The sequence below is a fragment of the Cheilinus undulatus genome, linkage group 19 (assembly GCF_018320785.1).
Source record: "Cheilinus undulatus linkage group 19, ASM1832078v1, whole genome shotgun sequence".
NCBI lineage: Eukaryota > Metazoa > Chordata > Actinopteri > Labriformes > Labridae > Cheilinus > Cheilinus undulatus.
Genome location: NC_054883.1, coordinates 37,945,837 through 38,234,194, shown reverse-complemented (window position 1 = coordinate 38,234,194; position 288,358 = coordinate 37,945,837). Strand labels below are relative to the sequence as shown.

The window sequence follows — 288,358 nt, the reverse complement described above, 5'->3', positions numbered from 1 at the left end:
ATCAGATTACTAATTTTTTTTTAAAACTTATTTTTTCTGAGTTCTGACTATAATCCTAGAATTTTGATGTTTACCTAGGATTTTTACTATAATTTCTGGTTTGGGACTTTTTTTTTTTAACTCAAAATCTAAATCTATCTAAATCCAAAATTTCTAAATTCAGTCTCAGAGGTCTGACTGTTTTTGTCAGAATTCTGACATTAATCTCAGATTTCTGACTATTCTATAGACCACAGGTGTCAAACTCAAGGCCAAATCCAGCCCATGGAACAGTTAAATCTGGACCGCAAGACGATCTCATGTTTCTGTTATAACTGGTCCATCAGTCTGAGGTCTGCAGATTTCCTCAAGTATAAAAATACAAACTTATCCTTGATGATTTAAAATATCCTTGTTAAGTCACAAAATCTGAAAAAGTAAGGAGTAAAAGTATTTAGATAAGAAGTCAGGAATGTGGGAAAAGAAATTCATTTGTGTTTTTATTTCACATTTTCAATTTAGCATCTCACAATTAGGACTCAAACTTAGGATTGTCTACTTTTAATTTCATACTCTGAGCATTTCAACTCATATTTTTGACTTCTTATATAATATTTTGAGCTTTAAGATTCGTAGTTCTAATTTTTAAGTGATATTTTGACCTTTTTAACCAATTCTTTTGTATTTTCCTTCATATTTTCAACTCCAGACTTTGACTTCATAATCCATTAGTTTGACCTTTTAGACTCACAGTTAAAAATTTTGAATCATATTTTGACGTGTAATTTCATGATTACAAATTTTTTATTTCATATTTTGACCTTTTCAACTTGGGATTTTGACTTTCTAATATATTTGCCATTAAAAAAACATTATTTTTCAATTTCAGTTTCATGTTTTGACTTTTCTGAACTAATAAATTTACTTTTCTCAGAATGTGAGCCTTTAAACTTATCTTGTTAACTTTTTAAATGTCAAAATCATTTGTCATCAGTGTTAAGTTTCTTTTTTTTTTCATATTTTATTACCTTTGAAATGAGGCTGATAGTTTATGGTTAAATGTTGATCCTGTCAGGCCCTCAGGTTAGTCCTGAATCCAAAATCTGGCCCCTGCTGTGACTGAGTTTGATACCCTGGCTCTAGAGTATAATCCTGGAATTATGACTTTTTCTCTCCAAATTCTGACTTGAATCCCAGGATTACGACTTTTTTCAGTCAGATTTTGACTTTGATCTCAGAATGCTGCCTTTTTGCCCTCAACTTTTTGACTTTATTCTCAGAAATCTGACTATAATTTCTCTCTTGACTCAGAATTCTTTTTGCCTATAAATCAGACTTTATTCTAAGAACTCTGATTTAAATCCCATAAATTGGCAGTAATCTCAGAATTCAACCCCCATAATCTGAGGTTTCCCCAGGATTCTTAATAGTAATTTGAATTCTGATTTTTATCCCAGATTTCTGACATTTTCTGAATTCTGAATCCTTGCATTCTGACTTTGTTCTTTACTACAAATATTTACTTCAATCCCAGAATTTAGACTTTTTTGAGTCAGATTGGGACTTAGATCTTAGAATTTTTACTTTTTATCCTCAATTTTTTTTACTCTATACTCAGACATCTCACTTCAATTTCAGAAGTCTGACTCATATCTCAGATTTCTGATATACATATATATATTTTTTTTTTTTTTTTCTTTTTCTCAGAGGTCTGGCTTTAATCTCAGAATTCTGAATTTATTCCCATAATTCTGACAATTATCTCAAAATTCTGGCCTTTATCCATCAAGTCTGCTGATAATCTCTGAATTCTGACTTTGAAATCAGTATTTTGATTTAAATCTTAGAAATGTGGTTGCATTCTTAAAATTGGGGGGGGGGGGTTTGTAAACAGAGATTTGTAAGTGGCCCCAATCCTCTTGTGTGCCTTTCTGTTGTGTCAAACTGGGATTATTATTATTTTTTAATTTCTTCAACTAAAACTAGACAAAAACAGAACTAAAAGGAATCTTAATCTATATAATATCTATAAATATATATATCTATAAATATAATATTTAAAGGAATGGACCACTGCTTTACTTCATTAAAATCCAGTTAAAAGCTTCTCCATGTCCAGAGTTTCCCGTCTTCCTGGTAAAGACTTGTCCTCATCGCTCCCAGCACATCAGTCTAATGAGCCTGTAAAAGGGGGACATTTTGTCCCTTTGAAAAGGAAAAGGAAAAGTATCCCTCAGATCAGACTCCCCTCACAGCCTTGCCAGCCTCAAAGTTTGTCCGTTTCTTTAAAGGTTAAGAACCTAATGAAAGTTCGTGCTGTCTGGAAGAATGCAACCCAAAAAATGTTACACAGGGTGTTTGGAGCACCTGCAGGATCCAGTCAATATTGCCTCCCCAGGACGATGGCGTTAAAAGGGTAAAGACTGACTCTTTCTGCTCTAGAGTCGGGCCCTGAATACAGATGCAGGGCTACTTGGCGGCGTGTCTCCTCGGAATGAGATCTGGAGTTAAATCAGGAGTGTGTCTTGATCCCCTTTCGCCTCCGTAGCTTTGTTTTCTTTTCCTCCAGCCTGCATCAATCTTCCCAAAAGCCCAGGAGCTTTCCCTTCACTTTAATCTCGATCACTCATCATGTGTGCGCAGGCTAAACTCCCTCCGTCTCATACTGTCGACCTTTACTCTCCACTATTTGGTCGGCACTGTGTAGCGCTCCACCTCACTTGACTCCACTCTGTTGAGTGTCAATCAGGACAAGTCTGCACGGACAACCGGCTCAGCTTTTGGACTCAGGACTCTTTAGCACATTCACAGACCTGCTGGAGAATATTTCAGGAGATTTTGCCAGTACTTTTTTTCAGTTCTGGAAGATAATAAATTTATGTATTTTTTTTTCTACTTTTTCTCTTTCCCCCTCTTTACTAATTACAAGCTCTGGTCTCTGCAATTTAACAATCTCTGCACATGATGGCCCTGGACTGGCCTGCATGTTCCCTTGACAATGTCAGATGTAAGAGTATGCTTATGCAGTCTCCATTTGCAAACATTTCTGATCAAAATGGGTCATTTTGAAGAACTCAGTGATATCAGTCATGTTACTGTGATGGATGCCACCTTTGCAATAAGACAGTTTGTGAAATTTCATCCTCCAGTCAATTGTAAGTGACATTGTTAGAAAAGTGGAAGCATTTAGGAACAACAGCAACTCACAAAGCGGAGGACCAGCAGGGTCAATGACTGCTCAGGCACATGGAGTGTAGAAGTCGCCAACGCTCTAATTCCCACAGAAACACTCCAAAATCTTGTGTGAGGTCTTCCAAGAAAAGTGTGGCAATTCCATGTTTAAGTAAGTGTGTTTAATGGTCAGGTGGCCAAATATGTTGGTCCATATTGGGTATATAGTGCTTCTATTTCCATTTAAAATCAGCTATATTAATTCACAATTTGAACATATCTCAGTATAACTTAAATTCGATATATTGCCCAGCCCTGATTTCAACATAAGGCTTTTCATTGGCTTTATTCCCTATCTTAGGGCAACACTTGTTCAAAGTCGATGCAACGGGCCCATCTCCAACATCCTCTGGAGCATCTTTCCCTGTCAAATCATATTAGACTCCAGCTGTCATCTGCTTAGACTAGAGGCTGTATTAATGAGCGATTAGCAGAGTTAATTTTTCTGTTGTCAGATGGAGCATCATCTACATGGTGTTTCTGATCTACCTGCATGAATTCAGACAATAAAACCTGACTTTTGCTGATCCAGAGAGTTTCTTTGTCTCCCTCGGCCGTTCGTAAAGTCACTCAGCGAGAGTACAAGTCATTTCAGGGTCAGCCGAATCCTCTGCCTCTGAACTCCATCCCCCAGAGCAGTTTCATCCACCCTCCCTTCATGTTCGTTGTGATGTTCTTGGTTGTCAAGGCAACATGCAAGTCACTCCAGGGTCGTCTTAACTTTTCTGTTCCTTTTTTTATCAAAGGGAGCTTTTGAAGCAGGCTTTCCCCATCATTACCTCAAACGAGTCAACAGCAGTTCTGTTTACGTGTGCACTTTTCACTGTTTCTCTTGTCTTCTTGAGGAAAAAGCAGCAGAAATGTTCAGTTTGTCCGGTAAAACCAATTTAGCAGACTTCTTTCATCATTCTTTCTGCAGCCTTGTCATGTCAGCACTTTATGTTGAAAAAAAGCACTGAGGGCTGCCGTGTCCCAAAACAGAAACTGCAGTCCCTAGAGTAGATGATCCATCAGTTAAGATCAGGACATGTTGGGGAAATATGAAGGAAAGCTCTTTAACTGATTTAAAAGCTTAAAGGATTTTTGGATAACCTTGGTTTAATATCCTTTGTACAGCTTCTGCTTCTTGGCTCTTTACTCATTAAACAGATGTGTAGCTTGTGATGAGGGCTGTTGGGAGCAAGCAGCAACCTCTTAGCATTAAATATGAAACCAACTCAAGAACTGACCGCTGACTGTGAGGCCAAGATCAGCCACAGACTGGGAGTCACCCATGGGGCGATGGGTTGGCTGAGCAAGACAGTGGCGTTCCTGGTATCTGACAAAAGTTCAGTCTTTCAGTCCTTGGTCCTCCCAGTCTTGCTATGCTCTTGAGAGGCCTGGACGTTGACTGATGGCCAGAGGCGCCAGGTTGGACTCCTTTGTGACAACATCTCTTTGGAACATTTTTAGGTATCGCTAATCTATTTAAATGATTTTTAAAGAAGAAACTATACAGACATCAATAATTCATAAACAACAGGGACGTGCAACGTGGGGGTTGCAGGGGTGGTCAAAACACGAACACTGACGGAGGTAGCGGGAATAAAAAAAACCCCGCGGAGGTAGGGGCAGACGTGGTAGAAGCAGTGGTGGTGGAGGCCGCGTGGTGACGTCAGAATATGCAAATTAGTTGAGTGAATTTACTCTCACCACAAACTTTGGGTCATACTGAAGATTTTTCTCATTTACAGTATGACTTTATCTCTAACCACTTTCAAGCTACTGCCTTTTGAAATCTTGGTATCACAATAATATATATTCTTGTAATACTCTGGCGCCTAAAGGGTTAAGACTGAGGGTTGAGCTTGAGGGTAAGACTGAGGGTTAAGGGGAGAATTGGGATTCAGCCCAAGGCTGACACAGTAAACCCTGATCCGGCATATGCTCCCATACCTGACCTGGCGTGATGTCATCATGAAAATGTTGAATTCCTGCCACCACAAGTAGACAAACCATTCCTGGATTAGCAGATAAAGCATGGCATTTGATGACTCTTTGCAATGTAAGGGTTGGAACTCAAAAAAGAGCAATCCACAAACCAGTGGCATCATCCTCCATTGTATCCAGCCTGTTTTTACTTTGTACTTCCAGCTTGTAGTTCTTAAAAGAAGCCACTTGAACTCCTGCAGAGTTCATCTGAAGCACAGATTTAGTCATCAAAGCCAGCATCCACATCCTTTTTTGAATTTTGTCCTACTTTATGTACCATTTCGGTTTCTGTTTCAGCCACATGGAGCCAGTGACTGGGAGCAGATAAAAGTGCTGAGTGTTGGTCCACCTTGGTACAGTTATTTTGGGTGAAGAGAGCTCACCTAGAATTGCCCTTACCTAACTTCATGACTGTAAAAGGAAACTCCAGAGTTCAAGAAGTCCTGTCCAAACTTGCTGAATGATGTATGAGTGTGTAAGGTCAGTAGAAAAAGAGAGTGTGAAAGTCTTTGCTGAGGACACTGATAGAGGAACCTGAGTAAATGCAGCTATCCAACATGTTACTCAGCTAAACATAGCATCAAAGCTGGGACTCTCCTCACCACTCTGCCTCTCTTACTGAGGCCAAAGTGCTCACCTTTAGTGACACTGTTACCGTACTTCTGGGAATTTCAGGCCCTGCTGAGTCATAGCTTGACTTTGGATCAGAACACTTGACAATTTCTAAGATCACCAGACTGTTAAAACAACTTTTTATTCTGCGCTCAAACAGAGAAAAAAGCTTTAGAAACACTGATTAATATTCCCTCAGATAACCATTGTATTCAGTAGACGATCCAAGAGATACTGATTTGAAATTCCGACTTGTTTTTCACCCTTTTTCTCCCAAGATGTGAGCATTTTATGCATGGCTGCGCTCCGTTATTTGACTGCAGCGGAGTGCCTAGCAGTCCGCCTTGTAGCTCGTCTTGTCTTTTTTCATCAGCTCAAAAAACAGGAACAATACATTTTTCCTCATTTATCAGCGCCTCCCTACACCTTCCTCTCACCCTGAACCCCCCCTTTTACCTTCCTGGCGCCCTTTCTTTGTATCTCTCCCCGTATCTTTTGTCGGAGCAGTGCAGCTGACAGGAGGGTATTGTGTGTCTGATTGCAGGGGATCTGTAGAAAAAATGCCACTTTAAGATCACTTTGGTTGGTTCTTCCTTTCCCAGACAGGTAAAAAAAAGTCAAGTAAAACAAAGTTTGTCAGCATTTCTTCAAATACAAAGTTTAAAAAAACAGATTATACAACAACTTGTCAGCTAATTGCCTTGGTTGTTGCAGCGAAAAGAAAAGCTTCCATTAAAACAGCTATCATGTCTCAAAATCTCAGCTTGATCCCCATCAAACGCCAGAAAATCTTGGGCAGTTCTTCTAATCTTTTTGACAAAAGTCCTCCAGCTTCATCAGAGTGCAGCACTAAATCACTCAAGTTTCCTGAAGTCATTAATCAAGCTAAAACACAAAGAGTCTACAGCCCACGCTAAGTAGCAGCTTTGTAAGGCTGTAATTATGCACAGTGGTCCTCCCAGCTAAGTGGTTATGTCAGCATATTGGACTTCATGCTCACACTGATAACTGTAACATGCACATGGATTTTTTTGTACTGCCTTTAATGAATAAGTTAGATAATCATCTGCTAAGAAGCAGAAATAACACATTTTATAGATACAGCCCTAAATACATCATTTGACTTTTTCAACACAACACCCTTTATAATGACATTCCTGACCATAGCACATCATATTGCATGGTGTTGTACCCTATAATGCAGTACCCTATCATCTTATCATGCTGTATCTTGTCATTTGTGCAGCATTGTGCCTTTCTGCATTGTATAATTTCATATTTCATGGTGTTGTACCACATTATATTATTTTGTCTCTTATGATATCATATCATTTTGTATCTCACCATATCAAAGCATATCATAGTAAATGGTGATATACCACAGTATCATATACCGTATGTTATCCTGTCTTATTGGAATACATCAGTTTGTGGGGTGTTATATCCCACTGTGTCATACTATATCATGCAGTATCATATTGTAACTAGGGATGTTCTTGGCGTCTGTTACCCCATTCAGCTAAACACTTTCACTCCATTTAACCGATTACTCTTAAGAGAAGAAAATACTTAAGAAACAGTCAAATTCATCACAGGGTCGTTGTGTGAGCGAGTGTGATGTCAGCCTGATATACAGTACTGTGCAGGGGTGTCAAACTCAGTCACAGCAGGGGCCACATTCTGGATTCAGGTCTAACCTGAGGGCCTAACAGGGTCAACATTTAACCATAACTGTCAACCTCATTTTCAACAGAAATAAAACAGGAAAAAAAAACATCACTGATAATAAATCATTTGGAAATTCAAAAAAGTAAAAATGATAAGTTCTCATATCCTATCTCATCATAGGATTTTTGTGTATCATATTATAACAAATCTTTTCTTATCACAAATTACCAAATGATATAGTGTGGTATCAAACCATAGCCCATTGCATTTTTTCAGGTAATATCCTATAGCATCTTTTCTTTTAACCTTTTTTTCATACTACTGTGTTGTATGGCATTGTTTTGTATCATATCTAATGTATCTCATGGTATGGTACTACATTGCAGCCTGTGTTGTATCCTATCATATACTGTTGTGTTGTGTCTTATGATTTGACCAGTGATGCAATGAAAGGATTGGTAATATGTCATGATTCAATTCTAAACTAAACAACTAAATATTAATTTTCATTTCACATAGTACCTTTTTCAATCTGGTGGTTTACCTTCCAACATTAAAGTCTAAACTCCTCCATTCTCCTCGGGGGTGCAGGTTGTAGGGAGTTGTCCTTTCCCCCATATTGAACCAGAGGCCGTAAATCAGCTGGTATGGCTTTGAGAATTAATGTGTACAGGTAATTTATGACCCACTTAGACAAGGTTCTTTATAGCCTCATCCAGTATTTATAAAGCCTGAATAAACCCACCAGTATGACAGGGTCTGTGGGTATTGATGGAGCTGCAATGAGCAGGCAGCATTTTAAGGTTTCACCTCTGGCTGAATGCATTGTTGAAATCTCTCTCTATATATCTGAGTGTCTGGACTTTGCTTTTATGGTGTTCTCATACAACATGGAGTTCAGTAATTAAATCCCACATGAACACTTCTTAAACCCACAGAAGAGTCAAATAAAGCTGAAAGGAATGCAGAAGATACTTAAAAATGCCTAATGCTCATAGAAACGGTGGAGAGTTGAAGCTGCTTTTTCAATATCAGTGTAGCCTCCCTTTAAGCGCCGTGTACTGTCTGAGTCATGTAGAGAAACTCTCAGATTCACAGTATGCTGCTGGGTTTCTTTTACTAGGAAAGTAATCTTATTCACTTTATAATTCTAGTTAATTCTGATACAGCCCTTTTCTGTTTTATTCAGGGTTATCTCAAATCAAGAATCCCATCTTGCTTTTTCTGTTAAATTTTGCACATCCTCAGTACAAACTTAGATCAATCAAGAAGAAAAGCAAGTTGAGTTTAGATATTTGCAGGAGAGGTAAATACTTAAGAGGGCTTGCATGAGGACCCTCACCTGGAAAAACATCAAAATAAAGTTGCTTTTTTTAAGGCCGACAAAAACTGAGGAAATAAATCAAATATGTACCACATATGGAACTGGCCATGCACTTTGAAGTTGGAGCAGGAAATCTTGAACAAAGCCAGCTTGACTATGAAAGATGTGAACCTTCTGATGTGAGTCCCTGGAACTGTAGGGATGCATGATCCCTGCAAGGGTGCAAAACACATTTTTGAGAAGTGAAATCATGATTCTGTCACATGGTTCGTACTTTTACAACATGAGGAATTTATAAAACCATACTTTGTAGGTTCTAGCAAAAGAAATAAAAATACTATCAGTGGAAATGATTCGCTGCAAGACGCATGAATCATTTCATTTCCCAAATCTAAACCCTTGGCCTCCAAACTGGGAACCTGGAGTCTGAAACCCCCTAAGAGGGGCACCAGAGATCGAATGGGCGTTACGAGGCTTTGTCTGCTTTGAGGTTGTCAAAAGTAGATTTGCACATAATATCTAAAATTCCAAATTCTTTTGAAATCAGATTTCAAAACTCAGCATTTGGGCTAAAATAACTCTTTCTTTTGTCCTGTAGGACAAAAATGGGCCTCAGTGAGCATAAAGCTGAGATTGTCCTAAAAATTCTGATATAAAACACTTGGATATTGTGTTATTTGCAATTACCTTAAAAGGGTGAATTAAAAGAATTATGTAAAATCAAGGAAATACCCTTAGGCCTTAGCCGGTTCATGTGCTCTGTCCTTTTAAATTAATAGATAGATAGATAAATAAATGAATGAATGAATGAATGAATAAATAGAAAATGACCTGAGCTACAACCCAACTAGTCAAGGTTGACTACACATAATTAGAAAATTAACAAAATAAAAATTGCAACTAAAGGCAGCCTTATACCTCACGAATTTTCCTCCAATTTCAAAGTCACAGACACAATTCGTAACCTGACACGCTAGATGGATTTGTTTCATACATTCATCTGGAAAACTTCAATACTGTTTGGGAAAGGGCAGAGGCTTTGAAAAAAACTCAGAGTGTGATTGGGTAAACGTTCTGTCTGTCACATCTTTACAGGCCAATCAGAGCAACAAAACACATGACGTAGCTGCGACCGAGGTGCTTGTACGCAGCTACTGAGGAACAACGCGAATCATGGCGACTGTAGACATGTCAGTACTCGACTTTTGTCGTTTTTGAAAAAACAACTCACTGCCATTCTTTGTTCTTCTCTTAACAAAGAAATGTCATAAAGTTCTGATAAAACTGGCGCTTTAGCAGCATCCACGCTAATGTCAACCGCTATATCTGCACCGGCCTCTTGTTGCTGCTTGCTCACCTCACGACTCTGCTGCGCCCGAAAGCACTGCGCCTCGACGCTGATCGGTCCTGTCCTTTCTAACCGCTCCCAAACGGTTCAGATGGGAGTGGCGTGTTCCTAGAAAAGTATGAACTTTACTGACTAGTGTCTTTAACCAGAGTGTAAACATGTTTATCCCTGCAGCAAAAGTCTGCATTTTAACATGGGTGTGTACGTGACATCTGGTGTTTTTACAGCCAGCCTCAAGTGGACACTTGAGGAACTGCAACTATTTTGTATTTTTACTTTTAGACGGCACTGGTTCATTTTTTAACCACAAAAGCTGCCACATGAGTAAAACACATGGTGTCTCACTGACAAGTATCAAAAATTTGACATTTTTTTTCAACCTTTATTTATTGTTGTAAAGACTTCAGTCATCTACTGAGTGACATGTAAATTAGTCACCAAATCATCTATTTTGGGCTTGATAAACTTATTAGATTTATTACAGGCTATATTTTCCTTATTTCTGATCTTTCATGCATCAGTTAAAGTCAGTGTGTGAGGAAAATTTCAAACAACCCATGCAGAATGTGTTGAGTTAAGGTGAATAAGTCTAGAAACACTTTTTGTCATGCAAGATCAGGTATGCCTCATTTTTATTTATGACATTTGATAGGTTTATCTGTTGTTGAAATGACATAAATATTAATGTGCATTCTTTTGTTCATGCTTAAATTTGGATCAGCATTACAGTCACTGATTCTGATATTTTGCTGAAAACCCTGTAGAGCAGGGCTCATCAACTACATCTGTACAAGGGCCAGCTTTTTCCTAAACAGGCACTTTGGGGGCCAAACTTTCAAATACACTAAAAAAAATGTTTAAAACGGTCTAATTAACTAATTTTGCATTTTCATTTTTATTTTCTTTCACATGTATGTATTTTTTAGGCTCCAACATTGAGATCAGTCCCCATTTCACAGCCAGCCACTAGGGGGTGGCCGAGATATTTTAGCTAAATACTTGAGCAAGCAGGAAAATTATACTCCCAGAACAATTTGAGCCGAAAGTTTCCATAGAAAGTGAAAGTTTTTATCAAGAAAGAACTGATAAATATGTGTTTAACGTAAATTATATTTGCCAATAATGGCTTACAGATGGATCTCTGTAAAAATGGATTAAACATAAAGTCATTCCCGATTAAATTGTTTCAGTCTCAGTTGTTTTGGAGTTGTTTTAATAGCTGTAGGGAGTTTGTTAAAATATATACTCAGATTATATATCAATGAAAGGTTCAGATATAGTCTACATCAGTAGCTTTTAATTAAGAGATAATGAAACCAAATCAAATCTATTTCATCTTTAAATTCAGGTATTTGTGTCTGTTCTGTTAAAAATGTAAATGAAATCGTTGCCCAGCATTACCATCCCTGACTTCTTCTGTTAGTTCATCACAAGCCTTCTCTGTGTCCAGAGCTGCCAGACTGACCTCTTAAGAGTAAATGAATTTACATTCACTTTGTCTGTAAGTGACACCGTGATGGAAACCCACCTGGATGTGACTCCATTGTGTGCAGCGCTGAGGCAGCCGCTGAGAGTGATGTTGTAGCGTGAGCTGTTAGATGAGGTAGATGTCTGGATGAAGAATAGGATCAGTGCAAGCCTTTTATTATTCATGAGGAGGAGAGTGTGGTCACTGCAGAGAAATTTATTAGAGGGCAACCGCTCCAACCTTAAAACAGAGTAGGAGAGATCCATTCAGGATGTGAATCATGTCGAGGCGCTGTGTGCAGAGCCAGACGTGCATTTATAATAGGATGCAGGTGAAAGGGTGCTTTAGTCCAAGTAAATATGAGCATCTTTTTTAATAGTTTGGTATATTTCAGACCGGGGTCTTTACTCTGAAAACATTTGTTAAGCAAAATTATAGTTTTCTATTATCAAGGCCTTTTCTCAAGGTGAACCCCAACACTGAAGAGCTTCTGTGTGGTCTCCTGCACGACAAATGAACTTTAAAACTTGGTTTAAGATTTACAGAGTTACAGTGAGGGGATGTGCCTTATCCCAGTGGTTCTCAACCTTGGGGTTGGGACCCCCTTAAGAGGAGGTCTCCAGTTGCCCTAAAAAAACTAAGACTAAAACTAAGAATATTTGTTAAATGACACCGTTGCCACTTTACACCAATTTCGTCGTGTGTTTTATCCCTTTTCAACATTTTTTTCCTACAGATTATTACACATTTTTGCCATGTTACCTGTTTTTGCCACTTCTAAACCAATTCTTGCCACTTAAGCCCAATCTTACCTCTGTTGACCCATTATTGCCTTTATTAACCTTTTTACCACTTTTTACACTCAATTTTTTCCATTTTAACCACAATTTTTCCACCATTTGATATGCCCAATTTTTGTAGTTTCACCATTTCTGCCAATATCTGCCTGTTTTTTTCTTTCTCAGTTAACAATTTCTGTCAATTTAAAGCAACTTCAGCTACATTTTAACTCCCTTTTACCATTATTAATGCACATTTTTGCCACTTTAACCCAATTTTTCCTTTTTGCCATTGTTATCTAATTTTTGCCACTTCTAACCCATTACAGCTACTTTTAAAATCCAACTGCAACACCTTTTTTACTTTTTTTTTTTTTGCCACTCTGCAATTTTTAAACCATTCTAATCCTTTTTTAAGAAAAGGGTTTTACGTTTTTAAGAAGACTTTTTACCACACAAATAAATAAAGATGTTTGTTTCTTTGATAAGAGTGGTTATTTTTTCTGGTTAAATATGAAATATGGCTTAACTTTACAATGGACCATGGTTTTGCTGACCTCCATGGGCCCCCAGCTTGGCTGGGCACCAGAAGGCTCTTCCATTTATCCCCATTTATGTTATTGTACGCTATGTCACTGTTATATTTGATAGTAAAAAACACATGCTAAACAGATGAGTCTATTGGAGCAAAAACACACCAGTTTTACCATCCTTTCCTCCTCCTCTACCAAATCATATGCGAGCGAATGTATTTGTTCATGTTAAGTTGATTTTATATACAGGCATAAAAAAATCAGAGGATATATGTATGAAAGGAATCACGGACAAGTGTTTTCCCCCTCTAACCAAAGTATGACCGCGATTACGCTAATTATGCGCATGTTTAAATTTACTGCATATTTGAGATACGATATATTCTCTCCTATTGAGCAGAAAGACCCGTGCATCCTCATGCATGTCCATCCACTTGCTATGAAGTGAGGGAAAAGTTGAAATTGTCCAAATGTCCCCCCTTTCTTAGTCTCAGACTGCAGAACTCGGAAGTAGCATTTTGGACTGTAAACACTCCACTTACGGCATGTCTGGCTGTCAGCATAGACGCAGATTCACATCCGAGCACACACATAGGAGCACACAAACTTTTCCTTACACATGAAGCCCACTCTCAGACATCCATATCTAGTGGCACGAATCGTTTCATTTAATTCTGATGATGTTTAGTGGGTGAAATAGCGCTTCAAACACTCTGAGTCCATGGAAGAAGTCCAGCATGCGCGTTGCCGAAGGTGTTAAAATGGTGCGCTGGCACCATCTGCTGGATCACTGTGGAATGGTGAAATTTAGAGCCCCGGTGATCGAGTGACTGCATAGAAAAGGTTGCGATATGTTGTTTTGGTGCCATAGACACACAGTCAAAAAATGTGTTTTTAATGGAAGTCTATTGTCCAGATTTTGGACAAACAAGGCTGGAAGGAGCTATTTGGCGTCAGTAGAGTTCTATGGGCAACGCTTTTTTTTTTTTTTTTTTTTTTTTAATATGAAGAAAAATAATATTTTTGGTGAAATTTGATGCATCAATCTATAAAAATGTGACTATAAACTCAAAATAATGATGATAAAAATGATGAATGTCCTCAAAATGGACATACTAGGATCTGAGGGTTAAAAGCACTTTACACAAAGAAACATCCACACTCATATCTGCGGGCAATTTAGAATCACGAGTTAGGCCAGGAGTGTCAAACTCAATCACAGCAAGGGCCGGATTCTGGATTCAGGTCTAACCTGAGGGCCTAACAGGGTCAACATTTAACCATAACTGTCAACCTCATTGTCACCAGTGATAAAACAGGGGAGAAAAAAACAGCACTAATGATAAATCAGTTGGAAATTCAAAAAAGTAAAAATGATAAGTTAAAAGGCTAAAATCTGAGATTAAAATTCCAACTTATTAGTTCAAAAGATCAGAAAATGATATTAAGAATAGAAAAATAATGTTTTTAAAGAGCAAACATACTAGGAGAAAAATGAAATCATAAGTTTGAAAGGTCAAAATATAAGATCAAATTTGCAATTACAAGTTTAAAAGTCAAAATATTACTTAAATTTTTAAATTGTGTCTGATAGTTTAAAATGTGGGATTAAAAAGCCAAAATTCTGAGTTGAATATATCAAAATATGAGCTAGAATTCAAAATGATGACTTAAAAAGTAAAAAATATTAGGCTATTTGAATTTAAAATTGGGAGTGTAAAAGGTCAAAATATGGTATATATAGTATACCATAATATATAAAGTAAAAATTAGTCCTTTAAAATGTCAAAAATGAGAAAAAATTGAAATCATTTGTTTAAAAGTCAAAAATGGAACTAAAAAGCCAAAGTAAGGAGTGTAAAAGGTCAAAATCACAAGTTTGAGTCATAATCTTGAGATGCAAAATTGAAAATATGAAGTAAAACACAACTGATTTTTTTCCCCACATTCTTGACTCTATATGAAATCTTTCTTACTCTTTACTTTTTCAGATTTTTATGGTTTAACAAGGATGTTTTAAATAATAAAGTTAAAGTTTACTTTAGTACAGGAGGAAATCTGCAGACCTCATACTGGTGGGTCAGTTATAGTACAAATATGATATGATCTTGCGGGCCGGATATGATCATTCCATGGGCCGGATTTGGCCCCCGGGCCTTGAGTTTGACAGGCTAACAAGCATGTCTTTGGACGACCCAGTGAGAACCATCACATTAACTGGAAGAACATGCAAAGTATTTTTTAACTAATGTAGACACTTCAGTGCAAAACTTCTACATATTGCACCTTTAACGACTTCAGATGAGTGCTTTCTTATGAATCTTCTGACCTTTAATACCACCTGCTGGAAGTCTCTTCTCCATCTGTTTAAAGAAAGCGCTGTGGTGCATAAAAATGATAAATTACATCCCCATTAGCCAATGAATCTCCATAATAACTTAGGTAAATATTAAAGGAAAGTCTGTCGAATAAGCAGCTTTGGTAGAAACTTTAATGCTCAGTTTCATCTACTCTTTGGAAACTTTTCTAAGAGTTGTGTTAGCAGTGATTTTGTAAAGCTCAGGGTCATAGCTGATAAAAATGATGGACAAAAGCGTAAAAATAAGATGCAAGCTGTTAAAAATGACATTTTCTTTGAGCCTTTTCTGCCCTGTGATGGTTTATTCTCCTTTTTGTTAAAGCGCTAATGAGATTCTTTGTGAACATGGCATGATAATGATGAGTGTGAGTTTGATTCCATCTCTCCACTAATAACATCCTTTGATCAGTGCGTGTTAAACTTTGTGAAATTTGCCTCGCTGCGTGTTTTATTCAGATACTCGTAAGTGTGTATTCTCTTTCATTGTCCAGTCACAACACACGCACGTGAGCATCAGTAATAGATGAATACTTTTTAACTGTTCTCGAACCCTCATTAACGGAGCTCTTGCACAGATTTCAAGGATCCGCACAGCAGTAATGAGTGTAGATTATACGATTTGGAAACAGCAGTGTTAATATTAAATGAGCACCAAAGAACACATTGGTTTTCTGGCGTTCTAGAAAAGTTTGAGCTGCTGTGTTTCACTGCCTCGCTAAGATTTAAACGGCCTCTTTGTATGCATCACCAGGCTAACTTACAACAGAGACCTTTATGCTGTGATCAAATATTGATGCTGTAATGGTTTGGATGACAAAGCCTCTGTCTTTACGCAGCCTTAATGGCACATTTGTCTGTTCCCGCTCCTGCGTTGTGTAGAAAGTTTGAGAACATATTGTCAGACCAGAAGAGCAGCACTCCAAAGTGTCGAGTTTACGACGGCTACATGGTGTTTTGATCGGAACAATATTAAGAGAGGGACTTGGTAAACAGCACCGTCTGTCCTGATCTTCACTGAAGCCATGAAGTGTTTGGCCATGGTTTTGGATCTGACTCTACTGGCTCTGTATGCTGGTGTCAGAGCTCTGTCATCGAATGCCAGCGTCCTCTGGGGTGAAATGGATGCTAGTGCAGATTGGGGATCTGTAGGGGGTTGTTTTGGACTCATTAGGGCTCCGTTTCAGTGGAAATTCAGCCTCTGATTGAGCATTTGTGTTCCAGTGAAATGTCACTGTGTTGATTGGCTTGATTTTTTCGCCCATTTCGGACTCTGGTTTAAAAGAGTTTGTTTTTTGCTCCCTAATGAATCCCAACAGGTTCCTCTGACCAGTTTGAGTCAGAACAAACAAACATCTGCGTAAATATAACACAATATGAGTAGGGGTTTATCAGCTCCATCACCAGCATGCCCATTTTTATGCCTCCACATGGGGATAGCGAGGGTTGAAGGCATCATGCTCTTAGGTCGCCCATCTGTCCATTCAGGAATCCATCGAGGCCATTCTTGAGAATACAACCTGCCAAAAATAAACAAAAACTTTCAAATATTTAATGCCAGAGGCCACTAGGCCACCTGGGGCGCAGGTGGCCTAGTGATTTAAGGCGCGCCCCATGTACGCGGACGGCCCGGGGTCAAATCTGGCCTGAGGCCCTTCACCGCATGTCTCTCCCCGCTCTCATCCATGTTTCCGCCTCTATCCACTGTCATCCACTATCAAATAAAGGCACAAAAATACCCAAAATAGATCTTAAAAAAATATTATTCTACAGTGTCTATTTTACAATGCTTGTGATGGTTCTGTCTGAACAAATAATTTCTTTTTTTTTTGTAGACAAGGCTGATAGGATTCTGGAGGTCGTAGGTCAAAATTTAAGGCCACTGGGCCTCATGTTCATCTTTTGCCTTTAAGTTTTTTTTATCCTGAGAAAGCTTCCAAAGGATTGTGTTCAAACTTTGCACAGAGGTTGACTGACTCAAGTAAGACCAAACGCCAGTATTATCGGCCTCATGTTCATCCGTGGCCTGTGAACATGAGAGTGGAAGGATGCCTTGTAGGATTAAGTTCTTTCTTTCACTCATCATCTCATTGATGATCTGACTACAGTTTTAAAGACCCTGTAAAGTGAAAATAAATCTCTAAGTTTACAAATTCAAGACTCAAAATCATGAAAAATGAGGCAGTAAAATCTGCTCGTAGGATGGCATGGGCGTGTCTGTTGAATGAGCTAAAGCCACGCCCACTCAGGAGAAATACGATCCAGGAAAACACTCACACGATTAGTCTGCCTCTTGACTTTTGTTGACTTGAGAAAAAGAGACAGTCTGTTTTCTGGTTTAAATCTCTGTTATGATGCTTTCAATGATCCATAGAACCCTGTGGCTGATAGATTTGGCAAATTTACCGCACAATGAATAAAAACAGCCTTTAACTGACTTTTAACTTTCAGGCAGTGACATCAGCTAACAACAGACTGACTTTTTAATGGGATATTTCAAGAAACATTTGAGGGATTTCCTTTAAACTTGGCATATATTTCCATGATGAATTAGACTCTTGAGGTCTAAGGTCGAAGTCATTGAGCCTTATGTTCATTTTTTTTTTTTTTTTTTTTTTAAATAATCATCGGCATGGAGTTTGTTTAGTAGCAGGTACTTAATAATCTGACATAATATTGACTCATTTTAACATAAACCTTATGTTGGGTTGACTACTTTTTCAAGTTAAACTACACTGAGGAAACTTTCCTACACTTACAAATTCTAAATCCAACTCAAAACAGCCTGTTTAAGTTTGTTTTCATAGCTGAATGCTCTTCATCTGCAGCAGTTTACCCTTACATGTCACACATTTTAATCTTGAACATTCATGCCACTTAAGGTAAAAGAGACCACAAGGTGCAAACTGAACCAGGAAGTCCTCTTCCATTATGCTTAGTTTACTAGCTATTGTGTATTATGGTTTCTGCCCTCAGGCCAGACTTATCTAACTTAGTGGGTAACTTCACCCATGGTGCAAATGTGTTGAATGCCCAAAGAAATTCCGGGAAAATTGTAGATTATTGTCAGATCATTTGACAAAAAATACTTGATGATTTAGTACTGATAACTTAAAACTAAATAAACTTAAAACACAAAGTAAGGCAATTTGTGTTTGGTACATTATTTCTTTGTTGTAACAATGCTTCTTGGTAATAAATTTTATACCGTTGGAAAGCCTGTTTATTACCCTTTTAAGTGATGCCTCATTTGTAAGGAACATGCATTTGTGGGATGAGCAGCAGAGCTGAGTACACCATGTCCCAAAAGTGCATGCACCCCAATCGGCAACATTTTTCTGGGTCTCTCTCCAAAATGGGTTGCATCTGGTCAGCCAGATGTTGGGAGGTTGTTCAATTAGTGCATCTGGTTGTGAGAGGCCTATACGTTTCTTAGCTGACCAAGGAGCATGTCACTGAGAGAACCTTGGTGGTGGCACTCTCTTTCGATCGTCAGTATAGATGCAGTCGTTTTGGCTTTTGGGAGATGGACATAAGTAGAGTGGGCACTAATCAGAGAAAACCTAGTTTTCCCAGTCTCTTGGGGTCATTTTGGCATACTTCTTTGCAAAAGCCATCCACTTCTCCTTTTGCTGTTTGGTAAGGTAAGGAATCCGCTGTCTTCTTTATGCTCTGAGACCCAGTTTCTTAGTCAGAAAACAATGGATGGTACTTTTCGAGACTGCTTTCCCAAGATTCTTCAGTCTTCGACGTAGTTTGAGGCAGGATTGTTGTCTCTTTCCCTTGGCCTATTTGAATGAGGTCCTTGGCTCTCGAACTCAGGACAGAGGGGCGACCTGCACAGGGCTTGTCTTTAAGGGAGTCACAACTCTGGTGTCTCTGCCACCACTTCTTCGTCCATTGTATGCTTCTGCCAAGGTCCTGAGCTACCTTCCTGCAAGTTTTCCCTGCCCTGTGCAGGACAATGGCTTGAGCATGGACCTGAGCCTTTCCAGATTTTTGTTTGGCCATTTTGGCAGCGCTACCAAGAAGGTTCTCTCAGTGACATGCTCCTTGGTCAACTAAGAAATTTATAGGCCTCTCACAACCAGATGCTCTAATTGAACAACCTCACAACATCCGGCTGAACAGATGCAACCCATTTTGGAGAGAGACCCACAAAAATGTTGCCCATTGGGGGTGCATGAACTTTTGGGACATGGTGTGTTCCAAAGAGATTGGTGTGTGCCTTTTATAACATGATGGATCCTGCTGCCTCATTTTTTTGCATATCTGTTGTTTGCAATGAGGAATGGTTTACTACAACAAAAGTTAACTTAATATTTAATATTCAGAAGTATTACAGTAAAACAAAGCATTATCCTCCATGCAACTCTTAAAACTAAACAGAATAAAACAAATCAGATAAAAACAAGTACCAGACTTTTTTTCAGTCATATTTTTTTCATTTTTAATTTTTCAATTAAAATCGTCAGTAGATTTTGGTGTAAAAGAGTCAGGGATTTTCATAGGCCTTATCATCCAACTCCCACAAACAGCAGAATTCTTTTGTTCATTAGATGTTCATAATTGAAGACTGCTGATGAACAATATCCCTTGAGGGCTTCCAAGAATTTTTTTATGCGATACTTATGACAAAATCTATTTGGAAAGAGGCAATATTATTCAAATAGTTATCACTGAGTTGATTAGTTTGCTTTATTGTTTCTAGGGTCTGAGAAAAACCTCCTCTGTCTACTTATATTGAATCAAATCCCCTTAGTGGCCTCATCAGTGTGCAGGTGTCTGCAGCGATCCATCTCCCAGTGAGGGTAGGTGTTCACGCGTGCGGTGAAGGTGTTAGATCATGCCTGCTGACTGTGCTGCAGCAGATAACAGAGAAATTAGTGAAGGCCAACAGCTGTAAAGGCCTTCTGATGAAACTGCTGAGAGGTGATAAGAACGGTGACCTCAAAGAGATCGAATGAAGAGAGGGAGGGCTGCCGATCCCGAACGCTCCCCTGATAGAAAACAGGATGCATGACTCACTGCTGAATGCTTCTGTCGAAAATGAAAAAAAGAGACAAGTCTGACAGATTTGATGCTCCCTTTCATGGCGTCCTTGGAGAAATTAAAGCCTCATGATGGACAGAGTCCTATTGGATTCCTTTTCATTCATTTACTTTGAGTTATCTTTTGCTTGCATCCATATGTTATCATGTTATTGCAGCGGCAGTAAGGAGGGTATTTTTACCTGCTCTCTATTCTGAGAAGTGTGCACACAGATCATCACTTGTCATCTGAGAGCTAATCCACTGCTGCTGTTTATTCTAGGAATCCATTTCCCCTCTGATCCTCTTGCACAGCTGCAGCCCAAGCATCCAGGGAATAATGTGTACAATTGGCACGAAGCCTCCCGACAACACCATTATGCACTCTCTCTTTGGCTCCGATGGCTGCTAATTATTGCTCTCTCAATGTAGCTTTGCATCTGCCTGATGGAGAGGGTTACAGAAGGAGGGGGAGGTGGACTTCCTGTTTCAGCAGTGTCACTGAATCAACCTGGAAATTCTGCCCAATTACTCCTCTTGAAAACCTACACTTTGGCAGCAAATAGGATTTTTTGGTCTTGATTATAGTATCACAGCTGCCTAATGGCATTTTCATAATAACATCAATGATAAGTTGTGGTTGGCCCGGGCAATCATTGAAGAAACCTTTCCAACCAGGCGGAGGGAAAGTGTGATTTGTATGTCAGAGCATGATCGTGTTGTTACTCTGGGATTTAAATGGAATCCATATTTCCATCGGCAGGTATGAGATAGTAGTCCCCTGTGCAGGGACGAACAAAACGCTCCCATAACCATTTTCACAAGTGCATAACTCAGGGACTAAAAGAGACACAGAAACCCTCTTTGTCACTGTGTCTGTTTTATTTTACAGGTGATGTAGCGCTCAGAGACACATGGATGAGGCAAGAGTTGTTATAACAAGTCATTTGTCTGCATGTGGTTGTAGATGGATATGGGATGTGTGCACAAGGATTACCAGTTGCTCAAATGCCAATAACCAACATGCTTACAAACATAGGGATGGAGATCGAAACTCAGCTTTGATCCAGAGATCCACATTGCTTTAGATCACAATATCAATTGCAATTGCATCTGTTTGAAGTCATTTGGATCCCTTTGAAGTGTCCGCTCATCTGTTTTTATTGCTTGATCATTTTGATATCTGTATTGATGTTTCAAATGTCTTTGTAGTCATTTTTGGTTAAGTTTCATGACTCTTTTTGTCTCTTTGAAGTAGTCCTGGGTGGCCTTAAAGGGGACATATTATGTAAAAATAACTTTTTCAGGCTTTTCTGACAAAATTATGTGCCCCTGGTCCGTCCACAATCTCCTCAAATGCCTGAAGAATCTGTTCCCTCCTCCCCTCTCTTTCTCCACCTTTCAGGAAATGTGTGCTGAAAAAGGCCATTCTCAGATTTTAACCTTTGTGACCTCACATGGGGAGCTGAGATGCTGGATAGCTCAGTGGGTTACCCTGCTAACAACAATCTGGGAGATTGATGGTTCAAATCCTAGTCAGGTCCTAAACTTTGGATAAAAGCGACTGTAACATGGAGTGCAACATCCATTTCCTGAGAGGGGCGTGGTCATGGGGCGGAGTCCAACAGCTCATTAACATCTACAGACACAGAAATGGCTCATTCTGAGCAGGGCTGAAACAAAGGGGGTTTGTAGACATGCAGAAGTCCAATACTAGAGTGTTTCAGCAACAAACTTCACAGGCATGTTTTGGGGACCTCTGAGAACAATATAAACTTGTCTTAAAAAGTTAAAATATGTCCCCTTTAAGAATATAGACATTTAAACTCCAACATTACTTTGACAGCTTTGGAATATCCTTGTTCAATTTTTATTTAAGTTAAGGTATTTACGCCCCCCACCCCAGGGAATAAAAACATCCGATTCATTAATGAATTGAGAAAATAATCATCCAATGAATCGATTTTTGAAATCATCAGCCCTAGTGGTTGTTCTGCGTCTGTTTGCAGTCACTCGGATCCCTTTGAGGTGGCTTTTTTTTCTACTTGGATGTTTATAATTCTTGCCGTTTGGTCATTTTGTTGATGTTTAAAATGTCTTTGTAGTCATATGTTTCACTCAGACATTACCTTTTGTCTCTTTGAAGCACTTTAATGCCTCTAATTAGTGTTTATAGTATCTTTGTGGTTGTATGGGTTTCTTTGTAGCTGTTTCATATCTCTCCTCTTTCTTTTTCCTTTTGAAGTGGCTGTCTTGGTTTTTTTAATTCTTGTTTTAAGTCATTAAAATATAAACTTTGAATCTCCTCACAGTCGTTTTGCATCGGTGTTGTGGCTTTTTCTGTCAGTTTAAGCTCTTTTCTCCTCTGTTTTTGGCAGTAGTTTACATTGTCTTGTGTTTGTTTTCTTTGTGCTTGTTTTGTATCTGCTGTCGTTCTGAACCACCTTGGAGTGGCTTTTGTCTTTTTTCGTAGCTCTTTAGTCCCATTTTGATCAAGTGTTGATGTTCAGAAACATTGTAGTTAATTTGCATTGGTCTGTGATGACTTTATTAATGATTGTTGGTGGTAGTTTACACGTCTATGTGGTGTATGGCTCTCTTCACACCATTATGTTTGACCTCTCTGACATGGCCCTTGTCTTTTGGATTCACATAGTTTCATGATTTGAATCTCCTCTGTTGATTTGTTCAGTCTCTTTGTAGTGGTTATTTTCTTTGTCGTCATTTTGGCTCCCTTTGTGGTGGTGTTCTCATTTAATCCAACAATAAAATAAACTGTCCCTTCATACCAAGGCTCCAGCCCAGGGGCTACGGGCCCCATGGGCAACGTGGACATCGGTTGGCTGGTTTTGAAATAATTTTATGCAGATTCCCCTACATCAGACGAGGTGTTTCGAGTAGCTAATTTCTCCCACTCTTACAAAAATCGTCTTATCTCTCGCTAGCTGCTCTCTCTTTGGATTTGAAGATGTGGTATTAGTTGAGGTGTTAAATCAGGATTTATTTGAACATTAATTCCTCTCCAGGAGCTGAAGCTAAAACCAAACACTCACAGAATGTTTCACTCATTGTTTGCGCACCAAATCATTTTGCTGCAGAAAATACCTAGACAGCATATGACTATGATTTAATAGAAAACACAGCTGCTTCAAATCTAAGCCCTTCATGTGATAAATAATACACATGAAGAGTGTAATCTTTTTCATCTGCTCCCCAGCCATTATTCTGTATTGTCTGCAGAAAGCATTTATCTGAAAGCTTGTCTTTCCTCCCCAGATGGCTGCCTCTTCCTTCCAACAGCGTGTATTTCTGCTCAGCACGAAGCGCTGGAGTCTCACAGGTCCTCATAGACACTTTGATCAACCGACCATGCTCTGTTTTGATTTCCCTTTGATTTGACAGTCTGAGTGCACCACCGGCCCCCCAGAAGCACACCTTACTCACTGACATGGGTGCTGCATTGGTATTTCCAGCCTGTCACTCTCCTCAGTTGGTAGACAGAGCTGTCCAAATGCAGCAGAAGTTGTCATTTTAGTCTCAAATACTAGTTTTTGATTTATGACTATCTCTTTTTTTTAACATTTGAAAGCTCAGACCTGCCAGACTGTGATGAGTGAACCGGACTGTGTCATCCTGTCAGCAGCCCAAACGCTCACGAAACCGTCCTGAAAATGCTTCAAATTTCTTATAATGTGTGAAATACAATGCCAGGGGCTCATTTCTGCCTTTATTTACCTTAAAAGCATCAAATGTATGCATTAGCTTGGCCTTGCTTCACTGAGCAAAATAATTGCTACAAAATCACCCAGCTCATTCTCTTGTATTTCATTTCAAAACATGAATATGAAGTGAGTATTTACATAAAACACCCATTTCTAAAAAAGACGCAATGATAGCAGGTGTAATCTAGCAAAGAAATTACCTCGGATTCCTCATTTTCTTTCAATTTCTGGCTTGTTGTTTGACAAAGCTACCCGTCTGACCTCTCTGCTGTTGTTATAAAGGGAGCTATGAGAGCAGAATTTTGTCTTCCAGAAGTAAAAATAGAAATTTAACAATGGTAAGACAAGTTTAGTGGGCTGTAAAATATGCTATAGGCCAGTGTTACTCACCCTGCTCAAACAAAGAGCCAAATTGTTGAAAATGGCCATTGCAAGAGCCACAATCTAAATGGTGAAAAGTGACTAAAGTGGGTAAAAAAGCTGTAAAAAGGTGAGAAAATGGGGGAAAGTGACATTTATTGGCAAAAGGCGGCTGAAATGGGCGATAAACTGCATAGAAACAGAATCAAAGTGACTAAACTGATAAAACAGGGCAAAAATGGGATAAAAGTGGCAAAAAATGGTCGAAAAGTGGCCAGAAGAAGTGGAAAAAATGGGCTAAAAGCAGCAGAAATGGATTGAAAGCGGTAAAAAATGGGGTTAAGGAGCAAATTAGGCACTCAGTGGAGAAAACTGGGTGAAAAGTGGCTAAAATGGGTACAAAGTCACAAAAAATTGAGTTCCAGGTGGTCAAAAAGCAGCAAAAATGAGTGTAAAGTGACTAGAGTGGGCACAAAAGCTGTTAAAAGGTGGGAAATTGGGGGTAAGTGGCATTTAATGGCAATTATGGCAGCTGAAATGGGCGAAGAATTGCAAAGAAGCAGGATAAAACTGGCTAAAACTGATGATAACAGGCAAAAATTGGATAAAAGTGACAAAAAGTGTTTGAAAAGTGGCTAAAAGAAGTGGTAAAAATGGGCTTAAAGCAGCAGAAATGTATTTAAAGCAGCAAATAATGTAAAATTTAAAAAAGGGGAGAAAAATAAAGGTTGACAATTAAGTTTGACCATTAACCATTAACCCACTGTATAAGTGTGGGAGACAAACTGGTGAATGTGACTTGCAATGATAAATTTTAGAGGTCAACGTTTAAAAGAATAATATTTCAAATTAAGACATAAAAGAGCCACAAATCAAAACAAAAGAGTCACGCATTGAGTATCACTGCTATAGGTTATATAGGCTAAGCTATAACAGCCTCCACTCTTCCTGGAAGGCTTTCCATAAGATTTGTTTGTAGGAATCTGTGCCCATTCATTCTTTAGAGCATTTAGGACAGGGGTGCCCAAACTAGGGCTCTGGTATCAAATGCGGTCTGCAGCCCAATTTTGATCGGCCCGCCAAAATTATTGAAATTAGATGAAATATGGCCCTCAACAGAGCATGAAGCTTGTGCTTGACCGTATTATTGCTCTTAGTTTCGGCACAGGGCAGTGCTGCCATGCTAACACTGTAAACAAACATTTTGACAAGTTTTTATGCTGTGTTTTTTCAGGAATAAATTGAGACAACACTAAATAGTAAACACATTTGCAACCAAATTAATAAAGATATCTTGATTAATAATGCCCTTATGGAGTATAGCAGCAAATAGCAGTTGCAATGATGTTCTGGGGTGGAGCCAGTGGTAGCCAGAGCCCACCAGGGCCCCCTGAAATCTGATTGTCCTCCCCAAAGCCCTTAAAATGACTGGCTATTTGCCTTGTCAGCCATTAACTAGCCATTTAAGCATACCAAATCACTGAGCACATCTTTACCTATATTAGATTGATTTTACAAACTTAGTATCAAAGTGAGGTCTATGAAATTAGCCCCACCATCCTTATATATTTCTGTATATGGCCGCCAATGGAAAAAGTTTGGACACCACTGATTTAGGAGGTCAGGCACTGATGTTGGACGTGAAGGCTTGGTTCGCAATCCCAGTTTAAGTTCATCCTAAAGGTGCTTGATGGAGTTGAAGTCACACCGGATGCATCAAACCATACCTGTATAGGGTATGTCTTGGTTTGCTGAATAGAGATGTAACGGTATTGTTAATATCACAATATCGTGGTCACAGAAGCGTCCAGTGTTATCGTGGTCATGTGACAGTTTCAAATGGTTGGTCTTAAGTGAAGAAAGTGTGGACTTTTTTTTGCCACTGGCCCTTGCATACTCGTCATTCTAGTGGAAAATAATGGACAGCTAATTAAGCAGTTCCACCATCTTTGGCTCTGACATTAATGAGTTGTACCAGATTTTGGTGACCATCCCTAGTTGGGACAGTGAAGAATAATACAATTCTGGTTAAGCCACTTGATTGTTTTTCCATGTTCAGAAATGATATTATCAGACCTGTACACAGATGGGTGTCCTCACTCACTTTAGGCTGCATCAGAGATATAACCATCCTGCTGTTGGAACAACTCTGCTGTTTATGGATCCTAAATCATGTTCGGGAACATTACCATTGAAAACACTAACAGGCTTTTTTCTACTATTGCCATAAACATAGAAACCCAATAGGTTGACATTTATACCATTAAATGTTGGAGCCTGAGTTCCTCTTTATTGGTCTTATGGGGCTTTGAGTCTAGACATCAAAACACAGCCTTGCATCATTAATATGTGGAAGGTCTATTTTTATTAGACCACCATTTTACTGGGTATAATATTTGACATCAGGGTGGAATATAAAACAGAGTATAAAGCAGCCTTTCCCAACTTATGTAAGCCACAGCCCCATTTGAAACATGAAAATCTTCTGGGACCCAACAAAACCAGATTTTTTTTTCCATTTAAAACAATGAAATTGACCTTTGAGTATGTAGAGGTGCAGACCTTGATCCTACATGTGAAATTTGAAAGCAGTCATATGTTTGGTATGAGTTGCACATACTTCCTGTCAAATTGGCAGGATATTGAAATGTTCGCCATCACCAGTTAGACAACCTATAATGAACATGTCTGTGTTGTGGCCAATTATTGAGACCTTTCTTTCAAAATCAGAGCTCAATAGGTTTAGCAAAATAAGAGGAATGAAGATATGACCCATTCATGTCACTTCCTGTTGCCAGTAGGGGGTGCTATGATGAGATGTTTGCATGTGAGCATGCTCAGTGTGATACCAGTGAATTGCATGAAAGAGCAGAAGATTGTCTACTAAAGTTATAATACATTAAAGTCATTTGGCAACATCAAAACTGCCTTATTTTGAAATAGAGATTAAGCTAATGGACTTCCTTTTGAGATTAGGGCACGGCTCAAGGAGGCTTTATTTGTAGGTCTTATGATGACCCATATGCAGACTCAAAATCATAAGCATTGGCTGGATGATGTGCAGGGACTGAATATTTAGCGGGTAAATCTAAAAAATCAGTAATATTCAATATTCAGTTGCTATAAGGGGGCGCTGTGACAAAGTAATGGTATTGATGTATGAATGTATTCAGGACAATGTGTGTTCATTCCCTCCAAGTTTAGTTATGATTGACAGAAGCATTAGGAAGTTAAAACGCATTATTGGTATATTTTCACTTCAGCATGTACAAAAAAGTAATTTGAGTTTGGACTCCGGCCTCTCCCCCGCCCTGTGGTGAAAACTTACAGTGCGCACAATTTTAGATTTCCAGGTTGTCTAGTATGACCGAATACACTCTGGAGTCAATTCAATGAAATTCCTCATATAAGTTTTTCCAAATATGTATCACCCCAAAATGCCCAAATTTGACCCTTATCTGTTCGTAGTGCACTTCCTGTACATTTAAGACTTTTAGACTTTTGTTTTCATCTAATCATGAAATATATTTGTTCCAATTTTCATTCACGTAGCTCTCGACTTGATGGACTTTTCCACCAAAGCACGAAGGTCAGTTGCTCAGGCCTAATAATAAAACTTGCTATGGAGAAAATGAATAAAATTTTCTAGATTTCTAGAACCACACTGTTGAGCTCAATTGTCAACTCTTGATCCAAGACAGTTGTCTTCACAAGTGACTTTGGGCTGCTGGCGAGGTTTGTTTTGGCATGGAAGTAGGACAGGTGCTTCCTCCTCTTAGCTGGGATTACTTCACACCCTGCCAAAAATGTAGTGAATTTGGGTGTTAGGTCAATGGAACATTTGGATACCACAACTTTGTTAAATCCCAAGAAGTAAACTCTTTTGTTCTTTGCTTAAATGGTAACTTATATAACAATAAAACAGAGGAAGGTACTATTGTCAACCAAAGATCACCTGTTGGCTGGTCATTTATTTAGTTTATCAGGCAACAGTCCAGATTTTGTAAAAACTTGCCAAATTAAAAGATTTGAAAATTGTATTGCACTGAAACAGTGTTAATTTCGTCAACTAAAACTATGACTAAAACTATTCGTCCACAGGCTTTTTTTCCTTGACAAGCACTGGACTAAAACAAACAAAAATAGATGTGATGACTACAACTGACAAAAACTAGGTTTAGTTTTCGTCAAAATGACTAAAACTAGACTAAAACGTAATGTAGTTTTCATCCGACATTCAAAATCTGTGATACTTCTCCACTGTGGGTAAATCTGTCAAAAAACAATGCAACTGTATCAATTCTGCCTCTCAGCTGTAGAAAGCAGTGACCACAGGTTTAACAGAGTTTATAGAACACGCTACCATGATTTGGTAGCAGATTTAGGCAGGAAAATAATTGCTTGGACTAAAATGTGACAACATTTTAAAGACTAAAACTAGACTAAGATGTTTTGAGTTTTCGTTGACTAAAACTAGACAAAGATGTTTTGAGTTTTTTGCAACTAAATCTAGACTAAGATGTTTTGAGTTTTTGTCGACTAAATCTAGACTAAAACTAAAATGTATTTCGTTAAGAGACTAAAAATTTAAAATAGCTGCCAAAATTAAGACTGCGCTGAAATAGTATTTGTACTTGGTATTCACTTTCACAAAGTCTATTGGAGCTTCCCCAAAACTGGGATGTTTTTTTTCCCAGTTTGGTTTAGAAGAACTTTATGTGTCTGCCCAGAACTCTGACCTCAAATCGGTCCAACACCATTGGGAGGAAAACCAACAGCAAGCCAAGATGTGTTGGCAAACATCAGTGTTCCACATTGGTAATGATTTCAAGGAAGATTTCTGCAGAAAGGATCCAATTTCTTGTTTTGAATATTTTAAACCAGTACAAGCTGTTCTCTCTGAATATTACTTCCCATACTTTTTGAATGGAGGTTACGGCATACAGCAGTGGCTCTTTATGTATCTTTTCCACACTTTCTTTTACCGTGTTATCTTCTGTTTTTCTTCTACAAGTTTGTCTTAGATAAATGCTGCTCTCATAATTTCACAGCTGTCCCACAAAGATGAAGCCGACTATCGTCAGGATTAAGGGAAAGTTTGGAAAACAAAGCAAAGCCCCATCTGCTTCATTTATTTTTCATGAGCTCTATGTGGGACCATAAAATACCTTTATCCTTATTGGAAAGTCAGCCCATGAATCCACTCCATTTGCCATTACTGCCTCTCTGTCCCCTGTCTGGTTATCAGTCCTTTATTCCCTATCCAGCCTCCTGATGTCACACTTTCTTCTTGTCCAGACTCTGGAGCATCCTCACCCTTTGCCTCGCTGAGCCGTGCCTGCCGCCACTGATATTACTCGCTGAATACATTTGCTCACAAATCTGTTTCAAGTAAATTAGTTAGGCAGGTTTTTGCCCCCGCCAATCTGAGGTCCTCCCTGCAGCTCGTGTCCCTTGCTGGGGAACAGAGGAAGGTCAAGTCCTCTACCCGAGGCAATTGAGCAGCTTGGCTGTTCCTTGATAGGAGGATGAGTAGAGCCGGAGAAAAAGAAAGCGAAAGAGAGAGAAAGAAAGAGAGGGAGAGGTGGCTTCTGGCTGTAAGGCTTCCTCTCACCTCTACCTCCTGTTCTCTCTGCTGAAAACAAGGCAGGTCATTATGGTCATTTGTGTCTGACAACTTAACACCAATTAATAATCGGAGCAAATGTTACTTCACAAAGAAGTTCCTCCCGCCAGGATTTTATCCTGCAGCACTCTGAAGTCACTAATTAGGCTGTAAACCTTTATAACACAAATCTGAAACCAGTTTTAAAGTATCACTGCCAACATCCTGAGTATTAATGCAGCAACACTCCTGGGTTTGTTGTTCTCAGCTCTGTGTTGACACTGATGGGACATTGCTTTTTTATCCCTTTTTAGTGGGCTCTTTGAAATACTTGAAAATTGAACATTTAAATCCTAGAATATTACTGGTCGACATCGCAATACTTTCAAAAAAATTTTTGTCTCTCATATATATATATATTGGTTTCATCGTGATGGCAGAAATCAAGGTCATCAAAGTGACCACATATGGTCCCTTGCCTGTTTATGGTTTAAATAAATAAATAAATAACTTTTTTTTTCTATTAAGTGTATGCACATTAAGATGTCAATAAAAATAAGCACATACAGAGTCCAATTCGTATTTACTTGTGCATTAAAAAAAAAATCATTTTTTGCCTTTTACCCAAAACATTTACCAGTCTTATCTTACAGTAGGGCATGCAGGTTATTCTTTTAACACTGGTATTGGATCAGTATTGGTATCGGTCGATACCCAAAGCCCAGGTATCGGAATCAGTATCGGGACCAGAAAAGGTGGATCGGTGCATCCCTAGTTGTCTTTGGATTCTGACCTCTTTTAGGGGCAAGTATGACTGGGTACTGGTGGTGTAAGCCAGCAGGCTTCGTCGGTGTAGGACGCCATGACAGAAAAATGTAAACAACACACAAGGATTGTGGGAAATGTAGGATTTGATGGAAATTTCACAGGAAACTACTACGCGGCAGTGCGTTCGACTATGGAAGCTCTGATGACTGCAGACATTCTGTGTGGAGTCCGCTCCACTCACAGTACGCTCGAGTATGTTCGGGCCTTAAAGCTGGCCTTTGTACAAATAGAGTTGTCGACCCCTGACATACAGTACATTCTCTGTGGGGTTAAGGCCAGGCTAGTTGGCCTGCCATTCAAACACCAGGTTAGCAAACCAGTTACTAGCTTTGGCTTCCCCGTGTGCATGTGCAAAGTCCTGCTGGTTAAAAAAACAGCATCTCCGTATCGCGTCAGCAGATGTGCATCGACTCTAGACTCGATAAAACATTAGCAGTCAGTATTAATGCAGTAATGTAACAAGCAACATTTCACTGCTTACTTAAACTGCACCTTTGGTTATGTTTTCTTCTTATCCATAACAACTGGTCTTATAAATATGTATGTGCAATACAACCCCTTCTTCTTCTTTTGTTCAGAAGCAAATTTCACTTCAACTTGCCAAAGCTCCATTTACTTTATAAAAACAGACTGTCTAAAGGACTCAGGCATTCATTTCAAACAGTGAAAAATTCAAATCAGGCTCTGTGTGTGCTTATGTGTGCAGCTAGTCATCTTAAGGGTTGTTTTATTTTCTCTACTGAGCCTGAAACTAGCTTTCAATAATTCTGTCTTTGTGTTTTTAATGTTTTCACTTCAGGGTTAATACTTTATGTCAGAGGCCTTCCAGTACTTGACATCCTGTGGGCACACATCCTTCACTAAATATACTTCATAATCAGCTCCATTCAGGTAAAAATCCTTGTTATTGAAATCCACATCATTACTGATACCAGGGGCTTTGACACTGAATCAGAAAAGCTCGATAAGGTCTGATTTGATAATGAATCATCACTGTCGAGGTGATTCAGCTGTCTTTCTTTCAGAATCGGCCCTTCTCACCACATTGCTTATCTTCTGTCTTAGGAGACGAGAAGTTTTAATGAGTTATTTTATTGCCCGCGTCGAGAAGGAATCCCCCTGCTGGCAATCTCCACCTTTAATATTTCAAAGCAGCCTCACCTCATCCTCACACAAAAGAATACTCGATGGGTACGAGCCACGTTTCAGGAATACTTGTGCTTCTGTAATTACCTTTTAAATCAGCCTGTGATCAAGGCCCATTGTCCCGTCTTCAGAGCTCCAGATGAAGCCGTTTTCTTTATCGTTCAATGTATAGATCTGTTTTAAGTCTATTCGATGCATATTAAACTCTAGTTTCAAGCTTTGCTCCATTCAATTCAAACAAATGTGTTAATCCCACTGGGGCTATTTGGAGCAGCTGGTAGATAAAAATCATAAAACACAGAAGTACAAAAAAGGAGTTTAAGCTTCTGTGTCTTTTTAGTTGGTTATAAAACAGGCTGAAACAAAATTTAATGTCCCTTTATGACCCAAAATAACAAACAAGACTATCGGCAACAAGCTGGACTGTTTCCATGTCTGAAAATATTTAGCCAAGACTCATTTTGAATGCATTCTTTAATCCCTCTGTGACCATTATATCAGTATTTATACCACCAGCATCACCCACTGCATGCAGCTTATTATGACTGAACATTCGCCCCTACTAGTGTATCGCAAGCTGCTGCTTCATGTGCAAACCATGCTGGGACACAGCAATGCAGACTAGGGTGGTGGCACCACTATAACAGCTTTTCTCCCTAATTATACTGTAATCCTGTAATTAAGGTAAATAGTGGTAAACTGTTAAGTGAATATACCTTGTGGAGTGCTGACTGATTTAAAAAACTGCTCAATTAAAGGCAGTAGCAAACGTGAGAATGACTCATGAGGCTAGGTGGTTGCAGACTTTGGATCCTCACTGCATGGTATAAGTGCTTAAACTACCGTCCTGCTAGCAAGCAGATCTGCAAATCTCACAGGGAGAATATTATGGTACTAGAGGAGCAATATGGATGCAAACAAGCTGCACATTGTGAACTTTGCCAACGCAATGAACAACTTTAGTGTCACCTTTTTGTCCTTCTGGGAGACCCACAAAAATATATTTATTCATGCTGTCACACAATATAGCATTTTAAAATCTGAACACATTTTCTTGAAAAAGAATAACCTTTTTTTGTAATCTTAATAATGTAGATGGGCACACTGAACTAAACCTCTCTGACATAAATGTCAGAATTTATAGCTAAGCCACAATGTGCTCATTACCTATGTCAAAGAATAAGGTAGAAGGAACTAAAACAACTTTAATTAATTTTAAAAAGAAAGTAGTGGTAAGTAGTGAAATAGGGGCAATAAGGGTTAATAGTGGCAAAAAATTGTCCATAAGTGGAAAGATGGGCAGTAAAAATGGTGAAAAATGGTTAAAAGTGACAACAATGGGCATAAATAAGTGGAGAATAAGAGGGTAAAGAGTGCAAAAAATGGTTTAAAAGAGGTATAAAAGCAATAAAGCAGCAAATTTGGGTAAAGTAAGGAAAACAGTGGTTAAAATGGGTTATAAGTGACAAGAATTGGCGGAAATAAGAGGTGAAAAGTTGTTAAAAATAGCAAAAAATGGTTTAAAGGGACAGATTTAGGTTAACAGAGGAACCAGGGATGAAAAGGGATAAAGCAGCAAAAATGGGTTAAGGGAGGAAAAAAGTGGGAAAAATGGGTTAAAAGTAGGGCTGAATGATTTGAAAATATAATCTACTTAAGTTTTTACCCTCTGGTATTGCAGTTGCGATTTAATATGTGATTATTGTTAGATTACTCAACTTAGTTTTACTTGGCAGAGAAGGCCCTGCTCTAAAGATGCTCCCTGAGTTAGTCGAGCTGCATGCTTTGACTTTCCAGGGACCACATGGCTAGAAACCCCCATATGGATGGATACATAAATGACAATATGTATTGCAGAATATGAAATTATTTCAGAAGCAATTAATCTACAGTAGCATGAATCTGAATATGAGAATGCAACAAGATTTAAGCTATAAAGGAGGTGGCTGGAGTGGAGGATGTTTAGGCTCTCTGCTGAAAAAAAGGCTGTATTAAACTGCTCTTTTGACATATTTCAATTTTAAGAAATATTGCAACTTCTGCGATTTGTAAATTGCAGCAGGCCATATTGCAATTTAATCTAATTGTGATCAATTGTCCAGCCCTAGCTGAAAGTGACCTTTTTTTGGTGGTCCCCATGCCGAGGAGCTCCCAGATCAGTGTTTATTAGCAACCAAGTGATGTTTGGTGAAGTGGAAAGTGTCAAAAATGGGTGGTTGAATGGTGAAATGTGGCTAAAGAGTGGCAAAAAATTGACTTAAAGTGCCAAAGATGGGTTTATACAGGTAAAAAGGGACAAAGCAGCCAATATTGGTTGATAAAGTAGCAAAGTTGTAGAAATAGGTGGTAAAAATGGTGAAAAGCAGTTAAAAAGTGGCAAAAATGGATTAAATGTGGAAACAAATGTGTCAAAACTAGGTGGAAATAGTGATGAAAATGGTTAAAAAGTGGTACGAATAAATCATTTGAACACAACCCAAAATAGCTTGATGCAGTGACACAACAGATTGGTTGTTACAGTCAATACAGCATGGCGGTGACAAAGTTTTGAAAAAGAAAACTCAGTTATCCACATCTGCACAATGTCTCATTGATTTCAAGGCTACAGACACGTCTGTTGAAACAGCAGAGACAAATGAATTCCTTTTCAGAAGTCAAATTCCATCATTCAACAAAGTAGGTCAGATCGGGAACAATCAATGGGTTATACAAAAGGTACAGTGCTTTATTATCTGATGAATCTTATTCTTTATGTAACAGAGCAATTGTTGTCAATACAATACACAAAATACCAACATTATAACCTTACCTTACCCATGACCTTCATGCTAATAAAGCAATCAGTCTTAAAGGAGATTGAAGGATCAGTCTTATTGATCCCTCAATGGCAAACTTGAGTTTTAGCAAAAACATGAAATGGTCATCAGTCATAGGAGATGCATCTCTTTGGGTTAGTTTTATAAGCGGGTAAGCATGCCTATTACTTAATGGCAACAGGGAAATCTGAATCGAAGTCCAGAAAGAGCTACAATTCATGAAGGTTTCTGGGCGATTTTTGGCAACAACGCTGATTCAAAACTTTACCTTTGTCCTCACCTCTCTCCTGGAGTATTGTTTCTCTGCTGCTCTATTCTGAGGTGAAATAACATGACATGAGCTGTATATCTCAGTGAGACTGGCTTTTTGTTAGCTGTTCTTTTGTAGGGATGTGTCAAGAAGAATGTGGGTACCAGGTCTGTAAAAGAATATCCAATTACTGTGTTTTCCTCCCTGGGCGCCATATTCCAGATTCATTGTTGCACGATTTTTATACATCCCTTTGCAGTGCTTTTGCCCTCCTTCCACAGCTGTAGCAGCACATCATTGTGTCATATATCCATAAAGTTTCTGTATTCAGATTTCCCCCCCTGTGGTACCAGAATCCCTCATGTTAAAACCCTTGCCACAAAAGCATCCACTTCTTCTCCCACCCTGAGTTAGAAAGCCCCCCACCAAAGCTTCTCTTCTATCTCAGTGCCACCATGCACCGCTGGCCCCCATCAGGAACCCAAGGGCAAGGCTAACGCAGCATACAGACCCGGGCGGTGACAAATTCACAACAAAGCTTTTCTGTGAGGAATGGAGCTACCATGGAGGTTGAAGGAGTAGGACTGAGTGAGGCAAAGAGGGAGGGGGAACCTGGTGTGATGAAAGGACATGTGGCCCACTGTGACAAATGTTCCCCCAACTTGTGATTTATCACGGTCTGCAGACTGAGGGAGCAACACACGCAGCAGCTGCAGCTCAACCTCTGCAGCTGGGGATAATACAGATGACTTCTCTAAGAAAATAAGAAGCCTTCTCTGCTTTAGTGTGCCATTTATGGGACGAATTTGAACTCCACTGTACTTACTCCCACTGAACTCTCCAATAGGAAACTGTCCATCAGTGATATCATACGATACCATACACTTTAATGGATGCATTAGTGGTTTGGCTTTTTATGTGATCTCATTTCTTAGAGTGTTGGAAATTGGCAGCCTTTACTTACTCCTTTTAAACTATGAAGAGAATGATTTACAAGTAATGCAATACAACATGATATGATCAACTTTATTACATTAGTTTTTGTGTCATTTCTAGAAGTGTTGGTAAAAGGCTCACTTTACTTACTCCCGTCAAGCTTGTCACTATAAATGTCCCATTTGAATACAATGTTCAAATTATCATATGACACAACACTTAATCGTATCATACTATACCATACCACAGCTGTCATACAGTAAGATGGGATCAAATACGTAATGATACAACAGGATCTCATCTGATCTAATCAAATACAGTATGGTACGGTACAATACGATACCATGCCATACCATATGACACGGCACAATGCGATATGATACGATACAATGTGATACAGTACAGCACACTACAATACGCTATGATATGATGTGATACGGTACGGCATGGTAGAATACGATACCATACCATACAACATGACACAATATCATGCAATGCGATGGGACACCATAGGATACGACACGGTATGATACAATACATGGCATGATACGATAATATATGATATAATAGGATATGATACAATGTAAACCCACTCATGATCATGTGCAGTATATACCAGCACACTTGCACTTTAGCACTACAAGACTTTACCATCTGCCTTATACACTTTATCTACAATGGTCACCTTATTCCTGGTCAGACTTTAGCAACGTCATGCTGCCACCTACTGTATCATTTTATCTGGGTCTTTGTATGTTACTGTACTCTTTATGTTGTCTGGCCTCTTGGTGTTGTCTGATTTTATGTAGATTTGTTTTTTGTTTTCTTCATCATTTACAGTGCTTAACAAATTTATTAGACCACCTGTCATATTTGTCTCAGAGACCATCCAGCATCATGAAGTGCTTTAATGTGGACTCTTTCATTTTCAGTGAGCTCTCCACGCTTTACCATTTTAAACAGGAATGAGGGATTTCAAACGGAATTCACCCAAATTTGAGCCGGCTCACTGGGCTTCTTTGAGAAGTCAGATATGAATCAAGCATAACATTCAACCACTAAAACTATTTTTTCTGTTCAGGAATGCAAGTACATAACTATAATTCATGGATAACAATAATAATTATATTTTAGCATTAAAAGTATCATTTGGGTTAAAGAGCTTCTACGTGTTGGTGTATTAACCATTTCAGAAACATAAAAATGATTTTGATGATTACAATGCTGTTAATTTAGGGCAGCTGTGGCATGAACCTTACTTTGGTGGTGGTGTAATAAATTTGTTAAGCACTGTACATTTTTAATGTACTCTTTGTTGTATAAACCATCAACCTGCCAGGGAATACATTTGGAAATTAGCCTATGGCTACAATCTGGACAATGCACATGTCTGTGTTCATTCATGTGCATTGTCCTTTGTAATAGATAAATAGATAAATAATATGATACAATATATGATATGATACCATATGAAATAATATGATATAATATATGATACAATATGATAGGATACGACAGATACAAAATGATACCGTACAAAATTATATTTTACGATCCAATATGGTACAGTAACCCTAACCCTAGCCCTACTGTGCAATACTATATGATGCAGTACAATGGCACACTACTGTATAGTTCAGCATGATACAATACAGAAGGATAGGGTATGACAGGGTTTGGTACAATACAAAACCATACAGTATAATACTGTGTGCTACAATACAGTCAGTAAAATACAATACAGGACAGTACAATATCATACGATACAATACAACCTGATACCTTACCATACAAAACCCTTCCATACAGTACTGTGCTGTACCATGCCATATAGTACAATGATACGGTATGATATAATACAGCGTACGGCCAGTAAGATTAGATACAATACAGTATTTAATACAGTACAATACATAAATACACCATAGTACCATAGTACAATTGGATATGATGCGGTACTGTGTGGTACAGTAAGATACGATACAATATGGCTCAATATAATATGGTGTGACATAATACAGTACAGTCAGTAAGATATGATACCAAGATCTGATTATTCTACAATAAGGTATGATTATTTATGGTTATGATACAGTATGGCAGTGGTTCCCAAACTGTCTCCCCTTCTCTCAAAATCTGTCCCTTATGTTCAAGCTCAACTGTCAGTCAAGTTTTACCAAGCTTTATTATATAGATTTTTTTAATTTTTAAGTTATGCTAATTTGATCTGTATGAGAATAAAGGTCCTGCATTGCTGTTTTTGTGTACTAGTATGTCATTTTGAATCGTTTACCCTCAGGTAGTCTAACTTTCTTAATCTGTAGTCAAGCTGTAGCTGTTTTTATAACTGACTGACAATTTTGAAAGTTTCCTGGCATCCAGATAATGTATTCAACATATTTTATGTCAAGTGTCTAGTAACTAATGCTGTCATCAGCAAACAAGGGTATGCTGTTAAGACAGATGGACGTTTTAGATGTCAGCTTAAAAAAATGAATTAATAATTCAGCTGTTATAGATCAGATAAAGGTTGTGTTGTCTTCTGATGCTCTTTGGACCTCTCTAAAAATCACTGATTTAAATTCAGAGGCAGTTTCACCAAGGTTATAATCTATTATTTATTTCTATAGCCAAGTCTGTCAGATTTAAGCCTCAGTTTCAGCATTCTCTTAACTTCATAGTCACGAAAGTTGCAGTCTGTTTCCCCTCTAATGCATCATTAATACCTGCTAGATTGAAGTTTGCTGGCAACTTTAATAAATGTCTGATAATGCGATGTAAGCAAAAAGTAAGAAGTAACAATTAAGTTGAAAACATGTTTTTATTCTAATGGTTACCTTCCTCACCTCCAGATAAACTGTCATCCTGAAGACTAGAAAATAGTTCCTCTGCACTGCAATTAAGAATAATGATGTGCTATTATATAAAAAAAATGTCACATAAAACTGAATCTTCACCAGCTGTGTCCATTTAGAATAATAATAATGGTACCCTGATGACATTTGATGTCCATTTAAGATCATTTTCTCCTGACTTCAGCTCTCACCACTTTCTGAGAAGGGTAAAAGAGTCCATTGTGCTGGTATTTATCCCTCCAGGTTGCCTCTCTCTGGGTGAAAGGAGCTGTGGTTGTAGTGGTGAAATGCACTGTAGGAGCTGTCCATTAAGTGGTGCTGAAATCTGTTTCAGCTCAGTCAGGCTTTTTTGATGGTGTCTGGGATCAGTATCGGGTGCTGTCCTTTCTGCCTGGTGCTGAAATGTGTAACAGTGCGCTGGCCTTTTAGCGAGGCACCCTGAATGTGTTAGCAGGTGCTGTTTGAAAGAGTGCTATTATTCTAGCAGGACGTGTTAGCCCTTGAAGGAGCGATACGATGCCAAATCAGCCACTTGTCATCATCTCACAGAGAGTGTGAGATGTTAGTATTTGTCATGGGTGTTGTGATTGCTTTGCTCTTTTTAAAGCATCTTCATGGCTATATATGATGCTTACTAAGTCACTGATACATTCAGATATTTTTCCTTAATAGGCTTGAAGATTATATTTCGAAAAGCTATTCACAGTGGGCTTAGTTTTTAAAGCTCATTATGCAATGAAAGCAGTGACTTAAAGCTATCCTGAACAAGCCCATTTAATGCATGAGGCAACCACTGTTGTCATGACAACAGAGCCTTTTTAAAACAATATGATGCCCAATGTGACACCTGTTTAGAGTATGTCATTAGCATTTATTAGCAGAGGGAGAGAAATAGGAGTGAGCATGGAGGGCACAGTCCACATAAGGGATTTTACTATCCAATAAATGCAACATTTATTTAGAGAAATTCAAAATTTCTAAGAGAAAGACCAGGATGCACATCTGACTTTGTTAGCTTGATGCAGATTATCTTCCCATGGCCTTGGTAATATGCAGAGACATCCAGAGCACAACTGGGGTTGTATCGATCCTCCTTCCTGCCTGGTGGTGCCCTCAGGAGGGCTTACTCGGGCTACATCAACACCTTACTTCAGGCCCAAACGTGCCTAAAAGATCTGCACAGTACTGTAGATTTGGATGGTTGAAATAAAGCAGTCATAAAGCAGTCTCTCAACTCTAAGTTCCACATACCAAAAGCATGATAGTATGCAAAGACTTGTTTGCACCCATCTCCACTTCCTGAGTTTCAGAGTAGCTCTACAGCTGGAGGGACAAACTGTTCTTGGAGAGTTTTCTACACTTATTCCTAAATTGGTAACAGAACATAAAGTGCCTGGGATACAGCCTGAAACAGGATATTGGGTATTGGCAAAACACTTGTGTGAAATAGTCCAATATATATGATAAAATGTCAGCCTTAATCTGGCACTAGAAGGAAAGTCAGGGGATTATAAGAGTTAAGAAGCTTCCTTCAGTGTGGACAGCTAAAATCTTACTCTGTAGTTGTTAAGATGTTTAAAGACTGTTAATAAAAGTGGGTACAGATTCTTGGCACCGAATCTGTGTTTTTAAAGTTGTCAGTGGTTGCAACACCCCTGCTAGTCAAAAAGATCAATGTGGTGCTTGTAGAGACTGCAGCATTACTCACAAATACGGGTTTTCCAAGGTACCAAGAAATACAAATTGAGTTAAACACACATTTTAGTAATGTTAGGTTGACTGTTCTAAAGTTAACAAAATCAGAAAAGAGTCAAAATTCAGTACAACTAAAGTTACATAGGATAATGCTTTGTGGAGTGTGGCTAATGTTAGCAGTGCTAGCATTAAGCTTTTGATCCCCCTTGCATTTAACGTCGATATTCTCGTGCTGAATCGATAATCATGACTTAAGATTCTGAGTTAAATGTGTCACAAACTGATGACATCATTGTTGGTTTTAGGAAATCCTCTTTTCCACTAATCATTATCAAAGCAGCTGATGTTGAGGTCATGGAGGGCTTCACATATCTGGGTGTTGTAACTGGTAATAAGCTGTGATGTGAACCCTATGTTGATGATACCTCCAAAAGGTTCAGCAAAGATTGTTCTTTCTAAGGAAAATGAGAACTTTCCACATTTCTCCTGAGATGATGACTCTGTTTGAACCTTTTTTTTTTAATTGTTGCATGGTTTGGAACCTAAATTTGACCATTAGGACTCATCTTGGTAGTCTTGTAAAATCTGCTGGAAAAATCTTAGGATTTCAGCAGGCTGGGTTAATGGCCATTTCTAACAGGCAGATCTTGATGAGGGCTAATGCTGTACTTGATTATCCATCCACTTCAGAGCCAGTTTGAGCTTTTGCCCTCAGGTTGTCTTTTTTGTGCTCTGATGAGGAAGTCAAAAAGACCCCAGGTCTCATTTACCTCCAGTGCAATTCATTTACTTAACAGCAGTTAGTCCTTAGGTTGCTCTTCTTTGCACTATTAATGCTCATTTGCACATATTCACATTGCACTTGGTAGGAATGTTTCCATCTGTCCATCCTGCTTTCTCTATTAGATGCTTTTGATGCTACCTGTTCACTGTGCTTGTTTACTTCCAGGTAACAGAGCTGAATGGTAGCATAACAAACTGCAATGGCTACCGGTGGTGGGTGTTTGTGTTACAGTTTAGACCAAGCATATTACAGGATATCTCACCTTAATTGATACTAAAGATTAATAAGGAGTTTAAATGACTAATAATTCCTGTACTGACATCCTAGGATGCTGACTTGTATCATTTAGCCAGGCTTCTCACAACTAGCCAAGTTTAGTCATCAGTGTTATGCCAACTTACATTCCAAGGCTGTTTTTGTTTTCAGCAAATTGGAGTAATGAAAACTGGAAATGGTATGTGTGGTCCACAGTGTCTCAACAGTTTAATCTGACAACTTCAGAGGCAGAATATTAAATCTCAATGACCTGTTTATCTTCCTCAAATGTTCTCCGTTAACCTCTGTCTGTCTCTCTCTCTTTGTCTCCTCTCTCCCCTGCATACCCGCGTTCCTCTCTGGCCTGTCTGCCCTCCCTGCTGGTTGAAACTCTGAACAACCCAGGTATGTAATTTACATATCAGTCTTTCTTTTTCTTAGTTTGCTAACATAAATCACCTTGCATGCCCAATAACAGATAGAATAGAAATACAGAGCAGATTTGAATCCACAAACATTAAAACAAGCTCTGAAATTACAACTCAGTTCAAGACAGTGAGTTTTGAAGGAGTTACGCTGAGTTTTTTGTGGACAAACTGGTTGTAAGAGCTGGTTGCTTTTGTTGATGATGGCTACAGGATCCCTTTCTTTCAATTTTTGTGATTTTAAAGATATTAAAAAGGTGAAATGGTTCCAAATGAAGAGCTGGGAGTCAAAAGAATGACTCTTATTAGTGATCTGGATCTTTTTACAGAGCTGCACTTCCCATCAGTCTAGAAAGACATAACTAAAGCCATGCTTTTGTTAAGCAGCAGGTCATATCACTTGTCAGGGTGGTCTTTAATTACACTTGCAGTGTTGGGGTAGTTACTTAAAGAACCTTTGAGTAACTTGTCATTGATGTTAACTGGGATTTATTATAAATGTGCTCCGCCAGAGATAGTCTGCAGTCAAGTATGTCTGTCATGTGTTATGTTAGGTAAGTTGTGTTAAAAGATATTTGCTAACTTCTGGCAACATTTCCTCCACCAAATCTGCTGACACAAGCCTATTTATCTCAGCTTTTGTGGTTACCTGTTAAAACTGATGAAAAATGATGGTTTTGCTCCTAGCTTTGTGTTGTGCTGTCTTTGCAAGTGGAAAGATTGGATGTGGAGTTCACGGCAGTGGAGGGTTGTTTCCAACCTTGGAGCAGCTTACACTTCACCGTCGCATTCTTGTCTTTTCTTTACAACAAATTCAAGTAGTGTTCATATCTTCACCTACCTAGAAATGTCCTTGTTTTAACCACTTCACCGTTTCCCTCTCCCTCCTCCATACACCTGAGATAATGTGTCAGTCACCTAAATCAGCAAGTGCTTTTTCTGTGCCTGTTTTACACGTAGTTTGAAGATTTAGAGTAATGCCAGTGACGAGATTGTTCTGTCACATTAGTAGTTATTCCATCCCTAAACTGGCAGCAGTAATGTGCTACACTGCTGCATTACACACAGATGTTATGTGATTACACCAATGTGGTACAAAGCAATGTGTTACACCCAACACTGTCTGCCAGCAGGCCTGACCACAGAATTGGCTGGGCCCCTAAAAACCCCAGTGGACGGGCCCTCCCCATTTGGGATTTATTGATGATATCAATGCATGTAGGTTGGCTCAGTAGCTTTGGTGCTAGCATCTTAGCTAAAAGCTACCTCGCTTTGGAGCTGAAAATGTGTCAAGCCGTTCTTGGGTCTAATGGATACTATTCTGCCACTTTTTAACATGTTTTCACCACTATTTCCACTTAGTTTCCCTCTTGTATCTTTTTGCCACTGCCTATCACTTGTAACCCATTTTGTCGACTATTTTGCCGGTTTTAAACCATTTTAGCCCATTTCTGCCCCTGATAACCCCTCTATTACCACTTTTTACCCATTTAAGACACTTTCTGCCACTGCTAACCAATTCTAGCCACTTTTTCTGCCACTTTTAACCCATTTTTTCCACTTCTTTTCCTCTTTTTAACTTGTTTCAGATACTCTCTGCCACCTGTAACCATTTTTTTGCACTTTTTTTGCCACTTTCAAACCATTTTGGACACTTTTTTGCAACTTTTAACCCTTCAAACAATGTTTTTTTGCCGATTTTAAACCATTGTAGCCTATTTCTGCCATTTTAACCCCACTTTTTTTCTGCCACTTGTAACCAAATTTTCTACATTTTAGCTCATTTCAGAATCTTTCTGTGACCTGTAACCTGTTTTTTTTTTTTTGCAAATTTTGTCACTTTTTAACCATTTTGGATACTTTTTTCTGCTACTTTTAACCCTTTCAAAGTTTTTTGCTTATTTTAAACCAATTTAGCCCATTTCTGCCCCTTTTAACTTCTCTATTACCACCTTTTACCCATTTAAGACACTTTCTGCCACTGCTAACCAATTCTAGCCACTTTTTTCTGCAACTTGTAAGCAATTTTTTTTTTAACTTTTTAACTCATTTCAGAATCTTTGTTACTTGTAACCTGTTTTTTTGTTTGTTTGTTTGTTTGTTTTTACTTTTTTGCCACTTTCAACTCATTTTTGGCACATTTTGGCTTTTTTAACCTTTTCAAACTGTGTTTTTTTGGCACGTTAAAATGATGTGAATTACTTATTTGCCAGTTTTACCCATTTTATCCACTATTTGGCACATTAAACCTTTTCTAACTACATTTTTCTGCCTTTAACCCACCTTTGCCACTTTTTTGCCAATTGTAACTTCATTTTGACACTTTTTGAACATTTTACTTTTTTGCCACTTTAAACGAAGTTTAGTCATTTTTTAAATTCACCTTTAACCTATCTGAAACCCACCCACATGCTATCATTACCTTGAAAAAGGTCATTCTGTTTTAAGAAAAGGGGTTTACATCCCCAGAATGCTATATTGAACTACAGTTGCTCTAATAGTAGTAGTTGTTACTCAGGTTAAAATAAGATAATGTTATCACAGCCTAACTTTACAATGGACCATAATTTTCCTGACCTCCATGGGCCCCCTATTTGGCAGGGCCCAGAAAGCTCTCCCCTTTACCCCCCTTGTGGGCAGCCTTGTCTGTCTTGTGTCTTTCTACACAACTAATCCAGTCCAGATAAAGGCATCCCAGGATGCAATCTGAGCTATCAGATATTGAACTGTTTTCATCATGCAATGAGTTGCATCCACATAGAGCAGTAAGGATTACCACTTGGTCTATGAAAGCCCTAATCAGAGATAAATTCCTGTTCATGCATTGTTTGAATGAGGCTTAAAGTGCAACTGTATCCTGATCTCACAGGTTATGTATTAACATCTATCAGACTAGTGTAATAATCCGTCTTTCCTTTTGTAACACACTGATACTGGTGGTTAAACCACGACTGGCCAATCCTCAAGTCAAGGCATCAGAGATTTCAGATTAATCTTTAAAAAGTCTGTAAACTAAATCACACATCGATGTTGAAAATAAAGGCATGGTTTTGGAATCTGACTCTGTTGACATTTCACAGCTGAGTGGTGTGAAGACTGATGAGTCACACCTGGCATAAAGTGCTGTATGCAGGCAGGAGCAGAGAGAGTGCATCCTGATGCCTGCCCTCTCTGTCAGGATGATGGGTCCGAGCTGTATTTATGTAAGGACCTCACATTGAGTATTCACAGGAAGAGGGAGCTGGAGGAGGGAGATGGAAAAGCAATTACTTTTTTCTCCAATATCCCGATGCTCGCCATCATGTGTCAGACAAATAAGAGCGGAAAAAATTGAGGCTTCCAGTCCCGCGGCGCACCACCAGCTGGGAAGCCGAGTCTCAGAGTGTGAATCCTCAACCTTTGGTCTTCCTCTGTGTCAACGCTGGAGTAATCACTTATCCATCCTCAACCTCTCCTCGGGGAGATATTGGTCTTATTTTGTGGGTGAGCTCCCTCCATCATACTAAGATTTGCTCATGAAAAAATGTTGGAAATAACACAGCAGCCCACGAGGAATTGATCACTCCTTTTGGTATTTAATCAAAACGAGTCATGGGCCGCTCTGGTGCTGAACAACTTTTGTTTTTGAAACATCCCATTACACTTGTTCCCCTGGCTGTTCCACTTGCTGGGGGCTCCCAGCTTTGATATAGGAGTTAATGTTATACTGATAGATGGCTTCAGCCATACGCAATGACAGAATATGTTCTGGAAGAGCGTAGCTGAAAATGCATTTTTTAAGCTTCCATTTTCTCAACAAATGGGCATGTTGGGACACATTTTATGGATGTGAATGTGTGCATGCATTAGCTTAACACCAAGCAGGGTGGTTTTATGAACCTGGGTGCTGACAGTGAATATTCTTGGTGTAAATTAGGAACTTATTGTTATTTCAGTACTCGAATACTTAGACAACCTTTTGAAAAACCAAAACTGGTTGCTCTGCTTTGCTGAAACGTGTTGCAAAATTGCAGACATTATTCTGAGTGACCTGACTGATTTATTCTAAATCAGGCCTCTTTATAAGGTTCAGATGATCCCGGATAAACCCTAGCCATCCACTTTGCAAGGAGTTCTTGCTGCTCTTGTGTGACCTTGGATATATCCTTCCAACATGTATGACAAACAGACTTGAAAACTCTTTTGTCCTGACTACAGTTAGCTTTTTGGACAGCTTGATGTGATATTTATACTGTCATTGTTCTTCTTCTTTCTGATGGTTTTTACTATCCATATATTTTGTTAAATTGTTTGTGTGTACTGCTGTTAAGCAATCTGTCTTTTGGAGGAACAATAATGATATCCTTGATCCTGGAATACCTAGGCCAGGGGTGTCCAAACTTTTTCCACATACAGAAATATATAAGGATGCTGGGGCCACTTCACTATCCACAAGATGAGGTTTGTGACACTGATTAAGTCAGAAGCAGAGTAACGGAGGAGCTGGGGTGGAGGAAGGCTGCAAGAGCAGCTTGTAGGGAGAGCGTTGTAAGGCAAGAGCAATGTAAATGAGGCAGCATGAGAGTGATTGGCCAATAGCCTGCAGATCAGATCAGCTGGTCGTTAGCTGATGAGGGCTTGCGTTAGATCAGCTGACTGGGACAGAGCTTGACTCTGTGGCCTGCCTGAACTAACGCTAAACACTTGATTTAATGGCTGACAGAATAAATAGACAATCATTTCCAGGTTGCCGCCTCAGACGGCCATTCGAGTTGATTTTAGTCTTAGTTTTATTCTTTAAATGAAATGCCTTTTAGTTACAGTCAAATTTCAGTCATTTCTATCCTTTTTAGTTTTATCCTAGTTTTAGTCAACAAAAATTCAAAAACATTTTAGTCTAGTTTTAGTCCATAAAAATCCTCACATTTTAGTCTTTATTTTTAGTCCAAGCATTTATTCTCTTGCCTAAATCTGGTACCAAATCATGTTAGTGTGTTCTCTGCATCCTGCCTAACCTGGGGTCCCTGCTTTCTACAGCTGAGAGGCAGAATAGCTACAGATGCATTTTATTTTGTCAGATTTACCCACAGTGGAGAAATATTATGGATTCTGAATGTCTGACGGAAACTACATTACATTTTAGTCTAGTTTTAGTCATCTTGATGAAAACTAAACTTAGTTTTTTCAGTTGTAGTCATCACAGATCTATTTTTGTTAGCCTAGTTTTTGTCATGAAATAAAGATTGTAGCTGAACATTTTTAGTCATAGTTTTAGTCGATGAAATTAACCCTGCCATGTTCAAATGTGTGCCATATTTCATTTTATTTCTAGAATTTGCTGACCTTGCAAAGCAGATGGACACGCCCATTTCCGTGTTTCTCACTGGCGAATCCATCTTGCAAAGCTCCCATCTGTACCATTTGGGCCCGGTTAGAAAGTGACAGGACCAATCAGCGTCAAGGGGCAGTACTTTCAGGCGCAGCAGAGTCAGGACATTAGCAAGCAGCAACAAGAGCGCCAGTTTTATCAGAACTTGGCGACATTTCTTTGTTAAAAGAAGAACAAAAGAACAGCAGTGAGTTGTTTTCTTTTCAGAAACAACAAAGTCGAGCACTGACATGTCTACACTCGCCATGGTTCGCGTTACATAGTTCTCTATGGAGTTCACTCCTTCGGTAGTGGCTACGTCATGTGTTTTGTTGCTCTGATTGGCACGTAAAGCTGTGACAAACAGAACGTTCATCCAATCACCCTCAGAGTTTTTTTTCAAAGGCTCTGCCCTTTCTGAAATGCTGTCTATGAGAGGTTTTCTAGATGGATGTGTGAAACAAATCCATCTGGTGTGCCAGGTTATCAGGAAGTTAGAAAACAAGAAAAGGTAAATATTTTGATTGCCAATAATTTTACCTTGTACAGTATTGTCCTAGTTTATTCACAAATTAACATCAATAAATTCTTCTTGTTGAGATGTTTGTTTACAGAATTAGAATGAAGTACAGTCAAGCACATGCTGCATGTTCAAATATTTGCCATATTTCATTTTATTTCTAGAATTTGCTGCAGAACAATCAAAATTGGATTCTTGACCTAGCCTCTGCATATGGGTACCTTCTTTGCCTACTGAGCAAATCCAGCGCTTAAGAAGCTCCATTTTTAGTACGAGATGTGACATGGTATCTTACTTGCACATTTACAGAGGGAAAAACCAGTTTATGTCTTTCACAGATGCACAGATGGCGACTAAAGTGGTGACTAAGGTTTATTTGTAAAGTTTCTGTAGGAACTTGTCGCTCCACCTGGTCTCTCTCCGCTTTTCCTCCTCCTACTCCATGTGTTTGTCTGTATGTGTGCTGCTGTAACAGGGCTGGACCATGTGCTATGTTTGGATTCAGAACATGATTCAAATACCCAAATAAGAATTGAAATTTAGATGTATGTGCATAAAAAGACACTGCATTTATCTGGTATAATTTCCCTATTTATATGAAAGAAATCACAATAAATATCACAGAATAAAAAAGATTGCAATGCAAATTTTCTCATTATTTCTCAGTCCTACCTCCTATTCATCTCTGGTTTAAATAGTCATATATTCAGAAGTTATGAGTTGTTTGAGCTTGTCTTTCAGAACATACTGCTTCTTTCTGCTGGTTCCAAACTTCCTAGAGTTTCAACAAGAGACTTAATCAAGAAAACACCAGATTTCCATGTAATGTGCATGATCCCCCTCCTACCCGGTGGTGTTAACAGGGATTTAACGCTTTACTTCCCCAAATATCTCAATTAAAACTCCGTGCAGCTAGAGCACTCGAGGAAAACAACTGTTTGCTTTACCAAAACTAAAACCCTTGGACAGACTTTGCTTTTGTCTGAGCTTCTAGAATTAAATTGAAGAAGGAAAACAGAAATTCAATTTATGAAACTATTTTTTTTCTTTATAGTGGCTCTCAGAAACGCAGCCCTTCCTTTTTTCTTTTACATCGGCTCAATTTGAAGAATCAGAGAAGTGTTATCAGTGCATTTGTCAGAGTTTCTGTTTCATTGAGTCTTGAATTTTATCTATTTTCTTTGTGTTCTCAGCTTTTGGTGTGACTTTTAAAAGATGCACATGAAAATAAGCTTCAGAGCCAATTCGTTGGTGCTCTTCCTGACTGCATCAAGGCGCCCTTATTCTGCAGTGTTTGCAGGTTAATTGGGGGCACTTCTTAAACATTTGCAATTATTTTTATCTGCATCATTATCACCTAGTTTTGTTTCTAGTAATTATGGAAGGAGATTCAGTGCCAAATAATGCATCAGTGTGATAATGGGGATTATGGCATGTATTGATTATGTTCTATTAATGAGGCAAACACAGCTTTCTGATCATTAGATTGGCTGTTAGCGTAGCATTAGCGGTGAGATGTTGTTTCCCATTTGGACAGATTGTCAGTCACTTCCTCCCTGACTTTTCAGGATTGTGTATTTAAACAGAGCCACCCCACAGGAGCATTCATCACTGCTCTCTCTAGTCCATTTGTCAACATCACAGACATGAGGTTTGTTCACTCACTCTGTAACTCAGCCACAATAAGGTGCTTATTGTGTTCTCGGCTGCTGCAGTCCGACCACACTGCATCCGTCTTCAGCCAAGAGGGCTTTGGCCCAGAGTGGCCGTCATTACTTTGGAGCTGATTGATTGGATGTTCAGAAGCTTTTTCAGTTTCATACATCATCTCATTGATAGTAAACACAGACAGAGCTGTTAGAGAAGGAGGCTAATATTGTTTTAAGACACAAGTGGGTGGCTTAAACCGAGAGGTGGCTTTCCTGCTCTGTCCAAAAGGCAGCACAAGCATTGGGGTACCACATTTTTTTGGAAGGAGTCCCAACCCAAAGACGGCTCATCAAGTTGGGCATAGACTTTGTGGATTGGAGATGCCAAGACGGCAATAATGGAGGCTAGCAAATCCATCTGCTTTGACAGGTTAAGACAGGTCAGGGGACAATGTAAGAGTCATCTGCACCTTGTCAAATTAAATATTTACCTTTTTTACTGTTTCCTTATTTTCCTTTTCAGTCCATAACAAGTTGCTTTTACTGTGGGTAATGTCATAGTCTTAGAGAGTTCTTGGAGATTTCCTTTTTTTCTGTCTTTCTCCTAAATAAAAGCAGGTCTGTATCCCAACAGGAAACACAGCGTTTGGGAAAGGGCAGAGCCTTTGAAAAAAAAAACCTCTTGAGTGTGAATGGATGAACGTTCTGTCTGTCACATCTTTACGGGCCAATCAGAGCAACAAAACACGTGACGTAGCCGCTATTGAGCTGCTCCCCAATCAAGGACTAAACTCCATATAGAACTGCATAACGCGAACTATGGTGACTGTAGACATGTCAGCACACAACGAAGAAACGTATTCAAGTTCTGATAAAACTGGCGCTTTAGCAGCATCCACACTAATGTCTTCCGCCATAACTGTACCGGCCTCTTGTTGCTGCTTGCTACCGTCACGACTCCGCCGTGTCTGAAAGCACTGCTCCTCGCCACTGATTGGTCCTGTCACTTTCTAACCGGGTCCAAACGGTTCAGACGATTGTTTGATAGCCATAGTTTTATTTTATTGTGTAAATTTCTTACTTGTGCTTGTTTTTATTGTAAGAGTTGGCATATTGCTCAATTTGAAGGTCTAAGTAGTCTTGTAATCTGAAAAGTTATAATTACTGATAGGGATGCACGCGGCCAATCGGTAAAACGGTTAAAATCATTTATCAAATTAGACGGCACGGGATTTACTAGTCAGGTTAACTAATTACCTACCATTTTTTGATGAACACGGGCTTGAAATCCCAGTCTATAATGCTCTTTTAAACTGTAACGAACCTCCTGCCACTAGAGGCCGCAGCTCAGGGGTGGCTTAGCGGTTAGCGTGTCGTAGGAAGACCGCGGTACGACAGTTTTCTAAAGTAGTAAATGGAAATAAAGACGTATGTAGGCTGTCGAGGTTGAACTCACATATAACTACTCACCTAAAGTGAAAAGAGGCCAAATATCAAAGCATGATATCAATCTGCAAAGAGGAACGAAGGTGGGAAGCGCTAGCTTTTAAAGCTAGCCATGCTGTAGAGAGTATATCAGGCTAACATCACACCCACTGACACAATGACCCTGTGAGGAATCAAACTGTTTTCTAGGGGTTTTCTCCTCTTTAGACTAATCGATTAAACGAAATTTAAGTGAGCAGTTAGCCGGATAGGGAAATAGACGAATTAGCTCTCTTAAAGTATCATCTATCTTAAAGATTCAGGTATGGTTAAGGCGACAGCAGTTTTAAAAATGATTGGTTCAGCACTTCAATCAGAAAAACCCAAATGATACCCAACCCTACTAAATATTTCCACGGTTCTAAGTTGAGTTTGCACAGCAGGAATGGAGAACATTGGTATGGCTTCATTGTCTACTTCCAGTAGAAATGTCAACCATGCTGCAAAAATCCTCTGTCTGCTGCACCCATACATCTAACAGCACTGTGAAATAGAGGCTGTGGTCAGTGATGTTGAAAGCATTTAGAGAAATCACTAACCAAAATAAATGTCATAGCCTAAGTTTTAGTGAAATTAAAAACAAAACAGTAACATCTTCTCCAACGTTTGTCCAGCTGTTCTTTTTCTCTCCTGGGCTGCATCTTAATGGACAAGGCTTTTCTTTACCACCGCCTGTGGTGTCCACACCATGCTGTCCACATGTAGCAACCCTGCAGACACTCATATGGGAGTCCAGGGTAATTGACTTCACCGAGCTTCCACCTGATGTTAATTAACGGTGCAGCACATTTGTAGCAAACCTGTAATAGAAAAAGTCAACCCTGAGACTAAGGTATTAATTAACATTAAGTACATCTCAGAGAAAATCAAAGTGAGTCGTTTCCTCATGGTGTTTTACAGAGATTGTGCTACGCTTTCTCTAGATGAAATTAATGGAACCAAGCCCATGAAAGAAGTCTGGCCCTTATCATGAAACGGAGATAACACGAGGGACTCCTTTCACAGCGGCTGCAGTAAACTGAATATTCTAATTATGTTTCCGTTTCAGGATTTTGAGGAAAATGTCAGGCTGACTGATCTTTATTGAAAGCAGGTTTTTTGCCTCAGTTCTAACAAGTTCTGTTTTATTACAGCCATTTCATCCCCTGGCTCATAACTTTTTACAACTGCTCTTGTCTTTAACATAATTTTAGACATTCTCACTACTGACTCCAGTGCTATAATGTCTGCAGCTCCTCTATGGGTGTGATATTCAGTCCTGTTCCAGTACATTCAAACTTTGTGGTGTTTATGCACCATTTATGAATGCAGCAGTGCAAGAATTGAAGCAATGTTTGGGTTCAAATTATGGCAAAAAAAGAAAATACAGCTTTGGAGAAATGAACAGACCAATGGAAAAATACACTCACTGACCACTTCATTAGGTACACCTGTTTAATTGCTTGTTGATGCATATACCTAGTCAGCCAATCACATGGCAACAACCAATATATTTAGATATTTATATTTAAAGAAAATTACACCTAGCTAAGAACAAAATATGATAAATTAAATTTCACACTGTGAACGATGCTGTTAAAACAAGCTCCTGTTCATTTTTTGACAACAGAACACTGTTTTGACCCAGGAAGAGTACCGAAATCAGTATCAAGCAGAATGATAATAATAACCCTGAGTTTTTTGCAGTGGTCTTGTATTTTCTGGAACTGTTAAAATAGCTTTTTTTGCAAGAAGACATCCACCATAAGCCTTACTTAATACACATAAAAGCACACAAATCTTATATTTCAATGCAAGTTGATTGTAAATCTCGTCATTTGTTGATTTAAACCTTCTTAACATTTGGTTTTGGTTGGACATAATTAAGCGTGGGTGTTTATTATGCAACATTTAATCAGTGATTCCAGAAATAGTGCTGTGGCTACCAAGTGTTTGTGACATCTGGTGGCCAATTTTTGACGGCTAGCAGATGTTGTCATCCTCAGTTGTTTACAGCCAGAGTCTGATTCATCTGCTGCTTAAGCCGACACCGAGCCGTCTCTTAGCACTGCATTCATAGCTATGAGAAGAGTTGGTGCCATATTGGCTGGTGTGGCATGTCTGTGCTACCTGTTAACTGTGGTAAGGCTTTGTATGTTAAAGCATGTTGTAACTCACCTGTCAGTGACCGGTTTGGCATGACTTCTGCTTCTTCCAAAAACTCTAAATTCATTCACATTGTTTAGAGCTACAGTGTATTAATTGTCACATACACAAGCAGATGTCAATCAAGTAAGGGTTAATGCCTGACAAGGTGCATAATTATCAGGGATTAATGGACGACGCGGAGGCCTGCACCGTCCAGCGCGCAGCTGGGATTTTTTTAAAAAGTTCTGCCCTTCTCAAATGCTTTATGTGGGAGGTTTCCCGTATGAATGTGAAATATATGCAATGTAGCAGCAGTCTGGCATGTCTGGAAAGGTCGGAGCAGCACCACATCCATTTAAGAATTGAAGTATTTCAAAATGTGTGACTGTTTTTCAGTTTATTTTAATAAAGACATCTTGCTTGTGTCCTCTCACTTGTGTGCCTTCTGTGTTTGCACACTGCCGTGCAGTCTCATGCTCTTATTCAGGCATAAAGGGACGTTTAATTATTGTTTGCGCAATGCCCTTCAGTCTCATTTCCTTATACAAGCATAAAGCAAGCATTTAAGTATTGTTTGCACACTGCCCTTCAGTCTCATTTCCTTATACAGGCATAATGGGGGCATTTAAGTATTTTTTGCACACTGCCCTGCAGTCTCAGGCCCTTATACAGGTACAAAGAGGGCACTTAAAAGTTGTTTTACACAGTGCCCTGCAGTATCATGCCCTTTCCTAGCCATAAAGAGGGCGTTTAAGTATTGTTTGCACATTGCCCTGCAGTTTCATTTCCTTATACAGGCATACAGGGGACATTTAAGTATTGTTTGCACACTGCCCTGCAGTCTCAGGCCCTTATACAGGCATAAAGGGGACATTTAAGCATTGTTTGCACACTGCCCTGCAGTGTCAGGCCCTTATACGGGCATACAGGGGGCATTTAAGTATTGTTTGCACACTGCCCCGCAGTCTCAGGCCCTTATACAAGCATAAAAGGGGACATTTAAGCATTGTTTGCACACTGCCCTGCAGTTTCATGCCCTTATACAGGCATAAATGGGTGTTTAAGTATTGTTTGCACACTGCCCTGCAGTGTCATGCTCTTATACAGGCATAAAGGGGTGTTCAAGTATTGTTTGCACACTGCCCTGCAGTCTCAGGCCCTTAAGCAGGCATAAAGGGGACATTTAAGTATTGTTTGCACACTGCCCTGCAGTCTCCTGTGCAGGTGCAAGCAATTCAGCAGTTAAAGAATGTGTCATGAACTTTCGTCATACATTTTAGAAAAATCGTTGGGAGATTTTGCTGAATGAGGCCCAATAACTGTTGGGGGCTTCACAGAGCAGCAGATACCCAAAGGGGCTTATGGTAATGTTACCCTGGCTAAAACCATTTAAAGACCCTGAGACTACATCCATGTGGTGACAGGACAGTCTAGGAAAGACAACCTGAGTGTCATACAGATATTTAACAGATTCAAGCTCATAAACCTAAACTTTTAAAATGTTGTTGTCTAGTTAGCAGCAACTTTATGAAGATGTCTCGGTGGGATGAACCTTGATTAAACTTTCATCATTTTATCTGGTTAACACTGTAAATGATTGAAATAAGAGTATTGGAGCCTCCGTTTCTGCTCATGAATATTTGATGACCTTATATTCCTTATGAATTCTGCATTAAAATTTCAGCACTTAATTTCCGCGTGCATTTTTAATTAACATCCACTCACGCTGTTTGCAACACAGATATCCCCACAGCTGCAAACCGAGCATGTGTATGTGTGCGTAGGAGCGTAGCGCGCGCGTGTGGAATATTGAACGGCTCACGCAGAGTCCCGCATCAAGCGTTTAAAGAAGTGATCCGCGGCTCCTCTCTCTCCCTCTCTCTCTCTCTCTCTCTCTCTCTTTATTCTGTCTCCTCCTCCTCTTTTTTTCGCTTCCACTGAGAATCTTTCGCCTTTTTCTCATCCCGAGCTGCGCGTCCTTCCACCACTTGTTATTTCACACCTTGGCAGCCTGCAGGCGCCGTGAATAACCCTCTTCCTCATCTTTTTCTTCTTCCTCTTGTTCCTTGTACCAGACGATTATCCCTTCTGCACCGGTGTGTCTTTCTCTCTTTGCATTTTTTCTTTTCTTCCTCCTGCCGGGGAAACAACAGTTTCTCCCAGCCGTAAAGGGGAATCATGACCACGGCGAAGGAAGGCAACGCTCCATCGAAAGCGGCTCAACAGCAAGACCAGGTACCGATGGGCTTTCCTTTCACTTCTCTCCCCCTCACATGTGAGCCTGTGTGGCGCTGGTTTTGGGATGGATGGGGTTTGCATGCAGCGCTGCGGTGACTTTTGTGACCGCTTGTGTGGAAGAAAAAAAACGCCGTATTGGGGCCAAAAATCATAAATTGGCTCAACACGTCCGTAATGCACGTTCATATTTGGAGAGGAAAGCAGCCTAGCTGGTTCAGGAGGGTTTCACAGCCTCGTGCTCGGCTGTGATCATCAATAATAAGCAGCGATCAATATTCAGTGACTTTACGCGCAGGGACACAACGAGCAGTTTGTGTTTTCCATTACAGCCAGTGCGCGTCACCTTGCAGTAGGACACGCAAATTAGCCCAACTTGGGTTCGATTTTGCACATGTGGGCCCTCAGATCTGTCACATCAATGCACATGGATGCAATTTGAGTCATCATGTTGTGATTATGTTGCATTCAAGGCGCGTGACCTCTCCTGAAAAGCACGCGCTCAACTGTCCCTCCTGTGTGGAGGCTGCTGAACACTGTTGCGTTTTGAGTGTGGTGCAGGGTGGCTCCGCTCTGTTTTCTTTGCAACCTCCAGCAGTCTGTGAGTGATGATGGAGGGTTTTTGAGCCATCCAGGAGCTACAGCCTTAAAGATTTGTCAAAATAATACGAGAACCAGTTTCAACCAGTGACAAAAAAACATACCTCGTTGACAGCAGAGAGCTCAATGGCAACAAAACAGTCAGATCTAGCACCCTGACTCATTCCCAACCACATCAGGAATGAATGGAAGTTTGTGGGTTATCTGAACAATAATCTAACTTTCCAAACATTTAAATTAGGCTGAACCATGTGGACCAAAAATCCTGTGTCAGTATTTTTCAGCTCCTGTTACGGTAGTCACAATAAACCAGTCACCAAAACCAGTCAGTACTAATCTATGCAGTTATCAGTTGATTTTGGTAGCGGTTTTACAGCAGCCACAGCCAGGCAGGACTCAACTGGACTTTTCCTGCTGCTGATTTTTCCAGAAAGAAATTCCAGCCGATTACCCGGCATATTCCTTGGCATCACACACTTAAGTCTGCTTCTAAATATCCTAGGCAAAAAAGACAAATCGGTCTATGTTTCAGAGGACAAAAAACAAACTAAAGCTATGAAATACTCTGAGACTCTTATACAAGCAATGGGAAGACAATTATACTGCAAGACCAGTATCAGTTATCAAATGTTTTCACAGTACCAGGTTTAGACACTTTGATATTATTCTCTGAAGTCTGCACAGCGACGTAAGGGTTAAAGCTGTAGCTGCCCAGTAAGAAGGTTCCTTGGTCAAATTCATTCCCCCTTTATGCATACACAGGCTTTCTCCACAAAGTGAAGACATGCTCGTTAGGTTAATTGGTGACTCTAAATTGCCCGTAGGTGTGAATGTGAGCCCTGTAATTGACCAGCGACCTGTCCAGGATGACTCCAGCTCACCCAGTGACAGCTGAATGGGTTAAGCAGTGGTGACAGTGGATGGTTAAATGCTGAGAAACTTGTACACCCTGTCTAAAGCTGTGCTACGCAACCCTGCTTAACCCTTTACCTACTGACCCGGCGCTGGCGATGTGTTTTATATGTCCGTAGTATTATTACCATAACTCCGTCAAAGTCTGTCCGATCAGAAAAATTCCAACATTGTTGGAAAGCTGAGAATTGTGGGCATGCGTACATATATGGCTCAATACGGTACTCACAACCATATGATGTGGGCATTCATAACAAAACACCAGTTTTTTATTGTTCTTCTCTTAAACTGCTGACAATTCCAAATATGTGCAATCATCAACCAGATGTTGAAAAGTCAAGTTCAAGTACTCCTGGGAAAAAAAGAGACCAAAACTTTCAAACTTCCAGCCATAATTACAAAATATGTCCAAATCGCCATTTTAAACTCAGTAGGTAAAGGGTTAACCTAGGAGCCAGACTGTTGAAAAATACCATTGTAAGAGCCACCGGAGTGTGAATGTAATAATTTCTTAAGAAAAATAAATCTCTATGGGTGTAAATCAGAACAGATAGGTTTCACCTTTCCGTTCTATCATTTTTCTTTATCAATTGACAGTTAAGGTGTATTTTTTGTGGTTTAAAAGCTGGGTTAAGCAATCATTTTTTATCCCCAGTGTCACCTCAGTTGATGATTTTGTTAATTTACCAAAAAATTGATTACCCCATGTTCATTTTATCCCACCTCTTTGCTAAAGGGGACATTTTTTACCCTTTTAAGACAAGTTTATATTGCTTAGAGGTCTCCAAAACATGCCTGTGAAGCTTGTTGCTACAAAAAACACTCCAGTATTGGACTTATGCATGTCTAGAAACCCCTCTGTTTCAGCCCTGCTCAGACTAGCTGTTTCTGTGTCTGTGGCTTTAAATGGTAATAATCTGTCTGACTCCACCCCTCTCAGGAAATGGATGTGGCTGTCCTGATGTTACAATGTTACAGACACTTTTATCCAAAGTTTAGGACCTGTCTTGGACTTGAACCATTAATCTCCCAGACCAAAGTCAGCAGAGTAACCCACTGAGCTATCCAGCATCACAGCTGGCAGTTGAGAGGAAAATCAGGAGAGGAGGGCGGCACTTTCCTCCAAGTGGGGAGGGCCACCCAAACCTGGGGGCGGGTGCTTACTCCCCATGTGAGGTCATGAGGGTAAATTCTGGGAATGGCTTGTTTCAGCACACATTTTCTGAAAGCTGGAGAAAGAGAGGGTGGAAGGGAATGGATTTTTCTGGTATTTGAGGGGGTTGTGGACAGGCCAGGGGCACATATTTTTGTTAGAAAAGCCTGAAAAAGTGATTGTTGCACAATATGTCCCCTTGAAATACCATGTAAACTACATGCAGTAATAACTAATTTATTTTAAAAGATTAGTTTGGTTTGGTGAAATAGAACAAAGTTAGGAAACCAGGCAATTGAGAGATAAGATACTTTAGATGAGTGGGAAAAAAAGTGAAAATAGTGCATTTTATAACTAACTTTTAAGACTAAACACCAGTGTAAAACCAGTGAAAACTTGACATTTATCGTGAGTTAATAACATGAAAATGAAATACATTTTAGTGGGCCTACACACACTTTCACTTAAAGTAATAAAGCCATGCATTGATTCATACAGGACACGCTTGTCATACGCCCAGCAATGACCTGCCGACGGCCAGATGATGCAACTATCGCCTCCCAGCTCCTACGTACTTCTCACTAATCCCTGCTTGCATTAATGCTGATGCACCATCTGCTGCTGCTGGCAAAGCTTAGCCTCCTCCACCCCAGCCTCCTTCTTTATAGCGTAAAGCTTGCTGCACCCTCATATTTAGATTTATGCTACTATGGATTAATGCTTTTGAAGTTTTTTTTTATTTTATTTTTACTCCATATGCATTGCCATAAATGTATCTATGAATATGGGGGTTTCTAGCCATGCTGGAAAGTCAAAGCATGATGCTTGACTAACCTGGGGGAGCATATTTTGAGCAGAGCCTTCCCCCGCAGTAAAGCTGTATATCCATTTTGCAGTTAAGTGGTAAAACGTATGCAGAGTGTTCCTGATTGAATTGTAGTTAAACAGAACTACAAAGTTAAGTTCAGAACCTTTCCCTCCCCCTTTCTCAAGAATCAGTGATATTTATCTTACATGTTCTTTCTTGCACACATCCAATGGAAAAATACAGACAAAAACTAAAGGTTGACAGTTTAATTTGACATTAAAGCCTGCTGTATGAGTAGGAAACAACCTGATTGATTTAACATGCAATGGATCATTTATGATGTCAGAATTTTCCTTTTTTAATGATTTCTGGGGTGATTAATTTTCCAAGCCAGCTGAGACCACAGGATATTTTTATCCTCCAGGATGGCAAACTGTGCAGTGAGGCGCTTGTCCTGTCTTGGCCGATACGAAGATAAAAGCTCCCCTGTTGATTAGCATCAAGATTCACGTCATTGATGTCAGGTCAGGGTGTCAAACTTGATGATGAAAGAAAAATTCACACATGCTCCTCTTGTAAGTCCTGTTTGTAGGAATTCTTGGACGTGTTGTTGATCACAAAAGAGCCATGCGTTGAGTATCACTGGTCTAAAATGTACAAAACCATTTGCAAGTTTTGTCATTATCACTGTCAAACATTTTCAGACTCTTTAATACCATGTACATCCATCAGTCCATCCGTTATCGAGTACTTATCTCATTCAGGCTCACGGGGGCTGGTGCAAGTTCCAGCTCTCATTGGGCGACAGGTAGATTGTACCCTGGACTTGTGGCTAGCCAATCACAGGACACCATATTAATTAGAATGATTAAATCCCAATTACTTTAATGAGAGGTGATGAAACGGCACAATATTCAGGCGTATTTTTTACCAAGAGAGAGTAAGCACTGTCTGAATAAGGCAATAATTCTGAATATATTAGCAACACTTGTAAAGATGGTTGAACTGGTTTAGAGCAAAGGTTTCTCCATGTTTCCAAATGTTGCCAACATATTTGTGCAATTAAGACTATGTGCATGAGATCCCCTGCATAAATTGTCCAATATTTGTTGTGTAGGACTTTTTTTTTGTTGTCAAATGGGTATAAATTCACCTAAATTAAAAAAACATAGAATTAAAAAAAAATGAAATGAAATTATAGTTTCCAATTATATTTATTTTCTATTTATTTACTTTTACTGTTGTTGGGTCTTATCTTATCATAGCTCTTATTTTTGGATCACCACACGTTGACAGGAATGGCATCATCTTTCCCTATATCCTCTCTAAAGATGGTCCAAAGTACTTCTCTAAAATTTGATAATATATTTGTGCAATCAAGACTGCTATGTCTCTCTTTATTGGTTAAGCTCTTGTAGTTCTTGTTACCACTGATTATTAAAGACTCTGTAAAGTGAAATCCAAAGTTTGTGTCTTAACACTCTAGATATGTTGGAATATGGTTGCTGTAAACATGTGGAAACACTAAGATCTACAGTGACTGAATTCAGGATTGAGATAAAAGTTTTTCACCTCTTTCCTGGCGTGGTTTCACGTGGGCGGGGCAAATATGTGGGCTCAGTGGGGAATGACCCCGCCCCTCCAACACTAAGATATAAAATCACAGAGCAGTTCATGTCAGTCCAGTCTGCTGCCAGCTGATGTCACTCCCTTTACTGAAAGTTAAAAGTCAGATAAATGCTGTTTTTTGTTCATTGTGAGGTAAATTTGCCAAATCTATCAACCACAGTGGTCTATGGATCATTGAAAGCATCATAGCAGAGAGTTGAGCCAGAAAATGGACTTTGTCTCGACTTCTAAGGTCAGCGTAAGGTCCAGGGGCTGGCTTGTAGTGTGAATGCCTTCCTGTATTCAGATTGTAGCATTTTATTGATTTGAGAGGATCGTATTGCTCCTGAGTGGGCGTGGCTTCAGCTCATTCAACAGACACGCCCACACCATCCTGGAGCAGATTCTACTGCCTAATTTTTCATGATTTTGAAGCTGAATTTTATAAACTTAGAGATGTTTTATTTGATTGAAATTTGAGCTGGGGGTTCACAACACAGTGACCTGTCGTACAACAAACCTAAACACAGATCTGTTTTCACTTTACTGGGTCTTTAAAGTAAAAGCAATTTTTATCATTTTGAATTATATTAAAGTGTAGGGCTGAACAATTTGGGAAAATAATTGAATTGCATTTTTTTTTTTACCCAATTTTGTGTTTTAGTATGTGATAATTTCTTAAGTTTCTCATCTCATGTATTTTCCAACAAAAACAAGCAATAATTTATTCTATACTATAACCAACACAATATTAGATTAAATTAAATTTTAAAAAATGGGTAATTGTGATGATTTTGACTCATTTTGCAAATTGGACATAAACTGTTTTATTGAAGGGAGTGATCATTTTGATATAACTCTCATATTTAACAGAAAAAAACATACAAAAATGAGGAAAACAGAATTTTTTTGTCCACTATTCCAAAAATATGCCACTAAAATGATTGTATGATATGTAATGCATAATGTCTCTGCTGCAATAAAAAAAAAAAAGTTTTAAACTGGTATTTTGTCACAAATTTCAGGTGCAGCAGGCCACATTGCGATGTAATCTCATTTGCGATTAATTGCCCAGCCCTATTTGAAAGTGTAGAAAATGTTGACATCAACTTAAAGTCTTTACTTCTGCCAGTATGACAAGCATTTTTTTTCCTCACATAAAAATATCTCAAGATGTATATCCTGCATCATCTTTCAGCTGAAAAATATTAATCTATGATTTTTGGTGGGTATCGCCCAGCCCTAGTGCAGAGAGACTCTGTCATTTTTCTTTTCATCCTCCAGCAGTCAGTGAGCAATGAGGGAAGATTCGTTGAACCATCTCCAGAGAGCAGAAAGAGCCTTATATGTGTGAATAAGTAATGCAAGAATCAACATTTCTTTAGCTTCGGTTCTTTAGTAAAACATATTTTTGCTCTGTTTATTTCAGTGTTTGACATGAAAATTAACCTCCTCTTACAGCTGAGGGCAAAATAACAATGCACTCAGTGACACATGCCGGGGTTCTTCAAGGCATCAGAAATCTTTAAAAGTTTGTGGATTAGTAGAAAAAATTCCAACTTTTCAAACTTTGGAATATGACACATTGCTTTTTTAATATATGGCACTATAGCACCTAAAGCAATATACCTGCACGCCAGGGAAATCCCACGACTGATGTTTGTGTTAATATAAGGTAGCAACAGCTTTCATTTCATCAGCCAAACAATTTCAGCACACTGGAGGGAACAACAAAACCTGAAACAGGACTGAAGTTATGTACAGTCGGGATTTTCAAGGGTTTGAAGAACAGACTTTAAATATCATGAATTTTGCAAGCTTCTTCATGTTTCTTGATTTTCAACCTGCTTTGTATCATCGCATGCAATCACAGGCTTTTATACTGTTGCCTTTTCCTGCTCTTATCATTAGAATCTCTAACTTTAGAAGGCATGTGTCACCGTGGCCTCCCCCTGTGTGCTGCACCTGTCTAGAGATGACAGAAAAGGTGAGAGGGACACTTTGAATTATGGTGCCAAACAGACAATCTTCCCCCGCTGTGAATCAGCAGCAGACTGTCAGCCGCACCCTCAGAGCCAGACAAAGGTCCACCAGTACCCTGATCATGTATGCATGCAGTACTGGCAAGGTGGTGGAAAAACTAACCCAGGAAATCTGTCATGATGCTTTCATAATCAATACATGATGAGTCTAACAAAAATAGCTGATAATTCACTGGTTATTGTCATTGATTTCAGCGATATTGAAAAAGAAAATGATGCCGTCAGGTTTCAGCTGAGCAGATTTTCTGCCTTTTCTGTTATTTTTAATACAGTATTGCTTGTTAAAGAGTGTTAGTTTAGGAAAAACAGACAAATGATTGTCACAAACAAGTTCAGGAAGGTTCAGGAAGTTCATTGACTTTTTTTGCGGAATCGTCAATGACTTTTAATTTTTAACTTTGCTTGAAATGACCATCCCAACAAAATACAACTCCATGGGAGTAGGGTTGGGTTTTGTTTGTTTATTTTCCAATACCGTTGCTAAGTCAGTGCTTTAAAAAAGGTGCTGGTGCCTCCGGGTGCTGAAATCGATATTTTTAAGACAAAATAGTGGTGTAAAAGACAGCTGAATAAGAGCTGTCTGAGTATCCTAAATAATAATAGGGTACCAAATGAACATATAACTAAAGGAAGCAGGTGTAACTTCTTCACATAACATGCTGTATTTCTTGTTTTTTGTTTGGAGTGATGGGATAACGTTGGGGTAGTAAGGTACCAAAATGAAGCAACAAAATCTGTCTTTTAATTTTGTATGATTGGTATCAGATATGTTGGTGCTGGTACCAGATTTGGATACCCATCCCTACATGGGTGAGGAGCAGACCCTAAAACCACAGGTTTAGTTCTAAGCTACATACTGAGACCTGGACACACAGACTCGGTGTGGTTTCACGTTAGAGGACCCAGGCTTGGATCCAAATATGGTTGTCCCCAGCGTCTCGTTATGTTTGATGTCCAGTAGTCCAGTGGTTCTCAACCTTGAAGTCGGGACCCCTTTTGGAATCACGAGACACTTAGAGGGGGTCTCCAGTTGCCCTAAAGAAACTAAGAATATTTCTTAAATTGAACTGTTGTCACTTTACATCAATTTTGTCAAAATTTACCCCTTTTCATAATTATCTGCCTGTTTTTGCCACTTCTAAACCAATAATTGCCATTTAAGCTTAATGTTGCCTCTGTTGACCTATTATTGCTACTATTAACCCCTTTTTCACCACTGCTCACGCCCAATTTTCCCTTTTTTAACCACATTTCACCATTTGATATGCCCACTTTTGCTAGTTAAGCCAATTTCTGCCGATATCTGTATATTTTTTCTTTCTCAGTTAACCCTCTTTGGCCGGTTTATATAAATTTTCATCCCATTTCACCAAATTTCCGCAATTCCAGTTGTATTTTAACTCCCTTTTACCGCTATTTGTGCCCATTTTTTCCACTTTAACCCTTTTTTTTTTTGCCTTTTTTTTTGCCATTTTTATAAAATTTTTGACACTTCTAACCCATTTCAGCTACTTTTAAAATCCAATTTCCCCACCTTTTCCACCATTTTTTGCCATTATTAACCAATTGTAGCAATTTTAACCCATTTTAATTCTTCTTTTTTGTCTTTTTTTCAACAAAGAGAATTTACTTCTTTTTTTTTTTAAGATTTATGTTTGGGCCTTTTCATGCCTTTATTTGATAGAGGAAGGACAGTGGATAGACTCAGGGATGAGAATGGAGGGAGACATGCGATAAAGGGCCACCGGCCAGATTCGAACCCAGGCTGCCCACGTACATGGGTAGCGCCTTAAACCAATCGACCATCTGCGCTCCCAGAATTTACATTTTTAAGACTACACAAATGAAAAAGATAATTTTTTCTTTGATTTAAGATTAATCACAGCTTAACCTTACAATGGACCATGGTTTTGTTGACCTCCATGGGCCCCTGGTTTGGCTGGGCACCAGAAAGCTCACCCATTTATCCCCTTTATGGACGGCCTTGTCACTACATGACTATTCTTGAATGTGCATGGCTGTGTTCAACCACCTTCAGGTACAGTGGGGGCCCCCAGTCTCTGGCACCTTTATTATGGGGGTTGCAGGCTGAAAAAGTTGAGAACCACTGCCCTAGTCCAGGATACCTGTGTGGGGGTGTCAACGGACTTTGAGAAGGAATAAGGTGTGAAAGTAGGAAGATGGTCGTCTCAAAAATAAGGAAATCATCCTCAGTATGGACTCCATTGCTGCACAAAGCATTAAAAAATGTCGACCCTATTGGCTGCTATGGTTGCTTCTTCTTATTTGTTCTTCTTGGTGGATTTTCAAACAGACTTGGTGCATCCTATCACCTATTGTATGGGACAGAATTTAAATGCAAGTGCGCTCAGGGATTAAAAAAACTGATGTGAAAGCAGAGCAGCAAAGGAGAGGGGATGGGGAGCAATCACTGCTGGTCACAGTATGAAACATCTGTACCAAATGTTTCTTATTAGAGCATCTTTCAGTAATCGTATGCATAGACAGGAATTAAATATGGCATCAGGCTTACGGTTGTCACCTCCAGTTAAATCTAATCTGTCACCTAACACAAATAGTCTAGGACTGAGAGGAATTTGGGTCCTTGGAATCAGTCAGAGATGATCACGTATCCATTGCCATCATTTTGTTGTGTCTTTAAACCCCAGCTCTAAACATCTAAAATGCAAAAAGCAGAATTTAAATTGAACAAGGCATGAACAAGGACAGACTTTTAATTTTTGATGAGATTAGCAGTTTGCCACTGGTGCTGTCACTCCAGTAAATAGTAAATGTTGGCTGTCCGAGGCTTTTCCTGAGGCGTGAAGCTCCAGCAAAGTGAGAAATTGCTTTGAGCATATAGGGCTGTAAAATCAGCTGTGTGACATAGACATGCATGCGTGCACACATTGCAGCTTCTGTATGTACACACACAAACATAGCGGGGGCAGTGTGATTACGTGAGGTCCTGTTGTGGCCTCCTGATTGATGGTCTGCCGGCAGGGCTTATGGTCCAGGGACAGAGGACGGAGATAGAGGGCAGCTCACCAGAGATAGCAAACAGCAGCAGCAACAGTCTTCCGGTAATCAGCAGCACGCAGCACCAGAGAGAGAGAGAGAGAGAGACCTCTGACCCTCATTACAGCAACAGGGTGCAGGTTCTCGAGGTGTGAGAGGTGGGGTCAGGGAGGGGGGCAGTAATGCTCTTACAGAGGCGAGAGTCTTTGGACTAATTTACAGCTAAAAACAGGCTTTTTTACTCTCAAATACCCCCATCTTTGTCTCATTACAAGGATTACAACTGAGGATTTCTATAGTCAAATCTGCTTGGTCAGACTTCCCCTATCATTGCATGTCTCTTCTTTGATGTTTTTTTATTATTACAATTATTAATTTATTATAGGGGGCAATGCAAAGTGATGAACATAGGTATGTAAATGTGCCAGATTTTAGCCTGAGGCTGGTTTCCATCTGTAGTCCCCGGCAGGGACAAAGAATTGAAAATAAGGCAAAAAAAGGAGCTAAAAATACCATTAGAGTTGGAAAAAAGTAAGTTTGAACATTTTTGACCTCCAGAAGCTGCCATCCTCTCAGGATTTTTGTCTTTTTTCAGGTATGAATTCGCCAAAAGATTCACACTATCAGAGCTCATCAATAAAGGTTCTCAGTCCATATCTGTACCGGTGTAGGAGTTCTTGCCTGAAAAAAAAAACAAAGTGGGGGGGCATTATCATATGGATGTTAGCTGTTAAATGGTGTCAAATTACATGAGTACTTCTGATTTCCCAAGTCCAGATTCCTCAGTGGCTTTTAAGGGCCATTTGGAGCACAGAACAGCTGTAATACAAGCCCACAGCTCCCCACACAGTAAATGGGAAGAGTTTAGAGGAGACACCTCCTCCAGCTAGTCCAGTAATTGTCCTCTTTACTGTTTATTTTTTCTCTGTGTCTCTAGAACTTGTTAGACTCAGAGGCTCATGTAGTTGAAGGGACGGGCTTCGATGCTAGGAGGGTTAAGCTGAAAAGAACAGTCTGTCCAGTTAAGATTGATTTGGTAGCGTCCCATAGCAGAGCGGGGGTGGACTCTTTTGAGGGATTCAGAGCCAAAATCAGTGATCAGTTGAACCTGTATTTCATTGATGGCTAAGGCAGCAACCTAAAGTGTTCTTCACAACTTGAGATTGTAAGTCTGGTGGTACATTTGTGGGTTTTTTTGTAATTTCCTGATTCTACTTTGAATCTTCTACCTGGATTGACATAGCTACCACCAAATAAAGACCTATCAGTGTGCTTGCATTCAGAGCACTGTGCAGAGTTTGTTGAATTTAGGGGGATAAACTCATCTGTTGGGCATGTGCTTTCAGCTGAACATGGCATGCATGCATCACAGCAGACCCAGAGTAAGCAGAATTTGAGAATAAGACTGATGCATAATTGAAGATGTGGCTGACCTCACTCTCAAGCAGGGATGTTGTTGCTGAAGGCTCTGCTGTGAACTTTGTTACTAGAGTTTCCAAAAGTTATGGCATGGCCCCACTCAGTCCGTTCAAGCTACATAGAGAAAGGCCATCGTGCTCCAGCCACCGCCATCTTTACTATGGAAACTACACCAGTGGTTCTCAACATCTGGGCTGGGACCCAAAGGTGGGTCACAGAACTGTTTCCAATGGGTCCAAAATGTTTGCCAAGAAAAAAAAATGTCAGAAGAAAAGAGGTCTATGAATTTTTTTTTTTTTTTTTTTTTTTTTTTTTCCCTGTATTTTTGGGTTTTGTATGGAAGTCCATTTCTGCAATGTAAATAAAATGTGAAAGTTAGGCAATGCAAAAAATAAAATAAAAAAAATACATCATAATTATGAGATAAAAAGCTATCTCATAGTTTTGACTTTTTTCTTATAATTTCAACTTTTTATCTTATAAAAGGTGGTGGAAATGGGCTTCCATAGTTTTGGCAGCAGGAAGGAAACCAAAAAGTCCTTGAAATATTTTTTTTTCTGAGTTATTAAGGATTTTTTTCAATTAGTTTATCCGAAATGTTTGAGAAGTGTTCCATGTTATTTTTATTTAATTTTTATTGACAGTTTACTAATTCTCCCACCATTTTTGGAGTTTTTTGTTGGCATTTTTCTGAGAAACTTTATTGATATATTCTCTGGAAGAATGAAGTGGGACTTTTCTATCAATCTAAAGAAATTCGTTTGATTTTCACAAATAACTGTTACTTTCTGGACTTTTCACAGGGGATTTTTTTTTATGGAAACTTCCCGGGAACTTTCTGGAGTTTTATCCGGCATGTGTCTCAGAGATTTTTGGGAATATTCCAGGGTACTTTTCCTGGAAACTTAGGGGAATTTCTTCAACGCTGTCCAGTCACGTTCTGTGCTGTCAAGGTCCAAACTAGGGCTGAACGGTTTGGGAAAATAATCTAAGTGTGATTTTTTTCCCCCAATATTGGGATTTGATATGCAATTATTCCTCAAGTTCCTCATCTTATGTGTTTTCTATTATACAAAAGTAATAAATAACTATATCACAATATTAGATTAAACAAGGGCTGAGCAGAAGAATGCCTCACAGCAGTAAGGTTCCTGATTCGCTTTCTGGTCAAAGCCTTTCTGTACCGAGTTTGCATGTTCTCCCCGTGCATGTGTGGGTTCTCTCCGGATACTCCAGCTTCCTCTGTCCTCGTTGGGTTAATTGGTGAATCTAAACTGGCCGTAGGTGTGAGTGTGAGTGTGCCTGGTTGTTTGTGTCATCCCTGCGATTGACTGGTGACCAGTCCAGGGTGTGACACGCCTCTTGCCCAGTGCCAGCTGGGATGGGCTCCAGCCCCCAGATTTATATTGCAAGTTTTGGAGGATAAAAAAACTTTTCAAACTCAAGAAAGTGCATGACTTTCTAGTAGCCTGTTTGTTTATTGCCTCTTCATATGTTTCTTCTAGGATAGGATATGTACTTAGCAATCTGAGTTCGCTCAGTGTCATATAAATCCAAAGTAAGGTTTCTGAGGATGTGCTCTTGTCAGAAATTGATCAAATGTTTATTTAAAACTCTGCCTGTCTGCTCTGAGCTGATAAATTCAAGCATGAAATGTGAAGATGCTGACTTGAAAGTCAAAACAAAATATCGACGAGTGGAAAAAGTCTGACGAGAATGTGCTCTTTCCAGACGGGGAACGGCTTTTAATATTGCAGAACTGATGAAACTTGGTGAGGAGATTTTAATGCATTTTGATTTTATAGTCTAACATCAGGGAAACAAGTGTGTTTTTAATCAGCCGTGTTTTGTTTCATTCACCTCGCTGTGGTAAGGCTGCTGCCTCACTGGCCTGCTGATGAATTGCTGGAGTGATAAGTGTCTGAACAGATGTTAATTAAAGACGCAAAAACTCAATGGGATGTCAAGGAATCATCTGTACAACACCTGCTAAGATTGTTTTTGTCTTGAAGTTCCCAGCAGTTTGGGTGATGGTGTTTTAGAGCCCTATAATTTCCTTTCTGATTCTAAATAAAAGCTGATTTGATGGAGTTCTTCGTGAAACAGGCCAAAATGTGTTGCCAAAACAGATGTCAAGGTCGCGTGTTGATCAGCCAGGAAGTCTAACAATGGGATGGTCACAGATTAGACCGTGGAGAATGCTGATTGTCTGCTTGTGTAGCACGTTTAAAGGTCAGGTCACACAATTAGTGTGGAAATAATCACTGCAAGATCAATTTTTTCCAGCATGGCTTTTTTTTTTTTTTTTTTTTTTTTTACCAATTAGGGTTCAGTGTACTGAAAGTTTCTGTAGAAGTTGGTAATTTTCTTGGAAATGTATGTCTTTGACCACTTTAATACTGTATTCGAAGTGCCAACCTCTCAGCAGCACCACAGAATCAGGGTAGAAGAAGCTAAGGTTTTTAACCTTGCTCTTTTATTTTGCCTCCTTATGGAGATTTACCAGTGAGGAACTGTTTGCAGACAGCTGAGAAAAAGGCTTGGGAGATATGGCCTAAAAGTCGAATTCTCGATTTTCTTTTTAAAAAATTTGATTCGTGATTTTAAACTATTTTTTCTTATCCTTGTTTAAAAAACACAAATGACCAAAATAAGTAAAAGCATGTTTTTCTTTTATTTTATGAATTCGATGTAACAAATGCCAACTGAATTTCTTCTTGGGTAAGAGCAAGCTGCACCTTTTTACTGCAAGGAGAGTTTACATCAACACAGAAAGGCTGCAATTATTTGCAGAAACCTGTGATGGCATACAGAATTCATGTCTGAGTATAACATGAAAAAAATATTTGGGTTTTTTTCATCTCTGTGTGGTCAATATTGTGCTACTGCTCCTATAATTTTAGGTTTCACTTCTGTAATGCTGAGGTGAGTCAAGCTGCAACTGACAACACCTTATTTCCCACTGGGGGCTTTCATAATAAAAGCCCTCAATTAATATTAACAGCTATGGACTTTTATTGTGAAGGAATTGTTGGACGTAGCATTTCTATCATTGTTCAACTAAGTTTCTGCAGCGGCGACTTTCTGCAAAGTGCAGCGTTTACAACTGCATTTCTTCATACATCTCTGTCTCATTTAACACGACAGCTCACTTCTAGGACTGAACATGGAATTATTAAGTGAATCAGGAGTTAAAACACATTTCAAGCTGTTGTTTAAGCCAAATCCCTGCAGTGCTGAGCTAAAAACAAACCGAGGCGACCCAGCTTGTGTTAAAGCCCCAGACAGACCGACAGATAGGCTCTGCAAAGCGAACACGGTCCTCATTATTACAGACATTGTGGAAAGCCCTTCAAGAAGAGTAGTAGTTATAGCTGCAAGGGGGGGGGGGGGGGGCTACATATGACTAGAGCCCGACCAATATGGGATTTTTGGGACTGATGCCGATACTGGGGGCTAAAAAAAGCCGATAACCGATATACTGGCCGATATATGTAATACTAACATTGATATACACAGGATATATAGGCTACTGTACATGAACACAAATTCTTATATTTATATTATTTTTGTTTATTTTACAAAGATGCAACTTAGATGACTTTGAAATGCTGTATAATAGTCTTATCTTAGATAACTGTGGACATGTGAATTAACAGTTGCATTTATCATTGTTTATTCTCTACTTCTGTGTCTCTACCCCTCTAAGCAGTAGAGACATAACTGGTCAACTACAACTCCTACAATGCTTTGCATGTCAACAAATATGGCTGCCCACTGAAGAAAGTTAAAGTACATGATCGAAAATGGATTAAAAACGGATAAAAAGACACTTATTATGGGATGTAACGCTGTGGATTTCATCTCCAAAGACCCCGACAAGTCACCAAAGTCCTTTAGAGCTACGGAGACATCGATGGTAGCAAACAAGCAAAATGGTCAGCTTTCAGAGGTAAAAAAAAAAGAGTAAGTTTCTATGACTTACGTTTCAAAAGTTATCAACGTTTTATGAACTGTGTCACGCATTGTTGTATAGGACAAGACTTTCCTCAGAGACTCTGAAAAGTTCTGGGCTCACGAGAAAATGTTGAGCTACCAATGCTTGAAAACATGATTAGAAAGGCACAACAGGGAGCTTTCACAGATCAGTGCCACGTGAACTCTAAGGGTTAATATATCGGCTACATACTGGCCGATGTTGATTAATCTGTGACACGCTATAATCGGCCCAATTAATCGCCCTGCCGATCAATCGGTCGGGCTCTGCATATTACAATATATATTTGAATATGTCATGACAGTCCCTGTTAGTTTATTGGTAAGGAGGCCGGATACTTTTGTCCCTTCCAAGACTTACATCTCACAACCCAGTGTGAAACAGGCTTTAGTCTGACTAAAATTGTCTGGCAGACACCTTTGACTACATCTGGGAAAAGTGCCATTTTAACTGAATGTGAAATGTAGATAAAGGGACACAATTAGCCTACTTAGTTAGCTTAGGATGGAGTCAGACTCCTACTCTGATTTATTACCCTAGTTCACCCCTGATTATGTGGATAGAAAGAAAAGGTGTGCAAAGCTAGCAGCAATGATGGCAAGATAAATCGATAGCCAAGTAGAGTGGAAATAAATGGAAGTAAGGAGAGCTGTCTAAAGATAGCTTCTTAGGTGGTAGCTCACTGAATATGATTACCATCCAGCCATGAAGCCATTTTTACCTCTTACAGTCCAGTATGAACCTGGAGGTTGCAATAAGGACGCTGTCACTGCTTAATTTTTCCCCCTAATGACCAGTCAATTGATCACTGTGTGGGTCTATCAAGTTTTTCTTGGTTTAGATACTGTCCTGTGTACCAGCAATACAGATTTTACTTTAAACTTATCAGACTTGTTTGGATTCTCTAGCACATCTGTCTTTCCCCTGGTGAATGTGGGGCTAACACAGTGGCACACAGTGTCAGGTTATTCACCTCTTCTTTCTCTTTTTCCTAGAATTGTGTTGTACCTTTCCAGCACAATGTCTTATTAATAACTTAGATAAGCTGTGTGGCCAAAATGGGTTTTGGAAAAGCAAAGAGTGACAAGATAATTCACTTTCGGAATGCAAATAGATGATAGGCCAATTCCTCGTGTTTGCAGAGTGCCCTTGACTGATAAGAGGCAATGGGAGATTGATTTAGAGGAGAATTGGATGCCCCCGATGTTTTGGCCATAGTTCATCTTAAGGGCAATTATGAACAATCGAGCGGCGTGATGTTGGCGTCAGAAGTGGAGATTAGAGGCGAGCCTGCCAGGCAGCCACCACGGCGATTCATCATGATTGTTGTCATGATTTAAACGTTCTTTTGCCGAAATGGCTCATAACGTGTGGGAGGTAGTTGCTTTAATAAAGCAATAAATATTCAGTGTTCGGAGCAACGGTCAAACTAAATGTCACGACAATCCTCCATCTCGCTAATAGCTGGTGTTGAAAATCAGATGTGTGTGTTTGTGTGCCTGAGTGAAAACAACCGCTGAGGAGTTTCCAAACCAAGTGTAAAGGAGCCTCGTTTAGGGAAAAGGTCAGCATTTTCTCCGCAGGTATTTTGCTTTGTTGTACCCTAATTGTGTCTGTAAGCTGTGAATGTCAGCTCAAAATATGCACATAACTTCCTGTTAAGCTGTGTCCAGCTTATCTATGGTCATATTTACATAAATGAGGCAACTCATGAAGAAGTTCAAGCTCATTTTTTCCAGTCTTTCCTCTAAGCAGTCAGGAATAGTTCTTAAAAAGCTCAAACCTTTGAAAGTTATTCTGTTTAGAATAAGTTGTAGGTTGCATTCAGGTGGCTTTTAAGCACATATATCCAGTTTCTCTAGTTAGTATTCTTGAAGAGAAAGAAAAACAGGTCAGATTACTGTGGTTGCAAACTTGAGGAAGCTAACATAGCTTATTGGCTTGTTTGTCTTCCTACTCTATTTGATTTTACAGTTGGGGAATTAACATTCACATCTAAACAGCAGACTACAGTTTTGAAGGCTGGGTAAGAGGAGATATACCTAAAGCCCCCTCAGCTGTAACAATGTGGTTTGGAAACTAGCTAACCAGCAAGCTAGCTGTTAGGTTTCGCCCTCATATTTGAAAACAAAAATGACTGAAATGGTATCTAATGTGAGGGGGTATTATACCTTTTTTCAAGGCTTTACACCATCTCTCTGATACCCACGTAGTAGCTTCACGTGGTTTACAGCTCAAAAAACTCCTCATGTTCTCACACTGGCGTCCTGAAAAACCCTTATTTTAACCTCCGTCTGAAACGCTGCGTTTTCGCTGCTGTCTCTTTAACACCCACCCCTCCACGGACCTGCTTTCCTCATGATTGGCCAATTTTCCGGAGGCTGGCCAGTGGCAGGACTCAATGTTTTGTGCCCACCCCCTCCAATGTGGCTATGTTTGTGGCTACTTGTAAACTTTGAATGAACCGGTCTGACTGAGTAAAATATGGTGGATTTTGATATACGTCCGGACGTGTTAGACCCGGAGTCTGATCCTGATAGTTTGGAGAGAGAGGGGGAAGAAAACCAGCAGCAGTGAAGGATAGAGCAGGATGTATCTGTTTGGTAAGTGTTTAATTACTGTGTTAATGGCTAAATGGCTAAAAGGCCTTGTGGGGGCGGTCTGTTCCGCTTTGCCGGCCTCACGGATGAACCAGTCAGGAAATCCTATTGTGATGACCTCATCAGTTTGCTCCATCAAAATCTCGTCTCGGGAAGATCTCGGAGAGATTCCCAACAAACCGTTTTCATCAGTTTACACTCTAATTCCAAGATTTCTGCCACATATGTTTATCTTGCGGTTTGAAAATTTGCATACATGAAGTATGGACACCCAACATTGTGACTTTATATTTATGTTTTAAAAATCGGAGAAGTATAATACCTCCTCTTTAAAAAAAGAGAAAAATATTGACATACCAGGGGATTACTTAGAGTTATTTACTAAGAGTAAGAAAGTACTCCTAAGTTTTGAATGGCTAGCCTAGCTTCTAACTGTTATGCGGTATAAATTATACCAGTACTGATTACCCGGGCCCACAGTAGGAGGGGGGTCGTTGAGGAGCCTGTCAAGAAAAGTATATTTTTATCTATTTTTTTTTCTTAGTAATTAGTGTCATTATTGAATCAAAAGCAACAAAATGAATCAGTCATCAGACTGAAAGTCATATCAAATGGAATAAAATATATACTGGGGGGCCTCTGCTCCTCCCTTAAAAACGTCTAAATGGTGTAAAAATGCAAATAAATTCAGTGTAACCATAGTAAAAACATTGCTCATAAATGGGGAAATTATCCTTCAAAATACATTAATATACATATATATTTGCAAGAAAATGATGCAACATTTGTTGCTTGGCTAGCCAGTTAAAGGGGGGCTGTGTAATATTCTTTTTGGGGGCCCAAAATTCCTAGCTACGTCCCTGGGCAGAAAAGTCACAGCTGCATTGTTTTTTGACAGATTTACCCACAGTGGATAAATATCACAGAGTTTTAATGTCTGACGAAAACTACATTACATTTCAGTTTAGTTTCAGTCATTTTGATGAAAACTGAAGTTACTTTTAGTAAGTTTTAGTCACCAGAGATCTATTTTTGTTAGTCCTAGTGTAGTTTGCCATGGAAAAAAAGGCTGTCAAAGAACATTTTTACCTCTGCCAAGGAGGTTATGTGATCGGCAGGGTTTGTTAGTTTGTTTGTTAGCAACATAACTCAAAAAGTTGTGGATGGATTTTGATGAAATTTTCAGGAAATGTCAGAAATGGCATAAGGAAGAACTGATCAGATTTTGGGACTGATCTGGATCACCGTCTGGATCCAGGAATTTTTTAAAGGATTCTGTACTATTGGGAGATAGGGCTAATGGTGGAGGTCTGCGCTGTTACCACTTTACACCGGGAGATGGCGGACATGAGTAACTTCAATCCCAGCAGCATTTGTGGGTGTGTTTCTCTTCAAAATTTTGGATTTTATAGAGTTTGAAAGACACACGCCCGATTGAGGAGATGAGTCGGAGCATAGCAAAGAGAAAGACAGCGAATTGTAGTGAGAATACTCACAATGCTGGGAGGAATAGAGGAATATTCACCCTCTGCCATGACTTCCAGTCATCCAGTGAGACCATAGGTGAGACTGTCAGTGCATCTGTTGGCACCAGCAGGCAGTGTTTCCACCATGACAGTCCACCCGTAGCGAAGCCAGTGCTTTGCCTCACTGTGTTTCCACACCACTGGGGAGGGAGTAATCAGTGAATGCGGTGTTGGGGGGCACATGGGGACGGATCCAGGAATTTTTTAAAGGATTCTGCACTATTGGGAGATAGGGCTAATGGTGGAGGTCTGCGCTGTTACCACTTTACACCGGGAGATGGCGGACATGAGTAACTTCAATCCCAGCAGCATTTGTGGGTGTGTTTCTCTTCAAAATTTTGGATTTTATAGAGTTTGAAAGACACACGCCCGATTGAGGAGATGAGTCGGAGCATAGCAAAGAGAAAGACAGCGAATTGTAGTGAGAATACTCACAATGCTGGGAGGAATAGAGGAATATTCACCCTCTGCCATGACTTCCAGTCATCCAGTGAGACCATAGGTGAGACTGTCAGTGCATCTGTTGGCACCAGCAGGCAGTGTTTCCACCATGACAGTCCACCCGTAGCGAAGCCAGTGCTTTGCCTCACTGTGTTTCCACACCACTGGGGAGGGAGTAATCAGTGAATGCGGTGTTGGGGGGCACATGGGGACGGATCCAGGAATTTTTTAAAGGATTCTGCACTATTGGGAGATAGGGCTAATGGTGGAGGTCTGCGCTGTTACCACTTTACACCGGGAGATGGCGGACATGAGTAACTTCAATCCCAGCAGCATTTGTGGGTGTGTTTCTCTTCAAAATTTTGGATTTTATAGAGTTTGAAAGACACACGCCCGATTGAGGAGATGAGTCGGAGCATAGCAAAGAGAAAGACAGCGAATTGTAGTGAGAATACTCACAATGCTGGGAGGAATAGAGGAATATTCACCCTCTGCCATGACTTCCAGTCATCCAGTGAGACCATAGGTGAGACTGTCAGTGCATCTGTTGGCACCAGCAGGCAGTGTTTCCACCATGACAGTCCACCCGTAGCGAAGCCAGTGCTTTGCCTCACTGTGTTTCCACACCACTGGGGAGGGAGTAATCAGTGAATGCGGTGTTGGGGGGCACATGGGGACGGATCCAGGAATTTTTTAAAGGATTCTGCACTATTGGGAGATAGGGCTAATGGCGGAGGTCTGCACTCTCCGAATGCTTTTCTAGTTAGTCCTAGTTTTGGTTGATGAAATGAACACTGCTTGACACAGCCCAGGTTCATATCTGGCTTCTTACTTGCATGTCATTCCCTGCTCTCTCTCCCTCCCCAATTTCCAACTCCATCCCCTGTCCTGTCTTAATGAAGGCAGAAAATATTCTGAAGGCATAATCCAAAGATAAAGACTCTAGAATGGTTCACTTACTGGACATTCATTTTTAGATAAAACTATGGCTTTGGTTTCATTTTATGAACTGATAAAAAATACAAAACATGTCAAATTAATCATGCTCATACTGCCAGGAGTTTGTCAGCCTGTCTGGAACCATTTAAAGCTGAAGTGGATCTGTATATCCTCCATGTCTTTGCATTCTCATCTCTGTTTTTCTTGCGTCTACCAGTACCTCGCCTCGGTCCATTCAGGCCGTCTTTTCCGCCCTTATCGACCCGCAGTAATTAGGGACCCGGCGCCTTGGAGCAGGAAGCCGATCAGGAGCCGCCATGTTCCGCCGAGCCTCTAATTGAAACGTTGAGCATTGCCAGGTTCACTGTCGGCCCCCTCAGGTCCCGCTGTCATCTCTACGCCATTTCCACGTCGGTGACAAACATTCAGAAGAGCGAGTGCTAGTCACGAACGATAAGCAGGTAATTGCCTGTAGGCTCAGATGTGAATTAGCAGACACGGCTGCTGCAGCTTCATTGGACATGCTGCTCGCGGTTGTTTGTGCCAGAGTCGGAGGAGTGTGACAGTACAAAGAGATACACACATCTGAGGTGAGCTGGGAATGTCATTAGCTTTGTCTTATTTAACTCTTTGAACGCTGCACAAGAACAGTGGGAGCACCATCAGATGTTTATTATCCCTGAATCTGTGCAGATGTGAAGTTGAAGGCTGTTTGAGTCAATAAACTATGGAAATTAATGAGATCATTTAAATTATGCAAAAACAATAAGAAGAATGGGACATGTTTTCATCAGAATAAAGGGAGAAGAGGGGCGCAGGTGGCTGAGTGGTTTAAGGCATGCCCCTTGTACACTGACAGCTCGGGTTCGAAGCCGGCCTGAGGCCCTTTACTGCATGCCCCCCCCCCCGTCCCTGTTTCTGACTCTATCCACTATCCTCCCCTGTCAAATAAAGACACCAAAAAATGCCCAAAATTAACCTTAAAAAAAACTGAATAAAGGGAAACAAGACAGAATACACCGATCCAAATTATTCATGCAGCGTGTCTTGTATTTGAAAAGGTAAAAATGTGTTAAAAGTGGCAAAAAATTGTTAAAATGGGTTAACATGACAAAAAGGGGTCGGAAAGGGGTTAAAAGTTGAATCAAAAGTAGCAAAAATGTTCCAAGAGTGGCAAAATTGTTTCAAAAGTTGTTGAGAAGAGGCAAAACCTGTTAAAAATTGGTTAAATGTAGCAATCAGTGGCAAAAGAAGTGGTTGGATAAATCAAAAGTTTAGAAAAAATAGGCAAAAATGTTCCTAGAGAGTCAAGATATTTGTGTGAGAATTTGATAAAAATCTGAAAATCTCACAAAAAAGGGAAACATGTAAGAATAAAATATGTCAACGTGGCAATAAGGGGCAAAAAAGTTGTGAATATGGGTCAACAGTGGCCTAAAGTGACATGAAAGAAGTTAAAAGTTTTTCAAAATGTGGCAAAAATGGGCCAAGAGTGGCAAAAAATGTGGCAAAATTTGGCTGAAAGTTGCAAAATCTGGCAGAACGTGGTCAAACATGGCAATGAGTGGTAAAAATAAGTATTATGTGACAATAAGTGGAAGAAAAAATTTAAGACTGGGTTAACATTGGCAAAAAGTGGTGGTAAAGGAGTTAAAAGTTGCAGAAATTTTCCAAAAAAAAGTGGTTGGAGGAGTCAAAAGTTTAAAAAATAATTGGCAAAAGTGGGCCAAGAATGTAAAGATATTTTTGTCAGAAATTGATAAAAATGAGAAAATCTCACAAAAAATGGTAACACGTAAGAATAAAATATGTCAGGGTGGCAATAAGTGGCAATGAGGGGCAAAAAAGTTGTGAATATGGGTCAACAGTGGCCTAAAGTGGCGTGGAAGGAGTTAAAAGTTTTTCAAAATGTGGCAAAAATGGGCCAAGAGTGGCAAAAAATGTGGCAAAATTTGGCTGAAAGTTGCAAAATCTGGCATGGCTGGGTTAAACATGGCAATGAGTGGAAAAAATAAGTAAAAAGTGGCAATAAGTTGAAGAAAAAACGTAAGACTGGGTTAACAGTGGCAAAAAGTGGTGGTAAAGGAGTTAAAAGTTGCAAAATAGGCTGAAAAATGTATCACAACTTGATTAAAAGTGGCAAAATGTGGTGAAAATTGGTTACATGTGACAATAAGTGGCAAAAATGTGTTATAAGTGGGAAAAAAGAGGGGGGATTGGGTTAATTTTGGATAAAAAGCATTTAAAGTTGAATAAAATGTGGTGTAAATAGGTTTTGAGTGGCAAGAAAGGCTGGAAAGTGGGGTGAAAAGGTGTTTAAAAGTGGCTCGACTAAACTATTTCAACATCAGACCTGTAATTGGTTGGCACTTTCCAATTTCACAATGAGGTTAACTGTTAGCACCAAAGCTACTGATCCAACACACATGCACTGATATTGAAAATCAATTACAATACGGCCCAGAAAGGGGCACAGAAAAATCAGTGGGCATCTGCTAGTTCATGCTAAAGGTATAAAGACCTCATTCTTATAGTTGTAACAAGATGGTTCTGGAGCACTGCAAATTTCAGAAATAATTCGTATTGATGCAGAGATTTTTAGATGATCATTAAATGCCCAGAAGGTAATAAGACATATCTATTTAAGTATTTGAAAGCCAGGCAAAGATGCAGATGTTGTACAATCAATGAGGAATCATTGCTTTATAATAGAAATTGTTGTGATTATGGTTTTTGTTAGCATCAAGCAACCCTACCCCAGGTTACATTACCATGTTCATGGTTGAATAATGGATGGTGGGAAATGACAAATTCTTTAGTGGAGTAAAAGTTTGAATTTGAATTCTTGTTCTGTACTCAGAAAACTCAAAGACATTCTTCCACTCTGTATTTCTCCTCTGTAGTTGTATGCCGTTGTCGTTGCATTCATTGCATTTTAGATTCAAATAAGTCATGCTACTCATAACTAAGGAATTTTCCAATTCTATGCCTTACAATGGAAGAGGAAGAAACAGGAGAAAGGCTCTGTATTAGGTTGAATTTCACCTGCTCAAACTGAGTTTTCAAAGAAAAACAGCTCTAAAGTTTCAGACTTTGCACTTCACAGATTCTGCAGGGTGTTATAATCTGCAGAGTTGTATCTTCTCCTTATAAATAGACTCAAATGATCCACAAATTCCTCCCCTCTTCCTTTATTGATGCGGATCACTGGATGAGACAGCACATAAAGCCACTCAGTAGCCTGCGGGGAGCAAAAGGCTGCACCCAAATCTTGGCATCTGGCTGCTCCGCCTGGCACCAGCCTAGAGGAATGAACTTGCTTTTCAAAGCCTGGCTCGGTCTTCCAGCCAGTGTTCCTGCTGACATTTATCGCCTCGAACCTTTAGTGTTATTGTTATGGCTGCAATAATTCTCAGTGCAGACGACCACTGATGGCGCCCTGGATTGACCAACTCCAAGATTTTAATGTGACAGCTCATCACATTACGGTGACGGGAGCGTGAAAGTAGGCGGCCCTGCTCGCAATATCCTCCCTCCACTTGAGGAGCTGGTGTCTGTGTCATCAGTCTGACAGGCATGTTGTCAGCTCTGTCCTGAGCTGGCATCCATCCATCCCCTCCTGCCTCCTCTGGTTTAAAAAAAAAAAAAAAAGAAAAAAAAAAGGAAAAGAGGGGGAGCGGAGGGGAATTGGTCAGAGTCGACACAGTCAACCCCCTGCTGATTTTCCACGCTTGAAATATTGGCAGCCATTACATGTCTCCTCAGTGGTGTTTAGTGCCCATCCCTGATATACTGACTTTCATCATGACATTTGCTGGGTGCACTCCAAGCGCCCAGCGGCAGCCTGGTTTCCATGGAGACGCTGTAGCTGCAGCCTTGTGCAAAGAAAACACACATAGATTAAAACAGACAAAGTGAGTGGGGGTGAAATAATATTAATCTGGTAAATAGTGTCACCATCTTGTTTATGCGTTTCTTTTGTTAACAGCTGACTGCAACTGAATCAAACGCCTCGGCTAATGTTTGTCTCATTCTGGTAAATGAGCATGGAGCTCTAATTCCACAGCGTTCCAGCAAATGAGCGTCCAACAGTTTCAGACATCAAACACTGCAGGGAGCTTCATTGGAGCTTTGATTTTGGGTTTTATTCTGCTGATATGGAAATGTGGGATTTTGGCACTTCATCTTCTGAAAATACTTAAATTCAGAGCCTACTTGATGCAGACGATTTAAAGTCAAACCATTTTAAAAATTTCACTGGCAGGGACCATCATCTGCAGGATGCAGTTGGACTTTTTTATTCATGAGTGATACCGGAATGATTATTTCAGTTATCAGCGATGTTCAATGTTCTGTTGACATTAAGTAGGGGAAACATAGGGGCTACTTCATAGTCCTGAAACATGACAACCCTCTTCAGGGTTAGGAGGAGGAGATGGCCAGGTTTGAACTTATGGAGTTACTCCTGTACCTCTGCTTTGAGCACACCTTATTTCTGCACGTGAAAGTATTTGGTACTGTTGCATAGTCAGAGATCCAACTTGCCATCATTTGCAATTATTTGGACTTTTTTTCTAGGTTTTCTGCAAATGACACGTCATAGCTAAGAACTCCAGATTGGGAGCAAAAGTGGATTTCGGCACTGAGAAGAGCTATCTATTCATGGCTGTGCCAGCTGCTCAAACTTGGAAAAAAAAAACCTTGAACTACTTTGGAGTCCTGAAAGTAGTGACTCATTAAAGCTAAAAGTACAGTGTGTAGCATTTAGTTACATTTAGCAGAACAAACTTGGCATAAATGCAACATGCAGTAATATTTAAATTAGAGTTCATTCACCCAAATTTAAGCATTGGTTTATTTTCTTTCTCTTAGAATAAGCCTTTTCTACATACATAAGGAGGATCCCTCTCCATGGACTCCACTGCCTTGCACTGCCATGTTTCTACAGTACTAAAGAAGGGACAAAATAAGAGTGACAGAGTTTTTTAAAATTCCACAGGTTTCCCAACCTGGCACGCCAGATGGATTTGTTTCACACATCCATCTGGAAAACCTTCCATAGTGGGAAAGGGCAGAGCCTTTAAAAAAAAAAAAAAAAAAAATCTGAAGGTGATTGGATGAACACTCTGTCTGTCACATCTTTACCGACCGAGGAGTAAACTCCATAGAGAACTGATAACTTTGGGTCTGATAAAACTGGCTATTTAGCAGCATCCACGCTAATGTCTTTCGCCATAATTGCACCGGCCTCTTGTTCCTGCTCTGCCGTGCCTTAAAGTACTGCCCCTCGACGCCAATTGGTCCTGTCACTTTATAACCTCGCCCAAACGTTCAGATGAGAGCTTTGCAAGATAGATTTGGGAGTGAGAAACACGGAAACGGGCAAATCCATCTGCTTTGCAAGGTTACAGGTTGCCATGTTTGCCACCAGAAGTGAGCGTTTGAAATCTTGAATCTGGCAGTTAGATGTCCTAATATTCCTGATTTTACACACTGTACCTTTAGAAAAATCTCATAGAAAAACAGGCATGTATTAAAAGCCTTCATCTGAAGAAGTCAGACAATACTCATGTAGCATCTGTTTCCTCAGAGTGGTCCAGTTTGGTTCAGTATAGTTTGTAATGGTTTGGCATAGTAAACCCTGATCTTGCCTGTTCCTCCATATCCTCACTTATTGTGATGAGGATTCCATCTCTTGTTAAAGAGCCAGATCATTTGGCTCAGCTCAGTTCTAAGAGCAGACCTTTTAGCTTAAAGTTTGGCTTTATATGCAGTCATGTTCATAAGTTTTAGACATGCATGGCGCCAAAAATTAATCATGGGATTGATAGGCCATTACAGGGCTGGACTGGGGGCAGCTAGAGTCATGTCCACACCAGTGTGTCGCTCTGCAACCAAGGTCAAGCTCAACAGCATTGATTTTGTGCTACCTTTGGTAGTACACCTGAGACTACTGGTGGTTTTCGGGCCCTTGGGACATCCACAGTACAACCAGGGACTCATGGCAACCATATTTCCTGCCTGCAAGGTACCTTAAGTTGTTCTTACTCAACACATTCACCCCTTACGCTGCCCTAAAGGTGTATAGCCTATTTTCCTTTTCCCCTGGTTAAATGAAAGGACATCCAGGGGGCAAGTGGGGTTGTGTTAATCTTTCCCTACTAGTAGACTCACTCACCCTTGCTTCAGTCTTAGTTTTTGGCCCAAACATGCTTTATAGTTGCACAGTGTTTTGGATATTGATCTATACTAGGAAAAGGAAACCATCTCCCAAACATGAATAAGCCATAAAAAGCATGTAGGACCTTTTTTTTTTTTTTTTTTTTTGCAAATGCTAAATTTTTTTCTTGGTTGCTTACCCAACAAGGTTTCTTCTGAAGACTCTCTCCTCTGATTGGCCAGTATCAAGAAAGCAATTACATGTTAAGGTGGTTGAATGCAGCTGTTGCTTGTAATGGAAGACGTTTTTGATATATATGATTCAGTTGGAAGTGTGCATTTATGCTGTATTGCAGTGGTTTTTTTAAACTTTTTTGCTCAAGGCAACCTGACACTGAGCAAAAATTTCAAGGCACACCATATTCATATCCAAGCAAAATAGCCTCTTTACAACTTGATATAGCATCTTTGGTCAGTCTGTAGATGTAGATGGATGGTTTTACAAACTCTCAAGACGCACCTACACTTGTCTAAAGAGGCTTGCTACGCCATTTAAAAAACATTGATGTACTGAATTGGCAGATATATCAGAGCACAAAAACGAGTGAAATATTTTGGTTGTTTTTGTGCACTCATGCTCTTTTTGCTGCTTTTAGGCTGTAGCTACACTGTATTGCCAAAAGTATTCGATCACCTGCCTTGACTCGCATATGAATTTAAGTGACATCCCATTCTTAATCCATAGGGTTTAATATGACATGGGTCCACTCATTGCAGCTATAACAGCTTCAACTCTTCTAGGAAGGCTTTCCACAAGGTTTAGGAGTGTGTTTATGGGAATTGTGGACCTTTCTTCCAGAAGCGCATTTGTGAGGTCACACACTGATGTTGGACCAGAAGGCCTGGCTCTCAGTCTCCGCTCTAATTAAAGGTGTTCTGTCAGGTTGAGGTCAGGACTCTGTGCAGGCCAGTCAAGGTCATCCACACCAAACTCTCTCATCCATGTCTTTGTGGACCTTCCTTTGTGCACTGGTGCACAGTCATGTTGGAACAGGAAGGGGCCATCCTCAAACTGTTCCCACAGAGTTGGGAGCATGGAATTGTCCAAAATCTCTTGGTATGCTGAAGCATTCAGAGTTCCTTTCACTGGAACTAAGGGGCCAAGCCCAGCTCCTGAAAAACAAGCCCACACCATAATCCTCCCTCCACCAAACTTTACACTTGGCACAATGCAGTCAGACAAGTACCATTCTCCTGGCAACTGCCAAACCCAGACTCGTCCATCAGATTGCCAGATGGAGAAGCGCAACTTGTCACTCCAGAGAACATGTCTCCACTGCTCTAGAGTCCAGTGGCGGCGTGCTTTACACCACTACATCCAGTGCTTTGCATTGCACCTGGTGATGTATGGCTTGGATGCAGCTGCTCGGCCATGGAAACCCATTCCATGAAGCTCACTATGCACTGTTCTTGAGCTAATCTGAAGACCACATGAAGTTTGGAGGTCTGTAGCGATTGACTCTGCAGGAAATTGGTGACTTTAGTGCAAAATGCACCTCAGCATCCACTCTGTGATTTTAAGTGGCCTTCCACTTCGTGGCTGCGTTACATTCGTTCTCAATGGCTTCCACTTTGTTATAATACCACTGACAGTTGACTGTGGAATGTTTAGGAGTGAGGACATTTCACGACTGGACTTGTTGCACAGGTGGCATCCTATCACAGTACCATGCTGGAATTCACTGAGCTCCTGAGAGCAACCCATTCTTTCACAAATGTTTGCAGAAACAGTCTGCATGCCTAGGTGCTTGATTTTATACACCTGTGGCCATGGAAGTGATTGGAACACCTGATTTCAATTATTTGGATGGGTGAGTGAATACTTTTGGCAATATAGAGTATCTTTAACTATGCTGTCAATAGCAGGTTTACTGCTAGGTTATGGAAGTGAGCTTCCGCTTCCCTCGGCAGTGACCGTTAAGTCTTTTTTTAAGCACCTCAGTGTGCATGATATTTAACTTTATTCAAAGCTAATTTGAGAATATAAACATCAAATTAATATATATTAGCATTGTTGATGGTCAGCAAGGGGGAGCAGGCTACAAGTGCGGCATTTACCTAAAAGTTGAACTATTTTTAACAATGTGAGTGAATCAACAAAAAACAGCTGACACCAAGAGTGTTTATGCCCTCGGGACGCCGAACGCTGAAAAGCTGAACCGCATTGATTTTGTATTGAAACTGGGTGCTGCTAATGCAAAAAGCATCTCTAATGCACCCGCTCCCTTCCTCTAAAAGAGCAGCCTAATAGTCACCTTCATAAAAACACCAAATATCCCTCTTAAAGAGTGATTTTACAGTTTGTGGCAGTTACACAGCATGATTCAATCTTCTTCGTTACCCTTTCAAAGATTACAAGTCCACACAGTCCCCTTCTTTGCACTCTGGAGTTTATTATCTCGTTCCAGTGATCCTCAGGGTGCTGTCAATTGTCGCTGAATTATACTCTCCAGACCTGCTTACACCATGAGATACAGCTCTTACACCACACTCAGTCACTGGCTTCTTTTTTTCCCTGAGACAAAGACAAAAAGAACTGCACTCCAGGGTAACCTTTGAGTCTGATTAAATCTAAAAAATCTTCTCTCTGACTTTTTATCACACTTTTTATAATCAGCTGTAACCGAGCCTGCATGTGCTGTAGGCTAGAATCAAAATTTAGAGAAATAATAAGAGATGAGTGATTCACATTGAGGAGAGAACACTTGTTTTATAATGATAGCAGCTCTCTGAGCTGAGAGACCTCATTATAATACTTTCTACATTTTACCTGCATTCTTCAGAGTGGGTTCTTTTAAGTCTATGGGAGTAAAAATAAAACTTCATGAGATCAATGGATCATAATTTGCATAGTTGAGGTACAACACTTTCTTTACAGAGGAAATTAAATGAATGAGCATTATTAAAAATCACTCTTCTTTTTGCAAGCTCTCAAGTACTTTATGCATGGAAAATAATAGACAGCTTTTGTGACACAGTTTCATATTTATAATTTGATATAAAATGACTAAGGTGGCTTTCATACTAGGGGCCTGGTCCCGGATCCGAGTGCACTTAAGCCCAAAGTCCAGTTCGTTTTGGTCAGTGTGAATGCAAATGAACTGCACCCAGGCCCGGGCCCACTTGGGGTGGTGGTCTTGGGTGCGATTCGAGTGGAGTCTGGCACGGTTTGGATGGGATGTGAATGCAACTGCTTTCGGATGTCATCATAAAAACTAAACTTCTTCCCACAGGGTGGAAGTTTGTTCACATTTTTCCTCAATAAAGGGCGAAAATCATCAGAATTCAGTCAATAAATGGTCTGTTGTGACTCACCTTACAGATGAACACAAGTTGGAGTCAGTGAGAGGAGGTGCAAAGCCAATAAAAGTCTCCTGTCACCTCAGAAACCGCTGTATCTGTGCAGCGCGAGCCCATTTAATCCTCTGAGCTGTAGTAGATGTGGAGATACAAAGAGCAAAGTTGGTGGCATCTTAAAAAGTGATTTTAAATCATCCATGGCTGCAGGATGGACTTTTTGCCAAGTTAAAACAAAAACAGTCTACGCTCATGGCTCGAGTGGTTGCCATGGTAGCTTCTTCTTCTCTCTCCTCCTTGTTGGAGTTGTAAAGCTGCTACGTGCATATCCCCACCTGCTGTTCCAGACTGAGTACATGCGCAGGTGAGCCCGGGCACGGATCGATGTTGCTAGTGTGAAAGGAAGCCAGCGGGGGAAAGGAGGAGGGGAAGGAATCGCAGCGCAGCGCAGTTCGAAACAACTGGGCCTGATATGAAAGCGCCCTAAGAATCAGGGCTGCATGGTGATGCAGTGGTTAAATCTGCTCATCTTTACTTGTCTTTGTGGAGTGTGCATGTTCTTCTGTGCATGCATGGGAACTCCAGCTTCCTGCCACAGTCCAAGGACATGCACGTTATCAAGTGACTCCAAATTCTCCAGCATACTGGTTCTCTGTCTCTGTATTTTTTTTAGCCCTGTTTTTGACAGCAAACAACCCGGGGTGGACCCCACTTTTGGCCCAGTGACAGCTGTATAGCCTCCAGCGCTGAAATTCAGCGCTCATTAAACTACCCCAGATGCAAAACAAGCAGGACATAGGTTCATACCCAACTTTAGTGGATTAACCAGTTGCATTGGAGAACTCTCTTTTATGAAACTGAGTCAAAGCATCCCAGCACACATGCGACCCCAGCTCTGACACGAGGAGGAGGAGGCGGGTCAGTGAGCGTGTGGTTTACTCAGCTCTGCTTTCAGAGTCAGAAGGAACAAGCAGAGAACCAGGAGGAAATTACATGCATTTGTATAAACAAGACAGATAACATAAGGCTATTAGTGTGTTTAATAAAGGGACAAGGTAGAGAACTGCTCTATAGGAAAGGTTTCCTTAAATGACTTCTGTTGTGATCTGGTGCCATATAGAAAATACAATTAAACAAAATTAACTTGACCTTTGTTGCGCACATTGAAGGCGGGGCGCCCCTCTGATATAATGGTAGGGGAAACACTGTGCGATGACCTTTCTATACATTTTTAATATTTTAAGCATCCAGCATTTGTAATGCCTCCAACCGTGCGTGTTCTCATATCCAGAGACTTTTAAAAAACATCGTGGAAAAGCTGAAGAAAAGGATAACTGTGCATGTACCTTTTTATCTTTATGTGTCTTGTTTTGCCTGTTTCTTCTCCATTTGTTTACTAGCAGGGTTGTGGATTCTGTTCTGAGGCTCTGTATGGCTGCCTTTTTTTTCCATTGAAATACTGTGTGTTTGTTGAACGACTGCTTACACAAACCATGAGGTCTGACCTGTGACAGTCAAGGACGAGTACATATACTGTTGCACTTCTTCTTTTTCATATGTATACCTTGGTGTATTGGTCTTCAGTGTTTTGCTGCATCTCCGTTGTAGATTCTTACCTGAGCCAAACAGCAAAGGATTCTCCACTGCAACATTATTTATTGACAGTTTTTTAACACTCAGCTTAAAACCTGCAGAAAGTCAAATTCAGGCTAAAGGCCAAGCATTGCAGCTCATGTATTTTAAGAAAAATCAACCACTTTTACTTTGAAGACTGTGTTTGTAGTCCTGGTTTTATGGCTGGACTTCTGGCCTGTCTTGTGGTTTTGTGGTGCTGGATGGACAGCTCCTGTAAAGTGCACTTAATACACAAGCATGGACGTCTTTGGAGTGCTTTTTGACCTCCGTCTCTGTGGGTGTTTTTCTCTCTGTAGCACCCGTGTCTCTTTTTCACAGTCTGTGTGAACACTGCGTCTCTTTCTGACACATGAGAACATATTTCAGTTGAGAACTGTGCTTTGAACTTGTACTTTTGAATATGCTCTGAGGGCAGCTGTTGACGTTTTTGAGGTGATAATGTTGGTCTGCGGCCATGAAAGGCTTCTTTTTTTCTGCTGGGTGGTTTATCTGTTTAAGGGGGTTTTACACCTATAGCTTGTTTGCTTTGCTCTGCATCAGATGATAAAATGACGCATTTGAGCATTTTTTTTTTCTTTCTCAAAGTACTCATGACTGAAGGGCTATCCTAAGGCCATTTTGTCACTGCCTGCTTCTCCCTTTGTAAAGGTTAACTAATGGCATGCTTACTAGTCTCACTTTGCTTTGTGGGATGGCCCCAAGATGCTAGTTGGCTAGTTAACCTCCCAATAAAAAGCACTAAAGGCTGCGTTGGAGGTTAAATGTCTCAGTGATATTCAGGGAGTTGACAAAATCATTAAAGAGGCTTTCATTGTTCTGATGGTGTTATGGTTTAATGTGCGACCATGTTAAGTGGTGCTAACATATTGTGTCGTAGTACCCAAGAACAGTTGAATGTCTTGGTCTTGTCCTAACCTGACACGCCAGATGGATTTGTTTCACACATCCATCTGGAAAACCTCTCATACACAGCGTCAAGAAAAGGGCAGAGGCTTTGGAAAAAAATCAATTTTGTTTTTGAAAAGAAAACAACCCACTGCTGTTCTTTGTTCTTCTTTTAATGGAGAAATGTCATCAAGTTCTGATAAAACTGGAGCTTTAGCAGCATCCATGGTAATGTCTTCCGCAATAATTGCACCGGCCTCTTGTTGCTTCTTGCTTTCGTCACTCTGCTACACCTGAAAGTACTGCCCCTCAACGCTGATTGGTCCTGTCACTTCCTAACCGGGCACAAACTGTTCAGACGGGAGCTTTGCAAGATGGATTCACGAGTGAGAAACCTGGAAACGGGCGAGGTTAGTCTTGTCCCGGACTCAAGAGCATTTTTACTCAGTCTCGTCTCGGTCTCGGACTGGCCAGACTCTGGATTTTCCATCAAGACTAGTCAAGACCAGCACTGATCCGCCATTCTTCAGCTTCATTAATATGATCATAAGGAGAAGCCCTTGCTGAAACAACAAATAGCTACACCTGCAAAAACTCTGACATCAGTCCATCTTATTTCTAGTCAGAAATACCTCTGAACTCTTACTTTAGGCCTCATTCACCTGACAAATCTAGATTAAAAATCTCATTTTCAGATATCTAAAATAATTCTGGACTTGTCAGTTGCTTTTAAATACATACAAGAATTTATTTTTCACAAGAATTTAGTTGAAAAAATTTGTTAAGATTTGAGATTTTTGCATGTTGTGCTTTTAAAGAGTTGCAGACACTTTGTTTTTAAATGTATTAAAAAGAATACTAAACTCAAGAGAGAATGCTCTTTAACTGTTCAACCTTGTCATGTTTTTTTTTTTTTTTTGATTGACTGGTCCTGGTCTCGGTATTGAGTCAGGCTCGACCCCCAAAAGTCTTGGTCTTGTCTTGGTCTCGGGTAGGGTTGCGGGGTTAATCGGTAAAATGATTAAAATCGTTGATCAAATTAGCCAGCAGGGCGTTTACTAGTCGCTTAAACTAATCGCCAATCATTTTTTATGAACACGGGCTTGAAGTCTCGGTCTATAAGGCTCTTTTAAACTGTAATGAACGTCCCGCCACTAGAGGCCGCAGTAGCTTCAGTCAATGGCCGCTGTTTTACTCTCTGGCATTTCACCGGATGTAAACATGAGAAGCTCAGCGGTGGCTAAGCTGTTGGTGTGTAGCAGGAAGACCACGGTACGACAGCTATCTAAAGTAGTAAATGGAAATAAAGTGGTATGTAGGCTGTCGAGGGTTGAACTCACATGTGACAACTTACCCGAAGTGAAAAGAGGCCAAATATCAAAGCACAATATTAATCTGCAAAGTGGAACAAAGGTGGGCGGTGCTAGCTTTTAATGTTAGCCACGCTGTAGAGAGTATATCAGGCTAACAACACAGCCGCTGACACAATGACCCTGTGAGGAATTAGACTGGTTTCTAAGGGTTTTCTCCTCTTTAGACTAGTCGGTTTGGCCGAATAGGGAAATAGACGCTTAGGAACATCCTTAGTCTTGGGCAAGTCTTGGTCTCGGATGGTGTGGTCTTGAGTACAACACTATTAACAGGTGTTCCTCATGCTTTGTGATTTAGTTTTTCATCTAAGGCTTCTGACTGGCTAGCTTTGATATAATAATGAAAATTAAAAGCAATGAGGCACGAGCGGAAAAGTCTTGCTGTTTTCAACATCTGTTGTAACTTCAGCAGTCTCACAATGCTTGCCTTTTACCTTGGAAGTGCATGCTGGGAATTACATCTCAACAGAGTTGACTAGCTTCCAGTCATGAGTTGGCACTTAGGTACTGAAGTTCCTGAAGTTTCAGGGTTAGAATATCAACTTCAGGGGTCGTCCAGGATGCCATCTTTGAATCCCCCACTTCCGAGATCAAATGGAATGCACAGACAGACACAGGTGGCTCAAGGTCACCAGCTAACATGGTCACTAATTAAACCATCACACCTGTTAGCTGTGTCGGCAGAGAAAGTCCAACAGTGATGCATAAAAGTAGAGACCAGCTTGTCAGAATTGGGGGTTAAGGATGAGAAGGATAAATTCGACTAGTGAGTTGGGGAAACTAAATGAATTGTCAGTGAAAGGTGACACATGGGAACCAACAGAGTTAAACTCAGCAGGAAGAGCTGCAACAAGGAAAGAAGATATGGCTGACTGAGAGGGTTATGATGCAAATGTGAAACTGAGCTCTTCAAACAATTAATGCCTCACAGAGATGCTTCCTTATAAGAAGAGCGAGATGATGTAGATCAGGGGTCAACATTTACACAAAGGCCAGATTTAGTCTTGGCAGAAACTCTTTCAAATAAACAAAAATTAAATTTTTAATTTTTGCCACTTCTAAACTGATTTTTGCCACTTTTCACCTATTTGCCACTCTTTGCTACACTGTGCTACTTTTGCTATATCTTTTGCCAGGATATTTTTGCTATATCTTTGACACTTTTTGCCCCTTTTTGATACTTCAACCCAATTTTTGTCACTCTTTTCCTGCATGTTTTATCCCCTTTGTGCCACTCTTTCATCCATTTTTGCAACCTTTCCTGTGATTTTATCACTTTTTAACCTCTTTTCACACCTTTTCCTGCCATTTTGTCCCTTTGTGCCACACTGCAACCCATTTTGCCACTTATCACCCATTTTTTCCCCATTCTCTAACCCTTTTTTACCACTTTATCTGTCAATTTTGCAACATTTCTGCCAACTTTAACCCTTTTTGAAAGAGTATTTACTAATAAAGGCTGGCAAGTAGATTTCTATAAAGAATGAACAGATGTTAAGTCATTCTAAAACTATTTCAGTGTTAAAAAATTTTTGGGACAGATTTAACAACTGCATACATGTAAAGCCAACACCGTCTTCTTTTACTCCTTTTCTGAATTTAATGACCTTCCAGGGGCTGGACAGGAAGCTTTTGGGGACCTGATATGGCTCCCGGGCCGCCAGTTGATGATTAGTGATGTACACTGTTCACTATATAATTTTTTTTTTTTTTTTTTTTTTTTTTTGCCCCTATCAATACAAGATAACAATGGATGGAGAAGGATGATAGACTAGGATGGCATGCTGGAAAGGAGCCACAGGCTTCACTCAAACCCTGCTGCCCATGCATATGAGAAGCAACCAAACTGCTAGGCCATCTGTACCCCGAAAAAGCGAATCTTGGCTTGGCTATACCTCAATAGATTATGTTATCTTGGGTTTTCTGTGGTTGTTAGGTGATGTGAACATGTGTTGTTTTGAAGAGATAGAGAATATAATGTTTGAGCTGTGGTTCCAAGCTGTGTTCAACAGTAGCTGCCAATGTTCTTAGCTCTTTTTTCCTTCCAGGCCTTTGAGTAGTCGCATGACTGAAAGCTATGACTTTGAATTTAACAGATTATTATTCTGTTATTTTAATCCAAATAGCAATATTACTACTGCTACTCCTGCTGCTGCTTGATCTACTACAGAAGTTTGATGAGTCAGCCAGTTATTTGTTCTCCAGGGTTCAAATGGAAGTGAGCTGAGGCTTTATTTGTTCAACTTGTTTTTTATATGATTTCTCCAACTGATCCAGGTGTGACAACAGCCAACATACCTGGGAACATTTTCGTGATTTTTAGCTATTTCTGGGATATTTTCTTCCTCTTTTATGTCATGGAGGTACCATTAAACCGTGTGCTCTGATATCTCAGGAGGATGTGGACTGGATTGCACACTCTTTCAAGCAAGGACAGTTGGCATCAATAAGTGAACACCATCTTAGAGCATCTCTGATGTGTTTTTGCCAATAAAGAACAAAGAACATGTTGAAAATCAATCTTTCTGATGCCTGCTGTGTGGCACTGTGATACATTAGGGAGCATTAGGTGCATTCAGGCCATTGAGCGGGAGCTTTCACGTTGCACAAAAAGGCCATGCCAACGATTTTCAATGGAGCTTTAAAACACATATTTATAATCTGCGATTGTTGTGGTGCTCTTTGACAGTTTGCATGTTTGATGTGTGAACAGAGCTAGGCTGCATGTAGCTGAAGCCGTGTGCCAAAAAAATGAGCATGCAGCGAGTGTGATGGTATGATGGCAAGCACGCAAGTGTGAGTCATAACTGTTTATGCCCAGACTTAATGAATATGTTTCAGAGCCAGAGGGAACATGGAGCGTGACGCTTCCGTAACAGAGACAAAGGAAAGACTGGAAACAACAAAAGCTTAACTTCCTGTTTATCAGGTCCTGGGATCAATTTGAGGATGATAATAAGAAAACAGCTCTTTCATCTCTCCTGTGATTACACAGTATGAACGCCTTCTTCATGCTTTAAGGCAAAGTCATTAATTATGCAAACACCTACACTTGGGGCAAATCAGGGAAAATGAAGGCATAATGGGCATGCAAAAAGCATTATCTATGCGACCTGTGACGCTGAACTACTTTGCATTTTAGAGTTTCAGTGCTCTTTTACTTTTAATTAATAAATTAATTAATATGAAGTTAATACAAACTGCATTTGATGCCTTTAATGGATTTACACTGGTGTTGTTACAGTAAGATAACTTGCTTTTAATTTCACCATTGCTAACAATTATAAAGATGCAAAAATATAGCAGGTGGAGGAGTTCACAAAAACGTGTTCAAGGAGTGTAATAAGAAGGGATAGTAACTCTTTTAATCCTGTCCTTTTAACCTTTTTGGGGGCGTTTAATGTCTTTTAATCTTCCATGGTTGTCTTGCAGTATGTAGGTTGTCACAAAATAGATAACATTGAATTACATAACAATATGTAAGGAAACATGACGTAACCCAACATTACCCTGCAATGCCAATCCCATGTTCGTTGTTGTTTTAAGGTAGTAGTTTTACACAGAACGTGCAACATGACATATGTAACACATGTAACATTACATGAAGAAACATTACATGACATAACGTGACATGATGTAAATTAACATGATGTAACAAAATGTGGTGTAACATAACATGGTGTAATGTAACATGACAGAATGAAACATGATGTAAACATGACTAAAAGTAACATGACAAAATATGTGAAGTTACCTTGTAACACCCATCCCCCGTTCATTGTTAAAAGGTAGTAGGCTGTCACAAAATGGGTAATGCAACATTACATAACATGACATAACATGACATAGCGTAACCTAAGTAATTCTGCAATGCCAATACCATGTTAATTTTCTAAAGTTAGTAGGTTTTCACAAAATGAGTAACAAGATGTAATATAACATAACTAAACATAATATGTCGAAACGTGACATGATGCAACATTAACATGACTGAAGATATTTGATGTGACGGAGCATGACGTAACAAAATATGACATAACATAACAAGATACAATGTAGCATGGTGTAACGTGAAAGAGTACAACATAACATGATGTACATAACATGATACAACGTAACATGATGTAACGTGACATGATACGGCATTACATGTTGTAACGTGACATGATACAATGTAACATGATGCAACGTGAAATGATACAATGCAACATGATGTAAAGTGACATGATACAACATAACATGATGTAACCTGAAGTGATACAATGTAACATGATGCAACGTGAAATGATACAATGCAACATGATGTAAAGTGACATGATGCAATCTAACATGATGTAACGTGACATGATACCATGTAACATGATAAACGTGACATGATACAACTCAACATGATTTAACGTGACATGATACAATGTAACATGATGTAACATGACATGATACAACATAATATGATGCAACGTGACATGATACAACTCAACATGACGTAACATGACATGATACAACATAACATGATGTAACATGACATGATACAATGTTACATGTTGTAACATGACATGGTACAGCATAACATCTTGTGTTATGACTTGATACAACGAAACATGATGTAACATGACATGATACAACGTAACATGAGGGAACGTCACCTTAGTTACCCTGCAATGTCTATCCCATGTTCATTGTTTAAAAGTTTTGACATAGGAGTAAATTAGAAGACCAAGGCCAAGAAACGGGTAAAAGAAAGAATAAGCTGTTAAGTTGTCAAAACTCTGTTTTTGAAGCCCTTATTCTACTCCTTATGTATTCTTAATTTTATCTGGCTAAAATATAATTTGGGTGCCTGATAGTCTAGCAGTTACTGTATTATGAGGACCTCATGTACAGTGGCTTTAGACCTTGCTGCATCGGCCCTGGGCTCAATTCTAAACTTGCCCTTTGCTGCATGTCATGCCCCTCCCTCTAGTCCAGTATTTAACTTCACTCTTTGGCGCTACCATCCAAACATTGCCAACCTTTAAAAATAGTGTAAAAACATGAATGCATGTTGAAAACTCAGAGATAAGTTGGCTGGACATATTCTATGCTCAAGGATGTATGGCTTAGAGTTGAGAAGCAGAGGAGAAAAGAGTTCAGAGTTCAGTTGAGTGGTAGATGTATTGCATGTAGATATCTGCTTAAAGGCATACATTGAATCTGAATTATTAACAGGGTATAGTCACTGGGTTCCAAGATTGCATTTATGACTGATACTTCTTCATACAGATGTGCTTTTTTTTCCTGTGTACAGATAAAAGTGACAAATAAGCCATGGAACAACAAACTGACAACACGTTTTTTTTTTTTTTTTGTACTAAAAATTGAGTCATTTGTCCTCTGATGCTGCATTTTTATGCAAAATTTGTGAAGAGAAATTTGTAAAGGACAGATAAATGGAGTCCAGTGAAAATCCAATAGACAAGTCATCTCTTTATGGAACAACTAAATATGATTCAAGTCAGAGTCAGTGCCCTCTATTTTAGAAAGTACGCTAACATCATTTTCTGTGTAACTACAAATTTGCCAAAACATGTTCTTTTAAAAAATATATGAGGCAAAGTTCACATTTTTCATATTTTCTGACGTTAGCTTTCCAGCGTGAACCCACCTTGTAGACATGGCAGTGTTGCTGGCAGAAGCAGCATTATTTGGCCTTCTTTTTAATCACTGACTTCAGGAGGAAAGCTTATGACTTCCTCTCGAGGTTGAGGGGTGTTAGGGCCGGCGTGCTTTAGCCAAAGCCACCCTAAAGCTCCACCACAGCCTGAGAAAATTTCCACGATAAACCCTCTAACTCTCAGTTGACTCCACGCTGATCACACTGGGGATGAACCCACCGAGAACCTGAGCTACATGTTAATGGGGCTGCACTTATTTCAGCCTTGGAGGAGAAACAACCTTATTTATATGGGGTTGTTCAGAATCAGGCTTGATAACAATAAATCAGCACTTTTTGTTATATGGTCTTGTTGCTTGAAATATTCAATTCTATAACAGTTGGGTTGAACAAAGATGAAATGACTTGTGCCTCTTTAAAATGAAGCAATGAAAAGCAATATATTTTCTAATCTGATGAAGCTTCCCTGCAGTGTAACAGCGCTCTTATTCGATGATAAGCCCCTGCGGTGCAGAGTTACACTCTCTGTGTCCAGCCCGCATATCAGACCAGGGTCACCGCTTTTCTGCCGGGGGATTCTTATTGGACAATAATAGTGTCTGAGATACCCAGCAGGTGCCTGAATAAACCCTCTAATAGAGCAATTATTCTCAAACAAAAGGTCACCTCAGGCATGACGACAGGCCCGGAAATCAATAAAGCGCCCAATTACGACCGAAGCGGCGGGCCTATATTTGGTCTCCGGCCGGCAGCCATCCAGAAGACGATCAGATTTCAAGGGAACCTCATTCCTTCAGTTCGTCTTTGAGATTAAGTTACCAATTTTTATTCCAGGAGTTTTTGCTTTGTCCCCTTTTAAAAATGCATAAATGACTTCTAAAGCAGTCCCCTTGATAGCAGACACCCAGGGAGTCGTGTGGTCCTCCTTTTCTGAGCTCTATTAAAGATTACATTTCCCTGTCTTCAGCAGAAATATTTAAGCCTTTCACTTTGTTAGGGCTCTCCTGTAAAATGAAGCATGGCTGTGAATAAATTCCCCCAGGCAAATGAACACTAATAAACACAATCACAAATGTTATTGATTCATAGGTGTGCAGATGACCTCTAGATGCCAGTGATAACCAGCAGACCTTGTTCACATTTCACACAGGCCTGGGTTTGATAGCAGTGCTGTGCATGAATCAAACGGCACTGTGGTAGACTCCTCCAGGAGTTAATGTGCCATTAGATAACAGGGATGTTTAACGGAGGGATGCACATTATTTTTGTGTCTGTGAAATCATATGAATGTCAAACTGGTCAACATTTATGGCTCTGAAATACAGATGTTTTGTCACAGCAGCCTTTGGGGGTCATATGATTGTCTGCAAGATTCTCTTTCACGGTATAGCACCAACGTGTAGTGAGATGTGCTCTGAGGTTCCATTTAGCACCTTGTAACTTCTCCTTTTAGGGCTTTTTTTTTTTTTTTTTTTTTTTTTTTTTTTTTGCTGGGGGGGGGCATGGAGGTCTGTGAAATCATGATCCATTGTACCATGTACATAAAGCTGTGATAAGTGTATTTTTGTATATCTTATAGGGTTTCCTTTGGCATTGGATTGCTCCTTCAGTTAACCATGTTTGGTGTGTTTTAAAGTACTCTTCACTCCAAAAATCTTTGTCTTTTGGCTCTTTCTCCCAACCGGGTCTGGTCTGTTTGTAGGAACCTGTTGGCGTCTGATTCCTTTTCCAGAAAGACAAAGACTGTGTCTAGGTTCAGGGCTGTACATTAACTTTTTTGCCCATAGCACTTGTGCTACAGCAGTTGATTTTCTTGTAGCACAAACATATAATGTCTGTTACATCTTTAAAACCACCTGATACCCTGTGCTATGTTAAGTAAGTGAACATACACTATATTGCCAAAAGTGTTCACTCACCCACCCAAATAACTGAAATCAGGTGTTCCAATCATTTCCATGGCCACAGGTGTATAAAATCAAGCACTTAGGCATGCAGACTGTTTTTACAAACATTTGTTAAAGAAAGAGTCACTCTCAGGAGCTCAGTGAATTCCAGCATGGTACTGTGATAGGATGCCACCTGTGCAACAAGTCCAGCAGTGAAATTTCCTCACTCCTAAATATTCCACAGTCAACTGTCAGTGGTATTATAACAAAGGGGAAGCGGTTGGGAATGACAGCAACTCAGCCACCAAGTGGTAGGCCATGTAAAATGACGGAGCAGGGTCAGCAGATGCTGAGGCGCATAGTGCACAGAGGTCTCCAACTTTCTGCAGTCAATCTCTACAGACCTCCAAATTTCATGTGGCCTTCAGCTCGAGAACAGTGAGCTTCATGGAATGGGTTTCCATGGCCAAGCAGCTGCATCCAAGCCATACATCAGCAAGTGCAAAGCGAAGCGTTGGATGCAGTGGTGTAAAGCACGCTGCCACTGGACTCTAGAGCAGTGGAGACACGTTCTCTGGAGTGACAGATCGCGCTTCTCCATCCGGCAATCTGATGTATGAGTCTGGGTTTGGCGGTTACCAGGAGAACAGTACTTGTCTGACTGCATTGTGCCAAGTGTAAAGTTTGGTGGAGGGAGGATTATGGTGTGGGCTTGTTTTTCAGGAGCTGGGCTTGGCCCCTTAGTTCCAGTGAAAGGAACTCTGAATGCTTCAGCATACCAAGAGATTTTGGACAATTCCATGCTCCCAACTCTGTGGAAACAGTTTGGGGATGGCCCCTTCCTGTTCCAACATGACTGTGCACCAGTGCACAAAGCAAGGTCCATAAAGACATGGATGAGAGAGTTTGGTGTGGATGACCTTGACTGGCCTGCACAGAGTCCTGACCTCAACCCAATAGAACACCTTTGGGATGAATTAGAGCGGAGACTGAGAGCCAGGCCTTCTGGTCCAACATCAGTGTGTGACTTCACAAATGTGCTTCTGGAAGAAAGGTCAAAAATTCCCATAAACACACTCCCAAACCTTGTGGAAAGCCTTCCCAGAAGAGTTGAAGCTGTTATAGCTGTAAAGGGTGTACCAATGTCATATTAAACCCTATGGATTAAGAATGGGATGTCACATAAGTTCATATGTGAGTCAAGGCAGGTGAGCGAAAACTTTTGGCAATACAGTGTATGAGAATACTTCAACTGTTATCAATTATAAAAGCTGAAAATATTTACATTTATGCGCCTCCTTTGTTGTCCATAGTGCCATTTCACAAGTGAATGCAGTGCATGGTGGGAAATTCATCATACCCCTTGGTTTTAAGTGTGATCCTGGGAAATCCTCATTTCTATGTAGCCCTAGCCCTCGATTCAAAAGAGAATTGGGACACCCCTTCGCCTCACGTGATCGCGCAAAACCAAGGGGAACTCTTTAGGACACACTTCATGGCTTGGGTGAAGATAAAACTGAGTTTTTGTCTCACATAGGACCTAAATCCAGTCTCCTGTGGAATATCTGGTATTGCATGGCCTGTCAATCACCCTGTCTGTCATCCCTTGCAGACTTAAGTCTTCCAGCCCATATATCCAGCTGCCTCACGCAACACCTCGAAACTTAGAATTGTGTTGGAGTCTTAGTGCACTACTTTTTACTGATGTATAAGTAGGAATAATAATGAGACCAGCCTGGTTGTGTTATCTGAAGCTGGAGAAGAACACATAATATATCCATTTTCCATTGGTAGAAAGTTTGGTGGAATTCACATATTTCCCATTCAGTGGAACGCTCAATCTCTGTTGAAGAATTTACTTGGTTCTTAAAAAATTGAGCAAGTTGTATTGCTTGAATTTTGCAGGAAACCTTGCCATCTAAATGTAGTCCTAAAGTGCATTTTTTCTAGGAATAAAAGGCACTGCTATAACTTGAATCATGCAGCTCCTGAAACATTTTCCTTTTGTCAGAAAAGATCACAAGTTCATGCTTTAAAATGTTGTCTAAAGTGGATGATGGGCTCTTTGATGGCACACAATGGCTCCGGGAAACATTGTTTGCCTACGTTTTGAGAAGAATTGAATGTCTGGAAACATAAAATAACATCAGCCGTGTTCCTGGAACTTAATCTGCACTCCAGAGAGACATTCTCCCGCTGCCATTATGAGGAGCGTGACATCGCAACAGTCTCTCTTTATTACCCGTTATTCTACCGCAAGAGTGCTGAATGCAGACAGCATCCTGATGGTAAAACAAGGTGTATTATCTACCTGAAAGGTACGTCTCCCCCTGAACACATCACGGTGTGTGTGATTGTGTCTGGACATAATGTACTTTCCCTCCTGTTGGGGAGGCAGCATTGATTTTGAGAGAATGGTTTGCAGGCTGCCTGGTTGAACAAGCCATTAGAGTTTAGTGCACGTCTGTTCATTCAAGGTCATGACCAAACTGAATTTGTACCAAGCTAAGTCAGAAGAAGTGCTGCAATTACTGCAAGGATATGTCAAATGGGCACAAGATCATTACGCTGGTAACCAGCGGTCCCACTTGGTTTGTTCTTACGAGCAGGATTCATCTGTGAGCTGTGATCTTATTGGGACTATTGAGTACTTGGGATGTATAACACAACCTTACCATGAAAACAATCATGAATTATTTAGTCCAACCTTCACTCCTATATGTTGTGTGCACCTCGTCATTTCTTATAGACTCAGATTAAACCAACAACACCTCTATGAGGTCAGTGGTTTTTTCCTAGTACTTTTAGTTCTCACGTGCCAATGGTTTGACAGTTGTCCAGTGAGTAGTTTTCTGGTTGACGCTCTCACAAAACCTCTCATAATATGATGCATTACGAAAGAATGATATAAATTGCGGTAAAAGATAAAATAAAGTTTGCTGTAAGTTCTAACGCAGAATCAGGTGATAATATAGCATGCTTTATGAAAATAGAATGGGATCAGCTTTGATCGAAAAGGAAAATAAGTGACATTTTCGTGTTTTATTTTCTATGTAGTTTGTTTGTCTGGTCTTTTCAGTAGACTACAGCTTTCATTTGTTGCTGCAAGATCATTTTGACTAGAAGTTAGACAAATGCATGCCAAGATCTGAGATTTTTGCACTTTTGTTTCAGACAGTGCAATAACTAGACACTGCTGGAAGCTTTTGTTTGCATTTGATATGGGAAAGATTCAAAGTGAGCACCTTATTTGACAGTTAAAAAGAAGCGGGGTGATATTTAACTGTGTGTTTATTTACAGGTATGGTAACAAAAATCTCCACATCATTAAAGTTTCTTACTGTAGCTTGATAGGCATGATATTCAGTGTTAGTTAAACTCTATTTTTGCTTTATCCCCCAAATGAACAAACCTCTAATGAAGTCTCCTCCTCTCTTAGTTAGAACAGTGATGTAGTCTGGTATAATTAGATGACAAATTGACAAAGCAGCATCGATAGCCTTACCCTCTAGTAATTGACATACACTATTGACTCCAGTGCGAGAAGCATTCAGCATGAACAAAAAACCTTGTTAACCATTTTTTTTCAGTGCATATTGACATCAGCATACACATGAGCGCGTACGTTCCCCTGCCAGCTTCAATTTAATTGAACGGCATGTGCAAAAACTCCATCTCAGACTCTTTTACACTGGGTTTTCTCTTTTACCTGCTGCCGCCAGACAACTTCAATTCATGACCTGCCTCGCAATTCTCCCCTCACCTTCTCCTGCTCTTGTTATTGTAGTAAAGGAGGAGAGGAGGAGAGTCACACAGCCCATGCCAATGACATCCAATTCCAGCTGTACGATTCCAAAAATACATTCTTGTAGCTGCAGTGTGCTGTTTACCACCGAGGCTATTTTTCACTGACAAGGGCTCGTGTTGGAGACAGTAATACACATGATGGAAATGTCAGATGAGCATTTCATGGATAGTGACAGCAGCAAATACAGTGGAAAGCAGTTTTCGTTTGGTCTTTTATATAAGGGTTAATGCCCGACAAGGTGTCCAATTATCAGGGACTAATGGACGACGTGGAGGCCTGAACCGTCTTCTGCTGTGTGTCGGACGGTTGCCTCCGTCAAGTCCATTTAGTGGATCATTGTACCATTGTTTATAGCAGTGATTCTCACCCAGGGGGTCCCGAGGCACTAAAAGGGGGTCTCCAGATTCCCTAAAAAAAACTAAGAGTATTTTTAAATTCCACTGTTGCCAATTTACACCAATTTTGCCAAATTTGAACCAGCTTTCATCATTTTTTTCCCACAGATTTTAACACATTTTTTGCCATTCAATGCTTATTTTTTCCATTTCCAACACTTTATTTCTGCCTGTTTTTGCCACTTCTAAACCAATTCTTCCCACATAAGCCAAATGTTGCCTCTGTTTACCCATTATTGCCATTATTAACCCCATTTTACCACTGTTTAATGCACAGTTTTTACCATTTTGACCACATTTCACTATCTGATATACACATTTTTGCCAGTTTGACCAATTTCTGCCAACATCTGCCTATTTCTTCTTTCTCAGTTAGCAATATTTTGCCAGGTCATAGCAATTTTTCTTGTCATTTCACCAGATTTCCACCCATTTTTGCCAATTTAAAGCCTTTTCAGCCACTTTTTAATTCCCCTTTACCACTATTTCTGCCCATATTTTGCCACTTTCCTTTTTTTTCTGGCTATTTTTGCAAATCTTATATAATTTTTGCCTCTTCTAACCCATTTCTGCTACTTTTAAGATCCAATTTCACCACCTTTTCCACCATTTTTTTGTACTATTATTAACCCCTTTTAATTATTTTTTAACAAAATAGATTTACATTTTAAGAAGGCTTTATACTACACAAATGGTTTAAAAAGAAATTTGTTTCATTGATAAGACTGGTTATTTTTTCAGGTTCAATATACAATGTGGCTATCATATCTTCATTGTGCAATACACTGTGATTTTGTTGACCTCCATGGGTCCCCAGTTTGGCTGGGCCCCAGAAAGCTCTCCGCTTTATCCCCCCGTATGGACGGCCTTGTCTTCACATGACTATTGTGTTCAACCACCTTCATGTACAGTGGGGGGCCCTGGTCTCTGGCACCTTTATTTTGGGGGTCATGGGAGAACCACTGGTCTATAGAGAAGTGTTGTGACATGCTGTAGCAGTTTTTAAGTTAGCATCTGCAGAATGTGGTGACTTCCTGGTCTTTTCTGGCATCACAGTGTGATTGAAAGTAGTCCCTACAGCTCAGTGCACTCTTTAAAGAAACTCTATAGAAATACACAAACTGCCTCTCCAGGAAAAATTACAGCACCTACGTCTGCTAAAACAGTGGTTCTCAAATGGTGTGGCAGGGCACACTAGTGTGCCTTTGGGCAAGTCTAGGTGCCTTGGGAACTTGTACAACCACACACGTTATTACTACAACTTTATGGCAGTTAGCCTACTGTAACCAGGCCTGCCCACAGATCTGTCTGGAAAAAAACCCAGAGAATGGGCCCTCCAGAGTTGTGGTTTATAGATATCAGTGTATGTGTGTTGGATCAGTAGCATAGGTGATAGCATCCTGGCTAACAGTTGCCTCATTTACAGCTGAAAAGCATGACAAGCTGATTTTGGGTTGATTGAACTGATTCTATTGACAGCTTAAACCACTTTGCTGCTTTTTTTTTGCAATTTTGCCACTTCTTTTTACCACTTTTGACCCATTTTTGCGCCTTTTTTGGAACGTTTTGCCACATTTGACGCATTTTTTGCCACTTTTCCGTCCAATTTTGCTATTGTTTGACCATTTTTTACTCCTTTTGAATCACAACTCATTTCAACTTTTACCCCTTTTTGACACTTTTCTGCCAAATGTGATTTATTTTGCCACCTTTTGACACTTTGTACCCCTTTATGCCACCCTTTTTGCCAATTTTCACCCACTTTTGCCTTTGTTTGACTCCTTTTTGCCCAATTTTGCCCTTGTTTATCACTTTTGACAAATTTTTTACCACCTTTTTACAGCATTTAATCCATTTATGTCACTTGTAACCCATTTTGCCACTATTTTGACACTTTTGACAAGGTTTTGCCAATGTTAACCCATTGTTTGACCACTTTTTTTTTGACCAATTTTTGCCCCTTTCTGACTTTGTTTTGCCACTTTTTGGCCAATATTGCCATCTTCATGATCCCCCTATTGGCTGGGCCCCAGATAGCTCTCCTCTTTATCCCCCCTTGTAGGCCATCTTGACTGTAATTTTATTTTAAAAGTCTACTTTGTATCAATTTAAATATGGTGTGCCTTGAGATTTTGGCCTAACCTTAGGTGTGCCTTGGGCGAAAAAAGTTTGAAAACCACGGCACTAAAAGACAGCTCCCACTAAAGCTATACTCGGCTAAATTGCTTCCAAAGTCGAGCACTGTCTGAAACAAAAGTAAAAGTGGTATCAGTGTCTTCTAAAGAGTTTCTCTAGTCTCCTAAAACCTGAATGTGAGCTTAGCCTCATTGAATTATGGACACATTATCCTTGTTATAAAGCAGATTGACCATCGCTTCTGTCTCTCTGATCAGATTTGATACACCCAGGGAGGCCAATGCTCACATCTCTCTTCTCTCAGACACACTGGCAGGAGACACGCCGTCGACCTTTCCTTCCACTGTAGGTTGACAGCAGAGCAAACCGCTCGCAGCTTGTCAGGAGAGAGAGCATTTTCTCTGGTCTATTTTCAGGTAAAGACAGCAGCAACAGCGAGGTAGAGAAAGGAGGCCAAAGAATGCATGTTTTTCTTGATTGAAAAATCAATTCAGCTTTGGTCGTGTTTCCACCTGATTCCTCTTGATATTTAATGAAAGAAATAGTGCATCACATCTGTAAAACCCTGCTTTCTTTGGTCGCCTCTTCTGAGCGTGTCAGTTTGGAGGGATATGTTGTACAGTGGATAACCATATCCTAGCGATTATTCTCCCTTTCCTGTTGCTGAAGAACAAAATGAAAGGAACTTAAGGCCAGTGTCTCTCCATGTTTGTGTTATCCTGTGCGGTGTCATCCCTCTGCATCTGGTCAACTCTGCAGCATCACCCACAATCCGTGAGCCTCGGCATCAGGGCTCATTAGCCGCGGCTCAGTGAGCATGTCCGTTGGAGCTGACTGCCTCCTCGCTCTCTGTTCGATTGCTGTGACTGTTTTGGCACACCTGAGGATCCGTTCAGGATCACTGACTGGTTCACTGGTGGCTGTAGTTGGAGAGTTATCCTTATTTCAGTGCATCCTCCTCGCCAGTAATTGCCTGCTCTGCAACGGATGCCGGGCTCAAATTGAAATATCAGGCTTTCTATGGAGAGAGATGGCGCCAAAAACCACAGATCTATTATGATGGTGGCTGAGCAGCTGAAACCCTGTGATGTGACTGACTAATGGTCCTTAGTAGGGATGTAACATTACACTCAACTCATGATACCATACATAACATAATACTCTGTTTACTATACAGCACAGAAAGCCTCTAAAATGTCCAAGCTTGTGTCACCCAAAGTATGGTTTTGATGACATTTTTAAAGATCAGTCATCATCACTCACTCCAAATAGCACAGTTTTCCAAAAAGTTCCATGTACAGATGATCCACAGATCATTATTTCCCAACCTTTCTTTCCTTTGGACCCCCTACTTGGATTCAAAAAAGCTAAGCCCCCCTTAGACCAAACACAGAAAAAAATAAACATCAATTTTAATCATTTTCCTTGATAAAATCCCAACAGCATTGGTATTCAGACACTTGTTCTTGCCAAAAGATCCATGTATAAACTATCCATTATTTGTCTAATCATAATCTGATAAATATATGGAGAACTGTGCAGAACTTTATCAAATGTTTGGGGCAAAAACTGAGGCTGAAGCAAGGCCTGTAATGGCAGGTAAGGCACACCTAAAGGCGCCATCAGGCAAAAAAGGAGGTTTGACACAACCCAAGTCTTGCTCTGGATGTCCTTGCATGTTCCCAGGGGCATGGGGAAAACAATTGGTTGAAAAAATAAGAAAGTCAACACATTTAGGGTGGAACAAAGGGTGGACGTGGCAAATAAGCACAGCCTAGGGCAGGGGTGTCAAACTCATTCACAGCAGGGGCCGGATTCTGGATTCAGGACTAACCTGAGGGCCTAACAGGGTCACCTTTTTAACCATAAACTGTCAACCTTGTTTCATAGGTAATTAAATATAAAAGAAAAAAACTTAGCACTCAGCACAAAAGTAAAAAAGATCAGATTAAAGGCTCACAATCTAAGAAAAGTAAATTTATTAGTTGAAAAAGGTCAAAACATGAAATTGAAGTGGAAAAATAATGTTTTTTTCAAAGGCAAATATTTTAGAAAGAAGTCAAAATCATGAGTTTAAAAGGTCAAATATGAAATAAAATTTGTAATCATGAAATTTAAAGTCACAATTTTAAATTGTAAATCTAAAAGGTCAAACGATGGGATTTTGAAGTCAAAGTTTGGAGTTAAAAATATGAGGTAAAATACAAAATAATTGGTTAAAAAGGTCAAAATATCACTTAAAAATTACAATTATGAATCTCAAAGCTCAAAATGTATGAGAATTTAAAAATATGAGTTGAAATGCTCAGTGTATGAAATTAAAAGTCAAAATCCTAAGTTTGATTCCTGATTGTGAGATGCTAAATTTAAAATCTGAAATTAAAACTCAAATGAATTTCTTTTCCCACATTCCTGACTTCTTATCTAAATATCTTTACTCCTTACTTTTTCAGATTTTATGACTTAACAAGGATATCAGAAATCATCAAGGATAAGTTCACATTTTTATACTTGAGGAAATCTGTAGACCTCATACTGACGGGCCAGTTATAACAGAAATATGAGATCATCTTGCGGGGCGGATTTAATTGTTCCGCGGGGCGGATTTGGCCCCTGGGCCTTGAGTTTGACACCTGTGGGCTAAGGTAATGCCCAGGAAGGTAGTAGTGTTGCCCAAGCCCCTGGTAATTCTGCAAGTGTATGTTTTTTAATGTTTTTGGTGCTCTGAGTTTTCTAAATGCCACCGTTTTAGTGTGTTGCGTGGAGTTGATTTTGTTATCTGGGTTGTCACTCTCAGTTGCACTTGATCTCCTGATTTGAATGATTTTACATTTGTATTCATTGTATGCCGAGGTATCATTACATCCCTATCCTTCTGCAACAGTCTTCACATTATGGATGCAAACATACACTGTCTTCAGAGTGTATTACTGTCAACACATTGTTTACATGTAAATCTCTCCTTTTACCTTCAGAATTCTCCTCTGATGCCCCTCTTTCAGACCATGTCATTGTTAATCTTGTGCACTGAAAAGCAGCTTTCAGCATGTTCGAACATGGTTTCAATAATAAATAGCATATTTGCTGATCGTTGATGGGATCATAAATGGGTGCTGAAAGGCTGATTTCTCTGCAGGATTAATTTTCTAGGAAGTCTTTTTAAATTCCAAGTATGAAGCCTTGGTTTCTCAGTGTGGGCTATTACTGCAGCCAATCTTCTATTTTATTATATGCTTAAAAACACATGCGAGGCCTTCTTATCGATGGAGTTCAAACAGCCTTGTTCCTTTATAACCCAGCTTTTATTTGTATATAATTTCATGCAGGAGAGATAGCTTTTCACAGCAAATATTGAAAAGGTTATTCAAATTTGAAAGTGGTAGAAATTCAGCTGACCTGTTGCAAATTGAATAGCAAGCTTCTTAAGGAAGATATTCAACCCTGGAACTGAACATCACATCTGGTTTCCTGCCGTTCATCTTTGTAGTAATTCTTATGTGCACTATTTCTTGCACTTGTCTTTATGTTTCAGCCTTTATTTAACCCCTGAAGGTAGACATGGACTGCTCTGTCAGTTTGCCAGGCTGTGATTCACATTCACACAGTTACACTCTCCATACACCTGGGAGCTGCTCGGTTCGCTCCTGCAGACTGAAGCTGTTCTGCACTGAGAAGACGGTGGGAGTTGTCAGAGGTTAAGGTCTCTGCCTCCCACTTTCTTTGCTGCAGTTGTTGAAGGTGAAAAGGTCAGTTTTAATTCACTGTCTTTACTGTTGTTTCAAGGCAGTTTGGGGATTTAAGGCAGAAAAAGGCAGTTTAAATCCACAAACAGTGAAAGTAGATACATGGTATGTGTAACACATTGGTTTACATGCGGGTGCAAGGCTTTGTCTACAAAATTAACCCTGAACATACCAATCTAAATCATGGTAAAGGATATTTTGGTAGGCCAAAAGTGTGTTAAGGCTGACGTGGTTGTGACTTTACAAGTAAAATCAATTATAATCTGTTTATTTTTTTAGTTTGCTTTCTTTTCAATTAAGTTCCAGAGGGAATTCAGGCTTTTCTGTGAGCTTCAATAGATGAGAAGGTTGGAAACCACTGCAAGTTGTCTTTTAATGCATCTTCTCTTGTTAGCAGAGCATTTCTTCATAGCGTGGTGAACGTACAGGTCACAACTTGTCCACGAGAGCGTTTTGGAGTTGTTGGATTGTGTATTTGATGAGTTTAATGAGGGAAAGCCAGAATTGCCATAAGACACCACAGTGTTGGCTTGAGCAGCTCCTATCTCAGAACTGCTGATCTATAAATAGCTTGCCCTGACAACTAAAGGTAACGAATGTATTACTAAGACTATAAGGGATTATGGCAATGGGCGGATTTGCCAAAATGTTGAAGTATCCCTTTAAGTGAAGAGTAGCCTGTTATAATATGTTTTTAAAAATGTGTGATGCTCACTCAGTCCTGAAATCTATCTGTTAATAACTAAAACTAAAACTAATAAAAACGAAACTAAAACGAAGCATTTTTGAAAAATAGAAACTAAACTAAACTAACAGAGCAACAGGAAAAACTAATAAAAACTAAACTGAACTCGAACACAGAAAGTGAAAACAAATGAAAAAACTACTGAAAAATTCAAAACTGTTCTAACCTTGGTCTGAATTAAAGTATCTGTTTAGTAGCCTGCTCATAAACCAATGAGCAGCAAAAATTAAATAAAAAATTATCCTAACAAAAAAAGACTCTTTTTCTATTTTTCAGTGGGATAAAAGTCCAAGACTGCAATGATTGGTGTATGATTTTGAGTTGAACCTTGAAGCAGACCGGAAACAGTAAAAGCAGTTTAACAGATTCATTTGTGGGGGATTTGGAGGAGGTTAGGGGGATCCAGGATCCAGAGTAAGTGAGGAGTGACTCCAGCAGATCGTGAGGGCGTGAGGCGAGAGGTTCTGTGCAGGAGGTAGGTGAGAGAGTCCGTAGTGAGAGTGTGGCAGCATGGCAGAGATTGGGCTGAGGCACTGGCGGCACGGGAAGGCACTGGAAAAGGCGGAGGAGAACAGGATTAATCAAAGGCACAGGAGACCACTGGCAAAACTTGCAATATTCAAGAGTGAGTCACAAAATGCACAAGCGAGAGGCCGATGCCACATGAGATGCAGGAAAAATCTGGCACCTGAGGAGCCTCGCTGCAGAGCTTAAGAGGAGGTGGTGATTGCGGTGATTGAGCGCAGGTGTGAGAGTGCCGTGAGAACCAGTGCAGGGAGGCGCCCAATCTCTGTGAAGATAAATCAAAAACACCAAGCAGGAAACAGACATACGGGAAATTTTCAAAATAAAACTGAAGAGTGCCACAATCGCCACACAAGACATGATAATGCAACCAATGAAATCGCTGTGAAGATCAGAAAAATAGCATTGGTATGCATTGCTTCAGTAGACATCTGTCTTTGCCACCAGTTCAGTGGATTTTTATGTATTTAGATCAGGGGTGTCAAACTCAAGGCCCGGGGACCAAATCCGGCCCATGGACCAGTTATACCTGGTCCGCCAAATCATATCATATTTTTATTATAACTGGCCCAGCAGTATGAGGTCTGCAGATTTCCTTCACTATAAAAATGTAAATTTAACCTTGATGGTTTAAAATATTCTTAAGTCATAAAAAAACTGATTAACTACAAAGGGAAAAATTGTTGTTGTACATTTCATACTTTCAACATTGCATCTCAGAATAATGACTTAAACCTATGATTTTGACTTTTTATTTCATATCTTAACATTTTCAATTCATAATTTTAACTTCTATCACACATTATGAACTTTTGGATTCACAATTTGAAATTTTAAGTCATATTTTGACCTTTTTAACTATATATTTCAAATTCTATCCCATGTTTTGACCTTCCAATTCCTAACTTTGACTTTTGATCTCAAAATCTATGATTTAAACTTATATTTTGACCTTTTAAACTCATTTTTTTACTTTTGGTAATGTATTTTTACATTTTTAACTCATTCATTTAGTTTTTTAATTTCAGAGTTTGAGCTCCTAAACTTGTTAGTTTGACTTTTTATAAATTTCAGAAGGTTTTTTTGCCCTTAACCTTTTAAATTCTGAGTTTCTGGACTCTTTTCTTATTTTAACCATAAAAGGCCCAGAAAATGTCCTGTGAGTACGTGCTTTTGCCCATTTTTCCACAATACTTACAACTTTTAATATATGGCAGTTATTTACATTTTACTGCATGTTAAGAGTGTTTTAACAGTTTAAAAATGAAGAAACACAAAAAACTGAGAAACTTTATGCTAGAATCTTAGTGAGAAAAGGGGAAATTACAGTAATAACCGCATGCTGGCTGTGAAGCACAGTTTCTCAGCTTTCAGAAACTGTTTGAATTTTTTTTTTTTTTAAGATTTATTTTTGGGCCTTTTCATGCCTTTGATAGAGGAAGGACAGTGGATAGATTCAGAAACAGGGAAGAGTGGGGAGAGACATGCGGTAGAGGGCCACAGGCTGGATTCGAACCCCGGCCACCCACGTACATGGGTACCTCCTTAAACCACTCGACCATCTGCGCTCCCGTGAAATTGTTTGAATTTTTTCAATAACACAAACAGTCATGCAATTATGGACATGCAAAGTGTGCTTCAACAGCACGCCGTCTGCAAGGCGCTAGGATTTAAAGGGTTAATTTATCACTGGTGAATATGAGTTGACAGTTAATGGCTAAATGTTGACCCTGTTAGGCCCTCAGGTTAGACCTAAATTCAGAATCTGGCCCCTACTGTGATTGAGACCCCTGACTTATATGTGTCTTCATGTCACAGTAGAAGCAAGTCAGTGTATTACAACACATTTTGGCCAAAACACAATTTTCAAATCCATCAAACCCTCAGACGGGTTGAGTTTTGCTCATGGAGACATTTCTATGGAGTATTTTTCCCATCTGTGAAATCTTATCATTAGTTGAATCCTGTCTAACTGCTAGGAACCATATCTGACTGGAGCCTGAACGCTCTGTGATGAAACACACCAAAAACTTTGAACAGCCACCTTTTAACTCTACAGGGGGTGAATGTTTCAAACACACAAAAGGGAAATCTTTTCACTAAAACACAGCTCTTTCATTATTTGTGGTTAGATCAAAGAAGTCTTATCAATCAAAAGCTTTGGAAGAACTCGGTATGTGGCAGAAAAATATACTTTCATTGGTTTAAAGTTACCCCACACAACTTTATGCCTCATGGCAGCTGTAGCTTGGTTTCTCTTTCGTCCTTCTCCTCTCCCCCTCAGTTGGTAAGGTTCATGCCCTGAAAACATGATGAGCTGTCTACCTTCAAACAGCATGTATCCTGAGACTGAGGGAACCAGCAGCTATAAAACCTCCACAGGCACAGAGAAGCAGCACACAGATCTGCCTTTGTTGATGCTTCCCTCCACTGTCCACCATTTTTACCTTGCTGTACTACAACCAAGAAACCAGAAATGTCCATGGCTCAAATGAAGACAATGCCAAAATAAAAAAAAAATACCTGCAGTTCCTTCAGTTTTCACTGCCAGGCTGCAGTTCACTCCAGAAGTCACATATATACACCCCATATCAACAGCCCGTTACAATAGAAATACATGTTTACAGCCTGGTGCGTAAGTAGTTTAGGTCTTAAGAGTTCTTGTCTTTTTTATATCATGTTTTGGTTTTATAAAGGATAGCCTACCAGTTATGCATAACAAGTCGGGTTTTTCCTCCGAAAGTACTGCCCCCTCGTCGCTGATTGGTCCTGTCACTTTCTAACCGTGCCCAAACGGTTCAGATGGGAGCTTTGGAAACGGGCGTATCCATCTGCTTTGCAAGGTTGTAGTGTATTGTAATTTCAGAACAAATTAGCCTTATGTGATTATGGTGAAATTATTGTGAAAGTGCGATTGTTCAGGAGATTTTTACTCACCTTGTTTTTATTATTTATACACTTTTGCAAGGCTAATTGTAAACTTGGACCAAAATATTGCTGGAAGTAGTTGCTAGGCAATTAGTGACTCAAACGCATAGATGGTATGTTATGTAGAAACTAACCAGGTAGTAATTTGCCATTAGTGATGGTGCTGAAGGCAACACATACAAAGCTATAAATGAGCACAGTACAAAGAGAGGCTATTAAATCTCTCAGCAGTACATGTGCATTCACAATGGGTTGAGTGCAGAAGGCCACAATCACAAGTAAGAGTCCAGTAATAGCCCGTAATGGAAAAACCATACAGCATTTCTCCCATTTTAGTCGCACATGCAGCACTTAAAACAGTGCTGAATTAATGATGTAATGTGGAGCTATATGGTGAAGAAATTTAGAGCTCAAAGGCCTTAACCACTAATTATTAAATGACCATAGTACTTACAAAGCTGTTGAATCATTCAAGGCCACTCTTCTATGCAAAGCACGCTCACAAAGCCCATTTTCAGCTGAGTAGCATAAACAATCGGGTTGCGGTTTTGACAACAGGTGGCTTAATAGAGGGTAAGCGGTGCATTGGGTATGTGCTTTTGACAGGGTTGCTGTGGAAACAGAACAGGCCACACAAACAGAGTAGATGGATGGAAAGGTGGAAATGTACACAGTGGCGTTTATATTCTGTTCTGAATAAGTTCTTTTTTAACCCTTAGGGGCTTTATGGGAGCTGGCTGAGTGAGTTTGAACATCCTGAGGGTGCTGTTGTGTTCATTATATATAAAAGTGCCCATCTATGTGCTGCCTTTCTATCCCACAGAGCAGCAGGGACTGTTTGCAGGAGAAGTACCTACCTGCCCCAAGCAGTTTTTTTTTCTTTCTGCAGAAAGTAAGAGGTGAAGCCAGGAGATTTCTTTTTCAGCAATAAGAAAAGACCTCTCTTAACTATCAGACATTTTTCATCATGAGAGCACTTCAGCCAAACATTATGGCAATGATAAGAGGCGTGAATGTTCATATTTTTGGTGGGGAAAGTAATAAAAAAAAGAACAGCAGGCCAGAATACATTAGCCTGAGTAAACATCAACAGGAGCAGAAGCCTCTTTTTATTAGACCCCTGCGCCTGGAAGCAGTCGGTTGTGGGGCATTTCATTTCCAGGAAGCGAGTGCAAGAGTCTGCCGATGCATATTGTTTCCATGACGGCAATTTATTTTTGCAGGAGTGGCACGTCAAGTGCGCGCTTCGGAATGAAGGCTGATAGATAAGAACAGTAGGAAAGATACTTTTCAATTCCTAATGTTCCCGTGGATGCAGAACTTGTTGGCAGTGCCATGCGGCCGCGGTGCATACCAATGTCTCTGGGTGTGGGCCGAGGGGACACGCAGCGCTCTGCAGTGGAGTCTTCCTGCCCGCCTTTCCTCCTCTCTCTTTCTGCACCCCTCTCTGTTTCCTGTTTTCTGTATTCTCTCTCCATCTCTCCACCTCCACAGCCACTAAGTTGACGTTCTAGTTGGTTAGCTGCTGGAAAGTTTCCATGCAAACACTATGCAGACTTTTTGACCTTGTCACGTCAACCTGAACAGCAAATAAGCATCTCTTAAAACTTAGGTAATTTGCATCTACAGAGTATAAAGTGATTTTTAAGTAGGAGTTATTTTGACTGAGAGACTTCTTGCAGGTTTATTTACTTTCCTGGAGACGAAGAGAAAGACAGGTGACACCTAAAGCCATACAGTACTGTGCATAAGTTTCAGGCATGTTTGGGCTAGGGCTGGGCAATAAATCGCAAATTACATTAAATCGCAGTATGGCATGCTGCAATACACAAATCGCAGACAGTGCAATATTTCTTTAACCTGAAAAGTGTCAAAATACCAGGTTGATACAATCTTTTTTCTTTTTTATCCTTTATACCAGTGTTACTCAACCCTGCTCAACCAAAGAACCAAATAGTTGAAAAATACCTTTGCAGGAGCCAAAATCTAAGAGGTGAAAAGTGGCAAAAATGGCTTGAAGTAGCAATAAAAATAAGTTAAGAGGGGTCAGGCTGCAGACTGGACATCTTTGATAGCCTCTTTCACAGACAGTTCATCTGAGATGCCATATATATCAGAAAAAAAAAACATATTTTCCAGTACAACATATTTCCAGTTTTAGATCTGGTTTGGAAGTTTAATTCATGAAATTACCAGACTGTAAATAGAACAAACTAAGAAACATTTCATAAATAAAATAGAGAAAAGGTCAGAGGTCTAATCTGGGAATCAATAATGTATCCCATTTTAGAAGTAGTTACACAAACGGTACCTCTTTTTTAGCTATGTGAGCTTTTGCTAAAGCTAAAAAAGCTACATTAGCAACTCAAAGCTAATACATATCCTAATGTAGCTAAGTTAGCTTAAGCAAGTGAGCTTTAGCAAACTGAGCTAAAGCTAACAGAACTCTGTAGATAACTGACTATGTAGCATACATAACTGCTTTGTGAGCTTAGATTAAGCTACTTTAACTATGTCGCTAATTTATCTATTGCTAGGTTAGCATTAGCAGCATGAAATTTTGCATATGTAGCTTGAGCTAACTCAGCTACACAGATAACTTAGGTACAAAGCTTAAAAAGCTATTTTGTGAGTTAGCTTTTGCTATGTCAGTTATGCTCCTACATTTGCAACATTAGCTATGTAGCTACGTTAACTATCACTAAGTTATCTTTAGCAGTTTAAGCTTTATCAAATGTAGCTACGGTGAACATAGCTTTGAGAAAACATAACTATGTTGCATAAGTAGCTGCTTTGTCAGCTTAGCTTTAGCTACATTAGCTATGTTATCTGCTAAGTGAGCTTTGACAACATGAGCTGTAGTAAATGTAGCAAAAGCTAACATAGCGCTAACATAGCACTATGTAGACAACATGGATACGTAGCTTACGTAGATGCTTTGCGAGCATAGCTTTAGCTACATCAGCTACGTAGTCCTGTTAGCAATGTTATCTGTCTTTAAGTTAGCTTTAGCTACATAAGCTTTAGCAGATGTAGCAGAACCTAACAAAGAGCTATGTAGATCACATAAATACATGGCTTACGTAGCTGCTGTGTGAGCATAGCTTTAGCTACATCAGGTAAGTACACTCTAAACCCAAATTAGTTGACATTACTAATAAGCATGAGTAAACCCATTGCCTTATACCACTTTAGTTTTTACACAAGCTGATATGAAAGAGGTTAAGTTGTATTAACAGAACCTTAATTTTATGCAGTAGGCATATTAAGTGTATATTAGTAGTCTTTACTGAAAATCATTAGTTCACATAAATGAAGTCTAAGTTGTATGACATAACAATGCTAAGTTTAACTTACATAAAAATATATTGTGGCAATCCAGGAAGCAGTCACCTGGAGCAGGGACTTCTGGGAGTGCTTCGTGTGTAAGAATTTGTTCTTCTACTGTTTGCATAATGTTCATTTTCATTGCAAAGTTGTAATTATGCATGTTTAGTTTATTAGTTTGTGTTTTAGTGAGAAGTGTTTTTTGAAGTGTGACACCATGAGTGAGGGGGTCAATGTTACAGACCACCCTGTCTGTATGTGACTGTATCCGTGGCTCAGAAAAAGTCATAGCTGCTCATGCTTCCTGTGCGAGAGCTTGTCAAACTCATTCAACTTGTCTGGGAGCCATTCCTCATCACTGCTTGCCGCAATATGGAACTAGAAAATCACTCAGAAAATGCAGACTTCCGCCATTTGCCCTGTCTCCCAATAGTGAAGAGCCCTTTAAAACCATTCTGGATCCAGACGGTGATCCGGATCAGCCGATTACTCCCTCCCTGGTGGGGTGGAGAAACGGTGAGGAAAAACACTGGCTTCGCCACGTGTGGAAGTCTTGATGGAAGCATTGCCTGCCGGTGCCAACAGACGCACCGACAGTCTCACCCATGGTTTTTTAAAAATTTTGCAATAGCCCCTCCCCTTAAGGAACTAAACATATTAAGTTATCTCAGCTTAATATGATCATTGCATTGCATCTTTCAGCTGAATAATACAAACAACAAATTTGATTTAGTAATGTCAACGTTTTTTGACAAAACATAAAAGAATAAATAATGATTGCTAAAAAGTTTATGTAGAAACAATATGCGGGTTTACAGTGTAGTCCTGTTAACTATGTAGCTACGTTACCTAGCTTATGCAGCTAACGGAGCTAAATAAACTATGCTTGCTGCGTTAAAGTATTTTCACTGAGGATGACCTTTTTCCTGTAAGCAAGTGGTTTACTCAGCTTTATTAGATGCTTTGTCATCAGATTTTGCAGGTCACGTTTCCACTTTGGTACACTAACGCCAAGTCCAATTTATTTTTTAAGTTGTAGCGTGTGTTTCTGTTTTGAGGTGTACGGCATTTCAGATGAACGGTCTGCAAGAGTGGCCCCCATCCAGCCTCAGGTTGTGGCACATCGAGGTCCATGATGAGTCCTTTGACCCCTACATGTCTAAAACTTATGCACATGACTGTACATTCCAATAAGTTGGTTTTCTGACAATCAGCAGATACCTGCATTTTTGAAAAAGGACATAAAGAGCATGACTTTTCTCTTTTAGGATAAGACTGTGCTGAATGGTTGTGTTCACCTTGTTTTCATCTGTAACTGTAGATAAACATCTCTGGATGGGTAAGTGTGACCTGTGGTTGGATCTAAGGATTTGTTGCCATTCTTGTCCCTTTTATTATCTATGTTGTATGTTTTCTAACCAGTTTCTCTTTTTTGTACTACTTAGTTTAAAAAGAAAAAATGGAAACCCCGGATTTAAAGAAAAAAACACTGATATACAAGACAAAGTCTGTATGTAAGAAAACCTCTGCACTAAGTTTAGCTACGAGGGCACAGGAACAACTGTGAACTTTGATTTAGAAATGTTCTGTGTGGGATGTGCTGCATCAGTCTGTGTCTCCAGTTCCCAATGCAGACTCTGCTCTGAATGGTCTCTAACTATGCTGCACTTTTGTTCATGCTGTGACAGTCTGATAGCCTTGGCGCTGAAACTTTGATGAAATGTATTACAGAAAGTTCCACAACTCGTTTGGTCGTTTTTTCAAAAGTTATTCTTTAGTACTTGAGCAACTATTCCTCTGATTACGCCGGTATACCAACGTCTTTGTACAACTTTGATAAACTTGCCAGTATGAGAAAAGTGCGTGACTTATAGAATAATGTTCCTAGTAGACTGTTAGACATGTTTCTACAGATGCTTAATTAACTCTGCAGGGTTCTGACATGTATGCACAGCCGACTCTTGGTTATAATACATGCATTACTTTAGATTTAACATGCAGCAGACCCACTCTGAAGCCGTCTCTCTACTCACTGTAAAGGCGATGCTATTGATTTGTACCACGCAGTTTATTTTAGAGTTTGTCAGTGACAATTCATGCAGATCCAATTTAACTCTAAGCTCTTGGACTTGTTTGTGCCTCACGCAGTCAGCACATCACACATTAGAACACAAGGGTACGGCTTCAGATGCTAATGATATGCTGGAAGAATTCCCAGTCTGTCATTAAAGCAACAGCAGCCTGCATCAGTCGAAAGGATGACCACGAGGTGCATCTATTTCTGCCTGCAAGACACGCCCTCTTTGGGTCATTTATCTTCGACCTGTTTCTGTATTTCTGCTTGAATTAAAAGATGAAGGTAAATCTTTCATTTGGCAGAGCCATAGTATCATCTGAGGATACGTTTTGCCTCCCCTGACAGATGTGCAGGCACACCGCCATCGGAAAAAAGTGATGAAACGAAGAGAAACTCTGCTGTTTTCTGTGTTGTTCTTGTGTTCTAAAGAAGGTGTCGAGGCTGACAAAGACCAGGGAAAAAATAAGTTGCTTGCATGCATTATGCATGAGAGCCAGGCAGGAAGCAGTTCTCCCTCATGTGTTTGCCTCATCACTCATTTGGCCGTGTCATAACGTACGTTAACCCAGCAGAGGAGCTGCTGCTATAGGGGACGCTCACTGATAACAATGCTAATCATTCTTTTTCTGTTTAAACACTGACAGGAGGGGAATAATATGCAACATGTGTGATTAATTGGCTGTGCAGAATGTGCAAGAAAATTGGCACTTTATGTAGCTATCATATGGGAAAAAAAAAAACATTTTCAGTTCAGTCAGGACCACTGTGTCAAGAAACACACATCTATTGCAGCAATAATGTTTTTTCTTTATTAGCAATTCTTAATTTTGCCCTCATTGCTGTTATTTATATTTGGCGGTGTGGCTGCCCTGTCCTTCAACAAGCCTGTGTGGAGAGCATCAAGCAAGAACAACTTACCTTTCTTCTCTTCCTGCAAAGAAAGCCTGAAGCAGGGAGAGAGGCATCAAAACACCCGGAGCAGAGCAGACATCACTGACAACAGAATGACATTAATTAAGTCAATAAAGGAGGAGCTAGGGTGGAGGAGGGTTGCAAAAAACAGGTTTCAAAAGGAACAGCAAAGTATAGCCAGGTTACATTATACGCTTGATTTATGGAAGTTTTTTGTCAGTGCTGCAGCAGTTTCAAAAGGCTCTTTGTCACATGCAAATCAAATTTCAGTTGTGTCCATGACCTCTTGATTATTAACCACTTGTAGGGTACACCCCACAGACAATGAGCCAACTTGTCTAAGGAAAAACATTTCTTTGACATGCACTGCAACTCTAATCCAAACTTTCTATCTCGCTATTTTCCTGGATAAGCTGGAGGGTCTGACGACCAAGAGGGCAGCAGTTGCTCAGTCTGTCAGAATTTAGTTTGGAATCAATTAATCACACATATTCTTGTCAGACCAAGTCTGGAAATTGGTCTGGTAGCTGGTTAGGTCCTAGTTCACTTCCTGGCACCTTAGCTACCTCTAAGGTGCCCTGAGGCAAGGTACCTAACCCCTCGCTGCTCTGGGTGAATGCACTCCTGCTGCTTCTGCCCGTCACTCTGACATCTCTCCGTTGGTTCATGTCCCTTCTGTTTGTACATGTAGTCCAGCCTAACAGAGAACTGAATCTCCTTGAAGAGGTAGTAAAGTATTCTTCTTCTGTGTGACTGTCAGTGAGGAAGTTCTATACCTGGAAAGTCATTATCATCCTGTAAGTTGCTGATGTATCAGAAACTTGAAAAAATAACCAGTGAATGGAAAGATTTTCAATATTCAACTTGCCACTGAGAGATCTTTGTGTTGGAAAGCCAGCATACCTAGCCTCCCCCTGAAATGCTCTTTGTAGAAGCTAACTGCATGCTAGCTTGATTAAAAGTTTGTAAATGTTTGTGCTGCTACTCAGTAAATAATTAAAACATAGCAGTATGGCTGTACATAGACACCAATGAGTGAAGGACCTACATAGGGGAGTACTCCTGATGCTACAGCCATTAGATAAACAGTGCATAACATAAAGGCAGTGGGGCAAATCCCTGCACAGCAGTGCTGAGGTGTCGTCAAAATTCCCTTCCTTTTCCTTTCAGTTTCTCAGTTCTGAATCTCTTTGTGCACCCCTTTCATCAGTACTGCATGTCTGTAATCACATTTTCTAAAAGGTTAAAGCTGATGTGAAAGTCCGGCCTTGTAATAAGATGTTAACTTGAAAACATGCTGCTTCATTTATGAGATAAGACGAGGGTTTTGTCCCATTTTCTTTGGTTTCTCATTTTAGATCTGTGCAGCAGCATTAATGTTAAGGATGAACGATTTGCAAAAATAATCGAATTGCGATTTTTTTCCCCAAATATTGTGATTGAGTTTTAATATGCAATTATTCTTTGGATAATCTTATGTGTTTTTCGACAAATTCAAGCAGTAACTAATTCCATATATAAGATCATGTGCAGTGAAAACAATGAAATTATTTTGAAGCAGTTAATCCATAGTAGCATGAATCTGAATATGGGGGTGCAGAAAACTTTAAGCTATAATGGAGGCGGCTGGGGTGGGGGAGGTGAGTCTGGCTATCAGCTGATCGCAGCTCAGGTATGACTTTTGTGAAGTAATGCTAGGCTTCATCAGTTTTAGATAGAATGAGCTAACTATTTTGGCTCGTATTGCAAATGTGATGTCATTTGCTTTGTTTAAGGGTGTTAACTTTTTTATGTCACTCATTTTGATTAAGAAAAAGATACATAAAACACGAAAAGGAGGATTTTTGTATAAAAAAATGACATTTGAATGTTTGCATAATGTGCATCAAATCTCTGCCGCTGTAAAAAATTGATTTATTAAACTGGTATTTTGAACCATTTCAAGTTAAAGAAATATTGCAACTTCTGCCATTTGTAAATTACAGCAGGCTGTATTGCGATTTAATCTAATTTATGATTAACTGTCCAGCCCTTACTAATGTAGAAGTTTATTTAAAAGAATTTCTAGGACACCCAGCAGCCAATCAGGATTCAGTTTTCACCCCGACAGTTGTATAAGAAGGTATATTTCACATTGCACTCAATGCCACAGCAGCTCTGTCCATACAAACTGACTCTGACTGTTGGTAGTGATATTTTACCGGGATGTGATGCAGTGCAAACTCTGCAGAGAGGTCTGCTGGCGGTGGCACCCTCCCTCCCCCTCTCTCTAATGGACTGGAAGAGATTCACTCGCAAATCAAACAAACCAGGCAGAAGAAACTCAAAGGCAACACACTCACTCACACGTTGGCTGGTTTGAAATGAGTTCTCCTGCCGCGAGTAACAAACAAGACAAGTTGTTTATGTACGCCTCTACCGCTGCGTCCTGTGCTACGACAACAACAAGATTGTCCAAATGGGTCTGGATGCAATCACGCTGCGTTTATGTTCTCTGACCTGTGAAGCACAGAGCGGGAGGAGGAGGAGGAGGAAGAGGAGCGGGATTTTTGGACACATTTATTCAGAGACTAAAAGTCTGATCAGACGGGCAGGAGGAAAAATCCACCACTACTTCAGATCACTTAAACAATGAAAGAGGATTTGGATTTGAGATTTATCTGCTCATATTTTTGCAAAAATCAAGTCTGCCTGAGGCGTATGAAAGAACCAGAGACTCTAAATCCCCCTATTTGAGGATTCATTCACATCTCTGCTCTATAAAAACTACCCGTTTACTGCCAAATTTATTGAAATGATTCATACAGAGCTCAGAAAGAAGGCCAGTGCAGTAATATGTGCTAAAAATCATGCAATATTACAGTAAGGAGGCATTTTTAAACATTTAACTTATGTAGCCAAGGTTCTTCTTCTCTTCTCAGAAATGTTGCATTTAGTTAGAGGACTGCCTTTTTTTATTTACTTGATATAAAATATTAGTTTTTCTTACCATATTTCATTCAGCAAATGCCTGCTATTTGATATATGCATCAGTCTACACAGGGTTTTTATGGGTGTAATAGGATACTCAAAGGCTTTTCTGAGAGTACTGTAAACAACAGTTTAATAGAGCTTAGAAGTGTGCAAGTGTGAAATATTGATATATGCTCCTGTGGAAGACACAAATTTGTCACATTATCAACCTTGATTTTAGACAAATATGGTTTATTTGCAATCTCAGAGAAAAAGAACCATACTACCAACAATCCTTGGATTATCACAGCAGCATCACTGATTGATGGAGATTGCATTTACTATAAAAATATTGGTAACACTTTATTATAGTGGGCTCTTATAACCTAGTTATTTTGCAATAGTAAGTGTAATTATCTCTACCAAGGAGGTTATGTGATCAGGTGGGTTTGTTCATTTGTTAGTTTGTTTGTTAGCAACATAACTCAAAAAGTTATAGATGGATTTTGATTAAATTTTAAGGAAATGTCAGAAATGGCATAAGGAAGAACTGATTAGATTATGGGAGTGATTCGCATCACCATCTGGATCCAGGATTTTTTTAAAGGATTCTTTACTATTGGGAGATAGGGCTAATGATGGAGGTCTGCGCTGTTACCACTTTACCCCAGGAGATGGCGGACATGAGTGACTTCAATCCCTGCAGCATTTATGGGTATGTTTCTATTCAAAGTTTTGGAGTTTATAGAGTTTGAAAGACGCACGCCCGGTTGAGGAGATGAGTCAGAGTGTAACAGAGAGAAAGACAGTGAATTGCAGTGAGAATACTCACAATGCTGGGAGGAATAGAGGAATATTCACCCTCTGCCATGACTTCCAGTCGTCCGGTGAGACCATGGGGGAGACTCCTGGAATTTTTTAAAGGATTCTTCATTACTGGGAGAATGGCAGAGGTCTGCACTCTCCGAGTGCTTTTCTAGTTATCTAGTAGTTTCTTAAGAATAAGGCAGTAATGAGCTTGTTGTCATTTCACTAAGTCATAAATCAGAAATGTGGTAATATTAATGAAGTATTTACCCAGTAAGAATGTATTAATCATCAGTTAATTCCTTGTAATATTGTGGCAATGCAATATTGTTGCAGTACCTTAACACCCCAGCTCTGCACTGTGTAATATTAGCAGTTACTGGTCCTAGTTCACGTTTTGTTGATTCAAACTCAAATGAGTCTGATCTTTAAACTCTACTGTTTGTGTCGACCTTCAATCAGCTTCAAGCTCCTTCATTTTTAAAGGTCTTAAAGAATTGAAAGACCTTTAAAATGTGGCTTAATGAATGTGATTAATCAGCCCTGCCATGCTGAGAGTCATCACTCTAATTGTTTTAGGATTTGCGTCCGTTGTTTCAGAGCTTTCCCCCAGGTTCACATTGAGATTTTCATCCTGGGTTGCACCTCCGAACCTCTGTGTACTATCTGAGTCTCTGTGGATCAAACCTGTGTCCTTTATTACACTCTGGAGCTGAAGTTGGTTTGATTTAACCTGAATTCATCACTCTTCTTTGTAGCCTCTTTCTCTCTCTCTCTCTCTCTCTCTCTCTGTCTTTCATGATGCTTTCCGACTTTCTGTTCATCCCTGATACCTCCCTCCCCCCTTTATCTCCCATACTATTATGATGCATGCCTAATGACAAAGAGATATTCTTGGTAACATCATTAACTTCCTGTTTTGTATAATTAAACACATGAAAATATGCCTGCATGTATAGAAAATCTGCACACAATAGCGCACATGCTCTTAGATAACAGATTGCCTTCGTGCTATAACATATTCATTGAATTAATGACCTATAGCGTCACTAATGCTGGAGCCAAGAGGCGTTATGGCTTCACCCTCAGGGAGGGAACATGGAGACACACAAGATATTTTAGTTTGAGCTATTAAAGAGTCAGTGGATGATAGGCCGAGCCTTCACTTCCAGTTTAGTGTCCCATAAAGACAGAACAAATGGAGCACTGAGGCACTCTACAGCCTGGGCTGTCCCTTGTTCCTTGTCGGAATGGCCGCTTTCTTTTCTCTTTTATATTTTCGTCATGTTTTGCAAAATGCCACCATGCTGATTGAATTGTACCTGTCTTGTTTTATTTGGGAAATGGTTCAGTACACAAACAATTCACTGTTTTTACTGTGGAACCAGGCAATGAAGAATAAAAGTTCAGGAATAATTTGAAATTTTAGGCACCTCTGAGTTTAACTGCACTGCAGTAAAACCCTCATGGTGCTTTTACACATCCTCCTCATATGATGTTGTTAGAGGCCAAAGAAGCATGCAAACTGTAATGATACAGTAATATATCCAGATTTTGTGCTAATTTGACCCTGCTAGTGCCAACATCCTGTTGTTTTTTGTATATTATTCAGCTGCCCATCAGCATCACAGTCAGCTTGACACCAGACTTGCAACCTTCTGTTTCATGAAAGTCTCACCAATGTCTAAAAGCTTGTCCAATATTTTCTAAAGTTTGGCTTCTTGCTTGGTTATTCTCTTTCTTTAGCATCAGCCTGATTCTAAAGTCTCTGAGCTGAAGACCTGTGTAAAAGGTAGTGCTGTAAAGCTGTATGCATCTCTTATAAAAGTTATGAAGTGCTGAAAGCAGGTAACCAGGGCACTCTGTAGACACGGGGTGGACACCATTCTCCCTGACTGATGCTTCACTCACTATTTTAAGGAGGCAAAGTTGTTGCCTTAGATCAGGGGTGTCAAACTCAATCACAGCAGGGTCCGAAATCTGAATTTAGGTCTATCCTGAGGGCCTAACAGGGTCAAGATGGAACCGAAAACTGTCAATCGTGTTTTCACAGGTTTTAAATTATAGGGGAAATTAAACAGTGATGATAAATGATTTTAAGATTTCTAAAAAAAAAAGTCAGAATGATTAAATATCACAGAATTAATGTTACTGTGTGTCAGTGTGAAATAAATGCTAAATAAATACATAAATAAATGAGTTTAAAGGCTCAAAATCTGAGATAAGAAGTCAACGTTATAAGTCTTAAAGGTCAAGATACAAAATTAAATGTCAAAATAAGGTTTTTAAAAGGCAAATATATGAGATAGAGACTTAAAATCAGGAGTTTAAAGGTCAAAATAGAAGATAAAATTCAAAATTATGACTCTAAATGTCAAAACTTGACATCAAATTATCAATCAGGAGTTTAAAAAGTGAAAATATGGGATTAAAAGTTAAAGTCAGGAGTTTAAAAGGTCAAGATATTATTTAAAATGAAAAACTGTGAATTAAAAAGGTCACAATATGAGAGAAAAGGTCAAAATTATTCATTTAAAAGGTCAAATATAAAATAAAAAGTCAAAATCCTAAGTTTCAGTTATAATCTTAGGATGCAAAATAAAAATATGAAATGAAATTTGTGAATTTGTGAAAACTGCATGAAAAATCAACCACAACAGGAGAGGTTTTTTTTGCCACCCTTAACTCTGAATTCTCCTTGTGAGAAACTGGTATGCAGTAAGATTTCACAAATCAAAGTCCCATCTTTGTCCATGTCTACACATAAAATGTTTGGGCTCTAAAGGACAAAATGCAGAGAAAATCTCCCTCTGCCTGTGTGTGGACAAGGCTGAAGACTAAACTAGGGGTCATCAAGTGCCAGGTTTGTCTGGACAGAAACTCTGGGGGCCAGACCTTTGAATACACAAAAATTAAATACATATTTTAGTCTGGTTAACATATTTGTATTTTCTTTCAAAACGCAGGACATTTTAAGGCATTACCAGTGAGATCAACCCCTGTTATCTATCATGCAGCAGGCCACAGGGAGACAGGCCTGACAACAGAGTTGGCTGAGCCCCAGAAAATCCCAGAGAAGGGGCCCTCCACAAACGTGATTTAGCACCAGTGTTAACTCATTTTAACCCCTTTTTGCCTCTTTAACACAATTTTTGCCATTCTTTAACCCCTTCAGACCACTTTTCCTGCATGTTTCATCACCCTCTGTGCCACTTTTCCCCATTTGTGCCACATTTCTTCTAATTTTGCCACTTTTTAACCTCTTTTCTTTACATTTTTTTCAACAATAGTTGCACCTTTTAACCAATTTATGCCACTTTTCACCCACTTTTGCTATTCTTTAACCCCCTTTTGCAACTCTCCTGCCAATTATTTCCCTTGTGTGCCACTCTTGACCACCTTTTCACTAATTCACCAGGGTATTGCTGCTGGGTTTTTTTTTGTCACTTTTAACTCATTTTTGATACTTTTTGCCTCTTTAACCCAATTTTTGCCATTTGCTAACTTTTCCACATGTTTTATCCCCTATGTGCCACTCTTTTATCCATTTTTGACAGTCTTCTTCTATTTTTGCCCATTTTAACCCATTTTTGTTTCTTTTTTTTTTTTACTATTTTTGTCATTTTAACCAATTCATGATACTTTTTACCCCTTTTTCCCTCTCTAACCAATTTTTGCCACATTTTAACCTCTTTTCATTACTTTTCTCATCATTTTTGCAGCACTTTTGCCAACCTAAGCCTTTTCAAAATATCTACTAATTATGATTGTCAATTTCTGTAAAATAGATCAAATGTTAAGTCATTCTCAAACTACTTCAACATGAATTGTTTGTGGGGTGGATTTAACAGCTGCAGACATTTAAAGCCAAAGAATACTCTTAAAACCACAACATCTTTTCTGTATTAAATGATCTTTCAGGGGCCGGACAGGAAGCTTTGGGGGGCCTGATATGGCCCCTGGGCTGCCAGTTGATGATCAGTGCTCTAAACCCTGAGTTTTGCCTCTCAGAATCATTCAGATTGCCTTATATCATTGCTCTAGGCCAGTGAAATACTTGCTGTTGCTAGTAATCATCAAGTCTAGAATTGTAATCCTGTCTTTTTTTGGTTCAAGTCAGTATTTTTCAAACTGAATGAAACATTCTAATAATCCAGAATTGCTGGGCCCTTAGTTGCAGATAATTCAGAGAAGAACTGTTATTCCTTTGTGGTACTTTCCACATTATTGAAAGCACCTTCGCCCTTGCCTCTTCAGATGTGGGTGGCTGCATTTTGATTGAGCTGAAGCGACTGAAGAGCTTTTATGTTGCATTAACAACCAGCAATACAAGTTTGTAGCCCCCAGAGGAAAAGAAATCATTACTTTTTTATGTTTGTATTTTATATTCCTGAAATGACTGAAGGCTACTTTTGTTGTTTTGCCAGACCAAAAATAAATGGTTTGCATTGCTAATACATAACCAGGTCTGTACCTGTGTGAGGTCCTCCTGCGTGATGGCTCCTTTGTGTGCACAATCTGCTGGTTCTGCAGAAGATTTCATGAAACTCTGAAATGGTTTCCTTTCTTTTTTGTTTTGTTTTGTTTTGTTTTTCACTTGGACAGACTTTGGCGCAGTGTTGAGTTTCACACACTCAGGGGGAATCAGCCCTCATGATTCGTGTGCATGCTCTGCAGTTTTAAACATGACAGTTACTGAGTACAAGAAACAGCAAGAATCTTGTTTTTATTCCAGTTTGGACCTGAATCCATCCACAGCTTTATTTTTTTTTTCTACCCCCTCTGTCATGTTTCGGTCACGCCTCAAGCTTTCCTGTCAGTGAATCCTTCTGCAGACTCCAAAAACGTTATTTATTTACCGGCCCTCCTGCAAGCTCTGATGTCTTTCTCCTCACGGCGTGCTCTGAACCTCATGTCTCCTCTGCCACAGTCACTTGTAATCACCCCTTCATTACTCCGGCACATAAGGTCTAGCTAATTAGCCCAATCATTATTATAATTACAGATCAGAGAGGCATGATCAGGAAGGTTATAGGCAAGGTTTTTCGCCTGCGTCTGCACTTTTTGCCCTCTCGGAGTGAACGTTTATTCCTCCAAGGCCAGGAATAGAAAGGAAGTGACATCATTCCTCTGTGACGTTTGTGTCCTTGTTCTTTTTTGGGATGTGATGATTATTACGCTCCAACCCCAGCACAGCATTGGTTCTTTTTAATAAAACAGCTCACTGGCTCACTTGTAGGGAGCTTTAGAGGATTTTTTTTTTCCTTCTGGAGAGTTTCCAGTGTCAATATGTTCCCACGGAGATGGCGATCTATATGGAAATGCTGTTTGACATTGACTCTTTAGTCAGTGTAAGGGCGCAGTAGATCCTCCAGCCGGCCGGATGTTACTGATGCAGAAGCAATTTCAGCCACTGCTTCCTGCAGCATCTGTGCAGCACGGCTGTGTTTGTGTGTAGCAGAGCTGTACATTTACTGCCACTGGGCTCTCTTACTGCTGGACTGAGGCAAATATGAGAGCACAGACTGCCTTCTTTATGGTCCCAAATATTACTGACTCTTTACAAAAGTGTCTTCATGCAGAATTGGAGTGGTTATGCAAATGGGGAGCTGATAATTTCAAATGGAAGCATACTTTTGTTCTAGGATTAACTCTGAGATTTGAATGGTTGACTAAACTGCAGCTTTTTGCAGAGTAAAATTTCAACACCAATAATGATATCATTATCACCAACCACTATGAATTTTTTGGACTCTTTAGAACACGGGTGTCAAACTCAAGGCCCGGGGGCCAAATGCGGCCTGCGGTGCAGTTTTACGCAGCCTGCACGATCATATCTTAATTAGAATTGGCCTGCTGCCATGAGGTCTGCAGATTTCCTCCAGTATAAAAATGTAAATTTACCTTGAAGATGAAAAATTCCTTGTTGAATTCTAAAAATCTGAAAAAGAGGAGAATAGAAATAATTAGATAAAAAGTCAGGAAAGAAGGAAAGAAATCAATTTGTGTTATCATTTCATATTTTAATTTTGCATCCCAAGATTATGACTGAAACTTAGGATTTTGACTTTTTATTTCATATGTTGACATTTTAACTTCATAATTTTGACCTTTTGTCTCATATTGTGACCTTTTAGATTCCCACAATTTTTCATTTTAAATCAAATCTTGACCTTTTAAACTCCTAATTTCGATTTTTAATCCCATATTCTCACTTTTTAAACTCCTGATCGAGAATTTTAACTCACATTTGACCTTTTAGAGTCACAATTTTGAATTTTATCTTCTATTTTGACATTTTAAACTCTTGATTTTGTATTTTATCTCATATCTTAACCCTTAAACTCATGTTTTTAAGTCTCTATCTCATATATTTGCCTTTTAAAAACCTTATTTTGGCATTAAATTTTGTATGTTGACCTTTAAGACTTGTAAAATTGACTTTTTATCTCAGAGTTATTGTTGCTGTGATATTCAATCATTTTGCCTTCTTTTTTTTTTTTTTAGAAATCTTAACATTATTTCTCATCACTGATTAATTTCCCTCCAAATTCATTACCTGTGAAAACATGGTTTACAGTTTTCAGTTAAATCTTGACCCTGTTAGGCCCTCAGGTCAGACCTAAATTCAGATTTCGGCCCCTGCTGTGATTGAGTTTGACACCCCTTCTTTAGAAGAAGATAAAGTCCAAATTGATTAAGCCTAGCGTTAGTTCATGTAGTGATCAGCTGACAGCCAGCTGATCTGAATTATCGCCTCCTAGCTCCCACAGACAATCACAGCTCTTTCTCTCAACACAGCGGTGTATTTAACAAACTTCTCACTTATCCCTGCTTGTGTTAATGCTGATACAACACGCTGCTGCTGCTGGCAGCACAGCTTAACCTCCTCCACCGCAGCCTCCTCCTTCATAGCCCATCATATTCAGATTCATGCTACTGTGGATTCATTCCTTTTGAAATCATTTTGTTGTATTGAATATGCTTTACTATAATCCATTTATTGACCATTCTTCCAGAAGCGTATTTGTGAGGTCACACACTGATGTTGGATGAGAAGGCCTGGCTCTCAGTCTCCACTCTAATTCATCCCAAAGATGTTCTGTCAGGTTGAGGTCAGGACTCTGTGCAGGCCAGTCAAGGTCATCCACACCAAACTCTCTCATCCATGTCTTTATGGACCTTGCTTTGTGCACTGGTGCACAGTCATGTTGGAACAGGAAGGGGCCATCCCCAAACTGTTCCCAGAAAGTTGGGAGCATGGAATTGTCAAAAATCTCTTGGTATGCTGAAGCATTCAGAGTTCCTTTCACTGGATCTAAGGAGCCAAGCCCAGCTCCTGAAAAACAAGTCCACACCATAATCCCCCCTCCACCAAACTTTTCACTTGGCACGATGCAGTCAGACAGGTACCGTTCTCCTGGCAGCCGCCAAACTCAGGCTCATCCATCAGATTGCCAGATGGATTCATCACTCCAGAGAACACGTCTCCACTGCTCCAGAGTCCAGCTGCGGCTTGCTTTACTGCATCCAACACTTTGCATTGCACTTAGTGATGTATGGCTTGGATGCAGCTGCTCGGCCATGGAAACCCATTCCATGAAGCTCTCTATGCACTGTTCTCTAACTAATCTGAAGGCCACGTTAAGTTTGGAGGTCTGTAGCAATTGACTCTGTGGAGAGTTGGCGACCTCTGTGCACTATGCGCCTCAGCATCCGTCGTTGTATGTGGCGACCCATTCTTTCACAAATGTTTGTAGAAACAGTCTGCATGCCTAGATGCTTGATTTTACACCTGTGGCCATGGAAGTGATTGGAACACCTGATTTCAATTATTTGAATGGGTGAGTGAATACTTTTGGCAATATAGTGTATAGTCTTATTAAGACGGATAGAAATCCTAGATTAAGAAAGTTTTAGAGAGAAAATTCTAAATTCTGTAGATGCATTTTGGCATTGGCATTGGACAACTTGCAGCCATCTTTATGGCTGGGCAAATATAGCTCGAAAATCTGAATCTTTTATACTTTTAAGTTTATTTGTAGTGTAGAAGGCCGCTCAGCAGCTCTCCTGCGTCATGGTTCAAGGTCTTCTTTGTCCCTCAGTGGGTGGCAGATGTAATGTTTGTGGATGTTCCCCTTGATGCTGACCTGTATGTATCACTTGTACCATGTTCCACCTCACCCTGGCCACCATCTTTTTTGACTTTTCCCTTCTGGCAGACCAAACAAGTAAAAACCCCCATCCACTGACATGCATAGATATACTGGATTGTTGTAACTTCTTTTCTCCTTTTTCTTCTTATTTTTACATGAATGGAAGATTTGAATAAACCACAGTTCTACTTAAGAGTAGAAAGAAACAAAACCCTTGCTAAGATCAACAAAATTAACAATGCAGGAGGTTCCTCACCACAGATAGTTCATAGGTCACGATTTCAGACTCTGGAGACTTCTGGTAAGATAACAGCGGAGACCCAGCCAAAGATCACATAGATAGGGCTGCCAGACTCTGTGAAATGGATCTTCTCTTGAGTCTTTTATGCAAAAAAAAGAAAAAAAAAATCACTCAAGAGCCAAGGAAACCAGTTCAAATTTGACTTTCCACCATCCTTTAGCAGAATGACCTTTATAACTAATCCATTATAATAATATGATTCTTCTGGCAGCAAAGATGAGACCGTTTTCACTCATTTTTTTTTGCCATGTTTTGGCCTCTTTTAGACCATTTTTGCCACCTGTAACTCATTTTTGGTCACTCCTTTCCAATTTTTGCCCTTTTTTCTCCCCTTTTGCCACTTTTCTCTTAGTGTTTGTCACTTTTTACCCATTTTTGACACTTCTATCCTGCTTTTTGCAATTTTTTTTTTTTGCCTCTTTTCACCTTTTTGCCAGTTCTTGCCCATTAAAGCTGCCGTTTGCAAGAAAATGCCAATTTTTGTACATTTCCCCACCTTTATTGCTGCTTTTGCCCATTTTTCCCACCTCTTTGCTGATTTTTGCTCATTTTAGTCCCTTTTCATTCTTTTTTTTTTCTATATTTTTGCCACATTTTAACCATTTGTGCCACCTGTAACTTATTTTTTGGTCACCAACTTTTGACACTTTTTGCCCTTTTCTGCCACTTTTCTCCCAGTGTTTGCTGCTTTTAGACTATTTTTGTCACCTTAACTTGTTTTTATCAGCACATTTCACCACTGAGATTGTGGCTCTTGCAAATGTTTTTTTCAGCAGTTAGGCTATCTGGTTGGGGGGTTGAGTATCACTGCCCTACAGTATGCATCCTCAGTCATACCCATGTAAACTGTCAAATTCTAGTGTTACATATAAGATGCTGTGATGGAATCATGCCCAGCTTTACTTTGCATTATTGACAGTGCGGAGCCATTTGCATGGAGCACATAATAATCTGTCATTTGTCAGCATTGCATGAAGATTTCCCTCCTCTTTTATGGAACATCGCACTCACTGAGCACCATGTCGTGCTCACTTTACATCCCATTATTGCTCATAAGTAGTCACTCTTTATGGCACGTTTCGTCACCACTTTCCCAACTGTAAATCCCGTTCGCAAACACTGTGTGCAGAAGCAATCAGCAGCGGGCTCGTTTTACTCTCTCATAAAAACTCTCCGGTGGGATTTTCAGTTGTGCAGATTGTTGAAGAGAAATGGCTCAGCTCAGAATTAGAGGAAATAAATCCCATTGTATCGTCTCGGCTCATCGCTGACAAAATGGTGTTTTGTGAGCTGATGTCTGCCCAAGAGGAACAACTGTACTTATGACTGGGCATGTTTTTGGTTGATTTTTTTAACACTCTGGAAGGATTTAAGAGCATATGAAATGACTTCCAAAACACCAGCGCTTTATACCATTTCACATCTGAAACATTTCTGTGTATATGATTTTACAAAGTGTGTGCTGTGAGTGTGCTGCAAGAATAAATAAAAGTTAAAATCTGTTGAGAGGATTTCTCCTTGGGCTCCTGGCAGAAACTAAGAAGAAAAATAAGCAATGCTGATGAAATAGGAGTGGATTTTTGTGGTTTGCAGTGTCTACATCTATCTGTAAAACCATAAGAGTAGCTTCGTTAGCATAACAAGTTTACAGGATGATGATATTTACCTCCTACCTACATAAACTTTTACCAGCTTGCTGCAAAACCAGCAAACATGGGACTATTTACAACAAGAAGACGTGCCAACCAACCATGCATCATGGCACTGTTGCTAATCTTCATTTCTTCTTATTTTTTATACCTCCATGTTGGAATTAGTCAGGGCCATAGTGTTTACGGTATATTTGCACAAACAAAAAATGTACAAAATAACGTCTTTAATGTCAAAGTGAAAATAGATTTCTGCAAATTATACTTAATTAAATAAAAAATAAAAAAGGAACTGACCTAATTCAACAGAGGTGCAGCCAATTGTTGCTAGTAGTCTCACAATTAGTGCAGTGATTGTATTATAAAGACACCTGTGTCTGGAATCAGTATTCCTGGCTACCATTACATCAAGAAGACAAAAGAACATGCCAAGCAACTCAGAGAAAAGGTTATGGAAAAGTGTAAGTCAAGGGATGGATCTAAAAAATACAAGGCTCTGAGCATCCCTCAGAATTAAGTTAAATCCTTCATGAAGAAATGGAAGGAATATGGTACATGTGTGGATCTGCCTAAATCAGAATTTCCTCACAAACTGAGTGAGTGTGCAAGAAGGAGACTAGTAAGAGAAGCAACCAACACACCCATGATTACTCCGAAGAGGTTACAAGCTTCAGCAGCTGAGATGGGAGAGGCTCTTTGCAGGAAAGAGAAAGCCACTGTTGAGGAAAACTCATCAAATCTTGACTAGAATTCATCAAAAGGCATGTGGGAGACTTCATGGTCAACTGGAAGAAGGTTCTTTGGCCTAATGAGAGCAAAATGGTGCTTTTTGGCCTTCAGACAAGACGCCAAATGCTGCACATCACCACAAACACACCATCCACACCATGAAGCACGGTGGTGGCAGCATCCTGCAGTGGGGATGCTTCTCAGCAGTTGGTCCAGGAAGACTTGTAAAGGTAGAGGGTAAAATGGCCACCCTAGAGGACAATCTTTTTCAGTCTAGATAGGTCGAAAGTTGATAGATAGATAGTTGTTTATTGTCATTGCATTGTAAAAACACATCAAAATAACATTTGACAGTCTCCTCTGTAGCAGCAAACACAGTCGTCCAAGCGATGGAATGCGATTGATGGAAATTTGCCGTTCTTTCTCTCAGAGGTGTCCTGGACCATCCATCTTCTTTATTGTCATAGGTTTCAACATACAGTGCTTAACAAATTTATTAGACCACCTGTCATATTTGTCTCAGCGACCATCCAGCATCATGAAGTGCTTTACTGGGGACTCTTTCATTTTCAGTCAGCTCTCCATGTTTTACCATTTTGAACAGGAATGAGGGATTTCAAACTGAATTCACCCAAATTTGAGCCAGCTCACTGGGCTTCTCTGAGAGGTCAGAAATTAATCAAGCATAACATTCAACCACTAAAACTAATTGTTCTGTTCAGGAATGCAAGTAAATAACTATAATTTGACATATTAATCAAGAAATATTAATGTGCTTTACTATTTTTTCCATTTTTTTGTAATTCAGTAAATTTGAAAATTCATGGATAACAATAATAATGATATTTTAGCATTAAAAATATCATTTTGCTTCTACATAGGCTATTGGTATATTAACCACTGCAGAAACATAAGAAATGATTTTGGTAATTACCAATGCTGTTAATTTAGGGCAGCCGTGGCATAAACCTTACTTTGGTTAGGGTGGTCTAATAAATTTAAGCACTGTATGTTGTCAACTTAATTGTGAAAAAACACTACAGGTCTAAGATATAACTCAAGAGTACATCTTTCTTGCTGCCAACTGCTCTGGTTGCCTGTGGCAATAGAACACATTAGAATTACTTTACTAGAATTACCTACTACCCAGAATTACTTTGTAGAAATCTGTTTTCACTTTGACATAAAACATGTTTTGTTGTAATTTTTGTAAAATAAATGAATAAAAATTGACCATGATTGATTTATAAATCTATAAAAGAGTAAAACATCCAAGGGGGTGAATACTTTTTATCAGCGCTGTAAGTTGTATCTGCTGATAATATTCCTAATGATATCATGCATCCCTGTTGGGCAGCGCTCTCAGATTTTGGCTGGAGTGAATCTCGGTAGTCATGATCTATTTCCACTTAAAACTTTTCTTATGTCAACGTTTTATTTGACTGTTGTGAGTGGAATAAGACCACCCTGAGACATCTCTGACTCTTAAACTAAATGTTTGACATGACAGTTGCAACTCGACTCAAGAAATGCCATCATGGAGTTGTGTGAAGTGCAGTCGTGGGCGTCTGCTGACTTTTAGCTGAGTGTTATCAGCTGGAGTTTAGCGTGTCTTTTGTGCTCCTTCAGCCTTGGCTTATGTGCTTCCTTTTTTTGGAGAACTTTTTAACTTGCACTTCAGAAAAGCACTCTGTAAAAGGGTAAAGCTGTTAAAACTTTTTTGCTGTAATCTTTTTGGATTAGTTTCATGAAATCATCTTTTTGTACAGAGTGTGAGAGGTTTTTGATAACAGAAGGCTTTTTTACTTTTATTGTTTGATGACTAACAGCTGGAGCAATTTCAAGCTCTTTCAATTAAAAAAAACTCTGGCCCCTCAATAAAGAAATGTCACAATTGAAGGGCTTTGTGCCAGAAAACTTGATGATGGGAGACATCTACAGCTCATTGGAGCCTCTTTACTGAATACCATCCACACTCTGCTATTGTGAGCTTAGAGATTTATTAAAGAAAAAACAGATCACATTCATCAGTAAAGACCACTTCACTTTAGAGACAGGGTGGCTGGCTGCTCGGTGAGTTTGAAGTGGAAGAGCTGTAAAACAAAGAAAGGTGCTCTTGGAAAGCGTGAGGAAAATTTAAGACCAATAAAAAAAATTTTCATGCCTGGAGTGCCTGCATTTCTCTCTTTACCAAAACTAAAAAGATGCACAAAACAGTTTAATTGGAGAGGATAACTCAAAAAAGGTCGACTCAAATGGCTTAACATATTTGAAAAACTCAATATTCATCTCACATTTACATATTCATAGTAACTCTGACTGTTAAGAGGCCATCTTAGAAACTCTGTGACTGCTAGATGGTCATCAAAGTGATTCAGTGAAAATTGAGAGGTCATCAGAGTGACTCTGTGACTGTTGAGAGGTCATCAGAGTGACTCTGTGACAGTTGAGAGGTCATCAGAGTGACTCTGTGACTGTTGAGAGGTCATCAGAGTGACTCTGTGACAGTTGAGAGGTCATCAGAGTGACTCTGTGACTGTTGAGTGGTCACCAGAGTAACTCTGTGACTGTTGATTGGTCATCAGAGTGACTCTGTGACTGTTGAGAGGTCATCAGAGTGACTCTGTGACAGTTGAGTGGTCACCAGAGTGACTCTGTGACTGTTGATTGGTCATCAGAGTGACTCTGCGACTGTTAAGAGGTCATCAGAGTGACTCTGTGACTGTTGAGAGGTCATCAGAGTGACTCTGTGACAGTTGAGTGGTCACCAGAGTGACTCTGTGACAGTTGAGCGGTCATCAGAGTGACTCTGTGACTGTTAAGAGGTCATCAGAGTGACTCTGTGACTGTTGATTGGTCATCAGAGTGACTCTGTGACTGTTGAGAGGTCATCAGAGTGACTCTGTGACTGTTGAGAGGTCACCAGAGTGAATCCAACACTCTTTCTGTGTTGGGTTGTTTTGACATGCAGTTCACTAAAATGTTTGCTAGAAGGGAAGAACTGAAACTGTGTCTGTGATGTGTGGTTTCTGCAGTGATATTGCCTGATATTGCAGACTGGATTGCCCGTTGGAGTCGGTTCTTGTCCTGTTTGGTGGCAGATCAGAACTAGACAGTGATGGACTTGCAGACTGGATGATGGCGGTGTAGAAAATGATCAGCAGTTCCTGAGTGGCTGAACTTCCTGAGCTGTTTCTTCAACACATTAATCAGCATTGACCTTAATATACAAAATATAGTCAAATAAAAGCTAAAAAATACAGATTTGGCCACATTTAAGTAGCGGAATCCAACAAAGACTCCTGCTTAGGCTGAAGTCTTTTCTAAGATTGCTTTCTCACATGCAGAATTTCTGAAAAACGAATGGCCTCAAACCTTGTACATTTCAGATTAACCTTTTACTAAGCCTTGAACTCTTCACACTAATATTTTTGGGGGCACTGAACCATCTGGGGCCTTTTTCAATCCACAAAACTCTTATATGTTGGAAAATAATTCTTCAAAAATAGGAAATAGATTTAATTATAAGACTGAAAAGCAGTTAATATTGATTTAACAAAACATTCAGTAAACTGCAGCAAAGCTGCTCAAATTTTGCCTTTGTGTACTTAATTAGATCTTGTCAGAAGTCTCATGGTCTGCTGCAGCTTAAGCTTGATTAGAAAAAACTGAATTACTTTGAAAATGCTGCACCCAGAGGAAGAAATAAAGCCCCATGACATTAAGGACAAAGCAATCCCTGAAAGGTTTCCACCTCAGCCCTGATTGGTCTGGCTAGCACACAAAGAAACCATCACCAAAACCACAACCAACAGGGACCGGCTCAGAAAGGGTCCAATGCTTGTACTATTAGTGGAGGATTAATAAGTTCTTAATTAGTTTATAGAGGACAAAAAGAGCGAGGCAGAGCGTGCGCTTTGGGGATCTGTGGCTGGGGCATTAATGAAGATGCGCTAAGACTTTAATGAAGCTGAATGGCTGAGCTATGAAGGAAACCCTTTAGTGACCTTGTTCTTACCTTAATTGAAAGGAGCCCAGGACATCATTAGCCTTAAGATAAGAGCAATCACAGCTATTTACCTGACTGCCCATTACCCACGTTCATTAAAATACGAACAAGTTAGTTAGCATTGCTGCCGTATAGCGAAGCCGCGGTGGCAGCAAGGAAGAGATGACAAGAACATGTCCATTCAGTTTGGTAGTGAAGCTGGCAGGTTATTTGTTCTCAGTGAGAGGGCTCACCAAGCTCCTGGTTCATATTTAAGAGGGTAAACATGACACATCCAATATGGAAGAGCATATCCTCTTCGTACAAGTTCCATACCCTGAATGTTCATCACAGAAACACAGCAGTTTAAGGATTATTCTATCAGACAGCAATGTTTCTGTTTCAGCACCAAGTCAGTTTATTTGAGTAGAACGAGTATTCCAGGAAGGCCAATCGTCACACCTCAGATACAGAAGGAACAGTGCAGATTCCCTCTTGGCTTTGGGACAGTGGACCAACTCTTGACCCTTAGAGAGCTTATTGGGTGCATGGGAGGTCGCTCATCCAGCCTGAGTTTTTTAAGGACTCTGAGAAGGCTTATGATCATATCCCATGGGGGTTGTGTAGGTGTACTCCTGGAATATGGGAATGTAGGGCCATTGTAGTGAGCTATCAGTTCACTGTGTAGAACCAAAGTGAGAGCTGTGCCCACTTTCATGGCCTCAATGTTCAATTTGGGCAGCTATTTTAAGTGTAGACTTTGTCTTTAGATTAAAATTAATTTTGTTATATTTTAGTCATTCTCACTCTCAAAAATTTTTGTCTACAAAGATACCTCCCTTTTAGTCTTTACCTTTAGTCTTAACAGTATTTTCTCCAAAGTAATTATATAGCAGTATTGTACAATTAATATAGGTGTAAAGCACTCATATGGATGCAGTGTGAATCAGTGTTAATTTTAGCAGCGATTCTAAATTTTAGTCTTAGTCTTTAGATACTATTTCTTTGAGTTTTCGTCACATTTTAGTCTTTCTGCCCTTTTGAGTTTTAGTCTAGTTTAAGTCGACAAAAACTCAAAAACATTTTAGTCTACTTTAAGTTGACGAAAACTCAGAAACATTTAAGTCTAGCTTTAGTGGACGAAAATTCCAAGAAAAATTAACATTCCAGTCTAGTTTTAGTCGACAAAAACTCAGAAACATTCTAGTGTAGTTTTAGTCATATTTAGTCCTTTCTGCCCTTTTTAGTTTTAGTCTAGTTTAAGTCAAAGAAAACTCAAAATCATTCTAGTCTAGTTTTAGTCGATGAAAACTCAGAAACATTTTAATCTAGTTTAAGTCCACGGAAACTCAGAAACATTTTAGTCTAGTTTTAGTCGACGAAAACTCAGAAACATTTTAGTCTAGTTTTAGTCAACAAAAAATCAAACATTTTAGTCTAGTTTTAGTTTACATGATTAAAAAATTTAGAAATGTTTTCGTCCAGTAAAGTTGACGAAAACTGAAAAAAATTAACATTTTAGTCTAGTTTTAGTCGAGGAAAACTCAGAAACATTTTAGTCTAGTTTGAGTCAATAAAAATTCCTCACATTTTAGTCTACTTTTTGTCCAAGCATTTACTTTCTTTCCTAAATCTGGAGCCAAGTCAGGGTAGTGTGTTCAATGCTGAGGACTCTGTTTCTACAGCTGAGAGGCAGAATAGACACAGATGCAATGTTTTTTGACAGATTTACCCACAGTGGAGAAATATCACGGATTTTGAAAGTCCAACAAAAACGACATTACATTTTAGTCTCATTTTAGTCATCTTGACAAAAAATAAACTTAGTTTTTGTCAGTTTTAGTCATCACAGATATATTTCTTTTAGTTTTAGTCTAGATTTTGTCATGGAAAAAAAGGCCGTCAACAAATATTTTTAGTCATAGTTTTAGTCCAGAGAAATTAACACTGTTACATTTGCCTTGCGGTAGATACCCCAACATATTTTTTTTCACATGTCCCATTTAATCCTACTTAAATCATGACAACAAAGCAGGCTATGCCTCCTTAACTTTTGACCACCAGATTTCGGACTGTGTCAGTACTTTTCTGTTGCATAGTTTGAATATAATAAACCGCTGAGTCATCCACATCTTTGGACTGGACTGTCATGAATAGTTAAGGAAATAAAGTGTTGAAACTTGTGCTTATTTATTTTTTGCTGAATCAGGCCACCTGCAGCACATCCCCATCTGTCGAATACATTTACCTCTCACATCATTTTATGTGAGGCTGAACAGGCAGCCTAAAGCTTTTCCCATGCTAATGTTATTTATTTCCTTTGGTGATACCTTGTTGAATACCATATTAATTCTTTGATATCCACTTTTTGTACATTGCATTATTAAATTGCAATAAGTTAATTTGCTTTTGAATTAATCGGTCAGGAAGAAATAATGCCTCCAGGTTTCTCCCAACCTCCTAAAGCTTCTCGCTGCTGTTGCCAAGCTGTTGTCAAGCATGCAATTCACCAACGTGTCGTGAGCTCCATTTTTATCTGTCACATTCGTTTGCGGGTGATAGCCACTGATGCTCGGCTCATTAAGAATCCCCCCCCCCTCCTCCTCCTCCTCCTCCTCCTCCTCCGCTGTGTCTCCTTGAGAACGGAGAGGCTGTGACTCAAACTGGTGTTCGTCCTTGACTGGCACCTTTATGTAGCCTTTTGAGTTTGCTGTTCGTGCTTCCTGATTGTTTCTCTTTTCTTCACTTTTGCATCTCTCTTGTATCTCTTTTCGCCCATTTTCTCTCTCTTGCCTCATAAATACGCCTGATTCTCTCCCCAAATATTCTCTTTTTTACCGTTTCTGACCATGCCTCTCCTCCTGTCTGTCTCTCCCCGCAGGAGCTGGTGGGCAGTAACCCTCCGCAGAGGAACTGGAAGGGAATAGCGATCGCCCTTCTTGTCATTCTGGTCATCTGCTCGCTGATCGTCACCTCCGTCATCCTGTTGACACCAGGTACACGGCGCAGGAGGAGAAGGAAGGAGGGGGTCAATAGACCATACACCACACATTGCTCTGTTTACACGGCTATTATTATGCACAGACATGCACATTAGGTTTCCCAATCAATCTCGACACAAACAAAGCAAAGAGGAGCGTGTGTTTAACGGTATCTCTGTCCTTGTGCGTGGTCTCGCAATATTTGCCGTGTCACCTGCTGTAATGTGACTTCTGTACGGATGTCTCTCTCGCCACATTAGGTGAAGGTCACTAAACCTCATTGAAGTCAGATTGCGCAATGTTGCTTTCTTCAAAAATGCAGCTCCCATCTGTCTCCTTCACTTAGTCCTTTTTCCTTGCACATGCACACATTTTAGACTTCTACATTTTTCACAGTTATTGTACGGACTCTTAAATTTGACCTTCAGGTATTCACGTCCACAGAAAGATTAATTAACGGTCCATCTGTTTGTACTCAGGCTCATAAAGCAGCTTGATATGGTTTAATGTGCTGCCAGAGACGAATCAGTCACTGTAACTGACAGTGTGAGTTCAGGAAAACTCAGATATAAAAGCAGTCATCGCTGCGTGCTTGTTTGATTTTTTTTGAGGAGGAAAATTGCAGGTGATGTTTCCTAGGGGTGTGGTAGGAAAGTAAGGTCAGCAATTGTGAGGGAACTCATGCATAATCTCTGCCAAACAGGTAGTAGGGCTGGTGCTCAGCCTGCAATCTCAGAACCATATTTAAACCCGGATGCATTTCCACAGGCTGGAGCTGGCCAGAGAGCTGTGTCATTGTGTCACTTTAAAGGAGACATATTTAAGACAAGTCTATATTGGTCTCAGAGGTCCCCAAAACATGCCTGTGAAGTTTGTTGCTGAAAATAAACTCCAGTGTAGGATGTTTGCATGTCTGAAAACCCCTCTGTACCAGCCTTTCTCAGAACAAGCCGTTTCTGTGTCTGTGGCTTTAAATGTTACTGAACTGTCTGACTCCACCCCTGACCACACCCCTCTCAGGAAATGGATGTGGCACTCCTTGTCGGTACCTGATCCGTCCCGGAAACCCGATTTGTACTGCGCATGTGCAAACGCGTCTACATCCACTTGGCAGCCTGTCGAAGCATTTAACGGCAGTTACGGATTGGGCAGTGTTGTTGCTGCCCGATCCATACTATGCATGTGCAAATATATGTCAGCATTTTTTTTTTTTTTTTTTTTTTTGCCAGTGGCCAAACAAATTAAAAGAAGAAGAAGAAGAAGAACATAGAGACATTTGAAAGGAAACGCGGGAAAGATGACTGTGACGATGGACGTTTATCAGCAGCTACACGCTTTTCTCCTTAACGGAGGTTATGTTGTCATTTTGTTGAATTTGAATAAAAGTTTTTTGTTAAAAAAAAATGGTGACGTATATTTGCACATACTTACTACGGATCGGGCAGCAACAACACTGCCTGATCAGTAACTGCCGTAAAATGCTTTGATAGGCTGCTGAGCAGATGTAGACACGTCTTTGCACATGCGCAGTACAAAACGGGTTTCCGGGACGGATCAGGTACAGACACTCCTGATGTAACAGACGCTTTCATCCAAAGTTAAGGACCTGACTGGAATTCAAACCATCAATCTCCCAGACCAAAGTCAGCAGGGTAACCCACAGAGTTATCCAGCATCTCAGCTGGCAGCTGAGAGGAAGATCAGGAGATGAGGGCAGAACTTTCTTCCAAGCAGGAAGGGCCAACCAAACCTGGGGACAGGGTTAACTCCCTCTCAGAATGGCCTGTTTCAGCACACATTTACTGAAAGGGTGGGGGGGGGGTGTTCTGGTACTTGACGGGATTGTGGACAGGCCAGAGAGACACATTTTTTTAGAAAAGCCTAAAAAAGTGATTTTTGCATAATATGTCCCCTTTAAGTCAAAGACACAGAAAAGCTCATCTCCTCATTGGACCACTCCTGCTTTGCATTTACAACCATGGTTTTTGTACCACTGTGTTGCTAGAGTTGGACGTTATGGGTTAAAATTTGCATCCTTGTGTTTTATTTGGCAGCCGTTGAGATCTCGGGATGACAAAATTAAAAGTGGCGATATATTTAAATACATATTCAGGTGCTGCTAGCCCCTCCCCACCATAAAACAAGCCTTTGATCGCATACTCAACCTGGAACATAAGATCCCAGAAGTGCTCACTTTTTGTTGACCTCCATGGGCGCTAAATTTGACCCTAGAAAGCTCTCCCTTTTATCCCCCTTGTGGGCGGCCCTGGCTAGACTACTTTTATTTACCCACCAATTTGACTGACAGTTTGGGCCATCAGTAGCATTAGTGATGCCTCAACACAATGCAGGTGTTTCAATCTACAGTGACTGTGTTGCAAAAATCAATGTCATGGCAGAAATAATACCACTGACAGTATCAATGCAGGTTTACTGCCCAACTCTATACCATGCTGTCTTATTTGAAACTCTTTAGTGTTTACAAACGGTGCAATCCCACATGCAACCCTGAACTGGGGTATTTAGATCCCAATGCAAACCTGCAAATCCTTTCCCTGGAAGGAGTTCTTTTCCTGGAAAGAATAGTTCAGAGCACTAGTAACTATCCCTGGAACTGGCTTGGTGGAAAACAGGTTTTAAATTTGGTCTCTTTGTTTCATGATGCTTGGTCAAACCAGAAGTAGTATCTGACCCGCCGTGTTAAGCATCGTCCCAAAGCAGACCAAAGGCTCAGATATAGTGGATAAAGAAACAGACTCCATGAAAGATGTTCAAGAAAGCAGCTCCTTTAATCAGTCCAAAGTCAGTGCATAGATAAGGCAAAATACACAGCAGACCAAAACCAGAGGAAAAGGAGGAAAGCTGCATTAAGGCGCTCCCATTTGCATATCTATTTTCAACTATGGGTTAGAATTGTAACCAGAGAGATAGAGCAATAATTATTTTTTGCATATAAAACCAGAGGAGTAACACTAACACATCGCACATTCAATGTGTTCCAGAGTACTGCTTCTTTCTACAAATATCATTGTTTTTTTTGCAGAAATGAAGTTTACACACATCAAATACAATATAATATAATCCGGGCTATAAATGTGTTGTTTTCTTGCAGGTCATGGGTCGCACTTGTTTTTGTTTCAACATGTTCTTCTGCAAACACATGTATGCTCTAAAGCAGGGGTGTGAAACTCAAGGCCCGGGGGCCAAATCCGGCCCATGGAGCAGTTACACCCAGCCCACCAGATCATTTGATATTTTTATTAGAACTGGCCCACCAGTATGAGGTCCACAGATTTCCTCCAGTATAAAAATGCAAACTTAACCTTGATAGTTTATAGTGTCATTGTTGAGTCATAAAAATTAGAAAAAGTAAACGGTAAAAATGATAAAAAGTCAGGAATGTGGGAGAAATATGTGTTTTCTTTATATTTTCAACTTTGCATCTCCCATGACTAAAAGTTCTATTTTTTCATATTTGAATAAATGAATGAATGAAACCTTTATTGCCCCAGAGGGAATTTGTCTTGCACAGAGAGCATATAAAACACAAACTACAAAAGACATCAGCAACCACACAGTACAACATATAATAACATGAACAGCAAGTCATAATAAAAATAAAAATACTTGTTGTAAATAATGATGTAAAAATACAGCATTAAGCATCATATGATACTATGTGAGCCAGATCAAATGTACGTAAATGTTTTAACCTTTACATCTCATAACTTTGACTTTCTCTCTCATATTTTACCTTAGGGATTCATAATTTTACATTGCAATTACAATTTTACCTATTTTGACCTTTTAAGTCATGTTTTTGACTTTTATCTAATGTTTTGACCTTTTTCAACTCCTAAATTTGACTTTTATCTCAGTTATTTACCTTTAAAACTTTTGATTTTTAATGTTATTGCATATTTTGACATTTTACACTTACAATTTTGATGTTTATCTCAAATTTTGATTGTTATATATCATGATTTAGAATTTTTTTTTTTTCATTTTTGCTAACATTTCAACTCCTAACTTTCACTTTTATCTCATATTGTGATTGTAAAATATCATGATTTTGAATCTTATCTCAGTTTTTCTGACCATTTCAACTCCTAACTTTTGTTTTTTGTACCCTTAAAACTCATGATTTTGAATTTTGTTTCATATTTTGACTCTTAAAACTCATGATCTTAAAGTTTTATCTCATATTTTGACCTTTAAAACTCATGATTTTGACTTTTATCTTATGTTTTGATTGATAAAAATCATGGTTTCAGTATTGCCTCTCATATTTTGCCTTTTAAAAACATTATTTTGGCTATAAATGTCATGTTTTTACCTTTGAAACTTATAAGTTTGACTTTTTATCTCAGATTTTGAGTTTTTAACTTATCATGTTGACCTTATAATCTCAAAATCATTTAGGTTGACAGTCAATGGTTACATGTGGACCCTGTTAGACCCTCAGGTTAGACCCAAATCCCTGCTGTGATTGAGTTTGACACCCCTGCTCTAAAGTGTCCTGCACACTTAGAGATTTAATTGCACTTCGGTAAATAGTTTATTTCTTCTAAAAATGCTGTCTTTTTTTGCACAATGAGCACAATTTCATTTTATTTTCATTTCTGCCAAAGTTCATAAAGATAAATAAATTTTAAAAATGAAGTTATGAACATACTCAAAATATTTCTTTTTGGGGTTTAACAATTTAGGAAAATGTGTAAAAAAAATGCTTCTCATTTTTCTTGTTTTTTTTTTCCGTTTGTTTGTTTGGTTTGGTTTGGTTTTTTTGCACTTTTGAGCAGTTTAATTTGTTGTTATGGACTTATCACCAACACATCATTAAAATTTGGGGTCTAAGGGTTGTATTGATTTATAGCCTATACTCCAAAAAATGGCACTACAGCGTGTGAAAATGTAAAGATGTGCTCTGGCAGACTTGTTCTATGGTAGGTCATAAAGGGTTAAAGGGTCAAAGGCAGGCAAAAATACCGTACGAGGATAAAATGTGAGGGGACTAAACACAATACATCATGTTTGTCATCAGACTCAGAGACATTAACCACTGTAATGTGTATTTTATAGAGTAAATAGGGTGTATTTGTGCAGACACAGCTGTCAAAGCTGATGCCTCTTCATGTTGTGTTTAGGAGAAAAGGTTGTCTCTGTTTTATTGCATGTCTCCGGGCATCTCTAGTGGGACGGACCAAGACCCTCCTGCCTGTGACCTGTTCCCGTCCTGGGGAGTTTGTTATGAACTCAAATGATCCTCGAGCTGTTTAATGTGCCGCTTCCAAACAAGACGAGCCAGCAGGAGTGAGGCGGAAAGTGAAGGCCGGGCAGGTGGCGTCTCCAGCTTGTGCTTGGTCCTAATCCATCCCCTCCCCGGGTGATCAAGCAGAACCGCTGTTCCGCTCCAAGCCTCAGCACAAGCTGGGCTCTAGCAGACCTCGAGCAGGCTGCCCTCTAAGAGAGGCTGTTTGTAGGGGATGATGGGTATTATAGGGGATTCTGGGATATTAGAATATGTATACATCCTTGTCAGATGCAAATTTTAAAATGTGGTGTGGATTAATGAGGGATTCTGACCAACTGAGATGAGCTTCAGGATAATGCAGCTGCATTAATCATTCCTCAAGGATAGTGGCTTGTTAGTGCAAAGAAAGTATGTTTCCCCTTTACTTGCGGTTATCCTGTTTGCTCTGGATCGGTTAATTAAATCCCTGGATTCTAAAAAGCTGTGTTTAAGGCAAAAGCTTCCCCTATACTCTCTTTTCCTGTCCAGTATATAGCTGGGATGTTCAGCTCACAACATAATGAACAAATCCTTTTGGAGTTCAGTTAATCTTTAAATTTTCCCTTTATTCAGACAACCCTGTCCACGCACTTTATGTCCTTTTGTTTGGGTCTATTTTTTGAGTGCTTCAAGCTCCAAGTCTGAATGAAACCCAGTAATAAAATCTATTTTCCTCCTAAGAGGTTCTTGCAGCAGGGAAAATAATTTCCTAAAGTGCATGGAGCTTTGAGCAGGTTTCGCAGCACTGATTGTTCCTAATTTGTGTTTCTTTCAGACTTATACTTCTAAACTTTACATGTCTAAAGATACAAATCTGGAGGAGCCTCTGAGTCCTAAAAATATCCCTGGGGCCGAAGTAATCTGCATAGTTGGCCCTGCTGCCTGTTAGCCTGCAGATACACCCTTCTCGTGGTGCCAGGCTTACAACTATGGGCCTAATAATATCAAAAACTTAAACTGGTCACCTCCCTTATAGATAACTATGTTAGCCTACCTTTTAAAGAAAATGCTGGAGAAGTTTGATACCTTAGGCCTAAGATAGAGACAGATTTTTGTTTCCATGACAACTAACGAGTCATGAATGAAGCATGCAGTTTTATTGCCCAATGTAAAAAGAAAAATCACCTGGACAATCAGACGTTTGTACGAACAGACAGACGCCAAAACATAATGCTTCAAGGATTGTGTAATCCAGGGGTGTCAAATTCAATCACAGCAGGGGCCGGATTCTGGATTTAGGTCTAACCTGAGAGCCGAACGAGGTCAACAAAACCTTAAACTGTCAACCTCATTTTCACCAGTGATAAATATAAAAGAAAAAAAACTTAGCACTGATGATAAATCATTTGGAAATTCAAAAAGTAAAAATGTTAAATTTGAAGGCTCAAATATGAGATAAAAATTCCAATTTATTAGTTCAAAAGATCAGAACACAATATTAAAATTGAAAAATAATGTTTTTAAAGAGCAAATATTCCAGGAGAAAGTTGAAATCATAAGTTTTAAATGTCAAAATATGAGATCAAATTTGAAATCATGAGTTTAAAAGTTAATTGTGTCTTGAGATTTTAAATTGTGAGGCTGATAGTTCAAAGTGTGGGATTGAAAGGCCAAAACTAGGAGTTGAAAATGTCAAAATATGAGCTAGAATTCAAAATTATGACTTTAAAGGTTAAAAATATGATTTAAATTCAAAATTGGGAGTGTAAAAGGTCAAAATATGATATTAAAATTTCAAAATATGAGAAAAAAATGAAATCCTGTGTTTAAAAGTCAAAATATGATTTTAGCTTTAAATTGGAAATCTAAAAGATAAAAATGTGACTTATAAAGTCCAAAATATGAGTTGAAAAGGTCAAAGCATAAAATGAAATGTCAAAATCCTAAGTTTGAGTCATAATCTTGAGATGCACAATTGAAAATATGGAAAAAAAACACAAACTGCCCCCCCCCCCACCCCCCCCCACCCCCCCACCCCCCACACACACACACATTCTTGACTTTTTAATCTAATTTTTCTTACTCATTACTTTTTCAGATTTTAATGGCTCACCAAGGGTATTTTAAATGATCAAGTTAAAGTTTACATTATTATACTGGAGGAAATCTGCAGACCTCATACTGTTGGGCCACTTATAATACAAATAAACTTAAAACAAAAAGTAAGGTAATTTGTGTTTGGTACATTATTTCTTTGTTGTAACAATGCTTCTTGGTAATACATCTGATACCGTTGGAAAGCCTGTTTATTACCCTTTTAAATGATGCCACATTTGTAAGGATCATGCATTTGTGGGATGAGCAGCAGAGCTGAGTATGTGGGTTGCGCCCATGAAAAATGTGCCAAATGTTCTCTGCCAATGCCAAACAGCTTATTTTGCTGTTGCTGTTGACTCTTGTTTTGAGCTTCTGGTACCCCCAGCTGCTGCCAATCAGGTGCCTGATTGGCAGCAGCTGTGAGCATGGGCCCTACTACAGTGGTATCAATCACAAATTGCCTTACTTTTTGTTTTAAGTTTATGATATAATCTCGCGGGCCGGATATAATCGTTCCATGGACCGGATTTGGCCCCCGGACCTTGAGTTTGACACCTGTGGTGTAAGCCAGTAGGAGGGGAGAAGAAATCTCATAGTTGCATGTAAACAAGACTTAAAGTCTAATTACAGACTTTAAATGACTTGGCAGGATCTGATTGTGTTGCAGAATGAACAGGCCCAGGAGTATGAGGTACATCAGTAACAATTTGTACCATAATTTGAGGTCTTCTGGGGAATTTTCTTATTAAATGCAGCATTATTTAGAGCAAGTTTTGCTGTGATTACACATCAACATTCTGCAAACAAAGAGAGGAGAAGCAAGCTGTGTCACTGCGGCTAATGCGAGGAGTTATGAGCCACCATGTTGTTTTAAATCAGTTAGGAGTGTGTTTGTTGATGGATGCCCCCCTGCCAGACAGCCAAACCAGCCTCTAACTGCTCCTGACAGCCACTTTGTTCTCTCACATACACACAGTCTCCTTCCCCCTCCTCTGACAGCCTGGCTCTGCTGTAACTGATCGCTCCATGTTACTAAAAGGTTGATGCATTCTCTTCATCAATGTAACTAGGTCAGATGTTCACAATGTGCCTCGGTGTTCATCAGACTGAGACGTCAGGCTGACTGACAGAGTGACAGCTGACTGGCTCTGCTGGAGGATCTCATGTTATCGTGATTAGATGCAGCTCAATGAAAGCAGTCAACGAGATTACGACTGTAAATCAGAGGATTGGGATTCTAACTTTTATTCTTAGAAACAGCAAAGAAGCATATCTGTCATTACTCTGTGATCAAACCAGGCTGAGTTATTCTTATCCCTGTGTGAATGTGAGATGATTCTAAAATTACAAATGTTTCTGGTTATCTGTATGACATTGTGCATTTAAAGGTACATCTCAAAAAATTAGAATATCATGAAAAAGTTCAGTATTTTTTGTCACTCATCTCAGAGAGTGGAACCCATATATTATATAGACTCAATACACATAGAGTGAAATTTTTCAAGCCTTTATTTCTTGAAATGTTGATGATTATGGCTTACAGATAATGAAAACCCAAAATTCAGTGTCTCAGAAAATGAGAATATTGTGAAAAAGTTCAATATTAGAAAGTCATGGTGTCACCCTGATCAGCTAATGAACTCCAAACACCTGCAAAGGTTTCCTGAGCCTTTAAATGGTCTCTCAGTCTGGGTCAGTAGGCTCAATCATGGGGAAGACTGCAGACTTGACAGATGTCCAGAAGACAGTCATTGACACCCTCCACAAGGAGGGTCAGCCACAAAAGGTCAGTGTTAAAGAAGCTGGTTGTTCACAGAGTGCTGTATCCAAGCAGATTCATAGAAAGTTAAGAGGAAGGGAAAAAGTGTGGTAGGAAAAGGTGCAGCAGCATAAGGGAGAACCGCAGCCTTGAGAGGACTGTCAAGCAAAATCCATTCAAGAATTTGGGGGAGCTTCACAAGGAGAGGACTGAGGCTGGAGTCAAAGCATCAAGAGCCACTACGCACAGACGGATCCTAGACATGGACTACAAATGTGGTATTCCTCGTGTCAAGCCACTCCTAAACCAGAGACAACTTCAGAAGCATCTTATCTGGGCTGTGGAGAAAAAGATCTGGACTGTTGCTCAGTGGTCCAAAGTCCTCTTTTCAGACGAAAGTACATTTTGCATGTCATTTGGAAATCAAGGTCCCAGAGTCTGGAGGAAGAGTGGAGAGGCGCAGAGTCCACGTTGCTTGGAGTCCAGTGTGAAGTTTCCACAGTCAGTGATGATCTGGGCTGCCATGGCATCTGCTGGTGTTGGTCCACTGTGTTTTCTGACGTCCACAGTCAACACAGCCATCTCTTAAACAAAAAAAAAAAAAATAACATGAAGCTTGGCTTAATATTTACTGTTAAAAATGTGTTTGCAAAAAAAAAGACGTGTAATTCAAAGAAATTACTTTGTTTTTCAATTATTAAATGTCAGTTTAAAAAAAATCTTTATTTGCAGAATTAAATGTTTTTAGTTTTGCTTTTTTCTTAACCCTTTATGACCTACCATAGAACAAGTCCACCAGAGCTCATCTTCACTTTTTTACATGCTGTAATTCCATTTTTTTTGGAGTATTTGAATTGGCTATACATCAATACAACCCTCAGACCCCAAATTTTAGTGATATGTATGTGATAAGTCCATAGTAATAAATTAAATTGCTCAAAGTGCAAAAAAAACAAAAAAAAAAAACAAGAAAAATCAGAAGAAAAAATGAAACGCCTTTTTTTAAAATGCATTTTTCCTAAATGTATTTCAGAGATGTCATAGCTGTACCCCCTCAAAACTGTGATTGTAAAAAAGTTGCACAAGTTCATGTCAAACCACAAAAAAAAATACTTTCAGTATGTTCATAACTTCATTGTTGAAATACACAAATATTTATGGTGTGGCAATAAAATAAAATGAAATTCTGCTCAATTTGCAATAAGACAGCATCTTTAGAAGAAATAAAATATTTACAGTAGTGCAATTAAATCTCTAAGTTTGCAGGATACTTTAGAGCAGCGGTTCTCAAATGGTGTGGCAGGGCACACTAGTGTGCCTTGAGGCAAGTCTGGGTGCCTTGGGAACCCGTACAACCACACGTTATTACTACAACTTTATGGCAGTTAGCCTACTGTAACCAGGCCTGCCCACAGCTCTGTCTGGAAAAAACCCAAAGAATGGCCCTCCCCGGTAGGTTTAATAGATGATATCAGTGTATGTGAGTTGGATTAGTAGCACTGATGACAGCATCCTGGCTAACAGTTACCTCATTTAGAGCTGAAAAGCATGGCAAGCTAATTTTGAGTTGATTAAACTGATTCTATTGACAGCTTAAACCATTTTGCTGCTTTTTTTTTTGGCAATTTTGCCACTTCTTTTTACCACTTTTGACCCATTTTTGGAACGTTTTGCCACATTTAACACATTTATGCAAGCTTTCACCACTTTTCCATCCAGTTTTGCTATTGTTTGACCATTTTTTTACTCCTTTTAAATCACTTTTAACACCTTTTATCCACCTTACCCTTTTTTGCCACTTTTCTGCCAATTGTGATTTATTTTGCCAGCTCTTTCACCCACTTTTGCCTTTGTTTGACCCCTTTTTTGCCCAATTTTGCCCTTTTTTTAATCACTTTTAACCCGTTTTTAAAATCGTGTCTATCATAGCCCACTGAGCAGATTTACTGTATTTGACTCAGTCACATGGAGACCCTCAAATTATCCTTCATATTGTCGGCTGAGGTGTTGGATCAGAACCCCCTCCATATTTCCATTGTATTATAAAGAGCTGGAGCGGTATTAGCATATAAACTGCTGAAGTGAGCTGACCCTGCTGAAGCTGACTGTCAGCTTTTGTCTGACTTATTCAAAGTTCCTCTCAGCGATCGTGGCGCTGCGAGAGTGAGATAAAGACATGCTTAACCACACAAAACTGATCTGCCTTTGAAATATGGCGCCTTTTCTAATTTTAATGTAAACCTAACCCCATATTTTATCAGCCTGTGTTTTCATCAATGATTATAAAGTCCATTTATCCTCCTTAAAGCTCTCCATCTGATGGGAGGCTGCAGCTTATGTGCACTTTTGAGCCGACGTTCTCTCTGAACACAGTCTGCTGACTCTGATAATCACACTCAGGACTCCAGCGAGGCACCGAGCAGATGCCTTTAAAGGTGTTTATGTCCCTGGTGGCGAAACCGAGCAGGAACTGAGGATCGTTCAGTGTCCGTCCATCTGTCAGGAACAATATGCCTCCTGTAGCTCGTGCACAGCTGATGCTCTTTATTAACACAGGAAGCCTTCGATGAGTCAGAAATATGAACCCCAATGTTTTAATTGCAGGATTTTGTGAAGGAGCCTGGACAATGTCTGATCTTTTATAATCTTATACCAGCTTGAAGACTTGATGAAAACCAAAAAATATTTCCCTTGGCTGTCCGCTGTGGTCCCCCAGTTGTTTAATGATTATGATTTCAAATCACAGCTGCTTCAACTGTCTGCTGAGCAGATTGGGGCAGGTAAAATCAACCTTAACAGACCTCACCCTGCAGGAAATCTGCCAAGATAATCTTTAGAACCATAAGATGATGGTGACCTTTGTTGGATGGGGAATCTGGCCTAAAATTGACCTGATTATCTTTTACCGTGCACCATGTTAAAAGTGAGGACTGGGACTGTCTTGAAAAATTGTAAATTCATCCATCTGGAAGGCCTGGGCGATATGGCCTAAAATCATACCAGGGTATTTTTCTTGCCTTTGAGGGTAACGGTATTATAGTGACGTGTTACGAAATTAAAAAGAGATAATGCTTTTCAATCCAAATTCAAGTGTTATTAACCCCTTTCTCCCTTTATAACAAGCCTTTGATGGCATACTCAATTAATATCTAAGCATAGGAACACACACTGTAAATGAAAAACACATGTAAAATTTACGGTAAAAAACGGCAGCTGTGGTTGTCAGAAATATACCGTAAAAATATAGTGAGAATGTGTAAGATAAAAACATGTTTTCATTTCGCAACTGTAAATATTACAGCACAAACCTCTTTTTTTACTGTAGATTTATGTAGAAAAAAAAATAAAATATTGTAAATGTTTATACAGGGCCTTTCTGTAAAAATAACAGTTCCACTGTAACCTTATTTACGGTAATTTGCTATAAAACTTACTGTCATTTGATGTGAAAATTACTGCTCTATTCTAACACTTTCTACAGGGATTAGCAGTAAAAATAACATTAATGAAATAAAGCTACATAAACCCTGTAACCCTAAACACAATCTCTCTGTAATAAAAATGCTACTATTTTTTATAACTACTTAAATTTTACAGTAATTTACCGGCAGCTGTGGGTGCCAGAAATTAACCTTAAAAATTCAGTACAAAACATGAGAAATTACAGTTGATTTGCTAAGTTTTTACTGACAGGTTTGTACTGTATTTTCTACAGAACTTTCCCTGTTATACAGTATTTTTAACCTCTTGTTGCTGCTAAAATTATGGTATGTGATTGCAATGTATTTTTACAGATTTTTCTGTGAATTAAAATGCAAATGAGAGCGAAGTCTATAATTTTGACCAACTGCTACTGTAAATTTTTAGGTTAAATCCCCCTTCTTGAAGATTACACTATTTGTCCTAGAATTTTACGTTTTTCATTTTAACAGTACAATTTTGTGATTATTACTTCTGCCAAGGAGGTTATGTGATCAGTGGGTTTGTTTGTTTGTTTGTTTGTTAGCAACATAACTTAAAAAGTTGTGGACGGATGTTGATGAAATTTTCAGGAAATGCCAGAAATGGCATAAGGAAGAACTGATTGGATTTTGAGACTGATCCGGATCACTGTTTGGATCCAGGAATTTGTGAAAGGATTCTTTACTATTGGCAGATGGGGCTAATGGCGGAGGTCTGCGCTGTTACCACTTTAGACCAGGAGATGGCGGACATGTGTAACTTTAATCCCAGCAGCCTTTGTGGGTGTGTTTCTATTCAAAGTTTTGGAGTTTATAGAGTTTAAAAGACGCAAGCCCGGTCAAGGAGACGAGTCGGAGTGTAACAGAGAGAAAGACAGCGAATTGTAGAGAGAATACTCACAATGCTGGGAGGAATAGAGGAATATTCACCCTCTGCTGTGACTTCCAGTCATCCATTGAGACCATGGGTGCATCTGTTGGCACCCATAGCGAAACAAATGCTTTGCCTCACCGTGTTTCCAGCCCATGGGGGGCACATGGGGATGAATCCAGGAATTTATTAAAAGATTCTTCACTATTGGGAGATAGGGCTGATGGCGGAGGTCTGCACTCTCTGAGTGCTTTTCTAGTTACATACTGTAATTTTAAAGATGAATGTTTAGTACCGTTGCTTTATTTACAGTAATTCTTTTTATTTAACACAGAAATATATATGTTCTTTTTTTTTCACAGTTATTTACTGTTGCTGTATGACAGTTTTTCACCATATTTTCAGGGGACATTTTTTACAGTGCAGATTTCTGTTTTTTTTTTAAGTCTCTCTTGATTTACTTCTAACTGCACTCCAAGTTTCAGATTTCATCTCCATCCTGATGAGGTGTGTTAAGCTGCTAATGACTTGAGCACGTTTCCTGGCGAAGGCGTTCTAAATAAAAGCGTTTCAGAAAAATAACAGCCACAGACTTTTACGCCCGTTTCAGACTGGGAGCGCGTTTTGCTGCTTGCGTGTGCCGCGCGTGTCTGCTCCGCCTCCTGCCATTGCGGCTTTCACAGAGGGCGCGAGTTTTCTGCGTGTCAGTTGCATCTCCCTGCTCTCAAAGCCCTGTCCTTCTTTGTAAGTTTTACCTCAATAAACCCCCTAAAAGCGTTTTGATTCAGTGTACAATCTAAGTGTGTCAGGAACTATTCACAATAAAAGCATTCTGTACAAGTGAACGGAGTTTCTCGACAGAAATGCTAAACCGGGCTTTTACTTTGAAAAGCACAAACCAGAAAAGCATTCATAGGTGTTTATCTTTCCTGTGACATATTCTACCAGTATGGAGACATAAAGCTTCACTAATAGTTGCTCTTTAGGGAACAACTTTTTCAAACAGGCGCATTTAAGCTTGTGACCTTCCTCAGGGTTACCAAGAAACACATTGCAAACATATTCTATGGGCATTTTTGCCGCAATGATGTAAGGCTCTCCATTGATCATTTTCCTGTCTAGTATGGTCCACAGCCACACACGGTGCGTGGAATAAATAAGCGAGACTTTGAATCTCTCAACTCTCCGCACCTAGCCAGGTGTATCAGCCGCACGAGACGCGGCACACGTGCAGGCAGTCTGACAGACCTGACTTGTTAACAAGCAATCAAACTGAAAATCCACACGCGTCATGCTCCCAGTCTGAGACGGGCTTTATTGTAAAGGGCTTGACGAAAGAAGTGTGTTTAGCATTGAGTTAGCTTAGCTTTGACTGCTGTACCGGAGAGTTATGGCAGCTAGTTTACAGCAGCTTTTTTGACTTCATTTGACATCGCAGCCTGGATGTTTGACTCACTGCGGACTTAGAAAAGAAAGTCAAAAGTTAAAATAGACATTCAAACAGTTGTTTAAGCCGTTGTAAGATGAAGTCAAACTGAGACCAGCCAAAGCAGCTCTTAGCTTGTGTTAAAGCCCCAGGCAGGCTGACAGAGACGGCAGACTGACTTTGTTGAGGCACAGCCGTCAAACTTTGAGAAGAAAAAACACGTTTGCCTGCCAACTGTGCTTAGTTTCAACTGCAAGAGCGGGCGATATTGGATTAGTTACCTGGCTACATGTAACACTAGTGCTAAACGTGCTATTGACTGGACTCAGCCTGAGCTGTCTGCCATAAACACTCGCTCCGCCAGCTGCCAGAGATGATATGCCTCGCTCGTGCATCACAGCACAACATAGGCATTTAAACTGGTGATGACGGTGTTGCAGAAATCCTTCCATGGCAAAAATTTTACCAGTGACGGTATTAATACTGGTTTACCACCCACCTCTACCATCTGGTCATCAAATTGAAAACAAAAGAAAAATCAATAATAATCCAACTTGGTACCAATAAACCATGAAAGCAATTTAAAAAGAAGCCAACTTGCCCCTAAATGTGTTTTTGTTGATTAACATTGACCAGTTTTTATAGAAAAGAATCAGGGCTCCAGATTTTTTTTTTTATTAAAGGCCTTTTTTTCAGGTTCAGACTCAGTTTATCTTTTCATTCCTGTCTATACAGCCATTATTTGTGTGGCCAAGGGCATCTTTTGTATCTAACTGTACAGTCTTTAACTGTAAGTACATTTTGAAACCTTCTATTTGGATTAGTATTTAAGGTGTATTGTAACTTATTCTACCTTGCTGAAAAGAAACCAAAGCTGAAAAGAGGAAAAAAGAACTAACAGCAGAAACTACTCAGTTTTGGATAGAAGCCATTCAAGAACATTTGCACCCTGAGAGGCCCTACCATAAATTATTACTTCATGTTTTGTAAAAGTTTTTAACTTCCGTGTAGCTTGCAGAATTTTTACACAATGATCTATTATCAATATTTAGATATTCAGGAGGAAATGGCAGTGGCGGTGTCAAGATGTTTTTAGGGGCAAGGGCTAAGGTTATAAATAGGGCACCACCTGTATATGGTGGGCCACCAGCTCAAACATTAGATATGCCAAACAATTAGCCAAACCCAAGAAAAGGTGAAGGTTTCAGCTGGAATCCCTGTCATGTAAACAGATTTAGTGTTTGGATCTTCATGATTTAAAAGGCTGAAGTTCATGTTTATTTGTCCAACCCTGTGTACAGTCTGAATCTATTTTTGTGGCCTTGTGTACCTTTTCTAAACATTTTTTGTCCAGTTTAAAACATTTTTTATTACTGAAGGCTTCAAAGTGCAAAGCAAAATAAATTATCCAGCCTTTCTTGTTCAGATATTCAAAAGACACTGAATCTAAAAAAGGTCTAAGTCCTTTTGAATGTGAATGTTTCAGCCTTTCTCTGCTTTATGTGTTTGCAAAACAAAAATATTTGGACGTTGAGGATTTGAAGAGTTTAAATTATAATTTTAAGATGTCTGATGGACGGTTTCATTTATTCAGTGCATGGGATATACAGATATATGTGTAGGAAGTTACTCCTTTGCCTCAAGTGAAGGACTTCAAGTATCTTGGGGTCTTGTTCATTGGTTAGGGTAAAGGAGAGCGTGAGATTGGCAGGCGCAATGGTGCAGCATCAGCAGTAGTGCAGACATTGTACCAGACTGTTGTGGTACAACATGATTGATATTTGTCCTCGTCAAGGCCATGAACTCAGGTTGAAATGCGATTCCTCAGGAGGGCGTCTGGGATCAGCCTTAGAGATAGGGTGAGGAGCTCAGACATCCGGATAGAGCTCGAAGTAGCCAAGTAGGCCGGTGCAATTATGGCAGAAGACATTAGCGTGGATGCTGCTAAAGCGCCAGTTTTATCAGAGCTTGACATTTCTTTGTTAAAAGAAGAATAAAGAACAGCAGTGAGTTGTTTTCTTTTCAAAAACGTGTCTGACAAGTCGTGCACATCTTGTTAAAGATGTGACAGACAGAACATTCATCCAATCACCCTTTAGTTTTTTTTCAAAGGCACTGCCCTCTCCCAAACACTTTCTATGAGAGGTTTACCAGATGGATGTGTGAAACAACTCCATCTGGCATGCCAGGTTACAGTTGAGGTGGTAAGGTCACCTGACTAGGATGCCTCCTGGACGCCTTTCTGTAGAGGTCCTTTGGGTGTGCCCAACAGGAAGGAAAACCCAGGGGAGACCCAGGACTGGAGAAACTGGCCTCGGAATGCCTTGAAACCTCCCAGGGAGAGCTGGACTAAGTTGCTGGGGAGAAAGATGTCTGTTTGGACCTGCTAAGGATGGATACATACAATACTCTGCAGAACTTTTAGGCATGTTTTGACCAAAAATTGACACTGATATAAGCAACAGATATGGTGAGTTAGCCACATGAGGGCACCAGGTCAGATGTTGCAAGTACGCTTGTCTCAGGGTACCATCTGGGGAGGTAGCAGGGTTGCCAAAAGCCCCTGGTTGTTCTGGAGATATCCCAGTGGACTGAAACCATCAGCAGTCTCTGGGCATCTTACCAGTGGTGAAAAGGCTTGGGCAAAAGAGATGCCATTGAGGATGACCTTGGTTTGAGTATAGCCCCGGTTCAGTTTCAAGATTTTTGAGATGAATCTGCCCGATCACAGATGTTGTGTTTACATTTTTTAACTGATCATAAAAAGACAAGAAACTGTCGCTGATGGCTTTCCATGGGCTGTAAAAGCAATCCATAAACTTCGCTGAAAGACTGACTACTTTTATTTTCTTGTATTTGTTGTCTGTAATGTCACCACAGGGTGGTTGTCAGACAGTTGATGCTAAAGAAACAAGTCATTCTACACATGTACAGGATTTTACTGTTTTGGCCACAGGGGGCGTCAAAATTGACACAAATTGAGAGTTCTTCACAAAATCTTTAAAGTGTGAAAATATTACTTTTCAGTCTCACTCCTTCTACATAAAATCTTAGAATCCCACTCTCACTTTTGGTGTTTGAGATCTGCACTGCTTCCAAACGGCTTTCTTCCCTCAGTGTGTAGTGTGACGGTGTCAAACTGACAGGAGGAAGCTGTTTAGTGTCATTTTAAGTTTCTGCACCGCCCCGTTTCCCTCCGTCTGCTCTCTAAAGATGATTCCTCCGACAGCCGTGACACGCTGATCAAAGTATGTGTCGGATTAAACTTAGAGGAAGTGGTCGCACATAAGTCGTTGCAGAGGAAACATTGGGAGCTCTACTTTTTCAATCATGGAAACATTTTCAAAAAACTTCCATGTCATGTATTTGATTTATATTCTTTCAATTTATAGCCACAGAATTCCAAGAATGCTTTTGAAAACAACATGAAAAAGTTGAAATCCTGGCTTAATTTTAGACACTTTCAAGTTTCATGACTTTTACAGTTTGATTGTACCATAAACAGCTACAAGGCCTTGCTCACGTGAAATGAAGCTGCTGAAAAAGAACAAAAACATGTATTTTTCACCCAGAACGTGAAAAAGGCACACCTTTGTGATAGTTAAGTACAGTCCCTGACCTCACACAGCAGGTCAAAAGCCTTTAAACTCACCAAAAAGCTTTTCCATTAAGTTTTCTTCAAGTGCACATAATGCTCTACCTGCTGCTGCTCAGGCTTTTAACTCTGCAAGAGGACAGTTCTAGAAAGTTATTACAAGTGACATTTCTGCTATGAATGTAGTGGCATTTTATTGGCAACTCATGATGAAATTATACATTTTTCACTTTCTCATGTTGAAACTGGAAGAACATATTAAGTCAGGCTATATTCACTATTTTTTTACTATATTTTAACATTTCAACTTGAATTTTTCCATTGCATTTGCACTGCTATTTTACCCACTAGGATTAAATCTGATGAGGTTATGTGGCTTGATGCAAGAAGCATCTCGGACTGAACTCCTAAAGGAAATTTGCCTACTGCAAACGTAATATCTGCCTACAAATGTAATATAAATATGTATTTTTTAACGTAATAATCAACACATTTCCCACAAACAAAACAAACACTACATCTGCAGGAATTTATGATGTTTGTTGGAAGATAAAAATCTCCAGCTTTTAAAAATTGTATTTTTTTCCCATTAATGGTGCCTGAAAATACTGCCTCTCGTCGCTGATTGGTCCTGTCACTTTCCAACCGGGCCCAAACGGTTCAGATGGGAGCTTTGCAAGATGGATTCGCCAGTGAAAAACAAGGAAATGGGCATATCCATCTGCTTTGCAAGGTTACACAAATGTAATATGAACCTGAAAACTAGATGTTGGAGGCCATTGTTTGTTAGTTTTAGCCTTTTTACAACTAACTGTCAGCTTTGCTCGACTTACATCAAGAGATGTAGTCATGGCCATTTTTTGTTCGCCATGAAACAGGAAGTAATTTCAGCATCTTAACTCTTAGAGGTCCACTGGCTATTTTGCTGTTTTGTTCTTTTTTTTTTTTTTTTTTTTTTTGGACAAAATAAACCACCCAGAAAATGTATACCATGCTCATGTTTGGTATAATTTTTTGGCACTACCTCGACTTTATAAAATGAAAACTATATATTTTAAAGTTTAATTTACTATATTAGATACAGGGCCTCCAAAAAACACAACACCCCACAAAAATGGATTCTTAAAAATTATTTAAAACAATTTATTGTCATTTTAAAAAAATAAATTACAATATGCTGAAATTTTGAAAAATACTAGTGCCAGTCCTGTACAGCATGACCCACTGTCCACTATGTGTAAAATTATTTTTTATATCAAATTAAAATGATCATATTTCCTGTTTTACTTGGCCTACTGACATCAAACAAAAACTGATTTGACCCGTGCAAAAAGAATTTTTATGTCAGCTCTCTATGAATGGTAAAATTAGTTATATTTGGATAAGATGAACCCTTTTGAAGGCTTAATTACAAAAACACCCCTTGGATTTTGCAGGATTATATTAAAATTGACATCAGCTCTCTCCTTTTCTCATCAAAAAATTGAGTTCTAAGATTCATGGCTCCAGAAGGACAACTATCACTGCTGCCCTCCACAAATCGAGGCTTTATGGCAGAGTGGCTAGACGGAAGACTTTCCTTTGCAGAACACTCAAAAGACCTCTTGTAGTTTGCAAAAATGCACCTGAAGGACTCTCAGACTGAGAGAAACAAGATTCTCTGGCCGAGACTGAACTGATTGGCTTCTGTTTTAAGTGTTATGCCTGGAGGAAACCTCACTGCTCATCATCTCCAAAGACCACCACAGCAGGGAAGAATGGTGGTGGCAGCATCATGCTGGTTAAATTTCAGTCAAAATAAACATCTCTAAGTTTATGAAATTAAGCTTCAAAATCATGAAAAATGAGGCAGTAGAATCTGCTCCAGGATGGTGTGGGCGTGTCTGTTGAATGAGCTGAAGCCACGCCCACTCAGGAGAAACACGATCCTTCAGGAGAGCAGTCACACTATTAGCCTACCTCTTGACCTTTCGTTGACCTTAGAAGAGACAAAGTCCATTTTCTGGCTCAAATCTCTGTTATGATGCTTTAAATGATCCATAGACCACTGTGGCTGATAGATTTGGGAAATTTACCGCACAAAGAACAAAAAAACAGCATTTAACTGACTGTTCCAATAAAGGCAGGGACATCAGCTAACAACAGACTGGACTGAGATGAACTGCTCTGTGATTTTATATTGTCATGTTAGAGGGGCGGGGTTATTCCCTACTGTAGGCTCATGACATCACGAGCCCCATATTTGCCCCGCCCACATGAAACCAAGCCAGGAAAGAGGTGAATAACTTTCTAAGTCCAAATCCAGAATTCAGTCACATGTAGATCTCAGTGTATTCACATGTTTACAGCAACCATATTCTAACAGATCTAGTGCGTTCAGACAAAAACTTTGGATTTCACTTTACAGGGTCTTTAACCCTTCACCTACTGAGCCAGCACCGGCGTTGTGTTTTATATGTCCGGAGTATTATTACCATAACTATCAAAGTTTGTGCGATCAGAAAAATTCCAGCAGTGTTGGAAAGCTGAGAATTATGGGCATGCGCAAATATAGTTCATTACAGTACTCGCAACCATATGGCATGGGCATTCATAGCAAAACACTAGAAGTATCACGAGACCACTACACGGATTTTCAGCACTGTAACTCCTCGAAAGTTTGCTCAATCTAAAAGATTCCAATGCTGACAGAGAGCTGAGAATCTGTGCTTTCCGGCAATATATGATGTGTGGTATATATATTACGGTAATGTCAAACAGCACAGCGAATATGGCAACTTTGGCAGAAGACGTGAGAAAGGAGAGTAAAGGAAAAGAGTAAAAGGAGAGCGAGCGAGAGTGGTGTTTTGTTTTCAAAAAATAGCGTTAGATAGTGGCATTTGTGCGTGTCTGTCATGTGCAATAACAATATGTTACTGAGAATGTTGAGAATGCATTTTTCCACCTTTACTTGCACTAACTGTCGCTTATGTATGTAGTTATCTTTTGCACTGTGTTTTGCACACCCAGAGTCCTAGACTCAAAAAATGCCTGGGGATTGTTCTAAACATGTATAGGTTCACATTTCAAATGCCAAATCAAAACTTCATGAGCAATAACAAAATTTCTTCTCATAAAAGCCATGAAAACAAATCTGTTTTTGTGTTTTTCTTCTTTTAAACTGCTGACATTTCCATATAATGTGCAATAATCATTAACCAGATGTTGAAAAGTCAAGTTCAAGTACTCCTGGGAAAAGGGACCAAAGCTCTCAGGCTTAGGGCATTTCCTGACTATTTTACAGCCATGGTAACAAAATATGTCCAAATCGCCATTTTCAGACTCAGTAGGTAAAGGGTTAAAGTTCTTATAAATGAGGTATAGAATCGTTCAAAAGAAAGAAACAGGGAAAACAAAGGAGCTCCTGATAAATGGCTTTTGCTTTTTCATCGTCCCACCATGTGTGCAGAGGTGAAATGAGTCACATTACGTTGCAGGAGGTGATATGATGAGCACTGATGGGTGAAATTAGCCTGAAATGAACTGCAGGAGGCATCAGCTGTAAATATGTGTGCGTGGTCTGATGATCAGACACTGCGCTCGTCTTAATCAAAGGCCTGAAGGAGTTTAAGATGAAGCACTGCTTTGTCATGCATTTTACTCACTATATTACTTGTGATTTCTGTACGTCTTTCAAAGGAAAAAGTTATGACGGCTTGGAGATGAAAATGGGTCAAGAGGACATTCAATATTATCTTAGTTTTTGTTGTCAGAAGTGGCCTGAGAATCTTATCTTTGTGCCCTTTCCTTTTCACATTAAATGGTTGTTTTTTGTCCTTTTCTTTTATCATTCTATCTTTTAAACTGAGTTTTTATGCGTAAATAAAGGGAAATTGAAGCATCACTCTAAACCTGACCTACTGACATGGTCTTGAGCATTATTTTGAAGATATTCCTCCACCTCTCATTTCAAGAGGTATTATTGTTAAGTCCGACATTTTCACTCTAGAGTTTTATAAGCCTTTTTTCAAGCATTTAAATTGTTCTACACTCACTAGAGTATCATTTATGTAGAGAAAACCTGCTTTGTTTGAATTTAAAGTAAGAGTTGTTCATAGTAAACTGCAGAGCGCTGCTCATTTTCTCCGTATACTGATGATGTGGTTGTTTCTGTTGCAGGTGAGGATGATCGCCTGGCTCTTAAGGGGAAGTTATCTGTTGGAGACCTGTTTAGGAAGGAGTTTAAGGTGCACGATCCCAATGCCAAATGGATAAGCAGTAAGTAAAGATTTATGCTAAATAAGACTTTTATTGTTACAGATACATGAAAATATCTGTCATTTTTGGCTAACTACTGTTGGACATGCTTGGCACTTGCTCTGTCCGCTCACTACATGTCAAACATTTGATATCTATCAGCGTTTCCGGGCCTTTCAACTTTTTAGTTTCAAACTTAATGACTATCAAGCATTAACTGAGAAATCACCTTGATACTCTCAACTCCTTGATCCAATCAGCAGACACCTGTGAGCCCATTCAACATACCCAGGGTATCTTTAAGTCATCAGGCTTCACAAACTCTGATAGGAGATGTGGCTAAATGATCACATCAAGTTGGATGTCAACCTGAAGAAATCCATATTTCTTTGAGAGCTTTCACATAAAAGACACACTGTTAGCATCATGTTGCTAAATACTCACATGAAGGAGTCTGCCATCAGTTGAGCGCCATTTAATTAAAAAAAAAAAAGTTAGAACATATATTTGGGACAAAAATCACATAGTTAACGGTATGAATGCAGGAGGAATTGGCAAGGGTGAGGGCAAGCTTAATGCTATAAATGAGGAGGCTGGGGTGGAGGAGGTGAAGTTTTGCCCGCAGAAGCAGCGTGGTACATCAGCAGGAAATCATATTCAAATGTGTTATGTTGAGAAAAAGAGCCATGATTGGCTGTGGGAGCTGGGAGGTGATAATTGGAATCAGCTGATCATGGCTGGGCTTTTGACACTAAAACCCCGTCCACACAGGAGATGGAGACGAATCCAGAGGTAAATGCAAAAGATTTTTTTTTTGTCATATCAGCTTTTTATCCACATGGAAGTGCAGTTTAGGAGGCTGTAAACACTACTTTTTGAAACTGGGTTTCATCTCCGTGTGGACAGCCAACCGCATCTTTCTTGAAATGATTACATCATACATAGCATAGCCCACTTAAGCTGCATGCACTGTTCAAGCCAAGACAACAATGGTGGATTACAGGGTTGTGTTCATGCTGCAGAAGCTACTGAGTTTATTATGGCTTTCACAGAAAAATCTGATGCTCCTTTACCACCACTGAGAACAGCAGACACCAGATGTTCTTAAATCCACCACAGAGAACAACCAGAAGGGCAAATAGGAGAAAGTCTGTGGCAGTTATCTGTAATCATCTTCTCTCTTTTTGTGCATTTACATGGTAGTGTTACAGCGCTCCTGACAGGCTTGGAATATATACTACAGCGTTTTCAGTGGTTCTGTGCTTACTCGGACATTTCCTGAAATGATCCGGTATTTACGGAAAACTTTTTCAAAATGAAACCGAAATATATCGTTTTCCGTCTCTGTGTGGACAAGGCCTAAGTCATTTAATTTGTTATTGCCTACATGAGGCAAATTTTTACCAGTGTCTTGATTTGGAAATCATCTAAAGTCAAAGAGATGTATATTATGATCATGACTTTCAGCTGTATAATTTGAGTGCTAAATGACTACACCAGTGTGGTCTAAAACCATGACTTAGAGGTAAGAGATAGCTGTTAAGCACACTGTTATACATTAAGAAGTATGCAGGAGTGCATGTACAAAATGACTCACTGAAATCCAACAGCCCCAGCTGATTGCAACAGCTTACATTTTTCAAGGCTAACTCTCTAATTTTCTTATGTAAATAATTCTGTTAAGGCTATCAATCAGGCTAAGAGATTTTCTTCACAAACTCTTTATGATTTTACTTTGTAAGTGTGAAACAGGTTACTGCATAGGAACGGTGAGGATCACCGGAACTGTGACATCTCGGTGCCAGTGCAGACCAAAACATGGCATCCTCCTGGTGAATTTATAAACTCAAATGACTCAAAATGCAGACATCTAGTAAGTTTTTTAGTTCAATATGTATATGAGAGATACAAACATCTATCCAATAAGATGAACTTGTCTGATCATGCAGGGTTCCTTTGAAACTACGCAGATAAAACGTTTCCATTTATAGCCACTATGCTGCAGATCCCTCTGAACTCATAATAACCACAGGATCAACTTTGACAGAAATCACTGGAGGCTAATGCCACTTCTATAACCAAGTACCTCATATGACCCAATTTCGAGAAATCTCAAAATATCCCTTTAAGAACGTGCAGAAATACAGACATATGCATTTTGAACACAGAGCATAATTGAGCCCTCAAAATACAACATGATATGTAATTTATGACACTGCATTTAAAATAAATGTAATTGCTACTTTGATCACATTATGATGAATGTCTCCATGCTGACAACCCTGCATACATAGAAAAATATTTGGGCCCTAGCGTTTTTTGTTTTGGTTGCTATGGTACTGGTACTGGTAATGTACAGGTTTGGGCATGCTTTGGTTTTTATTTATATCCTAATAAAGTTAATGAGGGTTAACTTTTTACTTAGAGGCAGAAAACCTGAGAAAAGTGGAGATAAGAAACATGCATTAAGGCTTTATTGTTTCCTAGAAAGAACTAACATCAGCGGTCTAGTTGTGTCTGTTTGCAGCAGAGCAGATTGACTGTGGCACAAGCAAAGAAAAACAACAATCTGTTCAAACAACCCAGGAAGAGAAGACAGCTGCATAAGAAACACATAATAAAACCAAGCAAACAAATAGCTTCAGAAAACGGGTCTAAATTCCTACAAAACGACATTATTACACTTGAGATGATGCTTTTATTGATGCATTTTGCTTCGTTACAAATGTGCATCACACCTTAATTCAAACCGTAAAGGTGTGATTTACTTTAACAAGTGTGGTGTGTTCCTTGATTGTCGTCTTTTACACCATCTGTCCCTCATCTGTCCCTGCAGAGCTTTGCGTGTCCCTACATTGTGTGTAGGTGACATTCCTCCAAACGATTTATTCCATATGCTTCAATAGCTACTCAATTACCTGTAACCACAACCCTCATTTTCCTGAGATCAATGGCAGCGTGTGGATGCTTCTGTTGTTACAATTCATCACCAGCCATTTTCAAAGGCTTGTTTTTTAATAACGGCACGCTGTGACGGTTCACACACTGACAGCACCGCAGGGCGCCAATAAGAGAAAATTATATACTTTATTTCATATCAAGGTACAAACAGCACGTCTCGGCACCCGTCGCGGCAAGAACGATCACAGCGCGGAGATGTGAGGAGTCCTTACAGCTGAGGGATTAATGAGCTGGATTTTCTTCTTCTCTGGTGCCTGACGAGGCTGTCTCCTCCAATCACAGGATGTGAGATGGCTCCTAGAAATAACACAGCTGTTAAATCTAATTCCAATCGTGAAATCTCTAAGCCTCCCCCCTCCGTCTTTGCCTGTAATTAGAAAGCCGAAAGCCGTATTTATTATATTAGTGACATGGCGCTCTCTGGCTAACCGCCTGGCCTGCTTTCACTGTTTGTTTTAGCTGAAGGCCCCCATGTGTGCTTTAGGATGAGGAGTCTCTCAGGGGGCCGATGTGTTGCTGTTTGTAGCTGTGACCCACCAAAGTTGTAAACAAATCGATCACGCTTCAATGAGCCCTGTTAAACATCACAAACCGCGGTCGTACTGTTCACATCTGGAGGCTAACATCTGTTCTTCAGTCTGAGGGAAAACTCAGACACTGATTGGAATGAGCTTGGAACAGCACCAGAGGGGTTAATTACAGAAGAAGAGATGTTCCAATACCATTTTCCCCAACCTTGATATTTGAATTTAGCTACAAATGGGAGACTAGCCTCCACACAAAAGGGACTGAGAAAACAACACATATTGATCAGGCTAGATTTCCATCCAATGACAAAAATGAAGGAAATTTGTCTTTGATAGATTATGTTTTTGTAGTAACAATGCTTCCTGGCAATAAATTTCATAACCGTTGGAAAGCCTGTTTATTTTCCTTTTAAATTGTGCCGCATCTGTAAGGAAGGGTCTTTGTGGGATGAGCAGCAGAGCTGAGTATGTGGCTTGCACCCATGGAAATGTGCCAAATCTCTGCCAATGTCAAACAGCTTATCCTTTTCATCCCTAGGCCCTTTTTCAGTGTTCAGGCTTGAAAATGACAAATACAACTGAGTATTTTTCTGCAACTACAAAATCTACATGAAAAAGCTCGGCATCAATGTAAAGATAACTCTTTACAGATTTCAGCAGTGTAAAAATCCCTGTAGCAGTTACTGGGACTGAGGAAGATGGAAAACAGCATAGCTGATTTTGACTAAATTTTTTTACACTTTCAGAGTCTATATCTCCTGCGTCACTGGCATGAAGTATTGTAAAAGTACTGAGGGTGCCTTTTTGCAGTAAAGTACTGAGCTGTGTTTTGTTTAGGTGGAAAATGTTGTGCTTGTTAGTTTGCTGTGATCTGTGGGCTTCAGTGTGTGACAGGACTATGTCGATGACAGCATGTCCCCCCGGTGGAGCCCACAGCCCCCCACACTCTTAGGCCGGCCACACACTAGATGATTTTTAATCTGAAACGATTTTAAAACTGTGAGAGACCACAGACTTAGCAACAATTTCCAAAGATTTTTCATCTCTAATCCTCTGAACGCACACACTAGATGACTCAGCCAGACTGTCAGATCGCTGGAGACCACACACCTGCCGACCTGTCAGCAACCTCGGTGATCACGTGACTTCAGAAAAAAACACGTCTGTCGATACCGTCTTGCTGTGTCTCCACGACAGGCTGCCCTGGCGTGTGTTACATGTGCAGCAACAATCATAAAACGAGGGAAAGACTCAGGATGAAACCATGGCTGACATTAAGCTACAGTTGTGTTTATGGTTGTGAGCGGTGAAAGTACATGTGATCCGGCTGTGACGCTACCCCGTCTGCTCGCTCTCATTGGTTGTTGTGGGTACTCCGCCAGAGGCACTACAACCTAGAATCGTAAATATCTACGATCGGGATTTTGGAGGCTATGATGTGATTTGGAGCAGTAAAACAATCGTGTTGACACCACACACATGAGGATTAGTCGGACAAATAGTCGTTTGCGATGAGATGAATGTGGATGAAAATCAAAAATGGGTGAAAAGTGGCAAAATGGGTTGTAGAGTGGCACAAAGTGACAAAAAATTGTCAGGAAAAGTGATGAAAAGATGTTAAAATGGGGCATAAAATTGCTGAAAGGGGGAAAGAAGTATCAAAAATTGGTTAAAAGTGGCAAAAAAAGTGCAGAAAGGCAATGAACATGGGTTAAAAACTGGCAGAATACAAGTAAAGCTGCAAAAATGGATAGGGGATAAAACATGCAAGAAACGTGATTTTAAAGGTGTTAAAGAAAGGCAAAAAATTGGGTTAAACTATCAAAAATGGGCGAGAGGGGGCAGAAATATCGCAAAAACAGCCTAGCAAAGTAGAGAAAAGGTGTTAAAGAGTGGCACACAAGGGCAGTAATTAGCAAGAAAGTTTGAAAAAAGGTGTTAAAAAGTGGCAAAAATAGAAGAAAAGTGGCAAAAAATGGATAAAAGATTGACACCAAGGGGGTAAAACATGCAGGAAAAGTGGTTCAAAAGCTGTTCAAGAATGTAAAAACTGGGTTGAAGAGGCAAAAAGTGGCAAAAGTGTCAAAAAGGGGTTAAAAGTGTCAAAAAAGAGTTAATACTGGTGCTAAATCACAATTTGGGAGGGCCCTGACAATTCTTTGGGCAGGCCTGTCTTCTTGTTGCCTGCTGCACAATAATATGTTAATCTGACCAAAATATTTATCTATTTTCTGTTTATTTGAAAGTCCAGCCCCCAGAATTCTGCCCAAACTAAATCTGGCCCTTGTGCAAATGTACTTGATGCCCCCTGCTCTAGAGGGTTAACACAGGGCTACAAAAACTCTAAGATATGAGAGGATTTATGGCAGAACAAGCAGAACACCCACAAACAAGTGTTTCCAATAGTAGTCGCAGCTACACAACAGCACCATCTGGATGAACTGTCTTCAGAGATGTTAAAACACATTTTTAGCTTGCTTGGATAAAATCAGTTTCCTTGCTCGCAGTGTACTGTAGCTGTTTGCCAAATCTGCCAGGATAAACGACCAAGAAACAGTTCTTTGCTGCAGCAGAGCCAGCAGCAGTCATAACACATCCAACACTGACCTGACCCCATATGTAAAGTTGCTGTATTGGCTTTTTATGCATTTACTTGTACTGCTTCAATTATTATTGATGAATTTATTGTGTTGCTTTATTTCTGAATATACGTTATCCTTGGATTTTAAAGAACAGTATATAGAGAAAAAGGGGTTATGTAATAGTCCACAAAGACAGCAGCAGGCCTTGAAACAGGACTTGTCATCAGAAAGCAGCCTGCTCTTTCATCTCGTCCTTTTTGTGCTGTTGACAGATCCCTCCTTGATCTGGAGGTATTTTTAGTCGGTCATTAGACACAGCTGACAAGGAGGAGAGAAAGGAAGAAGAAAGAGGAGGAGAGGTCCATCAGCTGATTATTTTGTCTTTGTTAGCCCTGTCATCTCTACCAGCCTGCATGCTCTGAAGGATTTACAGTAATGGCTGCCCTGGTTTGAGGCTGCAATTGAATTTTCTTTAAACCTAATTTATCCTTCGTTTTATGCTTACTCTTCCTCTGGATGTCTATACTCATCAGTCAATTCCCCAGAGACGGACTGTGTAGTCTCTTGAAAACTTAATGATCATATATCAGCTGATTTTTACCAATAAAACAGCTTCCTCGTGTACTGTCCAACTATATTAGTAGAAATTCATTCTGTGCTAAAGCTTCACTGGGTGCTTTTTCAACCACCACCAATGGCTCATTGTTTTTTCAATGTTGGATTTTCTTTTGTACATTACAACTTTTATAGATTTGCATCAATGTTATCAACTATAACTGTAACAGTGCAGTTAATTTCTGAGGTCTGTTATGCTGCAGTATTATTAAAAGGATCAAGCAGTGCAGAAAACTTCGGCTTTTCCTGTTCAGGGTTGTAGTAGGTAATTCTGTCACAAGCTTCCAAGGTGCCTGGAGGATGAATAAAGTCCAACTCCAGCTACTCTTACACTTTATAGAACAACTTGATTGGAGCTGTGTGTTTGGGCTTGAAGCCTTCATTAGGGTCATCCAAGCAACAACTGCAGACTTAAAAAACTTTACTACTGAAGTCAAGTCAGATCTGTTTCTCTTCTGCCACTGCTGTTTACAAAGCTGGCATCATAAGTCCCGCTCACTCTTCGTTTTGATTGTTCATTGAAAGGGAAGTGACAATAACTTGTGCATCATTGTTCCAGATACTGAACTGTTTTCAAGAGGACTGTGAAATGAAGTTGGAGTACCAGGAGAGAGCCAACACATGCACAGGGAGAATGTGCAAATTCCAAACAGATAGGGCCTGTCTGACTGGGATTAAGACAAGGAATGTTTCTGCTGTGAGGCTACAGTGTTGTCAATCAAGCAAACCTTTTTTAACACTTTCTTACTGCAAATTTTAACTGTGGAACAGCAGAATAGCAGACTTACTTCAGGCAAATTCAAGTAAAGTTAGCTGTACAGTTACAGTAAAAACTTGAAAGTCAAGGATGGTTGTAGTGCAAAGAGATTTCAACTGGAAATAGAAGTATAAACAGGAAAATGTCATCAGAGTAACTCTGTGACTGTTGAGAGGTCATCAGAGTAACTCTGTGACTGTTGACAGGTCATCAGAGTAACTCTGTGACTGTTGAGTGGTCATCAGAGTAACTCTGTGACTGTTGAGTGGTCATCAGAGTAACTCTGTGACTGTTGAGAGGTCATCAGTGTAACTCTGTGACTGTTGAGAGGTCATCAGAGTAACCCTGTGACTGTTGAGTGGTCATCAGAGTAACTCTGTGACTGTTGAGAGGTCATCAGAGTAACTCTGTGACTGTTGAGAGGTCATCAGTGTAACTCTGTGACTGTTGAGAGGTCATCAGTGTAACTCTGTGACTGTTGAGACGTCATCAGTGTAACTCTGTGACTGTTGAGAGGTCATCAGTGTAACTCTGTGACTGTTGAGAGGTCATCAGAGTAACTCTGTGACTGTTGAGTGGTCATCAGTGTGACTCTGTGACTGTTGAGAGGTCATCAGTGTAACTCTGTGACTGTTGAGAGGTCATCAGTGTAACTCTGTGACTGTTGAGAGGTCATCAGTGTAACTCTGTGACTGTTGAGACGTCATCAGTGTAACTCTGTGACTGTTGAGAGGTCATCAGTGTAACTCTGTGACTGTTGAGAGGTCATCAGTGTAACTCTGTGACTGTTGAGTGGTCATCAGTGTAACTCTGTGACTAGTGAGAGGTCATCAGTGTAACTCTGTGACTGTTGAGTGGTCATCAGAGTGACTCTGTGACTGTTGAGTGGTCATCAGAGTAACTGTGACTGTTGAGTGGCCATTGGAGTAACTCTGACTGTTGAGTGGTCATCAGAGTGACTCTGTGACTGTTGAGTGGCCATTGGAGTAACTCTGACTGTTGAGTGGTCATCAGAGTGACTCTGTGACTGTTGAGTGGCCATTGGAGTAACTCTGACTGTTGAGTGGTCATCAGTGTAACTGTGACTGTTGAGTGGTCATCAGAGTAACTGTGACTGTTGAGTGTTTGCATACTGAATTTTCTAGTCTGATAGAGATCTACAAGATGCATAAAAAAGCATCTGAAGTACGTATATTTAAACACAGGAGGATGTAGTTATTGCAAATTTTGTACGATGATATGTCGGGGAAGAACAATCATTCATGTTAGAATTAAATCAGTTTTAACATTAAGTTTTTTTTTTCAATAATTATATTCCTGGACTTGTATGTCATAGAATATTGGCCTGTCTGGCTTGCTGTAAGTCTGAGTTCTCCGATAACCCTCTAGCTCTGTGATGTTTCTAACACAAGCTGCTAAAACTACCTCCCCCTGTGCTCTGCATCAGTATTCTGAGCATGCTCTGAAGCCATCACTATATGTCTCCAGTGTTGGGTAATTGCACGGTTAGCAGACACCGCTGATTTCTCACACACGTCTGTTTTTTTTTACCTCTCCATCTGAATCAAACAGACACAGAACCAGCATCACTCTCTCAGCACCAAGGTGAAGCCATCCCTGTGCGACAAAACACCCGCTCTCTGAGCAGCTGCTTTCTATTTTAATGGCCACGTTCCTCTTTGCTGCCGCGACAGGATGCCTCTCGTCTCGCTGATGTTTGTTAAATATGGCGGAGGGGGAGCCATTTGTAAAGCCCTCGACCGGTCGGTACCACCTCAAAGTGTTATCACCGTGACTTTGAAGAGGACTCGTGGCGGAGGTTTAGATAAGAGTGAAGCCTTTTGTTTTTCCAGCCTGTGTACACTCTTTGGAGCATGTCGGAGAATTACCTCGTTCCTTCATGATGCACAACCTCTCATCTCTAATGTTTATGTTGAGCAATCACTTTAGAGAAGATTAGCCAGTTGTCCCTTTCTCTTATTGACTTTTCATTGCTCTGCTTCCATGACACAACATGAGTAATGATGTGAGTGTCATTTGGTAATGGAGTTTTACAATGGCTCTTTTTCCAACCAATGAGACGTATCGAATTAGCCTGTACACTCACTGTTAGCATTCAACGTTCAGTCAGTGTCGCATACAATCAGACTGGGGAAAATATTTGCAATATATGAAGCAGCAGATGCAAAAAAACCCCATCTGAGATGTCCCAGATTTACAGCAACATCACAGATGCTTAATCTGAAAGGACGTCTCTGCACAAACTTCAATTTTCTTGCTTTTTAAACCTCCAGGAAGCAGCAGAAGTGGGGAGATGAGGAGGTTTTTTTGACAGAAACAAGCTGTCAAAACACAGTGATGTTGTTGAGTGTTTAATACCAAGGGAGGAGTAGATAAGAGAAGAGAAGCAGACTGTTGAATTATAGCTTCAACATGTCTCATGACAAATTCTCCACTCTCTTAGCTCCTTAGCTGCTAACTTTGAGGCAGAATCTGAAAAGTAGGATGTCATTTTTGATCCAAGTTTGAGCAACTAAATTTCAGTTATATTTCATCCAACTTAAGAATCGTGCCATATTGAACTGATTTCTCCTACGCAAAGGGAGATACTGTAAAATCTGGTGCATAAGACAGACTTTTGAGGCCAATTTCTCATCCTAAAGGTGTTCTGCTGCAGCTAATACACCAGCAGAACAAGCTGTGACATGCACCATCATGCCCACATCTCCCAATGCATGGCTTTTACCCTCATACATTTTGTATTGAAAGACTAGGTTGCACAATTAATTCTGATTGCAATTGCAAACACAATGCCTGGCTGTGCAATTACATAATCACACAAATAAAAGGCTGCAATAATGTTTGTATTATGTAGTACTTGAAAGGTTTACAAAATGTCTGTAGAAAGGCCTTTGCACATCATCAGGTAAATCCAGATCAGTAATCTGGTCTTACCTGATGATGCTTTCATTCCCTCTGGAGACTGTAGATGTCCTGTGACTTTCTGAGTGAGGAGGCTGGAGTGTTGGGAATACACGTTTCCTAGGCCAAAACAAAGATCCAGGCATTTGGGGATGCCTTGGATGCTGCCATCGAATCTGTGTCTGTGAATGTTGAAAGTGTGATAGTTGTAGAACAATCCATCAATACGCTGACTGCAAGGCTGTGATCAACTGCAGACTTGGACTTGCTAAAGGTCAGCTCAGACTACACAAACTCAGCCAGATTTTAGCCCGACAGCAACGTCGCAGCTTATCCTCAAAACTTAGGCCTAATTTAGTGCGTTGGGAACGACAAACGGTCTTGTAGTGTGACTTCATTAACGATGTTTCCAAGATGTCCCATGACCACGATTTGCCAAGACTAGCATATCAGAATTTTTCTTAAATCGTTGTCTGGTTTGACACCCTGACCTGACGTCAATGACGTAAATCCTAACATCTGACAACAGGAGAACATTTGCTCCTTATCTTTGCATCATTATTTACAAGATTAACTACTTTTTATCCTCTTTCATTTCCTAAGACTAATGTGTTTAAATTTTATTTTATTTTATTCACAAAAACAGTTTAACATTTTTTATGACTAAACTGACAAAGAAAAGTAAACAGTAGAAATACTGACTTACAAGGCCCTTGTTTGAAAAATGTTCTACTACAAAGTAAATCAAGATTTGAATAAGGCTGTATTGTATCTGATCATAGGGTATCTATACAGCATTGCAAATCTGACCACACAGTCAGTGCCATCCTCTATTACTTAAAGGTTCAGGTTCAAATCCAGCCTTTACATCCAAAGCTGTCTTTAACATTGGTATATAGCACTGTTAGGCACAGAGCCATAGTGGTTCTCATACAGCTCAGCTTAAAGCTGTTTTGAACTTTCACACTTCAAAGACCTGCAGACCCAGCATTTCATAACCTTGGGGCGTTTCCAGTGAAAGCCCTGAAAAGTTTTCAGTTCAGCCTTTGACCTCACTACTGTGGAGAGACCCTGTCTGAGCTCTGCAGGCTCCAAACAGATTTAAGTATGAAGGTCTGACTTCATGTGTGTAATCCATCACAAGAAAACAAGTTTTAGGGGCTAAATTCACATGATGAAATGCTGTTTGAGAACTGTGCACAGTAAGAAACTTTTTCCGGATGTTCTCTGTGAAAGGAAAAAACACAGAATATCAACTTTTTTGACCCAAAAAAATACAAAAAAAAAACTTTAATGTGAAATTGAAAACAGATTTCTACACAATAATGCCAATTAAATAAAAATACATAGGAAGAATATTGATTGCATAAATATTAACCCTCTTTTAAAGGGACTGACCTAATTCCACAGAAGTCCAGCCAGTTGTTTCTAGTAGTCGCACAATTAGTGAAATGGGGATCATCTGAGTGCAGTGAATGTGTCTCAAGTGATTGTAGTATAAAGACGCCTGAGTCTGGAAGGTCCATTCACTGGTTAATCAGTATTCATGGCTGCCATTACATCATGAAGGCAAAGGAACAGTCAGAGAAAATGTTATTAAAAAGTATATGTCTCGGGATGGATAAAAAATGTCCAAGGCTCCGACCGTCCACCAGAGTTCAGTTAAATCCATCATTAAAAAATGGAAGTAATATCGTACATGTGTAAATCTGCTTGGATCAGGCCGTCATCACATACTGAGTGAGCGTGCAAGAAGGAGACTAGTGAGAGAGGCCACCAAGACACCTATGACTACTCTGAAGGAGTTCCAAGCTTCAGCAGCTGAGATGGAGAGACTCTGCAAACGAAAAGTGTTGCCTGGGTTCTTCACTAGTCAAAGCTCAGGGTTCTTTTTTAGTACCCAAAAGGTACATTTATGATGCAGACAGGAGTTCAGCATCCAGGAGACACACACAATCAGACAAAATATATTAAAAACCAACATTACAGTTAAAATGTTGAAAACAGGGCGCACAGATAGCCTAGCAGTCCAGTGCGCTACCCATGTACACAGGTGGCCCGGATTCGAATCTGGCCTGTGGCCCTTAGCCGCATATCTCTCCCATTTCTGACTCTATACACTGTCCTCCTCTATGAAATAAAGGATAGAAAAGCGTTGAAAACAACCATTGACAATTAAAACCAAGTCATGATAAAGTGCTTCTGAAGACTCCCTAAGGAGCAACAAAACGACAGCCAGAGTGGAGAAGTTAAAACTCTTAATTTAAAAGATGAGAACAAGTGGTGGCAGCATCATGCTGTGGGGATGCTTCTTCGTAGTTGGTCCTGGAAGGCTTGAAAAGCTTTATGGTAGAGTGGCAAAGAGAAAGCCACTGTTAACTCTTTACCTTCTGAGCCAGCGCTGTGTTTTATATGTCCGGGGTATTATTACCGTAACTCTTTCAAAGTTTGTCCGATCAGAAAAATTCCAACGGCGTTAGAAAGCTAAGAATTGTGGGCATGGGCATATATATGGTTCATTACAGTACTCACAACCATATGACATGGGCATTCATAGCAAAACACCAGAAGTAGTACGAGACCGCTACACGGATTCTCAACACTGTAACTCCTCAAAAGTTTGCTCAATCTAAAAAATTCCAACGCTGACAGAGAGCTGAGAATCTGTGCTTTCCGGCAAAATATGATGTGTGGTATATATATTACAGTAATGTTGAACAGCACCGCGAAAACAGCAGCTTTGGCAGAAGACAAGAGAGAAAAGGAGAGTGAAGGAAGAGAGTAAAAGGAGAGCGAGTGAGAGTGGTGTTTTGTTTTCAAAAAATAGCGTTAGATAGTGACATTTGTGCGTGTCTGTCATGTGCAATAACAATATGTTACTTGAGAATGTTGAGAATGCATTTTTCCACCTTTATTTGCACGAATTTTCACCTATGTATGTAGCTATCTTTTGCACTGTGTTTTGCACACCCGGGGTCCCATGAGCAATAACAAAATTTCTTCTCATCAAAGCCATGAAAACAAATCAGTTTTTGTGTTTTTCTTCTTTTAAACTGCTGACATTTCCATATAATGTGCAATAATCATTAACCAGATGTTGAAAAGTCAAGTTCAAGTACTCCTGGGAAAAGGGACCAAAGCTCTCAGGCTTAGGGCATTTCCTGACTATTTTACAGCCATGGTAACAAAATATGTCCAAATCGCCAATTTTAGACTTACAAGATTTATTTTCCAGAAAAACAGTGACCTGAATCATACAGCAAAAGCTACACAGGCATGTTTTAAAGACTACAAGGGGAATGTTCTGGAGTGGCTGAGTCAAAGCCCAGACCTCAATCCAATAGAGAATTCATGGCTGGACTTGAAAAGGGCTGTTCACGCATGATCCCTGTGCAACCTGGCAGAGCTTGAGCAGTTTTGTGAAGAAGAATGGAGAGAAATTGCTGTGTTTAGATGTGCAAGTCTGATCCAGTGCAGACTCAGTGCAAGTCAGTCTGCAGCAATAATCAATGTGATCTAACTACCACAGCCAAAACAGCAGGGATAAAGTTTACTAATGAAACACTGTCTGTGCTCCACTTACTGGAATGAATCTAAAACATTGACTTAGCTGACCTTTTGGTGTCCACAGCTGACTCTGTTTTTAATTTCCCACCTGGCTCCTTTGAATTTCTCTCCTCACCTCTCTTCCACCATCCATATCACTTGAAGTATTTCTACTGTCAAAGCAGCAGCAGCAGCAGCAGCAGCAGTGGGACCACTTGTACTTTCTTTTCAGCTTTAACAATCTTTCACAGCCTGCCAGTTTAGTCCTACAATCCCTGATAGAAGCAGTGAGCAAATCTGCTTTTAGAGTGCCAATTGTGCTGTCTGTGTGAGCCTGTAGAGAGGAGAGGAGACAGAGACGGTGTTAATTAACAACATAAGTACACCACCCACCATCTCCACGCTCACGAAAACAGAGATAAGACACGCACGCTTAGGGCTGACATGGTTCGTCCGATTTTTAGCACCTCTAATTGCCATGTTTGTGATGTTCTTGTGGTTTCAATGTCTGCACATATAGAACTATCTGGGTAATTATGGCGAAACTCAGACAGACATATTTCTGCTGCAGCTATATCTAACACCCACAGCTACAATTCCCAGCCCTATAATGCTTACTGCAAACTAACACTCCTTTGAATTCATTTTAGCAGCTGATCATGGAGAATTCATAGCTTAACCGTGTTTGTGCTATAGAGAAAAAAGGCTGCGAGCATCCCCTCGCAGCACGAGCCTGTTGGATAATGTTGTTTCTGCGCCGCTACAAACACTTTAATTTACGCTCTGCCGATTTGTTTTTAGAAATCCAACTGTAACTTTTATGTTCTCGTGGATATTTATGATTCAAATGGTTGTTGGCTTTGCTTTGGGAACATTAAATAATTATCCCTCTGCAAATTGCTCAAACATGGAAGTATTTGACAAGTGAGGGAGCTCCGCGGGGAGCTGGTGTAATAAGATGGAAATAGGCTTTCCTGCTGTCCAAACAAGAGAGCCTGCTCGCTGCTGTGATGTTTATTGTCATATTATTATTGTTATAATTGTTATTTTACGGGCTCTAGCTTGCCTAATGATCTCAATTATAATGAGCCAGGGCAGGTCTTTTCAAGTTCACTGATTGGTTTGTGAGGAAATAAAGCACAGCTACATAAACGCTCACGAGGAGAAGAGGAAGGACCGTGTTATATCTTCATGAGGAGCAAATCAATCACACCGTGACTTCAGGATTAACTGAAAATAAAGGCGAGGAGCTCAGGGTTTTAGAGAGTTTATGGAGGGTTTCTATACCTGCTCCCTTGGGAGTCATCTTAAAAAAGGAGTATGGAGCTATATGAGCAGCGGGTGAGGTCTGGAGGATTGAATAAGTGGCTGATCGGCTGTTCAGCAGCTTTCAGAGGTAATAAACTTAAAGGAGGACTTTGTGACTGCAACAGGCAGGAAGCTTCACACTCATTTTACAGGAAATACTGTCGAAAAAAAGTCCTAATTTTTAGTGGTTCTAAAGATTATTTTGACAGATTCTCCTGTGGTGTGAGGTACTCTAAGCCAGTGGTTCTAAACCTTTTTAAGCCCACGACCCCCAAAATATAGGTACCAGAGACCGGGGACCCCCACTTTGTTCCTGGTAAACCACTCAGAGACAGCATTTGGGAAAGTGCAGAGCCTTTGAAAAAAAAATACTGTCACATCTTTACGGGCCAATCAGAGCAACAAAACACGTGACGTAGCCGCTGCCGAGGAGTAAACTCTATAGAGCAGGGGTTCTCAACCTTTTCAGCCCACAACCCCCAAAATATAGATACCAGAGACCGGGGACCCCCACTGGACCTGGAGGTGTTTGAACACAGCCATGAATGTTCTAGAATAGTCATGTGGAGACAAGGCCGTCCATAAGGAGGGATACAGGGGAGGTTTCTGGGAGCCAGCCAAACTGGGGGCCATGGAGGTCAGAAAAACTATGGTGCATTGTGAAGTTAAGCTGTGAAAACCATAATCGAGACAAAGATCTCTATCTATTCATTTATGTAGTAAATAACCTTCTTAAAATGAAAAAAAATTTGTTAAAACATATTTAAAATGGGTCAAAAATTGCTTAAATTAGTTAATAATGGCAAAAATTTTTGGAAAATGTGTTGAAATTGTATTTTTAAAGAACATAAATGGCTTAAAAGTGGCAAAAATAAGATAAACATTGCAAAAAAATAACCAAATATGGATTAAAATGACAAAAACGGGCACATAAGGGTGGTAAAAGGGGGATTAAAAAGTGGCTTAAATGGCTTTAAAGTGCAAAAAAAATTAGGTGGACTGGGAGGAAAAAATGATATAAACTGGCAAAAATGGGATAACTGTGGTTAATTGGGCATAAAGGGGTGTAAAGAGTGGTTAACAGTGGCATTTATGAGGCAACAATAGGCAGAAAGTGGCAAGAATTGGTTCAGAATTCACAGAAACAGGCAGAAAAAGGTGGTGGAAAGGGTTAACATTGACACAAATGGATGTCAAAAATGTGCTAAAATTGGCAAAATTGGTGTTAAAAGTGATGAAAAAGGGTTAAAATTTGGTAAATTTGGTATAAAGTGGCAACAGTGTAATTTAAATAATATTCTTAGTTTTTTTAAGACATCTGGAGACCCCCTCACAGTGTCTCGCGACCCCAGATGGGGTCCTGACCCCAACATTGAGATCCACTGCTATAGAGAACCGCATAACACGAACCATGGTGACTGTAGACGTCAGTACACGACTTTTGTCGTTTTGGAAAAGAAAACAACTCACCGCTGTTCTTTGTCCTTTTAACGAAGAAATGTCGTTAAGTTCTGATAAAACTGGCGCTTTAGCAGCATCCACGCTAATGTCTTCCATCATGATTGCACCGGTCTCTTGTTCCTGCTTGCTTATGTTACGACTCCGCCGCCCTCTCGACGCTGATTGGTCCTGTCACTTTCTAACTGGGCTTAAACAGTTCAGACGTGAGCTTTGCACAATGGATTCACCAGTGAGAAACACGGAAACTGGCGTAACCATCTGCTTTGCAAGGTTAGTCCAGATGACATTGAAGGCAGGAAAGCCAAACTCTGTGCTCGACTGGCCAGTGCCACACAGTGGAAGGCAGCTGGTCTGCTGATGTGGAAAGGCAATGAGGAGGGGTCACAAGGGCTTTAGTTATAGTCCTGATAGGAGACCAACTATTAGATGACATTTAAAATACCCAAACAGTATGAAACACTCAGCTGAGAACAACTAAAATGACTAAAACTAGTCAAAAAAAGCCAGAAGAAGAAAATTGATCCACGGTTATCTCTGGTATTTAACAAGCTTTAACATCTAATGCCTTAAATAACTCACTTCAGTTTTGCATATAAAATAATGTGCCTATATTTCATGTCATTTATGATGGTGTCTTGAGGGGTTTGGGTTTCAGAGCATAAGTAGAAATAAAATTCGGACACCTTTATGAGAATTTCAGCCAAAGTCCTTTTATTAAGTATAGGGGAAATAATCAGAAAAAGACTTTAAATGCAGTCTGAATTATTACACTTCCAGAAGACAGAATGTGGATCCTTGTGTGAAAAGAAGCCATGATCAGCTATTTTACAGTGTAGTAAATATTTGTCCTGTGTATTTGTGGATCTACCCACACGTCTGTAGCCCTGAGTCACTAAACCTCACCGTTATGATGATGGATTTATGGGTCTAAAATGCACCTGTGTTACTGGGGCATAAACTTTCTTTATTCAGCAAATCATGGAGCTATTCTTGCACCATTACCTTAGCAGCTCTTTGTGCTGTGGTGTTCATTTTTGGGGTGACTTGCTGGCTCTTTATGTTTGCCTGCTCACAGTGTGATAGTCTTTGTTTCTGTTTTCCTTCTCCTCCTCCTCCTCAGAAGAAGCATGATTCAGTTTAAAAGCTGATTTTTGGTGACCTCATGAAGGTGAGTTTGTCAGTGTTAATTTGTCAACATAAATATGCCTACAGATGTAATGTAGGCTATATAAGTATAGGTTTAAACAGAAGGGTAAACAGCATTTCTCTTCATGTACTCAAAGCTCTGAGTAAACCATTTAATGAGGCAGAAAAGCACGGTGCGTCTCTGAAACCCAGAACAGCATGAAAGCGCAATGAATTACTCCATGCCGTGTTTTTTAACCTTAATGGTGAACCCTGAAGAAAAAGAGTCAGCGGGTAATGAAGGCAGCAGGAACACGCTGATCAGCTTTCCTGATCAACATAAATGACTTCCACTGTGCACACTGACCACAGCAGCCCTGGGTGGTTTCATATTCAGTCAGCAGGCTCATATTTTGGCTGTTTGCTCAGTTATTTGCTCTGCCATTCATTGTTTAACACGCTCATTCATCTAGGCGGTCAGAAAGAGAACGCAGACTGTGCTGTGTTGCTGTGTGAAATGTTGAATTACATTTTAAAGCAACCATATTCAGCCTTTTCCCTGTTAGTAGTTGTTTCAAAGTCTATATAGTGCAGTAACTATCAACAGAGAGAACAGCACCTGTCCCATTTCCACAAAGTGCCCCTGCTGGCTGCCTTTGGTACGGTGTACCTTTCCAGCAGGTTGCAGCTTTCTTGTGAGGAGTTAACAGCCGAGAGCAGGGGTGTCAAACTCAACCACAGCAGGGGCCGAAATCTGAATTTAGGTTTCACCTGAGGGCCAGACGGGTTCAACATTTAAGCATAAACTGTAAACCTTATATTCACAGGTAGTTAATTAAAGGGGAGAAGAAGGGATGATAAATATTTAAGATATTTTAAAAAAGTTTAAAGGCTCAAAATCTGAGATAAAAAGTCAAAATATTAGTTAAAAAGGTCAGAACACAAAATCAAAAGTCAAGAATATGTTTTCAAAAGGCAAAATGTGAGATAGAAAGTAAAAATCATGAGTTTAAAGGTCAAAATATGAGATAGAGAGTAAAAATCCTAGGTTTAAAGGTCAAATATCAGATAGAAAGTAAAAATCATGAGTTTTAAGGTCAAAATATAAACTAAAAAGCAAGAATCATGAGTTTAAAGGTCAAAATATGAGTTAGAAAGTGAAGATCATGAGTTTAAAGGTCAAATATCAGATAGAAAGTAAAAATCATGAGTTTTAAGGTCAAAATACATGATTGAAAATAAAATCATGAGTTTAAAGGTCAAAATATGAGTTAGAAAGTAAAAAATCATGAGTTTAAAGGTCAAATATCAGATAGAAAGTAAAAATTATGAGTTTAAAGGTCAAAATATAAGATTGAAAGTAAAAACTATGAGTTTAAAGGTCAAAATATAAGATTGAAAGTAAAAATCATGAGTTTAAAGGTCAAATATCAGATAGAAAGTAAGAATCATGAGTTTAAAGGTCAAAATATAAGATAGTAAAAATCTTGAGTTTAAAATGTTGACATATAACTTAAAATTTAAGATTGTGAATCTGAGATGAAATTCTAAACTGGGAGTTTAAAAAGTCAAAATATGTGGTTAAAAGTTAAAGTTATGTGTTTAAAAGGCAAAATATGAGATAAAATTTGAAATCATGATCTAGAAAATTCATAATTGGAATCTAAAAGTTCACAATATGAGATAAAAATTCAAAATGCTAAGTTTAAGTCAGAGTTTTGAGATTCAAATTGAAAATATTAAATGAAAACACACATTAACTTCTCTCCCTCATTCCTTACTTTCTATCTCATTTTCGTTACTCTTTACTTTTTCAAATTTTTATGACTTAAAGGATATTTTAAATCTTAAAGGTTAAATTCTCATTTCTATACTGGAGGAAACCTGCAGGCCTCAGAACTACGGGCCAGTTCAAATTAAATATAATATGATCCTGTGGGCTGGATAAAACTCCACCAGGGGCCAGATTTGGCCCTCGGGCCTTGAGTTTGACACCCCTGGCCTAGAGCTTTACAGCGCTAGTTCACACACCACCCTTTGCTTAAAAGAAGCCATTAGCCACAAGGACATGATGGATGTGATGTGAAAGCAACAGGAGGAGAGTCTAATACTCACATTCAACCAAGGTGGGCAGGTGCTGAGACAAGAATGAGACACAGAATGAACAGAAATGAGTCTCACACTCTGGTGCAAGAAATAATTGCAATTTTGGAGGCCTGCAATGTGCAAGATATTTTTCTTTTCATTCTGTGTAATGTGAAAGCAAACATTGTCAAAGATATAAGTGATGCTTATTCATTCTAAAGGTTATAACTGAATTATAATAAAGGGGACTGGCTATAATTATGACATAAACTGCTCTGCTCTAAAGCTGTGGCTCAGTAGGTAGAGTCTGACGTCTCACACTCGGAAGGTCATGTGTGCGATCACCAGATCCTGCAGTCACATGTCAATGTGTCCTTTGGCAAGACACTTAACCCCAATTTGCTCCCACTGCTGCGTCAGTGGCGTGTAAATGGGTATGGAAGCGTACGAATGGGATTAGCGACTGATGGCCATTTCTCCATAGCAACCTCTTCCATCAGTGAATGGATGTGTGAGTGAAAGAGCGTGAATGGGTAGGTGTGACCTGCGGTTTGAAAGCGCTTTGAGTTGTCAGATGACTAGAGAAACTCTATACAAGCTCATGTCCATTTACCATTCCATGTCCATTTACTAAGCCATGACATCTGAGGACCATCCCACTCCTGCTGTCTTTAAAGAGTACCTAAACCCTCAGACCACTTTTCCCATTGGAAAACAAATGTGGTGTTGATCATTGAGGGCCCAGATCTTAACATTATAGCACAAAGTATTTCTATTATAAGTTTTGTATTAGAAATATAGATTGCTCCCCCAACCCCAAGACCCACAAAAAATGACAGATTGCTGTCAAAAATTAACATCAGTTTACAAGAAAGCATCATAGAAGATTTCTGAACATTTCTGAGGATAATCCCAGACAGATACGTCCCAGGAATATTCTCCCAAATTCCTTAACACTTCACTGAAAATTGCTGAAATAGTACCTGAGAAAAACACTGAAAGCTTCTGGGAAAAGCTGTTTGGCATTGGCAGAGAAGTTTGGCAAATTTTTCATGGGCACAACCCACATACTCAGCTCTGCTGCTCATCCCATTAATGCATGTTCCTTACAAATGTGGCTCCATTTAAAAGGGTAATAAACAGGCTTTCTAACAGAATAAGATTTATTACCAAGAAATAATGTACCAAATACAAATTTCCTTACTTTTTGTGCTAAGTTTATTTATCTTTTTATGTTTCTGCTATTTGGTCGTCATACCAAATAGTAGAGTGCCAGAGAGGAAAACCCTCCATACTATTGTTTTAAGAACAAATGACGCCTTGGTATTTGTAATATAAGGTGGAGATTTTTGACTCAAAGTTGTGTTGAATCTTTCATGACTTTATTTCGCTGCATAATCAAAGCCATAGGGTGTCAAAGATTTAAGACTGTTGCTGCTTTAGTGACTTGTATTTTATTCAGCTGTGGACAGACACTATTATTCCTGCCCTGTAGCTTGTGTCACCTTTTTTAGATGTGCACCCACCTAAAGCTTTTTGGGCAAACAAATTACTTTCTTCCAAAGAGAAATTCAAGAAATAAACCCTGAAACCCTGCCTCTCTGCATTGATTTTATATAGATTACAAAAAGCGATATTATAGTTGTTAAAGGTGTGTTTTTATAAGAATATGTTCACGTTTTATGTATTAAGCTTCAAGTTTAGGGACGTTCAAGCTTGAAAGTAATTAATAATATGCCAGAAAAGAAGGTTAAATAAGGCATTTTTCCCCTTTTGTATCAAATAAATTAGCCTGTTGCACCTGAACATGCATGTTGAGCACTCTCACTATGCCATCTCAGTGTTTATAGGCCTCTTGACTAGGAAAAAAGGCTCTCAAGGGAGCACTGAATGCAATCAATGCAACGACTCCAGTTGTGTCTCAAGATAGGGTTGAGTGGAAGTGGATAAGGAGGGTTTAGGAGAGAGCAGAATGAGCAGCGCCAAAAGAAGTCTACCTGAACAATTACACTGCAGTGGATGGAGAAGTCACTTCCAGAGAGCTGAAGTAGCATTAACTGGTCTTTCTGCACTGCTCAGTCTTTTTAATTAAGCTGTCATATAACACAAGGAGTGGAAAAGGCTTGGTTGAAGTGTTAATGAAGCCTACAGTGGAATGAAGTTTAAAAAAAAAAGTCTCCTGGGGGTAGAGGGTGAAGTGGAGGATCAGTGTCAGGTCAAGTGAAAGGATAATTTGGTACAATGAGAGGCTTTTTTTTTTTTTTTAATTCCCCCGAGTCTGGCCGTCAGTCTCATTACAGCTAATGATGTTATAGTCAGGAGTTCAGATGTTAAAACATGGCAACACAAAGAAATTATTTTAAAAAAGACAAAATATGATCAAACATATCATTTTACTGTACACTGAAATAATTAAACTTAAGCTTGAGCGTTTCTCAAGTCCTTTTTACACAGTAGCCTTGTGTCTGTAATAAGAGGTGAAAAGCATGCTTAAATCCCTGTAAAGCCAAATCAGAAATTATTCTGTAAACACACAACATATGCTGCATTTAGGATTCTGTGAATATAAAAGTATGTGTGACTGAATTTAGGATTTAGACCATTAGAAAGTTTGTTACTACTCTCAGGACCTAGGTTTTTCTTAGGGCAGAGCTCAGTACGGGTTTCAGAGATATGTATGACCTCCAAATGAACCCACCCCCCCATACACTACAACGATATAAATCACTGAGTGCTTTTGTCTGTTTTTCCACTGAAGAACCATTGTAAAAAGTGGCCAGTCAAATGCTATGTTTTTGTTTAGTTTGGAGTGAAGTTGTCCAGCCTAGTTGTGGGCAGGCAGGTAATTAAAAGTCTCATAACAGAGTGATTTGTGACATTAAACTATGTAAATTCAATCCCAGACCTCTCCCTCTAAGGCAGCCACACACTGCCCGCAGTGGCTGTAATGTCAGGGTGCTGGCTATTTGCTGGAGTGGTTGTCTCGGTGTCACTTGATTGATCGATTAAGTGTCCAGTGATTGTCACTTTCTATTTCCACCAAAATCTTCACAATTGAAGCTCTGCTTTTTGATTTCATGGAAGACTTTTATTTTGAGGAGCAATATGAGTAAACGGTGTGTATTTAGTGGTAACCAAACAACTCAGGGTGTGGTGCAGCGCTCTGGACTTGCTTCCAGTGGGCGAAGTCGCTCACCTTCGTTCAGAGCAAACCCGCGGCGCTTTTGTGCGTGTCGCAGTTGTCCGAAGTGGAAATTGTGGGTTACACCAGTTCTGTCAGGAGGAATGGGCCAAAATTCCAGCAAATTCTTGTGAGAACTTCGTGGAAGGATACCCGAAATGTTTGACCCATGTCATACAGTCTAACCCTTTACCTACTGCGTCTGAAAATGTTGATTTTGACATATTTTGTTATTATGGCTGTAAAATAGTCAAGAAATGCCCTAAGTCTGAGAGCTTTGGTCCCTTCTCCCTGGAGTACTTGAACTTGACTTTTCAACATCTGGTTAATGATTATTGCACATTATATGGAATTGCCAGCAGTTTGAAAGAAGAAAAACACAAAAACTGATTTGTTTTCATGGCTTTTATGAGAAGAAATGTTTTTATTGCTCATGAAGTTTTGATTTGACATTTGAAATGTGAACCTATACATGTTTAGAACAATCACCAGGCATTTTTTGAGTCTAAGACTCTGGGTGTGCAAAACACAGTGCAAAAGATAACTATATATGTAGGCAACAATTAGTGCAAATAAAAGTGGAAAAATGCATTCTCAACATTCTGAAGTAACATATTGTTATTGCACATCACAGACACGCACAAATGCCACTATCTAACGCTATTTTTTGAAAAGAAAACACCACTCTCGCTCGCTCTCCTTTTACTCTTTTCCTTTACTCTCCTTTCTCACGTCTTCTGCCAAAGTTGCCATATTCGCTGTGCTGTTTGACATTACCGTAATATATATACCACACATCATATATTGCCAGAAAGCACAGATTCTCAGCTCTCTGTCAGCGTTGGAATTTTTTAGATTGAGCAAACTTTCGAGGAGTTACAGTGTTGAGAATCCGTGTAGTGGTCTCATGATACTTCTGGTGTTTTGCTATGAATACCCATGTCATATGGTTGCGAGTACCGTAATGAACCATATATGTGCGCATGCCCGCAATTCTCAGCTTTCCAGCACTGTTGGAAATTTTCTGATTGGACAAACTTTGACAGAGTTACGGTAATAATACTCCAGACATATAAAACACAGCACCGGCTCAGTAGGTAAAGGGTTAAAGTCAATAAAAACAAATACTGAAGAAATTTATGTAAACTTCTGACTTTGAAGAAAGTAATACAAAATTTTGTCTGTCATCTTTGTGGCATTTAGTAAATAGAAATAATTTTGGTACTCCTAACAGACCTGAAAGAGGAAACGTTTAGTCTGATTTAATGTCAGACAGTGAGAAAAAAACGGTCATGTGTCTTTTTAAACAGTGTATGGTTTACACTGTATATCAGAACGAGGCAAACCAGAAGTCCATTCTCTCTTTATCATCACCTTTTATTCTGCATGATCCATGAGGTACAGCCATGGTCATAAGTATTAAGGTCGGTAATCTGCTCCACTTAGTAGGAGCGTTGACAAAGATTCTCTGAAATATCAGTGGAGGATTTGAAAGAGAAAAGTTACCTCCAGAACCAGAGCAATGGAAAAGTAGGCAGTCACTGTGAGCTGTACTTGTCTATCACAGTTTAGCACTGTCACAGCTAGAGAACAAAAGTGTCATTTTTCAGGGTAAATTGGTGTCCTAAAGAAATGCTTTAGCATCAGGGACGTCCGTGGAGCTGAGCAGTACAAACTAAGTTTCTAGTATGGTCCTCTCTCTCTCAGTGTCAGTCCAGTGTCTTACCTTGTATCTCTGCCTCCCCAGAGAGGGCTGGGTGAGGGCAGTGCCCAGGGCGGGAGGCCGTATTAATAAGACATAGTGCCATGGAAAGGTATGGATCAGAGGTGAAAACAGCGCCCAGGGCTAATGCACAGCAGAGGGGAAGGAGGAGGAGAGAGCTAGAAAGAGAAAGATTGAAGGAAGGACATAACGCCCTGGGTGCTGTGGAAGAATAGATGACTCCTGCTTTTAGAAAGAGCTGGAAACAAAGAGCCCGAGAGGTGAACTAAGGATGATAAGGTCTGAAATGATGGACTCAGCAGGAGGGCTTATAAAAGGCCCGTGATGGGAAGGATTTGTGAGATCTGAAGAGTCTTGGGGGTATGTGGATAAAGAAGACGGAGATCAGTGATTCAAGGAGGAATAAGAAGATGAAAAGACGCCTTAAAGAGACGCGGGTCTGTGAGTGTAAATGAAGCACAACGATGAAAACAGTGAAGCCAAAATAAAGTCCAGTCAATCTCTGTGACCGCTGATTTATCACGTTATTGTCTTTCTTTCAACGCTGCATCATCTGCAATTACCATTTCATATATGAAAGTAGAGTGTTTTTCGGGATGACGAACGAGTCAAACGATAATAACAGGGGGGAAGAAAGCAGCATGTTTTATTTATCAGCAGGATTTCCATGAAGGAGTGTGTTTTATTCCCTTGTTAGCATGCCGATGGTTTAAACACAGAGACAAAAGCTGTTGAGAGGGCATTCAGCTATACCAATCTAAAAATGTCTGAAACCGCTCTCCCAAGCACGTCCTGTATTAAAGCCATTGTGATGGTAATTTTGTCACCTCTAATGGACAATTAGATATGCCAGCAGATAGAGAGCGCTCTGCATAACACTCTCCGGGTTTTAATTACCTCGCCAAATGGCGTGGTCGCTCGTGCGCCTTTGGATCACTAAAGCAATAAGGCAGAGGAGCGCAGATAGATTGAAGGTGAAAAAGGGCAGTTGCTGTATTAAACTTATCCTTCCCTGATAAAGGCCTGATGGATGAGGAGCTGCGTGAACTTTCATACATCTGTCAAATAATGGCTCCCTTCGAGAGTTTCCTCCAGGGGCCCCAGCTCACTGTGTGTTTATGCTGGAAGCTTTTGTGCTTTGGCACTTTGTGAGCCGTGTCTTTCTTACAGCATTAGAAGAGGTCAGATCTGAGAGCACTTTTAAACTGTTTTAGAGGTTGAAAAGTTCCCTTTAAAAATAACATTTTTATCAGGATAGTTGTTACTCGACCATCTTGAGCATTAAGCGGAAGACTATAGAGGTGTTTTAAAGGCCTAATAGAACAGAATGCACTAGGCAAAACAGCACTGTAATGAAGTTTTGCCTTCATTATGGCTTGAGATATTCAAATCAATATCCTGACTGCAATACTTGGTGCCCCCGTCTGTCAGTTTCATAGTGGCCCTCATTTATCAATCAGATTTTGGTGTAGAAATCGTCAAAAGTCCACAAGTGAAGATGTGGGTATCTGTATGGAAATAAAAAAGTGCACTTAAAGAGCATAAATAACTTATTTTTGGCTCCGATTCTCCTTCAAACTTTCCATTGAAGCCTGCCTTTGGAGGTCACGCAGATAGTCGAATGGTTCAAGGCGCGCCCAATCTACGCGGTAGAGATGGGCGAAACCAATTTTTTAAATTCGATACTGATACTTTTTGATGTAATTTTATCAATACCGATATTTTCAAAGAAAGAATAAAATATTGAACTCGCAAACTTTCAAAAGGTAAAAATTTCACGCAAATAAAAAGACGTATGCATATCTTTCCGAAATTCAGTAAGGGAGGAACTTCAATTAAAATAAAATATTTGTGCAAGAAGGTAAAAAATAAAATAAATCAAATATTATCGTAGCACAAACGTGTTTATAATATTGAACTATCAACAACATAAAAATGCCTATTTCATTTTTGTGTAATTCAGATAGAAGGGCTTTATTAGCCACATATAGCCACTAGTTTCAAGCAAAAATATAAGAAATACAAGTCATTGATGATTTTCATAGAAATATTTCTCTTTTTATGTTTCTAAAACTCTGTCTTTATACTTTTTATGGTGTCGGCATGTGGTCTCAGTATTTTGTATGTTTTCTTACAATTTTGAAATTTACCAGAGACCACACTGAGTGAGAATTGCAGCCAGGTTCACATCACAGACTATAAAATGAATTCATATGCGAGCAAGTGGATCTGCTGAAATCTGTACTCATTTATGATTGGTCCCCAAAGTCACATGGCACGGCAGGATCGACGTCCGATTGGTCTCCAAATTCATGTGACAAGGATGAACAGTAAAGCCAAAACAGTCTTGAGAAGAGAGAGGCAGGGAGGCACTCGGGGGAGAAGCGGTGGTGAAACATATTTAAAAGTACTCTTTTGGTATCGATACTTTGCTAGAGGGATCAATACCAAAAGAGTACTTTTTAAATATCGATACTGTAGTATCGATTCTCCCACCACTACTACGTGGGTGGCCCTGCCTGTGGCCCTTTGCTGCGTGTCTCTCCCCACTCTGCCTTTGTGCTCAAAATGTCTTCTTTATGCTTAGATTGTCTCTGCTACAAATGTCTGCTTGCTCTCAAATCTGTAGTTGCTTTGTCAAATTTCCTGTGCTCATGTTCAAACCATTCTTTTCTCATTCAGGTTGTCTCTGCTTGCTTTTGAAGCTGCCACCATCTAGTTTTTGCCTTGTTTGGAGTACGAAACTCTCTCTCTGTGCACAGAACGTATAAATCAAGCGCTCAGGCAGGCCATGGAGTCAAGCGCTACCATTAATAGAGATCAGCAGATCCCCAAACAGGATAAATGTTGTAAATTATGAATTTAAATCAAGTGATTAGCAATCGTTCAGGCAGGCCATGGAGTCAAGTGCTGCAATATATTTAAGATCAGATAATCTCACACAACCCCTCATCAGCTGAAAGTCATCTGATTCTATCTGAGCATGCTATTGGTTGATTTCACTCATGCTGCCATATTGAAACTGCTCTAGCCTGCTCTAGCATGGAGGGATGGGGCATGGGCTTGGTGCAGGCCTGGATAATGGCCATTAGGAGACCGGAGCAGCACAGGACTGAGGGTGACGCGGGGATGTGCAGAAGCGGTTCGCCTGTTTCTGTGTTCTCACTGGCAAATCCATCATGCAAAGCTCCCATCTGAACAGATTGGGCCTTGTACGAAAGTGACAGGATCAGGAGTAAGGGCCGGTACTTGCAGGCACGGTGGAGTCGTGACGTAAGCAAGCAGCGACAAGAGGATGGTGCAATTATGCAGAAGAGATTAGTGTAGATGCTTCTGTCGCGCCAGTTTTATCAGAACTTGGCGACATTTCTTCATTAAAAAAAGAACAAAGAACAGCATTGAGTTCTTTTTTTTTTTCAAAAACTACAAAAGTCGTGTACTGACATGTCTACAGTCGCCATTGTTTGCATTGTGCAGTTCTCTATGGAGTTTACTCCTCGGTAGCAGTGCACACCTACAACATCACATGTTTTGTTGCTCTGATTGGCCCAGAAAGATGTGACTGACAGAATGTTCATCCAATCACCCTCCTTGTTTTTTTTCCAAAGGCTCTGCCCTTTCCCAAACACAGTCTATGGGAGGTTTTCCAGATGGATGTGTGAAACAAATCCATCAGGGTGTGTCAGGTTACCAAAGCAGCATTCTCCCATACCTGACCTGAAAAATGATGGCAGCAGAGAGGAGATGATCTGCTGAAGTTCAAACTGAGCATGAGGCATCATTTACTTCACCAATAAAGCCTGATTAACTTTAGAAGCCAAAACAGAAAATAGAATCACCTTACAGTTAAACTTCCCCCCTGCCATTCAAACCATGCTCTTTTCTTTCTGTCATTTAGGTACCAAATAAACTTTGCTGCACGTGTTGATAAAAACTGCACTTTCAGTGTCTGATAGATAATTAAAAACTGTCCAAGAAGCTTAATTTAATAAGCCTTGGAAATTAAAAGCTAATAAATAGAGGCATCCCTGAAATTTAATTATGTTGTCAGAGCTCAAGAAAACTAATAATGCCCAAAACTCTGGATGTTTGCTTTCTCTATCCTTCAAGACACTGTTTTGCAACCTTTCTAAGGGTATTTTTCTTCTTTTGACATCAGAATATTTATTACTAGATTGCATCTGGCTCTTCAGAATAAATATGCAGGGAACCAGACAATCCATTGTTCTACGACTGGCATATTGGACATTGGCTACAATGGAGGGTCAGGTTCATAATTTACTTGGTGGGGCCAGATAATCTTTTGCTCTTTGTGTTTCATTTCACTGAGCACTATTTGTTCTCTGCATACTGAGTTTCAGCATTGTGTATAAGGAGTTTAATTATTACTATCTTTTGTACTGGCTGTTAAAGGGCAGAAAGTTTGTTCGCCCATTTGTTTAACCCGTGGAGGAATTTGAGGATATTGGGTTAAGAAGTCATTTTTCACTTTTTTCCCTTAGAGAGGATCTTCTTTGTTTGAAACAATGTAAACTTTAGTGAGTATTTTCACAATAAATAAGTGAATATCTGTTGTAAATGTCTGTATTTCTCTTCTTCTTCTTGCAGGTAATGAGCTTCTGTACCGTAATCGTGATGGCGATGTTGTCAAGTTCAACGTTGACACCGGTGAAAAGACCATCTTGGTGCATAACAAGAAATTTGTAAGTCTGTCCCCTTCTCCTTCGACTTTCTCACAATCACATGACTGAAGAACTGACCACCACTGCCAAAGAAACAAATTAAAACTTTTCTTGTAGCGTCAGCAAATCAAAGTACCCAAAGCCCTTTTTTAAAGGGGCTGAATCAAATGATCCATTATTACTTTGAAATGTGAGCTGCATACTGAAAAACTTTGGGCTTGCTTATGTGGGGGGAAATTGGAGATGTGGTGTCAGCGCTGCAGCAGCCTGAGTGACGACACACAACATTATGTCTGCCATCAAATCACCAAGCCCTGGTGCAAAGATTAATGCAACTCCCATTTGCTTCAGGAGCAGAGCAATCTGTCAAAGGCAGTCATTTAAGGACTAGTTTAATGAAAAAATATCACGCATGGTTAAAGGTCTCATCTTTTTGTCTCATTTTTTCCCCTCATATCTGATTTTGTTTTGCAGGAAATGTATAAAGCCAGCAAGTATGAGGTGTCTCCTGACATGAAGCATGTGCTGCTGGCCTACAACGTTGCACCGGTGAGCTTCTCATTTGTTTGCTTGTTTTTTGAATTAGCGAACTGACAGCTAAATATGTCAGACGCCTCTGCTTCAGGGTCTGATGTGGTGTAGTGGTGGTAGTGCAGCGGCAGGGGAAGAGAGGAAGGAAAGAGGGGGAAAGTAATCACGGCAGGGTGTGAAGGCCTGTCGCACACCGCTGCCTGTCAGCGATGGCGGCGGGAGCCAACGCAGCCGAGTGGAACTGCAGCGATAGATGCAGGAACACAAACAAACCCCTGGGCGATGAATGGGCTCCCTGGGAGAGAGATGAGATTCAGAGAAGTAAAAGAAAGTGTTGACCGTATTCGCATGGTGGCCATTTCCTCTGATATTGTCCTCAGGCTTAGAGAGCTGAAGTGTTATGATAATGTAACTTACTGCTTTGTTTTAGGTTGTGTAAAGTCATTTCTTTGCTCCTAAAGTACAATTCAGACGGACACAGTCATGCTATGTATTAAAGATGACAGCTTTTATGTACTAATAAAATATCAGCTTTCAGACAGGATAAAATTTACTATTTACATACTTTTTAGCGCATTAAACCATTGATTGAGGGACAGCTTAATGGTAAAATTTCTGTTTGACTTTAACAGTGATCTGAACAGACTGTTAAACCTACCTAAGTGTTACTTTAGCATGAGGCTGAATGCTAACAGCAGGCTACTGTTTTACAGTAAAAATGTGTGGCCTGCCTGAGGAAGGACTTTAAAACTTTGTTATTTTTGCATGAAGTCGCAAGTAACTTACAAAACGATACTGTTTGACAGTGTAGTGTACATCAGGTAAGTATTAAAACTTAGCTTGCCATTATTTTAGCATGAATGCTAATATTAGGCAATTGTTTGATGGTGAAATAGTGTACACTAGGAATTCTTTTACAGCTTAGCTGTCACTATAGCACAAACTGGTTGTTCATTGCTAACATCCCAGTGTTCACTCTTCCACTGTTTGACAGTGAATGAATAAAAGACTTGGGTAGCAGTTACTTTAGCACAAGGTGGTTTAATGCTAACATCAGACTTGTGTTTGACTTTGAAACTGTATACTTCAGGAATGCTTTTATAGCTATGCTAACTGCTGTTTTAGCATAAGTTGGTTAAGTGCTAACATCAGGGTAGCATACTGTTTATGATTAAAGAATTAAGACTTGAGGAAGCTATTTTAGCATGAGGTGGTTGAATTTCAACATCAGGCTAATGTTTGACAGCTAAATAGTGTTTGTTTTACAGTTTAGCACTGTTTTTTGTATACTGGGGTAGTTGAATGCTAGCATCATGGTGGCATAATGTCTACCAGTGAAGGAATTAAAGGTTAAAACTTGGGTAACAGTTAGCTGAGCAGGAGTTGTTTGAATGCTAATATTAGGCTGCTGTTTGACTGTGAAAAATGTACGTTAGGAATGATTTACAGCTTAGCTAACTGTTATTTTATCACAATGTTGTTCATTGCTAGCATCAGGGTATTCACTTTTCCACTGCTTGACAGTGAATAAATAAAAGACTGGAGGAGGTGGAATGCTAAAATCAGGCTACTGTTTGACAATGATATGTACGTTAGAAAAGTTTTAAAACTAAGCCAACTGCCACTTTGGCCTGAGGTTTTTAATTGCCAACATCAGGCTATTATTTTAGAGTGCATTAACTGTAAAACTTTGCTAATGGTTATGTGAGCATGAAGAGGCTGAACACTAACACCAGACAATTTTTTGGCATTTTGTACACCAAGAAATACAATATTAGGGCCACTCGAAGAGAAAAAAAAAAATCTTTTTTTTGGACATTACGAGAATAAAGTCATAATATCACGAGAATAAAGTGGTAATATTATGAGAAAAAACTCGTAATGTTACAAGAAAAATGTCGTAATTCTTTTATTTTTTTTCTCTTCATGTGGTCCTAATACTCTGTCGTAAAGAAAGACTTAAAACAAAGCTTACTTTTATTATAGCATTAAGTTGGTTAAATGCTAGCATCAGGCTTCTCTTAAAACATTCGGTGTACTTGGGAGCAATTATAACTAAGCCAACTGTGTTTTTAGCATTCTGGTGATTGGGTGCCAAACTTTAGGCTACTGTGTAAAAGAAGGGAGAGTTAAAACCTAGCTAACTGTTATTTTAGCATAAAGTGGTTAAATGCTAACGTCAGGCTACTGTTGGACAGTAAATTGTAGATTACGAAAGATTTAAGACTTAGCCAACTGTTATTTTAGCCTGAGGCTGTTCCTTTAAATACCTCAGGCCTCTATTTGAGAGTGAAATTGTGCATTAGACCTAAAACTTTGCTAGTTTGCACGAGGTGGTTAAATGCTAACATGATGCTACTGTTTGACAGTGAAATAGTGTACATCAGGAAAGACATAAAACTAAGCTGACTGTAATTTTAGTCGGTCAAAAGCTTCCGTAGGCCTACTATCTGACAGTAAAAATCTGTATATTAGAAAAAATGTGACACTTAGGTTACTGTTATTTTAGCATATGGTTGAATGCTAACAACATGCTGCTGTTGACAATAACATTGTGTGCTGTCTAAAAGATTTAACACATCTAGCTGTGACCCTATGAGGTGTTTGAATGCTAGCATTAGCTTAGCCTACTGGTTAATAGTGAAGTGTTCAATAATAACTCAGGTAACAGCTATTTTAGCATGAGGTGTATTAACGTCTGGCAACCATTTGACAGTGAAGTGTACAGTGAAAGGCTAAAACTAAGCTAACTGTTAGACTATAAGGTTAGTGTTTTGACTTGTAAGTGAGGAACGGCTACAGACCTTAATTGAACCATTGTTTTGTTAGCATGAGATGGTTGAATGCTAAGATTACTGTTTGATTTTGATATTGGATACTTCAGGAAGTCCTTCTCCTCTTATCTGTTTCGTAGGAGGTAAAGGAAAAAAGTAAATTATGCTTTTGATAACATGAGATGGTTAAATGCTAACAGTAGTAGGCCTATGTGTTGATGGACAAATATTACTTAGTGTTTTGCAATAAACAAGCTTGGAAATACAGTTCTAGGTAATGTTAATGTAAGCTATTTTAAGGGCCTAATAGCCATTTGATGATAATCAACCATGGCTGCATTTTCATCATTTTTGGGTGTAATATGATTTACAATTGCGTTTCCATGGCCATTGCAGCTACCTGCCAGCACTTTTAGAAGAATCTAAGCTTTCCTATAGGTCAAGTCCATTGAACAATCTTGCTGATGTCTTTGTGTTTATTCACTGTGGCGTATTTGCACCTGTGTTTGAATGTCACGGGTGCTGGCAGAGATATAACCTTGTGTTATTGCCTGAGATGAATAGAAACCATAATGACACACTAGAGATGGTCTAGTGGGTTGTAGTGCTTGTGTTTGCATTTGTTATTTCATCCAGACCTCCATTATCTTGATAGATGACAGTCATTTCCACTATATGCTCACTGAAGCAGAACACAGGCAAATGCACCCTCATCCTCATAAATGTGTAACATGGTTATATGGTTCACAGATGCTCATCATAAACTGTCTGGATACCTGCACATACCAGCCACTCTCTGTTTGAATGCAAATGTGTATTTAAGGTAGTTGCTGAACTGTTATATCTTAAAGTTGTCCTACATAAAAGTCTATATGTTATTTTCTTAACCTGTAACCACCTCTAGCAGCCATGTCACAGTGTCTTCTCATAACTCTGTGCTGTATATTCCTACAGCAAAGTGAGACATTAAAACATTGGAAGCCAGTAAAGCAAGTAAAAAGAGATGTGTAATTACTCTTTGACCTTTTTTATGCTGCTGTGCCTGCAGGCCTTATGTTTTTTAGTTGCCCCTGTGTCTGTAGAGGAATTAATCTGCAAAACCTGTGGGAAATACCTTTAAATTCGGCACAAATGGCCTTTAAAAAACGTACTCTAAAAACAATAATGGACTAAACTTTAGTCAGAGGTCAAAATCAATCTAATTTTTAACCAGGCAGGGAAAAACTTTTCTTCTATGCAGAAAGAGAAGTCGAAGCTGCAGAAAAAGAGAGGAGGGAGATGCAGAAAGAAAGGAGATGGAGATGCTAAAGAGAGAAGAGGTAGGTGCAGAAAGAAGACGTGGAAAATGCAGACAGAGAGAAGAGGGAAATTGTAGAAGGGGAAAGAGATGCAGAAAGGAAGAGGGGGTTGTGCAGAAATGAAACTGGAGAAGATGAAGATAGAAAGGAGGGGGAGATGCAGAAGAGAGAAGATGGGGTTCAGAAAGAGAATGGGGAGAAACACAGAAAGGAAGTGGAGGGTTGCAGGAAGAGCAATGAGAGTAATGCAGAAGAGAGAAGAGGGAGATCCAGATAGAGCAAAAAAGAAAGGCCAGACAAACTAGAGAAAACATCCCCTTGACTACCTAAAGAAATTGAGTGGCCATAGCTGAAGAATCCGTTACTTAAAAATGGCATCTGTCAAACAGTGGTGTGCGGGGGGGGGGTTGAGGCCAGGGGGGAGCGGTTGCCCGCCCTCGTGGCCCAATTGTTGTGCTAAAGTGCCCTCTTGGGAGCCAAAACACGTGCTTAAGTGCCCTCCTGGTTTGCAAAACACACTAAACTGGCCTCATGGGTGTAAAAAACACACTAAGCTGCCCACTTGGCTGGTTAAAGCATGATAAACTGCCCACTTGGGTGGTAAAAAGGTGTGTTTAAATACCCCCCTCATTGGCAAAACACACTACACTGCCCTCTTGGGTGAAGAAAACACACTAAACTCCAGAAGACCATTAGGACCAAGAAATACTATGAAACATTACTGTTGCAATGACTTTTATGTTTGGCCCTTTTTTGATCTATATTGAGCCAGAACTATATCTCACAGAAGCAGTTTGGATTACCTGGTGCTAATATGTTGTTAAAATGCACTAGAATACAGGAAATGACATCTACTTCATTGAAAATGTTCTGGGGGAAGACCCCCAGACCCCCTAGGGATTTTTATTTATTTCTGTGTGTTCTTCACAGTCCAACATTGGCTCTACACAGTTCTTGTGGATGCTGATCCTAACCACAAACTAACTTGAGCAGTCTGTCTAGTTAGTCTGTAATAAGGCTATATAATGTGCCATTTGTATAACATAAAGATGTCTAAAGTGCCCTTGAAAATGTATGAAACTTAGTGCCCTCTTCAGTGGCGAGAATGCGCTGTATGTGCCCTCTTTTTTTTTCTTTTCACCTCTGCCCTTGAAAAAGTCTGTGCATGCCACTGCTGTCAGATAAATCTGTACCTTACAGAGGAGGATTAGGGCCACTAAAAAAAACAAAAAAAACAAACAAACAAAAAAAAAAAAACCCAAGAAAAACCTGACATTTTTAAAATCAGAATTCTGACTTTAATCTCAAAATTCTGACTTTTTTTCTCACAAAGTAAAAAAAGAAATGCGTCTCATGGTGCATTGTCATCTAATAACATTTTACAGACAAAAACTCACATTGCTTTCTCTGGAATGCGGTATCTTAAGATGGTTTCTTATTCAGGACTGGGCTCAAATATGAAGTCATCTGACTCATTTGATTAGTATGTAACATAATGCAACATAACCCTAACTTGTTTGCATATGCTTCTGCATGGATTCAAGGATAAAATGATAAGAATTTGGGGGTCAAAGGTCAGTGTCACTGATAGCCATCATGCCCTTAATAAACATCATTCAGGTCCTTATCTAAAAAAAAAAAAATAGCCCTCTTTGGCTCAAGAATGAAATGATTGTGTTTGAAGTCAAAGTTCTGTGTTGCCAGGATTTTATTTCTGCTCCATTCTCCTGAACAGAAAGGTTTTTTAAAATTGAAATGCGGTACAAAATTACCCTCTAACAGCTCCACAATTCATGGTAAAGTTAAATCATGTTTTCAGTGTCAAACGGTTTCATTTTTAAATTCTCCATTTTCGAAAGTTGTATGAAAGTTTTAGTTAACTTTGACATTCAGTGACTTTATACATAACAAAAAGGAACTTTACTGTCAATCAAGATCTCAAGGTGAACCTAATGTGACTCCTCTCCCTCTGTCTCTGCTTTCAGGTGTACCAGTATTCCTACACGGCCTTCTACATTATCTGCAGTCTGGAGACTCCGTAAGTAGGCAACAGGGTTGCATTGTTCCATTTATATTGTATTTCACTATCCTTTAATATCTCACCTGTCCTTCTGCACTGCGACACTGAAATGCGACTCATTCCCATCTGTTCTCACTGCGCCTCCTACGGATCACCTCTGACATCAGCTCTATTGTTAACTCTCAGCCTCCACATATGCTCTCTGTGAAGTGAAAGTGTGAATAAGTAATGCCTGGCGTCAAGTGGTGGACAAGTTTGTTAAAACATCTGCAAATCTTACAGTTCTGCACATAAACACTAAACTTCCAAAGCAGCAAATTTTAAGAGTTTAGTTAAATGCTTTCATGTTAGCAGGGTCAGACAGACTGGGTTTGTATGACGCATTTCAAAAAAACTTCATTGGTATAATACTGAGAATAATACTGATTTATCGTTGGAGCTGAGAGGGAGTTTGGTTGAAGTCTGTCTTTTGTGACTCATATTCTTCTCTAATTTATGTCTGCATGTCGCTGCTATTGGACTACTCTAATCCTCATGCATTGATAAAACTGAAAGAACCAGTGAACAAAGAATTACAGTTAGTCACTCATTTGTTACCTTGCAACTAAACACTCCCAAAAAATGGGACGTTATAAAGAACATAGTGATTTTAAAATCTTTTTAAACCTTTATTCAGTACAATTCAGCACAAAGACAATTCAATCAGATAAACTTTGTTGTTCTTTTGTAAATATACACACATTCTGAATTTCATATGTTCTGAATATGTTCCAAAAAAGTTAGGACAGGGGCATGATCCCCCTGTCCATCTGAAGTTCCTCAACCGAGTAGGATTTCAGTCATTGTATTTCGTGCATGAGCAATGTATTTTTCATGGATGATGGCTCTGGAATACATGCAGGCCAGTCTAGTACCTGCACCTTTTTCAGTGTGAAGCCATGCTGTTGTAACTCATGCAGAATTTGACTCGGCATTGCTTTGCTCAAATAAGCAGGCTAAAAAGACACCGTTTGTGTTGAGTGTTAATGGTGGCGTCACAGATGTGCAAGTTGCCCATGCCATCGACACTAATACACCCCCACAACCATTAGACCATGGCTCACTTTTCCACTTTAGGTCAGTCTATCTCACATGAGCTCAGCGCAGAGAAGTCGGCGGTGTTTGTAGATGGTTTGTAGATGCAGAGATGTACCGTGTTAAGTGGCTGGTTTTCTGAAGTGTTCCTGAGCCTATGTTGTCATATCATCATATAATGATGTTGGCTTTTGATGCAGTGCTTTTTAGGGATAGAAGGTCATGGGAATTTAACGTGAATCTAATTTAGAGTGTCCATACCAAGGTCCGTGCCAAGGTTTTTTTTTTTTGTTACGTTGTTTACAGTATATTTGGCCTGGTTGGTTTTGGTTTCATACTGTTATTACAGCAAACTGACTAACAGACTTATAGTCTGTATAGTCTCTATATTTTACATGTACTGGCTAGTTAGCTAGTGATGTCAGCATGTCAAATAATGCACATAGCTTGTATGTTGTAAATAGTCATTTCCACCATCATATTTTTGTTGATTTAATACTAACAACAGTGCAAACTCCAAGAGAAGTACATAAGGCTTAGCTGAGTTTGCCCTATGGGCTTCCTCATTTAGTGAAAACTTTAACATCATAGACAGGAAAGGAGTGCAAGCCAGGGTAACACTGACTCAGGAGAGCTAGTGAGTGGTGTGATTAGTGGAAGCACTGCCTTTTCACAGAGCATCGTTCACCTTCATTTACTGCTATCACAGTTTCTTTATCTTCAGGTAGCACTGTTCTCCCATCTTCTTGGAAAACAGTTGAAAAGCTCCATATTTTCACTTTTTTTTTTTTTTTTTTTTAGTTAGAACCATCGTCTCCTCTTCCTCCCGTGTTTTTCTGCAGATCATTTTGTGTTAGTGTTGGATTCCCTTTTTTCTGGATCTCATGCCGTAACTTCCTGTCATCGATACAAAGGTGTGAACCTTTCAAAATAATGATTTCACATTGGGCATGAGTCAGACCAATTAAACTACTTTCTTGTGGAGTGTTTCATGTGTACTGTGAATATTCTACAACTCTCCCAGCCTTTTCTTGCCCCAATCCCAACTTTGTGGACATGCTACGGATAAGCATAAGTTTATTTTTACAAGAAGATAAAAAGGTCTATCAGTTTAAAAATGAAATATCTTGACTTTGTGCTGGGTTTAGTTGAACAAGTGTTGAAAGGGATATACATCATCACTGTGTTCTGTTAAAACTTGCATTTTACACGATGTCCAAACTTTTTTTGAATTGGCATTTGAAGTTATTTGCATCCCTTTCTTTTAAATCCAATATGTTAACGGCAGCAGGAGGGAATTGTTTCAAATTTGGCAGAAACATCCACTTGGACTCAAGGAGGAAATAATCAAGGCTGGGTCGTCACCTTCAACCATCCGTTCAACGTTAAGGTCCTGGATCACCATCTTTCTGGTCCTTCTTCCTACATTATCTTTGTGGATATGGATCTTTTGAACCCTTAAAGATATAACAGCCCAAACATCCAGTTTCAATCAAAGATGAAGCAATAAGTTACCATGACTTAACTGTTGGTTTATGTACCTTAAGTCAGGAGCTTATGTAAACCAGGTCACAGAATGACCAGATTTATTTTTAAAAAGGAATTAAAAGGTGAAAAAGATGAAAAGAATCAACCCAATTGATAATGTTGTGTTAAAATAATATATTGTAAATTTTGAGAAAGATGTTTTAAAATGTAATCAATTATTTGTGGCACTTTTAATATCAACTGCCCTGATTATCAGCGGAAATATGTTCACGTTCAAATCTCGCGCGGCTCTACCAGCCAATGGTAAACACAAAAAGTGTAAAAATAAATAATACTTAAAAATACAGCACACATGCAGTATTTTTAAGCAGGAAGTAAGATACAGACACAGAGACGCTGAGAGGAAACATCACTGCAACAGAGTCTGCTCAAACGTTGATAAAAAACTTCAGAAACATCATTAGGACTCTACTCATGAATTGAACCCTGCCGAAAAACTGCCGAACAACAGAAAGGACTCCTGGAACGCAACTAAGGATTGTTAAAATATTACAATAACCGCAAATTGGTGAGTGTGGTTTCACACCTGTTGATCATCAATGGTTGATTAATGGCATGACATTTGTTCATAAAAGTGATTTGAAATAACGTATTTTTGTTGTGATAGCAAGTGTGTGCACGCATTTAAGTTCATGTTAAATTTACATTGGAAAAAAAAAAAGATATCTAAAACGTTTGTTCTGGCCTTGTCACCCAGGCCAGGTTGTTTTCCCCTCGGATTCCCCAATGGCAAGCTAACCCAGGATCTATCATCAACATTTCCCCTCACCCATAATCATCATCATCATCATCATCATCTCCCCTCACCCAACGCGGCCTTACCAGGCTGGTAGGACCAACCCAACATTTCCCTTTCCCTCATTACCATTTAAGTTGACTTTTTAAAAAACCTCAAGGACTTAAGGTATTTTTTTCCTGTTGTTGATGAACTGAAAATTAACAGTGTTTTGGAAAAAAAAAAATCCTAATTTATCCTGTTGGAAAAAGAGGTGGAAAAAAAGATTTATTGGCATTTTTTGTAATTGTGATTATTGAATTTGTGTGTTTGCTTTTATTAAATTTCTAATACAAGAATTTAGAGTTTGAATATTGGTATCAGTTTGTTTCTTCCTCTTTTCGAGTTTAGAGTGTTCTGAGTTAATTTAGCCTCATTTTTTCTTATGTTGCTTATGAGTTTATACTAAATTAAGTTTTAAAAGGTAAACTTGTGCTACACTTATCAAGTTTTAAAGCACCATATTTGCCTTCTGACATCTTCTCAAATATGCATCTAGTGCCAATTTGGTTACCTGGTAATTCTGTTAATTTTGTTGGAAACAAGATAGAGGAGGAGAAACTGCTAAAACTGTAAATTCAGTCAAAACCATGAGTCGGGGTTTCTGTTTTTAAGAGCCAGAGCTTGCAGCCTTTTCTGATAGACAGTGATCATCAAATAAGACATACTCTAAGCACTTTCACAAGTAAAATGGAAGAATAACTTCCACACCAGGTAACAGCATTTAAGTACTGTGAGATGCTCTTGTGCTCAAATCTATTTGTGTGCTGCCACCCAGTGGTCATAAGCCCAATAAACCGCTCTCATCTGATGACCTCATTCATCCTCTGCTCCAGACAAAGACATACAGGCAGTGGCACCTCTAATTCTGCAGCCTGCACTGAGCAGCACTTTCCCCAATAAGGAGAGGTGACACGGTTATGGAGAGCTGATATTTATGGTTACACTTAAACCTTCTGTTCTCTGATTTTATACACTTGTTCCCTTGCTGCAGCCGTGCCAGGAGCAGATAGTCTCTGTGTGTAATGTGTCTGCACTTTTATCTGATACCATTGTTTCCCCTTGTGTGTGCACCCCAGGGAGACGTGGAACCTGAACCCTCCAGAGGTGCGAAACGCTCAGCTGCAGTACGCAGGCTGGGGACCGCAGGGACAGCAACTGGTAAGAACTACGATTTCCATTGAGTTCCTGGTCTCATCACTGCCTGCTGACCTGTGTTGTTTCAGATTAACATTCACACTTGTCTTTAATGAGGAACACAAGTAAACAACACGCAGTACAAGGCGTGCAGTAATCCAAGAATAGACTGAATATTGCTGTGGAAAAATGTAACAAAGTGCAAATTAGGTGCAAAATGCTAGAATACAGTTTATTTTACTGCCTGTTTTGTACAGCTGGAGGGAAAAAGAATAATTATTAGAGGAGAATTATGCCCTGTGATAGAGCAGAATGAGTGATGAAGACCCTGAAAGGTAATTGTGTTTCTTCAGTTTAATCCTGCATTAATTGATTTTAATTATTTTTTGGATTTAGGAGTTTTGGAAGGTTTTTTTGTACAGCTGTAATGTTTGCTTTTTTTATTCAACCAGCTGAGAAAAATCAGTATAAGCATTCATACTTAAACTCTTAAGCTGTGGTTCGATCAGCATTAACTCCTGAGGCAGCTTATTGCTCTGAATGATATTGATACTATGGATATTAACCCTATAGAACGCAGGGTAGCGCTGGCTCTACGATAAGCATATCCATTTTTGATTGGTGGTAGATTTGAAACTGGATAAGATAGATGGATCCTTCTTTTTGCATCTAAAATCTGGGGAGCAACACTAACATTTCACACGTTCACCATGTTTCAGAGCACTTTTTCGTTGCAGTGATGGGTTTGTAAAAATAAACAAAAAAACGCACATAACAAAAATCTTTCTAATCTTTATATTTACAAATTTGAGGGATGCAGTCGTGCAATTTCTGTATTTTGAAATATATGCAAAAACAAAAATGATTTTCATTTTTTTCTAGGTTTATTGCACTCTTAGGCAATTTGTTGTAGTAGTTAATACATAAGTCAATGCATTTTATTAAAACTTGGGATATAAGGGTTATATTGATGTAAAGCAAATAAACATTCTCCCAAAAATGGCACTACAGTATGTAAAAATGTAAGAATATGTCCTGGCGGACTTGCACAATGGTAGGTTTCAAAGGGTTAACAATCACCAGCTTTGCTAGCTTTGTTAGCTTGCACTGGACAGATGAAGTTTAGTTCAGCTTGGTTGCTTAAACTGAGATATGGATACGACTTTAACAGAGCAGTTGGGGAAACATAAATGGCTTGAGTTCTCAAAAATCTGCAAGACAGTCTGACCACAGACCACAGATCTTAGATGCACCCGTTGTAGGCCACCATGGTGAGGCGCTGCATCAAACTGAGTGGACATGCATGCTAAAACTTAAAAAATAAAATGGTTAAGGTGAGGTTTAAGGTACCAAAAGTTAAAAGTCAAAAACCTGACCTGCAAAACCTGATTACAAAACATTTAATAAAGCTGGTTTAACAGTCTGCTTACAGGAAAAAAGGCTCACCCTCCGTGAAAACACTCAACATAAACTAACAATGCTAAAGATATCGAAGCTCAGTTAGCTTCGTAGATAGCATAGCTTTCTAGCTAAATTGTAAGCTAACAAAGCTATGTTAGCTACACAAGTTTCGTAAGCTACATAGGTAACATAGCTACATAACTAACAAAGCTACGTTGATGATGCTACATTTACTAAAGCTAGTCCATTTTAGAAGTAGTGATGTGAACAGTGGCTTGCTGTAGCTATGCTAGCGTCAGCCAAAGCTAACATAGCTTACGTATCAGAGTTAACTACGTAAAATTTCAACAATCAGTGACCTCTCTTGCTGGAGAGAGTGTGGAGAAAATCACAGAAACTACTGCCACATTTTCTGGTACTGCCCTGTCCTGACAACATACTAGACACTTATTTGTAATGAAATTAGGAATATTTTAAAAATTGACTCGATAATTAACCATGAGTTTATTCTCTTAGGCAGATTACCTGATGGAACAATGAATTCTGATGATAAATACCTCGTTAAAATAATGAGAGTATCTGCACTTAAACTTATAACTAAAAACTGGCTTCAGAAAGTTAGTCCAGGGGTAGCTAAATGGAGAGAACTGACGGAACAAATTAAAGAAATTGAGAACTTAACATATGAAATTAGAGGAAATTCATTAAAGGGTAATATATATATATATATGTGTAACTATATGGAAAATAGAGAAGCAAACAAAGTAAACTAACAATAATAATAATAATAACACTCACAATAATCTGATTACTACTTTTACTAATAGCATTATGTCTAAAATGAATAAAAACATAGTAACGTCAATCATTCTTACAGCAAATACCAACAGAGTAATATGTAATACTGGTAAAACACAACCAATAAAAGGGAGTACTTTGCCCCTAATTTTTTGTTTGTTTGTATTGTTCTACTTTTTGTTTTACTATGTATGTATTTTTTTATTGTCAGTGTATTTTTATTTAATTTTCAGTGTATTCATGTCAATGTATTTTCATCTGTTAGCTTGGTCCTTTTGCTTTTTGGTCTGCTGTATATATAAGCTGTGTTCACAGTGGTGACTCACATTTAGAAAAAATAAAGTTAAAAAAAAAAAAAAAGAATTAACTACGTAGCGAGCAAAGCAATGTTAGCTTTAGCTAATGCTAACACTAAAACTAACGAAGCTAAAGTGAGCCACTGTTTGTGTAACTACTTCTAAAATGGGTCTATACATACTTTAATTTGGGATTAGACATCTGACATTTTTTCTGCTTTATTTGTGAAACGTTGCTTGGTCTGTTATGTTTACAGTGTAGTTATTTCATGACTGTAACTACCAGAGTGATGGAAAATGATATCTCTGACGTTCTGACAGAGTTGGCGTCCCACTGTAGTGGCCTCCAGTGGGTGGTGTCTGAAATCTGTGGTCTGCAGCGAGAACCCTGTGAAAATCCGAGCATAGCACTCAAAAGAAACAAAAATATGTAATCGTACCAGGAGGATTCACAGTTTCGGGTAATACTCTATAGGTTGCTTTGTATGTGCAAAGCCACTTAATGTACATCAAACCTTTATTTAACCAAGACAAAACTTCTTGAGATTAAAACATGCCACAAAGAGACAAGATACATGACTAATGTGTGTAAAGCGAAAGTCAGACTGCGTATTTTTAGCATGACTATAGCCTGATCCAACAGTTGTAGGGTTTTGGGACCATTTGGTGCCAAAAATCTGTCATTCTATCTTGTGCAGTGTGTCATAGTAAACGGCAATTAAGAACACATCTGAGATACCTCACAACAGTCTAGGTTGGGGAATTTTTGTCCATGATTTGTTCTGTGATTAGTGACGTCAACCAATAAGAGCATAGACTGCTCTGCATTGCAGTCACAAATGTAAACAAACCAAAAAGCAGTGTGAAAGAAGAGTGATGAAGTTTTCAGGGCTTACAAGTTTAATCTGGACATAATCATGCTGAAAATATGTAATCTAACTTTAGTTGGTAGTTAGCTGGGTCTCCTTTCCTAGCCTTTTTTTTTTTTTGGTTCTCTTTAACGCCAGATTGGCGATCTTTATGTCTCATTAAAATATGTGTTTTCTCAGTTTAGTTTCCAGTCATCTAGCAGCAGTGGTGTAGTTTGATTAAAAGACTTGCTTCCACAGACTCCCTGAATGCCAGCTCAGATTACAGAAATTCAGTCAGATTTTGGCCCGCCTGCTCATTGTCAATCGGTAACAACTGTCTAAAAAGCTCACAGTAGTTTAGTTTACCTTTATATCAGGGCTGTTAGGAAAAGGAGCAATTTTGTTTTGGCTCGCCATAACCATTTTTTGTTTTTCCCCTCTTTATCTTTATCTCTGGGATAACCTTATGCCCAATTGTGTACCACTACCCCCCTCATTCAGACAATTATGCATTAAAATTCTGGGAAATCACCATTAAAATATCAAATATTTTGTTTAAATCAACCACAATAAAGATAAAATATATGAAGCAGAAAATCTATAGCCAGAAAAGTTCCCTTCCAACTCATTTAACAACACTTTAAATCATCCAGTGAGACCAGCTCTTAAGTTTCAGGTCTTTTTGTGATTCATTCCAGTAAAAGTAAGTAACAAACTTTAATCCCTTTCTCCCCAGTTCAGTTCTGACCTTTGGAGCAGACAGAAAAGATCTCATAAGACCAGAGATTTATAGTCCCTGAGCAGGGTAGGTCAGAATTCATGGAGGGAGCAGCAAGCCTAAACTAGACTTGTTAATGAGAAAGTCTGGGTGTTTAAGTCTACTGTACATGTGATTAAAGACCATCCAGCATCTGCATACAAGTAACAATGATGACAGAGGGCTTTACAGATATAAAGTATCAGCAACCAGTCCTTCTTGAAGCAGGATTAACTCGTGTAGATGTAGGGCTGGGAATCTCTCCTTCTCAAGGCAATTCGATTTGAATCTCAATTCAATTCACTGACGATTCATTAAAATACAGAACGATTTGGTCGATTCCGATTCAATTCTGTTTAGTTTGATTCGATCCGGTACAAACTGATTATGGAATCAAAATAACTTTTTGCTTTAACAAAAAATAGAAAAAAGGGGAAAACAAGATAATTTCATAATAATCTGAGTTTATTTTCATCTTATTTATAAAAGAGACTTTATCCCAGGCCTCCTGTGCTAACATTCTGAAATTATGTTCAAGAAAAGTTTCATCACACCCAGGTGCCTAGGTGTCTTACTTTGACATTAAATTGGGAGATGAATATTAAAATGAGTTTCTACTGGTACATGCTGGTCCTTCTGTACTTGTAAGTTCCTTGGTATTATTAATCCTGATCAAATTTTTTCAAGAAACAAAAATTAAAACTAATTTAAAATCATAAGATTTGGATTGACAGAGCTCTGTGTGTCTGCTAGTACAGGAGAATAAGGGGTTAAAATGACATTGAAAACAGTAAAACACATTAAATTTTCTCTTTTCTCCATTCCTCTTAATGTGTATTCAGTCTACATGTTGCCAAAACATTATCTCCTCTCTCTGTATTTGTTCTTGATTTTTTTTGTTCTTCAATTAATTCACTGGAGATCGATTGACCTCTAGCTCGGTGAAGTCCTCTCTGTTTATTATCAATCAGTGGGCTCACACGCATTGATTATGTCACCAAATCAATCTCTCTTGTTAACACATTTCAGTCGTAAAATGGGCGTTTGGTGTTAGCGTCTTTGCTAAACTTAAGCTCCGCCTTCTCAACAGTGAGATTGATGAGCTGCCGTAGTTCCTTATCACTTATCCTCAAAGCAGACAGGTGGGCCGACATTGCAAAAGTCATCCTTCATATAAAGTCCACATGACTTTATTTCAGAGGTGCAGAACTGTAACTGAAAGACGTTTTGGCGATGACCGGTGCAACACATCCAGGTACCTAGCGAGCATCTATGGGGAACGGAAATCTTCTTAAAGGTAGAAGGTCACTGTGGGTCGCGGAGATTAAAGACACTGAGCCAAAGCATGGCAGAACAAGCAATGAAAACAAGCAGCAGAGCCTCAGTGAACCGATCTCTAACATTAAAACTGGTCCAAAGACTGATTTATGCCTCTTTATCACTGATCCAGGGCTCTGCAGACCAATGCACTCTGACTTTTGACATTAAGATTGGTTAACCAATCCATATCAGATTATCTTTACACCACTAATAGACAGGCATGCCATTGATGAATCGACACATTTTTCAGTGGTTTATTTGTCTTACAGTAGGATATGTGTTGCATTGCTTGTGATACCCCTAGTTTAAATTGATTTATCAGCTATTGAATGTGAGGTCAATAGAGAGGGATTTATGAACTAAAAAACAAGGTTAGTGGTAGAAAAATACAGACAGGGAATTATTGTTCTGTTCTGAATTAAAACTATTCATAAGAGCAGCTTCAAGGTTACTTTGTACCCTTGTTCATATTCATATGCAGATGCAAATGTCAGTCTTTCAACAGATGTCAGATGCTGTGAAGGTTGCAGCCTGTGAAGGTGGGTCGAACCTCGGATAGAACAAAACTAACGATGCATTCAAGCACACTCTGTTCAATTACAAAGCCATATATTACAGGAAATTAACCTGTAACAGATCAGTGAACATCAGGTTGAAAATGGACGAGATACATTATACATGAGGTTATAGTCAGAGTCATGACATTTCTTTAAAGCCCAGTTCAGACCAAAGATTCACAATAGAACAAAATGTTGCAGGTCTAAGTTTCAGCTATGTGAAGTGAGCCACTGCAACTCAAATCAGGCCAGCTCATAGTCAGAAAGTGTTCCCTGTAATTTATTTTGTCTACTTGCTAACTGCTGGTTTGAGAACCTGAAGCATGTCATGTGTTTTACAGCCAATCAATGCCTCGGGGCCAAGAGAATTCCCAAACATCCTAAATGCTTGTTTTCACAAAATCATGAGTGTGCTCACGCTGCAGAGCAAGAAGTGACATTGGACTGCTGTTATCGATGGTAGACTCCAGGACAAAGGACATAATGGTTCAGCTGTCATCAAGAAGTACAACATTATCATCAGCCATTCCCTCAGTGAAATACTGTTTTTCTGCTTATTAGAGGCAAGACCAGTTCCTCTTAATGGCAAAATTGCTTAAGGAGTAAGTGGGGGGCATTGACAAAAGATCTGATTTCTTTGGCCTCAAGTTCATGGCAACAAAACAGCACAGGTCCGGGTATACTGTTGAAGGTTTCAAAGTCTGGATGCTCTCAGAGTTTTTTAATATTTGGCTGCTCTGAGAAGGATTGTCAATTTTATGAGGATTGCTACCAAAGTGAGTAATTCACCGCCACTGTCCTCATTCATATTGTGATATGCGGCTGCATGCAGGCATGGAAAGTGGAAGTGGAAACAATATATTGTCTCTGCCACTTTCAGCAGTGTGAAGTGACAGGCTTTCAGAATGCTACAGAGCAGCCCCTTGCAAGTTTCAGCTCATCTTGCCACAAGTCGATCCTCTTCTGCTTATCTGAGGCCGGGTCGCAGTGCTAGGAGGCTGAGCAAGTCAACCCAGATATCCCTCTCCCCACACTTTCCATCTCCTGGGGGATTCCAAGGTGTTCCCAGACAAGACAAGATGTAAAATCACTCCAGCGCATGCTGGGTCCCCAAGGTCTCCTCCCATCTGGATGTGCCCAGAAGACCTCCAAAGGAAGACATCTTGATTAGATGCATGGACAACCTCAGCTGGCTCCTTTTGATGTGAAAGAGCAGAGTCTGAACCCCTCAACCTATTGTTAAGGCTGAGCCCGCCACCTTCTGGAGCAAACTCAATTTTAGCTGCTTTTATCCATGATCTTTTCTTTGGTCATTACCCAGAGTTCATTACCATAGGAGAGGGTTGGGAGGTAGATCAACCAGTAAATCGAAAAATTTACCTTCCAGATCAGCTCTGTCTGCTTCGCAGAGGACTGGCACAACACCTGCTTCACTCCTGATGTTGCACTAATCTGCCTGTCAATCTAATGCTCTGTTTTACCCTCACTCATGGCCAAGACCCCAGGATACTTGGAGTCCTTCACCTGAGGCAGAGACTCATCCCCTCACCCAGAGGGAGCAATCCACCATTTTCCAGCTTGAATCTTTGGTTTGAAATCGTGTCAATGGGCAAACAAGAAAGCTTTCTTTGTTTCCACACACCTTCTACTTATCTCCATGAAGGTTGAAGCCCCACCCTTTGCCTTTACCACTTTACCCTCTTGGTTTTAAATGATCATATCTAGAGGTAGGATGTTTTGATTATTGTTGGAATGGAGGGTGAAATGCTAGCGCTACATGGCCCTTTAAACACTAATTTTCTAGTGGTGCATACCTAATTGAGTAGTGTGGGAAATCTCCCCAAGATTTGAACAATTTGACAACAGTCCGTCATCATTTTAATGTTGTTCCAATGTAATATGATCTTTTTTTTTTTCAAACAAGCATTTAAAAAATTACATGTAGTTCTCTCCAGGTACTCCGGTTTCCTCCCACACACCACAAACATGCTCATTATGTCAGCTTGGGACTCTAAATTGCCCGTAGGTGTGAGTGTACTTGGTCTTTGTAGGTCAACCTTGTGATTTACTGGAGACCAGTCCAGGGCGTATCCCGCCTCTAGCCTCCCGCGACTCCAAATGGGATAAGTGGCGTAGAAATTGGATGGATGGATGGAAACTTGTAGCAGAAATGTCTGGTGTTTGTGTCTTGTCTGTTTAGCTCAGTGATACTCAACGCGTGGCTCTAGAGGCACATGTGGCTCTTTTGTGATTATTTGTGGCTATTTTACATTTTTATTGGAAATATTTTTCCCCCAGAAAACCTTTAAAAAAAAACCCGGAAATTATCCATAGCAAGTAACATTAATCAGTTTGTTTCCCACTCTTGTACAGTTGTCAACCTTTATTTTTTTGTTTTTATATTTCCATTGCCCCTGTTTGCAAATTTCTTGCCATTTCTGCCACTTTAATCTATTTTTACAGCTTGTTAAGCCCAAGTTTGCCACTTTTGCCCCTTTTCGCCAGTTTTTTTTCCATTTTCCATTTTCCCCATTTTAGCCTCTTTTTACTCATTTTTGCCAAATTCTTACCATTTTTGACAAATTCTTCCACCTGTAACTCACTTTTTGTTATCAATTTTTTGCAGTTTTTCACCAGTTTTTGCCTTGTTATTTTGCTTTTTGCTTTTTCAGTTTTTTCCCCTTTTTGGCATATTTTGCCTCTTCTTGCACATTTAAGCTGCTTTTTGCCATTGAATTCCACTTTTTTCCACCATTTTTGCCACTTTTGCCCATTTTAGTTACTATTTTTTTTCCACGTTACTGTTTCTCCCCATTTTTGCCACCTGTAACTTATTTTTTAATCGATTTTTGCCACCTTTTCTCCTCATTTTTGCTGACTTTCACACATTTTGTGTCTCTTTGTTGTGCTTTTTGACCATTTCGCCACTTTAACTTATTACCGCTGCCAAGGAGGTTATGTGATCGGGTGGGTTTGTTAGTTTGTTAGTTTGCTAGTTAGTTAGTTTGTTAGTTTGTTTGTTAGCAACATAACTCAAAAAGTTGTGGACAGACTTTGATGAAATTTTCAGGAAATGTCAGAAATGGCATAAGGAAGAACTGATTTGATTTTGGGAGTGATCCGGATCACCGTCTGGATCCAGGAATTTTTTAAAGGATTCTGTACTATTGGGAGATAGGGCTAATGGCCGAGGTCTGCACTGTTACCACTTCACACCAGGAGATGGCGGACATGAGTCATCCCAGTAGCAGTTTTGGGTGTGTTTCCATTCAAAGTTTTGGAGTTTATAGAGTTTGAAAGAGCATGCCTGGCTGAGGAGACGAGTTGGAACGTAACAGAGAGAAAGACAGTGAATTGTAGCGAGAATACTCACAATGCTGGGAGGAATAGAGGACTATTCACCCTCTGCCATAGTCATCCGGTGAGACCATGGGTGCATCTGTTGTCACCCATAGCGAAGCCAGTGCCTTGCCTCACCGTGTTTCCGAGTAATCAGCGAATGCTGTGGTGGGGGGCACATGGGGATGGATCCAGGAATTTTTAATAGGATTCTTCACTATTGGGAGATAGGGCTAATGGTCTGCACTCTCCGAGTGCTTTTCTAGTTTTTATTGCCACTTTAACCCATTTTCGCCACTTTTCACCACTTAGATTGTGGCTCTTGCAAAGGTATTTTTTAATAATTTGGCTCTTTGGTTGAGCAGGGTTGAGTAACACTGGGTTAGCTTGAGCTTGAAGGCGTGTCTCATTTTGCAGGGGAAGATTTCATCACTACCCCATAACTGTCTTCAAGGGGAGAGGGTACACTAGAAACCGAGTGGTAAGGGTAAAACTTAAAGGACGTAAGCCAAATATACCCAGATATTGTGGCATTAACAAACAGTGAGGTATCTGCCTACCCTCTTTTTTTATACCCTCTTATTTACTTCGGTAAATATGATGGACTTACTGGTGATCAACGACCCCCCTAAAAACTAATGCCAAATACTTAAGAAACATTTTCTAGACTTTAAAAGCAAACTTACTCACTTAAATGCCCCATTACATTGACAAATGGACCGGCACAAAATGCATAGTTTCAGTGGAAGTCAGTGACACTTGTTTAAAATATTAAGAAGAAAACTGTCTGCTAAGATAAATTTCTGTGGACCAACAGTAGGAAACCGTAGGGGCTTATTAATCTCTGTTTTTCAGAGGCATCATTTGTCTCAAAACAATGATCTAAGTTTGGGTCCTTGTAAACAGTCCCTCCAACTCTTTTGTCCCCAAGGATGCGAATCATCTCAATGATTCATAGGCTCGCAGTAAACAAATCTCAAATTAAACACTGTTGTTTGAATCACAAGAAGCAATGGTCCTTTGCAAGTCTTCCAAGATGAGTCATTTTCCGCCTCTATCATTGCATAGTCAAACTTGTAATAACATTAATGAGCCTCAGTTGGCTGGTTTGCAGGGCAGACACACTGTAAGTGATAACATCCAGCAGCACAATGCTATTAATTACCTGCTATCTCGTCGGTGGATTAATTAACACTGTCGCCGGATTGATGTAGCCTCAAGTTTCCCACCATTAGTCATGAAGTGGTTTTACTTCCATCAGGCAAATTATGTTAGTGTTAAACGGAGCAGCAGCTGGCTTCCCTGAAGGTTCAGACGTCCTCTGCTGAAGAGGTGGAGGTTGAAGGTGAGACGTCCATCAGCTAAAACAAGCGAGTACAGACTGTAAGCCAATGCATTCATCATCATATTTAAGCATATATTACACGTAAATCGGCCCACCTGTTCACAAATCCCGCCTGCACTTGATTAAATCAACGTTTCCTTTCCCATAGAGAATGAGGACATGCATTACACTTCCAAACACAGCTGTCAAGCCACATGTTGCTATTGCTTAGGCTAAAAAGTCATCACAGTTGGCTAAAAAGTGGCATCTTATTTGTATGTTTCAGCACAAAGATGTTTCTTACACTTTTGTGAAAAGTAAACCCCCTGTTGGATAAGTTTCCTTTCTCTGCTCCCAGTAGGCAGCTTATCCTCAGCATGGGGCTTACACACATTGACAATCAAAGTTTGGATTCATATCCCCAAGAGCCTGTCATTTGTGTTGCATTACAATAAGAGAGAGAGTTTATTTGGAGAGACCGGGGAGAGACAATCTGTCATGATAGTCCTATTCTGGTAAGAAAGTACCCAACACACGTTTTATTTCAAGGCCCAAAACCATAATAACACATGATGGCATTTTACTTTTTCATCCCCAGGCATACTCAGATCTTTTCAGCCCTATATTACCAGCTTGTAGTCTCTCTGCTAAGCAAGACTGTAGGCCTGCAGCACTGCTAATAGCTTTGTGAAGCTGTGAGGCTGACCCGTGATTCAAACTAAATCCTAATAAGCTCACAATGGCAGCGACTACGTGCTTCTTTTTTGCACTGGCTAATTAAAACTGAGAACTTACAACAGCTGAGCTCATTAATTGCAACCAAAGCTAGCTGCTAGATACATTAAAATACTTATATTTCAAATCTTAATGTGCCAGCATGAAAGGTGGTAGCTAAGTAGTGCTAATCTGTAACTACAGGTAAAGCTAAATCACACTAAGCTTTTATAAATATAGCTTACAGTGATATTAAAGCAAATAAAAGATATGCTGCCCACATAGCTATTCTGAGTTTTATACTTAAAGAACATTAAACTACACAAAGAGGTATTCACGACTACTCTTTTTCTGCATTTTATTTGGTTCAAGGCCGCCCATAATGCAGAGGAGGAGATTTTTCTAGGGCCCCATGGAAGTCAGAAAAATCACGATCTATTGTAAATTTAAGCTGCAATAACCATATTTTATTACTTTTTTACCAAAAAAATGAACAGTCTTATGAAAGCAACATTTTGTTCTCTACTGACGACATAGTATAGCCTTCTTCAAAATGCATCCCTTCTCTTAAAATAGAATAAAATGGGTTAAAATGGCAAAAATTGGATTTTTAAAGTAGCAGTAATGGATTAAAGGTGGCAATTTTTTTTTACGGGCAAAAGTAGGTTAAAAGATGCAAAACAATAGGCAGAAAATGGTAAAAAAGTGGCAGTGATCGGAAGAAAAAATGGTGAAAGGGGGTTACAAGTGGCAAAGAAATGTGCATAGCAAACATTGAAATTGGGTAAAACTTTGCAAAAAGGGGATTAAAAATTGGTGAAAGGGGGTTAACATTGTCAAAAATGGGTAAACAATGGCGCAATAGGTGAAAAGTTGCAAAAGAAGTGGTGAATTGGGATTTTAACTCACCAAAAATGATTTGAAGGTGGAAAACATGGTAGGAAATGTTGATGAATTGTGGTTAAAATGGCAAAAATTGGAGGAAAAAGCAGCTCAAATAAATTAAGTCATCATCAGAACCTATTGACAGTTTGACACACTTGTCAGCTCCAAACTGAAGTACCTTTTAGCCAGGATGCTAGCACCAATGCTACTGATATCGTCAATAGTCACAACTGGGGAGGGAACATTCTCTGGGATATTCAGGGGTCCTGCCAGATCTGTGGGCTGGTCTGGTTTGGTTGACTGTCTTGCATTAACATTTTAACCCAGACAGTGGTGTGTGCTGCTGTGGGTCGCATTAAAGAGCTGTTTCATAGTACAGGCTTGTTCATGAATGGCTCGTCATCACTTGGATGCTTACCCCACAAGGTTTATTAGGGCGATATTATATCACCGCTTCAATTAAAAGCATGTCTGTGACAAAATGCAGATTTTTTTATTTGTAAAAGTGGCTCAGCTAGGCTCCTAGCTCAGTACAAGACTCCTCAAGACAACACTAGACGTTAGGAGGTCTACAGGACTGAGGAAATCCCACTATTGATCACCCCCACTCCAGGTAAATCAGTTACACTGTGGTAAAAAACATTTTTTAGCAAGTGTGTGGATTTATTCAGTGTGTGTAACAATTTTCTGATGATAAATGCTGTGTAGCAATCCATTTAGAGCTGTTAAGTACTAACTTTCCTCTGTTCCCATTCATTCCTAATGGTCATCCCCCACTTCCTGACCCGTACAGGACATTCAGGAGCCTTTTGGGTTCATTTACTGTACCTTTATCTTAAAAGCTATCATTCTCTTACTTAATCAGCTCCACAACTCCCTGTGTAATGAAGTGTAGCTTAACAGAATCATCTTTCCAAATGTCTTGGTGCAGTTTGAATCTCATGGCCTCATTTTCACAAACCCAAACAGACAAAATAGTGGAGTAAAGTTTGTTCAGTCTCCTCCAAATTCTCCCACTGAGGATAAATGTGGATGCCAGCCGTCCCTGGCAGAGTCCTACCTTTCTTCAGAGAACGGGGCCAGGTCTTCTCTCTGTGCTGTGGCCTAGATTAGCTTCTATACAGGGACTCTGCTCCATAGTGACACCAAACCACTTGGGCCCCCAGCTTGCATCTCAGCTCGAGAAAGTAACTGTGACAGATTTGTGTTACCTTAAAGCGAGATGCAGGAACCTTTACTGTGTTTGCTTAATACCACATTGCTGAGAAAAATTGCAGAGTAAAAGATTGAAAATATGTGATAATACTTTAAGTTCCTGTGGAAATGCTTTCTTTGTAGTGTTGACCTTTTTAATACAGCAGAAGCACACTACCAGTATTGGATTTCCTCCTGTACATCGCCCTTCATTTAGCCTTCTCCGAGTGAATATTTTTCAGGGAATCATTCAAAAACTGATACCATGATACAAGCTCGAGGCCAAGATATTCCATAATCCTTGAGATACTGAGCGAACTCTTTCCTGTAATAGCCCGCGATTGATTTCAGCATGGCATTAAGGCTCTAACATTTTAAAATTCCAGCCCCGAGAGCAGGCCCGCCCTACCACGCTCACCCTGGGTGCTGATGATCTATTATTCTCTATAATGAAAGACTTGACCTTCAGTTATCTGGAAGGCCCTGCAGGCCTCTCGGAGGAAGTTGCAACATCGAAATTCAGTCCCCAGGTTTTACATTCTTATCAGAAATGGAAGACTTTTTCCTTTTTTTTTTTCAGAAACTTTGTTCCCCCTCAGTGAAAAGGTGCTAATACAAGTATATGCAGCCATACCTTTAATGTGTCGGATTAAAAAGCATCATGCTTTGTGTGTTTGACCCTGGTGTTGATCTTTGCAGTGATAGCATGACTTTTACCTGACATAGGTACCCCTCTCATGTTTGTTTGTATCCCAGACTGTCTGCAGGTTTTCTCTTGTGCCTGTTGACACCAGAGATAATGTTGCATGTTACTCACTTTGAAGAAAATCCTTTTAGAAAATGCTGTCAGTCAGACCCAGATACAGATCAGGGGCCATAGAGGTGGGAGATTTCATGTTTCATGTGCAAAAGCAGGTAAAGCAAACCCGCTTGTTCAAATTCAAGTGTCTTTTTGCTCTTTCTTTCTTTCTTTACAGATCTTCATTTTTGAGAACAACATCTACTATCGCTCTACGGTTGAGAGCCGCTCCATCCGTCTGGTTTCTACTGGCAAAGAGGGCGTCATCTTCAACGGGCTCAGTGATTGGTTGTATGAAGGTAAGGCTATTAAAAGGAAGTTGCATCCTGTTGGGAATTCCTTTTTTGTGAGAAAACTTTAAAAAACAAAAAGATTTCTATATCTTTCTTCTTACCACTTCCTGTCTGCTGATTAAACTGGTTATCAGCCCAAGAGATGGCGTCCAAACAATCAAGCTCAGTGATAAACAATCATATACAAAAACTTGAGGGGTAGGGCTTTGGTGTTTCCCTAAATTCTGACGTGTCACCATGTAGCAGGAAGTAACTCAAGCTTTTCTTGTTTGACTGTGATAACAGATAACTTCATTATGGGACTATGCCAACGTTAAATACCAGTCATAGTGCCACCTTTTGGTAAGACCCATTCAAATTTTGACAACTCTGACATTTAAACTGTAAGTTCTCTCTTATGGTTTAGTGTGAAAGACATGACAGTTCATAGCTGTTTGCCTTTGTTAAATCTGTGACCGACAGACATCACTGCGGCAGCCCATTTTGCACTTCTGCCATGCACCATGCAGCCCTATTTTTTTTTAAATTCGTACCAGGATGTTTGAGAGACAGGGATGGAAATAATGCAAAAGGCTCCAGCTGTATGTAGTGGGGCACCAGTGCATACGTTTTGTCAAATATTTCCATTTGGAGGCACTGAAAAATGCACTTTGTCAAACTGCCCCCATTAAGAAGGCACCAAGAGAGCACATTGTCAAATGTTCCCCAATAAGAATAATCCAAAGTGGACTTCTTTCAAATATTCTCCATTAAGGGGCCACAAAGTGAAGTTTCTCATACAAAGAAGACTTTTAATCAAATTTCCCCAAATTGATGGCAGCAAAGAGGACACTTTGTCAAGTTTTGCCCACCAAAAAGGCATCTATGTCAAATTGCCCTAACTAAGAGGGCTCCAAAGAGGGAACTATTGTCAAATTTTGCCCAATTAGAAGACATCAGTGAGGACACTTTTCAAATTTTCCTCTCTAAGAAGGCCCCACTAAGGGCATTTTGTCAAATTTCTCCCTACAAGTGGGTACAAAGTTAAATTTTCCCAATTAGGCGGCACTCTGTCAAGTTTTGCCCAGTAAGAAGGCTCAGAAGAAGGCAGTTTGTCAAAATTTTCCAACTAAGAAGGCATTTTTCCCTAATTTTGTCCATATAGAGGGTACTTAAGAGACCACTTCATCAAATTTTCCCCACTAAGAAGGCACTTTGTCAAGTTTTGAACAGTAAGAAGGCTCCAAAGAAGGCCCTTGCCCCCTCTGCCCCCCTCTAAGTCCACCAGTGTTCTTATTATTTCTTACCATGTGTATTCAGACAGATAACCCTGAAAAGTTCGACCATCAAAGACAATCAAAACCTGAAAATAATAATGTTTTTCCTCCCTCATCCCCACTGTGGATCCCATTACTCTAATTCAAGCTCTCTGCAGTTACAGATGTATAAGGAGTAATGACACGAGACAGTCTGCCTCCCCAGCCACATTAGTATTTTTGGCGTGTATCTCTTGGTTTCCTACAGGTAAATTAAAAATGGAAACTGTCAGTTTGCCTCTGCTTTACACATCTCTGTAAATGAATAGATGTTCTACATGGTTTGATTTGCATTAATTCAGCGGTGGCGTGTGTTGTACACTCTCTGATGCAGATGTCAGGGTGCTCTCCGAGCGTCAACGCCGACGATCAAAGCTCACCTGTGTGCCTCGCAGCTAGAAAACCAGGATTGGAGATGTGTTAGCATTCAGCTAATGAATTTCTATCTGCTGCGCTGGGTGAACTCTCTGCTCCAGTGGAACAGACTTTTAATAACAGAGCGAGAGGGAGACAGGGAGCATGTGGATCCAGAGACAGCGGAAATAGAGACAACTTTGATCTACTAAAAGCTGTTAATCCTAGAAAAGTGCTAAATGATGGTACATTTGTGTTTGATTATGTTAATGGATGCCACCTAGGAGGCCTCTGAGGATTTATACGCTGTGACTCAGAGGTTATCGGAGGTCATCACCACAGCAGGACGAGATCTATGCAGCTGTTTCCTCCTCAGATCTGCTCTGCTTTTATTTAATAATATCAACACGACTACTCTTATCTTTAGCCAAGCAGATATTGGAAAACATGTCTTCTCCTTAAAAGCAATATCCATTCTCTGCCATTGAGACATTAATCAGAGCGTTATTACACTGTCTGACACCCTGACTCATATTTATGAGCAGTGGAGGGTCATTTATTCTCATCATTTACCAACCACATGAGGAGGACGAGATAGCTGTACTCTGAATATTCATATTTGATATTTTTGTGATTATCAGGTAGTCGTTTAAAGGGTTGTTATCATTAGTCTTTGCTTGTTATCATTGTATAATACCTATAAAAAGGATATTTTACCTTTTTATTGATTATTAATCAATCTTGTTCAGTATAATTTGGCTTCCTCCATGAAGAAGGCTCCAAAAGGGCACTTTGTCAAAATTTGCCTACTTTGAAGGCTCCAGAGGGCTCTTTTTTGCTGCTGAGAAGCGTCCCCACAGCATGATGCTGCCACAACTGTGCTTCACGAGGATAGTGTGCTTGTGGTAAACAAAGTGTCTTGTCTGATAGCCAAAAAGCACCCATTAAACCAAAAAACTTTCTACCATTTGACCATGGAGTCTCCTACATGCTTTTTGGTGAATTTTAGTCCAGATTTAAACTGAGTTGTCTTCAACAGAGACTTCTTTTTGCCCCACTTACATAACCCTTGTTGTCTAAATCTGTTTAGTATTTATTGGATCATGTCTATGCGCCTTTGTTTTACTTTTTTTTAAGCATTGAGGCTTTTATTGTGACAGACTTGTCAGGAATAGACCGTCTATCAACGGATACTCTAATAAACTTTGCATCACAATGCTAACAGACAGGAGGGATTAAACTGTTGCTGCTTTGAGAGAGACAAAGCCACAGCTCACTTATTTTAGTCCCCGTCCACTTGGAGACGAAAACGAGATATTGCCATTTCGTTTTGAAAAAGTTTTCCGTAAAGATGGGATCGTTTTAGGTAATATCTGTGTAAGCCTGCAACCACTGAAAACAATTGAAAACACTGTAGTGCATATGCCAAGCCTGTGCGTGGTGCTGTAAGGCTGCCACAGAAATGCCCCAAAAGAGAAAAGAAGATTACAGAAAACTGACACAAACGTTCTTCTAGTTGCCCTTCTGGTTGTTCTCCACATTGGATTTAAGAACATCTGGTGTCTACTGTTCTCAGTGGTGTTAAAGGAGCATCAGGTTTTGCTGTGAAAGTCATAATAAACTCAGTAGCTTCTGCAGCACAAACACAACCCTGTAATACGCCATTTCTGTTTTGGCCGGACCCGTGCAGGCTTCTTAAGAGAGCTATGTTATGTCTGATGTAATCGTTTCAAGAATTGTCCACACAGAGATAAATCGGTAGTCGTTTACAGATTTGTGCATTCTGGGGCCCGGTTTCAAAAAGTATCGTTTAGAGTCACCCAAAACGCTGTTTCCGTGTGGATGAAACGTCGGTACGATAAAAAACTTTTGCGTATACTCCTGAATTCGTCTCTGAGTGGACGGGGCCTTAATTTTCCAGGACTAAAGACAAGTGAAATATGGATTAGTACACACTTTTAGCAGGTAAGATGTTTGTTCCTGCTGAATGTGGCTCAAGTGAAAGACAGACAAGCACTCCAGCAACTAGCCTGCACCTTTAGGTTTTCTGCCTCAAATCTCTGTTATGATACTTTTGATGATCCATGGGCTGATGTGGCTGATAGATTTGGGAAGTTTACCTCACTTTGTTTCACTTGAAGCCACATTATTACCTCCGCCAATGAGGTTATGTGATCGGGTGGGTTTGTTAGTTTGTTAGCAACATAACTCAAAAAGTTGTGGACAGACTTTAATGAAATTTTCAGGAAATGTCAGAAATGGCATAAGAAAGAACTGATTAGATTTTGGGGCTGATCTGGATCACCGTCTGGATCCAGGAATTTTTTTAAAGGATTCTGTACTATTGGGAGATAGGGCTATTGGCCGAGGTCTGCACTGTTACCACTTCACACCAGGAGATGGCGGACATGAGTAACTTCAATCCCAGCAGCAGTTTTGGGTGTGTTTCTATTCAAAGTTTTGGAGTTGATAGAGTTTGAAAGATGCACGCCCGGTTGAGGAGATGAGTCAGAGCGTAACAGAGAGAAAGACAGCAAATTGTAGAGAGAATACTCACAATGCTGAGAGGAATAGAGGAATATTCACCCTCTGCCATGACTGCCAGTCGCCCAGTGAGTTCATGGGTGAGATCTGTCAGTACATCTGTTGGCACCAGCAGGCAATGCTTCCACCATGATAGTATAGCCGGAAGCAAAGCCAATGCATTGCCTCACTGTGTCTCCACCCCACCGGGGAGGGAGTAATCGGCGAATGCCATGGTGGGGGGCACATGGGGACAGATCCAGGAATTTATTACAGGATTCTTCACTATTGGGAGGTATGGCTAATGGCGGAGGTCTGCGCTCTCTGAGTGCTTTTCTAGTTAAATTATGTTTTACTAATTTCTGTTCACATTAAGTTTCCTGGTTTTTGTCAGTGCCCACACGATAATCCCAGGTTTATGTAATGTGCTTTCATTTGGCTCACACGGAGCCTTGACCTCGCCCATCCAGTACTTAATGGAAGAGTAAGAACTCGGGCTGTGAGCCAGACCTCATCTTAAGCCATCAGTGTCGCTCCTGTGGTTGAAGGGGAGCAAATCCCTGCAGAAATGTTCCTAAATCTTTTGGAAAGCTTTCCCAAAAGAGTAGAAGATATTATTATTTAGAACAATGACGTTAAACTTTAAAGTTCAAGTAATGTCCTACTTTTTGCTAAAATGGATTCCAAGTATTTAAAAAATGTGATTTCTTGATCTGGTTTGGTTCCATCTTTCTGCCAAGACTAAAGGTCCTTCTCCCTCCCATTAATGATAAATCCCTTTTGAACAAACTCTGTAAGCCTGTAAATAGATTTGGCATTGGCCCAGTGTTGATGCCAGCATCTGCAGGGGAGCTTAGCAGCCGCGCCAGGTTGTGTAATGTTTATATCATCAGTGAGACTGCGAGGCAGAAGATTTTCATACTAATGACTCAGACTGCGCTCAGGCCAAGGTCAAGCCGAGGCTCAGACTGCCGCCGAGGAGGAGAAATGAGGTCTTAAGCTCTGGCTGTCGCTGCGCGGCAGATTTGATGCTGAGGGGTGAAAGGTTGGCGTATAATCTCCTGGGTTTGAATCTCCTCTGGCTCACTCTGCTGTTTTGAATCCATGAATGTGAGCGTGTGGTTTTTAGAGAGCAAAACAGGATAGTGGAGGGAAAAAAAAACAATTAAAGAAGCCCTGTGGGCTGTGCCTAATAGCCCAAACTGCCTCCGGAGAGTCTGGAGTGTTCTGTCATCTGCCGGCTGTCTGATTACGGCAGCAGCAGTGATAGTGACACATCCTGCAGAGTGACGCAGCCCCAAGAAACAACTGTTTATTGGGCTCTGGTGCGCTGCGATAAAAACCCGACATTGCTTTGATTTGAGTCATGTTTGCCCCGTAGATGTTTGGTTAGATGAATGTTTTCATCGAGAGGCTTGTTCGTAGAGTTGTGTCTGTTTATCGGCCTGTTTGTGGCTCAGCCCGCGGGGCATCAAGTAACCACATAATCAACACTCGTGTGCTAGAAAAAAGAAGATTAAAAAAAGGGAATGAAAATGCTGGTTTGAGTTCGGTCTGAGTGGAGCTGAGACACAGTTGGAAGTAGTTTTGTAGAACTGTTTTGTGCTTCAAAGCTGCTTTGCTGGCAGATCATCACACATAAATGAGGTTTTGGAAGTGAGTTTCAGCACGATAGGAAACTTAATGAGTTGTTTTGCATGATTTAGTATCAATGTGTTTGATTCTGTCACTGCAGGATGTTGGTGTGGAGATGGTGGTAAACAAACACGTCACTTGAGGAAATTTTAGGATCAATTAAGCAAAACTGTGCAGAGACACTTTAAATAATTTAATAAATAGTCTAAACAGAGTGTGCGTATTTTGGGCATCTGTAGAAATCATAGATTCAAAGGCATTCATGAATAAAACTACATTTTTGACAGCTCATCCTTGCTGATTCACTATGAATAAATATGGATTAAACAAAGTGAACAGGAAGTTTTGGGTTGTTATTTTTCTACAGGTAGATTTTTAATGGTAAGAAATATCTTGGTTGCTAGACATGTCACTGTAAAGACCAGGATTTAAGGCCCAGTACACGTGTACACTGTAAAACTGAGCAGGTAAAGGTTGTTAAAAAATGAGTCGTGTTAACTGAAAAAATCTAAAACAGCTATTTCAGCTCTTTTTTTCTGAGTCAACTGAACACATTTTTACATTTCAGTCACTTTTAGTATTTTTGTATTTGTACACAAATTGTTTGACAATCATCCCTTGATCTGCTGGGTTTTCCCAGAATACCTTTGGGCAGTGGTTCTCAACCTTTTCAGCCTGCGACCTCCAAAATAAAGGTGCCAGAGACCAGGGACCCCACTTTACCTGAAGGTGGCTGAACACAGCCATGAACATGCAAGAGTAGTCATTTGCAGGCAAGGCCACCCATTAGGAGGGATAAAGGGGAAGGAGTTTTGAGAGCCAGCCAAACTGGGGGCCCGTGGAAGTCAGCAAAACCATGGTCCATTGTGAAGTTAAGCTATGAAAACCATATTTTATATTTGACCTGAATAATAACCACTCTTATCAGAGCATATCTCTGTCTATTCATTTGTATAATACATAGCCTTCTTAAAATGAAAATAACTTTTGTTAAAAACATTTAAAATGGGTAAAAAATTTCTTGAATAAGTTAATAATGGCAAAAAGTTGTGGTGTTGAAGGTGTTGCAATTGGATTTTTAAAGAGCATAAATGGGTTAAAAATGCCCAAAAATAACAAACAATTATTAAATTGGCAAAAACGGGCACAAAAAGTGATAAAAGGGGATTATATAGTGACTGAAATGGCTTTAAAGTGCAAAAACTTTGGTGGACTGGGATGAAAAATTGATATAAACTGGCAAAAATGGGATAACTGTGGTTAAAATGGGCAAAAAGGGGTGTAAGAAGTGGTTGATAGAGGCAACAATAAGTAGAAAGTGGCAAGGCTTGGTTAAGAAGAGGCAAAAACAGGCTGAAAAAAAGTGGTGGAAAGGGATTAAAATTGACGCAAATGGATTTTAAGTGGCAAAAATGTTCTAAAATTGGTGTTAAAAAGTGATGAAAAGGGATTAATATTTCGTAAAATTTGGTGTTAAGTAGCAGCAGTGTAATTTAAAAAATATTCTCAGTTTTTTTAAGGCATCTGGAGACCCCCTCTCAGCGTCTCGCGCCCCCAAATGGGGTCCCGACCCCAAGGTTGAGAACCACTGCCTTAGGGCACAGGTGTCAAACTCCAACCCCCAAGATGATCTCATATTTCTGTTATAACTGGCCCATCAGTATGAAGTCTGCAGATTTCCTCAAGTGTAAAAATGTAAAGTTATCCTTGATGATTTAAGATATCCTTGTTAAGTCACAAAATCTGAAAAAGTAAGGAGTAAAAATATTTAGAGAAGACGTCAGGAATGTGAGAAGATAAATTATTTAGTGTTTTAATTTCATATTTTCAATTTAGCATCTCACAGTTAGGACTTAAACCTAGGATTCTGACTTTTAATTTCATATTTTGAACAGTTTCACTCATAATTTTGACTTCTCATATAATATTTTGAGCTTTAAGAGTCAAAATTTTTATTTTAAGTTATATTTTGACCTTTTAACCAATTATTTGTATTTTACCTCATATTTTCAACTCCAAGCTTTGTCTTCATAGTTCTACAGTTTGATCTTTTAGACTCACAATTAAAATTTCTAATCATATTCTGACTTTTAATTTCATGATTATGAGCTTTATTTCATATTTGACCTTTAAAACTCATGATTTTGACTTTTTTTCTAATATATTTTGCCATTAAAAAAACATTATTTATCAATCTTAATTTCATGTTTTGACCTTTTTGAACTAATAAATTTACTTTTTTCAGATTGTGAGCCTTTAACTTTTTCTTTTTAACTTTGTAAATGTCAAAATCATTCATCATCAGTGCTATGTTTTTTTTTGTTTGTTTGTTTGTTTGTTTTTTTTCATATTTTATTACCAGTGAAACAAGGTCGACAGTTTCTGGTTGAAAAGGTGACCCAGTTAGGCCCTCAGGTTAGTCCTGAATCCAGAATCAAGCCCTTGCTGTGATTGAGTTTTTACTCACTCCTGCATCATGAGTGAAGTTACATACTGAGTTAGACAAGTCCAGTGTGTGGGGATAAACCACAATACAATGAATGAAATACTGAGCATAATGGAAGACAACGTCCTGGTGCAGTATGCACGTTTCAGTTATTGTCAATAGTAGTCATTTAAGTTGTCCTACCCTTAGAGGCATTAATGTTCAACAAATCCATCTGGTGGTTCAGGTTAAGGTTTCTCCAGATTTAGATGACATTTAGAATCATTCTCTTGCCATGTATTGACAAATTATCAAAGTCAAACTAGTTTCATGTTACTGGCCAGGAGCTTGAACCTTCTCATTTTGTCTTCTAGTTCTTGTTTTTGTTTTTAATTCAGTGCTTAATGTCTCTTAAAATGTAGTGAAATACAACACTTTCCCATAAATAAAATGGAGTAAAAGCTTCTAAGAAAGAACAACAAAAGCAGCTCAAGAAAGTAATTTGAGTAAATGCAATTACTACCTTTCCACCCCTGCTCCTGTCACAACTTTTTTGGAATGTGTAGCAGGCGTTTATGTTTTAATACACATTTCCAGTAACTGGAAAAATTAAGACTTGGTGACCAGAGCATGCAAGCTTTGAGACAAAGTGTGCACATTAATCACCATCGTAGTCCAGCACAGACATTGAAGTGGCCGCAACCAGCTCCTATTTTTAGATTCAAAGGGAAGACAGGATTTGATTCTGAAATAAAAGCCCAGTTTCAGTTTTGACCTTTAAACCATCTGCTGATGAGAAATTAAAGTGAGAGAATCATCCATTTAAATACCAAGATATCTATGGCTCCATGGCACCACCAGGGAGATGGGAACTCTTATATAAGCACAGATGCTTCTTCTTGACTTTTATTTACCTGCTCTTATTTACTTCACCTGCAAACAATGAAAGATTTCCTCCCTTGCCTCATCTTATGTTACAGTTGCCACGTTCTCGATGAGTCTCTGATGATGCTTCGTGAAATCTCACCTCACTGCATCATGTGCTTTTTCTATTTTTGCTTAATTATCACTGGCATCGTCACGTCTGTCAGCAGTGTGGTAACTGTGCTGTATTTATAGTAGCAGCTGCTACTCTGACTCCTTATTTTTCATGCATGTGTTGTCTGAAACACTTAAAACTGGAGGATGTGCTTCTGCTCACCTCCAACAAACAACTGACAGTTTCATCCCCTTTAAAACAGAATTTTGCCATGCAATGAGCATGTAATGACAGCTAAAAGGCCTGCTTTTGGGATATTTTTCTCAAAAATGACTATCAGGGTAGGTGCAAGTCTTAGCTGTGGTTTATGGGCAGGACTGCAGGCTGCTAAAACATCAGAGGAATCTGCTAAGACTCCAAATCATCAAATTAATGTCCCTTTAATCTGCATTAGACACTAAAATCTGACGTAACAAGCTGCATTTCTGTCTCTGCAGCACTGATACACTTCTTTTTAACTTTTACACGTGACACTGCTGCCCTCTGTTGGAAACTTTAGGTCATTTTCATACAAGAAAAGTGAGCTTGTCAACACAAACTTGACTAGAATTAATATCCCTCCTAAAAGCACAACATGAACCAAACATAACCTGCAGCTCTCAGTCGTCTTTCTTCTTCTTATCAGTTCACTCTGCCTTTGAATGTCACCATGCACTCATTAATTCCCATCAGCCCCTTGACTTACAGTGTCTCATACATTAATAATGACCTTTACTAAGTGAATAATGTAGTCGGCACAGCCAGATGGAGAACATGCTGCGAGGAGATGAGCTCTCGCAATCATCACAATGAGGCGTCAGGAGAAAGAGAGAGTCTCATTACTTAAGAGAAAGAAATGACACAACGTGCTTCACTTACTCTCCTTTTTCTCATTATAACTTTTTTGTTACCTCGCTTTCTTTCACACACCTATCAGGACGCTTCTAGTAACTTTAATACGTTTCCCCCCGGCCTCGCCAAGGTGACTGGGCGTCCCCAGCCGAGTGGATCCGACAGCGCCATGGTTCCACTCCACGTGGAAAGCTTTTTAAGCTGCCGCTGTAGGAGTCAGCAGGCATCTGGGGGAAAAACTGGCCATGCGGGAAATCGTTTTTATTATTTTATTTTTTCTGTCATTTGCAAATGCAAGCGTAATAAAGCACCATGCTGCTCCGCTCATCATCAGGGAGTGAGATCCAATAACACCACGCTGAGATCTGCCTGCAGGGTGCAGGTGGAGAGCAAAATGATACCATTAGCATTTTTCTGGTCATTTTACAGGTACGGACAAGTTTGTTTGACAGAGTAACTAAAGCCACGACCACTTTGTTCAACTGAGACCCTCTGTATGTTGGGATCCACTACAGCTTTAGTGGTGTTGATATTATAGGGCCAAAATCTCAACATCTCAACAAAATATGACTCAGAATGTTCCTTAACAACCTTTTATTCCATGGAGTTTAAGGTTCAGACTTCAGCCCTTGAAGCATATTTTAAAGTTTAAAGAATGAGGATGGAAAAAAGAAAACAACTGGCAATCAATACCCCAACAATATCGCTCACCACTAATATCAGTCCAACCAGGAGAGACTAGTAAATGATTTGAAGATAAATGTGTATTCTACATATGTGATAATGAATTGTATTTATTAACATACACCATAATGCCAAAGTATTTACTTACCTGCCTTGATTCGCATATGAACCTAAGTCACACACTGATGTTGGACGAGAAGGCCTGGCTCTCAGTCTCCGCTCTAATTCGTCCCAAAGATGTTCTATTGGGTTGAGGTCAGGACTCTGTGCAGACCAGTCAAGTTCATCCACACCAAACTCTCTCATCCATGTCTTTATGGACCTTGCTTTGTGCACTGGTGCACAGTCATGTTAGAACAGGAAGGGGCCATCCCCAAACTGCTCCCACAAAGTTGGGAGCATGGAATTGTCCAAAATCTCTTGGTATGCTGAAGCATTCAGAGTTCCTTTCAGTGGAACTAATGGGCCAAGCCCAGCTCCTGAAAAACAAGCCCACACCATAATCCCCCCTCCACCAAACTTCACACTTGGCACAATGCAGTCAGACAAGTACTGTTCTCCTGGCAACCGCCAAACCCAGACTTGTCCATCAGATTGCCAGATGGAGAAGCGTGAATTGTCACTCCAGAGAACGCGTCTCTACTGCTTTAGAGTCCAGTGGCGGCGTGCTTTACACCACTGCATCTGATGCTTTGCATTGCACTTGGTGATGTATGGCTTGGATGCAGGTGCTCTGCCATGGAAACCCACTTCATGAAGCTCTCTACGCACTGTTCTTGAGCTAATCTGAAGGCCACATGAAGTTTGGAGGTCTGTAGCGATTGACTCTGCAGAGAGTTGGTGACCTCTACACACCTAAGCATCCGCTGACCCCACTCCGTTATTTTACATGGCCTACCACTTGGTGGCTGAGTTGCTGTCGTTCCCATTCGCTTCCACTTTGTTATAATACCACTGACAGTTGACTGTAGAATATTTAGGAGCGAGGACATTTCACCACTGGACTTGTTGCACAGGTGGCATCCTGTCACAGTACCACGTTGGAATTCACTGAGCTCCTGAGAGCGACCCATTCTTTCACAAGTGTTTGTTGACAGTCTGCATGCCTAGGTGCTTGATTTTATACACCTGTGGCCATGGAAATGATTGGAACACCTGATTTCAATTATGTGGATGGGTGAGTGAAAACTTTTGGCAATATAGTGTCGCTAATAAACCATGTTTTTCTCAAACAAGGTTCATAAACTATAAACTTGTGTCTTCTACAGGAGCATGTAGCATTGTTTCACACTGAAGTAATCAGTGGTACATCTACCTGGCATGGTTATGACATTATAGTTAGCAAACAGTCAAATTCACAGCAGTAGCATAGACTCTGATGTTACGGCTGATGGTGACAGCATGAAGAAGTGTATAGGCATGTATTTTCCTTTTCCCTCCCAGCCCTGGCCATAGTGTTTCATTTTTTTAATTATAGGGTAGATGCGCCTTAGCTAAACAAACTCCGGGTTTAGTTATTCTTCAATAATAACTTTAGTGATGTCCAATAGAAACACACCACAGAAAACAAATCTACATTAGCGCCTGCTCTGAGGCTGTTTGTCTGTTGTTCGTGCATATCAACTAATTCTGCCAAGCATGCTCGCTTAATGAAAATGCTAATTGGTCGTTGATGTCTGTTAATTCCCCAAAGCCAGCACCCAGTCCCTCAGATAAACAGCAATAATGAAATTTTAATTGCAAAAGTTGATTTAAATGTAGCCGGTGGCATGCTGTAACAATAAGTCCAAGTGTTTCAATGCTGTCTGCATGGTTGCCAACTGACTTAATAATGAAGTGGAATTGTCACAGCCGTGCTTTATGTTGTCACAAAGTTCCCACAGTGAGATTATATTTGCATAATTTCTTAACAGCTCACTGTTGACAGAGTTTATTTGTTTGTTTGTGTAGCAGCAGAGTTGAAGGGACCCAGACAGCTCATGTATTCCCTCATTGGGTTCTTCTCTGTCTGTTTAAGAGTCTGTGTGATTGCTACAGATCTTTAAATAAACATACCTGGCACATGGAGGGTCTCATGGGAACCCTCTGGGTTACAGGTCTGAAATGAGTTAGAGTGACTTTTTTTTACAGAAGATGAAAGAGAAACACTCCAACTCACACAGGTAACAACAATTTTTAAAGTTATCTGGAGTACAGCGTGTAGCAGTACCTGGTGAGAAATTGCTGCTTGGTTCTATTTTGGTCGATGGGCTGTACTGAGATTAAAAGCTGCAGTGATTTATGGCCTCAACATTTGGAGGTTTGTGTGCTTTTTATGTGGAAGTTTAAGATCGAGGTGCAACATAAGTTTGAGGGTACAACTAAAGATTTTACACATTATAGTCTGTAGTGCCATAGAATATAGGAAAGGTACTATTTTCTTTTACCTGAATTTGATTATGGCAGATACATTGTCCTTTAAATCCATATATGCAAAAGACTGTTGGTGCTTTGTGTTACAACCAGCTTGTAAGGGGAAAGGGAAGTAATATAAAACCAAGATGTTAAAGGTTAAGTAAAGTTATTTATCAACAAAAGTAAGATTTTTAACAAAGGCACAAAGGTGAGGCAACTAAAGGTGTGAATTAGTGCTGTACAAAAGGTGGCAAAAGGAGAACATGAAGAGACTCTAACCTAGAGTTATTGAAACTTACTGAGTTTTACCAAAAGAAAAGAGAACAAAAACCTAACTAACTACAAAAGGGAATACAATACAGCACCCAACTAACAAATATAAAACTAAGTGTGTGTATAAAAAGTAACTAATTTGGCTACAGAAATCACAAAGGCTAGTGCCTCAGCAAATTTACAGAAGTACAGGAGCTTAACAACAATGTCAACTAACAAAGAGGCACACAAGCATGGCTGGCTACAGCTTGCTGCTGACGTCTGGTCTGCCGGCTTCTTTATCCCCTGCGCAGCCACTTCTGATTGGTGGATTAGGCTGTAGGACCTCCGTGCTAATCAGCTTCCCCCAGCGCAGGTGGACAGAATCACTGAACGAGTTCCTGCGGCGGTGGTAACCTGAGAGCTGCAGTGGCACTCAAACAAGAACACTTACACACACACACACGAGAGAAAGGGAGGTAAAGTCCCCAGACGGCTGATTACAATATTAAACCCAAGTTCTTTGCAGTTTGGCCTTAGTTGTCTTTGAAAGGAGTTGGAGCTTGGTAAGGGCTGAACCAAGGCTAAGTATCAGCTAATACTTGGGTTAGCTTAGCTGGCTAGATGCAGCCATGATTTTGGCTCTGAACTAAGAGAAGTATATTCTGTGACATCACAGGTTAAGCCTGGCGTTTAGCGTTTCATTAAGTTTTAGCTATTGCTAGAACTAACTTACTTGCTGTGAAGCAGGAATGATTTTGGCTAGCATAAAAGACTCTCTTAAGAAGTGGACTTAAGTACTGTTATCTTACAAATTATTTTTTTAAAGTACTGTTTGAAAGCTTGTCAAAAGCCTGGTGTTGGCATTTTGGCAACAATTAGCTACGCTACGGCCAACTTAGTTGGCAAGATTCAGACATGATTTTGGCTAACAAAAACACAATGAATGAAAAAACCTTGGAAAAATAAACAAAGCGACTGTGACTTCAACCAGTGGTTTTTGAGACAATGTTTTATTGCCCATGTCTCAGTATTGGCCTGAATTTGGTTCCTGGCGTCGTTCCAGAGTTAAAGCTGGTGCTGGGTTGGTAGTTTAGGCAAAGAGTAAGCTACATTTAGCTTAGGAGGCAAGATGCAGCCATGACTGAAATGTGAAAATGTTAAAAGAGGGAGCTAGAATCAAAGCTATTGGGTACGTGAAGCCTAGTATTTAGCATTTTTGGCCAGTATATGTAATGCTACGGCTAGCTTAGTTGCTTAGGTAAAGCATGATATCTATCATTAAACACTGCCTCAACGACTTTCCACGTTGTCTATAGTTTGAGAAGTAAAGTTTCAGAGCTGAGTGGTTGCAATATTGGCCAGTATTAGCTAATACTATGGCTAGTTTAGTTGGTTAATTGCAACCACAACCTTTTCAAGAAAAAAAATCCTCTGTAGCCTCTATGACATCAGCTATTGGTTTGTGAAGTACAATTTTAAGACCCAGTTCTTTGTGTTTTGGCCCTGGCTTTCTTTTATTGGGACCTGATGTGTAGTTTTTGGATTACAGGTAGAACTGGGGCCATGCTAGTTTTTAGCAAAGGCTGTGTTAGCTATATGGTGATATAGATATATGATATATATGAAAGAGATCTCAACATGTTTTCATCTAGTTGAATAAAGGTTAATTAAAAAAAAAAGAAATGGTGCTCAAAGTTGCAATTTTTGGATAAAAGATGGAGCTAAACTTAGGCAAGGGTTTAGCTAATGCTTACTACGGGCAATATTTGTAGTAGCAAATTGGAGCCACACTTTTGGCAGGGAAATAAACATTGCCTTAAAAGAGTATAACTAGCCACCTCTAAGTGTCCATTTTCACTAATTCTAGGGGAACCTTAGAAAGGTGCATTCATTGTTAGCTAGCAAAAAGACCCCATTAGAAAGGGAATTTTCAATGTGATATCAAATATTGGTTTGTAAAGTGTAGTTTTAAACTCTAGAGCATCTTTGTTTGGTGCTGCAATTATGAGATGAGCTGTGGAGAACCTGAACAAGGGATTAAGGCCAAGTGCAAGTACTATTAGCACCAGCTTTGTCAGCTAATAAAAACCCTCAACCTTTTGAGAAGAAGACTTAACCACTATGACCTCTCTCATTTGTTGCTGACAGGGTTTTTATGTATTTTGTCCTTTTTTTTTTTTTTTTTTCAATTAATTTAATTAGAATAGTTAATTTTTTTTTGCCAGTGTTGGCAAATGCTAGGGCGAATTTAGTTAGCACAATGCAGGCATGATTTGGCAAGCAAAAACCATGACTTTAGGGCTCAGCGTTTTCTAAAATAAAACAAATTTTCAACCTGCTTTGGTGGTGCTTTGTCAAGCAGCACAGCCCAAGCAAACATTTACAGCACACCCTTCTGATAGTCTAGACCAGTGGTTCTCAAATGGAGTGGCAAGGCAGTGGCTAGTATGCCTTAAGGCAAGTCTTGGTGTGCCATTGGGAATTTGTACCACACGTTATTACTAAACTTTATGGCAAGAACTGTAACCAGGCCTGTCCACAGATCCAGCTGGACCTCTGAAAACCCCCCAGAGAAAGGGCCCTCCCCAAGTTGTGATTTATCGATAATATCAGTGTATGTGTGTTGGATCAGTAGCATTGGTGATAGCATCCTGGCTAACAGTTACCTTGGTTAGTTAAAAAGTGACGGTTACCTCGAGCTAAAAAGCATGGCAAGCTATTATTGGGTTGAAACTGGTGATGAAATTATGAATTCATGCTATTTTTAACCAAGTAAACCAAATTTTCTACCCACTTTTGCCACTTCTTTTGACAACTTAAACCATTTTTCTGCCTTTAAGCATTTTTGCCACTTCTCATTACCACTTTTGGCCCATTTTTTTTTCACTTTTTTGGAACGATTTGCCACATTTAACCCATTTTTGCTCTTATTGGACATTTTTTTTTGCCCCCTTTTAATCACCCTGAACCCCTTTTTACAACTTTCTAGCAACTTTAACCCTTTTTGCCACTTTTAATCTATTTTGCCACCCTTTAGACATTTCAACCCATTTTTGCCACCTTTTTGCCAATTTTCGCCCACTTTTGCCTTAGTTTGGCCTCTTTTTTTGCCCAATTTTGCCCTTTATTATCACTTTTAACCCATTTTTACCACCTTTCTACAACATTTAACCCTTTTTGGCTACTTTCAGCATGTTTTTGCAACTTTTAACCCATTTTTTTGGCCCCTTATTCCAATTGTTACACATTTTTTGACTTTGTCTTGCCACTTTTTGCCCAATTTATCCATGTTTCCTTCATAACTTTTACCCCATTTTTGTCACCTTTTGCCCACTTTTGCCACCCCCAGTTGTCTGGTCCCCAGAATCCTCTCCCCTTTATCCCCCTTCATGGGCTACCTTGACTGTTTTATGATCTAAAAAGTCTATTTTGTATTGATATGAATATACAATATAATAACTTTTTTTGTTTGTTTGGTTTTTTTTTGAATATGGCAAATGAATATGGTGTGCCTTGAGATTTTGGTTTAACCTTAGGTGTGCCTTGGGTGTAAAAAGTTTGAAAACCACTGGTCTAGATAGTCCACTTAGCCATGCCCCTATTATGCTGAAACATGCAAGTATCAAAGCCTTGATTTGATCAAAACAGACAAATTATGAACACCCCCCACACACACACACCCACCCACACACACACACACACCTCAGCTTTTTTATCAATTAAGGCGTTATCTGTAGAGACCAAATCATATTTTCTTTAACCAGTGTAAACTTGTCTTCCTTCTGCTATAAAAATGGACATTTTAAATTGGTCATGTCAGTAAAAAGATTACAGCTTGTACTCATTTTTCTGTTTTCTATGTAGCAGCAGAGCTGAAGGACCCAAACTGCTCTTATTCTCGCCGTGTTCTTTCTGTCTGTTCAACAGCAGTGTCTGTGATTGCTACATAACTTTAAATAAACACACCTGAGCACAGATGGTCTCAGGGGAGCCCTCCGGGTCGCAGGTCTGAAATGAATTGAAGTGAGTTTTCTTACTGAAAGTGGTGCACATATATACACACATACGCTCAAGGTAACAACAGCTCCTAAAGTTATCTGCAGTACAGCGTGTAGTTGTACCTGGTGAGAAATTGCTGCTTGGTTTGTTTCGAGAAATTGTACCTGAGTTCTATTTTGGTCGATGGGCTGTACTGAGATTAAAAGCTGCAGTGATTTATGACCTCAACATTTGGTATTGAGCATGTTTTTTATGTGTGTGGAGGTTAAAGAAAAAGGTACAAAGTGAGTTAGAGCGTTTAACTAAAAAAAAAACAGGTCCACAAAGAGGCAGTGTACTTTGTTTCCTATGGGGCAGAAAGGTAGATTTAATGCCTTGTCTGATTTTCTTTGGAATGATTTTCTATTGATTCATTTAGATTTTTTTTTTTTCAGAATTAAAGATTTGTCACTCATAATATAATCTAATTCTAATTGTAGGTTTTTACTGCTGACTGTGTGCTAGATGTAGATTTAGCTACCTTTATGTTGCCAGTGAATGTATTTTGCCTTTCTTTTGATACGTATTTGGCATTTCAAGGCATGGCTTTCATTCTCATTGGATTCTGTAAACAGATTTTTTTTTTCTAATCACTGTAAGGGCTGCAGGAGTCACAGTTTGGTTCCACCTTGGTTTTGGGGTCACAGCTGGGTACGTGTTTGGGTCACTGGGAAAAAAAACTGCATAAAGTCCCAGATATATTTCTAGTTTTCCCTTTTTTCATGACTGTACTGCAGCCTACTTTTTGTTTCATCTAGTGTTGTTTAGGACTAATGATGATAGTAAACACAGCCTGTGTTGTATTAAACATGAGACAAAAAAGTTAGGAATGCATATTTCCTGATTAATAATAATAATATAAGAGACAACATAAAATATGCAATTGAAAATAAGGGCATTTTAAAGCAATGTTACATATTTCAGATTTCTATCACATCTAAATCATACTTTGGAAGTATGCTCTGACCCTGTCATGTAGTTGTTCATAAATAGCCAGTGTAGTGGTTACTGGTGCAAAATCACGACTCATATACATCTGTGGAGAACCCCAGACTAGCTCATGTAAACACAGGATTGAGCGTTGTAATGGAGCCTGAGCAGAGCACTTAAATGCACACGTGTAGCCCCTGTTCTCTAGCTCTGCATTTCCACACATAGTCTTTAAATATACCGGATATTAGCATCTGTTATTTCTTTGACCCTCTGCTTTCACATTCATGGCCAAGACTTCGAAGTTGAAGAGAGGGATAAGAAAACAAGCAAATCTCATAGTGCCACTGCTGTTGCTATTGAAGAGAACTTTCCATCATGTATTTCGTCATGCTGGCTTCTTCCTCTTACATGTTAGTTGTTTAATGGCAGTTATGAGCATTACTGCTACCTAGATTGGTGGGTATATACTGAGATGTGTGATTGCCTTTTTCTCCATTAGGACAATGGTGATGGAACATTGTAGCGGGGCCTGAGCAGAGCACTTCGATGCACACGTGTAGCCCCTGTTCTTTACCTCTGCATACATAGCCTTTAAAATGTATTGGCACCTATAATTTCTTTTTCCCTCGGCTTTCAAATCCAGAGGCTTCTTAAAACAGTGCTGAGAAGTAATGCAGAGGGATAAGACACTCTTACAGCGCCACTGCTCTTACTACTTAAGCAAACTTTTCATGGTGTTATGTCATGTTGGCTTTCTCGTTAGTTGTCTAATGGTAGTTAATAAACAGTTTCAAGCATTTCAATCAGGAAATACTTGAACAGGAGTGAACAATCAATTATCTTACAAATTTAAATCAAAGAGAAATGTGCAAAGTCTCCATCATGCTTTGACCTTATTTAAATGAAGGGGTAGCGAGGCAAACACCAGGATACCCCCCAATGGATTCTGGACAGGTGGTGGTGTTGATGAGGGATGAGCAGTAGAGCTCTTTTTTTAAATACTTTATTGCAATGTTTAAAAAAAAATCACTGTAGCAGACAGCTGTCATTACGAGTACACTGCATTTTTAAACCAATATATTAATTAAATAAAGAAAAAACTAAAGAAACAATACAGACCCACATGCATACAAAAGGAAAAAGAAAGGGAAAATAAAAAAGAACATAACTTGAAGAAATGAATGAGAATTATCATGAAAATAGACTAGGTGGACTGTACAATTACATAGATGCATCTAAAGATGTGTAATAAAAAGGCACTTACCCTCTTTTTACCTATCCTCCATTTCCTTTTGTGAGGATTAGAGTTCTGAGAGGCGAACTGGGACACCAATGAGGTGGCTTGGAGGAGGTGACTGAGGTATACAGGATGACATGGGCATAAGTACTTGTGTGGATCTGGACTAGATGTTGATGAGCTGAATTGGAGGTGGCTGGGGTGGAGGAGGGTTGCAGCGTCCACACTGAAACAACAGGCTGACTGTGAGAGAGAGAGAATGACAGATTAAAAATATGATGGGTGCATATTGATTGGTCATCAAGGTTGTGGCAGAATCTGAGAGTGAACGCCCATATTCAGCTGATCACCAGAGCAGGCAGAGAGAAAGGGTGGAAAGAGAGAGAGATATGAAAGACTCATGACTAACGAATGATTAAGAAACGGTCTTTCTGCGTAAACTTTCATTGAACTGCATCACTGCCACCTTTGTGCATGTAAATCGCTGAACTACAGACATCATACAGCCTAAATAAACACTGTATAAAACAGTTACTCCTGACCTTTTCTATCTCTAGCCCTGATGAGTAACAACAGAGTGATTCTGTTGGCCTGCAGCCATGCTATCATCTTTTTCTGTCACCATGATTGATGGTTCTTTTTATTCGTCTCTTTCAGAGGAAATTTTCCAGTCCCACATTGCTCATTGGTGGTCTCCAGATGGTGCCAGGTTAGCGTACGCCACCATCAATGACACCTTGGTACCAAGGATGGAGCTGCCCATGTTTACAGGAACACCATACCCCATGGGGAAAGAGTACCACTACCCTAAGGTGAAGATTAGTCAAATTTTGGTATTTCCATTAGACTGTTAATTTTGACAACAGTTTTTTGAAATATTTTTTCCTCTTTCCTTGTCCCATTCAGGCCGGTGAGGAGAATCCAGTCATCACTCTGTACGTTGTGAACCTTAATGGTCCACTTCACACCATCGAGATGAGGAGACCTGATGATCCTAGGATTGGGTAAGGGATGGAAACTGTCAGCCAATCAGTCTATCCGATGCACATTTTCCACCTCCTGCGCTTATGTTATAAATTTACATATTTCTCCATATTCATGTGTAATCTGCTCATGTGTATAATCTGTCTGTAATGATTTTCTGGTGCTACATATGCATGCATATACCTCTTATATCACATTTTTGAAGCGTTCTGATGTGATCCTGTCATTGTGCATTCCTGCTAAAATCCTTTAAATCCTTTTTCTGCAGTGTTGCATTTTTGGTCCCATGTTTCATTCGATTAATTTAACGCCTCCATTTGCTCTCTTTGCACTTTAGCCTGATTTGTTGTTCCCCTTTCGCTGTGGTTCATTATATTCTGCTCTGAATTCTCTGAAGAGATCATTAATTTTTCATCTGTTCTTAAAAGCCTGCCATCATCTACAGTTAAGAAATAGAAACTTAATATTTGTGTTTCAGTTACTGGTCATTGACTCAAAGAAGCCATTTTATTAAAGATTTGTCTTCTTGGGTTATAACCCCTGTGTGTTTGTCAGTGAGTACTATGTGACCATGGTGAAATGGGCCACCTCCACCAAACTGGCCATCAACTGGCTGAACAGAGCTCAGAACATCTCCATCCTTACACTGTGTGAAGCCACGACGGGAGTCTGCACAAAGGTACGGCTCAGCTCCCAGAGAGTGCATTAAAATCATAACAACGTATGTGTCAAAAAGCAGTCAGGATTGTTTACAGACACAGTCTTAATCCTGTCAACTTGTTTCCACAGAAACATGAGGATGAAAGTGAAAGATGGCTGCACAGACAGGTGAGAATACTGACATGCACGGACATATTTACTATTTTAAGCTGTTTATTAATAAAACCTTGCTTTATTTCACATGATTTAAAGAATTATGCCTTGAAAAACTTCAGATGGGTATTTCTGTGTTGTATTTTTATTAACTGTCTAACATAATATGTTTTGCTTTGAGGATTTTTTAGGTTATTATTTAGAATTGTTGTTTGGATTTTGAGTGATTTGCTTGGAATTTTAGGAGGATTTTCATTTGAAATTTTAGTGAATATGTTAGAATTTTATGGGGGCTTTGCTTGGAAATTTCAAGTATTTTCATGGACATTATGGAGATATATTTTTAATGTATTTTGGAGAGTTCATTGCAAGTTTTGGAGGAAATTAGCTTTAATTTTTTTCCCCCATTTTCATAAAAAATTGGAAAATTTTATCTGAATATTTATGGGAATTTATTTAAAAATTTTTTGGCAGATGAAATTTTAAGAAATATTTTGAAAATTTGAGGAATTTGATTTGAATTATTTTTGGGAAACTTACACTGATTTTTTGGCATTTAAATGGGAATTTTGGAAATTACTTTGTCAAGTTTTGAGAATTTGGGGGAAGGGGTTCTCAGAAATGTTAGATTTTTTTATGGAATTTTTTGTGATTGGATGTTTAGTGGAGTTTTTATTTTATTTTATTTCTGAACATTTTTGTTATTTAAATACACAAACAGAAACAATAAATAAAAACAGACAAAAATTCAAAGCAAATACATTACAGTATTCCAAAAATCAAAAATAGACCAAAAACAAACAAACAACCTGCCCCCTAACAAAAAAAGAAAAATAACAAAGGAATGCGAATTCACTGAAACATTTTTGGAATTATAGAAGAAATTTCTGATCCTTTTGGTAGAAACTAATGTTCACAGAAATTGTGGGTAATATCTTTCAAACTGGGGGGAATTTTTCGTGGATTTTATCATGAAAAATATCCAAGAAACCCATGACTTTTAGTGGAAAGTTTTGGGCTTAAGAAGTCCTTGTTGCCCATCTTGAACAGCTGCAGAAATTATTCTTTGTAAAAACAAATTCATTTTCAGTGATAAGTCTGAGATTTAAACTCTTCAGGCCATATTTATCCAAAATAAGTGGGAGAAACTTAAAATACATTGCAGACAAAAGCTTAGGTCTCTGGATGAAAGAACTGAAATGGTTTCTTCTATTCCTTCAGAATGAAAAGCCTCTGTTTTCCAAAGACGGGCTCAAGCTCTTCTTCACTCGTGCCATTCCTCAAGGAGGAAGGGGGAAGTTTTTCCACATCTCCATGTCTATCTCACAGGTAGGTGAATTTTTCAGTGCAAAGTTTTTCTTAACAAATTCCAAGTGTTTTATCCAGCCTTTTTATTACACCATATCAATAACAATTCCTAAAAACAGACAATGAATGTCACATATCGTAAGACCCTGTATGAAAGCCACAGTCTGATTTTGAGGTTTTTATCTTTAAGTGGCCACTCTACGGATACAGTTCTTTGAGTTCTGTAACATTTTGTTAAAATAGATTTATGGAAAAAAATCAACTCTAACTGTTGAATAAGGACTGGTTATTTTGTGATCATGCACTTTTCTGTTTCTCTCTAAAGCCAAACACCAGCACAGACACACTGCAGTCTATCACGTCTGGAGACTGGGACGTCACCAAAGTCCTGGCCTACAATGAGGAGAGCCAGTTGATGTAAGCGCCCACAAAACACAACCAGAAGCCTTTTTACATAAATATAATGTATGATGTAATATACTGTCTGTTTCATCTCTACTTTAAGATTTCAAAGTATGAATGAACTTACTTCACCACAGTAAAAGTCACTCAGAGCACAGACAGGGACACAGGCTAAGTGTTTCAGCCCCATGGACAGCTCATATTGGTCAGATTGTTCCTGCCAAACAAGCAAATGACGCTGTTCGTTACGAATGTGTGCACTGATTATGATCCACAATATATTAATAACACTATATCCCCACTTTAGAGAGCCTTGTGTTGTTGTTCGAGCTTATTTTGTTCACTCACAGTAAACAGCCCATAATGTGCTGAGTACAAAAAGTGCCTCTAAGCACCCATGAGGAATGTGACTCATCACCATTACTCCCAGATCATTTCACACCCACACAAAGCAACTGTGATCTGACTGAATATGATCTCACATGTACACAACTGCATTCACACAGGCGTATATAGAAACACAGTGACTCATTGTTCCTCTCTATTGAGGGACTGTCAACCCACCAAAATTGTAATTTGGCCTACTTCTGTTCTAAAAGGGTTCAGTCCCCCCTTTTTCTTCCATTAATCATTTATGAAACATCTATTCTGGTGAGTAGTTTGTGCGCTCCAGGTGTTTTGCTCCCTCCCCTTGTTCTGGTTTAAACACAGCTCTGAAACACTCACATTGAATACTTAAAAAATGCTGCAAAGCAAAACTAGAATTGGCTCCCGCATCATAGCCTTTTCTCTGTCATTATTAAGATACTTCTTGAGCACTGAGGATGGGCCAAAGCGAAGACATCTGTACAGGTAACATCAGTTCTAAACCCAACATATTCTGTGTTTAACCCTTATGTACATTTTTTGTTGGTTTTAATGAAAAAATGTACGTTTTCTTTGTCTCCTCAGTGCGGACACATTTGGTTCATTCAACCGCCGCTGTCTGTCCTGTGCCCTGGCCAACAGCTGCGACTACATCAGCGGCTCCTTTAGCCACAACATGAGCTACTTCCTGCTTAACTGCCAAGGTAGCTTATTCACTCCAGTGTCCCTCTTTCTGAACATTGAAATTATAATTTGATCATTTGTAGTTTCTGTTGCACACAAATACACTACATGGACCTAAACATTACACTTTCAAATACGTGTACTTCACTATGAAGTCGTTGCCCCTTTTGCAACTTGAAGAGCCTCTACTGTTCTTGGAAGGCTTTCCACAAGATTTGTTTTTTTTTTTTTTGTGGGAATGTGTGCCCATTAATACTATCGAGCATTTATGAGGTCATGTTGGACAAGAATGCCTGAATCTCCATTCCAGTTCCTCCCAAAAGTGATCAATGGGGTTGAGGTCAGGGCTCCGTGTGGGCCAGTCAAGTTCTTCCCCACCAAACTCATCAAACCATGTCTTTATAGTCCTTCTTTGTACACTGGAGTACAGTTATGTTGGAATAGAAAAAGGCTTTTCCCAAATTTTGCCAAAGAGTTGGGAGCACAGCATTGTCCAAAATGTCTTGGTATGCTGAAGCATTAACTGGAGATGAGGGGCCAAGGCCAAACCCTGAAAAACAGCCTCATACCATTATCTCTCTTCCACCAAACTTCACAGTTGGCGCATTGCAGTCAGGCAGGTAATGTTCTCCCAGCATCTGCCAAACCCAGACTCCACCATGTGACTGCCAAACAACAGAAAAGGGTGATTTGTTCATGCTCAGCAGTCCAGTGTCGGTGTGCTTTACACCACACCATCTGATGCTTGGCACTGGACTTGGTGATGTGAGGCTTGCATGCAGCTGCTCAGACATGGAAACCCATTCCAAGAAGCTCCTGGTGCACAGTTTTTGTGCTCACATTGATGCCAGTGGAAGTTCATAACTCTTCAGCTATGGAATCAGCAGAGCACTGGCAGCTTTTGGGCACCATGTGCCTTAGCAGTTGCTGAACCTGCTCCACTTTCTAATAATATCATTTACAGTTGACCTTAAAACATCCAGCAGGGATGAAATTTCATGAACTGTCTTATTACAAGGGTTGCATCTGTCTAAGTACCACATTTTTTGGAATGACCCATTTTATATTGCAAATGTTTGCAAATGGAGACTGCAGTGCTAGGTGTTTTTTATACCTTTGGCAATGTCTGATTGAAACCCCTGAATTCATTAATAATCAGGTGTGGCCAAATACTATTGTCTGTATATTGTATTAAAGATTATCTGAACACAAGGTGGCTGTCTGGAGGGATGACATTATAGTGTTTATATCAGAAACATATTCTCGGTTTTCACTACCTTATAGACACGTATGGTCTCCAAAATACAGTAATTTGCTCTTTAAAGACTGTATTAGTCCAACTGTAAAGAACCTTTTGATGCTAAAAAAAAATCCAAAATGTCACAGCACTATGTTTATAACACCACAAGGGTTATGTGATTAATTCCTTAAGGGTCTCAGTTTCATTAAAGCCTCAAAATTTCAGCATTCAAGTATTGACCCAATTTGTATTTGCCATTTTTTTTAAGCGTGTCAAATCAACCAGGAAGTGATCATGATGCCACCAAACACTGAGTGGTCCTGTAACTCATACATATGTCCAACTCTAGCCAGACTGGAAGAGGAAATGTAATAAGGCTTTGACTTATGATATTAAGAAGAGAGAGCAAGATTGGGACATAAAAAGAAGAGTAAGTCAGCAATGACCTCATTATTTCCAAAATTTCCAAGTGCCTTTATTTCCTATTATTCCTCACTTATATTCAAGGCTATAGAGCTGTTTTTGGCATGAGGGACTGAACCTCTGTTTGATAGATCGATAGTAGATAGTCGTTTATTGTCATTGTAAAAATGCAAAGAAATTTAGTTTGGCAGTCTCCTCTATAGCAGTAGGCAGTGGTTAGAAATCCACGGCCTCACATTGTCCATCCTGCTGGTGAGGGAGCGGGCACCCGTGAGAAAAATACTTGGTAGGGCAGGTTTGTGTGGGGCCGCTCTTAGCCTAGCCTGCAGCCCGGCTTGTTTGCCCCACTTCGCCTTCTCACACAGCACCGTCTCTGCCTCCTCCCCACTGGCTGTAGGAGGTGTGCTGTTCCACGTCCTCCTACTTCTAGTCTCCGAGCGCCCTGTACTCTGGATAATCTCCGTGGGGAAAGATATAAACTCTGTGGGCATGCTGTCAGTTCTGGTGTAAGTGTAGGTCTTTGATTTGCTGCTAGTGATGGAGCACAGGGCTGCTGCATTCGTACACACCACCCCATGCTGTCTCAATAGGTAACATTCAGTCTTCTTTTCCCCTTTTATTTGGTTTTTCTTGATGGAAATTTCCCATTCTTTCTCTCAAAGGTGTCTTGGACTATCCATCTTCTTTGTTGTCATAGGTTTCACATATGTTGTCAACTTAATTGTGAAAGCACTACAAGTCGAAGATATAACTCAAGAGTGCATCTTTCTTGCTGCCAACTGTGTGGCAGTTTGTGACCTAAATATGAAAAAGCTATTTTAGATTTTGCTTTACTTTGTGAGAGGAATAATCTGGTATCTTTCTCTGGCTTTCTTTGTTTGTCCTTCCTGTTTGTTGAACACAAACCAGACATTGCTGTTGAAGCACCTGCACCTGTTCAAACTAAAAGAGCTAAAATCATGCTAATGAAACTCTGTAATTTCCTCTCCAGGTCGAGACATCCCATTTGTATCCATCTACAAGACACAGAGAGACGCAGAGAGTGAGACACAGGACAGAGAGAGTGAGTAATTCTTCACGAGTTAATCCCACATTTGCATTTACAAGGCTCTGAGTTATGTTAAAGACTTTACCTGTGACCTTGAGCACATTAGCATATCAGCCACAGTGAGGCTGACCTTGCTGAGAGGGGAGAGAAGTGTTTCTGTTGCCGTGCAGAGCGACCACCTGTGCTCTGAGTCACTGTTTGTCTATCAGCCCAGCCCAGCATGATGGCAGTAATCACATTACTCTTCAGGATGGATGTGCTCATTAAATTATGAGCTGCTCAACAGCAACATCAGCATACTGTAATTTGATTACTACAGCATTTGTGTGACAGTCAGTGTCATTGTCTCCAATATGATGCCCCTGGCCTGATTCTGTTAAAAGCAGTCAGTAAATGCAGCAGTATAATCCTATGAACACTCTTCAGCTGTTTAATAGTCTTTTTACAGTGCATTACACTCTGAATATTTACACTCCTTGAGGCATATTTAAAGACTTTCCTCTAAGTTTATTGACATTTACGCTCCTGACTTTTATAAAATGTGCAAAGTTTTGCTATGAATTTACATAATGAAGATTTTATTCATAGGGCTAAAAACGTGGTTGGTTAAAACGTGGGTGTTGCTGATTGGGATCTTTTTAAACAAAAACATGTTTCATAAAATAAAAGACCGCATAAATATCACCCCCTTTAGTGTGACTGATCTAATTTATAATAGGCCCAGACAATTGATGCTAGTAGTCTCGCAACTGGTGAAATAGGGATCACCTGAGTGCGGTGAATGTGTCTCAAGTGATTTTAGTATAAAGCCACCTGTGTCTGGTTAATCAGTATTCCTGGCTACCATTACACCAAAAGACAAAAGAACACTACAAGCAACTCAGAGAAAAGGTTATTGAAAAGTGTAAATCAGGGGATAGATACTAAAAGATTCAAAGGCACTGAACATCCCCCAGAGTTGAGTTAAATCCATCATCATGAAATGGAAAGAATATGGTACATGTGTGAACCGCCTACATCAGACCGTCTTAACAAACTGAGTGACTATGCAAGAAGGAGTCTAGTGAGAGAGGCCACCAGGACACTTGACTACGCTGAAGGAGTTACAAGCTTCAGCAGCTGAGATGGGAGAGACTCGGAATAACTGTTGACCAGGTTCTTCACCAGTCAAAGCTTTAGAGAGAAAGCCGCTGTTGAAGAAAACCCAGAAAGGCATGTGGGAGACTCCATGGTCAAGTAGAATAAAGTTCTTTGGTCTGATTAGACCAAAATGGTGCTTTTCAGCCATCAAATAAGATGCTACATTTGATAGACACCAAACACTGCACATCACCACAAACACACCATCCCCACTGTGAAGCACATTGGTGGCAGCATCATGCCGTGGGGATGCCACTCAGCAGCCAGCCCTGGAAGGGTTGTAAAGGTAGAGGGTAGACTGAATGTGGCAAAATATAGGAAAATCCTGGAGGACAGTCTTATTCTTGCGAGCTCGGGAGAAGATTTATTTTCCAGCAATGACCTGAAGCATTTAGTGAAAGCTACATAGGCAACAAGGTGAATGTTCTAGAGTGGTCGAGTCAAAGGCCAGACCTCAGTTCAATAGAGAATTCATGCCTGGACTGGAAAAGGGCTGTTCACGCCTGATGCCTGTGCAACCTGGCAGAGCTTGAGTAGTTTTGCAAAGATGAATGGAGTAAAATTACAGTGTCCAGATGTGCAAGCCTGATTGAGACCTGTCCACACGGACTCAGTGCTGTGTCGAAAGCTATTGAGTCTCATTGTTTCTCCTGTTCTGTGTGCAGGTATTGCAGAAGTCTATAAACTGGAGACCAATGAGAACCTGAGGCTGACCCTGGACTCCATGCAGATGCCCACAGTGGAGTACAAAGAGATTATCCTAGATGACTACAGTATGTGTCTATAGTTTATGTGTCTATAGCTATAGTTTCAGTTATTGAGTTAGCTTTTTGATTTGAACATTTGGTTGTTGTACTTTGTCACAGCATGTATAAGTTTCAGTCAGCTCACACCAAAACTCGGTAGTAAGATTGTTTCCTCTTTTGCTGTTTGCTTTTATATTTACAGTCAATGGAGTGCTGTCCAGTGTTTTATTTAATGAACATTTTGAACATTAAAACCTGTTTGATATTGCAGAATTTTCCCAGCTCAAAATAAACATGTATATTTTAACTGTTCGCTGTTTAGAAGAGGGGTTACCAACCAGTAGATCTTACAGACATTTCAAATAGATCTTTAACTCTAGATGTGCAATATGTTCAACTCTAAGCTGGGGACAAGCAGTGTAGAACATGGATGGATGGATTTAACTGTAGCACGTGAAAAGCATTTTTTTTCTCTATGAGTTTTGGCCAGTAAAACTGCTCCAAAGTATTAAAAGCCAAGTTTTAGACCAAAATCATCTCCATCTCCCAATGTTCCTCCTTTTAGTCCTTGTTGTAGTTTATCTAAACTTGAGTTTTCTCCACTAAATGAAGGTATAAATTTATTCATTCATAGTGAAATCCATGTCGTGCAAGTAAAAATCAGTGTTAGTAAATGTATGACATATTGATTGCACTCTGCTTTAGATAACAGTTGTTTATCTCTTTGTAACAGCACTCTCAATGCAGATCCTCAAACCTGCTGGCTTCATGGACACGTCACACTACCCTCTGCTCCTGCTTGTGTATGTATCTTTAAACTCTTTTGTTGAGTCTCTTACACACAGGCACTAAAAGTTGTTTTTTTCCCACTTCAGCTGGATTATAATGACCCCCTTTTTACTGAGCCATTCTTCCATTAGCATTTCTAACCTCAAGACTTTAAAGTGTCTTTCAGTCTGCTGCTTAGATGAAAACAGAACTTTGCATTTCTGCTTCAGCAACACCACAACCATATTCCCATGTGCACACAAAGGAAATAAAAAAATACCATGACAGCTTGTCTGAAAAGGCTTGGCTGTAATAGTCTTGCTAGTTTAAACAAATGCATGTCTCAATTAATCAGACATTGAGCAGCAAATTTGTAAATACAGTCATTATTAAAAGTGATCAAATTTCCCTTTTATGGAACAAATTAAGACAGCAGCACTCTGAGCTCTTTAGTATTCTTGTCTGGTCTCTGCAAAACCTTTCTGCACAGTATAAATCACTGCACACTCTCAGATATCCACAGTAAACAGAGCATACTCAGATATATTTGAAAAGCAACATTCGGGAAAATAAGAGGATTATGGTGTGTACTCAGTGTTCAAAAGCAGACACATGCTCATATTTATGTCCTACTTTTTCAGGTTTATTTTAATGCAACAAAAAACAAGCATTGTGTTAAATTTAGCAGCTTTCATTCTTTTTCTTTGAGGGTCTTTGCTTTTGTGTGTGTGTGTGTGTGTGTGTGTGTGTGTATGTGTGCAGCGACGGGACACCTGGTGGCCAGATGGTGTCAGAGCGCTTTCACATGGACTGGGCCACGGTGCTGGTGAGCAGCTTCGGCGCCATTGTGGTGCGCTGCGACGGGCGTGGGAGTGGCTTCCAGGGAACAAACCTGCTGCACCGTATCCAGAAACAGCTGGGCGTGTACGAGGAGCAGAACCAGAAGGATGCACTCAAGTATGCGACACATTTTTTATCATGTCTTTCTAAAGATTTACCTGACAATAAAGACTAAAAACATATGTCATTGAGGGTGTTTGCTAATGATAATTCATGGCACTTTAACCACATCTTATGCAAATTTTGTTTTAATTCTATTTTTAGCTGTTTAGTGTCTTGTATCTTATTTGTTGTAACACATCAAGGAAAAACTTCCTCGTCACTCCTTATGAACATAAATAGTCTAACTACCCTATGAAGCACATTTTTGTAATTATTCCTTCAGTTTTTTTTCTGATTCTTATACAATTTTTAAATTGATTTAGGACATAAAGCATTTAAAATCCACACTTCACATTCTTGTTCTTGTGAATTCCACTAATTTTGTTGTCTTTTGCAGTTTTCTTTTGAAGCAGCCCTACATCGACAAAAGCAGAGTTGGTGCATTTGGAAAGGTAAGAAGCGTCGATGTGTCCCATTTAAAATATAATATATGTCTCTTTGAATATCTAGGTGTGGACTGTCAAGATCTTAGGTTTGAGTTTTATCACCAGTTCTTAATCAAAATTGCTTAAAAACATCTCAGTGTTCATCTGACATGGATAAATAATATTTCTACCCAGAATAAACCAAACTAGTTTAGAGTGCTCTGCTGATTAGAAATAAACCCACCACATAGACAGTATGGTACAGACTGGGCACAAGACACAGGGAACTCATAAGAACACATTATGAACAGTTTTTACTCCTCTGAATTGCAAAATAAAGGCCATTTATTGACTGTGATTTTGTTGTATTCCAGGTGTACGGAGGCTACGTGACCAGCCTGTTGGTCAGTGGTGAGGATTCTCCTGTAAAATGTGGTGCTGTTCTTTCACCCATCACTGACTTTGAATTATATGGTAAGTCTGTTTATGTACCTATAGTTCCTGTACTATATGTCCCAAAGGAAAAATGGAAGACAGCATATAAAACCTCTCTATCCCTGCTGCTTGGTCTGTGTGAACATAAGGAAGAAAATAAGACACCCTCGTATTGTCTTAATGCAGATCATTGACTGTATATTTAAATGGACTGAACATATTGGTCTCCATCTGTTGATATTACGTAAAATATTTTCTGTTCAAGAACCTATTAAACTAAAACTTCTAAGAAAGATGAACACTTTAACATCATCAGCATGGTAAACCATTATGACAAGAATCTCGACAACAAAATATATGTATTTTGCATGACTCGTAATGAATTATTTTGCCTTTTTCTTCCATACAGTCAATGTGAATCAGTTCTTATTAGTGTCCAGATTTAGAAGCAAGTGAAATCAAAAAGATGTATTTTATGATGTTGTCTTTTAGATTTATTGTAAAATGAGCGCTGCACTGCCAGCCTAGTGTGGTCTAAAACCATGACCTAGAGCAGTGGTTCTCAACCTTTTCACACTGTGACCCCCAAAATAAAGTGGCCAGAGACTGGGGTCTCCCACTGTACTTGAAGGTGGTTGAACACAGCTATGCACATTCAAAAATAGTCATAGGTGGACAAAGTCGTCCGTAAGGGGGATACTTGAAAGGCGCTATATGAATTCAAGATATTATTATTATTATTATTATTATTATTATTATTATTATACAGTGGAGAGTTTGCTGGGACTTTCTGGGGTCAGCAAAACCATGGTCTGTTGTAAAGTTAAGCTGTGATATCCATATTTTGTATTTAACCTGAATAATAACCACTCTTATCAAAGAACAAATATCTTTCTTTAAGTTAACTGTGCTGTAGTATATAGTCATCTTAAAAATGTAAACCCCTTTTCTTAAAAACACAATTAAAATGGGTTTAAAATGTCAAAAAAGAAAAAATTGGTGAAATTAGATTTTAAAAGTAGTAAAAATCGGTTAGAAGTTTCAAAAAATTTTGGCAAAAAAAGCAAACAATTGCAAAAATTGGGTTAAACTGGCAAAAACTGGCACAAGAAGTCGTCAAAGTGCATTGAAAAGTGGCAGAATGAGGTTAAAAGTGGCAAAAATGGGTGGAATTTTTGGTGAAATGGGATTTAAAGTAGGAAAAGTGGTTTAGAGGGGCACAGACTGGGTTAAATGAGGCAGAAAAATAAGCAGAGATGGCAGAAATTGGCAATACAAAGAGTCAAATGTCGTTAAAATGAGCAAAAAGGGGTAAATAGTGGCAATAATGGGTTTACCTGAGGCAACAATAGGTGGAAAGTGGCAATTGGTTTAGAAATGACATGAACAGGCAGAAAAAAAGTATTGGAAAAGGTTTTATATTGACAAAAATTGGTTTTGAGTGGCAGTAATGTGTTAAAACTGGCAAAACTGGTCAGGAAAAAGTGATGAAAATTGGTTAAAATGTGGCAAAAGATTGTAAAAAAGGCAAAAATGGGTCCAAATAATGCAGAAAATGATGAATAGTGGCAAATAATATGTTTAAAAATTGGGTGGGAAAAAATCATTTACAAAAATATTGCAGTTTTTTAAGACATCTGGTGACCCCCTCTAACTGTCTCACAAGGGTGTCCTGACCCCCACATTGAGAACCACTGACTTAGAGGCAGGGGTCAGCTTCAAAGTGTGTATCCTGTCAAATCAAGTATTTTACACTGTTATATGTTAGGAAATAATCAAGAGTGCATGTACAAAATGACTCACTCAGGGTTAAAGATACCAAGCCAAGGTAGCACCATTGACACTTTTCAGCAGTTTTCTTTGAGTGGATTTCCCCGTGCAAGGAACCCAGTTAAGATGGACTATTAAACTAAGAGATTGTTTTCAAGATTGTTTTCAAGCTAAAGGTAAGCTAAGTACAAAAATAAATTGCTATGGACAGAAAAGTAAATTAAAATAGACATAATTTTAACGTTACTGTTTGAATCCGTCCCATTTGTTAACATGGAGGAGGCCAGGGTTTTGTACTGCCACCAGTCAGTACACAGAAACAGAGTCCGACAGAGTCAACCACACCAGTGTCGACACCACACCCAAAGAATGAAATGTGTAAAATGTAGAATTGGGGCTGAGTTGGAGTTATAGAGCAGCAGAGAGAGAGAGGTGGTGGTCTTAAACTTAAGTGAGTCAGTAAACTGCAAATGAAGGAGGGGTTGGGCATCTTGGTGTGACTGATTTCTCCTCTACTGGATTCCTCTCCCTCTCCCAGAAGGGAAGAATGAGACAAGCTAAGATGCTGTGTAAGTTTGGAATTGCAAATGAAGGCAACATTGAGACTGAAAATATGCAGATGGGTGAATATATTTGTACAAACCCAGTGTAGTTTCCCCCATCAGAATGGGTGGACGGTGATGAAAATGCATTCTTGTTAATAAAATTATGCTTCGGTTTGAATTTGACGTACTCATTAGATCCTCTCTCCTCTGTAGCCTCTGCGTTTTCAGAGCGATATCTTGGCCTGCCAAAGCCTGATCCAAGAGCATACACGGTAAGATGTGATTGCAGTTAATCTGCTTTAAGTTCCACTTGTGGAAAAAAAAATCTGCATCTTAGTTAATCTGATTTGTTGCTTCGTCTTGCTTCTACCCAGATGGCAAATTTAGCGCACAGAGCATCTCAGTTCATGGATAAGAAGTTTCTCATTATCCATCCAACAGCCGATGGTAGGATTCTCACAACCTTATGAAATCATTTTAATTTAATAAGAATAAAATAAGTTCTCTCTTTATGTTTATCTCACTTGTATCTGATCATGCTCCTCCAGAAAAAGTCCATTTCCAGCACACGGCAAAATTCATCTCCCAGCTCATCAATGAGAAAGCCAACTACACCTTACAGGTATGTCGTTTCACTTCCCCATCGCTGTAATTAGAACGAATCCTGAGCCACTTTCTCTGCTCGTCTTTTTTCCGTTTTCCTCAAACCTCATGGAGCTTTATGATCCAGGAGGGATCCTCAGCAGGCGGAGGATTAGCCTTCATTCACAATGCTTTCATTCCACATAATGAGATTATGAGACCTTCTTGGGCATCCCGCAATAACACCAGGACTAATCCAATTAAGATACAATATATTTCAGCTGAATGTTCATTGGAGCTTATTGCTGACTGACTGACAGGTTACTGTTCACGTGTGCTTCCTTGTAGCTCTAATAGGGTTTAGGCAAATCCATTTATACGATATAAATGAGTTGCAATACATCAGAATTTGTCTTTAAAAGGAAATAGCTAAAGAATTAAATAATCTCCCAAAAATCAGTTCTGTTTAATTTTTATTTTAAAACAAAATCCTTTTAAACCTTGAGTCAGACAATGAAGAACCTCCACAAATTAAATTACATTACAGGCTGAATGATACAGGAAAAACTGGCACTCAGATGTCTTTTGTCTCTGTGAAAGATCATGTGATGTGAAAAAATGTCTAATAAATGCTGTCAGGTTATATAGATGTACATATTAGCTATAGAGTGCTGAAGGCCAGCTCTGCAGATTTTGTCCAGTATAAAAATGTAAATTTAACCTGGAAGATTTAAAAAAAAAAACAACAACCTTATTGGGTCATAAAAATCTGAAAAGAGTAGAGAGTAGAAATAGTCAGGAATGAGGGAAAGAAATTCATTTGTGTTTTAATTTCATATTTTCATTTTGCATCCCGAGATTATGACCTAAACTTAGGATTTTTACTTTTTATTTCATATTTTGACCTTTAAAATTCATAGTTTTGACCTTTTCTCTCATATTGTGACCTTTTAGGTTCACAATTTTTTGTTTTAAATAATATTGTGGCCTTTTAAACTCAGAACTTTGACTTTTAATCCCATATTTTCACTTTTTATACTCCTGATCTAGAATTTTATCTCATATTTTGACCTTTTAGAGTCACAATTTAGAATTTTATTTCATATCTTGACCTTTAAACTCATGATTTTAAGTCTCTATATCATATATTTGCCTTTTAAAAACCTTATTTTGACTTTTAATGTTGTATTTTGACCTTTAGGACTTATAAAGTTGACTTTTTATCTCAGATTGTGAGCCTTTAACTGATTTATTTATTTATTTAGCATTTATTTGACATGGACACACAGTTACATTGTTGCTGTGATATTTAATCATTTTGACTTTTTTTTTGTAAATCTTAAAATCCTTTAACATCACTGTTTGATTTTACCTATAATTCATTACCTGTGAAAATGGAGTTGGTAGTTTTTGGTTAAGTCTTGACCCTGTTAGGCCCTCAGGTTAAACCTAAATTCAGATTTCGGCCCCTGCTGTGATTGAGTTTGACACCCCTGACATACAGTCACGCGCATAAGTTTCAGGCATGCTTAGGATTCATCACAAGGCCTGCCGTGCCACAACCCAGGTCTGGGGAGATTTAGGAGAGGGAGGCCAGAGTCAAGCTCAACACATGTCGATGCACGTGTCTCTCGGCAGCCCAGGTCAAGCTCAACCGCATCTCTTGTGTCCCCGCCTTTTCATCTTTGGTAATACACCCGGCGACTGGCTGTTTTCAGGTCCTTTTGACATGCACACCACAGAACCCTAGGCCATCCTTACTCACCACATCCTCCCAACTCCACCCTAAAGGTGTGGACTTTGTCATTTTTAAACAGATTATTTTCCCATGCTCCTGGTACTATGCAAAGACTTTCAGAGCACGACTGGGGTTGTGTCAATCTTCCTTCCACTCAGTCGTGCCCTCAGGCAGCTTACTCACCACATCTGTGCCTTACTTCTGCCTCAGTTTTTGCCTAAGCATGTCCAGAAGTTCTGCACAGAATTTGGCCCAAAGGGTCAACTGGACTCGACTGAGGTTCTACTCTAAAAGGGTCCTTCAGAGAAGTGAGAAAGCCATCAAGGCAATCTTTACAAATGATCACTAGTTTCTTATTTCTTTACTTTTTATTTTTTATTGGTGACAGTATAAAACTGTTTTTAATCTATAAGCACTGGAACCTAAACTTTTTCTTTGGAACCCTCCACTTGTATCCTAACAAGAATAGGTTAAAGCCTGACTGAAATGATCCAGGATGCCTGTTGAAAATTGCAGATCCACAGACGAGTGTATTCAGGTCCATGTTGCGAACGTAGGTAAGGACATGGGAGAGGAGTAGCTTTCTACCTGCAGGGAGGTGTCCGCAGCACTGTAGATGAAGCATGGCATCAGCAGAGGTCCACTATCCTCCATTAACCGCCATAAGATGTTCCTACTCCTCAGCTGACCTAACTCTGTATGTTTCTGAAAGTATGGTCACTCAGTCAGAAATAAGTCCATCAGAATTTTCCTACTTTTTAAAAGAATAACTTCGCTAGTATCCTGTGCTGTTTCTGTGACAGAATTACTCTCGTCTCACTCCTGCTTACCTTGTTTTGTGTCCCAGATCTACCCAGACGAAGGCCACTTCATTCACAGTGAAGCGACGAGGCAGCACCTCAGCCAGTCCTTGGTGAACTTCTTCGAGGAATGCTTCAGGCTACCAGAGATCGTGTTTGAGGAGGTTCTGGAGGAGGAGTCTGAAGACGAGGGTTAGCTCGGTCCCCTGAGGCTTCTGCTCCCTAGAATTTCTCCCACCCATGCGTTGAATTACCTTTACCTCCATCCTGTCCCTGTGCTCAAGCACAACACCGGCATACAGTTGTCCACGATATGCAACTCTCTCTTGTTGTTGCTCAGTTTGATTTGCATTTGGACTCCCTGTATCCGCATGCTGAACCTAGGACTGCCTTTCCAGCAGACGATGATCTCTTTCTACATCCATCCTCCCATCTTCTGCCCTGAGTTCAAACTAAACGGCCCTGCAGAGCGCTGACAACGACTTGATGTTTTGGAATAAACTGATTGTTAAAACATGGTGGTCTTCTCCACAGCAGGATGGACCAGCTTCTTTTTAGCAGTGGAGGAAGCATCAGCTCTCACACAGACTTTTCAGCTGTGAGGGGATAACCTTATAGCACATAACTGGTGGGCTTGTATATTATTGAAAACAGACGCCTGGTGGAAAACACCGGTTGTCCGTGTTCATTCTGCGTGTCTGGAATTGTGCGGATACAGGAAATGTAACTATTTTTAAAGTTGTGAAGAACTTTCATGTTGGACTGTGGTTGTGTCTGTTGTTCTTACAGTATGTAAAATAGCACACGAACTTTCACTTGGCTCTTAGGGATATATTTTCTTTAAGTGTTCATGTTTTTCCCTGATGTTGGTTTCATCTCATAGCTTCATTTTATGTTCAGAAATTCTGCTCAGAAGACGGGCAAACTGTTTAAAGATAAAGAGGTCATGGGTTTCTTAATTTAGACAGTTTTATTGTGAATCTTAATTTTAACAAATGTCTTTTAAAATACAAAGCATTACCTTGTTTTAGTCACTGTGCCTTACTTTGTCAGAAACCATCCTGCTGCAGGACTACACTTACAGACCAACACAATTCTGATTTAAAAGAAACAGTTTGACATTTTGGGAAATATGATGATTTGCTTTCATGTTGGCAGGAAAAATCCAAAGTTTTAAACTCTCTGGTTTCGATATTAGCCCATGCTTTCAAATCTCCAAACGAGGACACTTCAGTTTTACAGCAAACCCAAATGTATGAACTTGCAGCCTTAGTAGTCAGATCAATAGCTGCGTTTCCATTACCCTTAGAAATGCACAAAATCTAAATAGCGCAATAAGAAAAATGGTTATGGAAACACCTGAATATTGAAAAACCTCTCAAATACCGCAAAAAGTTTTTACGCTTTCGTGATGAGGTTTTTCAGACGTTTATAGAAGTATGTCACAAAAGTGTAATGGAAACACTTTTTTACAAGTCACAGGACGTGACGTACGGTGTCACATGACCAGTAACTCCGAGACAACATGGCGCAGTACGTTTGAACAGCCTTCCACCTTGAGTGGAAACACTTTCAAAACGCAATTGTACTTTGTCAAAATGTAAGAAATATCACTTTATTTTGCGAAAAACTGCAATGGAAACAGAGCTAGTGCAAGCATCCATGTTGCATTATTTTGGTTCAGTTGGTTAAAATCAGTACAGGGGCTGTTAAAAACTGGGGCATGTTAGTGCTTTATAGAAATCTGTCAGAACGTAGGACATGGAGCCTGAAAATGGAAACGTTCTGGGAAAGTTGAGCAGTGTTTGTCTGCAGACGGAGCTCTCAGACACCCTCTCACAGGCTGTTACTGTGAGACACAGCATCTGTCAGGACAGAAATGCATGCCAAAAATAAAATACACTTTTTGGTAAGGGTAGGGTAAGTGATGGTAAGACCTAGGATACCAAAAGTTAAAAGTCAAAAACCTGACTGGTGAAACCTGATGGCTAAATGTTTGGTAAAGGCAAGTAAACAGTCTGCTTACAGGAGAAACCCCAACAAACAGGTCCTCCATGAAAACATTCTAACGAAGCGTACATTAGCTGCGTAAGCTATGTATGTAACGTAGCTATGTAGCTAACAGAGCTTAAATTCGTACACGTCATTAATATCTATTCTAACAAAGCTAACATAGCTACTTAAGCTATGTAGCTACATTTTCTATGTAATTTATGTAGCTATGTCAGCTTCAGCAATGTTTGTTTTGACTTAGCTACATTGGCTTTCATTGTAGAGTTAACTATGTAGCTCGCAGTGTTAATTTCCTCGACTAAAACTATGACTAAAAATGTTTGTCAGCAGCCTTTTTTTAATGAGAAAAACTGACAAAAACTAAATCTAGTTTGAACTAAAACTAGACTGAAATGTAATTTAGTTTTCGTCAGACATTAAAAATGAGTGATATTGCTCCACTGTGGGTAAATCTGTCAAAAACCATGCAGCTGTAGCTGTTCTGCCTCTCAGCTGTAGAAAGCAGGGACCCCAGGTTAGGTAGGGTACATAGAACACACTAACATGACTTGGTACAAGATTATGGCAAAAGAATAAAAGTAAAGACTGAAATGTGAGGACTTTTTTTTTTTACTAAAACGTTTTTGAGTTCACATCATGACTAAAACATGGCTAAAATATGACTAAAACTAAAAGACATTTCATCTAAAGACTAAAATTAAAAATAGCTGCCAAAATTAACACTGGTAGCTAGTGTAGCTATGTTAGCTTTAGCTTAAGCTATCTAAGCTAAAGCGAGTTACCATTTATGTATCTTCTTCGATACAGATCGATACATAAATCAACCAGACTTCCACCAAGCAAAGTAACAAGAGAAGTTTAAACAGAACTCATGAAGTCATGAACAGTGTTGGGTACTGTAAATATTTAGGTTATTCTTTTTACCTTCAGAGAAAAGGAACGTTAGAGGTAAACCCTTTATGATTTCAAATTTTAGCTTTAAAAACAGGAAGTCTGTCTTTAAATGCATCGACTCTACTGTCATTCTACTGCCATGTTTACTGCCCATAATGTGTAACTCATCGGCCTGATAATGAAATAACACACTTGATAACATTCACGACTCTTTAGCTTAGAATCTGACAGCAAACTGGACAGGCATAATACTGCATGCCGTATTACACACAGGCTGTGTAGCACTGCAAAGAAGACTATGATACATGTGACACTTCTTTTTGCAACTTCAAATGTCAAGAAAATTGATTTGATCAAATTAATCGTACAACTTTCTCTAAGATGAAAAACGCTTTTAAATTTCAAGACAAAAGGCACAAATCAAAATGAGGTCACAATGTTGAGGACCAAGTTCAGTTGAAAGTCCTTCATGATATTTTCGAGTCTGAAGTCATCAAATAAGGACTTACGCTGACTTGAGTCCAAGTCGTGTGACTTAAGTAAACCAGTGTGTAACTTCTCCAACTATTTTAAGTGGTATTTAACTTCATCATGAAAGCTAATTAACATGTTTCCCAAAAGCTATTTGAATTTTATGACCCTGAATGGAAAACAAAATATATTTGGTGAGCTACTAGTAACAGCTAAAATTCAATTTAGAAAATAAAAGGGTTTTTAGCTTACATAGAATATGAAATCACAATTTTCTGAGGAAATGCACTTTGAGATTGTACAGAATCTGCATGCACCATTGCTTTTAAGATGTTTAAGTATAGTAGGTGGAGAAAACATTTGAGCAGTACAGAAATGGCAGCATTTGTTAATAAAAGTATCTAAAATTACTAAATACGAAACTAAAGTTTAATGTCAAAAGGCTGTTAGAATTAGATCAACCCTGAGACATTGTGTATCTTTATAACTTTGGAGTCCAAATATGAAAGAAAACTTGATTATTTCTTGAGGCACTTGTTTAATTTTCCATGATTTTCTTTCACCAGAATGGCCATTTGTGTTGCGTTTAAGTGCATGTTATGAAGTTTGTTGCAGCACTCCCCCTCGATAGCTCAGTTCCACTTGGTAATTTTGACATCTTGAATGTTCCTTACTGGATTGCATAAATTACATTTCCAGTAGTATTGTGATTGAGATCCCAGTCTCGTCAGCTTGATGTGTAAATGTTATTCAAATATCATTTTATTCTAAAACAAAAAAGAGAAAGAAACAATATTACCTGAGTGTTCTTTGTGCATAAAGCATTTTGGAAGTTACATCTGACTATTCATTTCTGTTCTCTTGTTGCTGTCCTTGAATTCAGTTGAAGTCAGACTTTGCAAATGGCAACACTGAACTTTCCTGCCAGGACTTTTTCAAGACGCTCAACTTTGTAATCCAAAGCATAGAAGGAGATCGATGTCAGATTGTGGCATGAAGGTAAATGTTAGAATTAAACAATAGATATTTTATCAGCCCCCTGTCTTTTCCTGACCGTCCTTTTTGATGCGCTTGTGATTTTTAATGTTATTCAGATTTTCTGGACACTTAAGAGAAGTGCAACAAGTTCAACACTGCTGTAAAAAGTTTTAACCTGCTTTCCAATGATTGCATATTTACAGATATGACAGCACAAAGCAACTTTAGCATTACCTTAGAGCAGTGATACTCAACGTGTGGCTCTTGAGCCACATGTGGCTCTTTTGTGATGATTTGTGGCTCTTTTATGTCTGAATTTGAAATATTATCCCCCAGAAAACCTTAAAAAAGGGAAACCTTGACCTCAGAAATTATCCATTGAAAGTCACATTAATCAGTTTGTTTCCCTCACTTATACAGTTTGCTTTAATTGTCAACCTTCATTTTTTGTCTGTATATTTTCATAGCCCTTATTTGCAATTTATTGCCACTTTTAATCCATTTATTACTGCTTAAAGCCCACTTCTGTCACTTCTTGTTGCCACTGTTATCCAGATTTTGCCCCTTTGTCCCCAGTTTTTGACTCTTTTATCCTGTTTTTTGCAAATATTTTGCCACTTTTCACCCAAGGTGCCATTTGGCTTTTTTTCCCTATTCTTTGCTACTTTTACTGCCTTTTGCCCATTTTAATAACTTTTCACTCATTTTTTGTCATGTTTTTGCCACTTTATAACCATTTTTGCCCCCTGTAACTCATTATTATATCACTTCTCAGCCGAATTCTGCCACTTTTTCTCCACATTTTTGACACTTTTTGCCCAGTTTTGGGCATTTTATGCCTACTTTTTCCCTTTTAACCCTTTTTGACACTTTTTTTTTTAACATTTTCCCCTCTTCAACTTATTTTTATTGCCTCTTTAACCCTTTTTTGTCACTTTCAATCCATTTTTTACTGCATTAGCCCACTTTTGCCACTTCTTGCCACTATTATCCAGGTTTTCCCCTTTTACCCCCATTTTTGAATCTTTTATCCTGTTTTTTGCTATTTTTGCTACCTTTTACCCATTTAAGCTGCTGTTTGCCACTCTTTTTTTTTGCTTTTTGCCCATTTTCCCACCTTCTACAGCCTGTTGCCCATTTTAGTCACTTTTCACACAATTTTTTGTCATGTTTTGGCCACTTTTTGACCATTTTTGCCACCTGTAACCCATTATTATATTATTTCCCACCCCAACTTGGCCACTTTTCTACCCTTTTGCCCCTTTTTCCTTCACACTTTTGTCTCTTTTCACCCAGTTTTTTGCATTCTACACCTACTGTGCCCTTTTCTCCCTTTTTGCCACTTCTTGACCAGTTTGCCCCTTTAACTTATTTTTATTGCCACTTTAACCCATTTTTTGCCACTTTTCACCACTAAGATTGTGGCTTTTGCAAAGGTATTTTTTAACTCTTTGGTTGAGCGGGGTTGAGTAACGCTGCCTTAGAGTCATGCTCCTGCCGACTAATCGAATGTACATACAGCATTTTCCTCTTTTCAGCTGTTTAAATCTTTAATTGAAGGTTCAATGTTGACTTTTTGCATAGAAATGACTAAACATTAATAAATGAATCCTCCTCTGTTGTATATATTGTTATGAGAAGTCTTGTCATGCCATGGCAGCTGCAATGACAAGACAAGACTTGTTTATTTAACACTGGATGCGACATCTGGGACTGCCATGTAAAGGAGCAGGACCTGCAGCTAGGAGCTGCCTTTCCATTACTGTATCTCATTCATATTCTCTACTGCTTACCTGTGATGGACGACGATTATTCTCTGCTTGCAGATGCATGTTCTGTTGCCATACCTTACCCCGTAAGGCCAAACATATACCTGCTGTTAACTGCACATACACGAATGCGTCATGGCTGCAATGAGCCCCCTGTGTCAACTGAGGCGCCATTAACCCAACACAGGTGCAAGATGCATTAAAAAGCACTGGTGCAGGTAGTGTATGTAGAGGTGGAGGGGGTGTGGCAGTCAACACAGCAGAATAGGAAACAATGGGCAAGAGGATCTGGCTGCAGACCTCTATGGTGGGGCGCTTTGGGCTCATCTGTTGAAGACCTCTACAATAGGGCGACCTCGACTGTGGGGCAGGAAGTGGCATACATTACAGAACCAGTGACATACTGATGACGTACAATCCTGCTGGCTGTCAGAGGTTACGGTGAGTGGTTATTTTTCACAACACCAGAATTTTATAAATAAAAATAAAAAATATTACTGAGGGGGGTCTCCTTCCAGTTGGTCATGCCTGGAAGACCTCTACAGGGAGTTATCAGACTCATGAATGGCCATGGAAAACTATATCCATGGGGCTCTATTGGGATCCATCCACTTTCTTCTGCTTTTTCTTGGCTGGATCTTGGTGGCAGCAGGCTAAGCACATCAAACGAGCAGGTTCTGGGTCTGCCCTGGGGTCCCCTTCCAGTTAGGAAGACCTCTACAGGGAGGTAACAGACTCATGAAAGGCGAAGGTCTACGCTGTCTCGGACCAGCTGGAGGGATCCACAGAGTGAGAGAAGGATTTTAAGGTCGGATGTTATAACACCAGTTTTTCTTCACATTTATCCAACAAGTTTTGTCAAAGATTGCATGAAATAAAGAGACATTTCAGACATTATTTTGTACTTATTTAATTGCTTGAAGCCACAAAAGATGAAACCATTAAGAAAAATAAATATGAAGGAAAATCCTGACACAGGAGACAGAGACTAGGAGGCTTGGAAATGTATGTCACATTATTTGACTTTTGTACCAGTTGTTTCCTCTGCAGATAATTTCTCTCTGTCTACTATATTCTGTAAATAAAAATACCCTTTTTGCATCTTTACCTGCTTGTGGACCTTGGTGAGCTGCTCCAGGTTTTGCTCCAGGAAGGAGATCTTCTGTTTCTGAGCCACATTTCCAAGTCCCTCTTCACAGTCCAGCTCTGCACTCTGAAAACACACAAAGAGTAGAGTTAAATGTAAATCTGGAATTTTCAGAGAGAAAATAAACATTTAAGAGAGAAAGAAGAGGCTGCGTGGTGAGGTCCTGGATGAAGAGTTTCCGCAGGCTGTGAAGAGTCTGAAGCTCTTTGGCCTGACAGGACAGAAAGAAAGGATGATTCTGATAGTGGGAGAAATGTAATGTTTGCTCTTCTTTGGCAACCCAGATTTGGCTTCAGAATGAAACTGCATTTGTTTGTATTGCATTTGTATTTTTCTGCTTTTCTGTCTTGAAAACTAAAGGTTTATGTTTCAAAACTTTTTCAAGATTTTCAAAGACTGAAAATACTTCAGGCTCCTCTGTCCATAGCTCAACAGGTTGGAGTTTCGTCTCTAAATCTAGAGATTGTGGGTTCGAATCTTACAGAAGGGAGCTTTTAGGTGTACAAAGTAAAGAGTGATAACCGTGGAAATATTGCAAAGCTAGTTGTCTCTATGATCAGTGAGAAAGAAAAGTTACTAGGAAGCCCAAGGTTTGGGGTTCAAGCCTAATCAGAACTTGGTAATCTAAACTTGAGCTTCTAAAGTAGAGAATATCAGTATCAGTATAGAGTTCAAAGATTGATAGATCAGTCCTAAACGTAAGTTTAGGAATCCAAAGGAAAAAGTAATATCATAATGAAGGTCGTGCACATGAGAACACAACACACACACAACACATAGAACTCAATAAAAAAGTTTCACAACAAAGCCTGAAATAGAGAGCTTCACTCAAAGTATGACAACACTCTTCAGCAACAGCAAAGATGTTCACATGTTGAGATGTGCACCTCAAAATGTAGAAACCGTCTTCAACAGCAAAGATCATCACTCATAGAGATGTGCAACTCATGTATGAAAACGGTCTTCAGCAGCAAAGATTATCACTCACGGATATGTGCAACTCAAGATGTAAAAGTCTTCAGCAGCAAAGATTATCACTCATGGAAATGACCAACTCAAGACGTGAAAGTTGTCTTCAGTAGCAAAGATTATCACTCATGGAGATATGCAACTCATGTATGAAAGTGGTCTTCAGCAGCAAAGATTATCATTCATGGAGATGTGCAACTCTAGTATGAAAATGGTCTTCAGCAGCAAAGATTATCACTCATGGAGATGTGCAACTCTAGTATGAATATGGTCTTCAGCAGCAAAGATTATCACTCACGGATATGTGCAACTCAAGATGTAAAAGTCTTCAGCAGCAAAGATTATCACTCATGGAAATGACCAACTCAAGACGTGAAAGTTGTCTTCAGTAGCAAAGATTATCACTCATGGAGATATGCAACTCATGTATGAAAGTGGTCTTCAGCAGCAAAGATTATCATTCATGGAGATGTGCAACTCTAGTATGAAAATGGTCTTCAGCAGCAAAGATTATCACTCATGGAGATGTGCAACTCTAGTATGAATATGGTCTTCAGCAGCAAAGATTATCACTCATGGAGATGTGCAACTCTAGTATGAATATGGTCTTCAGCAGCAAAGATTATCACTCATGGAGATGACCAACTCATGTATGAAAGTCTTCTTCAGCAGCAAAGATTATCATTCATGGAGATGACCAACTCATGTATGAAAGTGGTCTTCAGCAGCAAAGATTATCACTCATGGAGATGTGCAACTCTAGTATGAAAATGGTCTTCAGCAGCAAAGATTATCACTCATGGATATGTGCAACTTGAGATGTGAAAATGGGGGGAGCACAGATGGTTGAGTGGTTTAAGGTGCTACCCACCTACGCGGGCGGCCTGGGTTTGAATCCGGCCCTTTGTCCCATGTCTCTCCCCACTCTCTTCCCTGTTTCCAAGTCTATCCACTGTCCTTCCTCTGTCAAATAAAGGCATGAAAAGGCCCATAAATAAATCTTAAAAAAAAAAATGTGGAAATGGGCTTCAGCAGCAAAGATCATCACTCATGGAGATGAGCAACTCAAGATGTAAACTGATCTTCAGTCACAGCAAAGATTATCATTCATGGAGATGTGCAACTGAAGATGTGAAAATAATCTCCAGCAGCAAAGATTGTCGATCGTAGAGATGTTCTACTCAAGATGTAAAGTCTCAGAGAATCTGCAGCTAGATCTAACCTGTGTGTTAGCTCAGTTCGACTGGTAACTGCCCTGTAATCATTTGGTTGTTGGTTCAAATCTTCTTCTGGCGCTGTGGATTTTTTAAGCTGCTGGTGTAAATCGCTGACTCAAGAGTAAAGAGGACTGCCATAGAGTTTGAAGGTTGTGGGTTTGATTTTCTGCATTTTTAAGTCCAGTCCCAAAAGCAGAGATCAAATCCTGAGAGAAACATGAACAGGTGTGTGTCTCAGTGGATCAGTGGAAAAGCCAACTGACTGTGAATCAGGAGTCTACAGGTTCAAATCTTATCATGGGTTCATCTATTTTAAAAGTCTGAGCCCAAATACAGACTTCAGGAGACCTGGACAGGAGTTGGCATTTCAAATCTAATCTAATCTTTAAGTTTTCAAGATTTTAGTCCAAATAAAGAAGGCAAAGCCCCTCTGAGGACCCATTTTATGTCTGGCACTGTAGCCTAAAGAGATAATGGACTGACTCAGAGTCTGGAGGTTCCAGGTTCGACTCCCATCTTTGTCTCAGTGAATTTTAAAGCCACATCCTGAACAAAGAGGATAAATGCGCCAGGAGAAGAGATGGTAGTGTGAAAGGTATGGCGGCGGTGGCACAGAGGACTGGACTAGACCAGTTCTGCAGGGGATGCTGGGGTTCAAACCCCACTGTGGCCGGTACCTGGATCAAGGCATGCCTGATGGGGAAGGGGGGATGCGGTGTGACGCCCCCCCTGGGGTGCCGTCAGAGAGGTAAGTAGGGGGTTATGCAACAAAAACGCAGACACAGCAGGAGTTTTGCAGGGGGTCTTTATTTGCATGCATGGATGATCACTGAGCCCCTCATGGGGATTTCGTCTCCTCTGCTGTAGAAACATTTAAAGGGATACTTCAACATTTTGGCAAATTCGCCCATTGCCATAATAATAGGTTTGTTTCCTTTATTTGTTGGTGCAAGCTGTTTTTAGATCTAACGCTATGGAAGCAGATGGAATTTTTTGCTTTCCCTCATCAAACACACAATCCAACAACTCCAAAACGCTCTCTTGACAAGTTGTGACCTGCACATTCACCACGCTATGAAGTAATAACGTATAATTATGTAACATTACTACACATGAAGCAAAGACTCGGAACTACTTTCTTGAGTAAACCCCTGGGCGGAGTGACACAGTGCAGTGTGGAGTGTAGTTCCAGCGTTGCATTTAACTTTAAAACATCTCCGTCTCGTAATGTTCCATGATTATTTCATAGCTTGGTGAATGTACAGGTCACAACTTGTCCACGAGAGTGTTTTGGAGGTTTTGGATTGTGTATTTGATGAGTTTGATGAGGGAAAGCAAAAAATTCCATCTGCTTACATAGTGTTAGCTGTGCAGCTGGTATATCGGTCCCCCCAGATCTAACAACAGCTTGCACCGACAACTAAAGGAAACAAACCTATTACTAAGACATTAGGAATTATGGCAAGGGGCGAATTTGCCAAAATGTTGAAGTATCCCTTTAACACGGTCTCCTCCAGGCCCTTCAGGTCCTCCAGGTCCTCTCTGGCGTGCTCCCTCTGCTCATTCAGCAGCCTACAAACAAAACCACATTAACTCACATTCAACATAAATAAACTTACGGATGAGTCCTTTACTCACATGAGTTCCTGCAGCTTGGCGTCCTTCTCCTGCTCTTCAGTCTCTGGTTTGTCGTGGTCTGACATCAACCTCTCCTGCTCCAGCAGCAGACCCTGGTTCAGACTGAGAGGAGGCGCTCGCTGAGCTCTGATTGTGCAGTTCTTAACGGCAGAGTAACTGTCCAGAGAAATGTCAACAAACCACATCAACATATATTCTTTTTGTTCATCTGGTTTCTGGAAATTTCTCCAAACAGTTATTTGGCTTCAAAAAATGGTACAAGGCAGAACATTTCTGAAATTATATACCTTCAGTATGAGTGGGTCCCAACCTTTTTTCTTTGGGGTCTCTCTACTCTAAACAGTCTAAAGCCCCCCCAGGACAATCTTTGAAAAATTAAACATCATTTTTAATTGTTTGTTTTTAATTGTTTTATTGAAAAAATCCCAGCATAAACTAGTTCTTGATAAATATCTGCGTATAAACTATCCATTATTACACGGCATTTAGAGCCACGATAAGAATATGAAAATGAGAAGGTTCAGTCAATTTTTGAAGGAAACCTAAAAAAAATCAAATTTAACAAGCCATAAATTTACCAGAAAAAGAAAGTTGGACATTTATGTCAACTAAAAGATAGAATTTTTTGACATTATAAAATCCAAAAGAGACATGGAAAAAGACAATTACAACAGATGAAGCTGTTTTCCTTACATAAGTCCTACAGTTGATCGCCTAATCAGGAGATTTTTCTTAGTAGGATTGATCAGTGAGGAAATGATCCAAGAATGATCACATTATCATTATTCCCCAGACTCTGAAGAGACATTTCTATTAACTGTTTTCAGTTTGGATCCTTGTAAATTCACTAGTTCAGAATGTTAAATTCTGACATTACAAACTTGAAATTTTAAAGTGCATGATGTAATAATTTAGGGCTTTTGAACTAGAAAATTCTGAGTTCAGGTTCTTGAAAAAAAACGACTTTATAATCTCAAAAATGTACTTTTAAATGTCACCTTTTTCCAAGAAATGTAGAGATCCTCTTTATTTTGTTAGACCTGACTATAAATGACTATAAAATGACTAGAACCCAGGTAGGGAACCAATATTTCACAACAATGTAACAGGTGTGTGTGTAGACTTTCAGAGCCACTGTAAAGCCAGACTACAGTCGTATGCAGCTAAAAGTTACTGGCTCAGTAAAGAGGAGTGGTACGAGGATATTACATCCTTAAGATAAGATAAGATAAGATAAGATATTCCTTTATTAGTCCCACAGGGGGAAATTCCAATTTACAGCAGCAAAAAGTAGCATACACAAAGCAGGCCATTGGCGACAGAAACCCAATACAAATAGAGGACAAGTAAAAGTAGTATTACATCCTTCCTCATGAGGATCACTCACAGTAGACAGTCGTAATGACTGTCAGTACTTTTGTTTGAAAAAACAATTAAAAACAAACTTTATGATCATTTGAGCCGGCATAAAGTGGTTAAATGAAAACCAATCAAGACTGTGGAAATATCCTGTATCTAAAACACATAAAACATGAACAGATTTGTTTATTTTTTTAGTGCTTCATTCGTCTCTGTGGACTTGAAGTAAAAATTTAAGGCCGGGTTTAGACATTTTTAGACTAAATTCCTGATCCAGTTCAAGTCTTGTCACAGTTATTAGTCTAAATTAGTAATACTCAACGTGTGGCTTCATTGGGATGGTTTGCAGCTCTCTTATATCTTAATTTCAAATACTTTTTCCCCAGAAAACCTTAAAAAACTGTCACCTCAGGAATTATCCATATCAGGTAACATTAATCAGTTTGTTTCCCACTCTTCTACAGGAGGCTTTATTTGTCAACCTTTATTTTTTGTCTTAGTTTTTTTCATTACCCTTATTTGTAATTCTTCCCCCTTTTTTCCTTTTTTGCCACTTTTAATCAGTTTTTGCTGCTTTTAGCCCATTTGTGCCACTTCTTCTTGCCAGTTTTGTACTAGTTTTTGCCACTTTCATCCTGCTTTTTGCTATTTGCAGTTCTTTCCCTTTTTTGGCAATTTTTTGGCCACTTTTCACCCAATTTAAGCTGCTTTTGCCATTAAATGACACTTTTAACATTTTTGTCACTCTTTGCAGCATTTTGCCCATTTAGTTACATGTCACCAATAATTTACCACATTTTTGCCACTTTTGACTGTAAGACTCAATTTTCACATTTTTTTTACCTAATTTTTACCACTTTTTACAATTTAAGTCACTTTTCACATAATTTTTTAGCCCATTTTGCCACTTTTTGCCCATTTTAGTCACTTTTCACATAATTTTTTAGCCCATTTTGCCACTTTTTGCCCATTTTAGTCACTTTACACATGATTTTTTAACCCATTTTGCCACTTTGTGCCCATATTAGTCACTTTTCACCATTTTTTTACCACATTTTTGCCGCTGCCTGACCGTTAACATCTTTTTTATGTTGCTTCTCACCCATTTTTGCTACAGTTCACATAGTTTTTGCCATTTAATGCCTATTTTTCAACCTTTTTTGCTACTTTTGGCCATTTTAGTCACTTTCCATTTATTTTTGCATCTATTTGCCCATTTTAGTCATTTTTCACTATTTTTACCACATTTTTGCAGTTTTTTGAGCATTTTTGTTACTTTCCTCTTTTTTTTTCACCACATTTTGTAGCTTTTTGCAATTTTAGTCACTTTCATCTATTTTTGTCACCACATTTTTGCCATTTTCTGACCATTTGTGTCATTTGTGACTCCCTTTTTGTCGCTTTTTACCCAGTTTTTGCCATATAAGTCCAATTTTGCACCTTCTCACCATTTTTTTTGCTGTTTTTTGACTTTTCATTCATTTTTACCACATTTTTGCCCATTTTAGTCAATTTTCACATTTTTTTTCTACATTTCTGACTATTTTTATTATCTTTAACTCCTTGTTTAATGTCACTTCTCAACCATTGTTGCCACTTTTCACCAGGTTTTTGCCATTTTGTTCCAATTTTGCACCTTTTCACAATTTTTTGCTGCTTTTGGTAATTTTTTATCATTATTCATTCATTTTTACCATATTTCTGCATCTTTTTAGCCATTTGAGTCACTTTTCATTATTTTTAAACCACATTTTCTCAGTTTTATGCCATTTTAGTAACTTTTCACCATTTTATAACACATTTTTGCAGCTTTTTGACCATTTTAGTCACTGTTCATTAATTTTTACCACATTTTTGCAGCTTTTTGACCATTTTAGTCACTTCTCATTAATTTTTACCACATTTTTTGCTGCTTTGTGCCCATTTTAGTCACTTGTTAATATTTTTTACCACATATTTGCCACTTCTGACCATTTTTTATCATCCATAACTCCTTTTTTTATATCACTTCTCACCCATTTTTGCTACTTGTCACCTAGTTTTTGCCATGTAATGCCTATTTTTCACTTTTTCACCAATTCTGATTCCACTTTTTTGGCCATTTTAGTCACTTTTCACTATTTTTAGCACATTTTTTGCTGCTTTCTGACCATTTTTGTTATCTAGAACACCTTTATGCCACTTTTCACCAAGTTTTTGCCATTTTATTCCAATTTTGAACCTTTTCACCAATTTTTTTGTCTGCTTTGTGACCATTTACGCTCCTTTTAATCCATTTTTGCCACTTTTCACCACTTAAAATTTGGCTATTGCCAAGGTATTTTTCAACAGTTTGACTCTTTGGTTGAGCAGTTTTCAGTAACACTGGTCTAAATAATTATTATACTTATTTTACTGCAGACTTTGATTCAAATATCTCATACCATGTGTTTCTTCTTATGTCTGTGGTCTCGAACATCTTTAAAACTGTAGTTTGATTTAAAACAGTCAGACTTACTCTGTGAGTTTGTCCAGCATCTTCTGCTTGTCTTCGATCTCGTCTCTCAGTTGGCTCAGTTGTTTGTGGTGAGCCTCTCTGTGGTTCTCCAGCTGCTCCTCCAGATATTTCTGTGCCACAGACAAAAAAAATTCAGCTATTTCACATTTCTGTAACAGAGATTCTCAGTGACGTGTTTCCTCCTCACCTTTATGTCCCATCCCCATCGTGTTTGGCGATGTCCTTCTCCTCTCCTGACATCTTGTGTCTTTTCTCTGATGAAAAAACAAAGATGAAAATTCCATCAAGTTAACCTGTTTTTACTAAAGCTAAGATATTTTAATGGTTAATATAAATGTGCGAACCGTGAGCCTGCAGCTTAGTGAGCTCCTCGGTCAGAGCGTCCTGGCTCTCCTCCAGCTGTCTTTTCTTCTGCTCCATGTTCTGCATGTAGTCTGTCAGAGGCTTGATCTTGGCCTGGTGCTGTACAGATGACACAAAAATGTGCTGTTTGTTTGTGCTGCTCACTTCCTGCCAACGTTTATATGTTCCCATTTTTTAAATATCTGTTCATTTTGTCGTTGACTGTCATTAGGAAGCAACCCGACTTCATCCGTCCACACAAACATTTGTGTGTCAGCCATGTTTGTCTGTTGACACCACCAGGAGGAAGGAAAGGTGTGCATGCATGTGTTTCATTGTCCGTCACACTGCCAGCTACTGGCCTGGCATGCATACTACAGCAGTTTCAGGCACTTTGCTGGATCTGAATGACATTTAAACACCAAACCTTAATAAAAAAATGGCTGTAGTGATAATTACCTGAGAGACGAGCAGCTGACATAAGACCATCTCCTTCTCATTGGCCTGGATCTTGCAGTGGGCGTCGGCCTGTGTGCTCTCCAGCAGTTTGCTGCAGTTTACCAGACTTCACCTCAGACTTCGTCTTACTGATGTAGAGCCGGGCCACGGTGAACTCCTCCTCCACCACTGAGCCGTTCCCCTTTGACTCTAAGGACTGAAAGAGGGAGGTTAAAGGTGAACTAGTGTGAAAGAGGAGACTGTATACTCTTCCTGTTTTTTCTTCCCCCCTGTTTGTAAGATTTCTTAAGATCACTTCAGTTATGAATTGGCACTATACACACTAGACAGATTGATCGATTGTGTGTCTATCCTCACCAGGGCCGCCTTGATGTCAGTGGTGCCAATGATGGCTTCGATGTCGCTGAGGTCTCTCAGCAGCAGGTTGAGCACCTCTGCAGCTCTCTTCCTCTGCAGACCGTTCAGCTCCTGCAGCTGACTCAGCTCCCTCTACACGGCCGACAACAACACCCGTCCACAAAACAAGCATTGAACGATCTGCAGAATTCAGGATTCATGCTTTATTTTGACAGGATTCCTTCTCACCGTCTTGTGCTGCAGCTCTTCCGTCAGCTGCAGGTTGGCCTGGTCTCTCTCCTCCACTTCTTGGCTCTTCTGGTCATAGTTCACACCTAGCTCCTCAAGCGCCTGCAGCACCTCCTTCACCTCCTCCTTCGTCAGCTCATTCTCTGTCTGCAGTTGGCACAGCTCCTCTTTGATTAGATTAGATTTTATTGTCCCCAAGGGGAAATTCATTTTCACAACACTGTACATATCCAGAAAACAACACAGACGGCAAAAAAATCACACCACAAATCACAGGTAAACAAAACGTATGCATTCAGTGCGGCCTGTTATTTAAAGCAGCAATGGCTGCGGGGATCAGGCTTTTCCCAAGGCGAGCCCTTCTGCACTTTAGTGTCCTGTACCTATGCCCTGAAGGCAGTGAGGTGAGGTACTGGATGAGTGGGTGTGTGATATCCTGTTCTATTGTGGTTGCGATGCGTGAGATGGCCCTGTTGTTTAGTGCAGACAGGTTGGGTGTGGGGAGACCGATTATTCTGGCAGTGGTGTTGGATCTTCTTGTTGTCTTGCCGCGTCGGTGCAAGCAGCTTGGCAGGGAATAGAGTGTCAGATGGGGAACGTCAGCATTAACTAGTGTTGCTGAGTAATACTGCTCCAACTATCGGCACTTGAGCACAAAGTTTCAGATCTTCAATCTTCTGTAAGAAATGTGCGATGGATGCATGGATGGATGGATGAATTGATGGATGATTATTATTTCAAAAAGCTCAAAACATGAAATTGAAATTGAAAAAATAATGTTTTTAAAAGGCAAATATATTAGAAAGAAAGTTAAAATCATGAGTTTATGAGGTCAGAATATGAAATAAAATTTGTAATCCTGAAATTAAAAGTCAAAATATGAATTAAAATGTTAAATTGCGAGTCTAAAAGGTCGACTGTGATTATGAAGTCAAATTTTGGAGTTGAAAGATGAGAAAAACTACAAAATAATTGTTTAAAATGTCAAAATGTGGTTCAAAATTAGAATTATGAATCTTAAAGCTTAAAATATTATATGATTAGTCAAAATTATGAGTTGAAATACTCAAAGTATGAAATGAAAAGTCAAAATCCTAAGTTTGAGTCCTAATTGTGAGATTCTAAATTGAAAATATGAAATTAAAACAAATCTCTTTTCCCACATTCCTGACTTCTTATCTAAATATTTTTACTAATTTTTTCAGATTTTATGAATTAGCAAGGATATCTTAAATCATCAAGGATAAGTTTACATTTTTATACTTGAGGAAATCTGCAGACCTCATACTGATGGGCCGGTTATAACAGAAATATAAAATCATCTTGCAGGCCGGATTTAACTGTTCCACAGGCCGGATTTGGCCCCCAGGCCTTGAGTTTGACACCTCTAGGGTTTAGTTATTCTTTAACAAAGGCATCTCCAGCAGGGGGAAAAGGAAAAATACAGACCACCAGGTTTGATGTCATAAAACAAAAGCAATATGAAAAAGATACAGACAAAGTTCATCTTAAACTAGATTTTACTTCCCTTTTTTACACAAACAATTGATCTTTGGCATTACTTACATCAAGTTCATAACTTGCATATTTTGATTAACTCATCTTAAAAAATAACTTACAAAATAATTACATTTCATCAATAAGCAGCATTTTATGAAAGTGTAATTCTTAATTTCAACATGTAAAATGAACATTTTACTCCTTCTATTAGTACTTTCTACAGCTATGATGTCCGTTCCCCCTTCCTTACATAGTGTGATATTGCATGTATTAATCCTTTTTATTTACAGACAACATTCTATTTGATTACACATTAAACAGTGTGTGCAGCCAGTGCAAAATCAAACAAACCAAATCAAGTGCAAACATTCACGTCAAATTACTGAGGCAGCCAATCAGAGGCAGAGAAACGAAAACAAACAACAAACAACAAAACAAATCAGAAATAATAGATCTGCTCAAAGATGCTCCGAGTAGTGGCATAAACAGGCGTGTAGTTGTAAATAAGGGCGTCTCTCTCGTCCTCCTCTGATGCAAACTTGTGCATATTCTTCTTGGCTGTGAGGAGAGAATTCAGTGACACATTTAGGGGTTGTTTAAGTTTTGCATCATCAGTTTTCGGGATGTGGATGTCAAGTTGACTACTTTTTTAGCATGCGTGTCTACGTACATGTTCAGTGACAACCTGCAATCAGAACTCACTTGCACACACGTTATGCAAGTGACAGCCCAGATGCTATTTCTGTGGCCTCAGGCTTATTTATGCATGTCTGGCTAATTCAAAGCTAGGTATACCTGCATGCTGTGTGCAGCTTTTCCCCCTCATTTTGTCAAAAGCATGCTTATAAAGGGCACTGAGATACACAGTTAACCTAAATCAGGGGTTTCCAAACTATTCCCTGGGGGCCAAGAGTCCCAATTTTGATAGGCCTGCAGCAAATTCCCAAAATGAAATTAAATGTGGCCCACATATGAACATAAAGCTTGTACTTGACTGCATTGTACTTCATAGTTTCAGCACAAGGCGACATACTTATTCTGTCAGCAGACATTATGACAAAAAAAAGTTAATCGATGTGTTTTTTGTGACTAAATTGAAACAACACTGCTGGCAACCAAAATAATAACATTATCTTGTTTTCTAACTCCCTGATAGGTTATGGCAGCAAATAGCAGTACTAATAATATTCCAGGGGCAGAGCCAGTGGTAGCTTGGGCCAAACAGGGCCCCCTGAAAACAGACTGGCATCCCAAAATCTGTAAATGATTATCTATTTGCCTTGTCAGACATTTAATTGAGCATACAGCGTTAGTTCAAGCAGGTCAAGAGTCAAGGGCTGCCATATTTGAGATTCCACGCAAGCCCTTATCAGCTGACGGCCAGCTAATTTGCTTTAAGCATACTGTTGACTCATGCTGCCTTATTTGAAATGCTCTTGTCTGGCCATGCTCTGTCGCTCTCTCAGCAAGCTGCTCTTGCAACTCTCCTCCACCCCAGCTCCTCCTTCATTCTACTTCTAAATTAATCCATATAATTCAGTTGTCACTGATGCCTACTCTGCTCTGGGGTTTTTGCTGCTTCTCTCCCTGCCTTAGTACGTACTCAATCACAAAGCATATCTTAACCTACATTATATTTGTCTTACAAACTTTACCTCACCTTGTGGATACTGAGGTGGCCCTAACATCCTTATATATTTCTGTATGTGGCCCTCAGTGGAAAAAGTTTGGACACCCCTGACCTAAATAATACGTATATGTACTGCTAACATCAAAGTGGCATTTTAACTTGATACTAAAAGATATGTACAAGACAGTTCCAAGAGCGGGCTCCTTCACTTGAATGACAGGAGGCAGCTCATTTCCCTTTTTTGCCATTTTGATGTTGTTTAATAGACAAAAAGGCCCAAATATTACAAAATAAAGAGAAAATTTTGGAGATGAAAGATCAGCTCATGTTACTGAGCTAGGAAAAATGATCCGATATCTCAAGAGAGATGGAATTCCCATCTCTTAACCAAGCATTTTGTTTACCGGCTGCTTTAGAGGGTGGTCTTAAATGTGTGTTGGCACGTGTCGCATCATATCTCCTAACCAATCCAGGTAAAGTCATCCCAGACCCCCTTATATGCCCTCTGAGCTCACAGATACCAAACTGTTTTCAGAATGCATTCAAGAGCATCTGCACCTAGCCTTTAGGATAACTACTTGGCATCCAAATGCCCAAAACTGGATCTGTTTACATTCAAGGAATTACAGGGCTCTTACAGATCATAAAGGCTTCATGATGCAGCAGTCATTTCTATGATTTAAGAGCAGGATTAATGTTGAGTCATACCTTCGTTTACAAAGAATTCGGCTGTGTAGAAGGTGATCTTTATCGCTGATGGAGAGTGTGGATAATAAAGCCTCCTCCATTCAAATGCATTTTTCTCTGGATGCCACTGTGTCCCATAAATTGGATAATCATACGCTGCCAGGAGGGAGGAGAGAACAAACAAGTCGGCCGAGTTTTTCTCTTAGCACAAATTTGCACTGATAAAAGGGATGCTGTTTGCTTTTACCTTCCATGGTTGAGACGAACTCAGTTCTTCCGTCCGTGTTTGTGGAGAGAACTTTGTAGAAACTGTTCAGCTCCTCATTTGACCGATGAGTCTAAAAGAAAAAGATGTTTTTATATTCTAACCATGTTGACCTTCACATTTTCTGACTGTTGGTGCAGTTGTTCGGTTAATCTTTGAGACCTCACCAGTTTCTGTCCATGCTAATACGGAGTGACGTACCGACAAAGCTATACTCCACTTGTGAGAGTTTTCAGTCAGCGGCTCAGATGCCAGATCTTTCATCAGTTCATCTGGGAAGCCTCCGAACAGCCTGCTGTGTTTGGTTTCTAGGATGACAAAAGAAAAATTACGAATATGTTGCACATTTTCATACAATAGTTAAGGGATACTTCCTCATACCTGATGAATTACTACTGCAGGGAGCCTCAGTCAGCAAAGTTTTCAGTTTAATATTGAAAAAAAGGGTTCAATTCTATGCAAGCATTGCATTCTGTCCATTTCTGTGTGCCTAATAGATCTATTTATATTAGGCCAAGGCTTCCCCTTTAAGGCCAGTGACCTTGTGGGTAACTGCACATGACATACATACAAACCCACGTGCTGCTGATTAAACATAAAAGCTTGTTATTGACAAGTAGCATATAACCTAATAGGGAAAAGGACAAACCATTAGTGAACTCCAGATGCAGAGCTATACCACTCGTGTTGGTGTTTACTAGAAGATTTTTTCCACTCGTCAAAACAGTCAGTTGCTCAAACCCAAGGCATGTTCCCCATATGGGAAAATAGTCTCCTCTCTGGTTTGCCTGAAACAAAATATCCATTATGAAGCAGAGTTCAATAGGTATACATTAATAATAATGTTTTTACAGGTCTTTTAAGCTTTTTACCTCGATAGCCAGCTCATAAAAGATTTTTGCAGCTCTTGCATAACCAGACGAGGTAAGGCTGGCAGCTCCACCCGGGTAGAGGATCCTGTTAACAAAGAAACATACAAAGAGAGGCAGGGCATGCATGCATAGTAAGAGCTTGTGTACACAATACTAGGCTTTCTTTCAGAGGAAGAACATAGCAAGGGGACATTACTGTAAAAAAAAGATATTTAAACTAGTTTGATATGCTTTCAAAGGTGCTGATGCAGCTGAGTCTGTTTGTTTGATGTTATAAGAACTTTTTGAGTTTCACAAGTTCCACATCACAGTAATGTATTAACAACTGATGCACAAATGTTGGAAGCTGTGACATATTTGTTTTCCTATTTATCTAGCCTTATGTTGCTACCCATAAAAATCAAATTGTTTTCAGAGCTGGTTTATTGGCCTATACACTGTATAACCTCAGAACTTGCTTGCTATTGTCGCGAACGTTTGCTGTTTTTTGGTGAGTCAGCATTGACAGAATTAAGTAATGTGACAAAGGTAAAAGCACTGACAATATTGGACTAAAATGAACAAAATTCACTGGAAAATTCAACAGCCTTAAGAGGTATTAGTTTCTTTATCACCATTACTATATGGTGACTGAAATTTAAATTGATTTCTTGCTTTCTCCCCAGCTGCCGTTTTTTCTGGCACAAGCTCCTTTTATTTTATCTTCTTCGGTATCTGTGTTTGTTTTCCTACTGATAAGTTTGATCTTTACTCAGAATATGATAGGCTGTTGTTGGACTGTGCCTAACTGGGACTTTAGAGAAGTTATTTTCAGATGCAAATGCAGTATTGGAAGAAAAGTTGAGAAGGTCTTAGGCCAGGGGTGTCAAACTCAATCAGAGCAGGGGCCAGATTCTGAATTTAGATCTAACCTGAGGGCCTAACAGGGACAACATTAAACAAAGCTGTCATCCTAAAAAAAATAGCACTGACGATAGATGATTTTGAGACTTAAAAAGTCAAAATGATAAGTTTAAAAGGCTCAAAATCTGGGATAAAGGTCAACCTTATTAGTTCAAAAGGACAAAATTATACTTTTAAACATAAATATATAAAATTGGAGGATATATCATGTTTTTAAGGCAAAAATATGACTTTAAATTTAAAATTCTGTACCTAAAAGGTCAAAATATGAGATATTGATTTAAAATAATAAATGTGAAAGGCCAAAATATGAGGTAAACAGTCAAAATTATAAATTGAAAAGGACAAAATATGAGATAAAAAGTCAAAATTATAAATTGAAAAGGACAAATATGAGATAAAAAGACAAAATTATAATTGTTAAAGGACAAAATAGGAGATAAACCGTCAAAATTATAAATGTAAAAGGACAAAATAGGAGATAAAAGCCCAAATAACATACTGAGGTAATAATTGTGCAATGCAAAATTGAAATTATGAAAATGAAAACACAAATGAATTCCTTTTCCCATATTTCTTTTTATCTAGGCTAACTATGTTTACTCTTTATTTTTTCACGTTTATATGACTTAAGGATATTTAAAATCATCAAAGTTAAGTTTACATTTTTATACTGGAGGAAATCTGCAGACCTCATACTGGTGGGCCACTTATAATAAAAATATGATATGACCTAGTGGGCCGGGTATAACTGTGCTACAGGCCGGATTTGGCCCCCGGGCCTTGAGTTTTACACCCCTGTCTTAAGCCATTAATGAGTTTCAAAAAGTTGGAAATAAGTACATTTATCTCTTAAAGTACAAACCTGAATTCCCCTTGGTATTTATTAAGTGTAGAGTTTTTAAAAATGTACAATACTTGAATATTTTTTGTAGATTCCTGTACTTAGTTCAAGTATTTCTATATGGCATCTTACATACTCTGCTACAATTTGGCAGCTGATACCGAACTTTGTACATCCCTACATTTATCTGGCAAACACTGGTTACTAATTAATTTGCAGATAATGACTGCAAATACAAAACTTTGTTCGACTCATCATCTACATTGTGCAACTATGCACCAATTTTCGTTAAACCCTTGTGTGTAATCTGGTAGTATAAAAGCATCCACATTAAGATGAGAAACTTTAGTTTTATATATTATGGGCCTTATTTTTCGTTGTTGGATTGTTATTTATAGTATTTCTTAATCGTTCATTTTTAACTTAATCAATTTCCATAGTAGTAATAGTGTTGTTATTTACCCATTAATGGAGTTGAACAGTGTTTTATACTCCTCCAGTGTCTGGTTTATCCTGTAGAGACACAAAAGACAAGGTTCTGGAGATTACAGAGCTTCTATAAGCTTTCATGGCGTTGAAACAAATTTAAAAGGTAAACTGGATAAAAACTCACATGACTGGGACGACCCTCGCCCCTGCAGATTCCAGGAACTTTACATAAGAAGCAGCGATGTAAGAGTTTACATTGGGTTTGGGTGAACGAACTTCCTGGGCCAGAACACCTTTCAAAGAGCAAGAAAGCTATCTTAAAAACATAAATATTAGTAACGTGACCTCGACGTACACTTATGTATGTCCCTTCCCAACGCAAAAACCAAATACATGCAGGAAGCGGACGCATCCAGTCTACACTCCATGAGTAGCTGTAGCTCTAGCGTGTATGTCATGTTAATAAACTCACCAATAATTGGTCGGTCATTCCTCGTCACTGAAGAATAACACGATGGAAACAAAAGACAAAAGATAACCCAATATAACATAGTGTGTCCGGCTGTTAAACACGTCAGATCGTTTTAAATTCGCCGTCTGCCGGTGTAGTGTTGAAAGATGCTACCAACACAACTGGGTGCTTTTCAAGCCCGCCCACAAATCTGTGACTTCCCTTAAATTCAAAACGCTTCGATACAGTTTACGTAATAACGGGAATTTATTTCATCTCAATGCAAATAAATCAAGAAGTACTGTTACACAGAGTGGTTTTGAACTGGGAGGAGTATTACACAGCAGATATGAACGTTTTTTACGTTAGCTGTTGGCGACGCTTCCTGGATACTTCCTTCAAAATAAAAGCAGCACACTTGACGCTTAACCCTTGAGTAACCTTGTTTTTCCTAACATGTTGACATTTCAGTAAGATCTCCCTTCGTTTAATGGTTGTTACGTTGGAGGAGATTGCATGCTTCTACTCTTTAAGAATGTATTTTATGGCATTTATTGATAAAAAGACAATCTCGGTTTATTTTTATTTAGCTTTTATTTTTAAAAAAAGAAAATATGAATAATGGTTTCTCCTGAACAAAATGGAAAACAATGCATTGCATAGATCCCTCTTATGTTTGTCAAAATTAAGTATTTTAATGGAGATAAATAAAAGACATAAATGTGTATTTTTTAGATAAAGTAAAACCAAATCAGAGACATAAGAGGTTCTATATTTCTCTTTTTACTCCCTTTCTCTCTTATTTTTTTCAATACAACACATTTCACAGGTCCATATAGCTTGTTGTTTCTCTTTTAGCTTACATGCTAAAACAACAGACATTTGAGCCCTGAACATGTTTAACTGCAAGTCAAGTATTTAGACATATGAACATGAAACAGCAGAGATACTAAGTTATAAAAATGTAGCTTAATCACAAGAAAGATACAAAATGTTGCTCTCAAAAGCATGAAATGACTGGCGCCCAGCCAAACTGGGTGCCCATGGAGGTCAGCAAAATCATGGTCCATTATAAAGTTAAGCTGAAAAAATAACCACTTTTATCAAAGAAACAAATATATTTTTAATCATATGTAGTAAATAGCCTTCTTAAAAATTTAAAACCCTTTTGTTGAAAAAAAAATTAAAGTGAAATAAAAATGGCTAAAATGGGTAAATAATGGCAAAGAAAAGGTGGAAAAAGTGGTGAAACTGGATTTTAAAAGTAGCAGAAATCGGTTAGAAGTGGCAACAAAAAAAATCAATGGCAAAAATTGTTTAAAGTGGAAAAAATGGGCTTAAATAGTGGTAAAGGGGGTTCAAAGGTGTCTGAAATGGCTTTAAATTGGCACAAATGTGTGGATATTTGGTGGAAAAATGGAATCGAAAAAATGATATAAACTGGCAAAAAGTGTTAACTGAGAAAGAGAAAATAGGCAGAAATTAGCAGATTGGTTAACTAGCAAAAATTGGCATATCAGATGGTTAAATGTGGGTAAAATGGGAAAAATGGGTGTAAAAAGATTGATAAAAGGGCTTAATAGTGGCAATTATGGGTCAAGAGAGGCAACATTAGGCTTAAGTGGCAAGAATTGTGTAGAAGTGGCAAAAACAGGCAGAAAAAAAGTGGTGGAAAGAGTTTAAGATTGAAAAAAATAATAGGTGTTTAATGTCAAAAAAGTATCAAAATTGATGGGAAAAATTATGGGTTAAAATTGGTGTAAAGTGGCAACAGTGTAATTAATTTTTTTTTTTTGTTTTTTACAGGGAATGTGGGGACCCCATCTCAGTGTCTCGCAACCCCCAAGGGGGTCTTGACCTCAAGGTTGAGAACCACTGGTTTAATAGACAGTCTGGCTGCAGACAGCAGATCCCAGACTCCCCCTCTTACAGGGTCTTAAGGGTCAAGGTGATCCGAAACATATAAGTGTGATAAATATGCAAATAAGTCAGTAATTAGAAAGGGGGTGAATACTTTTCATGGCACTGTAACAGCCAGACTGTTTATGAATAAAGTTTCATTTTTAAAGAAAACCTCTAAAACGTTTTACTTGCAAATAACGTGCCTTCTGTCCTGACAGTTGTGGTGTCATGGTGGTCCACGGCGGGGGTCTGACATCCATGACCCCTCTCATTGTTTAAGGCTTCAAAAAGTCCCGGAGTCCTTGATAAGTGGGAAACTTTAAAAAAGGAACGTCTAATGCAGATTACTGTTAAGGCAAAGAATATGTGTTTTACTCTACAACTCAGCTCATGACATCACATCCTGTCTGGTCGCTGACTGTGAGGCGCTTAACATTTACACCAGCTGCAACCAGCTTTTCATGCGACTGACGGACCATATCCTCCGTCAACACCCGTGTGCGTGCCAGGATCCAGGCGAAGTCGATGTGAAAGAGGCCAAAGTAGTCCGAACAAGAGTACACCAGAGCGTAGGAGTGGTAGTCTGTGGAAAGAACCCAGTATGGAGAATCTGGAACACCTGGATACAGGTAAAACAGAATAAAGCCATCAGTGTTGTTTAAGAACATAAGCTCAATTTTTCTGCAGTTGTTTACCTTTGAAGAAACTGACGTCCAGTATAGCCGGCTGAGAGGAGTTCTTGACTTGAGCAACACCTTCAATTGAATTTATCTTCCCGTTAGATCTACACCGAGAGCAAACAGCGATCAGGGTAACAACAACAACATTCAGACATTATTTTTGCTCAGGCGAGAGCGTAGTTGGATCCTTACAGCAGCTCTGCATTGTGAACCTTGACTGTCCCATCATCAAGAAGACTGTACGTAGCTTGGTTACACTTTCCTCTTTCAAACACGGCCGGGAGCTTCTCTATTTCATACCAGGTACCCATGTACTATGAAGAAAGTGGGCTGATTTCAAATGAGCATCTGAGTCCTCATGCCACAGTCAAAGAGCAGCCAGTAGCTGGGTTTTTAATGGCATGTTAAATCAGTTTCTATCAACTAAAGATCCTTAATTATAAAAGTGGAAAGAAAGGCAACACTGGATGGATCTGTCACCTGTGTAACATCGAAGTTCTCTTGGACAGACGGCTGTGGGCAGCGACCTCGGTGGAAAGACTGACCCTCAGCTGCAGCAGCAGTAAGGAGAACAACAAACAGGACCTTCACATGAAAGGAAGCACAGATAATATTGGTACACTGCAAGCGGGACTCTGGTTATAATAAAAACAGCAGGTTGGGTTAGTAAAGATGACAAATGTCTTATATTGTCTTACATTTTTGGTGAGGTGTCATTAAAAAAATATTTTTACCATACCTGAAATGCCTTCATCTTCAAAAGTGAACTATAAGTAGGCAAAGTAAAGTAGAAGAGGTCAGTACTGTACTACCATACTAGAACTTTTCAGTGAGGCACAAGCTTAAGACTGAAAGGAAAAACATTCAGATAACCAGACCTTTGGAAGGGAAACATGTTTGTGGAGCTATTTTTGGAGACTGGCAGCAGAACCTTTAACCTTAAGTGTGAGACATCATCACTGAACCTCATCCAGATCCACACTGACTTACAGAGATAAACACAGACTACTGCTCCTCTAGATATGAGGCACAACATTGTTCATTTTTTAAAAATAACACTTTTCACAAGTCATGCAAAAATAGCTAAATAACCAAATCTATGCAGCAGTACAGCTGACTTAAACCCAAACTCTTGGGGTGACTGAGAAAACCCTCAGGTTACACCTGAATCAAAACAGAAACAAAGGAGTCTGGACATCACCTACAATTTACACTCAAAGCTGAAAAATGACTAAATCCAAAGAGCTACAATGCAAAGCAGACAAACTCAAATCTAATGGCAACCATCTACAATGTAAACCCAACAAACTACAAACTAATCCAGTGGCTAAGTTCCAACAAACTACAATCTAAAGCCAACACACTGCAATTGAAAACCAACAAACTACAATAAAAGGCCAAAAAACTAGAATCAAAGACAAAAACCTTCAGTCCAAAGCAATAAAACTATTATTAAAGCCATCAAACTTCAATCAGGAACAAACAGACTACAGTCTACAGCCAACAAACTACATTCAAATCAACAAATACAACCAAAAGCCAACAAACTACAGTCTACAGCCAACAAATTTCAATCAAAAGCTAACAAGCAACAATGGAAAACCAGCAAACTACAATTAAAGGCCAAAAAACTAGAATCAAAAGACAAAAACATTCAGTCCAAAGCAATAAAACTATTATCAAAGCCATCAAACTTCAATTTGAATCAAACAAACTACAGTCTACAGCCAACAAACTACATTTTTAAGAAAAATACAATCAAAAGCCATCAAACTATAATCCAAAGCCAGTAAAGTACAACATAAAGCCAACAGACTACAATCTAAAGCAAACAAAAGACAATCTAAAGCCAGTAAACTACAATCGAAGTCCAACAATCTACAATCTAATGGCAACAAACTACGATGAAAAACCAACAAACTACAATGAAAAACCAACAAACTACAATGAAAAACCAACAAACTACAATGGAAAACCAACAAACTACAATGAAAAATCAACAAACTACAATGAAAAACCAACAAACCACAATGAAAAACCAACAAACTACAATGAAAAACCAACAAACCACAATGAAAAACCAACAAACTACAATGAAAAACCAACAACTACAATTGAAGGCATAAACATCCTAGAATTGAAAGACAAAAACCTAAACCAGTCTAAAGTAAATAAAGTAACATCTGAGACCAGTGAACTAATATCTGAAGCCACCAAACTAAAGCTTACAAACTAAAGCTGCCAAGCCTTTTTTTGCTCCTCTTTTGTCTGAAGTCCACAAGCCTCTGGTTGGCCTGTTTGGTCCTCACATCCACCAACGTACTAACAAGCCTTTTTTATTTTCATATCTATCTGAACTTTATGCAACTATCTGCTTCTTTTCCTGGTCAAATGTTTGTTTTAATGTGTGGTGAAATGACAGAAAAACAAGAGCAGCATATGAAAAAAGAAAACTTTATTTAACAAAGCACCAATATTTATACAAAACATGTGCTCTCACTTGTCCCTTAGAGTTTCTTCTTCAGCATGAACACATATAGCTTGTTTGAGTTTCATTTTTAAACTAGATGGAAATTAGTCTCAACAACATTCCTCAAAAATCTATTTACGTAAAAAAAAAACTGTACAAAGAATAGAAAAGAGGCACAAAGTGGGAAGGAAACAGACAATAAACGATAAATTACATTCTTAAATTTAAGCATCTGATTTGACGTTATGTGCTGTGACGGTATAAATAAATCATTGGATTTAAATTAGATAGCTTTTAGAGAGAAAGAACTGCTAAGAAGTGAGATCACCAAGATGCATGAAAAAGAAACAACACTTTTAAGGAAGAAAATGTTAGAAAAGAAAACATTAAAAAATAAAATACAGTGCATCAAAAATTACTTTGGTGGCAACACTGGCTGTCTGTTTGTCCCACTGTTGGATGAGGGACTCTTCAAGGTTTCGAAAATAAAGTTTGACCTTTAAAAGTTCAGTAAACTTTCAAAAAGAAGCTGTTAAACTCTTTCTTCTCTGTAAACAAAACAGTGAAAGTAGCACTTTATGTTCCCATCATTAAGTCTTTGGATTTTACCATCTATAAAATCAACCACATTTAATGACAGCTGCAGATTCCTGCATCTTTAACCCCTGCTTAACAAAGAGACAGTAAACTCTTATCTTAACTGGGATCTTATCACAGACTATACTGGTATAAGAAGTGGGCATAGCTCCAGGTCTGAAAAGTGAAGCCAAAGCTAAGGTGTCCTTAACCTACCACTGCCTGGGTCCAGTCCCCATATCCTCCTGAGACTTGAGCTTTGTCTGGAGTACATTTTTAGACTCTTCTATTTATATTGGATATGTAGGACCTTAAAAACTCAGCCTTGTCTTTGGAGAGGAATTTCTTGGAAATTATTGTTTTTTCAAATCCAAATAAATTCCCCAAAATGTCAAAGAAATTACCTAAAATTTCTAATTCTCAAACAAATTTTGAAGTATTTATACTTAATTGTAGGAAAGCTTAAATGTCATGTCCTCATATGTACATGCAGGATCTTAGGGGGATATTGGGAACGCAGTCAATCCCTACCTTTTGGTCAATATAATTATATGTAAAGGGGTGGAGCTAAGGCCAGAAGCTGAATCAACTGCTGCCTTGGTTCTCAACTAGTCAGAGCCAACTATTAAGTGGGTTGTAGATGAGTGTCTAGAATAAAATGTGGCATAAAGTCCAGGATGTGCTATTTTTTTGAAGGATGCATTAAATATGTAACCTGGCATGCCAGATGGATTTATTTCACACATCCATCTGGAAAACCTTCCATAGACGGCGTTTGGTAAAGGGCAGAACCGTTGAAAAAAAAAAAACCTGGAGGGTGGTTGGATGAACGTTCTGCCTGTCACATCTTTACGGGCCAATCAGCGCAACAAAACACGTGATGTAGCCCTAAACCGAGGTACGCTGCTGCAGACGAGTAAACTCCATAGAGAGCTGCATAACGTGAACCATGGCGACTCTAGACTTTTGTAGTTTTTAAAAGAAAACAGCTCAATGCTGTTCTTTGTTCTTCTTTTAATGAAGAAATGTCGTCAAGTTCTGATAAAACTGGCGCTTTAGCAGCATCCACGCAAATCTCTACCGCCATCATTGCACAGGCCCAAACGGTTCAGACGGGAGCTTTGCAAGATGGATTTCCCAGCAAAAAACACGGAAAAGGGTGAATCTATCTGCTTTGTAAGGTTATTAAATATTTGGTTGTGGTTGTAATAATATCAGAAATTTGGTTAGCAATTACACATTAAAGAGGTGGTGGTGGGTCCGAGGCTGGACCAGTTGAGAACCACTAGTCTAGTATGTGCATTCAGAGGATTATAACGTCAAAAATCAGTTCAACAGTCCTGTTATGTTGGTTAAGGATTGAAAATAAACTCATGTTTCTTTCCTGAATGGACACAGGCCCTTAAGGGTTTACATGGTGGTGGTAAACAGTCAAGTGAGGTCCCTGATGTTTTAATCAGCTTCCTGTATGCGGTCAATGGTGCCCAAATATGTTGTAAAATTCCCGGGTTAAAGGTGCTGCATGGATCACTTTGGATAAGTAACTCATTACCACATACTTTTTGATATGTTAAGGGTTTTTGTAAGAATTAGCATGCTACCAAACCAGTCAACCTGCGTGTTGCATTTTAATCTATGTGCCACCTGGTTGAATATACAGGGGAATTTCAGGATTGCTTCAAAACGCTGAGAGACTTTCTTCAGGGTGAAAGGATCCCAGTGCCACAGCGTAGCATCATCCTCAGATTCCCAGACAGACTTGGCTTATGTTAAGAGTTTAATGCTTCTTACTGTTCTTGCTCCTCAAAAAATACAGGAAATGGAAGGGAAAAGCCCTAATATCCTCTTGAAAACTTGGTGTTAAACGTAGTCCTCCATTTGAAACAAACATACAAAATGCTACAAAAAGCACCAAAGCTGTGCTAAAATCCACTTCCTTTTCTAATAAAGGCACTCAAACTTTCCCCGAGTGTTCAACGTTTAAGGTGGCCGCGGTAGTCTCTTTGGTAGAGTGGTATGAGGAGCTTTTAAAGGTTTTTGTGAGTCTCGATACAGAGAACGATGTACTGGTTTGAACAGCTCCGCGTCTGCTGGCCTAGAAGTAGACCTGAGGTCAGACTCGATGACTGGCCCATTACGGACATGTGGTTCGCTCGCCACGTCTCGCAGTGTTTGTCCATCACCCGCAGGCCCCTGCTGTTGGAGCCGTGCCAGATGCTCTTCTGAGGCCTGAGAGAAAGATGGCGTAAATGATCAACATGATGGACGATAATTCATAAATTAGCAACTGAAAGAAGCATAAAGGAGAGACAAAATAAGGGAAGAGGTTACTGACCAGAAGGGGTCGGCTAAAACATCTCGGCCATCAAAAGAATAGATGGGTATCCTGGCACTGATTGGTCCTCCATCCCCGTTGAAAATAGACCGCCAGTTCCTAAACATAATGTCGCCCTAAAGGAAAATAGACAGAGGGTTGAACACAGCCAGATGGTCCTCCTTTTAAAAGTTCCTTTATAATAAAAATTTTAGGGTAATAAGTCAATCAAGTATGATGCTTTTTGTCAAAAAAGCTAAATTATATAGACAATGATTGATTTATTAAGTCAATACAAGGGAGAAACATCCAAAGGGGTGACTTTTTTTATAGGCACAGCATATCACTGCTTCCATCCTGTCTTATATCCTTTAAAAAGAAACAGCACTGACTCAGACTCACCCTGAGGTTGGTGACTGGCAGAGTTTCCCTGAAACCCGGGTAGACCACGTGGACCAGGTCTTGTCTGTGGGAGGAAATGAAGGCGCGGTAGTTCGTAGGTAAACCCATCGCTTTGGCTTGTTCGTAACACATCCGGTCTGCCGTGTCGAGGCCCATCATGTCGCCTGAGTGTGGCTGGTTCAACGCTACCAGGTTGAGCTGGTGGAAGAAGAAGCAACAGGTCAGTGTTACTCCATTCTACACAACTCATTTTAAACTGCACGTTTTCGGTGACCTCTGTGAGCATTATTCATAATAAAATATGAGTTTTTAATGCTTTTTCAACCAAAGACAACAAAAACAGAATCATTCTGTGTAGCTTTCTGCTTCAGAATCCTTAAAAATGTTAGATTCTGCATGAAAGCACATGTGCATTTTATAGCACTTCAATTAAAATGTGTTCTATTTCAGACTATGATATTTCAGCAGCAAATACCAAGCCAGCGATGACAGTCTTTTGAACCTCACCCTCTCTGTAAGTGAGCGCACTCGCTCCATCGTGTCTCCTCTCATCTGATATGCAACTCGAGGCTGAAAGAACATTAAAATGAGATAGTCAAAGAATAACCAATGCATAGAGAGAACATTCACATATAGCGTTTAGAAAACGGATGGAAAAGAACAGGAAGTACCTCATCTTGTGGAATTATGTTATTGGAGAGGTAGATCAGATTGCCAAGCTGTGGAGAGAAAACACAGAAAAGTCTCAAATGTGAAAGACAGAGTATTTTTGTTTGAGCTCTTTATGGTCTTATATTCAGTGAGTTAGATCTATATGCAGAATCCTGGCATGGAAAACACAAAATCTCCTTTATTATATGACAGAATATTTCTTGACAGGCTCAGCTACATCAAAGTAAAAACTGTATATAAATCTGTAATGATTTGCTATTGATTCTGAGTTGTATTGTGCATCACATTTTTCTAAGATTAATAAGCAAGGCCTGACAATGAGGAGCTTAACCTTTGAGCACAAAAGTCTAATCAGTTCATCCCTGAGTCACAGTGGACATTTGTGCAAAGTGTGACGAAAATCCTTGAAAGCATTCTTGAGATATTGTGCTCACAAGCAAAGGATGCACACAAGCCCCTGCAGCTTGACCTTTTGCCTACAACCTTCAGAATCCAGTTGATTTATTCTTGAGTTAAAGATCTCATAAAGCGCTGAACAGATATCTTGATTTGAGAACAACTAAATTTAGTCACACATAAAGCTGAATAAGTGAGACCAATCCTTATCAGTACCTGTATTTCTTTCCATCCCTGTGAAACTTTGAGGAAAAGACTTCCTGTGACTGTGACATATGCCAGAGTTCCCTCGGCGTCCCTGACTGTCTGCTGCATCATGCTCTCACGACTTGAAAAAGTCTTCAGCTGAAAAACAAAGCAAAAAACACACATCTCTGAAACTTTGATGGTTGGGGTTGGTGGAGCTGCTGTGATTTATTTTTAATCATTATGTAAAAATAAGACCAGAAAACAGTAAGACCAGGACGTTTGAGGGCAGGGGCGAAAATAATAAAAAAGGCACCTGCTGTATGTGGTGGGACACAAAAGTGGCAATAGAATTGCAATAAAGTTGAACTTGATATAACAGCAAACTTATGTCACTATTATTTTCTTCAAAATAAGACGATCGGTCCGATTTTGTCAATTTCAAGACTATCAATTCTAATGACTAAGAGGGCACAAAAGTGGAAATAATTTTCAAATTTGTTTACCAATTTTGTCCATTTAGAGAGCACCAAATAGGACAATTTTTCCAATTTTGTCCCTTTAGAGGGAAGAAAAAGGGGGAAATGTTTGTCAAGTGGTGTATAAAGAGGGAAATTTTTCCAATTTTGTCCATTAATAAAGAACCAAAAGAGGACAATTGGTCCATGTTTGTCATTTAGAGGCCACCAAAGAGG

The 288,358-nt window shown here is 39.4% G+C and overlaps 4 protein-coding genes across 5 annotated transcripts in view; 1 reads left to right on the top strand and 3 right to left on the bottom strand.

Annotated features, from left to right (window-relative positions):
• Positions 1-55,100: 55,100 nt before the first annotated feature.
• Positions 55,101-255,529, top strand: LOC121527699 (dipeptidyl aminopeptidase-like protein 6). 2 transcript variants are annotated; one of them, XM_041814725.1, is made up of 26 exons: positions 55,101-55,339; positions 139,407-139,521; positions 162,107-162,205; positions 191,586-191,680; positions 192,134-192,208; positions 198,248-198,300; positions 202,759-202,840; positions 217,230-217,350; positions 237,645-237,799; positions 237,894-237,991; positions 238,527-238,650; positions 238,761-238,799; positions 240,006-240,113; positions 240,418-240,509; positions 241,299-241,346; positions 241,446-241,564; positions 244,199-244,270; positions 246,061-246,168; positions 246,875-246,944; positions 247,672-247,866; positions 248,249-248,303; positions 248,651-248,750; positions 251,240-251,298; positions 251,401-251,473; positions 251,575-251,648; positions 254,194-255,529. In XM_041814725.1, the coding sequence occupies exons 1-26, from the start codon at positions 55,283-55,285 to the stop codon at positions 254,341-254,343; spliced, it is 2,436 nt and encodes an 811-aa protein (XP_041670659.1). In that variant the 5' UTR covers positions 55,101-55,282; the 3' UTR covers positions 254,344-255,529. The 2 variants fall into 2 exon arrangements, with proteins under 2 accessions (XP_041670659.1, XP_041670660.1); XM_041814726.1 differs by lacking the exon at positions 162,107-162,205.
• Positions 255,530-271,986: 16,457 nt separating this feature from the next.
• On the bottom strand, positions 271,987-278,388 carry ggh (gamma-glutamyl hydrolase (conjugase, folylpolygammaglutamyl hydrolase)). Its single transcript, XM_041813766.1, has 9 exons — positions 278,087-278,388; positions 277,799-277,907; positions 277,648-277,698; positions 275,439-275,523; positions 275,216-275,354; positions 274,768-274,874; positions 274,549-274,639; positions 274,323-274,457; positions 271,987-272,542 (listed from the first exon to the last, which is right to left on the bottom strand). The coding sequence occupies exons 1-9, from the start codon at positions 278,163-278,165 to the stop codon at positions 272,424-272,426; spliced, it is 915 nt and encodes a 304-aa protein (XP_041669700.1). The 5' UTR covers positions 278,166-278,388; the 3' UTR covers positions 271,987-272,423.
• Positions 278,389-280,022: 1,634 nt separating this feature from the next.
• Positions 280,023-281,470, bottom strand: LOC121527503 (apolipoprotein D-like). The gene is made up of 5 exons (XM_041814491.1): positions 281,387-281,470; positions 281,128-281,232; positions 280,840-280,961; positions 280,663-280,751; positions 280,023-280,586 (listed from the first exon to the last, which is right to left on the bottom strand). The coding sequence occupies exons 1-5, from the start codon at positions 281,399-281,401 to the stop codon at positions 280,351-280,353; spliced, it is 567 nt and encodes a 188-aa protein (XP_041670425.1). The 5' UTR covers positions 281,402-281,470; the 3' UTR covers positions 280,023-280,350.
• Positions 281,471-283,087: 1,617 nt separating this feature from the next.
• LOC121527220 (collagen alpha-1(XVIII) chain-like) overlaps positions 283,088-288,358 on the bottom strand; it is a 111,069-nt gene continuing 105,798 nt past the window's right edge. The window contains exons 38-43 of the mRNA XM_041814073.1: positions 287,694-287,822; positions 287,081-287,128; positions 286,917-286,979; positions 286,410-286,607; positions 286,029-286,144; positions 283,088-285,922 (exon numbers count right to left, since the gene is read on the bottom strand). Coding sequence (XP_041670007.1) covers positions 285,721-285,922; positions 286,029-286,144; positions 286,410-286,607; positions 286,917-286,979; positions 287,081-287,128; positions 287,694-287,822 — 756 coding nt within the window. The 3' untranslated portion in view covers positions 283,088-285,720. The remainder of the gene's footprint in view (positions 285,923-286,028; positions 286,145-286,409; positions 286,608-286,916; positions 286,980-287,080; positions 287,129-287,693; positions 287,823-288,358) is intronic.

Bases quoted from the DNA above. Each gene is read 5' to 3' on its own strand.
- ggh (XM_041813766.1), bottom strand. From the start codon at position 278,165: ATGTTATATTGGGTTATCTTTTGTCTTTTGTTTCCATCGTGTTATTCT. The intron at 274,875-275,215 runs GTTTGTCCTTTT...TTGTCATCCTAG, and splicing joins GCATCTGGAGTTCACTAATG to AAACCAAACACAGCAGGCTG. The intron at 274,640-274,767 runs GTACGTCACTCC...TTTTTCTTTTAG, and splicing joins AGTGGAGTATAGCTTTGTCG to ACTCATCGGTCAAATGAGGA.
- LOC121527699 (XM_041814725.1), top strand. From the start codon at position 55,283: ATGACCACGGCGAAGGAAGGCAACGCTCCATCGAAAGCGGCTCAACAG. The intron at 191,681-192,133 runs GTAAGTCTGTCC...TTTGTTTTGCAG, and splicing joins TGGTGCATAACAAGAAATTT to GAAATGTATAAAGCCAGCAA. The intron at 241,565-244,198 runs GTAGCTTATTCA...TTTCCTCTCCAG, and splicing joins CTTCCTGCTTAACTGCCAAG to GTCGAGACATCCCATTTGTA.
- LOC121527503 (XM_041814491.1), bottom strand. The intron at 280,962-281,127 runs GTGACAGATCCA...CTTTCTTCATAG, and splicing joins AGAACTTCGATGTTACACAG to TACATGGGTACCTGGTATGA. The intron at 280,587-280,662 runs GTAAACAACTGC...ACCTGTATCCAG, and splicing joins GGACGTCAGTTTCTTCAAAG to GTGTTCCAGATTCTCCATAC.